Source organism: Mobula birostris, chromosome 19 (genome assembly GCF_030028105.1).
Source record: "Mobula birostris isolate sMobBir1 chromosome 19, sMobBir1.hap1, whole genome shotgun sequence".
NCBI classification, from domain to species: domain Eukaryota; kingdom Metazoa; phylum Chordata; class Chondrichthyes; order Myliobatiformes; family Myliobatidae; genus Mobula; species Mobula birostris.
The window spans coordinates 623,665-827,357 of NC_092388.1; the positions used below are offsets into that span (position 1 = coordinate 623,665).

The 203,693-nt window shown below is 43.4% G+C and overlaps 2 protein-coding genes across 3 annotated transcripts; both read left to right on the forward strand.

Moving 5' to 3' along the window:
- The first annotated feature begins 34,760 nt into the window (after positions 1-34,760).
- On the forward strand, positions 34,761-105,470 carry klhl7 (kelch-like family member 7). Of its 2 annotated transcripts, XR_011889704.1 has the most exons (12): positions 34,761-35,214; positions 40,839-40,941; positions 41,045-41,138; positions 55,313-55,437; positions 56,494-56,669; positions 60,244-60,418; positions 63,707-63,849; positions 74,996-75,236; positions 89,390-89,591; positions 95,777-95,874; positions 97,220-97,383; positions 105,019-105,104. XR_011889704.1 is itself a non-coding variant. In XM_072283093.1 (11 exons), the coding sequence occupies exons 1-11, from the start codon at positions 35,092-35,094 to the stop codon at positions 105,300-105,302; spliced, it is 1,764 nt and encodes a 587-aa protein (XP_072139194.1). In that variant the 5' UTR covers positions 34,761-35,091; the 3' UTR covers positions 105,303-105,470. The 2 variants fall into 2 exon arrangements, 1 of the variants encoding a protein (XP_072139194.1); XM_072283093.1 differs by lacking the exon at positions 97,220-97,383 and having other exon boundaries at positions 105,019-105,470.
- Positions 105,471-120,036: 14,566 nt separating this feature from the next.
- nup42 (nucleoporin 42) lies at positions 120,037-175,699 on the forward strand. The gene is made up of 7 exons (XM_072283094.1): positions 120,037-120,296; positions 143,649-143,889; positions 149,784-149,878; positions 151,473-151,549; positions 157,265-157,351; positions 172,442-172,523; positions 174,853-175,699. Exons 1-7 carry the CDS (start codon positions 120,218-120,220, stop codon positions 175,461-175,463), a joined length of 1,272 nt encoding a protein of 423 aa, XP_072139195.1. The 5' UTR covers positions 120,037-120,217; the 3' UTR covers positions 175,464-175,699.
- Positions 175,700-203,693: the final 27,994 nt, after the last annotated feature.

The window sequence follows — 203,693 nt, forward strand, 5'->3', positions numbered from 1 at the left end:
CCTGTGATTAAGGGAGATGCAGTTCCCATACTAGGCAGTGATGCAGCCAGTCAGAGAGTGAACGTGTGTGTGTGTGAGAGAGTGAGTGTGTCTGTGTATGTGTGTGAATGTGTGTCTGTGTCCGTGTATGTATGTGTGAATGTATGTGTGTGTAGGTGTGTGAGTGTGTGTATCTGTGTATCAATATGTGTGTGTGAGAGAGTGTGTGTTCATGTGTGAGAGAGAGAGAGAGAGAGAGAGAGAGAGAGGGAGAGAGAGTGTCTCTGTGCCTGTGTGAGAATGTGTGTATGTTTCTGTCTTCGTGTGTGTGAGAGTATGTGTGTGTGTGTGTGTGTGAGAGAGAGAGAGAGAGTGTCTGTGATGGTATGTGAATGTGTGTCTGTGTCCATGAGTGTGTATCTGAGAGAGTGTGTCTGTGTGTGTGTATGAATGTGTTTCGGGGTCTGTGTTTGTGTGCGTGTGTGTGGGTGTGTGCATGTGTGAATGTGTTTGTGTGTGTGCGAGTGCCTTTGTATGTGTGTGCATGAGAGCGTGTCTGCCTGTGTGCGTGAGTGTGTGACTGTGTGTGTGAGATGTGTCTATGCATGTTTGTGAATGTGTTTGTTTGTATGTGTGTGTGTGTATCTGACTGTGTGTGTATGAGTGTGTGTCTGAGTGTGCATTAGAGTGTGTATGTGTAAATATGCATTTGTGTCTCTGTGTGTGTGTGAGAGTGTCTCTATGTATGTGTGTGAATGTGTATATGAGTGTGTCTGTGTCTATGTGTGTGTGAGAGAGAGAGTGACTCTGTGTGTGTGTGTGTGTCTGTATATGTGCGTGTGTGTTTATGAGTGTGAATGTGTGTGTGAATGTGCGTCTGTGAGTGTGTCTGCGTAAATGTGTTAATGTATGTGTCCGTGTGTGTATGTGAGTCAGTGTCTGTGTTTGTGTGTGCGCGTGTATTTGTGTATCTGCGTCTGTGTGTACAAGTGAGTCTAGCTTTGTATGAATATGTGTGAACGTTTGTGTGTGTAGGTATCTGTGTATCTGTGCATGAGTGTGTCTGTGTCTGTGTGTGAATGTGTTTCTGTGTGTGTGTGTGTGCGTGAGAGAGAGAGAGAGAGAATGTGTGTGTCTGTGTATGTGTGCATGTGTCTGTGTGTGTGTGAGAGAGAGAATGTCCGTGTATGTGGGTTAATGTGTATGTGTGTCTGTATCTGAGAGTGTGGCTGTGTCTGTCTGTGAATGTGTGGGTCTGTGTGTGTGTACATGTGTCTGTGAGTGTGTCTGTGTATGTGTGTGCCTGAATATGTGTCTCTGTGTATGTACGTATGTGTGTGTTTTTGTCGCTGTGTATGTATGTGAGTGTGTGTGTATGTCTATCTGTGTGTGTGTGTGTGTGTGTGTGTGTGTGTGTGTGTGTTTTGTCACTGTGTGTGAGTGTGGGTGTCTATCTGTCTGTGTGTATGTGTGTGTGTATTTTTGTCACTGTGTATGTGTCCATCTGTGTGTGTGTGTGTGTGTGTGTATCTATCTGTGTGTATCTGTGTGTTTTCGTCACTCTGTATGTGTGTGTGTCTATCTGTGTGCGCATGTGTGTGTGTATGTATGTTTGTGTGTCTATCTGTGTGTGTGTGTGTCTGTCTGTGTGTATATGTGTGTGTCTATCTGTGTGTTTTTCTATCTGTCTGTATGTACGTGTGTGTGTATGTTTGTGTGTGTCTATCTGTGTGTATGTGTGTGTCTCGTGTGTGTCTATCTGTGTGTGTGTGTATGTGTGTGTATGTTTGTGTGTGTGTGTGTGTGTGTCTATCTGTGTGTATGTGCATGTGTGTGTGTCTATCTATGTGTGTGTGTGTGTCTATCTGTGTGTATGTGCATGTGTGTCTGTCTATCTATGTGTGTGTGTGTGTGTGTGTTTGTGTGTGTCTATCTGTCTGTGTGTATGTGTGTGTGTGTTGTGTGTGTGTGTGTGTGTGTGTCTATCTGTGTGTATGTGCATGTGTGTGTGTGTCTATCTATGTGTGTGTGTGTGTGTGTGTGTGTGTCTATCTATGTGTGTGTGTGTGTGTGTGTGTGTGTGTGTGTGCACATGCACACGTATGCAGGGGGTGGTGTAGTTGACTGAACAGCTGGCCATAGACGAGGACTGAGGCTTGGGATCAGGTAGGTGAGCGAGGCAAAAGGCTGTGGGTAGGGAGGGAATGAAGATGAGGACAACAGTTATAGGGAGAACTATGATCAGGAAGTCGCCATAAATACCTTGCACTCCTGCAAGGGTAGAGTCACAGAGTGATAGAAAAGTACAGCACAGGAACAGGTACTTCGGTCCATCTAGTCCATGTTGAAACCATTTAAACTGCCTAGCAACATAACCAATTTCTTGAGGTATTTCATTAGAGTTGATGTAAATTCTTCTGGGCGGTAGCCATTGAGGTAGTTCACCAAACTCTTACTGGTAACTGAGACAAAGATTCAGTCAAAACATGGGTGTCCTTGTTTGGCTGGTCCAAAGTGTGATTTTTACAAAAGCACAAGGGCCCAGATTTTACAATTAATAGCAAATGATGAATACTTGTCATTCATTGGCCTTGCCAGTCCATTAATTCTTTAATGTCTTTCTGCATTAAGTTCTATCTGCTATTTTTCAGCCCATTTTTCCAGCTGGTCCAGATCCTGCTCCAAGCCAGGATAGCCTTCCTTCCTATCCACTACACCCCCAATCTTGGTGTCATCCACAAATTTGTTGATCCAGTTAACCACATTATCATCCAGATCATTGATAAAGATGACAAACAACAATGGACCAAGCACCAATCACTGTGGCACTCCACTAGTCACAGACCTCAATTCAAAGAGGTAACCGTCTACTACCACTCTCTGGCTTCTACCACAAAGCCAATGTCTAACCCAATTTACTACCTCATCCTGAATGCCAAGTGGCTGGACCTACTTGACTAACCTCCCATGTTGGACCTTGTCAAATGCCTTTCTAAAGTCCATGTATACAATATCCACTGCCTTACCTTCAGCCACTTTCCTGGTAACTTCCTCAAAAACTCTTTGAGATTGGTTAAATATGACGTGCACACACGAAGCCATGTTGACTATCCTTAATCATCCCATGTCTATCCAAATACTAATATATCTGGTCCATTAGAATACCTTCCAACAACTTTCCCATTATTGATGTCAGGCTCAATAATGACCAATAATTGCCTGTTTATATTTAGAGCCTTTCTTAAACAGCAGAGCCACATTAGCTGTCCTCCAGTCCTCTGATACCTCACTTACCACTAAGGATGATTTAAATATCTCCATTAAGGCCCTGGTAATTTCTGCACTTGCTTCCTGCAAGGTCTGAGGGAATATCTTGTCAGTCCGTGGGGGTTGATCCACCCCAATTTGACTCAGGATAGCAAACACCTCATCCTCTGTAATCTGTATAGGGTCCATGAAGTGGATGCCACTTTGCCTCACTTCTGTAGATTCTGTGTCCGTCTCCTGAGTAAATACAGATGCAAAAAAAAAGTGTATTTAAGATCTCCCCCATCTGTTTTGGCTCCACACATGGATTACCATTCTGATCTTCCAGAGGACCAATTTCGTCCCTTGCAACCCTTTTGCTCTTAACATATCTGTAGTATCCCTTAGGATTCTCCTTCACCTTGTCTGTTAGGATTATAATAGACAATAGACAATAGGTGCAGGAATAGGCCATTCAGCCCTTTGAGCCAGCACCGCCATTCACTGTGATCATGGCTGATCATCCACAATCAGTATCCAGTTCCTGCCTTATCCTCATATCCTTTGACTCCGCTATCTTTAAGAGCTCTATCCATCTCTTTTTTGAAAGCATCCAGAGATTTGGCCTCCACAGCCATCTGGGGCCGAGCATTCCACATATCCACCACTCTCTGGGTGAAAAAGTTTTTCCTCAACTCCGTTCTAAATGGCCTACCCCTTATTCTTAAACTGTGGCCTCTGGTTCTGGACTCACCCATCAGCAGGAACATGCTTATTGCCTTCAGCATGTCCAATCCCTTAATAATCTTATATGTTTCAATCAGATCCCCTCTCAGCCTTCTAAATTCCAGAGTATACAAGCCCAGTCGCTCCAATCTTTCGACATATGACAGTACCGCCATCCCGAGAAATAACCTTGTGAACCTACGCTGCACTCCCTCAATAGCAAGAATGTCTTTCCTCAAATTTGGAGAGCAAAACTGCACACAATACTCCAGGTGTGGTCTCACCAGGCCCCTGTACAGCTGCAGAAGGACCTCTTTGCTCTTATACTCAATTCCCCTTGTTATGAAGGCCAGCATGCCATTAGCTTTCTTCACCGCCTGCTGTACTTGCATGCTTGCTTCCAGTGACTGATGTACAAGAACACCTAGATCTCGTTGTGCTTCCCCTTTTCCTAACTTGACTCCATTTAGATAATAATCTGCCTTCCCGTTCTTACCACCAAAGTGGATAACCTCACATTTATCCACATTAAACTGCATCTGCCATGCATCTTCCCACTCACCCAGCCTGTCCAAGTCACTCTGCATTCTCATAACATCCTCCTCACATTTCACACTGCCACCCAGCTTTGTGTCATCGGCAAATTTGCTGATGATACTTTTAATTCCCTCATCTAAATCATTAATATATATTGTAAACAGCTGTGGTCCCAGGACTGAACCCTGCGGTACACCACTGATCACCGCCTGCCATTCCGAAAGGGACCCGTTAATCGCTACTCTTTGCTTTCTGTCAGCCAGCCAATTTTCAATCCATGTCAGTACTCTGCCCCCAATACCATGTGCCCTAATTTTGCCCACTAATCTCCTATGTGGGACTTTATCAAAGGCTTTCAGAAAGTCCAGGTACACTACATCCACTGGCTCTCCCTTGTCCATTTTCATAGTTACATCCTCAAAAAATTCCAGAAGGTTAGTCAAGCACAATTTCCCCTTCATAAATCCATGCTGACTTGGACCAACCCTGTTACTACTATCCAGATGTGTCGTAATTTCATCTTTTATAATTGACTCCAGCATCTTTCCCACCACCGACGTCAGGCTAACCGGTCTATAATTCCCTGTTTTCTCTCTTCCTCCCTTCTTGAAGGGAGGGACAACATTAGCCACCCTCCATTCCACAGGAACTGATCCTGAATCTATAGAACATTGGAAAATGATTACCAATGCGCCCACGATTTCTAAAGCCACCTCCTTAAGTACCCTGGGATGCAGACCATCAGGTCCCGGGGACTTATCAGCCTTCAGACCCAACAGCCTATCCAACACCATTTCCTGTCTAATGTAAATTTCCTTCAGTTTATCCATTACCCTCGGTCCTTTGGCCACTATTACATCTGGGAGATTGTTTGTGTCTTCCCTAGTGGAGACAGATCCAAAGTACCTGTTCAACTCATCTGCCATTTCCTTGTTCCCCATAATAAATTCACCCGCTTCTGTCTTCAAGGGTCCAATTTTGGTCCTAACATTTTTTTTCCTTTTCACATACCTAAAGAAGCTTTTACTATCCTCCTTTATATTCTTGGCTAGTTTACCTTCGTACCTCATTTTTTCTCTGTGTATTGCCTTTTCAGTTACTTTCTGTCGCTCTTTAAAAGTTTCCCAATCCTCTGGGTTCCCACTCGTCTTTGCTATGTTATACTTCTTCTCTTTTATTTTTATACTGTCCATTACTTCCCTTGTCAGCCACGGCCTCCCCTTACTCCCCTTAGGATCTTATTTCCTCTTTGGAACGAACTGATCCTGCACCTTCCACATTATTCCCAGAAACACTTGCCATTGCTGTTCCACTGTCATCCCTGCTAGGATATTGTTCCATTGAACTTTGGCCAGCTCCTCCCTCATAGCACCATGGTTCCCTTTGTTCAACTGTAATACTGACACTTCCGAGTTTCCCTTCTCCCTCTCAAATTGTAGATTAAAACATATCTCATGTCTTCTTTTAATCCTCCTGATTTCTTTCTTAAGTACTATTTTGCATTTCTTATTCTCTATAAGCGCCTCATTTTGTTTCCATCTGCCTATACCTGCTATGAACCTTCTTTTTTTCTTAAACAGAGCCTCAATATCTCTTGAAAACCAATGTTCCCTGCACCTGTTATCGTTACCTTTTTTTCTGACAGACACATACAAGCTTTGTTCTCTCACAATTTCATTTTTGAAGACCTCCCACTTTCCAAGTACACCTTTGCCAGAGATCAGCCTGTCCCAATACACACTTGCCAGATCCTTTCTGATACCACCAAAATTGGCCTTTCTCCAATTTAGAATCTCCACCCATGGGCCAGACTTACTTTTTTGCATTATTTACTTTGAGACTAAGGCATTATGATGACTAGATGCAAACTTCTGTCACCTGCTCTGTCTCATTCCCTAATAGCAGATCAAGTGTTAAACATAGAAACATAGAAAACCTACAGCACAACACAGGCCCTTCGACCCACAATGCTGTGCTGAACATGTACTTACTTCAGAAATTACCTAGGGTTACCCATAGCCCTCTATTTTTCTAAGCTCCATTTACCTTTCCAGGAGTCTCTTAAAAGACCCTATCAAATCCGCATCCACCACTGTCATCGGCAGCCCATGTACTCACCACTCTCTGCATAAAAAACTTACCCCTGACATCCCTCCTGTACCTATCCATCGTCATAGAGAAGAACAGCACAGAAACAGGCCTATCCAATCCAATCCAAGAGCATTTAAGCTGCCTCCTCCCATTAATCTGCACTGCGACCACAGCCCTCCATATCCCTACTATCCATGTACCTATCCAAATTCCTCTTATACGTTGAAATCGAGCTTGTATGGACCACTTGTGCTGGCAGCGCATTCCACAATCTCACAGCCCTCTGAGTGAAGAAGTTTCCCCTCATGTTCCCCTTAAACTTCTCATCTTTCACCCTTAAGCCATGGCCTCTGGTTGTAGTCCCACCCAACCTCAGGTGAAAATCCCCGCTTGCATTTACCCTAACTATACCCGTCATAATTTTTGTAAACCTCAATCAAATCTTCTCTCAATCTTCTACCTTCTGAAAAATGCTGTCCGAACCTATTCAATCTTTCCTTATAACTCAGGTCCTCCAGACCCAGCAACATCCTGGTAAATTTTCTCTGCAACGTTTCCTGTAGGTATGTGACCGAAACTACACACAATTCTCCAAATTAGGTCTCACCATCGTCTTATACAACTTCAACATAACTGTCATCCCTCCTAGGGTATTGTTCCATTGAACTTTGGCCAGCTCCTCCCTCATAGCACCATAGTTCCCTTTGTTCAAATGTAGTACTGACACTTCCGAGTTTCCCTTCTCCCTCTCAAATTGTAGATTAAAACTTGTCATATTATGGTCACTACCTCCTAATGGCTCCTTTACCTCGAGGTCCCTGATCATTTGCTCCTCTAAATCCCTAGGATTGTTGGGTAGTCTGTAATATAGCCTATTAATGTGGCCATACCTTTCTTATTCCTCAGTTTCACCCATAACACCTCACTAGATGAGCCGTCCAGTCTGTTCTGAGAACTGCTAGGACATTTTCCTTGGGTAGGAATGGCCTCCCTCCTCCTTTAATCCCTCTCACTCTGTCACATCTAAAACAGATCCCTGGAATATTGAGCTGCCAGTTTTGCCCCTCCTGTAACCAAGTCTTACTGATGGCTGCAATATCATAATTCCAGGTGTTGATCCATGACCTGAGCTCATCTACATTTCCTACGATACATCTTGCATTGAAATATATGCAACTCAGGACATGAGTCACAACATACTCAAACTTTTGGTTTCCTGTCTGAAGTCTTACCAACATCTGTCTCCACATCCTCTCCACTAAATGTTTTGGTGCTTTGGTTCCCATCCCCCTGCAACTCTAGTTTAAACCCCACCCTGCAGCATTAACAAACCTTCCCACTAGGATATTAGTCCCCCTCCAGTTCAGGTGCAAATCATCTCTTCTGTACAGGTCCCACCTTCCCTGGAAGAGAGCCCAATGATATATTATATTCCAAATAAGAAGAAATTTTTGAATGGAAGAAGGACACTACCATGGCTGACAAGTGAAGTCAGACCCAAAGCAAAGGCAAAAGAGAGGGCATACAATGAAGCCAGAGCTAGTGGGAAGATAGAGGATTGGGGAGCTTTTAAAAACTTGCAAAAGGAAACTGGGGAGGTCATTTGGAAGGAAGAGGTGAATACTGAAAAGCAGCTGGTAACTAATAAAAAAGAAGATACTAAAAACTTTTTTAAGTGTATAAAGGATAAAAGAGAGATAAATGATGCTGGAGCTATTGTAATGAGAGATGCAGAGATGGCAGAGGAACTGAATGCGTATTTTACATCAGTCTTCACAGTAGAAGACTTCTGCAGTATACTGGACATTCAAGAATGTCAGGAAAGTGAAGTTTGTGCAGTGAAAATTACAACTCAGAAGGTGCTCAGGAAGCTTAATGGTCTGAGGGTGGATAAATCTCCTGGACCTGATAGAATACACCCTTGGGTTCTGAAGGAAGTAGCTGGAGAGACTGCGGAGGCATTAACGATGATCTTTCAAGAATCAATAGATTCTGGCATTGTACTGGATGACTGGAAAATTGCAAATGTTACTCCGCTATTTAAGAAGGGTGGGAGGCAGCAGAAAGGAAACTATAGACCTGTTGGCCTGACATCAGTGGTTGGGAAGTTGTTGGAATTGATTGTTAGGGATGAGATTATGGAGTACCTGGAGGCACATGACAAGATAGACTAAAGCCAGCATGGTTTGCTGCCTGACTAACCTCCTGCAATTCTTTGAGGAAATTACAAGCAGAGTAGACAAAGGAGATGTAGTAGATGTGGTGTACTTGGATTTTCAGAAGGCCTTTGACAAGGTGCCACACATGAGGCTGCTTAGCAAGATAAGAGCCCATGGAATTACGGGGGAGTTACTAGCATGGGTGGAGCATTGTCTGATCAGCAGAAAACAGAGTGGGAATAAAGGGATTATATTCTGGCTGGTTGCTGGTTACCAGTGGAGTTCCACAGGGGTCAGTGTTGGGACCGCTGCTTTTTACGATGTATGTCAATGATTTGGGCTATGGGATTAATGGATTTGTGGTTAAGTTTGCCAATGTTTCAAAGATAGGTGGAGGAGCTGTTATCGGGTTCGAATATGGCCCAAGTGTGGAGTGAGAGACACTGAAGCAGGTCAATGGTTCACAAACTTTAATGCAAACAGTGTTAAAGGGAAAATAAAACAATAAATGCTCGGCCAAATAGGGCCATTAACTAAAACCCTCAAGTGGAAAACAAAGCCTGAAAAGAAAATCTAAACATTAAACAAATACCGCTAGTCTTCAGAGTCAGTTGACTGTAAAGTCTGATTTCTCAGGGAAGGCTGAATGAAAACAGGCAGCGAAGCATTGCTGTTCTCTGTCCAAGTCTTGACAGCACTACGACAACAAGTATGGAGTTAAATACTGTCACAATTAAATAATAATTAGCTGACACGTGCAAATTCACAAGCGCAATTGCCATGTCTACTGCGCTGCGGAATCTGTGGTTGTGCCAGGAGCGAGTAGTGTTGAGGAAACAGAGAGCCTGCAGAGAGACTTAGATAGTTTAGGGGAATGGGCAAAGAAGTGGCAAATGAAATACAGTGTTGGAAAGTGTATGGTCATGCACTTTGGTGGAAGAAATAAACGGGCAGACTATTATTTAGATGGGGAGAGAATTCCAAATGTAGAGATGCAAAGGGATTTGGGAGTCTTTGTGCAGGATTCCCTAAAGGTTAACCTCCAGACTGAGTCGTGGTGAAGAAAGCGAATGCAATGTTAGCATTCATTTCTAGAGGTACAGAACCTAAGAGCAGGGATGTGATGTTGAGGCTCTATAAGACACTTGTGAGACCACACTTGGAATATTGTGTGCAGTTTTGGGCTCCTTATTTTAGAAAGGATATACTGACATTGGAGAAGGTTCAGAGAAGATTCACGAGAACGATTCCAGGAATGAAAGGGTTACCGTATGAGGAATGTCTGGCAGCTCTTGGGCTGTATTCCCTGGGGCCCTTGAGAATGAGGGGGGATCTCATAGAAACATTCCGAATGTTAAAAGGCCTGAACAGATTAGATATGGCAAAGTTATTTCCCATGGTAGGGGAGTCTAGGACAAGAGGACACGACTTCAGGATTGAAGGACGTCCATTTAGAACAGAGATATGGAGAAATTACTTTAGTCAGAGGGTGGTAAATCTGTGGAGTCTGTTGCCTTGGGTGGCTGTGGAGGCCAAGTCAGTGGGTGCATTTAAGTCAGAGATAGACAGGTTTTTGATTAGCCAGGGCATCAAAGGGTATGGGATGAAAGCAGGGGAGTGGGGATGACTGGAAGAATTGGATCAGCACATAATTGAATGGTGGAGCAGAGTTGATGGGCTGAATGGCCTACTTCTGCTCCTATATTTTATGGTCTTATGGTCTTATGATCAATGATCCAAAAATCTTATGCCCTTCTTCCTACCCCAACCCATTAACCACATGTTAAATTGTATAATCCTCCTATTTCTGGCCTTGCTAGCACACAGCATGGGTAGCAATCCTGAGATCACAACCCTAGCGGTCCTGTCCTTTAACCTAGCACCTAACCCCATGAACTCGCTTTGCAGAATCTCGTCATTCTTCCTACCCATGTCATTGGTACCTACATGGACTATGACTTCTTGCTGTTCACCTATTTACTTAAGAATGTTTCTGGACCTTGGCACCTGGGAGGCAACATACCATCTGGGAATCTTGATCTCATCCACAGAACCTCTTGTCAATTCCCCTAACTAAAGAAACACCCATCACCACAGCATGCCTCTTCTTCTCCCTTCCCTTCTGAATTGGAGTCAGACTCAGTGCCAGAGCACTGACCACTGTGACTTTCCTCTGCTCGGTCATTCCCTCCCCTCCCCAACAGGATCCAAAGTGATGTAGCTGTTGTTGAGGGATATGGCCACAGAGGTACTCTGCACTGGCTCCTTAACCCCTTTCCCCTTCCTGACTGTCACAGTTTCCTGTGTTCTGCAGCTTGGGTGTAACCACCTCTGTATATGTCCTGTCTATTATCCCTTTAGCCTCCTGAATGATCCAGAGTTGATCCAGTTCCAGCTCCAGCTCCTTAACACAGATTGTTAGAAGCTGCAGCTGGATGCACTTCTCGCAGTTGTAGTCGTCAGGGTCACTGGAGGTCTCCTTGCCTTCCCACATCCCACAAGAGGAGCACTGAACTATCCAGCCTGGCACCTCTACTGTCCTAACTGAGCAGATATTAAGAAAGAAGAACAATAAACAATAAATGAATAAACATTTGACATTTTGGGCCCAGATCCTTCTTCAGGGCATTCTCATGTTTATAATTATCAGGGAGTTTTCTCAATAAAGTAGAAGGACAAGGACAGGTGTGTGTAAAAGGGGCCATAGGATCACTGGGGGCCCAAGCCATCCCAACCACAATCTATTCCAGCTGCTACCATCTGGGAAGCAGTATTGCAGCATAAAAGCCAGGACCAACAGGCTCTGGGACAGCTTCTTCCTCCAGGCCATCTGACTGATTAACTCACACTGATTTGAGTGTATTCCTATGTTACATTGACTGGTCTATTATAAATTACTGTGATTGCATATTGCACATTTAGATGGAGACGTAACATAAAGATTTTTACTCCTCATGTATATGAAGGATGTAAGAAATAAAGTCGATTCAATTCCATTATAAACAATGAAAACACTTAATAGTTGCCTGACCTGCTGAGTGTTTTTCCAGCAATTTCTGTTTTAATTTGGGACTTCTAGCATTGTCATTTCATTAATTTTCAGCTGTTTCACAGGGCATCTACATCAGGGACTCTCTGAGAAATTTATGCAGTCAATAAAAGGAAATGCCACTTTCTTCAAAGTGTGCAAACTGTAACTTACTCACAAACATACAAATAACTCAAACCAAGAAGTGAAAATTGTGACAATTAATTTTAAATAATACATACCCTAATGTTGCTAAATAATGTGAGGGGAAGAAAAGTGGAACTAAGAAAGATGTGCAAACCTCTTTGCCATGTCTCCCAGTGAGGTATCAAAAAAGCTGATGGAGGAGTCGATGAAACTGCACAATAATATATGTTTATTATACTTATCCAAAGATATCAAGGTTGGGGTTTGATTTTCAGTGGTTCTGATAGCCTCTCTGTTATTCTTAAATACAAACTATTGTATTTTAAGTTTCAGACACAAATTACTGAGAAGCAAATTACAAGAGGGAAGAATGCATTTTGACAAAGAGTTCATCATCTTTTCTGTAAGTTGAGTGAATTTGGCCTTTTTCCTTGGAGCGACGGAGGATGAAGGGTGACCTGATAGAGGTACACAAGATAATGAGAGGCATTGTTTGTGTGGATAGTCAGAGGCTTTTTCCCAGGGTGAAATGGCTGGCACATTTTAAGTGCTTGGAAGTAGGTACAGAGGAGATATCAGGAGTAAGTTTTTTATGGAGAGAGTGGTGAGTGTGTGGAATGGGCTACCGGTGACGGTGGTGAAGGTGGATATGATAGGGTCTTTTAAGAGACTCCTGGACAAGTATATGGAGCTTAGAAAAATAGAGGGCTGTGGGTAACCCTAGGTAATTTCTAAGGTAAGGACATGTTCGGCACAGCTTTGTGGGCCGAAGAGCCTGTATTGTGCTATAGGTTTTCTATGCTTCTATGATACATTCTGATAGAGTCCTGGAAATCTCTGTGGATATTGCCAACTGGTGTACTAGATTTTAAGAACATAAATAAGCTAGCTGGGTTGGTTGTCTGTCTGTCTGTCTGTCTATTTATCTATTTACGTATTTAGAAAACAAAGAAAAGGCAAGACATTAAAACTCTGAAGGTGGAAATATGACTCCAGCATAGAACCATAGAACCATAGAAACTACAGCACAGAAACAGGCCCTTTGGCCCTTCTTGGCTGTGCCGAACCATTTTCTGCCTAGTCCCACTGACCTGCACATGGACCATATCCCTCCACACACCCCCCATCCATGTATCTGTCCAATTTATTCTTAAATGTTAAAAAAGAACCCGCATTTACCACCTCGTCTGGCAGCTCATTCCATACTCCCACCAATCTCTGCGTGAAGAAGCCCCCCTCCAATGTTCCCTTTAAACTTTTCCCCCCTCACCCTTAACCCATGTCCTCTGGTTTTTTTCTCCCCTTGCCTCAGTGGAAAAAGCCTGCTTGCATTCACTCTATCTATACCCATCATAATTTTATATACCTCTATCAAATCTCCCCTCATTCTTCTACGCTCCAGGGAATAAAGTCCTAACCTATTCAACCTTTCTCTGTAACTGAGTTTCTCAAGTCCCGGCAACATCCTTGTAAACCTTCTCTGCACTCTTTCAACCTTATTTATATCCTTCCTGTAATTTGGTGACCAAAACTGAACACAATGCTCCAGATTCGGCCTCACCAATGCCTCACACAACCTCATCATAACATTCCAGCTCTTATACTCAATACTTTGATTAATAAAGGCCAATGTACCAAAAGCTCTCTTTACGACCCGATCTACCTGTGACGACACTTTTAGGGAATTTTGTATCTATATTCCCAGATCCCTCTGTTCCACTGCACTCCTCAGTGCCTTACCATTAACCCTGTATGTTCTACCTTGGTTTGTCCTTCCAACGTGCAATACCTCACACTTGTCAGTATTAAACTCCATCTGCTATTTTTCAGCCCATTTTTCCAGCTGGTCCAAGTCCCTCTGCAGGCTCTGAAAACCTTCCTCACTGTCTACTACACCTCCAATCTTTGTATCATCAGCAAACTTGCTGATCCAATTTACCACATTATCATCCAGATCATTGATATAGATGACAAATAACAATGGACCCAGCACTGATCCCTGTGGCACACCACTAGTCACAGGCCTCCACTCAGAGAAGCAATTCTCCACCACCATTCTCTGGCTTCTTCCATCGAACCAATGTCTAATCCAATTTACCACCTCTCCATGTATACCTAGCGACTGAATTTTCCTAACTAACCTCCCATGCGGGACCTTGTCAAAGGCCTTACTGAAGTCCATGTAGACAATATCCACTGCCTTCCCTTCATCCACTTTCCTGGTAACCTCCTCGAAAAACTCCAACAGATTGGTCAAACATGACCTACCACGCACAAAGCCATGTTGACTCTCCCTAATAAGCCCCTGTCTATCCAAATGCTTGTAGATTCTGTCTCTTAGTACTCCCTCCAATAACTTAGCTACTACTGACGTTAAACTCACCGGCCTATAATTTCCCGGATTACTTTTCGATCCTTTTTTAAACAGGGTGACTTGTATGCGAAGTGATCATACATGTTGGTCAATTGCCAAGCCAATGATACAAGATGAAAACTGGGCAAAATAACATGATCAATTATGAAGAAGGTAAATCTCATCCTGTAGTTGTTTTGCAGACTGTGGACCATTCTGACTTCTCTCCGCAGATTTAAAGAAAATCATTACTAAGATCTAATGAAAGAAAGGCACATGGAGCAAAATAGAAAGGAAAAGCAGGAAAATGTACTAAATATCCTCCTCCCAAGATCAAGCAATACATCTTAATAAATCATAGACATCACTCAAATGAGATCAACAACACATTCTTATAATTCAGCTACTGCATTGGAGCTGGGAATCATGCAGATACTGTATAACAATGTTCTTCGAAAGAAACCCACCCAGCTCACATGTAGGAAGAGGCAAGATGCTGGAAGACCTCAGTGGGTTAGACAGCTTCTGTGGAAGGAAATTGACAGTCAACATTTTGGGTCAAGACCCTTCATCTGAACCAATATCACCATGGAATATCTTGACTGGAAGACAGAAAGCACTGCAGATGCTGAACTCAGGAACAAAAAAAAATGTTGGAGGAACTCAACAAATCAAACGACATCTGTGGAGAGAATGATGAGGTGGGTAACAGTTATCTGAAGTTGAAAAATTCAGTGTTCAAACCAAGTGGTGTGATATTGCTCTTCTAATTTGCATTTGTCCTGTCTGTAGAAATGGAAAAGGCTGATGACGGAGAAGTCATATGGGAGTGGGAAGGTGAATTACGATGACATGCATCCAGAAGCCTGAGAAAGCCCTGGTGAAGTTCAAGTGTTCGCCTGGTTCAGGACTGGAGATGAAGACACCCTATAAACACCAAATGCAGTAGACCAGGTTGGAAGAGGTATGGTGTACATTTCCATCACTTGGAACTTGGAATATTTTGATATTTCATAGTCATTTAATTATGGCTGTAATATTAATTTATAGAAGAAGCAATTCTATGGTTTAAAATCAAAGCCAACGTGTAGTAACAAAAAACCATTAAAACAAAGGGTTCAGGATATATTTACGATCTTTCTTTGGACCCACAATATTGACCTTATTTTTCTCACTCTGGATGTCGATTGATTGATCTACTAAGCTTCCTGCATTTCCTTGCAAGAAAATTCAATTTCTAAAACGTATATACAATATTATGTTTCAGGGGTGCCACCCACAGGCCTTAATTAGTTTTGCAATACAATCTGATCTACTCCCCCACAACCCATTTACGACGTGAGAAGGAAGCCAGCAGCTCGTGAGTTTCATTCATATGACACGTGTGGTCATGATTGAATCTGGATTGCTGGAGCTGTGAGATGGTAACTCTACCCACTACAGCACCGTGCCAACCGCATAACCTAACTGGGCAACAGCTAGGCCCTACGTTGCAAAAAAACTGCACACAGACAGACAAAATTGTGGGAAAATGTTTTGGTTAACTACAGTAATTTGCAAATGAAGAACCTTTGTTTCTGGATGTGTGGGTGTGGCTCATAATGTATCATTATACACTAAGAGACATGTCTCGCCTTCCATAGATTTCTGCCTCACTCACTGTTTGTAAAAAACAGACAGAAACTTCTGTTTTGAATCATTCGTTCCCATGGTGCATTCATTTGTTATTTTAAGATTCAAGAGTGTGCGTCTTAAAAATTAGTGTATTGCTGCCAAACAATCATTTGTTCATTATGCGCCGTGTTGTATTACGTGGGCGATCATGGTCTTTCCATGACCATGATTGTTCTTGGCAAATTTTTCTACCGAAGTGGTTTGCTATTGCCTTCTTCTGGGCAGTGTCTTTACAAGGTGGGTGAGCCCCAGCCATTATCCATACACTTCAGAGATTGTCTGCCTGGTGTCAGTGGTCGCATAAACTGGACTTGTGATGTGCACCAGCTGCTCATACGACCACCCACCACCAGCTCCTGTGGTTTCATGTGACCCGGATCGGGGGGCTAAGCAGGTGCTACACCTTGTCCATGGGTGATGTGCAGGCTAGCGGAGGGAAGGAGCGACTTACACCTCCTTTGGTAGAGACGTACCCCCAACCCGACACTCAATGCTAATGGTACATAGAGGGATAAGCACGTTGTGATGGGAACACAAGTGACCCTGTAAAGGAAACTGAACAGGATGGATAAGGAATAAAGTATTCAGTGGATGTAGAAATATTCCTGTATTCATATTTTGCACGGGCTGCCTGTTCTCCCTCTTGAAGTGCTCTGTGTTACAGTGCGTGCTGGCAAATGTCTGAAACCAAGTGGAGAGGAATGACAACCTCCCATGTTGAGACAGAAACAAAAGCAAAAACAAAAACAAAAACAAAAACAAACATCAGAACTCCAACTGAACATCGGTGACACTGTGTGTGTTTCATTCTCGAAACACACACAAGGAACATGCGATAAGCATTTTTGAGATTCTGCCCTATATAAGCACAGTATGCTGAAAACACAAGCCAGTCAAAATAAACTTGACAAGGTTAAACAGAAAACACAATGGCTTAACAACTCGAGATAAGACGGCTCATGATAGCTTTGGTAGGTCCCATATCTCAATGATATGAGTGACATTATGTGAGAGGTGAGAGTACATCAGGTAACTGGTTGGCAAACACTAACTCAGAAAGTGATTGACATAACCTTTAAACTATTTAACTTACTCCAGAAACTTCTGTTGGAAAGATAGCCCATTTTATTATTTCTCTTTGTATTTCCATATTTCCGGCAGCAGTTCAGTGTATTTCCGGCAGCAGTTCAGTGTATTTCCAGCAGCAGTTGGATGTATTTCCGGCAGCAGTTCAGTGGATTTCCGGCGGCAGTTCGATGTATTTCCAGCAGCAGTTGGATGTATTTCCAGCATCAGTTCGATGTGTTTCCAACAGCAGTTGGATGTATTTCCAGCAGCAGTTCAGTGTATTTCCAGCAGCAGTTGGATGTATTTCCGGCAGCAGTTCAGTGGATTTCCGGCGGCAGTTCGATGTATTTCCAGCATCAGTTCGAAGTATTTCCAGCAGCAGTTGGATGTATTTCCAGCATCAGTTCGATGTATTTCCAACAGCAGTTGGATGTATTTCCAGCAGCAGTTCAGTGTATTTCCAGCAGCAGTTGGATGTATTTCCAGCATCAGTTCGGTGTATTTCCAGCAGCAGTTGGATGTATTTCCAGCATCAGTTCGGTGTATTTCCAGCAGCAGTTGGATGTATTTCCAGCATCAGTTCGGTGTATTTCCAGCAGCAGTTGGATATATTTCCAGCAGCAGTTGGATGTATTTCCAGCATCAGTTCGGTGTATTTCCAGCAGCAGTTGGATGTATTTCCAGCAGCAGTTGGATGTATTTCCAGCATCAGTTCCGTGTATTTCCAGCAGCAGTTGGATATATTTCCAGCATCAGTTCGGTGTATTTCCGGCAGCAGTTGGATGTATTTCCAGCATCAGTTCGATGTATTTCCGGCAGCAGTTCGGTGTATTTCCAGCAGCAGTTCAGTGTATTTCCAACAGCAGTTGGATATATTTCCAGCATCAGTTGGATGTATTTCCGGCAGCAGTTCGGTGTATTTCCAGCAGCAGTTCGGTGTATTTCCAGCAGTAGTTGGAGGTATTTCCAACAGCAGTTGGATGTATTTCCAGCAGCAGTTGGATGTATTTCCGGCAGCAGTTCAATGTATTTCCAGCAGCAGTTCAGTGTATTTCCAGCAGCAGTTGGATGTATTTCCAGAAGCAGTTGGATGTATTTCCAGCAGCAGTTCAGTGTATTTCCAACAGCGGTTGGATGTATTTCCAGCATCAGTTCGAAGTATTTCCAGCAGCAGTTGGATGTATTTCCGGCAGCAGTTCAGTGGATTTCCAGCAGCAGTTCAGTGGATTTCCGGCGGCAGTTCGATGTATTTCCAGCAGCAGTTGGATGTATTTCCAGCATCAGTTCGATGTGTTTCCAACAGCAGTTGGATGTATTTCCAGCAGCAGTTCAGTGTATTTCCAGCAGCAGTTGGATGTATTTCCAGCATCAGTTCGGTGTATTTCCAGCAGCAGTTGGATGTATTTCCAGCATCAGTTCGGTGTATTTCCAGCAGCAGTTGGATATATTTCCAGCAGCAGTTGGATGTATTTCTGGCAGCAGTTCGGTGTATTTCCGGCAGCAGTTCAGTGTATTTCCAGCAGCAGTTGGATGTATTTCCAGCAGCAGCGGGATGTATTTCCGGCAGCAGTTCGATGTATTTCCAGCAGCAGTTCAGTGTATTTCCAGCAGCAGTTGGATGTATTTCCAGCAGCAGCGGGATGTATTTCCAGCAGCAGTTGGATGTATTTCCAGCAGCAGTTGGATGTATTTCCAGCAGCAGTTCAGTGTATTTCCAGCAGCAGTTGGATGTATTTCCGGCATCAGTTCGGTGTATTTCCAACAGCAGTTGGATGTATTTCCAGCAGCAGCTGGATGTATTTCCGGCAGCAGTTCGATGTATTTCCAGCAGCAGTTGGATGTATTTCCGGCAGCAGTTGGATGTATTTCCAGCAGCAGTTGGATGTATTTCCAGCATCAGTTCGATGTGTTTCCAACAGCAGTTGGATGTATTTCCAGCAGCAGTTCAGTGTATTTCCAGCAGCAGTTGGATGTATTTCCGGCAGCAGTTCAGTGGATTTCCGGCGGCAGTTCGATGTATTTCCAGCATCAGTTCGAAGTATTTCCAGCAGCAGTTGGATGTATTTCCAGCATCAGTTCGATGTATTTCCAACAGCAGTTGGATGTATTTCCAGCAGCAGTTCAGTGTATTTCCAGCAGCAGTTGGATGTATTTCCAGCATCAGTTCGGTGTATTTCCAGCAGCAGTTGGATGTATTTCCAGCATCAGTTCGGTGTATTTCCAGCAGCAGTTGGATGTATTTCCAGCATCAGTTCGGTGTATTTCCAGCAGCAGTTGGATATATTTCCAGCAGCAGTTGGATGTATTTCCAGCATCAGTTCGGTGTATTTCCAGCAGCAGTTGGATGTATTTCCAGCAGCAGTTGGATGTATTTCCAGCATCAGTTCCGTGTATTTCCAGCAGCAGTTGGATATATTTCCAGCATCAGTTCGGTGTATTTCCGGCAGCAGTTGGATGTATTTCCAGCATCAGTTCGATGTATTTCCGGCAGCAGTTCGGTGTATTTCCAGCAGCAGTTCAGTGTATTTCCAACAGCAGTTGGATATATTTCCAGCATCAGTTGGATGTATTTCCGGCAGCAGTTCGGTGTATTTCCAGCAGCAGTTCGGTGTATTTCCAGCAGTAGTTGGAGGTATTTCCAACAGCAGTTGGATGTATTTCCAGCAGCAGTTGGATGTATTTCCGGCAGCAGTTCAATGTATTTCCAGCAGCAGTTCAGTGTATTTCCAGCAGCAGTTGGATGTATTTCCAGAAGCAGTTGGATGTATTTCCAGCAGCAGTTCAGTGTATTTCCAACAGCGGTTGGATGTATTTCCAGCATCAGTTCGAAGTATTTCCAGCAGCAGTTGGATGTATTTCCGGCAGCAGTTCAGTGGATTTCCAGCAGCAGTTCAGTGGATTTCCGGCGGCAGTTCGATGTATTTCCAGCAGCAGTTGGATGTATTTCCAGCATCAGTTCGATGTGTTTCCAACAGCAGTTGGATGTATTTCCAGCAGCAGTTCAGTGTATTTCCAGCAGCAGTTGGATGTATTTCCAGCATCAGTTCGGTGTATTTCCAGCAGCAGTTGGATGTATTTCCAGCATCAGTTCGGTGTATTTCCAGCAGCAGTTGGATATATTTCCAGCAGCAGTTGGATGTATTTCTGGCAGCAGTTCGGTGTATTTCCGGCAGCAGTTCAGTGTATTTCCAGCAGCAGTTGGATGTATTTCCAGCAGCAGCGGGATGTATTTCCGGCAGCAGTTCGATGTATTTCCAGCAGCAGTTCAGTGTATTTCCAGCAGCAGTTGGATGTATTTCCAGCAGCAGCGGGATGTATTTCCAGCAGCAGTTGGATGTATTTCCAGCAGCAGTTGGATGTATTTCCAGCAGCAGTTCAGTGTATTTCCAGCAGCAGTTGGATGTATTTCCGGCATCAGTTCGGTGTATTTCCAACAGCAGTTGGATGTATTTCCAGCAGCAGCTGGATGTATTTCCGGCAGCAGTTCGATGTATTTCCAGCAGCAGTTGGATGTATTTCCGGCAGCAGTTGGATGTATTTCCGGCAGCAGTTCGGTGTATTTCCAGCAGCAGTTCAGTGTATTTCCAACAGCAGTTGGATATATTTCCAGCAGCAGTTCAGTGTATTTCCGGCAGCAGTTCAATGTATTTCCAGCAGCAGTTCAGTGTATTTCCAGCAGCAGTTGGATGTATTTCCAGCAGCAGTTGGATGTATTTCCAGCAGCAGCGGGATGTATTTCCAGCAGCAGTTGGATGTATTTCCAGCAGCAGTTCAGTGTATTTCCAGCAGCAGTTCAGTGTATTTCCAGCAGCAGTTGGATGTATTTCCAGCATCAGTTCAGTGTATTTCCAGCAGCAGTTGGATGTATTTCCAGCAGCAGTTGGATGTATTTCCAGCAGCAGTTCAGTGTATTTCCAACAGCGGTTGGATGTATTTCCAGCATCAGTTCGAAGTATTTCCAGCAGCAGTTGGATGTATTTCCGGCAGCAGTTCAGTGGATTTCCAGCAGCAGTTCAGTGGATTTCCGGCGGCAGTTCGATGTATTTCCAGCAGCAGTTGGATGTATTTCCAGCATCAGTTCGATGTGTTTCCAACAGCAGTTGGATGTATTTCCAGCAGCAGTTCAGTGTATTTCCAGCAGCAATTGGATGTATTTCCAGCATCAGTTCGGTGTATTTCCAGCAGCAGTTGGATATATTTCCAGCAGCAGTTGGATGTATTTCTGGCAGCAGTTCGGTGTATTTCCGGCAGCAGTTCAGTGTATTTCCAGCAGCAGTTGGATGTATTTCCAGCAGCAGCGGGATGTATTTCCGGCAGCAGTTGGATGTATTTCCAGCAGCAGTTCGGTGTATTTCCAGCAGCAGTTGGATGTATTTCCAGTAGCAGCGGGATGTATTTCCAGCAGCAGTTGGATGTATTTCCAGCAGCAGTTGGATGTATTTCCAGCAGCAGTTCAGTGTATTTCCAGCAGCAGTTGGATGTATTTCCGGCATCAGTTCGGTGTATTTCCAACAGCAGTTGGATGTATTTCCAGCAGCAGCTGGATGTATTTCCGGCAGCAGTTCGATGTATTTCCAGCAGCAGTTGGATGTATTTCCAGCATCAGTTCGGTGTATTTCCAACAGCAGTTGGATATATTTCCAGCAGCAGTTGGATGTATTTCCGGCAGCAGTTCGGTGTATTTCCAGCAGTAGTTCAGTGTATTTCCAACAGCAGTTGGATATATTTCCAGCAGCAGTTCAGTGTATTTCCGGCAGCAGTTCAATGTATTTCCAGCAGCAGTTCAGTGTATTTCCAGCAGCAGTTGGATGTATTTCCAGCAGCAGTTGGATGTATTTCCAGCAGCAGTTGGATGTATTTCCAGCAGCAGCGGGATGTATTTCCAGCAGCAGTTGGATGTATTTCCAGCAGCAGTTCAGTGTATTTCCAGCAGCAGTTCAGTGTATTTCCAGCAGCAGTTGGATGTATTTCCAGCATCAGTTCAGTGTATTTCCAGCAGCAGTTGGATGTATTTCCAGCATCAGTTCGATGTATTTCCAGCAGCAGTTGGATGTATTTCCAGCATCAGTTCGGTGTATTTCCAACAGCAGTTGGATATATTTCCAGCAGCAGTTGGATGTATTTCCGGCAGCAGTTCGGTGTATTTCCAGCAGCAGTTCAGTGTATTTCCAACAGCAGTTGGATATATTTCCAGCAGCAGTTCAGTGTATTTCCGGCAGCAGTTCAATGTATTTCAAGCAGCAGTTCAGTGTATTTCCAGCAGCAGTTGGATGTATTTCCAGCAGCAGTTGGATGTATTTCCAGCAGCAGTTGGATGTATTTCCAGCAGCAGCGGGATGTATTTCCAGCAGCAGTTGGATGTATTTCCAGCAGCAGTTCAGTGTATTTCCAGCAGCAGTTCAGTGTATTTCCAGCAGCAGTTGGATGTATTTCCAGCATCAGTTCAGTGTATTTCCAGCAGCAGTTGGATGTATTTCCAGCAGCAGTTGGATGTATTTCCAGCATCAGTTCGAAGTATTTCCAGCAGCAGTTGGATGTATTTCCAGCATCAGTTCGGTGTATTTCCAGCAGCAGTTCGGTGTATTTCCGGCGGCAGTTGGATGTATTTCCAGCAGCAGTTGGATGTATTTCCAGCAGCAGTTGGATGTATTTCCAGCAGCAGTTAGATGTATTTCCGGCATCAGTTCGGTGTATTTCCAGCAGCAGTTGGATGTATTTCCAGCATCAGTTCGGTGTATTTCCAGCAGCAGTTGGATGTATTTCCAGCAGCAGTTCGGTGTATTTCCAGCTGCAGTTCTGTGTATTTCCCGCAGCAGTTCAGTGTATTTCCAGCATCAGTTCGATGTGTTTCCAGCAGCAGTTCAGTGTATTTCCAGCAGCAGTTGGATCTATTTCCAGCAGCAGTTCGGTGTATTTCCAGCAGCAGTTGGATGTATTTCCAGCAGCAGTTGGATGTATTTCCAGCATCAGTTCGATGTGTTTCCAGCATCAGTTGGATGTATTTCCAGCAGCAGTTCGGGGTATTTCCGGCGGCAGTTCAATGTATTTCCAGCAGCAGTTCAGTGTATTTCCAGCAGCAGTTGGATGTATTTCCAGCATCAGTTCAGTGTATTTCCAGCAGCAGTTGGATGTATTTCCAGCATCAGTTCAGTGTATTTCCAACATCAGTTCGAATTATTTCCAGCAGCAGTTGGATGTATTTCCGGCAGCAGTTCGGTGTATTTCCGGCGGCAGTTCGATGTATTTCCAGCAGCAGTTGGATGTATTTCCAGCAGCAGTCCAGTGTATTTCCAGCAGCAGTTGGATGTATTTCCAGCAGCAGTTCAGTGTATTTCCAGCAGCAGTTCAGTGTATTTCCAGCATCAGTTCGGTGTATTTCCAGCAGCAGTTGGATGTATTTCCAGCATCAGTTTGGTGTATTTCCAGCAGCAGTTGGATGTATTTCCAGCAGCAGTTCGCTGTATTTCCAGCAGCAGTTGGATGTATTTCCATCAGCAGTTCAGTGTATTTCCAGCAGCAGTTGGATGTATTTCCGGCAGCAGTTCAGTGTATTTCCAGCAGCAGTTCGGTGTATTTCCAGCAGCAGTTGGATGTATTTCCAGCAGCAGTTCGGTGTATTTCCAGCAGCAGTTGGATGTATTTCCAGCAGCAGTTGGATGTATTTCCAGCAGCAGTTGGATGTATTTCCGGCGGCAGTTCAGTGTATTTCCAGCAGCGTTCGGTGTATTTCCAGCAGCAGTTGGATGTATTTCCAGCATCAGTTCGATGTGTTTCCAGCATCAGTTGGATGTATTTCCAGCAGCAGTTCAGTGTATTTCCAGCAGCAGTTCAGTATATTTCCAGCAGCAGTTGGATGTATTTCCGGCAGCAGTTCAGTGTATTTCCGGCGGCAGTTGGATGTATTTCCAGCAGCAGTTCAGTGTATTTCCGGTGGCAGTTGGATGTATTTCCAGCATCAGTTCGATGTGTTTCCAGCATCAGTTGGATGTATTTCCAGCAGCAGTTCAATGTATTTCCAGCAGCAGTTAGATGTATTTCCGGCATCAGTTCGGTGTATTTCCAGCAGCAGTTGGATGTATTTCCAGCATCAGTTCAGTGTATTTCCAACATCAGTTCGAATTATTTCCAGCAGCAGTTGGATGTATTTCCGGCAGCAGTTCGATGTATTTCCAGCAGCAGTTGGATGTATTTCCAGCAGCAGTCCAGTGTATTTCCAGCAGCAGTTGGATGTATTTCCAGCAGCAGTTCAGTGTATTTCCAGCAGCAGTTCAGTGTATTTCCAGCATCAGTTCGGTGTATTTCCAACAGCAGTTGGATGTATTTCCAGCATCAGTTCGGTGTATTTCCAGCAGCAGTTGGATGTATTTCCAGCAGCAGTTCGGTGTATTTCCAGCAGCAGTTGGATGTATTTCCATCAGCAGTTCAGTGTATTTCCAGCAGCAGTTGGATGTATTTCCGGCAGCAGTTCAGTGTATTTCCAGCAGCAGTTCGGTGTATTTCCAGCAGCAGTTGGATGTATTTCCAGCAGCAGTTCGGTGTATTTCCAGCAGCAGTTGGATGTATTTCCAGCAGCAGTTGGATGTATTTCCAGCAGCAGTTGGATGTATTTCCGGCGGCAGTTCAGTGTATTTCCAGCAGCTTTCGGTGTATTTCCAGCAGCAGTTGGATGTATTTCCAGCATCAGTTCGATGTGTTTCCAGCATCAGTTGGATGTATTTCCGGCAGCAGTTCAGTGTATTTCCAGCAGCAGTTCAGTATATTTCCAGCAGCAGTTGGATGTATTTCCGGCAGCAGTTCAGTGTATTTCCGGCGGCAGTTGGATGTATTTCCAGCAGCAGTTCAGTGTATTTCCGGCGGCAGTTGGATGTATTTCCAGCATCAGTTCGATGTGTTTCCAGCATCAGTTGGATGTATTTCCAGCAGCAGTTCAATGTATTTCCAGCAGCAGTTCAGTGTGTTTCCAGCAGCAGTTGGATATATTTCCAGCAGCAGTTTGATGTATTTCCGGCGGCAGTTGGATGTATTTCCAGCAGCAGTTCAGTGTATTTCCAGCAGCAGTTGGATGTATTTCCAGCATCAGTTCGATGTGTTTCCAGCATCAGTTGGATGTATTTCCAGCAGCAGTTCAATGTATTTCCAGCAGCAGTTCAGTGTATTTCCAGCAGCAGTTGGATGTATTTCCAGCAGCAGTTTGATGTATTTCCGGTGGCAGTTCGATTTATTTCCAGTAGCAGTTCGATGTATTTCCAGCAGCAGTTGGATGTATTTCCGGCAGCAGTTCGGTGTATTTCCAGTAGCAGTTGGATGTATTTCCAGCATCAGTTCGATGTGTTTCCAGCAGTAGTTGGATGTATTTCTGGCAGCAGTTCAGTGTATTTCCAGCAGCAGTTGGATGTATTTCCAGCAGCAGTGCAGTGTATTTCCAGCATCAGTTCGGTGTATTTCCGGCAGCAGTGCAGTGTATTTCCAGCAGCAGTGCAGTGTATTTCCAGCAGCAGTTCGGTGTATTTCCAGCATCAGTTCAGTGTATTTCCAGCAGCAGTTGGTTGTATTTCCGGCAGCAGTTCGGTGTATTTCCGGCGGCAGTTCGGTGTATTTCCAGCAGCAGTTCGGTGTATTTCCAGCAGCCGTTGGATGTATTTCTGGCGGCAGTTTGGTGTATTTCCGGCAGCAGATGGATGTATTTCCGGCAGCAGTTTGGTGTATTTCCGGCGGCAGTTCGGTGTATTTCCGGCGGCAGTTCGGTGTATTTCCAGCATCAGTTCGATGTATTTCCAGCATCAGTTCGATGTATTTCCGGCGGCAGTTCGATGTGTTTCTGGCGCAGTTCAATGTGCTTCCGGCAGCAGTTCGATGTATTTCCGGCAGCAGTTCAATGTATTTCCGGTGGCAGTTCGGTGTATTTCCGGCAGCAGATGGATGTATTTCCAGCGGCAGTTCAGTGTATTTCCGGCAGCAGTTCGTTGTATTTCCAGCATCAGTTCGGTGTATTTCCGGCAGCAGTTTGTTGTATTTCCAGCATCAGTTCGATGTGTTTCCGGCAGCAGTTCGGTGTGTTTCCGGCGGCAGTTCGATGTATTTCCGGCGGCAGTTCGATGTGTTTCTGGCGGCAGTTCGATGTGATTCCGGCTGCAGTTGGCTTCAGCAGTATGTCAATATTACCTCATTGGTTTATTATAGTTTCCACTGGTAAATTATTAATCTTTCGTCTGAATTTATTCACTTCCAGTTGATTAGCAGCTCACCACAATTCCAAATACAGTAGTTTTTTAAATGTCAGCTTTATGAACATTCTAATGGTTAATTGTTACTTGCTACCCTAGGAGCGTATCAAACAACACTGTGCTTTCTGATGGCCACTATTCCATTTAATAATCCGAGGCAACGTTTTCTCAATGTATCATTAGCAAGTTGCATCTTAAGATCGTAAGACCATAAGACATAGGAGCAGAAATAGCCATTCGGCCCATCGAGTCTGCTCCACCATTCAATCATAGCTGATCCAATTCTTCCAGTCATTCCCACTCCTCTGCCTTCTCTCCATACCCTTTGATGCCCTGGCTAATCAAGAACATATCTATCTCTACCTTAAATACACCCAGTGACTTGGCCTCCACAACCGGTCGTGGCAACAAATTCCACAGATTTACCACCCTCTGACTAAAGTAATTTCTCCGCATCTCAGTTCTAAAAGGACGTCCTTCAATCCTGAAGTCACGCCCTCTTGTCCTAGAATCCCCTACCATGGGAAATAACTTTGCCATATCTAATCTGTTCAGGCCTTTTAACATTCGGAATGTTTCTATGAGATCCCCCTCATTCTCCTGAACTCCAGGGAATACAGCCCAAGAGCTGCCAGACGTTCCTCATATGGTAACCCTTTCATTCCTGAAATCATTCTCGTGAATCTTCTCTGAACCCTCTCCAATGTCAGTATATCCTTTCTAAAATAAGGAGCCCAAAACTGCACACAATACTCCAAGTGTGATCTCACGAGTGCCTTTCGAGCCTCAACATCACATTCCTGTTCTTATATTCTATACCTCTAGAAATGAATGCCATTTTGTCTTCTTCACAACCGACTCAACCTGGAGGTTAACCTTGAGGGCATCCTGCACAAGGACTCTCAAGTCCCTTTGCATCTCTACATTTTGAATTCTCTCCCCATCTAAATAATAGGCTGCACATTTTCTTCCACCAAAGTGCATGACCATACAATTTCCAACATTGTCTTTCATTTGCTACCTCTTTGCCCATTCCCCTAAACTATCTAAGTCTCTCAGCAGGCTCTCTGTTTCCTCAACACTACCCGTTCCTCCACCTATCTTTATATCATCGGCAAATTTAGCCACAAATCCATTCATACCGTAGTCCAAATCATTGACACACATCATAAAACGCAGCAGTCCCAACACCGAACCTTGTGGAACTCCAATGGTAACCGGCAGCCAGCCAGAATACGATCCCTTTATTCCCACTGTATGTTTTCTGCCAACCGGCCAAAGGTCCACCCACACTAGTAACTTCCCTGTAATTCCACGGGACCTTATCTTGCTAGGCAGCCTCATGTGAAACCTTGTCCCCTCCCCTCTCCCTCCCCTTGTCAAAGGCCTACTGAAAATCCAAGTACACCACGTCTACTGCATCTCTTTTGTCTACCCTGCTTGTAATTTCCTCAAAGAATTGCAGTTGATTTATCAGGCAGAATTTTCCTTTCAGGAAACCATGCTGGCTTTGGCCTATCTTGTCATGAGGCTCCAGGCACTCCGTAATCTCATCCCTAACAATCAATTCCAACAACTTCCCGACCACTGATGTCAGGCTAACAAGTCTATAGTTTCCTTTCTGCTGCCTCCCACCCTTAAATAGCAGAGTAACGTTTGCAATTTTCCAGTCATCCGGTATGATGCCAGAATCTATTGATTCTTGAAAGATCATTGTTAATGCCTCCGCAATCTCTCCAGCTACTTCCTTCAGAACCCAAGGGTGTATTCCATCAGGTCCAGGAGATTTATCCACCCTCAGACCATTAAAATGCTTTTAAATGTGATCTTAGGTGTTTTTAATATTCACTGTTCTTACAATTTCTCCATTTATTTATCATTAAATTCTCTTATTTGATTCTGGAATTACTAAAGAAAAACTTTAACGTCATGTCTCTTCGAAATGAAAAATACTTCTCCAGCCAGTGATTCTTGTAAACTGTTGAACAGATGGCTAAAATCTCCAGGAAATAATTTCAAACACACATGACCTTTGGAGGAAAAAATGGCTGAGATTTCTTCTGAAAGCCACGATTTGCACCTTTCCTGGGGACAATGGTAATGATTGTTCGGTTATATGTGTCTGGTGAGGAGCAGGAGAGGGAAAAGACATCAAAAATTCTCTTTCACTTTACTGGTACTTAACACCATGTCAGATTTATTGCCAATTCTAGTTACTAAGGTCAATTCTCCTCCATTTCAAGATCCATTTATTATCAAAGAATGTATAAATTATATATTTGCATGCTCACAGGTAGCCACAAAGCAAGAAACCCATCATGAAGACCCTAGAGAGGCTGGTCCTTGCTCATATCTGACCCCTTGGTCAGACCAGCCCTCGATCGCCTGCTGTTTGCCTACCAGGAACACATTGGAGTTGACAATGCTGTCATCTAACTGTAACCAGAGCCTACTCTCATTTGGATAAGCAGGGCAGCACTGTGGGGACAATTTTTTTTTATTTCTCAAGTGCCTTCAAAACCATACAGCCCTCATTGCTGGGGAAAAAGCTCTTTCATTGCAGGTTGGCATTTCTATTGTATCCTGGATAATGGACTGCCCAGCTGGAAGACCACAGTTTGTGCAGTTTCAGAGCTGTGTGTCAAATATGGCTATAAGCAGCACCGGAGCCCCCCAGGGGACTGGTCTGTCTTCCTTCCTTTTACCCTGTATACCTCAGACGTTAGATACAACACTGTCAGGATGCTGAAGCAGGGATCCATTCGCAGACCCAGTACTGTGCACACAGTGATATTAATTGAGTAGCAAATCCTGAGGTGCGAGCAAAGTCGGCATTAAAGTTCAGACAGAGATGGACAGATCGAAAGACAGACAGACTCAGGAAAAATCACTGGCACAATCTGGCAACAAACAGGTGAAAACTCAGGACTGAAATACACTGAGCAATAAACAGAGAGGCAGATGATAGGTGGAGCACAATGAGACACAATACAGGCAACAATGAGAAACAGGTGAGAGACGGAGCTCTCAGTGATACAGGCGCTGGAACAGAGCAGGAGCGGGGACAGGAGCACACGGCAATACAAAACCACAGACTGACAGCTAAGGGGAAACACAGAATAAAACAGAGTTCAACTGGAAGTACTGACAAACACTGAATCATCATCTGCAGAAATTCTCTAATGACTCAGCAATTGCTGGGTGTACACAGGGAGGACAGGAGGATGAATACAGGGCTCTGGTGGAACACTTGGTTAAATGGTGCAAGCTGAATCATCTGCAGCTCAACATCAGTAAAACAAAGGAGATGGTGATGGACTTTAGGAAGACGAAGCCTGCATTGCTCCCAGTTACTATTGATGGTGAAGATGTGAATTTGGTGAGGACCTACAAGCTTGAGTGGATCACCAACACAGAGGCTGTGTACAAGAAGGGCCAGAGTCGTCTCTACTTCCTGAGGAGACTGAGGTCCTTTGGAGTTTGCAGGCCTCTCCCTCACATGTTCTACTGGTCTGTTGTTGCCAGTACAATCTTCTATGCGGTGATGTGCTGGAGCAATGGCATCAACGCAGGTGGTGCCAACAGGCTCAATAAACTGATTAGAAAAGCTGGCACTGTTATAGGAATCAAACTGGACACACTGGAGAACAAAGGCCTCTACGAAAACTTCTGGCAATTCTGGACAATGTTTCTCACCCTCTGCATGCCACTTTGACTGAACAGGGGAGCAATTTTAGTAACAGACTAAGACTACTGTGCTACTCCAAAGAGCGCTATATGAGGTCATTCTTACCCTCGGCCCTGAGGCTCTATAATGAGTCAATCTCTAGCTGGGGAAGTGATGACCCCCTCCTCTTAGACTGTTTGTGGTAACTTATTTTTTATTCTTTTTACTTCTTTTCTAATATTTATATCTGTGCACTTGTAATGTTACTGTGATACTGCAATTTCCTTTGGGATCAATAAAGTATCTATCTATCTATCTAACCCGAAAGAACCCAATTAAAGAAAAAAAAGAATAAAAATAAAAATAAAAGACCAACCCTCCATGGACACAAGGAAAAAAGCAATTAAAAATTATACAAACAATTGAAGTGAACAGCATTCCAAACCAAACTGAGTCCTCAGATCTAAACCCCAGAACAGCCCGGAGTAGGCCCAAAGGGAAAGCCTCACTTACCAATTCATCATATTAGTGGGCATGGAGTATAGCAGCTGGGGCAGTCTTCATGGCCTCAGCACCATCGCAGAGAACGAGTGAAATCAGCTCTTGCCTCCGATCCTGAAACCCTGTCTTTTCAGTCTATCTGACCGGCACTTACATTGATCCAACAACAGAACAGCAAAAGGCTCTGCGCCTTGGAAAGAAAAGTGAAGATCGCAGAGAGCAAGTGAAATTGGCTCTCGACTCCGATCTGGGCCAGTGTTTAAATCATCCAAAACAGCACATTGTACCTTGCACTAGGACTCAGGCACCATTACTATGAAAGGCCCCAGGCCTAAACCATGCCCTCTGACAACTCGCCCCAAGCCTCGATTTGCCACCCAGCGCCAACTCCTTTCAGCGCCTCGAGTGATCCAACCTCACTCCTGGGCCCATTGAACGAGCATCGGGACTTCTCTGCCTGGGATTCTGCAACACACCATCTGGGCTCATCCCTGAACCCACCTTGCCATTGTTCACCCCTTCACTGTTTGCAACAATAATTTTAACACAATTTCCTCAGAAAATGCATTTTTAGTGATGTTTTGAGTCAGATTTCTTAGCTTTTTGACTATCAGAAGCTGTCACACGTGTTCGGTAGTGCCATCTTAACCAGATTTCTTTCTGTTGAGGGGGAGGGACAATATAACACTCTGCCAATACAGCAAGTTAGATGTGTTCAATGTTCAATGTTAAAAGTAAATTTTATTATCAAAGTACATATATGTCACCATAGACAACCCTGAGATTCATTTGTCTGTGGGTATACTCAGCAAATCTATAGAATAGTGACTACAACAGGATCAATGAAAGATCAACCAGAGTGCAGAAGACAACAAACTGTGCAAATGCAAATATAAGTAAATAGTAATAAATAATGAGAACATGAGATAATAAGATTTAAAAAGTCCTTGAAAATGAGATCATTGGTTGTAGGAACATTTCATTGACGAGGCAAGTGAATGTAGTTATCCCCTTTTATTCAAGAGGGGCAGTAACTGTTCCTGATGGCAGCAGCGAGTGGAGAACATGACCTGGGTGGTGGGGGTCTCTGATGATGGATGCTGCTTTCCTACAACAGCGTTTCATGTAGATGTGCTCAATGGTTGGGTGAATTTTACCCGTGATGGACTGGGCCCAATCCACTGCTTTTTGTAGGAATTTCCATTCAAGTCTATTGGTGTTTCCATATCAGGCTGTAATGCAGCCAGTCAATATACTCGCACTACACATCTATAGAGGTTTGAAAAAGTTTTAGATGTCATGCCAAATCTCCGCAAACTCCCGAGGAAGTAAAGACACTGCTGTGCTTTCTTCCTAATTGCACTTACGTGTTGGGTCCAGGACAGATCCTCTGACACAGGAATTTAAAGTTACTGACCCTCTCCACCTCTGATCCACCAGTCAGGATTGGCTTATGGACCTTTGGTTTCCCTCTCCCGAAATCTACAATCAGCTCCTTGGTCTTGCTGGCATGAGTGACCACTCAACCAGATTTTCAGTCTCCCTCTTATATGCTGATTCATCACCATCTTTGTTTGAGCCCACAGCAGTGGAGTCATCAGCAAACTTGAACATGACATTGATGCTGTGCTTATCCACATAGTTACAGGTGTAAAGTGAGTAGAGCAGGGGGTAAGCACACAGCCCTGTGGTGCACCTGCGCTGATGGAGATCGTGGAGGAGATGTTATTGCCAATCAAAAATGACTGCGGTCTACAAGTGAGGAAATTGATGAACCAATTGCACAAGGAGATATTGAGGCCAACATCTTGAAGCTTATTGATTAGTTTTGAGAGGATGATGGTAATGAATGCTGAGCTGTAAATGATAAAGAGCATCCTGATGTATGCACCTTTGCTGTTCAGATGTTCCAAGATTGAGTGAAAAGCCAATGAAATGGTATCTGCTGTGGACCTGTTGCTCCAGTAGGCAAATTGTTATAGATCCAAGTCACCTCTCAGCAGGAACTGTTATGTTTCATCACTAACATCCCAAAACACCTCATCGCTGTGAATATAACTGCAGCTAGGTGATAGTCATTGAGGCAAGTCACCACGCTCTTCCTGGGCATTGGTATAACTGAAGCCTACTTGATACACGTGGATACCACACACAGCTGAAGTGGGAGGTGAACATGTGGGTTGGTCGGCACAGGCCCTCAGTACGTGGCCAGGTATCCGGTCAAGTCTAGATGCTTTGCATGGATTCACTCTCCTGAAGGCAACCTGCATGTCAGCTTCAGAGTCTGAGATCATAGGATTATTGTGAAATGTGGGAGTTCACGATGGTTCCTTCATGCTCTGACAGTCAAAGCAAGCTTAGAAATCATTAAACTCCTCTGGAAGTGAAGGTCTGCTGGTGATAGTATTCAAGCCCTGCCACAACTGTCAAGCATCCCTCATTGATTCAAGTTTGGCCTGGAGGTTCCACTTTGCCCGTCAGATGGTTTTCTGGAGATCATACTTGCACTTTTTGCATTCTTGGTCTCCAGACTTGAATGCCTCTGATCTGGCCCTCAGCAGATTTTAGATCTCATGGTTCATCCGGGGCTTTTGATTGAGAAAGACTTAATGATTTTGTGGAGGTACTGGCGTCTGCAGCTGTTTTAATAAAGTCCGTTACAATTATGGTGTACTTATTCATACCCGTAGATGAGTGCTTGATTACAGCCCAATCCACTGACTCAAGGCAATCCCGTAATGGCCCCTCTGCCTCCCTAATCTCTGGAGTTTTGCTTTTTAGCCTCTGCCTGTATGCAGGTAAGAGGATAACCAAGTGATGTGTGAAGTCAAAGAAACCGGATCTGTTTAAATCAATTTGATTCAAAGAGCAGTGAAGTAACACAAAATGCCAGTATTTTTCATCTCTATACTTTCCATACACATATTCTCTGCTGTACTATGCTCTCAGTATTTTAACAGAAAATGAATTATCATCCCAGTGCTGAGAAGCCAGTTCATTTTGAGACTGTGAACCTGGTTATTGCTATCACTTCTGCACTTACTCTACTCAGTCCCATGATAAATGGCATACAGTTTCAGGCTTTCTAGCTGTTCGCGGTTACAAGTTAATTGATGAACAATTGCATTACAGTGTAATTTTCTTCTTTTTGTAAGACCGATTATTTAGTGCTTTCATTCCTTGTATTGTTTGACTCCTCAATGAGAGTCTTAAGGTATATTATGTCAGACCGAAGAGTGATGATGCCGAACTGGTGTGTGTCTCCCATCATTACAACGCTGAGCCGGAGAGGGCGCTAGTGAGAGCATTTACGTCACTTCAATATGGGACCGCCGTGTCGCAGTGCTGGGGGCCGAGCCGGAGAGGGCGCTAGTGAGGGGTTTACGTCACTTCAATATGAGACCGCCATGTCGCAGTGCTGGGGGTCGAGCTGGAGAGGGCGCTAGTGAGCGGTTTACTGCACTTCAATATGGGACTGCCATGTCGCAGTACCAGGGACTGAGCCGGAGAGGGCGCTAGTGAGGGGTTTACTTCACTTCAACATGGGACAACCATTTCTCAGCGCCGGGAGCCGAGCTGGAGAGGGCGCTAGTGAGAGGTTTAAAAATCACTTCAATATGGGACTGCCATGTCGCAGTGCAAGTGGCCGAACCGGAGAGGGCGCTAGTGAGAGCATTTACTCTGCTTCAACATGGGACCGCCGTGTCGCAGTGCTGGGGGCCGAGCCGGAGAGGGTGCTAGTGAGAGGTTTACATCACTTCAATATGGGACTGCCATGTCGCAGTGCAAGGGGCCGAGCCGGAGAGGGCGCTAGTGAGAACATTTATGCCGCTTCAACATGGGACCGCCGTGTCGCAGTGCTGGGGGCCGAGCTGGAGAGGGCGCTAGTGAGAGGTTTACATCACTTCAATATGGGACTGCCATGTCGCAGTGCTGGGGGCCGAGCCGGAGAGGGCGCTAGTGAGAGCATTTTACGTCGCTTCAACATGGGACCGCCGTGTCGCAGTGCTGGGGGCCGAGCTGGAGAGGGCGCTAGTGAGAGGTTTACATCACTTCAGTATGGGACTGCCATGTCGCAGTGCAAGGGGCCGAGCCGGAGAGGGCGCTAGTGAGAGCATTTATGCCGCTTCAACATGGGACCGCCGTGTCGCAGTGCTGGAGGCCGAGCTGGAGAGGGCGCTAAGTGAGAGGTTTACATCACTTCAATATGGGACTGCCATGTCGCAGTGCAAGGGGCCGAGCCGGAGAGGGCGCTAAGTGAGAGGTTTACATCACTTCAATATGGGACTGCCATTTCGCAGTGCTGGGGACCGAGCTGGAGAGGGCGCTAGCGAGGGGGTTTATACCGAGGGGCTGCCTTGTCGCGGTGGCGGGCGGAGCTGGGAGACGTCAGTGTTATAGACTCTGTCGCTTCGGCTCTTTTCAACCTCCCCCGTTGCCGAATAGAGTCATCCCCTGTAGCGATGATTCCCTTCCTCTGTTGTGTAGAGTTGGTGGCTTCGCTACCCTGTTCGAGCAGCCCCGAGGCCTCGTGACTGTGCCCCGCTGGTGATCGGGTTCCCCCGGCCGAGCGGCTCCGAAGCCCCGTGACCGTGACCGAGCCCGGACTGTCCGTCACCCACAGCTGATCCTGGCTGTGGACTGTTGCTGGTGCGGCTGGCCTGGTCCGGCCCGACTCCCTCAATGTTGCTATGGCCGCTGTAGGCTCAGAGAAAGGCTCCATAAAGAAGAAAAGTGAGAAGAAATTCGCGGCCAGAGAGGAAGCAAAGCTGCTGGCAACTTTTATGGGTGTCATGAATAATATGCGAAAACAGGCAAGTATTCTTTATGTGGGGGGTGTTAAGTGCGACGAGCGAAAGGTTGTTTAGCGGCACAATACTCTGACACATCAATAGTTTAATTGATTATTCTTTTGTTAATTGCTTTTGTGTGGTAAAGTGTCCTTTCATTTATAACCGAGACCTGATCAGAACTTAAAATAGCATGTTTAACAGGTTAACATCTGAGGAGCGTTTGGCAGCTTTGGGCTTGTGCTCACTGGAATTTAGAAGAATGTGGAGGGGCGGTAATCTCATTGAAACCTACGGAATGTTGAAAGGACTCTAGACAGTGTGGATGTGCAGATGTTTCCTATGGTGGCTCTATACAGAACTAGAGGGCACAGCCTCAAAAGTGAGGGGCGACCCTTTGGAACAGGGGTAAGGAGGAATTTTTTTAGCCAGAGAGCAGTGAATCTGTGGAAAGCTCTGCCCTGCTGTCGAGGCCAAGTTCGTGCGTTTATTTAAGGCGGAGCTTGATAGTTTCCTGATCGATGAGGACGTCAAAGGATATGGTGAGAAGGCAGGTGTATGGGGTTTAGTGAGATCTGGGATCAGCCATGTGGAATGCTGGTACAGACTCGATGGGCTGAATGGCCTAATTCTGCTCCTATGTCTCATGGTCTTGTGTAACACGGCACCAAGTTGTGTGGTGTTACCATCAAGATACAAAGGGCTCTCCGTCAACAGTTGACTGGGAGAAGAACCCAGTTGAGGTGGTTGGAGTAATGTATCTGCAAAAGTTTAGTCTTGTTTCAGTAGCTATGATCAGAATCGCGTTTAATATCACTGGCATATGTTGTGAAATCTGTTCGTTTGCAGTAGTGATGCATTACAATGCATAATAAAGCTGTAAATTACAATTACATATAATGCAAAAAGAAAAAAGAAGCAAGGTAGAAACCATAGAAAAACTACAGCACAGAAACAGGCCTTTTGGCCCTTCTTGGCTGTGCCGAACCATTTTCTGCCTAGTCCCACTGACCTGCACACGGACCATATCCCTCCATACACCTCCTATCCATGTATCTGTCCAACTTATTCTTAAGTGTTAAAAAAGAACCCGCATTTACCACCTCGTCTGGCAGCTCATTCCATACTCCCACCACTCTCTGTGTGAAGAAGCCCCCCCTAATGTTCCCTTTAAACTTTTCCCCCTTCACCCTTAACCCATGTCCCCTGGTTTTTTTCTCCCCTTGCCTCAGTGGAAAAAGCCTGCTTGCATTCACTCTATCTCTATCCATCATAATTTTATGTACCCCTATCAAATCCCCCCTCATTCTTCTATGCTTCAGGGAATAAAGTCCTAACCTATTCAACCTTTCTCTGTAATTCAGTTTCCCAAGTCCTGGCAACATCCTTGTAAACCTTCTCTGCACTCTTTCAACCTTATTTATATCCTTCCTGTAATTTGGTGACCAAAACTGAACACAATACTCGAGATTGGGCCTCACCAATGCCTTATACAACCTCATCATAACATTCCAGCTCTTATACTCAATACTTTGATTAATAAAGGCCAAAGTACCAAATGCTCTCTTTACGACCCTATCTACCTGTGACACCACTTTTAGGGAATTTTGTATCTATATTCCCAGATCCCTCTGTTCCACTGCACTCCTCAGTGCCTTACCATTAACCCTGTATGTTCTACGTTGGTTTGTCCTTCCAACGTGCAATACCTCACACTTGTCTGCATTAAACTCCATCTGCCATTTTTCAGCCCATTTTTCCAGCTGGTCCAAGTCCCTCTGCAGGCTTTGAAAACCTTCCTCACTGTCCACTACACCTCCAATCTTTGTATCATCAGCAAATTTGCTGATCCAATTTACCACATTATTATCCAGATCATTGATAGAGATGACAAATAATTGACCCAGCACTGATCCTTGTGGCACACCACTAGTCACAGACCTCCACTCTGAGAAGCAATTCTCTACTACCATTCTTTGGCTTCTTCCATTGAGCCAATGTCTAATCCAATTTACCACCTCTCCATGTATACCTGGCGACTGAATTTTCCTAACTAACCTCCCATGCGGGACCTTGTTAAAGGCCTTACTGAAGTCCATGTAGACAATATCCACTGCCTTCCCTTCATCCACTTTCCTGGTAACCTCCTCGAAAAACTCCAATAGATTGGTCAAACATGACCTACCACGCACAAAGCCATGTTGACTCTCCCTAATAAGTCCCTGTCTATCGAAATGCTTGTAGATTCTGTCTCTTACTACTCCCTCCAATAACTTAACCACTACCGACGTCAAACTTACCGGCCTATAATTTCCTGAATTACTTTTCGATCCTTTTTTTAAACAACGAACAACATGAGCCATACTCCAATCCTCCGGCACCTCACCCGTAGACACCGACACTTTAAATGTATCTGCCAGGGCCCCTGCAATTTCAAGGTCTCCTTCAAAGTCTGAGGGAACACCCTGTCAGGTCTCGGGGATTTATCCACTTTAATTTTCCTCAAGACAGCAAGCACCTCCTCCTTTTCAATCTGTACAGTTTCCATGATCTCACTACTTGTTTCCCTTAATTCCATAGACTTCATGCCAGTTTCCTTAGTAAATACAGATGCAAAAAACCCATTTAAGATCTCCCCCATTCCTTTTGGTTCCGCACATAGCCGACCCCTCTGATCTTCAAGAGGACCAATTTTATCCCTTACAATCCTTTTACTCTTAATATACCTGTAAAAGGATAGTGTATGTGGTTTTATTGTCCATTCAGAAATGTGATGATGCTGGGGAAGTATGTGTCTTTGGGCTCCTGTACCTTGGACTCAGACTTCAAGAGGGTAAAATGCATAATCTATAATTGAGGATGGGCAGAAGGGGCTTTATATTTCCAGGTGTTATCTTTATCTGAGATATAAAATGCAATGTTTGAAGAATAGAAGGAGAATTTTTTGATGTTCAAAATTATTTTCCCAACCAGCTTTACCATCAGGGTTGCCTGGTACACGTGTGGTGAGCGTTGGGGCACTGTGGAGTGCGGTATGGCAAGGGGATCTGGGAATTGGGGTCCATAGTTTATTGAAAGCAGCATCACTGATGGATAGGGTCATAATGAAAGCTTTTGGGACATTGGCATTAGGGTTAGGGAGCACAGGAGATGGGATGTTATGTTGAAGTTGTATAAGATGTTGGTGAGGCTTAACTGGAATATTGTGCGCTATTTTGGTCACCTACCTACAGGAAAGACGTAAACAAGGTTAAAAGAGTACAGAGAAAATTCACAAGGATGTTACTGGGTCTGGAGGACTTGAGTTATAAGGAAAGATTAAATAGCTTAAGACTTTATTCCTGGGAATGTGGATGATTGACAGGAGATTTGATAGAGGCATAGAAAATTATGAGGGGTATAGATAGGGTAAATGCAAGCAGGCTTTTTCCACTGAGGTTGGGTGGAACTACAACCAGAGGCCATAGGCCAAGGGTGAAAGGTGAAAAGTTTACAGGAAACGTGAAGGGAAACTTCTTCACTCAGAGGGTCATGAGAGTGTGGAATAAGCTGCCATCACAAGTGGTGCATGTGAGTTCAATTTCAATATTTAAGAGAAGTTTGGAAAGGTACGTGGATAGTAGGGGTATGGAGGGCTGTGGTCCCCATGCAGCTTGGTGGGAGGAGGCAGTTTAAATGCTTTCGGCATGGACTAGATGGGCCAAAGAGCCTTTTCAGTGCTGTGGTTTTTCTATGGCTTTACAACTTCATAGATATGTAAGATTTTACTGTAATATTTTGGCATTATATAGAAAAGACTACATTAATTTTTGGATAACCTGTTGTGAAATGTAAATACAAATTAAAGTTTGTGACAGATAAATCCAAGATGAGAACGTGAAGCATCGAAAAAAGATCTAGCATCCATTTTTGTAAGTTTTGATGTTTAAATATACTTCAATCTGAGCCAAGGCTAACACTGAGAAGTGACAATTTATTTAGAATCAAGTATTGTACATGTGATGCAGGGATGTGTGTGGGTTTAGTAGAGTAGCCTATTTAGTTGAAGTTTCGTTGGATTCTTGGTTAATGTGACAGTTTGTAGTTGGGGAAGGAAGCCGTTGACACATGCTTTAGTTATGATGGGATTGGAACCAAAGAGCTTCAGTCCAACTTTGCTGGATAGAGTAAAAAAAAATAGTGGATCATGTCAAAGGTTGCAAAGTCTTGAAGACAGTTTGCTGTGGGTTCAACAATGTTTTTGATTTAAGGTAGGGCCATCACTCAGGATAATTTGGAAGGGTGATATAGTACATAGAACATTGACAGTACAGCACAAGAACACGCCCTTCAGCCCACAATGTTAGACTGAACCAATTAAATTAGTAATCAAAAAGCCAACTAAGTTAATACCCTCTGCCTACTACATGATGTCCATATCTTTCCATTTTCCTTGCAATCTGGAAAAGTTGCCTGGAAAATTGCAGATGGAATTTAATGCAGACAAATGCGAGGTGTTGCACTTCAAGAGGACCAACCAGGGTCTGTCTTCCACAGTGAACAGCAGGGTGCTGAAGAGTGTGGTAGAACAGGGGCATCTGGGAATACAGGTCCATAATTCATTGGAAGTGGTGTCACAGATAGATGGGGTCATAAAGAAAGCTTTTAGCACTTTGGCCTTCAGAAATCAAAGTATCGACTACAGGAGATGGGATGTTCTGTTGAAGTTGTATAGAACATTGGGGAGGCCTAATATAGAATGTTGTGTACAGTTTCGGTCACCTACCCTACAGGAAAGTTGTAAGAAAAATTGAAAGAATACAGAGAAAATTTGCAAGGATGTTGCTATGACTGGAGAACCTGAGTTATAAGGAAAGATTGAATAGATTAAGAGTTCATTTCTTGGAATATAGAAGATTGAGAGAAGATTAGCTAGATTGATGGCTATAGATAGGGTAAATACAAGTAGGATTTTTCCACTGAGATTGGGTGGGACTACAGCCAGAAATCATGGGTTAAGGGCAAAATGTTTAAGGGGAGCATGAAGGGAAATGTCTTCACTCAGAGGGTTGTGAGAGTGTGGAACGAGCTGCCAGTACAAGCGGTTGCATGCGAGCTTGATTTCAACGTTTAAGAGAAGTTTGGATACGTATGCAGATGGTGGGGTGTGGAGGGCGATGGTTCGGTGCAGGTCGATGGAAGTCGGCAGCTACACAAACGAGATGCTGTACTTTTCTATGACTCTATAACTAGGACCCACTGAGTTCCTCCTTAAGATTATTTGTTGTGCTGGAAATGTTCAAGAAGGAAGAAATAAATCCTAGCAGTTGCACAGGTCATGTTTAATTATCCAATTTTTGGATTTTTTTTCTGTTTGCCTAAACGGTGGTTGTGCTTATATCATGGCTGCTGTATTTCTTGTTTTACTCTGTTTTGCCTTTGGGTGACATTAAAAGTTGAGTTAAGAAATATGAGAACGTGAGCTCAAGGAATGAGTACTATTCCTCATGTAAATACAAGAGCCAGTGAGGACAGGATCGATCTCGCCTGAAACATTGGTACTTCATTCATTTCTGTAGATGCTGAATGACCTGCTGAGTTTCTTCAGCATTTCGTGTATGACAAAAATAACAGATTTCATTGTTTTGATCCTTTTGTTTTATATTCAGAAAATACTGTGTGATGTTCTTCTAGTAGTGTCGGATAGAAAAATCCCAGCTCACCGAGTGGTGCTTGCGGCTGCCAGCCACTTCTTCAATCTAATGTTCACCAGTAAGTTTGCTTTTGTCTGTCTGTGTCTTAAAAGATTATTTGTGGTGCTTGCACCTTACTCTAAGCTAAGCAATTATTGATTGATTGCTCATTTTCCTGGTAGCAAACATGCTTGAATCAAAGTCATATGAAGTGGAACTCAAAGATGCTGAACCTGATATTATTGAGCTACTTGTAGAGTTTGCATATACTGCCAGGTAAGTGTTTATTACTTTTTACCGCTTCATTCATTGTTTTAAGTACTCCAAATCATTGACTATTACAGTCTATGTTTTAAGTTTCCTATTTAAAGTGTTTTCTGAGGTTCCTATGACTGATGCTCAGTTCATAGTATGTTAAGTTGAAAACCTCGTTGACTTCATTAACTTTGCCTCCAACTTTCACCCTGCCCTCAAATGGACCTGCCCTGGTCCATTTCCGACACCTCCCTCCCCTTTCTTGATCTTTCTGTCTCTATCTCTGGAGACAGCTTATCTACTGATGTCTACTATAAGTCTACGGATTCTCACAGCTACCTGGACTATTCCTCTTCCCACCCTGTCTCTTGCAGAAATGCCGTCCCCTTCTCGCAATTCCTCCGTCTCCGCTGCATCTGCTCTCAGGATGAGGTTTTTCATTCCAGGACGAAGGAGATGTCTTCCTTTTTTAAAGAAAGGGGCTTCCCTTCCTCCACCATCAACTCTGGTCTCGAATGCATCTCTCCCATTTCACGCACATCTGCTCTCACTGCATCCTCCCGCCACCCCACTAGGAATGGGGTTCCCCTTGTCCCAACCTACCACCCCACCAGCCTCTGGGTCCAACATATAATGCTCCATAACTTCCGCCACCTCCAACGTGATTCCACCACCAAGCATATCTTTCCCTCCCCCCCCCCCCCCCCCCGGCTTTCCGCAGGGATCACTCCCTCCGCAACTTCCTTGTCCATTTGTTCCCCCCATCCCTTCCCACCGATCTCCCTCCTGGCACTTATCCTTGTAAGCGGAACAAGTGCTACACATGCCCTTACACTTCCTCCCTCACCACCATTCAGGGCCCCAGACAGTCCTTCCAGGTGAGGCGACACTTCACCTGTGAGTCAGCTGGGGTGATATACTGCGTCCGGTGCTCCCGATGTGGCCTTTTATATATTGGCGAGACCCGACGCAGACTGGGAGATCGTTTCGCTGAACACCCACGCTCTGTCTGCCAGAGTAAGCAAGATTTCCCAGTGGCCACACATTTTAATTCCATGCCCCATTCCCATTCTATATGTCTATCCATGGCCTCCTCTACTGTCAAGATGAAGCCACACTCAGGTTGGAGGAACAACACCTTATATTCCGTCTGGGTAGCCTCCAACCTGATGGCATGAACATTGACTTCTCAAACTTCCATTATTGCCCCTCCTCCCCTTCACACCCCATTCCTTATTTATTTATTTTATATATTTTTTATTTTTCCCCCTTTTTTCTCTCTTTTTTCCTCCCTCTGTCCCTCTCACTATAACTCCTTGCCTGCTCTCCACCCTCCGGGCTCCCCTCCCCCCTTCTCTTTCTCCCCAGGCTTCCCCTCCCATGATCGTCTCCCTTCAACTCTTAGATCCATCCCTCCCCCTCCTGCCTGCTCCTATCATTTCAGATCTCCCCCTCCCCCTCCCACTTCCAAATCTCTTACTTTCTCTTCTTTCAGTTAGTCCTGATGAAGGGTCTCGGCCGGAAACATCGACTGTTCCTCTTCTTATAGATGCTGCCTGGCCTGCTACGTTCACCAGCATTTTTTGTGTGTGTAACCTGTACCCCTTCTGCTTCATAGTGTAAGAGCCTATAAAACTATGGGCATGTTAAAGTTCTTGTTCTTTACCTGCTTTTATATTTAGAAGTGAAACCCATTTGTCCAAACTTTTCTTGATGTTTTCTCCTGTGTGTGAAACACTAGAAGCTAAGTCGGAAAATCTGAGGAGAAATACTGCCTGATGGTGACCTAGCTGTTTGCAGTGGTGTTCATATTTTCCAGAAGCTGTTCAATGTGCGAGTTTGTGCATGTTGTGGTAGATTTACCATACACTCTTGAGTTCTGTCATTTCTTTTCCAATCACTAATAGCTTAGTCTAGATTCTATGCTTCAACACCATTTGTTGAGATCTCCTGGGATAGGCATGTAATGACATACTTTATGTACTTGGTGAACAACTGATTGGTGAAATCAGCTCTTTATGCCACAGGTGACTTGAAATGCCCAGTTACTCTTTTATTCCACAATCCTTAACTCCAATTGAGGTGAATGATAGTGGGATCCCATATAACATTCAAGTCTGTTAAGATGGGCAGATCCCCAGAACCTGACCAAGTGCACCCCTGGACCTAATGGTAGGCCGGGGTGAAATCATGGAAGCCATTGTAGAGATATTTGTGTCATTGTTGGCCACTGGCGAAGTTCCAGAATGTTAAGAGTGGCTGATGTTACATTGTTCCGGAGGTGGAGGGGGATAGGATGGACAGGCCAGGGAACTAGGTCCAGTGGAAGTCAGGGTGAGCTGGTGAGATTGAATCAGAATTGGCTCGATGATAGGAAGCAGAGGGTTATGGCTAAAGGTTGATTCTCTCACTGGAAACCTGGACTAGTGGGGTCCACTGGGGTCAGTGTCAGGACCTTTATTATTCATTAGTTATTAGTTACTCAGTCATTTGTTGTAAGTGATATGGATGTCAACGTACATAGCACAATTAACAGTTTTGCTGATACTAAATTAGGGTTCTTGTTGATGGTGAAGCAAGTTACAATGAATTGCAAAAAGATCTTAGTTAGGGAGATGGGCTGAGGAATGGAAAATAGACTTCAACTTAAATAAGTGTGAGTGATGCATCTTGGACATTCAAACCAGGGTAGGATGTATAAAATGAATGGCAGGGCACTGAGGGGCCTAGTAGTACAATAAACAATAGACAGTAGGTGCAGGAGTAGGCCATTCAGCCCTTTGAGCCAGCACCACCATTCACTGTGATCATGGCTGATCATCCACAATCAGTATCCAGTACAAATACATACATTTGTGAAAGTGACCGTACAAGTGATAGGGGGGTGAACAAGGCCTTTAGCATGCTGGTTTCAATCAGGAAATCAAGTTTGGCAGTAGGATCATTATGTTGGGTTATACAAATCATTGGTGAGACCACATTTGGAGTATCGTTAGAGTTTTTGTCACCCCGTAGAGGACAGACATTGTCATGTTGGAGAGGGCACATAAAAGATTTAAGAGGATACTGCCCAGACTGGAGAGCCTGAGTTGTAGGGGAAAGATTGGCCAGGGTGAATCTTTATTCCTTAGAGTATAGAAGAATGAGAGGTGACCTCAAAAGTTTGTAAAATCATAAGGAATCTCAGAATCAAGTTTATTATCAATGAAATATAGAACCTAGAACAGTACAGACCATCTGGCCCATGGTGCTGCGCTGACCTTTTAATCTACTCTGAGATCAACCTAACGCTTCCCTCAATTTTCCATTCATCCATGTACTCTTAAATATCCCTAATGTATCTGCCACTTCCACCACCCCTGGCGGTACTCTCTTTGTTTAAAAAAGAAACAAACTACTTGTGGTATCTCCCTGATACTTTCCTCCAATCACCTTAAATTGTGTCCTCTTGTATTAGCTTTTGCCACTATGGGTGGGGCAGGCACTGGCGCTCCATTTTGTCTATGCCTCTTATCTTATGCACCTCATCCACCTTCACTCCAAAGAGGAAGACCATAGCTGCTCAACCTATCCTCTTATGTCAGTGATTTGAAAGACAGAATTGATGGCTTTGTGGCCAAGTTTGTGGATGATACGAAGATAGGTGGAGGGGCGGGTAATGATGAAGCAGGGTGGCTTTAGTAGGACTTGGACAGATTAGGAGAATGAGCTGACATTGGAGAGAGTTTAGAGGAGGTTCACAAGAATGATTCTGGGAATGAAAGGCTTATTGTATGAGGAGCAATTGATGACTTTGGGCCTTTACTGGTTGAAATTCAAAAGAATGAGGGGGGTTTCTCATTGAAACCTTTCAAATGTTGAAGGGCCTAGATCAAGTGGATGTGGAGAGAATGTTTCCAATGATGGGGGAGGGTGTCCAGGATCAGAGAGCCAGAGAGCACATCCTCAGAATAGTGATGTCTATCAAGAATGGGAATGAGGAGGAATTTCTTCAGCTAGAGTGTGATGAATCTGTGGAATTCGTTGCTACTGGCGACTGTGGTGGCCAGGCCATTCGGTATATTTAAGGTGCAGGGTGATCAGTTCTTAATTAGTCAGGCCATGAAATGTTACGGAGAGAAGGCAGAAGAATGGGGTTGAGAGGGAAATGGATCAGCCATGATGAAATGGTGGAGCAGACTCGATGGGCCAAATGACCTAATTCTGCTCCTACGTTTTATGGTCTTAAAACATGCTCTCTAATCCAGGCAGCGTCTTGGTAAATCTCCTCTATACCTTCCTAAAGCTTCTGTATCCTTCCCATAATGAGGTGATCAGATGTGAAATTTGTTGTTTTGTGGTATCAGTCGAGTGCACATATAAAATACTATGTTAGGGTACATAAAACAAAGAAATAGTGTGCATGGGTTTATGGACTGTTCAGAAAATCTGGTGGATGTGAAGCAGCTGTTCTTAAAACATTGAGTATACGTCTTCAGGCCTCTGTACCTGCTCCCGGATGATAATAAAAAGAGTGTGTGTCCTGGATTGTGATGGTCCTTAATGATAGATGCTGGCTTGGTGAGGCCCTGTGTTTTGAGGATGTCTCAGATGCTGGGGAGGATTGTGCTCGAGATGGAACTGGCTGAATCTACAACCCCTGCAGCTGCTTTCAATCCTGCACATCGGAGCCTCCATAACAGCCAATCATCATACTCTCCATTGTACATCTGTAGACACTGGCTTTGACGGCATCGGATCTCCTCAAACTCTTAATGAAGTGTAGCTGCGAGTTTGCCTTCTTCATGATTGCATCAATATGTTGAGCCCAGGTAGCTTTTCTGTGAGATGTTGGTGCCCAGGAACCTGAATCCACTCACCCTTTCTACCACAATAATGACTAGGGAGTGTTCTCCTGAATTCCCCTTCCTGAAATTCATTAAATTCCTTGGCCCTGCTGCCATCAACTACAATACAGGTTTCCCCCGCTATCCGAAAGTAGAGTGTTCCTATGAAACCTTTCGTGAGCTAAAATGGCGTAAAGCAAAGAAGCAATTACCATTAATTTATATGGAAAAGATTTTTGAGCATTCCCAGACCCAAAAAATAACCTACCAAGTCATACCAAATAACACTAACATATAGTAAAAGCAGGAATGATATCATAAATACACAGCCTTCGGGGTCTCAGCCCGAAACGTCGACTGTACCTCTTCCTAGAGATGCTGCCTGCTCTGCTGCGTTCACCAGCAACTTTGATGTGTGTTGCTTGAATTTCCAGCATCTGCAGAATTCCTTGTGTTTACCTTCTTCTATGTCTGCCTGCCTCAATGTCGAAGGTCAAGGTTCGTCGTCCGATGTGGCTGATGTGGAAGGCTTGAAGTACAACAGTATGCTTGACTGCTTAGCCTCGCGCATTTCTCTGTTATACAGTTCTTTGTATAAAGAACTATACTAAGCAGCCTATGGTCAGGCCACACTTAGATCCCCTCCAGTTCGCCTACCAGCTCCAACTAGGAGTTGAGGATGCCATTGTCTACCTGCTGAACCATGTCTATGCCCACCTGAACAAGCCAGCGAGCACTGTGAGGGTCATGTTTTTTGACTTCTCCAGTGCGTTCAACACCATCCGCCCTGCTCTGCTGGGGGAGAAGCTGACAGCGATGCAGGTGGATGCTCCCCTGGTGTCATGGATTCTTGATTACCTGACTGGCAGACCACAGTACGTGTGCTTGCAACACTGTGTGTCCGACAGAGTGATCAGCAGCACTGGGGCTCCACAGGGGACTGTCTTGTCTTCCTTTCTTTTCACCATTTACACCTCGGACTTCAACTACTGCACAGAGTCTTGTCATCTTCAGAAGTTTTCGGATGACTCTGCCATAGTTGGATGCATCAGCAAGGGAGATGAGGGTGAGTACAGGGCTACGGTAGGAAACTTTGTCACATGGTGTGAGCAGAATTATCTGCAGCTTAATGTGAAAAAGACTAAAGAGCTGGTGGTAGACCTGAGGAGAGCTAAAGTACCGGTGACCCCTGTTTCCATCCAGGGGGTCAGTGTGGACATGGTGGGGGATTACAAATACCTGGGGATAGGAATTGACAATAAACTGGACTGGTCAAAGAACACTGAGGCTGTCTACAAGAAGGGTCAGAGCCGTCTCTATTTCCTAAGGAGACTGAAGTCCTTTAACATCTGTCGGACGATGCTGAGGATGTTCTACGAGTCTGTGGTGGCCAGTGCGATCATGTTTGCTGTTGTGTGCTGGGGCAGCAGGCTGAGGGTAGCAGACACCAACAGAATCAACAAACTCATTCGTAAGGCCAGTGATGTTGTGGGGATGGAACTGGACTCTCTCACGGTGGTGTTTGAAAAGAGAATGCTCTCTAAGTTGCATGCCATCTTGGACAATGTCTCCCATCCACTGTATAATGTACTGGGTGGGCACAGGAGTACATTCAGCCAGAGACTCATTCCACCGAGATGCAGCACAGAGTGTCATAGGAAGTCATTCCTGCCTGTGGCCATCAAACTTTACAACTCCTCCCTTGGAGGGTCAGACACCCTGAGCCAATAGGCTGGTCCTGGACTTATTTCCTGGCATAATTTACATATTACTATTTAACTATTTATGGTTTTATTACTATTTAATTATTTATGGTGCAACTGTAATGAAAACCAATTTCCCCCCCGGATCAATAAAGTATGACTATGTAAGCACTCAAAAGATCCTGCAAACCTGCCCTGAACCTACGTGCCCTTTCAAAATTAAAGTCATACTTTTCTGCAATCATTGCAGCACTGTCAGTCGTAACGAAAATCTCACACAAGTGCTTCACTTTCAGTTCCTGGACAACTTCACTTTCGGGCCATTCACTATTGCGTTCGGTTTCGATTTGTATCCTTTCCTCTTGCAATTGCATCAGCTCTTCATCTGTCAGTTCTTGGTCACGGGATGCCAAAACCTCTTCAACATCATCTTCGTCAACTTCCATAAACCCAGCCTCCTTAGCCAAAGTCACTATTGCCGTAATTATTGTTGTTGGTTCGAAACCTTTAAAATTGTTCACTGATTCGGGACACAGTTTCCTCCAAATGCCATTTCTCATCGAGACTGTTAGCCTATCGAGAGCATCTCCAAGGTTGGTGATTGCCAATTTTATATTATAGTCTTTCCAGATCTCTCGCGAAGATGCTTCGGAGTTGCACTCTCTGTCAATGGCACTTACAATAAAACGCATCACATTTTGCGTATAGTAAGCTTTAATTGTGGCTATTAGGCCTTGGTCACACGGCTGCAGCAACGACATCGTATTCAGCAGTAAGAACACAACATGAATGTTACCGCCATACAAGTCAAGTCAAGTTTATTGTCATTTCGACCATAAGCTGCTGGTACTGTACACAGTAAAAACGAAACAACGTTCCTCCAGGACCATGGTACTACATGAAACAACACAAAACTACACTAGACTATGTGAGACAGCAGAAGGCTACACTAGACTACGTAAAACAACATAAAAACTATACTAGACTACAGACCTGCACAGGACTACATAAAGTGCACAAAACAGTGCAGGGCAGTACAAATAGTCATACTTTATCGATCCCGGGGGAAATTGGTTTTCATTACAGTTGCACCATAAATAATTAAATAGTAATAAAACCATAAATAGTTAAATAGTAATATGTAAATTATGCCAGGAAATAAGTCCAGGACCAGCCTATTGGCTCAGGGTGTCTGACCCTCCAAGGGACGAGTTTTGAAGTTTGATGGCCACAGGCAGGAATGTCTTCCTCTGACGGTCTGTGTTGCATCTCGGTGGAATGAGTCTCTGGTTGAATGTACTCCTGTGCCCAACCAGTACATTATGTAGTGGATGGGAGACATTGTCCAAGATGGCATGCAACTTGGACAGCAGCCTCTTTTCAGACACCACCGTGAGAGAGTCCAGTTCCATCCCCACAACATCACCGGCCTTGCGAATGAGTTTGTTGATTCTGTTGGTGTCTGCTACCCTCAGCCTGCTGCCCCAGCACACAACAGCAAACATGATCGCACTGGCCACCACAGACTCGTAGAACATCCTCAGCATCGTCCGGCAGATGTTAAAGGACTTCAGTCTCCTCAGGAAATAGAGGTGGCTCTGACCCTTCTTGTAGACAGCCTCAGAGTTCTTTGACCAGTCCAGTTTATTGTCAATTCGTAGCCCCGGGTATTTGTAATCCTCCACCATGTCCACACTGACCCCCTGGATGGAAACAGGGGTCTCTGGTACCTTAGCTCTCCTCAGGTCTACCACCAGCTCCTTAGTCTTTTTCACATTAAGCTGCAGATAATTTTGCTCACACCATGTGACAAAGTTTCCTACTGTAGCCCTGTACTCAGCGTTAATAAACAATAATTAATAAACAAGACAATAGGCACAGTAGAGGACAAATTACAATATAATAATAAATGATGTAGATGTCAGTCTAGACTCTTGAGTATTGAGGAGTCTGATGGTTTGGGGGAAGAAACTGTTGCACAGTCTGGTCATGAGAGCCCGAATGCTTCGGTACCTTTTGCCAGATGACAGGAGGGAGAAGGGTTTGTGTGAGGGCTCCTTTACAATAGTGTTAGCTTTGTGGGTGCAGCGTGTGGTGTAAATGTCTGTGATAACTGGAAGAGAGACCCCGATGATCTTCTCAGCTAACCTCATTATCAGCTGCAGGGTCTTGCGATCTGAGATGGTGCAGTTTCCGAACCAGGCAGTGATGCAGCTGCTCATGATGCTCTCGATATATCTTCTGTAGAAGGTGGTGAGTTTGGGGGGTGGGAGATGGACTTTTCTGAGCCTTTGCAGGAAGGAGAGATGCTGCTGGGCTTTCTTGGCTATGGAGCAGGTGAAATTCTCTGCCAGGTAAACACCAAGAAATTTGGTGCTCTCTCCTGAAGTCAACAACCATCTCTTCTGTTTTGTTCACATTCAGAGACAGGTTGTTGGCTCTGCACCAGTCCGTTAGCTGCTGCACCTCCTCTCAGTATACTGACTCATCGTTCTTGCTGATGAGACCCACCACGGTCGTGTCATCAGCGAACTTGATGATGTGGTTCGAGCTGTGTGTTGCAGCACAGTCCTGGGTCAGCAGAGTGAACAGCAGAGGACTGAGCACACAGCCCTGGAGGGCCCCCGTGCTCAGTGTGATGGCATTGGAGATGCTGCTCCCAATCCGGACTGACTGAGGTCTCCCAGTCAGGAAGTCTAGGATCCAGTTGCAGAGGGAGGTGTTCAGGCCCAGTAGGCTCAGCTTTCCAATCAGGTGCTGAGGAATGATTGTGTTGAATGCTGAACTGAAGTCTATGAACAATATTCGAACGTATGTGTCTTTTTTGTCCAGGTGGGTGAGGGTCAGGTGGAGGGTGATGGCAATGGCATCGTCTGTTGAGTGGTTGGGACGGTACATGAACTGCAGGGGGTCCAGTGAGGGGGACAGCAGGGTCTTGATGTGCCTCATGACAAGCCTCTCGAAACACTTCATGATGATGGATGTGAGTGCAACAGGACGGTAGTCGTTGAGGCAGGACACTGAAGACTTCGGCACGGGGACGATGGTGGTGGCCTTGAAGCACGTTGGAACGATGGCGCTGCTCAGAGAGATGTTGAAGATGTCAGTGAGAACATCTGCCAGCTGGTCTGCACATCCTCTGAGCACACTACCAGGAATATTGTCTGGTCCAGCAGCCTTCCGTGGGTTGACCCTGCATAGAGTTTTCCTCACACCGGCCACAGTAAGATGCAGAACCTGGTCATTGGGAGGAGGAGCGGTCTTCCTTGCCACCACGTCATTTTCCGCCTCTAAACGAGAGTAGAAGTTGTTCAGTGCATCTGGGAGGGAGGCATCACCAGCACAGGCAGGTGATGTTGTCTTGTAGTTGGTGATGTCCTGAATGCCCTTCCACATGCGCCGCGTGTTGCCGCTGTCCTGGAAGATTCGCTGGGCGTGTGCACGCTTTGCCTCTTTGATAGCTCGGGACAATACTCGGTAATGCCAGGTGGATGAGCAGCACAATTATCGACAATCACGAGACACCTATTATCGAGGTTATTTTCTGTACAGTATTTTTCAACAAAAGGACTAACGTATCTACTCACGTACTCAGAAAAAAATCACTTGGGCATTCCAAACGCTTGGATGTGAACGAAACACGACAGGAAGTGTATTCTTATCAATGCCTTTAAGTACCCTCGGATTTTCTGAATGGTACACTAGTAGAGGCTTAAGGACAGCATCACCAGTGGTGTTAATAATAGGCATTAGGGTAAACCTGTCCTTCGATGCCTTGTGTCCCTTAGCCTGCTTTTCTTCTATCGAAATAAATGTCTTGCTCGGCAATTTTTTCCAATAAGTTGCAGTTTCGTCACAGTTAAACACTTGCTTATACGAATAACCACCTTCTGTAATTATTTTCTTCAGTTCTGCTGGGAACTTTCTGCCAGCTTCAGTATCAGCCGAAGCGCACTCTCTTTTGTAAAAGCGAAAATCTTATTTGGATTTCTTTCATTTAGCGAAAACAGGTACAGGTGCACATTCCTTTATCTGAAATTCTGAAAACTGAAAAAGCTCTGAGCACCGATGTTTTTTTTGCCAGCAGCTGACGTCACTCAGGTGTGATGTGACAGCACTAGCAGAGGCCACCAGACATCAGGTGTGGCTCAGCGCTCGTACTGGTTACACGCGCATTTGCTGTTTGCTGATATCTTGTGTTCAGTGTTGACTTTGTGTCTGTGCAGTGCCTTACTGAAGAAAATAGTGTCGGAACTACCACTAGATATGATTTAAATAAACAGAAAGACGAGTTACTGAAGTTTTATAGTGACAGTGACAATGACGTTCTACATTTATTCCAATAAGTCATTTACCATGTGTTTGATTCAGTATGTTTGAAGCTGTATATTTTTATGTTTTATTGAATGTTTTTGTTGGAAATAAAATTTTTTCTTGTCATTATTCCCTAAACAATACAGTAAACAACTATTTACATAGCATTTGCATTGTATTAGGTATTATAAATAATCTAGGGATGATTTAAAGTGTACGGGAGGATGTGCGTAGGTTTGGTGCGCTGCTGGGTCCCAAAGTCCACCGCACTGAGACAGGTTAAATAAGAGACTTGAGCATACGTGTTTTTTGGTATCGGGGGGGGGTCTGAAATCAGAAAATTTCTGAATTCCGAAATGCAACTGGCGCCAAGGATTTCGGATAAGGGATTGTGGACCTGTACTACTGTAGGTCCTTCGTAAAAGCGAAGTGGCGTAAAGCGAACTTTCAAAAAGCGGGGGATACCTGTATTTTCTTTGCAACACTACTTAACCGGCTAATCTATCTTGCTCATATGTCTTCTCATTAACATCTGAGACTCTGCCAACCACAGTGGTGTAATGAGCAAATTTATGGATGGCATTTGACCTGTGCCTAGGCACACAGTCATGTGTAGAGGGTAGAGTACTGAGCATCTTTGAGGTGTGCCTCTATGGATTATCAGCGAGGAGGATACGGTGAACAGTCATAATCCGTTCCCCAGGGTTGGAGAGTTCAAACTAAGAGGGCCCAGATACAAGATAAGAGAGCTGAGGGGTAATTTCTTTACGCCAAAAAGTTGGTAGTACTTGGAATGAGCTGCCAGAGGAAGTGATTGAGGCAGGTACAATTAAAGCATTTAATAAGCACTTGAATAGGTCCATGAAGGCAAGGGACTTGGGTGGAATGTGGGCAACTGGGACTATCAGGAAGGATGCTGTGATTGGTGTGGACCAGTGTTGACTCTATGACTCTAATCTCATGTTTAGTAGGGAGGCACCTTTAAAGAGGCCTTTTGAAGGCAGTATAGCTGTTAGCATAACACTATTACAGTGCTAACAATCTGGGTTCAATTCTAGTTGTCTGTAATTTGACCTTTAGAGAGACATTTTGGAGTCAGTATAGTAATGAAGTGATCGGTGCTACCTATTATAGCGGCAATGACTTGGGTTCTATTCCTGCCGCTGTCTGTAAGCTGATCTTCAGAGAGACCTTTTGAAGTCAGTATAGTAGCAAAGTGATTAGCATTACATTATTACAAAGGCAGTGACCGGAGTTCAGTTCCTGCCATTTGTAAGTTGACTTAGCGGGACCTTTTGAGGGCATTACAATGGGGAAGCACTATAACGGTACCAGTGACCTGGGTTCAATTCTACTGCTGTTTGTACGTTCTGTTCATGTGGGTTTCCTCCAGGTGCTCTGGATTCCTCTCACGTCCCAAAGATATACCGGTCAGTAGGTTAATTTGTTACATGGGTGTAATTGGGCCAAATGGGCCTGTTACCAGGCTGTATCTCTAAATAAAAATTAAAGTAGATCTAAGGCCTCCCTTCACAATGTGAGCCTGAATCTGAAAGTGGAATTATACTTCGGAAGGTTCCAGGTAAGTCTTGTGCTCGTGGATTAACAAAGTAGTGGAAGGGTGGGGGGGTGGGGGGTGGGAATGCTCTTGTTGATTCCTTCCCCCAAAGTACTTGACTGCTAGTGGTCAATTGAATTGACTTTATTTCCTGCATCCTTTACATACATGAGTAAAAGTCTTTACGTTACGTCTTCGTCTAAATGTGCAATGTGCAATCATAGACATTTATAGTAATTTATAATAAATAGACCAGTCAGTGTAACATAGAAATACACTCAAATCAGCGTGAGTTAATCAGTCTGATGGCCTGGTGGAAGAAGGCTGTTGGTCCTGGCTTTTATGCTGCAATACTGTTTCCCAGATGGTAGCAGCTGGAATAGATTGAGGTTGGGGTGACTTGGGTCCCCAATGATTCTACAGGCCCTTTTTACACACCTGTCCTTGTAAATGTCCTGAATCATGGAAAATTCAGAACTGCAGATGCGCTGGGCTGTCCACACCACTCTCTGCAGAATTTTGCGATTAAGGGAGGTGCTGTTCCTATATCAGGCAGTGATGCAGCCAGTCAGGATGCTCTCAATTGTACCCCTGTAGAAAGTTCTTAGGATTTGGGGGCCCATACCAAACTTCCTCAACCATCTGAAGTAAAAGAGGTGCTATTGTGCTTTTTTCACCACTCAGCTGGTGTTTACAGACCATGTGAGGTTCTCAGTGATGTGGATGCTGTGGAACTTAAGGCTGTTTACCCTCTCAACCCCGGATCCATTGATGTCAATAGGGGTTAGCCTGTCTCCATTCCTCCTGTAATCCAAAACCAGCTCCTTTGTTTTCACGACATTGAGGGAGAGATTGTTTTCTTGACACCACTGTGTCAGAGAGATGACTTCTTCCCTGTAGGCCACCTTGTTATTGTTTGAGATTAGGCCAATCAGTGTGGTGTCGTCGGCAAATTTAATTAACAGGTTAGAACTGTGGGTGGCAACACAGGTAGTAAAGGAGGGGACTTAGTACACAACCCTGAGGGGCTGCTGTGTTGAGAGGCAGGGGTGGAGGTGAGGGATCCCACTCATACCACCTGCCAGCGATCTGACGAAGTCCAGGATCCAGCTGCACAAGGCAGGGTTAAGGCTGAGGTCTCTGAGCTTCCTGTGGAGCCTGTAGGGAATTATGGTGTTGAATGGTGAACTGTAGTCCAAGAACAGTGAACTTGGCTTTTTTCTCCTTGGAGCGATAGAGAATGAGAGGTGATCTGATCGAGGTGTATAAGACGATGCGAGGCATTGATCGTGTGTGTAGTCAGAGACTTTTTCCCAGGGCTGAAATGGCTATCACGAGAGGGCACAGTTTAAAGTGTTTGGAAGTAGGTACAGAGGAGATGTCAGGGGTAAGTTTTTTACGCAGAGAGTGGTGAGTGTGTGGGATGGTCTGCCGGCGATGGTGGTGGAGGCAGATACGATAGGATCTTTTAAGAGACTCCTGGATAGGTGCGTGGAGCTTTGAAAAATAGAGGGCTATGGTAAGCCTAGGTAATTTCTAAAGTAAGTACATGTTTGGCACAGCATTGTGGGCTGAAGGGCCTGTATTGGGCTATAGTTTTTTTCAATGTTTCTAACAGCATTCTCACATAAGCATCCTTTTTCTCCAAATGTGTAAGGACGTCAGTGATAGGATTTGATTTTATCCGTAAATTAACTTGTTATACAATAACAACAGCACAGTTGCGTGATAAGAATAAATCCTCCCTTCAAAGAAATATTTACAGGTTTTAATAAACTGTTTTAATATTTTCAGGATCTCTGTTAACAGCAATAATGTTCAATCTCTGTTGGATGCAGCAAACCAGTATCAGATTGAACCAGTGAAGAAAATGTGTGTTGAATTCCTCAAAGAACAAATTGATGCTTCAAATTGTCTGGGTATGTCATTGATTAACAGTAAGAACAGTACTGTGCAGTGGTGATGTACTTCTCATTCTGTATAAAGCTCCCATGTATTTTTATCGTACGATTTTGATTTTCATCATTGCATGTCTCCCTCCTGGTCCAGTGAGTCAGATATACTCAATAAAACACTGCATTTTCTCTCACTCTCTGATTAAGGAGTGGGTTCTTGTGTGAAGCTCTGGGCCAGCTAGAAAATTCAGGGATGATCCTTGTGCATATAAGCCAATTCTCTAACTTTCTTTAAGGTCTGCCTGACTCTCGAGCAAAAGTTGATCAATATTCTGTTCTAACCTAATTTGGATAATGATTCATTATGCCATTTGCAGATTCACATGTCTGATCCTGGGCAGGATGTACTTCAAAGGAAATGACATTTAAAGGTGTTACATTAGACTTCAAGCAGATCTTTAGCTTCTTGACTCTTATGTTGTTGCTAATTTATTTATATTGACTGATCTGTTTCTTATTTCCATTTTTCTATCATTATTCCTGGGTAGACCAATCCATTCTCAAAAAATCTCTTGCTATTATTCATTCAAATTTAAGTTGATCCAGCATCATGAGCCTTTTAGAGGATGTGCGGCCTAGTTTCATAAACATTTGTGTGAAAACCTTCTTCCAAACTTCATAGAAGAACTGGGTCCTCTAATTCTCTTTCCCTCACCAGTAGAAATAGGTTTTCTGTTATCATGTCAGTAACTCTGGTTTTAGTGCTTTTTGTAACGAGCACCGAGATCCTTCTGTTCACCTGCAGCTCTTAGTCTCTCACCATCTAAATAGATGACCAGGTGATGCCAGACTATAGTATTGGGAACTAGAAGACCTGTAGGCCCCTTGTAGGGATTATCAGTTAGTGTTTCTAATGATTGGGACAGAATTAAGGTACTGCATGCAACCTGTCGCTCTTTCATCACAGGTATTTTAGGCCACCCTGTGTTGAGAAGCTAAGAGAAGGCACCGACACTAATTGTGAATTCTCTGATGCCCTGTACCACAAAATTCTATGGTTATATCTGACTTTGTTTGCAGGAATAAGTGTTTTGGCAGAGTGCCTTGACTGCCCTGAACTCAAGATGTCAGCAGATGGATTCATTCATCAGCATTTTACTGAAGTTTACAAAACGGATGAGTTTTTACAACTTGATGTCAAAAGAGTAACTCACTTACTGAAGCAAGATGCACTAACAGTTAGAGCAGAAGACCAGGTATAAACATTGATTTTCAAATTCCTTATCCTGGCGATTTCTAACCATCTTATGAATACAAGAGATTCTGCAGGTAGTAATACTCTAAAAATCCTGGAGAAACTCAGCAGGTTAGGCAGCATCCATAGAAAGGAATAAAGGGTTGATGTTTTAGGCAGAGACCCTTCATCAGGACTGGATTCCTGCTGTTGTCTGACCTGCGGAGTTCCTCCAGCATTTTGTGTGTGTAGCTACTTAGGCAGATTTTAATGTTAGCATAGCCTGGACTTTCGTGAGTAAGTGAGTGGTTTCATGTTAAATAGCAGTTTTGTTTTATTGTTAAATCATCTTCATTTGCAGTGGTAAGTAGTTAATAAAAAGTGGTAAGCTAGTAGTTTGCCAGTAGCTGACTTAGTAACTAGATACAACTTCCTAATTGAAGTAACTGGCAACAGATTTGGAAATTATGGCTTCTGAAATATACATTAAATATATAGGTTCTGCTAAAGCATGATGTTTTGTGCAGTGCTGTTATTATGAAGACATGATGAATCAGTGTATGCAGGAATCCAGTTTTATAATCTATGGAATACATTTAAACAGGTGCGGCATGTAAGATGACGTTTAGCAGTTGCAGCACGTGGGAGCTGATGGAAAATATTTTTAGACCACATTTTCAGTGGATGTCCACAACTTAGCTGATGAGCTAGCATCTGAGATATGGTATCAAAGAGTGAGAGATTTAATAAATAATAATAAGTACTTTATTGATTTGGGATGGGAAGTTCTTTTATTACAGCAGCAACATTTAAAAACACAGTTAGTGTGCTGACTTAACTAATAATAACATAGTCATAGATATAGAATAGGACAGCGCAGTACAGGCCCTTCGGCCCACGTTGTTGTGCCGACCCTCAAACCCTGCCTCCCATGTAACCCCCCACCTTAAGTTCCTCCATATACCTGTCTAGTAGTCTCTTAAACTTCACTAGTGTATCTGCCTCCACCACTGACTCAGACAGTGCATTCCACGCACCAACCACTCTCTGAGTAAAAAACTTGCCTCTAATATCCCTGTTGAACTTCCCACCCCTTACCTTAAAGCCATGTCCCCTTGTATTGAGCAGTGGTGCCCTGGGGAAGAGGCGCTGGCTATCCACTCTATCTATTCCTCTTAATATCTTTTATACCTCTATCATGTCTCCTCTCATCCTCCTTCTCTCCAGAGAGTAAAGCCCTAGCTCCCTTAATCTCTGATCATAATCTATACTCTAAACCAGGCAGCATCCTGGTAAATCTCCTCTGTACCCTTTCCAATGCTTCCATATCCTTCCTATAGTGAGGCGACCCGAACTGGATGCAGTACTCCAAGTGTGGCCTAACCAGAGTTTCATAGAGCTGCATCGTTACCTCGGGACTCTTAAACTCTATCCCTCGACTTATGAAATCTAACACCCCATAAGCTTTCTCAACTACCCTATCTACCTGTGAGGCAACTTTCAGGGATCTGTGGACATGTATCCCCAGTTCCCTCTGCTCCTCCACACTGCCAGGTATCCTGCCATTTACTTTGTACTCTGCCTTGGAGTTTGTCCTTCCAAAGTGTACCACCTCACACTTCTCCAGTTTGAACTCCATCTGCCACTTCTCAGCCCACTTCTGCATCCTATCAATGTCTCTCTGCAATCTTCGACAAATCCTCTACACTATCTACAACACCACCAACCTTTGTGTCATCTGCAAACTTGCCAACCCACCCTTCTACCCCCACATCCAGGTCGTTAATAAAAATCACGAAAAGTAGAGGTCCCAGAACCAATCCTTGTGGGACACCACTAGTCACAATCCTCCAATCTGAATGTACTCCCTCCACCACCACCCTCTGCCTTCTGCAGGCAAGCCAATTCCGAATCCACCTGACCAAACTTCTCTGGATCCCATGCCTTCTGACTTTCTGAAAAAGCCTACCGTGTGGAACCTTATCAAATGCCTTACTAAAATCCATATAGATCACATCCACTGCACTATCCTCATCTATATGCCTGGTTACCTCCTCAAGGAACTCTATCAGGCTTGTTAGACACGATCTACCCTTCACAAAGCTATGCTGACTGTCCCTGATCAGACCATGATTCTCTAAATGCCCATAGATCCTATCTATAAGAATATTTTCCAACAGCTTTCCCACCACAGACGTAAGGCTCACTGGTATATAATTACCCGGACTATCCCTACTACCTGTTTTGAACAAGGGGACACCATTTGCCTACCTCCAATCCTCCGGTACCATTCCCATGGACAACAAGGATGTAAAGATCCTAGCCAAAGGCTCAGCAATCTCTTCCCTCACTTCGTGGAGCAGCCTGGGGAATATTCCATCAGGCCCTGGGGCCTTATCTATCCTAATGTATTTTAACAACTCCAACACCTCCTCTCCCTTAATATCAACATGCTCCAGAACATCAACCTCACTCAAATTGTCCTCACCGTCATCAAGTTCCCTCTCATTGGTGAATGCCGAAGAGAAGTATTCATTGAGGACCTCACCCACTTCCACAGCCTCCAGGCACATCTTCCCACCTTTATCTGTAATCGGTCCTCCCTTCACTCCTGTCATCCTTTTGTTCTTCACATAATTGAAGAATGCCTTGGGGTTTTCCTTTCCCCTACTTGCCAAGGCCACCTTCTTGCTCTTCTCAGCCCCTTCTTAAGCTCCTTTCTTGCTTCCCTATATTCCTCAATAGACCCATCTGATCCTTGCTTCCTAAACCTCATGTATGCTGCCTTCTTCCACCTGACTAGATTTTCCACCTCACTTGTCACCCTTGGTTCCTTCACCCTACCATTCTTTATCTTCCTCACCGGGACAAATTTATCCCTAACATCCCGCAAGAGATCCCTAAACATTGACCACATGTCCATAGTACATTTCCCTGCAAAAACATCATCCCAATTCACGTACAGAGTGATAGTATACACAATAAGATTTGAACAATTTGTTCCAGGAAATAGTCATACCTTTTAAATTCATTAATTATATCTTGATAGGGATGGGCAAGTGTGCCGACCGTTGAACCAAATACAGAGAGCGAGAATGCTGTTTAAATGTTTGGATAGGCTCGTGTGTAAGGAAGCTGGAAGGATATTGACATTGTGTAGGTAGGAGGGATTAGTAGTTGGATGTTTTTGATTTGCTTTTTAGCTGGTTCGGCACAACATTGTGGGCCAGATGGCCTGATCCTGTGTTGTGCTGCTCTGTGTTCGAAAGCATTGTAAGGAAAATGGAAGTTGAAAATGAGTAACCGAATGAGAGACATCGGTCAGGATAAACATTTGGTTGTATGATGTACTGAAATAAAAAAAAAAAAATTTCTTCACTTGGGTGTTGGGGCATGAGTGGTAAATGTTTGCAATCTTGATCTAGAAAATCAGTAATTTGTTCAAGAGCCCGTATCAGTAAATGTTTGGGTATGTAGGAATAGTGTAGAAATTGTCATAATCTCATTGATTCATGGAATAGGCAGAAAGCAATTAATAACAAATTTGTGTGATTTCTCATGTTCCTTCATTTTGTGATATTTTTGTTTCATTATAGGTTTATGATGCCGCAGTTAGATGGTTAAAATATGATGAACTCAATCGGCAGCAATATATGGTTGATATTCTGGCTAAAGTCAGATTTCCACTAATCTCTAAGAACTTCTTAAGTAAAACTGTTCAAGCAGAATCACTCATTCAGGACAATCCAGAGTGTCTTAAGATGGTTATCAGTAAGTATGTTTGTGCTTCCTTGAATCATTGCCATACTTATTTGGAGTAGAAAAGGTTTGATTACTTAAACACAGTTAGCTAAGTAGATTGTAGTGTTGAGTACATATTTCACACTAATCTTTTCAATGAAGGTTTCCTGGGCTTTGGTCTGAAGACTTGCAATCATATGCGTGATCTCAGATTTAAATATCCTAATTGACTTAGGATTCTATAAAATTCTGTAGACACGTTTGGTAATTATTGATCTCAAAATGAAACCAAAAATACGCACATGTTATAGCAACAATGGAAGATAGTTGTCTGATTGATGTCATAGTCAGGTGCCTGCTGAGTCATTTATGTTAGCCCAACACTGATCCCATTTTTATTCTTGCCATTTTCCCTTTAACTCTGCCTGGATTTTATCTGTAATATACACACTGGGGGCCATTTACAGTGGTCATTTGACGTACCAGCTCACCTGTGTTTGGGATGCAGAAAGAAACTGGAGTACCCAGATGAAACCCAGCTGTTTCATAGGGAGAACATGCAAACTCCACACACAACAGTTGAGCTCACTTTTGAACTTGCGTCACTAGATCTGTGAAGAAGTAGCTCTGCTGGTTCTGTTACAGTAGCATCCCTTTATTATGTTAGAAATCATATCAGTTAAAGATTGGAGTATTAATTGGTCTTAATGTCAAATTATAATTAATGAGTGAAAATATGCTCCAATAAATTTAGTCACAAACAAGAAAATATCTGCAGATGCTGGAAATCTGAACAACACATTTAAAATGTTGGAGGAACTCAGTAGGCCAGGCAGCATCTATGGGGGGGAAAAAAGTAGAGTCAACGTTTTAGGCTAAAGCATCGACTATACTTTTTTCCATAGATGCCACATGGCTTGCTGAGTTCCTCCAGCATTTTGTGAGTATTGCTCCAATAAATTGAAGTATTTAGTTTGAATCCTTTGTATTTCTTTAGAAATTGTGTGTCTTTAAAGCACTGACTTTTTACCTGTGAGAAATTACTTTGAATTGAATCTAAATGAAATAATGAGTATTGTTGAATGAAATAAGATGGTCTCAACCCAGTAAATAAAGCCCTCGAATCATATCTGGATATGATCTTTATGTTGAGGCACTGCAAAGTACCTATTTTTTTTTCTTTCCACATTGTCACTAAGTACATTTATTACATGCAGTGAGAATGGTGGAAAATGCAGTCCGGCATTGCTTTTGCTGGTTGATGTAAGATTTTACTCTATCTTCGAGGTTCTCAACATTTTTTTTTGCCATAAACCAATATCATTAAGCAAGGGGTTCATGGACCAGCAGTTGGGAATCTCTGCTCTATCTGATCTATGCTGGCACTGGGCTGCACAAGTAGAATGACAGTTAACACTTCCAGAAGGACAGGAAAAAAGATTGGTTAAGACAAATGTAGGTCCCCTACAGACAGAAACAGGTGAATTGATTATGGGGAGCAAGGACATGGCAGACCAATTGAATAATTACTTTGGTTCTGTCTTCACTAAGGAGGACATAAATAATCTTCCGGAAATAGTAGGGGACCGAGGGTCTAGTGAGATGGAGGAACTGAGGGAAATACATGTTAGTAGGGAAGTGGTGTTAGGTAAATTGAAGGGATTAAAGGCAGATAAATCCCCAGGGCCAGATGGTCTGCATCCCAGAGTGCTTAAGGAAGTAGTCCAAGAAATAGTGGATGCATCAGTGATAATTTTTCAAAACTCTTTAGATTCTGGACTAGTTCCTGAGGATTGGAGGGTGGCTAATGTAACCCCGCTTTTTAAAAAAGGAGGGAGAGAGAAACCGGGGAATTACAGACCGGTTAGCCTAACATCAGTTGTGGGGAAAATGCTAGAGTCAGTTATCAAAGATGTAATAACAGCACATTTGGAAAGCAGTGAAATCATCGGACAAAGTCAGCATGGATTTGTGAAAGGAAAATCATGTCTGACGAATCTCATAGAATTTTTTGAGGATGTAACTAGTAGAGTGGATAGGAGAGAACCAGTGGATGTGGTATATTTGGATATTCAAAAGGCTTTTGACAAGGTCCCACACAGGAGATTAGTGTGCAAACTTAAAGCACACGGTATTGGGGGTAAGGTATTGATGTGGACAGAGAATTGGTTGGCAGACAGGAAGCAAAGAATGGGAATAAACGGGACCTTTTCAGAATGACAAGGCTCAGTGCTGGGACCCCAGTTGTTTACAATATATATTAATGACTTAGATGAGGGAATTAAATGCAGCATCTCCAAGTTTGCGGATGACACGAAGCTGGGCGGCAGTGTTAGCTGTGAGGAGGATGCTAAGAGGATGCAGGGTGACTTGGATAGGTTAGGTGAGTGGGCAAATTCATGGCAGATGCAATTTAATGTGGATAAATGTGAGGTTATCCACTTTGGTGGCAAAAACAGGAAAACAGATTATTATCTGAATGGTGGCCGATTAGGAAAAGGGGAGGTGCAATGAGACCTGGGTGTCATTATACACCAGTCATTGAAAGTGGGCATGCAGGTACAGCAGGTGGTGAAAAAGGCGAATGGTATGCTGGCATTCATAGCGAGAGGATTCGAGTACAGGAGCAGGGAGGTACTACTGCAGTTGTACAAGGCCTTGGTGAGACCACACCTGGAGTATTGTGTGCAGTTTTGGTCCCCTAATCTGAGGAAAGACATCCTTGCCATAGAGGGAGTACAAAGAAGGTTCACCAGATTGATTCCTGGGATGGCAGGACTTTCATATGATGAAAGACTGGATCGACTAGGCTTATACTCGTTGGAATTTAGAAGATTGAAGGGGGATCTTATTGAAACGTACAAAATCCTAAAGGGATTGGACAGGCTAGATGCAGGAAGATTGTTCCCGAAGTTGGGGAAGTCCAGAACGAGGGGTCACAGTTTAAGGATAAAGGGGAAGCCTTTTAGGACCGAGATGAGGAAAAACTTTTTCACACAGAGAGTGGTGAATCTGTGGAATTCTCTGCCACAGGAAACAGTTGAGGTCAGTTCATTGGCTATATTTAAGAGGGAGTTAGATGTGGCCCTTGGCTAAAGGGATCGGGGGTATGGAGGGAAGGCTGGTACAGGGTTCTGAGTTGGATGATCAGCCATGATCATACTGAATGGCGGTGCAGGCTCGAAGGGCCAAATGGCCTACTCCTGCACCTATTTTCTATGTTTCTATCTTAACTCTGAGGATTTAAACATCCTTTTCTGTGTCTAAACTTCAAGGAAGTCTTTGCAGCTATTCATTGTTATTCATTACCTTCTTCAGGTGGCATGCGCTATCATCTTTTGTCTCCAGAGGATCGAGAGGAGCTGGGAGAAAGTACACGGCCAAGACAAAAGAAGCATGATTATCGCATTGCATTGTTTGGTGGATCTCAGCCCCAGTCATGTCGTTATTTTAACCCCAAGGTAAAGGTTTGGTGAGGAGGCTGTAATTAATCACGTGGAATATTCAACTTTCACGTAGAACTTACATAATTTTGCATTCACATTGTAGATACAGACAGGTCAATAAACCCAGCCCTCTCTTATTAATGAACGTAGAATGTTGGAAATTGCAGGTGAGACCACATCCATATAACAAAACCAAAATATTTCTGATAGATGATTCTTCATCAGAATAGTCAACACTGATGTTAAACAGACATTGTGGTGTGAGATACCTGTTCCTGTGCTATACTGTTCTGTTCAATTATGTGTTATCCCTTGTTCTGACCAATGATTAAACCTCAATCAAGATTGTAAAACCACTTCTGCTGCCATCACTACATTGTTGCTATGGATGCTAGCATTATCATGAAAGGCTGAATAATCAATTACAGATAAATAATCAATTTCAATCCCATTCTTCTGTCTTCTCCCCGTATCCTTTCATGCACTGACTTATCATGAATCTATCAACTTCTACTTTAAATACACCCAGTGACCTGAACTCCACAGCCACCTGCAGCAATGAATTTCACAGATTCACCACCCTCTGCCGAAAGAAATTCCTCCTCATCTCTGTTCTAAATGGACATCCCCCTATTCTGAGGTTGTGTCCTCTGGTCCCAGACTCCCACACTATAGGAAACATTCCTTCCACATCCACTCTTATCTAGGCATTTCAACATTCAATAGGTTTCAATGAGAATCCCCCCTCATCGTTTTGAATTCCACTGAGTACAGGTCCAGAGGTATCAAACACTCAAATGATAAGTCTTTCATTTCTGGAACCATTTTTATGAACCTCCTTAGAAGCCTCTCCAATGTCAGCATATGCTTTCTTAGGTAATGGGCCCAAAACTGTTCACAGTACTCCAAGTGAGGCCTCACGAGTGCTTATAAAGTCTCAACATGACATCCTTGCTTTTATATTTTATACTTATACTTTATTGTCGCCAAACAATTGGTACTAGAACATACAATCATCACAGCGATATTTGATACTGCGCTTCCCACTCCCTGGATTTTAAATATTAAAAATAGTTAAAATTAGTAAATATTAAAAATTTAAATTATAAATCATAAATTGAAAAATGGGACGTAAAGGTAGTGCAAAAAAAAAAAACCGAGAGGCAGGTCCGGATATTTGGAAGGTACGGTCCAGATCCGGGTCAGGATCCGTTCAGCAGTCTTATCACAGTTGGAAAGAAGCTGTTCCCAAATCTGGCCATATGAGTCTTCAAGCTCCTGAGCCTTCTTCCAGAGGGAAGAGGGACGAAAAGTGTGTTGGCTGGGTGGGTCGTGTCCTTGATTATCCTGGCAGCACTGCTCCGACAGCGTGTGGTGTAAAGTGAGTCCACGGATGGAAGATTGGTTTGTGTGATGTGCTGTGCCGTGTTCATTATCTTCTACAGCTTCTTTCGGTCTTGGACAGGACAACTCCCATACCAGGTTGTGATGCACCCTAGAAGAATGCTTTCTACGGTGCATCTATAAAAATTAGTGAGAGTTTTAGGGGACAGGCTAAATTTCTTTAGTTTTCTCAGGAAGTAAAGGCGCTAGTGGGCCTTCTTGGCAGTGAACTCCACTTGGTTGGACCAAGTCAGGTCATTTGTGATATTGACCCCGAGGAACTTAAAGCTTTTGACCTGTTCCACTTGCGCACCACCGATGTAAATTGGGTTGTGCGGTCCGCTACTCCTTCTGAAGTCAACAACCAATTCCTTCGCCTTGCTGACGTTGAGGGATAGGTTATTGTCTTCGCACCATGCCACCAGGTTCTTAATTTCCTCTCTGTACTCAAACTCATCATTGCCCGAGATACGGCCTACAATTGTTGTGTCATCAGCAAACTTATATATTGAGTTCGATGGAAACTTGGCTACACAATCATGGGTGTACAGTGAGTACAGCAGGGGGCTGAGTACACAGCCTTGTGGGGCACCGGTGCTCAGAGTGATTGTAGAGGAGAGCTTGTCCCCCTGGGTCCTGTCTGTGAGGAAGTTGAAGATCCAGCTGCAGGTCTGAGTGCTAAGGCCCAGGTTCCAGAGCTTAGGAATCAGTTTATTTGGAATGATGGTATTAGGGGCAGAGCTGTAGTCAATGAAAAGGAGCCTTACGTATGTGTCTTTATTCTCCAGGTGTTCTAAGGAGGAATGTAGGGCCAGAGAAATGGCATCTGCCATTGACCTGTTGCTCCAGTAGGCGAATTGCAAAGCGTCGAGGTTACCGGTAGTCTGTGGTTGATGTGTGCCGTAACCAATCTCTCGAAGCACTTCATAGCAATTGATGTCAGAGCCACAGGTCGATAGTCATTCAGGCTTGCCACCTTGCTCTTCTTCGACACTGGGATTATCGTTGCCCTCTTAAAACACGAGGGGATCTTAGACTGAAGCAAGGAGCAGCTGAAGATGTCAGCAAACACTCCAGCTAGCTCGCTTGCACAGGCCCGGAGAACCCGTCCTGGGACGCGATCTGGACCAGTCACCTTCCTTGGATTTATCTTCAGGAAGGCCCTTCTAATGTCCCCCTCAGTGACAATGAATCTCGATGCCACCAGGTCCAGTTCATCCGGAGGGGGTGGGATGCTCCTGTTCGAATCTTGCGCAGAATAAGTTAAGTTCGTCAGGAAGAGAAGCGCCACAGTTATTGATATTCCCAGCCTTTTCTTTGCGCCCAGTGATCTCATTTAGACCCTGCCATAGTCTACTGGCATCTCTTTGGTTAGCCTGGGCTTCCAGCTTGGCTTGATATTGCCTCTTGGCGCCCTTAATGGCTTTCCAGAGTTCACGCCTGGATTCCGTGTAGCAACTGGTATCCCCGGACCTAAAAGTCACAGCTCTAGCCTTTAAAAGGGACCTGACCTCATAATTCATCCAAGGTTTCCGGTTAGGGAATACCTGGATTGTCTTGCGAGACAAAGTCTATTATATTATTATTACATTCTAGTTCTCTCAAAGATGAATACTAACATTGCATTTGCCTTCCTTATCACTGACTCAATCACCAAGTTAACTTTGAGGGAATCTTGCACAAGAACTCTCAAGTCCCTTTGCACTATGGATTTTTTGAATTTTCTGCCCATTTAGAAAATAGTTTTTGCTTGTGTTCCTTCTACCAAAGTGCATGACCATATACTTCTGAGCAGTGTATTCTATCTGCCACTTCTTCTAATCCAAGTCCTTCTGCAGTCCCTGTGCTTCCTCAGCTCTCCCTGCCCCCCCACTTATCTTTGTGTCATCCGCAAACTTGGCCAATAACCTATCAATTCCATCATCCAATTCATTGACATACAAAGAAGTGAAATAAAAAGAAGCGATTCTAACACTGACTCTTGCAGAATACCACTAATCACTGGCAGCCAGTCAGAAAAGGTTGCCTTTATTCCCACTCTTTGCCTCCTGCCAATCAGCCAGTGCTTTATCCGTACTAGTGTCTTTCCTGTAATACCAAGGACTCGTATCTTGCTAAGCAGCCTCATGTGTAGCACCTTGTCAAAGACCTTCTGAAAATCCAAGTACACAACATCCACCAATTCTACTCCTTTTCCTCCTTTATGACTTTGTTAGTTGCTTTCTGTTGGTTTTTAAAAGCTTCCCAATCCTCAAACTTTCCACTAACTTTTGCTTTATTATATGCCCTCTCTTTGGCTTCTTTTGTCAGCTGAGGTTGTGTCACCCTGCCTTTAGAATATTTCTTCATCTCTAGGGTGCATCTGTCCTGTGCTTTGTGAATTGCTCTCAGACACTCCAGCCATTGCTCCTCTGCCGTCATCGCTGCTAGTGTTCCCTTCCAATAAGTTTTTGCCAGCTCCTCTCTTGTGCTTCTATAATTCCCTTTACTGCACTGTCATGCTGATATATTTGACTTTAGCTTCTCCCTCTCAAATTGCAGTGTGAATTCTATCATATTATGATCACTGTCTCCGAAGGGTTCCTTTACCTTAAGCTGCTGAATAAAATTCGGTTCATTGCATGACACCTAATCTAGAACTAGCTGATCCCCTGGTAGGCTCAACCATGAGCTGCTCTAAAAAGCCATTACATAGGGTTTCTAAAAATTCTCTTTCTTGGGTTCAAAGTCAGCACCAACGTGATTTTTCCCAGTCTACCTATTGTAATTTGTAGCCCACATCATGGCTACTGTTCGGAGGCCTGTATCCAACTCCTATAAAGGTCTTTTTACCCTTAACTCTAACCATAATGATTCTGCATCTTCTGGTCCTATCTCACCTCTCTCTAAAGATTTGATTTCATTTTTTACCAACAGAGCCACTCCACCTTCTCTACCTACCTGTCTCTGCTTTTGATACAATGTGTATGTTAAGCTCCCAAATATGATCTTCTAGCCACACCTCTGTGATGTTCACAATATCATACATACCAATCTCTATCTGTACTACAAGATCATCCACCTGATTTTGTATACTGCATGCATTCAAATATAACACATTCAGTCATGTATTTGTCACTCTTTTCAATTTTATCTCTGTTACACTGCAACTCATCCCACTGACTGCAATTTTGCCGTCATCTGCCTGTCCTTCCTGACAGTCTCGCTGCACACTGCCTCTGCTTGTATACCAACCAACTGCCTCATCCTCAGCCCTGTCAGTCATTTCCCTTCCCCCTGTTTAAACCCTCCCCAAAAGTTCCGGCAAACATGCCCACAAGGATATCGGTCCCCCTTGAGTTCAGGTATAGCCCATCCCTTTTGAACAGGTTATACTTTCCCCAGAAGAGATCCCAGTGATCCAGAAATCTGAAGTCTTGCCAGCTGCACCACTTCCTCAGCCATGCATTTAGAAACATCGAAACTTAGAAAACCTACAGTACAATACAGGCCCTTCGGCCCACAAAGCTGTGCCGAACCTGACCTGACCTTAGAAATTGCCTAGGGTTACCCATAGCCCTCTATTTTTCTGACCTCCATATACCTGTCCAGGGGTCTCTTAAAAGATCCTATCGTATCTTCCTCCACCGCTGTCGCCAGCAGCCCATTCCACGCACTCACCACTCTCTGCATGGGAAAAAACAACAACTTAACCCTGACATCACCTCTCTACCTACTTCCAAGCACCTTGTGCTAGCCATTTCAGCCCTGGGAAAAAGCCCATCCACACAATCAATGCCTCTCATTATCTTGTACACCTCTGTCAGCTCACCTCTCATCCTCCGTCGCTCGAAAGAAAAAAGGCCAAGTTTATCTGCCAAATCATTCTATTCTTACCCCCACTGGCATGTGGCACAGGCAGCAAGCCAGAAGTTACTACCCTGTAGATCCTGCTTTTCACCTTTCTACCCAGCTCCCTAAATTCTCTCTAAACGACCTCCTCACTTTTTCTACCTGTGTCATTGGTGCCGATATGTACCAAGACTTCTGGCTGCTCACCCTCCCCTTTTAGAATACCGTGGACCCCATCACTGACCCTGGCACCTGAGAGGCAACATTCCACCCAGGAGCCTCTATTGTGTCCACAGAATCTCGTGTTTACTTCTCTAACTGTGAAATCTCCCGTTACTACTGCAGTCCTCTTCTCCTACCTTCCCTACTGAGCCACAGCACCAGAGTCAGTACCAGAGCTGTGGTTTCCCCTGGTATGCCCCCCACCCCCCCCACCAAACAGTATCCAAAGCTATATACTTACTATTGAGGGGAATGGCCACTCTGCACTGGTTGGCCATTTCCTTTCCCTCTCCTGACATTCACCTTGGTACCTGCCTCCTGCAGCTTGGGGGTGACCACCTCCCGTAGTCCTATCTATTGCCTCTTCAGTTTCCCATATGACTTGAAGGTCATCAATCTGCAGCTCCAGTTCCTTAACACATTCTCGGAGGAGCTGCAGCTCAATGTACCTGGTAAAGGCATCTGTTAGTCTTGCGAGACCATGGATCTGCACCTGGAAAGTCTTCACTGTCCAGGGCGCAGGCCTGGGCATGGTTGTATGGAAGACCAGCAATTGCCCATGCTGCAAGTCTCCCCTCTCCACGCCACGCTGGTATAGATGTGCTTACCTGGGAGACTGGAGGTCCCCAGAATTCCCACATCTCACACAAAGATCACAATACAAACTCTGGAGCCATTCTCACTGCTCTAACTATGCACTAACAGATGAGAAATGAAGAAGAAATTTGCCAGATGCATACCTTCTTCAAGCTTGATGAGCCAAAGTCCCACACTCCTAACAGCAGTCCTCTTCAACAATGGCCTCTCTGTTTGTCCTGCCGTATTTTTTTTTGCCCTTGGTAATGAATCACTAGTTCCCAGGATTATTCCTATTACTTTTCTTGAACAGAGAAATAGCATTTGCACTCCTCTGGTACTATTCCTGTGATCCAAGAGAATGTAAATACATTTGTCAACGGCTCAGCAATCTCTTCCCTCACTTCCTGTTGTAACCTCATATATATCTTGTCAGGCTATGGTGATTTATCTATCCTAATACAGTGTATTCCAGTTAATGGGGACACATTGGGACCAGTACATTTTGGCCCTTAAGACATGGGAGCAGGATTAGGCCATTTGGCCCATTCAGTCTTCTCTGCCATTCATTCATGGCTGATCCTTTATTTCGCTTCTCAGTCCCAGTCCCCGGCCTTCTCCCTGTAATCTTTGATGCTATGTCCACTCAAGAACGTATCAAACTCTGCTTTAAATATGCCCAATGACCTGGCCTCCATAGCTGCCTGTAGTAATAAATTCCACAAATTCACCACCCTCTGGCTAAAGAAATTTCTTCATATCTGTTTCAAATGGACACCCCACTATCCTGAAGCTGTGTCCTCGTCCTACACTCCCCCACTATAGAAAACATACTTTCCACATCTATTCTGTCTAGGCCTTTCAATATTCAAAAGGTTTCAATGAAATCCCCACTCATCCTTCTAAATTCCAGCGAATATAGACCCAGAGCTATCAATGTTCCTCGTATTGTAACCTTTTCATTCCTGGAATCATCCCTATGAAGCTCCTCTGAACCATCTCCAATGCCAACACACTTTTTCTAAGATGAGGAACCCAAAACTCTTCCCAATACCTGAGGCGAGGCATCACCAATGTCTTATAAAGCCTCAGCATCACGTCCCTGCTCTTGTATTCTAGACCTCTTGAAATGAATGCTAACATTGCATTTGTCTTCCTCACCACTGACTCTACCTGGAAGTTAAACTTGAGGGTGTTCTGCACAAGGACACCCAATTCTCTTTGCATCTCAGATGTTTTGATTTTCTCCCCATTTAGAAAATAGTCTGCACAGTTTTTGTACTACCAAAGTGCATGACCATGCATTTTCCAACGTTGTATTTCATTTGCCACTTTCTTGCCCATTCTCCTAATCTGTCTTAAGTCCTTCTGCAGCCTTCCTGTTTCCTCGATACTACCTGCCCCTCCACCAAAATTTGTATCATCTACAAACTTGGCAATAAGCCATCTATTCCGTCATCTCTAAATCATTGATATACAGCATAAAAAGAAGTGGTCCCAACACCGACCCCTGTGGTACACCATTAGTCACTGGCAGCCAACCAGAAAAGGATCCTTTTATTCCCACTCGCTGCCTCCTACCAATCAGCCAATGCTCTAAGCATGCCAGTAACTTACCAGTAATACCATGGGCTCTAAACTTGGTAAGCAGCTTGTCAAAGACCTTCTCAAAATCCAAATATACAACATCCACCGCATCCCCTTAATCTATCCTACATGTAATCTCCTCGAAGAATTCCAACAGGTTCATCAGACAAGATTTTCCTATACAGAAACCATGCTGGCTTTGTCCTATCTTGTCCTGTGTCACCAAGTACTCCATCACCTCATCCTTAGCAACTTACTGCAACATCTTCCCAACCACTGAGGTCAGTCTAACTGGTTTATAATTTCCTTTCTGCTGCTTTCCTCCTTTCTTAGAGGGAGTGATAGTTACAATTTTCCAGTCCTCGGGATCCATGCCAGAGTCCAATGATTTTTGAAAGATCATTACTAATGTCTGAACAATCTCTACTGCTATTTCTTTCAGAACCCTGGGATGCAGTTCATCTGGTCTGGGTGACTTATGCACCTTTAGGTCTTTCAGCTTTTTGAGCACTTTCTCCCTTGTAATAGTAACTGCAGTCACTTCTCTTCCCTCACACCTTCAACATCTGGTGCACTGCTGGTGTCTTTTACAGTGAAGACTGATGCAAAATATTCATTTAGTTCATCTGCCTTCTCCTTGTCCACTGTCTTTATTTCTCTGGCCCCTTTTTCTAGCAGTGTTGGGTCTCCTAGGACTCCAACATCTGGCAGAAGAACACGCAACAGCCATTTACTACATTTGTTACTTTGAGAGAGGGGGAAAAAATGGAAACTTAACAGAAACTTACACAGAGCCATCACCACTTTCAAGCTGAAGCCTCCTTTGAGCCAAAAGCTGACACTTCGACTCTCACCTCTGGCCTACTCCTAATAATGGCCACCCTGCTCAACCTGCTGTACTTCTAAAGAAGCATCGCCAATGTGCGAGAAACCTGATCACTGTGGCCTGCTCCTGCTGCTGATTGAGCTGTTGGAATGAGCCTGAATACCCGCAAAACTCTCCTTTTGAATGAACGTCGCTGACCTGCAAGAAACCTCGTAGCTGTGGCCTGCTCCTGCTGCTTATTGACCCACTTAAGTGGCTGCCCAGTTCACCAAAATTTCATGGAAGTGGTTAAAAGGGTATAAAAAAAAAGGCAAACTCATTTAACTGAGTAACAAATTACATATTTAAATAAAATACAGAGCAAATTAGAGCACTACCAATACGACTACGGTACTATAAAACCATATTACTTCCTAATAGTTGTCGATGGTATGCTGCTGTGTTCTTCTGATTGACTGTAAATGAACAAAATCAGCGCAGCCACCTAGTGCAGGTAGTGGACTGTCTACATACAATGTTGTTGATGATTCCATCTTCCAAATCATCATTTTCATTGTAATGTTCAAGATGATTGTGCTACATTCTTCGTAGTTCCTAACTTGAAGTAGTGAAATTGTTTTATTTTCATTCCCAGCTGTTTCTGGCATCTCCAAGCCTCAGTGCTTTAAACCACAGTGAGCAAAACAGTTCTGAATGGTCTTATTGTTTATTTCCTGCCAACTATCAGTGACAAAAGTCACTGGTTTTTGAACAAACACACGCAGCTGACACTTGTGTGGCCTCCTATATATCAGTGAGACCCAAGGCAGATTGGGGGACCGTTTCACCAAGCACCTATGCTCCATCTGCCAGGATCTCCCTGTGGCCAGTCATTTTAACTCCACTTCACATTCCCATTCCCATTCCCATTCCCATTCCAGCATGTTAGTCCATGGCCTCTTCTACTGTCGTGATGAGGCCACACTCAGGTTGGAGGAGCAGCACCTAAAATTCTTGTCTGGGTAGCTTCCAATCTGAGGGCATGATCATCGATTTCTCGAACTTCCGGTAATGCACAACTGCCCCCTTCCCCATCACTATTCCCATGCCATTTCCCTCTCTCACCTTATCTCCTTATCTGCCTATCTCTTCCCTTTGGTGCTCCTCCTCCTTGTCTTTCTTCCATGGTTTTCTCTCCTCTCCTGTCAAATTCCCCCTTCTTCAGCCCTCTATCTCTTTCACCAGTCAACTCCCCAGCTCTTTACTTCACCCCCCACCCCACCACTTTTCCAGGTTTCACTTATCATCTTGTGGTTCTTCCTCCCCTCCCTCCACTTTCTTACTCTGACTTGCTTGGATTTCCACTGCAGATTTTCTCTTGTTTGCTTTTTAAAAACTGTTTGCTCTTTAAAAACTGTTTGCTCTAAGTTCGGTGTAGTGTCTAACGGCCACTCAAGTTAGTTAGAAACTATTCGGCAACAGATTTCTGCCCCAATTAAGCGGCACTGTAACTCAAATACATGAACCTCCCCTCCCATCAACCTGTACGCCCTCCACGCCCTTCCCATCCATGTACCTATCCAAATTTCTCTTAAATGTTGAAATACAACCTGCACCCACCACTTCCACTGGCAGCTTGTTCCACACTCTTGCCACCCTCTGAGTGAAGACGTTCTCTCTCATGTTCCTGTTAATCATTCTACCTTTCATTGTTAACCTATGACCTCTAGTTCTAGTCTCACCTGATCTCAGTGGAACAAGCCTATTTGCATTTATTCTATCTACACTCCTTGTAATTTTGTATATCTCTATCAAATCTCCCCTTATTTTTCTACATTCTAGAGAATGAAGTCCTATCCTGTTTAACCTTTCCCTATAATTCGGGTCCACAAGTTCAACATCCTTGTTAGATTTCTCTGCACTCTTTCAATCTTATTAACATCTTTCCTGTAGGTAGGTAGAGATCAAAACTGCACACAGTACTACAAATTAGGTCTCACCAATGTTTTATACAACTTCAATACAACATCCCATCTTCTGTACTCAGTACTTTGATTTATGAAGGCCATTGCTTCAAAAGCTTTCTTTACGACCCTACTACCTGTGCCACTTTCAAGGAATTATGGATCTGTATTCCCAGATCCCTCTGTTCTACCACAATCCTCAGTGCCTTACTCCTCACCTTTATGTCCTACCCTGGTTTGTCCTCTCAAAATCTAACACCTTACATTTGTTTGTTTTAAATTCCATCTCATGTTTTTCTGCCCATTGTTTTTCAGCTGTTCAGATCCCACTACAAGCTTTGATGGCCTTCCTTGCTGTCCTGTGTACTGCCCACCCCACCCCGAAAATCTTGGTGACATGCAAATTTGCTGATCCAGTTTGTCAATTATCATCCAAATCATTGATATAGATGATAAACAACAACAGACCCAACACCAATCCCTGTAGCACACCATTAGTCACAGGCCTCCAGTCAGAGAGGCAGCTATAAAACAATGTCTCATCCAATTTACTACCTCATCTTGAATGCCAAGCAACTGAATCTTCTTGACCAATCTCACATGCAGGACCTTAATAAAGGCCTTGCTAAAGTTCTTGTGTTCTTCCTGTTCTTCCTGGCTACCTTATAGTCATCAAGAGCCATATCTGATTTTTGCTTCCTAAACCTTAAATATACTTTCTTCATCCTCTTGATGAAATGTTATACTTCTCTAATCAACCATAGTTACTTCACCCTACCATCCTTTCTTGCAGGATTATACTTGGATGGATATTCGTTGTCCATTTGAGAAACGGCGAGATGCAGCCTGTGTCTTCTGGGACAACGTTGTTTATATCCTGGGTGGTTCACAGCTTTTTCCCATCAAACGGATGGACTGCTACAACGTAGTTAAGGACAGTTGGTATTCTAAGCTGGGTCCTCCAACACCTCGCGATAGTCTTGCTGCATGTGCTGCAGAAGGCAAGATTTATACATCTGGAGGCTCTGAAGTAGGTGAGTTAGCTGTCTCTTTATTCAATGCCACTTTTTATTTACACATTGTGCAACAATCTTTTCTATCCACTTCAACAGGAACCACTGGTTAGAGGTCAAGGAAAGGTTCTCTCCAAATCATGCATCATACTGAGTTGAGCATGCATCATTGCTTCACTATCACTTCCTGAAAATCTCTGCCTGACGTTGTCGGAATGTATTCTTACAGGCTATCATGCAGTTGTTTACTAGGTGACAATCTGTTTGAGTGGTAAATGTGGACTGGATCAGATACAAACATGATTTTTTTTAAACTTCCCTAAAATTACTGTGGTTTATGATCTCATATCTGTAAATGTTTTTTTAAGGCTCTCACAGATCCATTGGTTAAAAAATCCAGGCTTGCTAAAAAAAATTTTGTATGTCTTCTATGTCTTGTTCAGTAACATCATTATGGGGTACAATTCCAAAAGACTATAAGGCGTTGGAGCAGAATTAGGCCAGTCAGCCCATCGGGTCTGCTCTACCATTTCCTCATGGTTGATCTATTATCCCTATCAAATCCATTCTCCTATTTTCTCCCTGTGACCTTTGAAGCCCTGATTTATCAATAACCTATTAACCGCTGCCTTAAATGTACCCAGTGACTTGGCATGCACAGCTGTCTGTGGCAATGAATTCCACAGATTCACCACCCTTTGGCTATAGAAAATTTTCCACGTCTCAGTTCTAAATGAACGTCCATCAATTCTGAGTTTGTGCCCTCTGGTCCGAGACTTCCCCCACCATAGGAAACAACTCACTTCCACTTTATCCAGACCTTTCAATATTCGATAGGTTGCAATGAGGTTTCCACTTCTTCCCGCGCCCATTCACCAGTGAGTACAGGCCCAGAGCTGTCAAACGCTCCTTACATCATGTTAACTCTTTTATTCTGGGATCATTTTCATGAGCCTCCTCTGGACCCCCTCCATTACCAGCGCATAATTTCTTGGATAAGGGACCAAAACTGCTTGTAATACTTCAAGTGCAGTCTGACCAGTGCCTTATATAGCCTCAGCATTCTATCCTTGTCTTTGTATTCCAGGTCTCTTGAAATGAATGCCAACATTGCATTTGCCGCCATTACCACTGACTCCAACCTGCAAGTTAAACTTTAGGGAATTCTGCACAGGAAGTCCCAAGTCCCTTTGCACCTCTGATTTTTGAATTTTCTCCCTAATTGGGAAATAGTCCACACCTTTAATCCTTCTAGCAAATTGCATGACCATACACTTCCGCACATTATTACTTCCAGGGATGTAATCGATGATCTCAGAGCTAGGGTGCTGAATCAGAGGGACGTGTGCCCTTTGTTTCACAGAATCCTGGTTAACCCTTTCCGTACCGGATGCAGCAATTCAGATCAATGGGTTTACTATACACCATCAGGATGGATCTGTAGTCTCTCAAAAGCAAAGGTGGAGGAGTATGCCTCATGATCAACTTCTCTTAGTGCACAAATATATCAGTGCTGTCCCAATTCTGCCCACCAGACCTGAAATATCTCTCAATTATGTGCTGGCCATTTTACCTACCATGTGAGATTTCCATGATCATTTTGGTAGCAGTATACATTCCAACTCAGGCCAATGTCAATCAGGCTTTAGATGATGTGAGCATCAGAATCAACATGCATGAAACGGCGCATTCTAATGCCTTCACCATCATTTTGAGGGATTTTAACCAGGCCAGTCTGAAAAAAAAATCCCTAAACAATTACCATCAACAGATCACTTGCAATACTAGAAGAAACAACGCACTGAACCATTGTTACACCACCATGAAGAATGCCTACCATGCTACTCCACGCTCTCACTTCGGGAAGTCTGATCACTTGGCTGTACTTCTATTCCTGAGACTGAAGACTCCAGCACCAGTAGTGAGGACCAAGAAGGTGTGGATAAGGGAAGCACAGGAGTGCTTGCAGGACTGCTTTGAATCAATGGTCTGGACCGTATTCAGGGATCCATCTTCGAATCTGGATGAGTATGCCACAGTTGTTACCGACTTCATTAAAACCTATGTAGATGAGTGTGTGCCTACAAAGACTTGCTATATGTTGCCAAAACAAAAGCTGTGGAAGAATCAGAAGGTGCGTCGTCTACTGAAGGCTAGATCGCAGGTCTGGTGACCCAGTTCTGCACCAGAAAACCAGGTATGGCTTGCAGAGAGCTGTTTCAAGGGCAAAAAGACAATTTTGAATGAGGTTGGAGATGACATTGGATGCACGACAACTCTGGCAGGGATTGCAAGACATTACTTCCTACAAAGCGAAACCCAATAGCATGAATGACAACGATGCTTCACTACTAGATGAACTCAACGCCTTCTATGCGCACTTTGAAAGAGAAAATATAACTGCAGCTGTGAAGATCCCTACTGTGATCCTGTGATCTCTGTTTCAGAGGCTGATGTTAGGCTGCCTTTAAAGAGGGTGAACCCTCGCAAGGCAGAAGGCCCTGATGGAGTACCTGGTAAGGCTCTGAAAACTTGTGCCAACCAACTGACAGGAGTATTCAAGAACACTCTCAACCTCTCACTGCTACGGGTGGAAGTTCCTACATCTGCAGTGATGAAATGCTTTGAGAGGTTGATCATAATTAGACTGAACTCCCATCTCAGCGGAGACCTGGGTCCATTGCAGTTTGCCTCTCGCCACAATAGGTCAACGGCAGATGCAATCTCAGTGGCTTTTCACACGACCTTGGACCACCTGGAGAATACAAACACCTATGTCAGGATGCTGTTCATTGACTATAGCTCAGCATTTAATACCATCATTCCCACAATCCTGATTGAGAAGTTACAGAACCTGGGTCTCTGTACCTCCCTCTGCAGTTAGATCCTCCACTTCCTAACCGGAAGACCACAGTCTGTGCAGATTGGTGATAATATCTCTCCCTCGCTGTCAATCAACATTGGCGCACCTCAGGGGTGTATGCTTAGCCCACTGCTATACCCATGACTATGTGGCTAGGCATAGCTCAAATACCATCTATAAATTTGCTGATGATACAACCATTATTGGTAGAATCTCAGATGGAGATGAGAGAGCGTACAGGAGCAAGATACACCAACTAGTTGAGTGTTGTGGCAGCAACAGCCTTGCACTCAATGTCAGTAAGACGAAAGAGCTGATTGTAGACTGGGAAGGGCAAGATGAAGGAACACATACCAATCCTCATAGGGGGATCAGAAATGGAGAGAGTGAGCAGTTTCAGGTTCCTGGGTGTCAAGATCTCTGAGGACCTAACCTGCTCCCAACATATCAATGCAGTTATAAAGAAGGCAAGACAGCAACTATACTTCATTGGGAGTTTGAAGAGATTTGGTATGTCAACAAAAACACTCAGAAACTTCTATAGATGTACCGTGGAGAGCATTCTGATGGGCTGCAACACTGTCTGGTATGGGGGGTGGGGGGCACTGCACAGGACCAAAAGAAGCTGCTGAGGGTCGTAAATTTAGTCGGCTCCATCTTGTGTACTAGCCTACAAAGTACCCAGAACATCAAGGAGCGGTGTCTCAAAGGCAGCGTCCATTACTAAGGACCCCCAGCACCCAGGGCATGCCCTTTTCTCACTGTTACCGTCAGGGAGAAGATACAGAAGCCTGAAGGCACACACTCAGCGATTCAGGAACAGCTTCTTCCCCTCTGCCACCAAATTCCGAAATGGACATTCAACCCATGAACACTACTTCACTTTTTTTTACTTCACCTTATTTCTGATTTTGCAAGATTTTTAATCTATTCAATATACATATAGTGTAATTGATTTCCTTATTTATTTACATTTATTTATTTTTCTTCTCTATTGTGTATTGCATTGAACTGCTGCTGCTAAGTCAACAAATTTTACGACGTATGCCGGTAATGGTAAACATGATTCTGATTATATTCCATCTGCAAATTCTATGCCCATTCCTAATTTGACTAAGTCCTTTTGCAGACACCCGATTTCTTCTACACTAACTGCCCCTCCATGTATGTTTGTATCGGCCACATATTTGGCCACAAAGCCACCAATTCCTTCATCCGAATCATTGACAAACAATGTGAAAAGAAGCAGTCCCAACGCAGGTCCCTGTAGCACACCACCAATCACCGGCAGCCGATCAGAAAAGGCCACTTTTATTCTGACTTTGCCTCCTGCCAGTAAGCCAATTTTCTATTAATGCCATGGGTTATATTATGGGTTTTTATCTTGTTATGCAATCTTGTGGGGCATCTTGTCAAATGCCTTCTGAAAATCCAAATAAACAATATCCTTTGACTCTCAATTGACTCTTCTTTGTCTGTTGTGCCTGTGATTTCCTCAAAGAATTCCAACAGGTTCAGGCAGGATTTCCCCTTTAGAAAACCATGCTGACTTTGGCCTATTTTATTATGTGCCTCCAAGTACCCTGAAACTGCATTCTTAATAATCGACTCCAACATCTTTCCAACCACTGAAGTCATGCTAACTGGTCTATAATGTCCTTACTTTTGTCTTTCTCCCTTCTTAAAGAGTGGATTGACATTTGTAATTTTTCAGTGCTCCAGAATCTAGTGATTCTTGAAAGATCATTACTATGTCTCCACAATATCTTCAGCCACCTCTTTCAGAACCTTCGGGTTTAGTGGTAGTCCATCTTGTCCAGTTGACTAATCTACCTTGAGGCTTTTCAGCTTCCCGAGCACCTTCTCTTTATTAATAGCAATGACACTCGCTTCTGGCCCCTGACACTCTCACATTTCTGACATTCTACTAGTGTCCTCCACAGTGAAGGGTGAAACAAAATACTTAAGTTCCTCCACCATTTCTTTGTTCCCCATTGCTACCTCTTCAGCATCACTTTCACACAGTCTGATATCCACTGTTGTATCCCTTTTGCTCCTTGTATATCTGAAAAATCTTTTTGTATCCTTTTTTATATTGTTGGCTGCCTTACTTTGATATTTCATCTCTATTCTCATTATGGCTCTTTTAGTTGTCTTCTTTTGGTTTTTAAGAGCTTCACAATCCTCTACCTTCCCTCTAATTATTGCACATTCTGTTTTGTTTTTAGGCTGACAGCATTGTGTCATCCTCCCTTCAGCATAGCAGTGTGATTGCTGAAGTGAAAGATGAGTTTTAGTGTACTTTTCACTGTCAAGCTTGTATCACATAGAATCCACAAGACTTGAGTTAGTTTATTTTTATAAAGTAAATTGAGGAAAATTATTTTGATATAACCTTTATAAGTGTAATTGATTTATCTGTGCAGATCAATTAACTTAGGGCATACCTGTGACCTTTTAGTTCATAGATTTAGGCATTACCTATTGGGAATTGGGCAACCTTCTCTGTAATTTTGATCAAAAAAATGTTAACGCCTTTTGTATATCACTTTTGATAAAGTGGCACAGTAAAGGTGATGCTCTATAAATTGTACGTTGCTGGGAAGACTGTAAAGCCAACTGAGTTGTAGGTACTCTCAAAACTAGAATTGTATTCAAGGTAAGTTGTAAAGTTTCTTTAATCTGAAAAGTTAGATTTTCTCTGTATGTGTTCTCCCCAGTTGTTAATTGGAGATCTGTGCTAATTTAATCTGGCATTGATGTTGAAACTATTTGAATTTCATACAACTTTATAAAGTGCTTGAAGAATATTGCAGTAGTGTGGTTTTCACGATGGTCAGACATAACAATATTCCACTTAGGGAGCAAAACTTTTGCTACTACTCTGCTGTGCTATCGAAATAGGAGCAGGAGTCGGCCATCTGGCCTGTCGAGCCTGCCCTGCCACTCAATAAGGTCATGGCTGATCTGCCCGTGGACTCACTTCCACCAACCTGCCTTTTCCCTGTAACCCTTAATTCCCTACTATGCAAAAATCTATCCAACCTTGTCTTAAGTAGATTTACTGAGGTAGCCTCCACTGTTTCATTGGGCAGAAAATTCCACAGATTCACCACTCTCTGAGCAAAGAAGTTCCTCCTCATCTCCCTCCTAAATCTACTTCCCCAAATCTTCAGGGTATGCCCCTTAGTTCTAGTCTCACCTACCAGTGGAAACAACTTGCCTGCCTCTATCTTATCTATCCCTTTCATAAGTCTTCTGAATTCCAGCGAGTACAGTCCCAGGTGACTCAATCTCTCCTCATAGTCTAACCCCCTCATCCCTGAAATCAACCTGGTGAACCTCCTCTGCACTGTCTCCAAAGCCAGTATATCCTTGTTGAAAGCTGAAAAGTTACAGCAGGTTTCCGAAAGCTCCCAATTGTATGTTACAGATGAGTTACTGAAGCAGTATGGCTCAGTTGCAGAGAAAACATTCAATTGCATTGTGCTGGGACCAATGGGACCAATAGAACCATGGAACACTACAGCACAGAAAACAGGCCATTCGTCCCTTCTATTCTGTACCGAAATATTATTCAGCTAGTCCCATTGACCTGCATCCAGTCCATAACCCTGCAGACCTCTCCCATCCATGTACCTATCCAATTTATTCTTAAAACTTAAGAGTGAGCCTGCATTTCCCACATCAGATGGCAGCTCATTCCACACACCCACCACTCTCTGAGTGAAGAAGTTCCCCCTAAACCTTTCCCCTTTCACTCCAAAGCCATTTCCTCTCGTATTTATCTCTCCTAATCTAAGTGGAAAGAGCCTATTCACATTTACTCTGTGTCTACCCCTCATAATTTTGTAAACCTCTATCAAATCTCCCCTCATTCTTCTACACTCCAAGGAATAAAGTCCTAACCTGTTCAATCTTTCAATGTAACTCAACTCCTGAAGACCCGGCAACATCCTAGTAAATCTTCTCTGCACTCTTTCAATCATAATATAAGTTTAAACATAATATGATAAGTTTTAAACTACAATTTGAGAGAGAGAAGGGGAAATCAGAAGTGTCAGTATTGCATTTGAACAAAGGGGACTATGGTCCCATGAGGGAGGAGCTGGCCAAAGTTGACTGGAAAGATACCCCAGCAGGGATGACAGTGGAACAACAATGGCAGGTATTTCTGAGAATAATACAGAAGGTGTAGGATCAGTTCATTCCAAAGAGGAAGAAAGATTCTAAGGGGAGTAAGGGGCGACCGTGGCTGACAAGGGAAGTCAAGGACAGTATAAAAATAAAAGAGAAGAAGTGTAACATAGCAAAGATGAGCGGGAAGCCAGAGGATTGGGAAACTTTTACAGAGCAACAGAAGATAACTGAAAAGGCAATATGGGGAGAAAAGATGAGATACGAAGGCAAGCTAGCCAAGAATATAAAGGAGGGTAGTAAAATCTTCTTTAGGTATGTGAAAAGGAAAAAAATTAGTAAAGACCAAAGTTGGGCCCTTGAAGACAGAAACAGGTGAATTTGTTATGGGGAACAAGGAAATGGCAGAGGAGTTGAACAGGTACTTTGGAACTGTCTTCCCTAGGGAAGACACAAACAATCTCCCAGATGAAATAGTGGCCAGAGGACCTAGGGTAATGGAGAAACTGAAGGAAATTCGCATCAGGCACAAAATGGTGTTGGATAGACTGATGGGTCTGAAGGCTGATAATTCCCTAGGGCCTGATGGTCTGCACCCCAGGGTACTTAAGGAGGTGGCTCTAGAAATCGTGGACGCATTGGTAATTATTTTCCAATGTTCTATAGATTCAGGATCAGTTCCTGAGGACTGGAGGATAGCTAATGTTATCCCACTTTTTAAGAAAGGAGGGAGAGAGAAAACAGGGAATTATAGACCAATTAGCCTGACATCAGTGGTGGGGAAGATGCTGGAGTCAATTAGAAAAGATGAAATAGCAGTAACAGAATTGGTCCAAGTCAGCATGGATTTACGAAGGGGAAATCATGCTTGACTAATTTTCTGGAATTTTTTGAGGATGTAACTATGAAAATGGACAAGGGAGAGCCAGTGGATGTAGTGTACCTGGACTTTCAGAAAGCCTTTGATAAGGTCCCACATAGGAGTTTAGTGGGCAAAATTAGAGCATGGTATTGGGGGTAGGGTACTGACATAGATCATATATTGGTTGGCAGACAGGAAGCGGAGTAGGGATTAATGGGTCCCTTTCAGAATGGCAGGTGGTGACTAGTGGGGTACCGCAAGGCTTGGTGCTGGGACCGCAGCTATTTACAATATACATTAATGATTTAGATGAAGGGATTAAAAGTAACATTAGCAAATTTGCAGATGACACCAAGCTGGGTGGCAGTGTGAAATGTGCAGAGAATGTTATGATAATGCAGGATGACTTGGACAGGTTGGGTGAGTGGGCAGATGCATGGCAGATGCAGTTTAATATGGATAAATGTGAGGTTATCCACTTTGGTGGCAAAAACAGGAAGACAGATTACTATTTGAATAGTGTCAAGTTAGGAAAAGGGGAAGTACAAGGAGATCAAGGTGCCCTTGTTCATTAGTCACTGAAAGTAAGCATGCATGTACAGCAGGCAGTGAAGGAAGCTAATGGCATGTTGGCCTTCATAGCAAGGGGAGTTGAGTACAGGAACAAAGAGGTCCTTCTGCAGTTGTACAGGGCCCTGGTGAAACCACACCAAGAATATTGTGTACAGTTTTGGTCTGCAAATTTGAGGAAGGACATTCTTGCTATTGAGGGAGTGCAGCGTAGGTTCACAAGGTTAATTCCCGGGATGGCGGGACTGTCATATGTTGAAAGAACCATAGAAAAACTACAGCACAGAAACAGGCCTTTTGGCCCTTCTTGGCTGTGCCGAACCATTTTCTGCCTAGTCCCACTGACCTGCACACGGACCATATCCCTCCATACACCTCCCCTCCATGTATCTCTCCAATTTATTCTTACGTTTGTAAATGTTAAAAAGAACCCGCATTTACCACCTCGTCTGGCAGCTCATTCCATACTCCCACCACTCTCTGTGTGAAGAAGACCCCCTAGTGTTCCCTTTAAACTTTTCCCACCTCACCCTTAACCCATGTCCTCTGGTTTTTTTCACCCCTGGCCTCAGTGGAAAAAGCCTGTTTGCATTCACTCTATCTATACCCATCATAATTTTATATACCTCTATCAAATCTCCCCTCATTCTTCTACGCTCCAGGGAATAAAGTCCTAACCTATTCAACCTTTCTCTGTAACTGAGTTTCTCAAGTCCCGGCAACATCCTTGTAAACCTTCTCTGCACCCTTTCAACCTTATTTATATCCTTCCTGTAATTTGGTGACCAAAACTGAACACAATACTCCAGATTCGGCCTCACCAATGCCTTATACAACCTCATCATAACATTCCAGCTCTTATACTCAATACTTTGATTAATAAAGGCCAACATACCAAAAGCTCTCTTTACGACCTTATCTACCTGTGATGCCACATTTAGGGAATTTTGTATCTGTATTCCAAGATCCCTCTGTTCTACTGCACTCCTCAGTGCCTTACCATTAACCCTGTATGTTCTCCATTTTCATCCTATTTTTCCAGCTGGTCCAAGTCCCTCTGTAGGCTCTGAAAACCTTCCTCCCTGTCTCCTACACCTCCAATCTTTGTATCATCAGCAAATTTGCTGATCCAATTTACCACATTATCATCCAGATCACTGATATAGATGACAAATAACAATGGACCCAGCACTGATCCTTGTGGCACACCACTAGTCACAGGCCTCCACTCAGAGAAGCAATTCTCTACTACCACTCTTTGGCTTCTTCCATTGAGCCAATGTCTAATCCAATTTACCACCTCTCCATGTATACCTCGCGACTGAATTTTCCTACCTAACCTCCCATGTGGGACCTTGTACAAAGGCCTTACTGAAGTCCATGTAGACAATATCCACTGCCTTCCCTTCATTCACTTTCCTGGTAACCTCCTCGAAAAACTCCAATAGATTGGTCAAACATGACCTACCACGCACAAAGCCATGTTGACTCTCCCTAATAAGTCCCTGTCTATCGAAATGCTTGTAGATTCTGTCTCTTAGTACTCCCTTCAATAACTTACCTACTACCGACGTTAAATTTACCAGCCTATAATTTCCTGGATTACTTTTCGATCCTTTTTTAAACAACGGAACAACATGAGCCACTCTCCAATCCTCCAGCACTTCACCTGTAGACAGCGACATTTTAAATATTTCTGCCAGGGCCCCTGCAATTTCAACACTAGTCTCCTTCAAGGTCTGAGGGAACACCCTGTCAGGTCCCGGGGATTTATCCACTTCAATTTTCCTCAAGCCAGCAAGCACCTCCTCCTTTTCAACCTGTATAGTTTCCATGATCTCACTACTTGTTTCCCTTAACTCCATAGACATCATGCCAGTTTCCTTAGTAAATACAGACGCAAAAAACCTATATAAAAGATCTCCCCCATTTCCTTTGGTTCCGCACATAGCCGACCACTCTGATCTTCAAGAGGACCAATTTTATCCCTTACAATCCTTTTGCTCTTAATATACCTATAAAAACTCTTTGGATTATCCTTCACTTTGACTGCCAAGGCAACCTCATGTCTTCTTTTAGCCCTCCTGATTTCTTTCTTAAGTATTTTCTTGCACTTCTTATACTCTTCAAGCACCTTATTTACTGCCTGTTTCCTATACATGTCATACAACTCCCTCTTCTTCTTTATCATAGTTGCAATATCCCTTGAGAACCAAGGTTCCTTATTCCTATTCACTTTGCCTTTAATCCTGACAGGAACATACAAACTCTGCACTCTCAAAATTTCTCCTTTGAAGGCTTCCCACCTACCGATCCCATCTTTTGCCAGAGAACAACCTGTCCCAATCCACACTTTTTAGATCCTTTCTCATTTCTTCAAATTTGGCCTTCTTCCAGTTCAGAACCTCAACCCTAGGACCAGATCTATCCTTGTCCGTGATCAAGTTGAAACTAATGGTGTTATGATCACTGGAACCAAAGTGCTCTCCTACACAGACTTCCGTCACTTGTCCTAAGTCGTTTCCTCACAGGAGATCCAATATTGCATCCCCTCTTGTTGGTCCCTCTATATATTGATTTAGAAAACTTTCCTGAACACATTTTACAAACTCTAACCCATCTAGACCCCTAACAATATGGGAGTCCCAATCAATATATGGAAAATTAAAATCCCCTACCACCAGAACTTTGTTTCCTGCAGTTGCCTGCCTGCCTGCTATCTCTCTGCAGATTTGCTCTTCCATTTCTCGTTGACTATTGGGTGGTCTGTAGTACAATCCCACTAACGTGGCCATACCTTTCCTGTTTCTCAGCTCCCTAGCGTTGAAATATATACACCTCAGAAGATTTTTACCACCACTCACAACCTTTCTATTAGCGGATTTGCTTGAACTTTTAACGTCATTTATTTTCACCCCAGCCACACTGTCAGCTCTGGCACTCTGGTTCCCATCCCCCTGCACATCTAGTTTAAAGCCTCCCCAATAGCACTAACAAACCTCCCTGAAAGGATATTGGTCCCCCTGTAGTTCAAGTGTAACCCGTCTCTCTTGTACAGGTCCCACCTGTCCCAGAAGAGGTCCCAATGATCCTGAAATCTGAAACCCTGCCCCCTACACCAGATCCTCAGCCACTTGTTCATAGAAAACATAGAAAGTAGGTGCAGGAGTAGGCCATTCGGCCCTTCGAGCCTGCACTGCCATTTATTATGATCATGGCTGATCATCCAACTCAGAACCCTGCACCAGCCTTCCCTTCATACCCTCTGATCCCCCTAGCCACAAGGGCCATATCTAACTCCCTCTTAAATATAGCCAATGAACTGGCCTCAACTGTTTCCTGTGGCAGAGAATTCCACAGATTCACCACTCTCTGTGTGAAGAAGTTTTTCCTAATCTCAGTCCTAAAAGGCTTCACCTTTATCCTCAAACCGCGACCCCTCATTCTGGACTTCCCTAATAGCGGGAACAATCTTCCTGCATCTAGCCTGTCCAATCCCTTTAGGATTTTATACGTTTCAATCAGATCCCCCCGTCAATCTTCTAAATTCCAACGAGTACAAGCCTAGTTCATCCATTCTTTCTTCATATGAAAGTCCTGCCATCCCAGGAATCAATCTGGTGAACCTCCAGAGCATCCTATTCTTACCCTCACTGGCACGTAGCACGGGTAGCAATCCTGAGATTACCACCCTTGAGGTCCTGCTTTTCAACTTCCTACCAAGCTGTCTATACTCACTGTCCAGGATCTCCTCACTCTTCCTTGCTATGTCATGGGTACCGATGTGCACCACGACATCTGGCTGATCACCCTCCCACTTCAGAATGTCATGCAAGCGATCAGAGACATCCTTGACCCTGGCACCCGGGAGGCAACAAACCATCCTGGATTCTCTGTCACGACCACAGAACCCCCTATCTGCACCTCTAACGATTGAGTCCCCTATCACTACTGCTCTCCTCTTTTTCCACCCTCCCTTCTGCACTGCAGAGCCAGACTCAGTGCCAGAGATCCGGCTACTGCAGCTTGTCCCAGGTAAGTCGTCATCCTCAACAGAATCCAATGCGATATATTTGTTGTTGAGGGGAATGGGCACAGGGGAACCCTGCTCTGCCTGCCCTTTCCTCTTCCCTCGCCTGACAGTGACCCAATTTCCTGTCCTCTGCTCCTTTGGCGTAACTACCTCCCTGTAGCTACTATCTATAATCTCCTCATTCTCCCGAATGATCCGCAGGTCATCCAGCTCCTGCTCCAGTTCCCTAGCGCGGTTTGTTAGGAGCTGCAGCTGGATGTACTTCTTGCATGTGTCATTGTCAGGGACACTGGAGGGCTCCCTGACTTCCCACATCCTGCAAGAGGAGCACTCCAACATCCTGCCTGGCATTCTCTCTACTCTAAACAATCTGAACAAAAAACTTACCGGAATCTACCCTGGCCTCCGCCTGTTCTTGCCGAAGCCTGTTGAGCCAAAGCCGTCCCACTCTGACGTAGTCTACTCCGACGATGGCCGCTGTATATGGTGGTCTGCTTTTAAACCTTGGCGCGCTACGTCACGTGCCTGCACAGTGCAGACCCTTCTCCACGAGCAGTGTTTTAAAAAAAAAAAAAAAAACGACTTTTTCTACCAGATTTCTTCACTCCCTTCTCAGCTGCTTGATTGGAGCGACTGGGCTTGTACACACTGGAATTTAGAAGGATGAGAGGGGATCTGATTGAAATATGTAAGATTATTAAGGGATTGGCCACGCTAGAGGCAGGAAACATGTTCCCGATGTGGGAGGAGTCCAGAACCAGAGGCCACAATTTGAGAATAAGGGGTAGGCCATTTAGAACGGAGTTGAGGAAAAATTTTTTCACCCAGAGAGTCGTGGATCTGTGGAATGCTCTGCTTCAGAAGGCAGTGGAGGCCAATTCTCTGGATGCTTTCAAGAAAGAAGCTAGATAGAGCTCTTAATGATAGCGGAGTCAAGGGATATGGGGAGAAGGCAAAAATGGGGTACTGATTGTGGATGATCAGCCATGATCACAGTGAATGGTGGTGCTGGCTCGAAGGGCCGAAAGGCCTACTCCTGCACCTATTGTCTATTGTCTATTACTGATATCCTTCCTATAGTTAGGTGACCAGGACTGTACACAATGCTCCAAATTTGGCCTGTCCAATGTCTTATACACCTCCCTATAACATTCCCAACTCCTATACTCAATACTTTGATTTATGAATGCCAGGATGCCAAAAGCTTTCTTTACAACCCTGTCTACCTGTGACGCCACTTTCAGGAACTTATGTATCTGAACTCCCAGATTTCTTTGTTCCTCCGCACTCCTCAGTGCCCTACCATTTACTGTGTATGTCCTACCTTGATTTGTCCTTCCAAAATGCAACACCTCACACTTGTCTGCATTAAATTCCATCTCCCATTTTCTGGCCCATTTTTCCAGTTGGTCCAGATCCCTCTGCAAGCTTTGAAAACCTTCCTCGCTATCCACAACTCCTCCACTCTGTGTCATCAGCAAACTTGCTGATCCAATTTACCACATTATTATCTAGATCATTGATATAGACAATGTGTCACATTCTGATAAACTAGTTGAAATGTTATTCTCATAAAGGGTAACTTGATCTGGAACCTCTTGGTAAACATGCCACAGTAGAATAGGTTGCTAGGTCACAATAGTTACTAGATCACTACCCTTGGATCTAGTAGCGATGCAAATCTTTCTAATTATTGTTTTTTGGTGCAGGAAACTCTGCTTTGTATCTGTTTGAATGTTATGATACCCGAACAGAGAACTGGCATACCAAACCCAGTATGCTGACACCTCGATGCAGTCATGGTATGGTGGAAGCCAAAGGACTAATCTATGTGTGTGGTGGAAGTTTAGGCAACAATGTATCTGGAAGAGTTTTAAGCTCCTGCGAAGTATACAATCCTGCAACAGAGTCGTAAGTGTTAATGACAGTAGTTTGGCTGTCCTATGTTATGGTTTGTAAATATTTTTCATTATGTTTACCTACTAATTTAGTTTAAATCACAAACTTAAGTTTTGAAAGTGTAATATTTTTATTTATCACGGTATTTAATAGCAATTAACATGGATTGAAATTCCTCCTGCCTCAGAATAGTAAGGCTAATTACATAGAACATAGAAATCTACAGCACATTACAGGCCCTTTGGCCCACAATGCTGTGCCAACCATGTAACCTACTTTAAAAACTGCCTAGAATTACCCTACTGCATAGCCCTCTATTTTTCTAAACTCCAAGTACCGATCTAAGAGACTCTTAAAAGACCCTATTGTATCCGCTTCCACCACTGTCACCGGCAGTGCACTCCACGCACCTACCACTCACTAATTGCTGAACTCAAGCTCTCATACAAAATACATTCTGTACCAGCATCGAATTTAGATGACATTCCAAAAGAAAGTTGGCATATATAAAATTAAGCAACAAAGAATCTGGTGGAGGAACTCAGCAGACTCATTGCACCAGTATGAGAAAATAAATCGTTGATATTTTGGGTCAAAACTCTGCATCAGGACTGAGAGTGAAGAGCCAAGATGGCCAGGATAGAGGGGAAATTCCTCCAGCGGATTATTACTACAGACACCAGCATTTGCAACTTCTGTACCTTCAGTGTATAAGATTGTATTAGTGCCTTTTGAAGTATCTTTAGCAGAGAGTTTACAAGTAGAGTTAACTGAGAACTATATTATCATTAAGTTTTCCAGTTGTAGCTTCTAATAAACTTCTGAAAATAGAAAAGCAAACCTGGAAGTGAAAGCAGAAAACTAATGGAAGTTTGAAGGAAACAACGGTTGAAAAATAGGATTCTGCAGTATTGGTTTAGAAAAAGCTACAGCAATGGGAATGGATGATATCTTAGAAGGTTCAGCAAAGGTTTTTTGAGCATTGGCCAGACAGTGGTTGAGATTGTTTGGTGAGAACAAATAGAATAAGGCAGGGGAAGGTGGTTAGAGTGGTTATTTGAGGCTTTAACTCTTCAAGGTTTCAGAGAGAGGAGGCTTGAGTGAGAGAAGGCAAAAACTCTGCTGGTAGATTTAACCCCCACTTTATTTATAAGAACATAAAGTTATTAGCAAAAAGGGTAGCAAATATGGCACTCAGTGTTATATCTCAATGCATGAAGTATAAGAAATAAGGTGGATCATGTGGATCGTTTTGACAGATTATCAGGTATGATGTTGTGGCCATCACTAACTGGCTGAAGGTTCATTATGGTTGGAAGCTGAATGTATCGGAGAGATACGTAGGTATGCAAAGGGGTGGCGTGGCTCCTCCAGTAAAGAATGGCATCAAATTAGTAGAAAGTTGTGACATAGGATTGGAAGACGGTGAATCCTTGTGGGTTGAGTTAAGAAACTGCAAAGGTAAAAGGATCATGATGACAGTTATATACAGGCCTCCCAACAGTAGCTGGGATGTGGGCTACAGGTTACAACAGGAAATAGAACAGGCAAGTCAAAAGGTCAATGTTATTTCAGTCATGGGAGATTTTAGCATGCAGGTCAAATGGGAAAATCAGGTTGGTAATGGATCCCAAAAGAGTGAGTTTGTTGAATGCCTAAGAGATAGGTTTTGAGAGCAGTTTGTTGTTGAGCCTACTAGGAGATCAGCTATACTGGATTGGGTGTTATGAAATGAACTGGAGGTGATTAGGGAGCTTAAGGTAAAAGAACCCTTAGGAAGCAGTGATCACAGTATGATTGTGTTCAACTTGAGATTTGATAGGGAGAAAGTAAAGTCTGATGTAGCAATATTTCAGTGGAGTAAGAGAAATTACAGTGGTGTGAGAGATGAGTTGGCCAAAGTAAATTGGAAGGAGATGCTGACAGGGGTGACAGCAGAGCAGCATTGGCATGTGTTTCTGAGAAAAATGAGGAAGGTGCAGGATAGATGTATTCCAAAAATGAAGAAATACTCAAATGGCAAAATAGTACAACAGTGGCTGACAAGGGTAGTCAAAGCTAATGTAAAAGCAAAAGAGAGAGCATGCAACAAAGCAAAAGTAAGTGGGAAGACAGAGGATTGGGAACCTTTTAAAACCCTACAGAGAACAACTAAAAGACTCATGAGGAGGGAAAAGATGAAAATAAAAGCAAGCTAGCAAACAATATCAAAGTGGATAGCAAGGAGATGAGAGTGGATATAGAATTGTTAGAAAGTGAAGCAGGAGAAATAATAACAGGTGACAAAGAGAAGGCAGTTGAACTAAATGAGTATTTTGCATCAGTCTTCACTGTGGAAGACACTAGCAGTGTGCTAGATGTTGAAGGGTGTGAGGGAAGAGAAGTGACTGCAGTTACTATTACAAGGGAGAAGGTGCTCAAAAAGCTGAAAGACCTAAAGGTGCATAAATCACCCAGACCAGATAAACTGCACCCTAGGGTTTGAAAAAGGTAGCGTTAGTGATTGTGGTAGCATGAGAAATGATCTTTCAAAAATCATTGGACTCTGGCATGGTGCCAGAGGACTGAAAAATTACACTCCACTCTTTAAGGAAGGAGAAGGCAGCAGAAAGGAAATTATAGGCCAGTTACCTGACCTCAGTGGTCGGGAAGACGTTGGAGTAAGTTGCTAAGGATGAGGTTACGGAGTGCTTGATGACACAGGACAAGATAGGACAAAGACAGCATGATTTCCTTAAAGGAAAATCTTGCCAGCCAAACCTGTTGGAATTCTTTGTAGAGATTATAAGTAGGATAGAGTGCAGTAGGATGCAGTGGATGTTGTATATTTGGACTTTCAGAAGGCCTTTGACAAGGTGCCACACATGAGGCTATTACCAAGTTAAGAGCCCATGGTATTACAGGAAAGTTACTGGCATAGTTAGGGCATTGGCTGATTGGCAGGAGGCAGCAAGTTAATGTTGTGGTGTCATACTAAGTCAATGGTACAAAGATCAAATTGCTTTGATTAAAGAAAAGTGACCAAGTATGGAGTGGACAATGGACAGCAAGAGACATTTCCCCAGGGTGGAAATGGCCAATATGAAGGGCATACTTTAAAAGTGATGGGAGGAAAGTACAGGAGGAAACACAGAGAGAGGTAGGTCCATGGAACATGCTGCCAGGGGCAGTGGTAAAGGCAGATACATCTGGGATATTTAAGAAATTCTTATGTAGGCACATGGATGATAGAAAAATAGAGGGTTAAGTGGGAGGGAAGGGTTCAGTTGATCTCAGAGAAGGCACAACCTCATGGTCTGAAGGACCTGTACTGTGCTTTAACGTTCTAAGTGTGGTTAAATGTTAGAAAACACATAAAAGTTGCTGGTGAACGCAGCAGGCCAGGCAGCATCTCTAGGAAGAGGTGCAGTCGACGTTTCAGGCCGAGACCCTTCGTCAGGACTAACTGAAGGAAGAGTGAGTGAGGGATTTGAAAGTTGGAGGGGGAGGGGGAGATCCAAAATGATAGGAGAAGACAGGAGGTGGAGGGATGGAGCCAAGAGCTGGACAGGTGATAGGCAAAAGGGATACGAGAGGATCATGGGACAGGAGGTCCGGGAAGAAAGACGGGGGGGGGGGACCCAGAGGATGGGCAAGGGGTATATTCAGAGGGACAGAGGGAGAAAAAGGAGAGTGAAAGAATGTGTGTATAAAAATAAGTAGCAGATGAGGTACGAGGGGGAGGTGGGGCATTAGCGGAAGTTAGAGAAGTGGATGTTCATGCCATCGGGTTGGAGGCTACCCAGACGGAATATAAGGTGTTGTTCTTCCAACCTGAGTGTGGCTTCATCTTTACAGTAGAGGAGGCCGTGGATAGACATGTCAGAATGGGAATGGGATGTGGAATTAAAATGTGTGGCCACTGGGAGATCCTGCTTTCTCTGGCGGACAGAGCGTAGGTGTTCAGCAAAGCGGTCTCCCAGTCTGCGTCGGGTCTCGCCAATATATAAAAGGCCACATCGGGAGCACCGGACGCAGTATATCACCCCAGCCGACTCACAGGTGAAGTGTTGCCTCACCTGGAAGGACTGTTTGGGGCCCTGAATGGTGGTAAGGGAGGAAGTGTAAGGGCATGTGTAGCACTTGTTCCACTTACACGGATAAGTGCCAGGAGGGAGATCAGTGGGGAGGGATGGGGGGGGACGAATGGACAAGGGAGTTGCGTAGGGAGCGATCCCTGCGGAATGCAGAGAGAGGTGGAGAGGGAAAGATGTGCTTAGTGGTGGGATCCCGTTGGAGGTGGCAGAAGTTACGGAGAATAATATGTTGGACCCGGAGGCTGGTGGGGTGGTAGGTGAGGACCAGGGGAACCCTATTCCTAGTGGGATGGCGGGAGGATGAAGTGAGAGCAGATGTACGTGAAATGGGGGAGATACATTTAAGAGCAGAGTTGATAGTGGAGGAAGGGAAGCCCCTTTCTTTAAAAAAGGAAGACACCTCCCTCGTCCTAGAATGAAAAGCCTCATCCTGAGAGCAGATGCGGCGGAGACGGAGGAATTGCGAGAAGGGGATGGCATTTTTGCAAGAGACAGGGTGAGAAGAGGAATAGTCCAGATAGCTGTGAGAGTCAGTAGGCTTATAGTAGACATCCATGGATAAGCTGTCTCCAGAGACAGAGACAGAAAGATCTAGAAAGGGGAGGGAGGTGTCGGAAATGGACCAGGTAAACTTGAGGGCAGGGTGAAAGTTGGAGGCAAAGTTAATAAAGTCAATGAGTTCTGCATGCATGCAGGAAGCAGCGCCAATGCAGTCGTCGATGTAGCGAAGGAAAAGTGGGGGACAGATACCAGAATAGGCACGGAACATAGATTGTTCCACAAAGCCAACAAAAAGGCAGGCATAGCTAGGACCCATACGGGTGCCCATAGCTACACCTTTAGTTTGGAGGAAGTGGGAGGAGCCAAAGGAGAAATTATTAAGAGTAAGGACTAATTCCGCTAGACGGAGCAGAGTGGTGGTAGAGGGGAACTGATTAGGTCTGGAATCCAAAAAGAAGCGGAGAGCTTTGAGACCTTCCTGATGGGGGATGGAAGTATATACGGACTGGACATCCATGGTGAAAATAAAGCAGTGGGGGCCAGGGAACTTAAAATCATCGAAAAGTTTAAGAGCGTGAGAAGTGTCACGAACATAGGTAGGAAGGGATTGAACAAGGGGGGATAAAACTGTGTCGAGGTATGCAGAAACGAGTTCGGTGGGGCAGGAGCAAGCTGAGACAATAGGTCGGCCAGGACAGGCAGGTTTGTGGATCTTGGGTAGGAAGTAGAAACGGGAAGTGCGAGGTGTGGGAACTATAAAGTTGGTAGCAGTGGATGGGAGATCCCCTGAGCGGATAAAGTCGATGATGGTGTGGGAGACAATGGCCTGGTGCTCCTTAGTGGGGTCACAATTGAGGGGTAAGTAAGAGGAGGTATCCGCAAGTTGTCGCTGTGCCTCGGCAAGGTAGAGGTCAGTACGCCAGCCTACAACAGCACCCCCCTTATCGGCGGGTTTAATAATAAGGTTAGGATTAGTGTGGAGGGAGTGGAGAGCAGAGCGTTCTGAAGGAGTGAAGTTGGAAAGGGGACAAGGTGCGGTGAAGTCGAGACGGTTGATGTCCCGTTGGCAGTTAGCGATAAAGAGATCCAGAGCAGGCAGAAGACCAGAGCGGGGTGTCCATGAAGAAGAGGAGGGTTGAAGATGGGAGAAGGGGTCATCGGTGGGGGTGGAAGAGTCCTTGCCGAAGAAGTAGGCTCGGAGACGGCGGAAGAAAAGTTCCACATCATGGCGAACACGGAACTCGCTGAGGTGTGGGCGAAGGGGGACAAAGGTGAGGCCCTTACTGAGGACAGCGCTCTGCCTCCGACAGTTGAAGGTCGGAGGGGATGGTAAAGACCCGGCACGGATGAGAGCTGGGATCAGAGGGGGGAGGGGGGAGGCTGGGGGTGTCAATGGAGAGGGGAGGGTTGGGGTGAGAGGAAGATGGAGCCTCTGAGGACCCAGGAGCTGACGATGGGATTAAATGTTAATTTAAATGGTTAAATGTTAATTGGCATTCATTTTGTATAAATGTATGTTGCACATGTGTTAGATTTATTGGAATCATTAGCTATAATCATATTTGATTCCTATGTAGAATTTTGTTATACCACTGTTTGAATTATGCATCTCTTTGACAGGTGGACAGAACTTGCTGCAATGCTGGAGGCTAGGAAGAACCATGGATTAGTTTTTGTAAATGACAGAATCTATGCTGTTGGTGGACAAAATGGACTTGGTATGGATACTCAATTTATACCACTGTCTCTATTAACAGACCAAATATACACTCAGTGGCTACTTTGTTAGGTACACCTGCTTAAGGTGAATATCTAATCAGCCAATCACGTGGCAATAGCTCAGTGCAAAAAAGCATGCAGACATGGTCAAGAGGTTCAGATGTTGTTCAGACCAGATATCAGAATGGGGAAGAAATGTGATCTAAGTGACTTTGACCATGGAATGAATGTTAGTGCAAGACAGGGTGGTCTGAGTCTCTCAGAAACTGCTGATCTCCTGGGATTTTAACACACCACGATCTTTGGAGTTTACAGAGGATGGAGTGGACAAAAAAAAACAATCCAGTGAGCAGCAATTCTGTGGGTGAAAATGCCTTGTTAATGAGAGATCAGAGTAGAATGGCCAAACTGGTTCAAGCTGACAGGAAGGCAACAGTATCTCTTTTCTTTTACTTTTTAAATCTTTTTATTAATTTTTCAAAATTACAAACTCAATAACAAAGTTGGTACACAGAGATTGGAAAAATGTTCATCAACATATATAAAATGAATTTTAAGTAACATAGATATAAAAGACTTCCAAACTCATAATGAGATTAAACATTAAAAAAGAAATAAAAAGAAAAAATATATATATAAACAAAAAAAACCCCAAAAGGAAAAAACAGAAAAAAAACCCAAGAAAAAAAAACAAAACAGGGCTAGACCAACAGCTTATATCGGACATGTTTAATAATGTTGTTAACTCCGCTCCTCTCCTCATATAATTTAAGTTTAGAAAAAAGATTCGGAAAGGTCAGATTACATCATATGAAAATGTTGCATAAAAGGTTTCCAAGTTTCTTCAAATTTAACCGAAGGGTCAAAGATATCACTTCTAATTTTTTCCAAATTTAAACTTAATATGGTTTGAGAAAACCATTGGAATGTAGTTGGAGGATTAGTTTCCTTCCAGTTCAACAAAATAGATCTTCTCGCCATTAAAGTAACAAAAGCTATCATTCGACAGGCTGAAGAAGACAAAGATCTATGTTCTACCATTGGCAATCCAAAGATTGCCGTAGTAGGATGGGGTTTTAAATCGAAGCATAGAACTGTTGAAATAATATCAAAAATGTCTTTCCAATATTTTTCCAAAAGTGGACAGAACCAAAACATATGAGTTAAAGAAGCCACTTCAGAGTGACATCTATCACAAGTAGGGTTTATATGGGAATAAAAACGAACTAGTTTATCTTTGGACATATGAGCTCTGTGTACTACTTATAAATTGTATTAAAGTATGTTTAGCACATATAGAAGAAGTACTAACTAATTGAAAAATTTTATCCCATTTCTCTGTAGGTAGGGAAAGTTGAAGTTTCCTTTCCCATTCATTTTTAATTTTGTCAGATCTATCTGGCTGTAATTTCATAATTATATCATAAATTATTGCTATTAATCCCTTCTGCAAAGGATTAAAGCCTAAAATTTTATCAAGAGTGCCAGAAGGATTGGAAGTCGGAAAGGTAGGCAACGTAATATTTTAAAAATTTCTTATTTGTAAGTATCTAAAAAAGTGGGATCTAGGCAAATCAAATTTCTCAGATAACTGCTCAAAAGACATAAAGCAGTTATCCAAAAATAAATCGTGAAAACATATTATGCCTTTCGTTTTCCCTATCAAAAGGGCTTGGTCCATTACCGAAGGTTGGAAAAAAAAATTAGATATAATAGGACTTGATAACATAAATTCATTCAGACCAAAAAATTTACGAAATTGAAACCATATTCGCAATGTATGTTTTAACTATAGGGTTGAAAATTTGTTTATTCAATTTAGATAGTGCAAAAGGCAATGAAGTTCCTAAAATGGAGGCTAAAGAGAACTCTTGTACAGAATGGCCTTCAAGGTTTACCCAATGTGGGCTTGGAGTTATATTCCAATCTTGTGTCCAAAATATTAAGTATCGGATATTAATTACCCAGTAATAAAATCTTAAGACAGGCAATGCCAAACCACCTTCTTTCTTAGATTTCTGTAAGTATTTTTTACTTAATCTGGGATTTCTATTTTGCCATATATAAGAAGAAATTTTAGAGTCAATAATATCAAAAAAAGATTTAGGAATAAAAATCGGTATTGCTTGAAATAAATATTAAAATTTGGGTAAAATAATCATTTTAAAAGCATTAATACGGCCAATCAATGATAGAGACAAAGGGGACCATTTGGTAATCAGTTGTTTAACCTGATTAATTAATGGTAAACGGTTAAAATTGAATAGATCCTTATGTCTCTTAGTAATTTTAACTCCCAAATAAGTAAAATAATCAGTAATCAATCTAAATGGAGAGTTTCTATAAATAGGAACCTGCATATTTAATGGAAAGAGTTCACTCTTACTTAGGTTCAGTTTATAACCAGAAAAGCTACTAAACTGAGCAAGCAAAGTTAATACTGCCGGAATAGATTTTCCTGGGTTAGAAATATATAATAGTAGATCATCTGCATATAGTGATAATCTATGAGTCTCATTTCCATGGGTAATACCAAATATATTAGGGGAGTCACGAATGGCAATAGCTAGCGGTTCCAAAGCAATATCAAATAATAATGGGCTAAGAGGGCAACCCTGCCTAGTACCACGGAATAAATGAAAGAAAGGGGACCTTTGGTTGTTAGTAAATACCGAGGCCAAAGGGGTAAAATATATCAGTTTAATCCAGGAAATAAATATCAGACTAAAACTGAATTTCTCAAGGGTATTAAATAAATATACCCATTCAACTCTATCAAAAGCTTTTTCAGCATGCAATGAAACGACACATTCTGGAATTTTGGGTGAAGGCGTATAAACAATATTCATTAATCTCCTAATATTAAAAAAAGAGTAACAATTTTCAGAGTCCTGACGAAGGGTCTCAGCCTGAAACGTCGACTGTATCTCTTCCTAGAGATGCTGCCTGGCCTGCTGCGTTCACCAGCAACTTTGATGTGTGTAACGATTTTTAATAAATCCAGTTTGATCAGCAGAAATAATTTGTGGTAATACATTCTCCAATCTCGTTGCCAATATTTTAGAAAAAATCTTAGAATCAACATTCAGCAGAGATATAGGTCTATAAGATGCACATTCAGTAGGATCCTTATCTTTTTTAAGAATTAGGGAAATAGAAGCTCGATAGAAAGATTATGGTAATTTACCTATTGAAACTGCATCCCTAAAAACGCTACATAGCCAAGGAGTTAGTGTAGTTGAGAAAAATTTTTAAAATTCTACTGTAAATCCATCTGGACCAGGTGCTTTACCTGAATTCATTAAAAAAAAATAGCATTCTTTATTTCCTCTACAGTAATAGGTACATCTAGTTTTGAACATTCATTAGATGATAATTTTGGAATATTCAATTTCTTAGAAAATTCATACATTATAGTGGAGGCATCAGGAAATTCTGATTGATAAAGAGAGGTATAAAATTCTTAAAAGGATTTATTAATCTTGTCATGGTCAACTGTCAAAGTCCCATCTTGTTTATGAATTTTAAGAATCTGTCGTTTATCCGAGGCCGATTTCAATTGATTAGCTAAAAGTTTCCCAGTTTTATCACCATGTATATAAAATTGACTCTTAGTTTTAATTAATTGACTTTCAATTGAAGATGATAATAAAAGGTTATGTTCCATTTGAAGTTCAACTCTCTGTTTATAAAGTTCTTGATTAGGAGCTATAGAATATTTCTTATCAACTTCTTTAATCTTGTTAACCAGTTTAAGTATTTCCTTGTTAGTTTGCATTTTTAGTCCAGCAGTGTATGAAATAATTTGTCTACGAATGTATGCTTTAAAAGTATCCCAGAGGATCCCACTGGAAATATCATCCGTGGAATTCGTTGTAAAGAAAAACTTAATCTGTTCATCAATAAACCTAACAAAACCTGAATCTTGAAGCAAAGAGATATTAAATCCCCATTGTCCAGAATTAGTAGATATATCCCTTAAGTTGATAAATAATTTCAACGGTGCATGGTCAGAAACAACAATAGAATCATATTCACAACTCGTAACAAAAGGAATTAATCGAGAGTCAATAAGAAAGTAGTCAATTCTTGAATAATGCTGATGTACATGTGGAAAAAAAAGAGAACTCTTTGTCATTCGGATGCAAGAATCTCCAAATTTCTGAGATTCCAGAGTCAATCATAAAAGAGTTAATAAGGGTAGCTGATTTATTGGGAAGTGCTTGATTAAACTTGGATCTATCTAACAAAGGGTTTAAACAACAATTAAAATCACCACCCATAATCAGCATATAGTCATTTAAATTGGGAAGAGATGTGAGGAGATTCTTGAAAAAATCAGGACAGTCAACATTTGGAGCATAAACATTGAGCATGGCAACTTTTTTGTTAAATAGCAAGCCAGTAATCAATAAAAACCTGCCATTAGAATCTGAAATCGTCTCATAGTGTGTAAATGAAATTGACGAATCTATAAATATAGAAACGCCTTTTACTTTAGCTTGTGAATTCGCATGATACTGTTGGTCCTTCCAGAATCTAAAGAAACGTTGATTATCCTCTTTCCGGACATGAGTTTCTTGTACAAAAATAATATGAGCATTCATCCTGTGGATTACTTTAAAAATTTTCTTCCATTTAACCGGGTGGTTTAAACCATTTGTATTCCAAGAAACTAAATTAATGGTCTTATCCATCATAATGAGCGCGAGTATAAAGAATGTAAAGGGTTAACCAGAGTAGAGACTCATGACCCCGGAAGAGGAAAAAAGGTCCAAAGAGGAACTGGAAGTTACGACATTTCAGACGTTTTAGTAGTTTCTGGTCAGCCCGTTTAAAAAGAAAAAATGAAAAAGGAATAAAAGGAAAAATACCACCCACCTCCCACAAAACCCCAGAAAAAAGCCAGACAGTGGCCAATGCTAAATCTAAGACTAAACCTACCCCCATCTTTCCGGAGGGCGACCCAACAGAAATATGTTTATCAAGAAAAACACCACCATTATGGAAAAAAAGTAAAAACTATAACAAGAAATCTAAAGCGATTAAAAGCATTAAAAAGTTCCTTACTACTCATATTTCAAAGAACATCAAACATTAAATCATATTACTATATTAATTTTTCAAATATAAATGATCGGAGATGACGTAAGAAACAGCAAGGATTCTGGGGAGAAGAAAAAAAACAATCCCTCATTTTAAAATATAATACTTTAGTAACATTTCAAAAAGAAAACAATCATTAAACTTATAACTAAATAACTACCCAAAGGTATTAAGAGTAAGATATACAGGATCACTAACAGAAAAGCCTAATATCGTTTAACTATATAAAACGAACCTACACTGCCAGATCGAAAAAGCAAAGCCTTGAACTAAACAATCAGAGACAAGAGAAAAAAACCAAATGATACATTGACTAATCCTCCGTAGAGGGAGGCAGATCATCAAGAAAGCTTTGGGCTTCCATCGGACTTTTAAACAGACTGCGCGAGTTATCCGGCATAACCACTCTCAGACGGGCTGGAAACAGTAGCGCTATTTTATAGCCCCGACGATAAAGTTCTGCCATCTGAGGTTTAAAAGCCATCTGTTTTTTCAATACGTCTTGGCTGTAGTCTTCAACAATTCTGAACTTGAAATCTTGAAATTAGATCATACCTTTCTTCCGAGCCGCTCGGATAACTTGTTCCTTCTCGTGGACATAATGAAACCGAATAATGATCGGTCTCGGTTTAACCGATCTCTCCGGAATAAAACAGAATGAGCACGATCTAATATCAGTGGTTCTTCCAATATATTAGAGCCAAACACATCCATTAACAATTTAGAAAAATATTTAGTAGGATCTCTCTTCTCCACATCCTCAGGGAAACCAATTAAGCGCAAATTCTGTCGTCGGGAACGATTTTCAAGATCGATAGTCTTAGCTTGATAGTGTTCCAATTGCTGAGTTACCGAAGTTAAACTTTTTTCGAGCGCTTCAATTCTTTTATCTCTTTTACGGCCATCTTCGTCTAACTCCGAAATCCTGACTTGATGTTGGTCGATTTACTGTCTGAATATTCTTGATTCTTCTTTCCTCAAATTCAACGCTTCTTCAATTGTGGTGAGTCTTCGATTAACTGTATCTTCTAAAAGTTTCTTCATTTGTTCCATAGTTACCGGAGCATCCTTCGAAGTTCCAGGATCACCATTTTTTTTTCCGTTCCCGGCGGAACCTTTCCCTTCTTTGGCTTCTCGTGCTCTGGTATTCATTTTCAATAAGTAAAAGTCGTAGTTCAATAATATAGATCGTTTAGTGTAGGTATAGGTAAGGTAAATAAGAGTGGTTACACGTAAAATTGTAAAGGGTATGGAGCAACGCCCAAAAGCAGCTCACTTCATGAGTCCCCTGCCGGAAAGCCACCAACAGTATCTCAAATAACCATGTGTTACAACAGTGGTGTGCAGAAGATCTCCTCTGAATGCACAACATGTCAAACCTTGAAGTGGAAGCACTACCCAACTACATACACTCAATGGCCATTTTATTAGGTACAGGAGGTGTATAATAAAGTGGCTACTGAATGTACTTGTGTTTAGTCCACCCTTACACTGAATCTCGTTGATAGTGTCTGCTCCATGTGGCTGGCTGTTCTGAAGGTATCCTGATTGTTGCCACTTACTTCTTCAATGCAAGTTTCACATTATCTTGCAAGGTTTTGGTCCTCCTCTGCCATCCAACTCTTGTGTTGATTGTGTGTCAGTAAGTGCCAGTCAATTTCCTTTCTCTCACCCTTCATTTAAAATCAACCTTAGATGAAGTTAAGCAATATGTGATATTACTGTCTAATTCTTATGAAGGTTTGTTGGGTCTATTTGAAATGAAGTAACGAGGCCTCTTGGTCATCACAGCAGCAGGCCCTACACCCTTTTTACTTAAATCTGATGATTTCAAGTCGTATTGCAAGGTATAGGAGCAGAATAGGCCATTTGTGCCTATCGAGTATGCACCACCATTCAATCAAGGCTGATCCTTTTCTTCCTCTTCTTAGCCCCGCTCCCCAGCCTTCACTCGCACATTTTGATGCCATGTTCAATCAAGAATCTATCACTCTCTGCCTTAAATACAGCCAGTAACCTGGCCTCCACAACAGCCTGTGGTAACAAATTCACCACCCTAAGGCTAAAGAAATTTCTCTGCATCTGTTTTAAATAGACACCCCTCTATCCTGAAGCTGTGCTCTCTTGCCCTAGACTCCCCCACCATGGGAAACATTCTTTCCACATCTACTCTAGGCCTTTCAATATTTGAAAGGTTTCAATGACATCCCCCCCTCGTTCTTCTAAGTTCCAGCGAGTAAAGACCCAGAGCCATCAAATGTTCTTCGTATGATAACCCTTTCATTCCTGGAATCATCCTTGTGAACCTCCTCTGAACCCTCTCCGTTGCCAACACATCTTTTCTTAGATGAGGAGCCCAAAGCTGTTCACAATACTTGAGGTGAGGCCTCACCAGTGTGTTATAAAACCTCAGCATTGCATCCCTACTCTTGTATTCTAGACCTCTTGAAACTAACGCAAACATTGCATTTGTCTTCCTCACCACTGACTCTACCTGCAAGTTAACCTTTTGGATGTTCTGCACAAGGACTCCCAAGTCCCTTTGTATCTCAGGTTTTGGGATTTTCTCCCCATTTAGAAAATAGTCTGCACATTTATTTCTACTACATAAGTGCATGACCATGCATTTTCGTACATTATATTTCATTCATGGCCATTCTCCTAATCTGTCTAAGTCCTATAGCCTAGCTGTTTCATCAACACTACCTGCCCCTCCAACAATCTTCGTATCATCTGCAAACTTGGCATCGAAGCCATCTATTCCATTATCTAAATCAGTGGTCCCCAACCACCAGGCTGCAAAGATGTGCTACCGGGCTGCGAGGAAACGATATGATTTAGTGATTTGAAACTATATGGGTCAGCTGCACCTTTCCTCATTCCCTGTCACGCACTGTAGAACTTGAACACTCCCCCCACCCCACCCCAGTTGGCCAGTCTGCAAAAATATCGTCAATATTAAACCGGTCTGCGATGCAAAAAAGGTTGGGGACCCCTGATTTATATCATAGATACACAGTATAAAAGAAGCGGCCCCAACACTGAATCCTGCAGAACACCGAACCCTGCAGAACACCACTAGTCACTGGCAGCCAACCAGAAAAGGATCCTTTTATTCCCACTCGCTGCCTCCTACCAATCAGCCAATGATCTAACCATGTTAGTAACTTCCCTGTAATACCATGGGCTCTTAACTTGGTAAGCAGCCTCACCTTGACAAAGGCCTTCTAGAAGTCCAAATACATAACATCCACTGCATCCTATATATAACTTCCTCAAAGAATTTCAACAGGTTTGTCAGGCAAGAATTTCCTTTAAGGAAATTGTGCTGATTTTTGTCCTATTTTGTCCTGTATTGTAGATGCCAATTATACTTTATACTTTATTGTCGCCAAACGATTGATACTAGAACATATAATCATCACAGCGATATTTGATTCTGCGCTTCCCGCTCCCTGGTTTACAAATATTAAGTATTAAAAATATTTAAAATAGTAAAAATTAGTAAATATAAAAATTTAAATTATAAATCATAAATAGAAAATGGAAAGTAAGGTAGTGCAAAAAAGCCAAGAGGCAGGTCCGCATATTTGGAGGGTACGGCCCAGATCCGGGTCAGGATCCGTTCAGCAGTCTTATCACAGTTGGAAAGAAGCTGTTCCCAAATCTGGCCGTATGAGTCTTCAAGCTCTTGAACCTTCTCCCGGAGGGAAGAGGGACGAAAAGTGTGTTGGCTGGGTGGGCCGTGTCCTTGATTATCCTGGCAGCACTGCTATTAACCTGTGAAATAAAATGATACACGCCTCAATCCCTGAAACTCAGGACAGCTTATGTTGTTTTCAAATGTTGGATTTCTGCAGCAGGAAAAAAATGCAAAACTATATTAAGACTAAAGTCAGAAAATGTATTCAAAGTATAGAACTGTGCAAAAGTCTTGGGCACAGTGACCTTTGCACAGTACTGTATGTATAGTTCCAAATATATGATAAAAGATTTGTTCAGCAAGGAATGTTAAGTTCTTTTTTTTTCCTCTTCAGGTGGTCTGGATTCCATAGAATATTATGATATTAAAACGAATGACTGGAAAATGGTATCAACGATGCCTTGGAAAGGGGTAACAGTTAAATGTGCAGCAGTAGGCTCCATTATCTATGTCTTGGCTGGTTTCCAAGGTGTAGGCCGATTGGGTCACATTTTGGAATATAACACAGAGACTGACAAATGGACAACAAACTCCAAGGTCCGGGCTTTCCCAGTAACCAGTTGTCTTATATGTGTTGTGGACACATGTGGTGCAAATGAAGAAAAACTTGAAAGTTGAAGAAAATATATCGTTGGAGCGACCAGGATGATATCTGTACTGTCAGATCACACTGACATGAACTAATATATGATTTTATTTTCTAACTTAATGTCTTTTGAGATGTATTAAAATTAATGCCAGTATTCAGGATTATTTCTTAAGAATTATTAAAAGCTGTTTGCCTAAGCTTTTTGAATTTGGTTTTAATTGCTTATAATGTGAAAATATTTCTGAGAAGTACTGTGGGGGGGGCGGAAGGATTATTTTATACAGTGTTGATTTCTGATTAAAATGTGGAAATCTAGAAATTATTGTTGGCGGTAGTAGCCAAAGACAATTAGGGGTTCCTTTGCCATAAAGTTTTGAATGTTTTAACTCGGGAGCAATCCTGTGTGCCCTTCAAGTCAACAGCAATGAGTTTCAACTTTCTTCACTTGTCTAATATTTTTCTTAATTAAGTTACAGCATTCTCTTGGAAAAATAAAAAAAAAGTTATCTGTGGACTTTTAGTTTAAAATTTTTTAAAGTTTGAAATCTGTATTTTGAATGTTGAAAATTAATTTATGCAATGAAGCAGGCATGATAATGTTCAATCATCACTTTTTGAAAAATGTAATTTCCAATTAGAAAAGTAAGGTGACACATTATGAAGCTGATAGACTTGCCATCCATTAATGGCAAAGTACGGAAGTAGAGGATCTAAGATTTGCCATTCCTTGATGCTTGTGTTCTTTTTGTACAATTTCGTATTCAGTTTCTTCTGAACAGTCAGTTTGAAAGTGTTGAATTATAGCCACAGTTTGATTAAACATGCTATGTATGTCCCTGAATTGAGATGAAGGGATGACAAAAATTAGTTTCCTTGTATCCATTTTACTTTCTGAAAACTACCTGCTCCTCTACCTACCTTCATATCATCTGCAAATTTTGCAACAAAGCCATCAATTCTGTCATCCAAATCATTGGCATATAATGTAAAAAGAATCAGTCCTGCACAGACCCCTGTGGAACACTACTAGTGACCATCAGCCAACCAAAAAAGGCTCCCTTTATTCCCTCTCTTTGTTTCCTGCCATTCAGTCACTCCTTTATCCATGCTAGAATCTTTCTTGTAATACCATGAGCTTGTAGCTTGGTATGCAGCTTCATATGTGGCACCTTGTAAAAGGCCTTCTGAAAATTCAAATGCACAACATCAATCGATGGATGATTATATGGAGAATTGAAGCATTGATGGTGTTTAGAACTGAGGTTCACAGTTTGAGAATAAGGGGCCAGCAATTCAAAACTGGAATCCTTTTTAAAAACATGTTCACACAGGAGGTAGTAAATGTTTGCACGTGGGTATGATAATTTAAATTATTCTAAAACAATCTGCAAGTGAGAGCACAGTAAATTTACACATTATATTTAGAATTGATATTTATCCAACTTGTGCCTTTTACTTAGCTAGTTAAAACAATGTAGTGTGTTAATTGTCCATTCGTCCCTCCTCACTGATCTCCTTCCTGCTGCTTATCCTTGCAAGCAGAATAAGTGCTATACCTGCCCCTACACCACCTCCTGCCTTATCATTCAGGGCCCAAACAGTCCTTCCAGGTGAGGTATCCAGTGCTCACAGTGTGTCCTCCTGTGTATCAGTGACACCCAGCATAGATTAGGAGAAAACTTCGCCTCCATCAGAAAAAGCAGGATGTCCCAGTGGCCACTCATTTTAATTCCACTTCCCAGTCCCATTCTGACATGACTTTCATGATGAGGCCACACTCGGGTTGGAGGGGCAACACTTTCTGGCTAGCCTCCAATCTGATGGCATGAACAATAGTTTCTGAAAATTCCAGTAATGCCCCCCCTTACCATTCCCCATTCCCATTTTCCCCTCTCGCCTTATCTCCTTACCTATCCATCACCTTCCTCTGTGCTGCTCCTCCTCCCCTTCTTCCATGGCTTTTGGCCCTCTCCTATCAGATTCCCCCTTTTCCTGCCCTTTATCTATTTCATCCATCGATTTTTCAGCTCTTTACTTCATCCTTTACACCTATCATCCACTACTTAGTATTTCTTTCCCACCCCCCAACTTTCTTACCCTGACTTCTCATAACCTTTCTCCAGTTGTGATGAAGGACCTCGACCTGAAAAGTTGACTGTTTACTCTTTTCCATAGACGCTGCCTGGCCCACTGAGTTCCTCCAGCATTTTGTGTGTGTGTTGCTTGGATTTCCAGCATCTGCAGATTTTCTCTTGTTCGTGCATTAATTGCCGTATTTAATCTGAACTTGGCAGATACCAGATGATTTTCTGGTGACTAGCATTTAACTTGTAAACCATACAGTACCTTCTCAGTATTCACTTTTATATTCTCTAAAATATTAGTGTATCCAGTAGGAACTTCATATTATAAGCTAATTATTCAAACTCCCTGTGGAGCATTAAGAATGTCTGCTAAGAGGTAATTACCTTACTGAACGGAAGCAAAACCATTAATGTTTAGTTACAAGCTATGGAGTTTAAGGTCAAATGGTTTTTTGTATTATAATTAAGAATTTCATTGTTTTCAGACCCTATGGATCTATATATCTTCCTGAATAATTACTGTAAAGTTTCCTGTTTTAAAAAATAATTGTAGATATTAGAAGTCTGAAATAACACAAGGATGCACAGTCAGTCAGTCTGGTAAAACTTGGGGAGGGATTTACATTTTATGTCAAAGGTCTTTCATCAGAGAAGTTTCTTCTGAACCTTCAGCTTAATATTTTCAGTTATTTCCATTTTCTGTTTTTCTTCAGTTTCATTCACTTGATCATGCTTAAGTAAACTGAGTAACTCTAAACTTCTTTCAATCTTCTGTGGATAAGTATGTAAATTTTATTTTAGAATTTTGGATGAAAATGTGCAGAATATCAAAAATGTATAATCAAGCAAATATGAAGCAGATTAAAAGACATCTATGATTAAACATTATCCTGTAGTTGTATTTTAATTTGTTTAAAAATAAGAATTCTTGTTCCATTCAGCAATCTTAATGTAATAGAAAATTCTATTGCAGTATTAACAGTGTGGATGATTTATCATAATGCCAGTTGCAGCAACTCCATCCAAATCAATGATTAATTTGGAAATGTTTTGCACAGAATGCCATCCCCAAGAAATTTACTACTTAAAAGTGCCTTTGCGTAAATCTGACCGTTCTGACACCAACAATTTTTAAAAAACGAGAAAATTTGCAGATGCTGGAAATCCAAGCAACACAAAATGCTGGAGGAACTCAGCAGGCCAGACAGCATCTATGGAAAAGAGTACAGTCGCCAACAATTTCTGATAGTTTGGTTTTGAATAATTCTAAACACGTTTTAATAGTCGCATTTCCTTCAATCTGTGGCATAAAGGAAATTATTTGAAACCTTGGATATCAGGTAGCAACTGCAGTGGGTAGGTGGGGAGCAGAGTTAAACATTTACACCAATGAAAAATGGAGGGTTATGTGGGAAGAAAGGGTTAGATTGATCTTAGAGTATGTTAAAACGTTGGCACAACATTGTGGGCCAAGGACCTGTACTATACTGTTCTACATTTTGTTGATATTTCATGAAAACTGAGAAAAGTTAGAGCAAGTTGCCAGTCAGAGATGAAGGGGAGGAGCATAGATCGTCTGTGCTTGAGTGTGCTAATATAAAGATTCAAAAAACTTTATTGTCATTCTAACCATACATCAGCTCTGCAGGGCAGAATGAGGCAACGTTTCTCAGGGGCAATGCAATCATAACATAACAAATGCAACACTAAATAATAAACATAACAATAAATATTAAAACACAACAGCCACATGTCAGTTAAAATCAGTTATAAGTGTCCAGTGCAAGTTAAAAGAGTCCAAAGCAGAGTCAGGTGGAGCAGCTATTTAGCAGTCTGACTGCCTGTGGGAGGAAGCTGTTCAGTCGCCTATCGGTTCTAGCTTTGATGCTCCTGCAAAGTTTGCCTGATGGCAGAAGAACAAACAGTACATGGAGAGGGTGTGAGGGGTCTTTAATGATGTACCATGTCTTCTGGAGGCATCGACTCTGAAATGGGTCTTGGACATAAGGTAGGGAGACCTCAATAACCTTCTCTGCTCCCCTAACCACCCTCTGCAAGGCTTTTTTGTCGACAGCACTGCAGCTGGAGTACCAGGTTGTGATGCAAAAGGTCAGCACACTCTCAACCACGCCTCTGTAGAATGTAGTTAAGATGTTAGTGGGGAGTGATGCTTGTTTAAGCTTCCTCAGAAAGTGCAATCTCTGCTGGGCCCGTTTCACAATCCCGGTGGTGTTCCTGGACCAGGTGAGATTGTCCGAGATCTGCACACCAAGGATCTTGATGTTTTCCACTCTCTCCACTGTGGAGCCGCTGATGCTGAGGGGTGTGTGCTCAGGCTGAGATCGTACAGTATAATAACGGTTCTTTGGCTCTGCATGCCTTAAGGAGGTAGGAATCATGATTAACACCATGAAGGTGCAAACCAGAGGAATATGAGGCAGCGTTCATCGATCTGTGGACTGTACAGAAATCTGATGGCAGAGGGGGAAAATCTGTTCCTAAAATGTTGAGTGAGTCTTCAGGCTCCTATACATGTTTCCCTGATGGTAGTAACAAAAAGGGGACATGTTCAGGGTTCTTAATAATGGATGCTGCCTTATTGAGATATCGCTTTTTGAAGATGTGCCCATGATGGAGATGTCTGAATCTACAACCCTCTGCAGCCTCCTTTGATGTTGCATATTGAAGTCTCCATACTAGGCGATGTTGGAAGCAGTCAGAATGCTCCTCATATTCAAATAGTACAAAGTTCAAAGTAAAGTTTGTTATCAGGCTACATACATGACACCACATAGAAACCAGAGGTACTTCCTCCTGCGCTGCATACTTAGCAAATCTATAGAACAGTACCAACAAACTGTGCAAATGCAAATATAAATAAATAGTAGAAAATAACCAGTATGAAAGAACAAGATAAAGAGACCGTCGGTTAAGGGAACATCAGAAATAGAATAAGAGTGGTTATCCTCTTTTGTTCAAGAGCCTGGTGGTTGAGGGGAAGTAACTGATCTTGAACCTGGTGGTGAGAGTCCTGAGACTCTTGTACCCTCTACCTGATGGCAGCAGCGAGATAAGAGCATGGCCTGGGTGGAGAGGATCTTTGATGGATGCTGATTTTGGCAATGTTAAATGTGGTTACACTCAATGATTGAGAGAGTTTTACCCGTGATGTACTGGGCCGAATCCACTACCTTTCGAAGGATTTCCCGTCCAAGGGCATTGCTGTATACATCTGTAGAAATTCAGAGAAGTCTTTGGTGATATACGAAATCTAAAACTCCTAATGAAGTATAGCCGCTGGTGTGCCTTCGTGATTGCAACAATATGTTGGGTCCAGAATAGATTCTCTGGGATGTTATGTTCCATACTGTAACCTTTAGAAATAAACCAGCAGCAAGGGATTTCACACTGAGTCGGGTTTTAATGTTAAAACCACTATCTTTATTAGTATCTACTCATAATATCGAAACTTATCCAAGATAAACAAATGTTAACAGTGTTATGTGTGTATATGTGTGTAATATAGCTCCCAAACTAAGTTAAGCTTGGGGAAACAAAGAGTCTTGAGTCTTGACATGGTAAAATAGGAAGTTCAGTTCATCCACGGAATGTATGATAAGAAAAAGATATTTGTAATCCAGGGTGAAACGTAGAGAAAAGGTGGTTACGTCGAATTCCACAGGTAAACGAAAGTAGTCCATAGATTCCACCATGATAAAACGAGATAACAGTCGCTGTAGATCTTCTCCATCGGACCGTTCCAAATCCACATATGAATTATCACCGAAAGTGATCTGTTACAGGGATATCGTCTTCAAGGGGTTGCCACACAACATACCCAGGCAAGGGTCAACACATAAGTGGTCTCCACTGGATATCTCAAACAAAGGCCACTCCTTTGGATTATACGAAGTGACAGACACCCATATTCATTGTGCACTTTGTGCCAATGTTTAACCCACAAGTGGGCATAAGAGAGTTTCAAACCATTGCAGTGACCAGCTGAAGTTTCAGCAGCCGGTCTTTCTCTGTCTCTGTCTCTCCCTCCCTCCCTCCCTCCCTCTCCTTGTTTTAAAGTTAAACAAGCTGCAAGTCAGTCAGTGTACAACATCATAGTCCAGCCTCATTTAGGTGCTCTTATAATGACAGTCCACAATAAACGAAACCTGTGGATTCGTAACACTTCCCCCCAAAAAGGAAAATTTTGATCTGCAAGAGCAAAATTTTAACTGCAAACTACACAATGTGAAACAATACATGTATGGTAATCATAAAACATTTTGCAGAAACGTTTAGAAATACCAGATTCTACTTCACTATTAAAAATACATTGCAAGCTTAACATCTGGAAAGACAATCAGCAATTACATTATCTTTGCCTTTAATGTGAGTTATCATAAGATCATATTCCTGCAAAGTGAGACTCCAATTTAGCAATCGTCTGTTTTTATCCTTCACCTTACTCAAAAAAGCCAATGGATTATGATCAGTATAAACCACAAGTGGTTTCTGAGCTGGGCAAATATAAACATTAAAATACTGTAAAGCTAAGATAAGAGACAATAACTTTTTCTCTATGGTGGAATAATTTCTTTGATGCTTATTGAATTTTCTTGAAAAGTAAGCTACAGGATGTTCAACCCCATCACAATCATTCTTTTGTAGTAACACTGCCCCTGCAGCTTCATCACTGGAATCCACAGCTATAGAGAATGGCTTTGTAAAATCAGGTGCTCTGAGCACAGGTTGATGATATAAAATGGCTTTTAACTGATCAAATGCCTCCTGAAAAGGCTCTGTCCAAATAAACTTTTCACCCTTCTTCAGGAGATTAGTTAAAGGAAGAGCAATATCAGCAAAATTTTTACAAAACTTATGATAATATCCAACCATTCCCAGAAACCTTCTAAAAGCCTTTTTACCAGTTGGAATGGGAACTTCAGAAATTGCCTGAACTTTTGCTTGAACAGGAACTAACTCACCTTGACCTACCACATAACCAAGATAGTTCACAGTGGCGTGGCCAAATTCACTCTTAACTAAGTTATCTGTAAGGTTGGTCTTCAAAAGCCTTTCAAACAACTCTTCCCTTGCAGAGATATGTGCTTCCCATGTATCATTTCCTGTGACTAAATCATCAGTATAGGCATCTGTATGTTTTAACTCTTGAATTACAGAATTAATCATTCTTTGGAATGTTCCTGGAGCATTTTTCATTCCAAACAGTAGGATATAGTCATAGTCATAGTCATAGTCATACTTTATTGATCCCGAGGGACTTACAACCCAGAAGGGGTCACAAATGCAGAAATTTCTCTACCTCTATCTGTCAATGGAACATACCAATATTCTTTTAACAGATCAATCTTTGTAAGAAACTTAGCTTTTCCAACTTTGTCTATGCAATCATCCACCCAAGGGATGGGATAAGCATCTGTTTTTGTTACAGTATTCACCTTTCTATAGTCAGTGCAAAACCTAATACTACCATCTGGTTAAGGCACAATAACGCAAGGTGAACTCCAATCTGATTTAGAAGGCTGAATAATACCATTTTCAGCATATGTTCAATTTCTTGTTCAGCCAATTTACATTTTTCCACATTCATGCGATAGTGGTGTTGTTTAATTGGCTTGGCATTCCCCACATCTGCATCATGTGATGCAACCGTGATTTTCCTGGGAACATCAGGAAATAAATCTTTAAATTTCAGAATTAATTCTTTCATTTGCTGTTTTTACTGTGGCTGCAAATGGGCTAACTTGTTATCAATATTTTCTAGAATAGCCGAATTTGTTAGTCTTACTGAGACAATGTTTGGTTTAAAATGCATCTCAGCAGAATCAACAATTACCTTCCCAGGGTCTTCAGTCTCACCGCGGCTGTCAACAGCCACCACAGCTGTGTCTCACCAAAGGTCATTTTCTCATAATAAGGTTTTATCATATTGATATGACAAAGCTGTGTTTTTCGTTTACGATCAGGGGTTTTGATTATGGAATTCACATCACTAACTTGAGATTCAATCTCATAAGGATCTAAAAATCTTGCCTGAAAAGGGTTTGAACTTGTAGGTAACAGTATTAAAACCTTATCTCTCAGCTTAAAAATTCACTTTCTAGCCTGTCGATCATACCAAACCTTCATTTTACTCTGGGCTGTTTTTAAAATTTTCCTGCGCCAGTTTGCAAACTTTCTGCAATCAATCTTTGATTTTAAAATATAGTCTAGCAACTTTAACTGTACATTCTCATTAGTCCATTGTTTCTTTAACAAGGTCCTCTAATTCTATGACCGAATACAAGTTCAAACAGGCTAAATCCCAGTGATTCTTGTACTGTTTCTCTTACTACGAGTAAAAGTAAAGGAACTCCCTTATCCCAATCCTTCTAATTTTCAGCACAGTATGTCTTAATCATGGTTTTGAGGGTAGAATGGAATCTTTCTAAAGCCCTTTGTGATTCTGGGTGGTACGTAGATGATGTAACTTGCTTAGCTTACAATTCATAAACTACCTGCTGGAATAATCCAGGTGTAAAATTACTTCCTTGATCAGACTGGATTTCTTTAGGCAAACCAAATAAAGTAAAAAACTCTAGAAGAGCTTTCGCAACAATTTTAGCTTTAATATTTCTGAGAGGTATTGCCTCAAGAAATCTGGATACAGTACACATGATAGTTAGCAAATTCTGATGGTCAGGTTTAGTCTTTGACAATGGGCCAACACAATCCACAATAACTTTGGAAAAGGGTTCACCGAATGCAGGTATAGGCTGCAGTGGGGCTACTGGTGGGACCTGATTAGGTTTACCCACAACTTGACAAGTGTGACAAGTCCTGCAAAAGGTTACAACATCTTTCCTCAAATTAGGCCAGAAAAATTCTTTCATAATCTTGTTTACAGTTTTATTCACACCAAGATGGCCACCTAAGGGCATACTGTGGGCCAAAGTTAAAATCTCATTCCTATAGACTTTAGGAACCACAACTTGGCGAACAATTGCCCATTCCTCACTCGCAGGTATAGCAGGTGGTCTCCACTTCCTCATTAACACTCCATCTTTAATATAATATCCAACTGGCACTTTCTTAATCTCATCATCTGAGAGAGTTTGTTCTTTTAAAACTTCAATCGCAAGGTCTCTGTTCTGTTCTGCTATAAACTCCTTCCTAGACAGAGATAAATCTTTATCACCAGATTTAATATCTCGATCCTGGTGAAACAATGAAGGCAGAAAACTCCCTGAAAAGTCATCACAACCCGAATCCCGATTTTGACTATCATGGGTAGCAGAATCACACTGCACAGAACTATCTACATTGGCTAACTTCTTAGCCATACTCCGAGTTACTGCGCAGGAGGGATAAATGTCTGAATCCATCTTTGAATCATTAGTGATTGGCTTAGTTGTCAGCTGTACTGCAGGAACAACTTTACCATCTGCTAGGTCATTCCCTAACAATAAAGGAACACCTTCCACTGGTAAACTGGGTCATAGTCCTATTTTAACAGGTCCTGAAACTAATCCTGACTTCAGAATTACCTTGTGTAGAGGTACCGAAACAACGTGGCCTTCAATACCTTTGGTTTTACCTCAGCAGTGTCAGTCTCATCACTAAACTTTAGAACAATGTCTAACAAGAGGGACTGAGAAGCCCCAGTACCCTGAAGAATTTTCAAACTGGTACCAGAGTTGACTCTTCATTCACAGACATAAACCCATCTGACATAAAGTGATCCAATCGCTTCCTAACTCGGTTAGACCCCTCAGTCCTTAACTGAGCCTCACCAAAATGTGTAGAAACCCCATGGGTTTATAGGTGTTTCAACATGCTGAATACAAGCATCTGGGACTGCCTCCCTTTCCTTCTTCTTCTTTAGGATGGAACAATTAGCCATAATGTGGCCAGTTTTCCACAATAGTGACAAGAAAACCAGAATATTTCTCCTTCACGTACTTCCCTTCATCCTTACTTTTGACACTACTTCCAGGTTTAATTTCTGGTTTACACGGGTTATCCATGCTGCTCTTTTGGAAGCTCTTACTCGGGGTAAACTTAACCATGTGGGTTAAGGCAAGCTCATCTGCTAATCTAGCAGACTCCTGCAAAGTGGCAGCATCCTTTTCATCGAAATATGTCTTTATGTCATCAGGTACGCACCTTTTAAATTCTTCAATTAAAATCAACTCTTTCAAGCTGTTAAAATCATCATTCATATTTTTAGATGTGCACCAGCAGTCAAAACACACAAACTTCTCATAAGCAAATTCCACATATACCTGATTCACAGATTTCCTCAAATTTCTAAACCTTTGCCTATAGGCTTCTGGAACCAATTCGTAGGCTTTAAGCACAGCCTGTTTCACACTGTCATAATCAGCTGCCTCTTCAACTGTCAGAGCTGAATAAGCCTGTTGGACCTTACCCTTAACTACACTCTGTAACAAGAGAGACCAGCTTTCTTCCGGCCACTTTTGACTCTGAGCCACCTTCTCAAAATGCTGAAAGTATTTATCAACCTCAGCTTCATTAAATGGAGGGACCAATTTAACTTCCCGACTGGCCACAAACTTCTCACCAGAGTCAGGCACTAGACCCCTTTGCCGTAGCCTGTCTAACTTTTCTAGCTCAAACCTCCTTTGTTTTTCTGCTTCCTCCCTCTGTTTGTCTGCTTCTCTAGTATCAAATTGCCTTTGTCTTTCTTTATCCTCAGCCTCCAATTTAAGTATATCATACTTCATTTGTTCCAGTTGTAACTGAAATATCCTCTTTACTTACAGGAAACCTCTTTAGTACATCCTCGTCAAACACCTTCGTAGATATATAGTGCTCAAATATTTTCCTCTGGATTTCTGGCTTTCTCATGCCTCGTTTACCTCCTTAAGGTTCAGCCTATTAGCAATAGTCACCAATTCATCCTTTTTGGCTTTTTCTAATGCCACAGGGGTTGGCGCTTCCAAAAATGCATTAACATCCATTGCTGTTGATTTCCACTCACAAGTAAATCAAAAGTAGCCAATTAGATCGATAATCAATCGATCAATAAGCTCCAAATTTGTTCATATCACAAACGAGCCCCCAATTCTGTTACATACTGTAACCTTTAGAAATACACCAGCAGCAGGAGATTTCACACTGAGTCGGGTTTTAATGTTAAAACTACTATCTTTATTAGTATCTACTTATAATATCGTAACTTAACCAAGATAAACAAATGTTAACAGTGTTATGTGTGTATATGTGTGTAATATAGCTCCCAAACTAAGTTAAGCTTGGGGAAACAAAGAGTCTTGAGTCTTGACATGGTAAAATAGAAAGTTCAGTTCATCCACGGAATGTATGATAGGAGAAAGATATTTGTAATCCAGGGTGAAACGTAGAGAAAAGGTGGTTACGTCGAATTCCACAGGTAAACAAAAGTATTCCACAGATTCCACCATGGTAAAACGAGATAACAGTCGCTGTAGATCTTGTCCATCGGATCATTCCAAATCCACATATGAATTATCACCGAAAGTGATCTGTTACAGGGATATCATCTTCAAGAGGTTGCCACACAACATACCCAGGCAAGGGTCAACACATAAGTGGTCTCCACAGGATATCCCAAACAAAATCCATATGAAGTGAAAGACACCCATATTCGTTGTGCACCATGTGCCGATGTTTAACCCAGACGTGGGCATAAGAGAGTTTCGAACCATTGCGGTGACCAGCTGGTCTTTCTCTCTCTGTCTCTCTCTCTCTCTTCTCTCTGTCTCTCTCTCTCTCTCTCTTCTCTGTCTCTCTCTCTCTGTCTCTCTCGCTCTGTCTCTCTGTCTCTCTCTCTCTCTTCTCTCTCTGTCTCTCTCTCCCTCGCTCTCTTCTCTCTGTCTATCACTCTCTCTCTCTCTCTGTCTCTCTCTCACCGAGGTGTAGGGGCAGGTGTGGCACTTGTTCTGCTTGTCAGGGGTGTTATCAGTGGGGAGGGACGAGTGGTAGCGATCCCTGTGGAAAGCGGAAGGTAGGGGTGGCTGGGTAAGATGTGCTTGGTGGTGGGATCCCGTTGGAGATGGCGGTTGTTACGGAGATTTATGTGCTGGACCCGGAGGCTGGTGGGGTGATAGTGAGGACAAGAGGAACCTGGTAGTGTGGCGGGGGGAGGATGGGGTGAGGGCAGACCTGCGCGAAACAGACGAGACGCGGCGGGGGGTGGGGGTGAGGAAAGGGAAACCCTTTCTTTGAAGAAGGAAGACGGTTCATTAATTCTGGAATGAAAAGCCTCATCCTGAAAGCAGATGTGGCGGAGACGGAGGAACTGAGAGAAGGGGATGGCATTTTTACAAGTGACAGGGTGGGAAGATGTAGGGTCCAGGTAGTTGTGAAAGTCAGATGTTTTATAAAACGTATCAGTAGATAGACTCTCTCCAGAGATAGAGACAGAGATCGAGAAAGGGGAGGGATGTGTCGGAAATGGACCAGGAAATTTGAGGGCAGAGTGGAAGTTGGAAGCAAAGTTGATAAAGTCGACGAGCTCAGCATGGGGGCAGGAAGCATCACCAACGAGTATGCAGTGGCAAGGCCACGGGACTGGACGGCATCCTAGGGCAAGTACTTACGATGTGCATAGCATAACTGGCAGGTGTGTTTACAAACATTTTTAATCTTTCCCTCTACCAGTGTAGAGTGCCCTCCTGCTTCAAATTATCCACCATTGTCCCTGCACCAACATAGACCAAGGTAACATGCCAGAATGACTGGCGTCCTGTCGCACTCACCTCAATCATAAGCAATTGCTTTGAGAGGCTGGTCAAGGACTACATCTGCAGCATGCTACCACCCACACTGAACACAACCGAACAACAGATGACACAATAGTCACTGCTCTACATACAGTCCTTACACATCTGGAGAAGAAGGATGCTTATGTGAGAATGCTGTTCTTGGACTACAGTTCAGCATTCAACACCGTAATTCCAGCCAGGTTCGACAGGAAGCTCAGAGACCTCCGCCTTCACCCTGCCTTGTGCAGCTGAATCCTGGACGTCCTGTCAGATTGCCGGCAGGTGGTAAGAGTGGGCTCCCTCACCTCCACCCCTCTGACTCTCAATACAGGAGCCCCTCAGGGCTGTGTACTAAGTCTCCTCCTTTACTCCCTGTATACCCATGACTGTGTCACCACCCACAGTTCTAATTTGCTAATTAAATTTGCCGAAGACACTACACTGATTGGCCTAATCTCAAACAATAACGAGGCGGCCTACAGGGAAGAAGTCATTTCTCTGACACAGTGGTGTCAAGAAAACACTCTCTCCCTCAATGTTGCAAAAACAAAGGAGCTGGATGTGGATTATAGGAGGTTAACCCCTATTGACATCAATGGATCTGGGGTTGAGAGGGTGAGCAGCTTTAAGTTCCTCGGCATCCACATCACCGAGGACCTCACGTGGTCTGTACACACCAGCTGTGTGATGAAAAAGGCACAACAGTACCTCTTTCACCTCAGACGGTTGAGGAAATTTGGTATGGGCCCCCAAATGCTAAGAACTTTCTACAGGGGCACGGTTAAGAGCATCCTGACTGGCTGCATCACTGCCTGGTATGGGAACTGTACTTCCCTCAATCACAGGACTCTGCAGAGAGTGGTGTGGACAGCCCAGGTGTCTGTAGTTGTGAACTTCCCATGATTCAGGATATTTACAAGGACAGGTGTGTAAAAAGGGTCCGTAGGATCATTGGGGACCCGAGTCACCCCAACCTCAATCTATTCCAGCTGCTACCATCGGGAAACGGTACCACCAGGCCATCAGACTGATGAACTCGCGCTGATTTGAGTGTACATTGACTGTTATTACACTGACTGTTCTATTTATTATAAATTACTATGATTGCACCTTGCACATTTAGATGGAGACGTAACGTAATGATTTTTACTCCTCATGTATGTGAAGGATGTAAGAAATAAAGTCAATTCAATTCAATAGAGTCATCGATGTAGCGTAGAAAAGTTGGGGAGTGGTACCAATGTAGGCTTGGAACATACAGACTGTTTCCATGTAGCCGACAAAAAGGGCAGATATACATTGCTACAACTTTTGTTTGAAGGAAGTGGGTGGAGATGAAGAAGAAATTACTGACAGTGAGGACCAGTTTCGTGAGGCGGAGGAGAGCTGGGGTGTAGGTGAACTGGTTGGGTCTGTTATCCAGGAAGAAGCGGAGAGCTTTGAAGCCCCCCTATTGGGGGATGGAGGTGTATAGGCACTGGTCTTCCATAGCGAAAATGGGGCGAGGGAACTCGAAATCACGGAAAAGATCAAGAGCGTATGGGGTGTCACAGATGTAGGTGGGGGAATAAAACAAAGTCGCGGTATACAAGTTCGGTGGGGCAGGAACAAGCAGAAACAATGCGTCTACCTGGTCAAGCCCGTGTCTGGATCTTGGGTAAGAGTAGAGAGGGAGGTGCGGGCTAGGAGAACTACTGTTTAAGGTTGGTGGCAGTGAATGGGAGATCATGAGTGTGGTTCGATGGCGATGTGCCCGAACCGGAATGTAGCTCAGGTAACGCCGAAACTGTTATTCACTGATTACACAGGCGGTGACGCTGGGCAGAGCGGGAGCATCCGGCCGCATTCAAACTCGGCGCCCAACTTCATTCACAAAGGCGCCGCCTCCGGGCCGCACGTCGGCTGCGTCTGACGTCATCGGCAGGGGCTCAACCCCGGTAATGTCTGAAGCTGCACGATCGGGTTCTTGCTTCGTTGCGTAATAATTTAAATCTAAAACGTGTGTACGGTGGGACTGATGATCTCCATTCAGAGGTGTCCGGTTCGAGACGCTAAGAAGCCCTGCGGCGCCGGTTTGTGATCGGGGGCGCCAGCATGCCGGTATGCAAGTATTTCCTGGAGGGCCGCTGTCGTTTCGGGAATAACTGTTGGAACGAGCACCCCCGAGGCGGAGGTAAGAGAGGCGGCGGAACTGAGAGAACGGAGATAGTCAACAGGCCGGCACACGAGGGAGGAGTCGGGGATGAGGCCGAAAGGACGGCTGGAGATGCTGAGAATGTGGCCGGAAGGGTAACAAAAGAGGCCCAGGTTAAAAAGAAAGTTCAGTTAATTGTGAATTAAGTCTGCTGATTGTTGCCTTTGTAGCTCTTCATGAATGTACTTAGAACAGGGACAAACTAGACTGCCTGTATGAAAAGAAGTTATGCAAGGACGCTGCCGTATCTGGTTAACTGAATTACCAGCTATTTCTGGCATCTTAAGGAGAGATAAAAGATACTGTTTCAGAGGGTAGAGCTCTGCTTTCTTGTTCACCTTTGACTGCTGTGAGTTGCACCTGTTGCAAGTATGAATTTTGAATTTGAATTTATTTAGATCCTACTCCCTCACGTTGTGGGTCGGATGTCAAACTCTTTGTGTTATGAGTCCGTCGCAATGTACAGACACCTGAATTTAGAAGTGTAATGGCTTTTAGAAAGAAACTGGCCTGTTGGTCCTGGCTTGCCAGGCGGAAGCAGCTGAAACAGTTTATGGTTGGGATGACTGGTGTCCCCGATGATCTTCCAGGCTTTCGTTACGCACCTGAGTAAAGTAAATGTCCTCTATGGAGGGAAGTTCACATCCACAGATGCGCTGGGCTGTCTGTACCACTCTCTGCAGTGCCCAGTGATCAAGGTTGGTGCAGTTCCCGTACCAGGCGGTGATACAGCCAGTCACGATGCTGTCAGTGGTGCTCCTCCAGAAGGTCTGGAGGATTTGGGGGCCCATGCCGAACAACTTCGGTTGCCTGAGGTGGAAGAGACTCTGTTGTGCTTTTTTTTGCCACAAAGCCGGTGTGTACAGTCCAGGTGAGATTATCGGTGATGTGTATACCGAGGAATTTGAAACTACTCACCCTCACAACTGCAGACCCACTGATGTTGATCGGGCCGAGCCTGTCTCCGTTCCTCGTGTAATCCACTATCACCTCTTTTGTTTTTGGACATTGAGGGAGAGGTTATCTTGGCACCACTGTGTCAGAGTGTCAACCTCTCCTCTGTAGGTTGTCTCATCACTGGGCCAGAGGGGCAGAGGTGAGGGAGCCCATCCTTACCTCCTGTCAGCAATGCAATAGGAAGTCCAGGATCCAGCTGCACAAGGTGGGAGCAGGCCGAGGTCTCTGAGCTTCCTGTCAAGTCTGGAGGGAATTATGGTGTTGAAGGCTGAACTGTAGTCCAGGAACAGTATTCTAACATAAGCCTCCCTCTTCTCCAGGTGAGTGAGGATGCGGTGCAGGGCTGTGGCTATGGCTTCATTGGTAGACAGGTTCTGTCGGTAGGCGAATTGTAGGGGTCCTGTGTGGCGGGTAGTGTACTGCAGATGTAGTCTTTAACCAGCCTCTAATTGAGGTGAGTGCGACAGGGCACCAATCGTTCAGGCATGCTACTTGGGGTTTCTTAGATATAAAGACAATGTTGGATGATTTGAAACAGGAGGGCACTACACAGTGGGACAGGGAATGATTAAAACTGTCCATAACACACCAGCCAGCTGTTCCGCACTCTCTTTGACTACGTGCCCTGGGACGCCGTTCGGCCCCGCTGCATTGCGCTGTTGACACGTTCGGATGTTCAACGTACCTCAGCCTCGGAGATGACCAAGGAGCAGGTCTCGTCACTGGCTTTCCTTGGGGATTGAGTCCTATCAACCTCGAAGAGCGTAAACAACATTTAGCTTGTTCGGGAGCGAGGCAGCAATGTTGGCTGTATTGCGCCATTTCCTCTAGAAGTCCATGATGGTGTGCAGTCCTTGTCATACTCTGCGTGTGTCATTGTCGCAGAACTGTGACTGGATTTTGTCCCTGTGTTGCCATTTTGCCACCTTAATGGCTCTACGTAAATCGTAGTGGCATCTCTTGAGCTCCCATAGAAGTAATGAAGGCAGGGAGGCTCAGAAACTGACCATAAAATATAGGAATAGAAATAAGCCATTTGACCATCAAGTCTGTTCCGCTATTTCATTATGGCTAGTTCAATTTTCCTCTCAGCCCCAATCTCCTGTCTTCTCCCCATATCCCTTCATTCCCTGACCAATCAAGAATCGATCAACCTCTGCCTTAAATATACATAAAAAAAAACTTGGCTTCCATACCTGCCTATGGTGAAGAATTCCACAGATTCACCACCCTCTGACTAAAGAAATTCCTCTTCATGAGAGACAATAGATTATAAAGAAATAAATGTAGGAATATGACTGATGGGAATGCCCTGAGAGGTGGTAAATGATTTTCTCTTTCCTTGGAAGTATGGAAGTTCTGGTTAATAAAGTTATGATCTTTAGACTCCATGCCTCAATATGAACATCTGTTAGTGATCCTAACTTGGAAAACACATGACTATGCAGAGAAGATTAACAACCATGAGCTTGTTAAAAAGGCACTACAGTCTTGTTCATTAGAAGTGGGATTATTTGTGAGTGTCCATCTTAAGAAAATGGCTGTCACGCGAGAGTTAATACTAGAAAAATGTTTAGAGACTTAAACAATCTTGAAAAATTGCCTATCTATCTAAAGCCAGGCTGGAAATATTAGTTGTCCAACAGAAGGAAGTACAACTCATGACATTACATTTGGACTTGAGAATTATGACCAACATCTTCCTGAAACAAGTCATGAGTCATGTATAATTGATTTACAACAAGGTAATTCTGCAGTAGGCTAGGTGATCGTCTCTGTGGGTGCTGAGCCTAAAGAAAGGTGTCTCTGTCTCCTAGCTACCTTCAGCATTATATAATAGGTGGAAAGCACAGGATTTGTTGGTTAGTATTGTGGAAGACCAGAGAGATGCCATGTCCATAGTACAACACAACAGATGGGGAGTGATAGGGTCTAACTTAACTGGATCATGAAAACCGTTCAGATGCAGCCAATCAGTTGTTTGGCGGGCCTGCAGGTAGGGGAGAAGTATTTGGTGGGCAGAGGTTGCAGAAATTATTTAGCAGGCAAGAGGGGTAAGTATTTGGTGGGCAGAGGTTGCAGAAATTATTTAGCGGACAAGAGGGGTGAGTATTTTGTTGGCAGGGGTGAAAAGGAAGAGCGGTGGCAATGTTTGAAAAAACATGGTCTCAGGAAGGCAGCAAATTAAAGGAAACACTTCAGTCTCATTGTCTTGGCAGAAGTCCAGTCTGATTTTACAGCATTCAGATGGGACAATGTGGCAGATAGACTTGTGTCCATCCATTGGCAGCCAATTCACAAGCCAAAGGCCGGTTGGCCAGATTTGACATCACTGAGTTGATGATCATTAAATAATCAGCCATGCTTCATAGGAACACACAAAATGCTGGAGGAACTTAGTGAATCAGGCAGCATCTGTGGAGGGAAATGTACAGTCAACATCATGAGTTGAGACCCTTCAGGACTGGCAGCAAAAGAGATCTCGTCCTGGAGGCTGTCAGGGCGGGAAGAGGATTTGGAGTTGGTGGGGACCACAGCTGAGCTTCTGATCCTTCCTGGACGTAAGGAAGGAGAAGAACTGGTGTTTGAAGGTGTGGATGTAGCAGAGGATGAAGTGTTGGGGGTGTCTGTGGTAGGTGCTGGAGAGTGAGGCCTGGAGCGGTGGAAGAGGGAGAGGGCCTGGAGGTATTGGATGATGAAGGGGAGGAAAGTGTGTAGAATATGGAGGGAGAAGCAATGCTTGGGCCAAACGTGGTGGTCTGGAAATGGAGCTGGAAGACACATGACACACCATGACAGCAAAGACAAGTTCACAGGAAGGGCATGTGGCTATTGTAGCGAGTGTGGGTGGACACATGGTCAGAGAGCCAGAGAACAGCAGAAATCACGGAAGGTCAGAGGTGAAAGAGGATGTCTCAGTACACTCATTGAAGACAGGAAGAAAATTTCAAGGTAAGTACACCCCGAAAGCACTTCTCAGTGGAGACACAAAGATACTGCAGATGCTGGAATTCTCCAGCAGCATACCAAGGAGACGGGTGAACCCAGCGGCTCAGGCAGCATCTATGAAGGAAATTGAGTTGACTTTATTTCTTGCATCCTTCACAAATGTGAGGAGTAAAAATCTTTACGTCACGTCTCTGTCTGAATGTGCAATCATAGTAATTTATAATAATTTATAATAAATAGAATAGTCAGTGTAACAAAGAGTACACTCAAGTCAGCGTGAGTTAATCAGTCTGATGGCCTGGTGGAAGAAGGCTGTTGGTCCTGGCTTTTATGCTGCAATACTGTTTCCTTGATGGTAGCAGCTGGAATAGATTGAGGTTGGGGTGACTTGGGTCCCCAATGATTCTACAGGCCCTTTTTACACACCTGTCCTTGTAAATGTCCTGAATCATGGAAAATTCAGAACTGCAGATGCGCTGGGCTGTCCACACCACTCTCTGCAGAGTCCTGTGATTGAGAGAGGTACAGTTCCCATACCAGGCAGTCATACAACCAGTCAGGATGCTCTCAATTGTGCCCCTGTAGAAAGTTCTTAGGATCTGGGGGCCTATACCAGACTTCCTCAACCGTCTGAGGTGAAAGAGGTACTGTTGTACCTTTTTCACCACACAGCTGGTGTGTACAGACCACATGAGGTCCTCGGTGATGTGGATGTCAAGGAACTTAAAGCTGTTTACCCTCTCAACCCCAGACCCATTGATGTTAATAGGGGTTAACCTCCTATAATCCACAACCAGCTCCTTTGTTTTTGCGACATTCAGGGAGAGGTTGTTTTCTTGACACCACTGTGTCAGAGAAATGACTTCTTCCCTGTAGGCCACCTCGCTATTGTTTGAGATTAGGCCAATCAATGCAGTGTTGTTGGCAAATTTAACTAGCAGATTAGAGCTGTGAGTGGCAACACAGTCATGGGTATACAGGAAGTAAAGGAGGGGACTCAGTACACAGCCCTGAGATGCTCCTGTGTTGAGAGTCAGACGGGTGGGTGTGAGGGAGCCCACTCTTACCACCAGTTGGTGATCTGTCAGGAAGTCCAGGATCCAGCTGCATGAGGCAGGGTCAAGGCCGAGGTCTCTGAGCTTTTTGTTGAGCCTGGATAGAACTATGGTGTTGAATGCTGAACTGTAGTCCAAGAACAGCATTCTCACAAGCATTCATCTTCTTCAGATGTGTAAGGACGGTATGTAGAGCAATGACTATTATGTCATCTGTTGATTGGTTGTGTCGGTAGGCAAATTGTAGGGGGTCCCTTTTGGGTCAGTCGACCTATTGGGTCAGGACCCTTCATCAGGACTGCACTTCCTAGCAGATGATTTTGTACATTTCTCCAGGTTTGATCACCAAATGTCACCTCTCATTCAGCGTGAAATAGTGGCAAGCAGAGAATGCTGTGAAGGGAGCCAAGGATCTATGAAAAAGGCGAGGTCATCACTAGTTGAGCATCCTAGCCTTGTGCAAAACACAACATCAAAGATGAGGGAGTCTCTGCAGAGACTTGTATAGATGCAAAGATACTGTGAGCAAATGAAAGTCTGCTAGAGCCATAGGTGTAAAGCAAAGTGTGGGAGGATGACATAGATAGACACAGTAGGCAAACACTCTATTGCCTAAGGTCTGTGGCCACCAGGAAGAAACAGTGAAGTTGCATTAGGTACGGTGTGGTGGTGACTGGATGCATACCTCTGATCGTAAGAGGTCATGAAAGAGAAGGGTGGCTCATCTCAGAATGAATGTATTTGATGGAAGAGGCTGAACGTCAGAGTGCAACAAAAACCAATCAGGGAACCTGAAACACCATGTCTGGGACTTGAAGCACAGAATGAATGGGGTGTCTGGGAGAAATTACCTAAGGTTACCCATAGCCCTCTATTTTTCTAAGCTCCATGTACCTATCCAGGAGTCTGTTAAAAGACCCTGTCATATCTGCCTCCACCACTGTCTCTGGCTGCCCATTCCACGCACCCAATACTCTGCATTTAAAAAAAACCAACTTGCCGTTAACATCTCCTCTGTACCTTCTTCCAAGCACCTTAAAACTGTGCTCTCTCGTGTTAGCCATTTCAGTCCTGGGGGAAAAAGCCTCTGACTATCCACAAGATCGATGCCTCTCATCAACTTATACACCTCTATCGGGTCACCTCTCATCCTCCGTCACTCCAAGGAGAAAAGGCCAAGTTCACTCAACCTATTCTCATGAGTCATGCTCCCCAATCCAGGCAACATCATTTTAAATCTCCTCTGCACCCTTTCTATGGCTTCCACATCCGTCCTGTGCTGAGGTGACCAGAACTGAGTGCAGTACTCCAAGTGGGGCCTGACGAGGGTCCTATATAGCTGCAACATTACCTCTTGACTCTTAAACTCAAACCCACAGTTGATGATGACCAGTGCACCATACGCCTTCTTAACCACAGAGTCAACTTGCACAGCAGCTTTGAGTATCCTATCAACTCAGATCCCAAGATCCCTCTGATCCTCCTCACTGCCAAGACTCTTGCCATTAATACTATATACTGCCATCATGTTTGACCTACGAAAATGAACCAGCTCACACTTATCTGGGTTGAACATCATCTGCCACTTCTCAGCCCAGTCTTGCATCCTATCGGTGTCCCGCTGTAACCTCGGCCAGGCCTCCACACTATCCACAACACCCCCAACCTTTGTGTCATCAGCAAATTTACTAACCCATCCCTCCACTTCGTCATCCAGGTCATTTATAAAAATCACAAAGAGAAGGGGTCCCAGAACAGATCCCTGAGGCACACCACTGGTGACCGACCTCCATGCAGAATATGACCCTCTACAACCACTCTTTGCCTTCTGTGGGCAAGCCAATTCTGGATCCACAATGCAAGGTCTCCTTGGATCCCATGCCTCCTTACTTTCTCAATAAGCCTTGCATGGGGTACCTTATCAAATGCCTTGCTGAAATCCATATACACTACATCTACTGCTCTTCCTTGTGTTTAGTCACGTCCTCAAAAAATTCAATCAGGCTCGTAAGGCATGACCTGCCTTTGACAAAGCCATGCTGACTATTCCTAATCATATCATGCCTCTCCAAATGTTCATAAATCCTGCCTCTCAGGATCTTCTCCATCAACTTACCAACTACTGAAGTAAGACTCACTGGTCTATAATTTCCTGGGCTATCCCTACTCCCTTTCTTGAATAAGGGAACAACATCTGCAACCCTCCAATCCTCCGGAACCTCTCTCGTCCCCATTGATGATGCAAAGATCATTGCTAGAGGCTCAGCAATCTCCTCCCTTACCTCCCACAGTAGCCTGGGTACACCTCATCCGGTCCCGGTGACCTATCCAACTTGATGCTTTCCAAAAACTCCAGCACATCTTCTTTCTTAATATCTACATGCTCAAGCTTTTCAGTCTGCTGCAAGTCATCACTATGATCACCAAGATCCTCTTCCATAGTGAATACTGAAGCAAAGTATTCATTAAGTATCTCTGCTATCTCCTCCGGTTCCATGCACACTTTTCCACTGTCACACTGTTGTTAGATCAGCCTTGACTATATTAAATGGTGGAGGAATCCAAAGTCCTCAGAGATCCACTATTCCTAATTCACATCGAGTAGCTTCCAGTCAGGATGTTGCCCTTCATTGCAAGCTGATCTTCTATTTATTGAAAGCAAAAATAAACAAATTCAAATCATCAATGGATTGAACTGAGATTGGGCTGCAGTGGTCAATGAGAAATACTATGAAAGCTTGTAGCAGGATCTGGACCAGCTGGAAAAATGGTAGATGGCATATAATGCAGACCTGTGTGAGGTGTTGAACTTTGGGAGTACAAAGCAGGGTAGGATTTACAGCTAATGGTAGGACCTGCACAGTGAACAACAGGGCATTTAGGAATGCAGTAGAATAGAGGAACCTGGGGATACAAATCTATAATGCTTTGAAAGTAGTTCCACAGGGAGACAGTGTTGTAAAGAGAGCTTTTAGCACACTGGCCTTTATAAATCAATGTTTTGAATACAGGAACAAAAACAACAGGAATTCTGCAGATGCTGGAAATTCAAGCAACACACATCAAAGTTGCTGGTGAACGCAGCAGGCCAGGCAGCATCTGTAGGAAGAGGTGCAGTCGACGTTTCAGGCCGAGACTAACCTGACGAAGGGTCTCGGCCTGAAACGTCGACTGCACCTCTTCCTACAGATGCTGCCTGGCCTGCTGCGTTCACCAGCAACTTTGATGTGTGTTGTTTTGAATACAGGAGTTGGGATGTTCTGTTGAAATCATATAAGACGTTGGTGAGGCCTAATTGGGAGTTTCGGGTGCAGTTCTGGTTATCTACCTACAGGGAAGACCATAAGATATAGGAACAGAATTAGGCCATTTGGCCCATCGAGCCTGCTGTGCCATTTCATCATGGCTGATCCATTTTCCCTCTCAGCACCTTTTTCCTGTCTCTGCCATATTCCTTCATGCCCGGACAAATCAAAAATCTTACCAACCTGTTAAGTATACACACAAACTCTGCCTCCAAAGTTGCCTGTGGGATGAATTCCACAGATTCACAACTCTGGCTAAAGAAGTTCCTCATCTCCATTCTAAAAGGAGGCCCCTCTATTTTGAGGCTGTGTTCTCTAGTCTTAGATTCTCCCACCATAGGAAGCATCCTCTCCTATCAGTGCCTTTCACCATTCGATGGGTTTAAATGAGGTCACCCCTTTATTCTTCTGAATTTTAGTCAATACAGCCCAGAGCAATAAAACGCTCTTCATTTGACAAGCTGTTCGATCCTCAAATCATTTTCATAAACCTCCTTTGAGCCCCCTCCAGCACATCCTTTCTAAAATAAGGGGCCCAAAACTGCTCACAATACTCCAAGTGAAGCCTCACCAGTGCTTTATGAAGTCTCAACATTACATTCTTGCCTTTATATTCTAGTCCTCCTTGAAATGAATGCTAACATCGTGTTTGCCTTCCTCACCACAAACTCGACCTGCAAATTAACCTTTAGGGAATCCTGCAGAAAGACTCCCAAGTCCGTTTGCGCCTCAGATTTTTGTATTTCCTCTCCATTTAGAAAATTGTGAACCCTTTCATATCTCCTACCCAAGTGCATGACCATACACTTCCTGACACTGTATTCCACTGCCACTCCTTTGCCCATTCTCCTAATCTATCTAAGTCTTCTGTAGCCTCTCTACTTCCTCAAAACTACCTGCCCCTCCACCTATCTTCGTATCGTCTGCAAACTTTGCAACAAAGCCGTCAATTCCATCATCATTGACAGATAACGTAAAAAGAATCTGTTCCACCACAGACCCCTGAGGAACACAACTGATCACCTTTAGCCAACCAGAAAATACTCCCTTTATTCCCATTCTCTGCCTCCTGCCAATCAGCCACAGCTTTATCTATGTTAGAATGCCACGGGCTTGTAGCTTAATGAGCAGCTTGTCAAAGGCCTTGTGGAAATCCAAGTAGACAACATCAACTCATTCTGATTTGTCTATCCTGCTTGTTATTTCTGCAAAGAATTGCAACAGATTTGTCAGGCATGATTTTCCTTGAGGAAACCATTCTGACTGCAGCCTATTTTATCACGTTTCTCCCAAGTGCCCCAAAACCACATCCTTAACAATTGACTCCGAACAACTTACCAACCACTGAGGTCAGGCTAACAGGCCATAATTTTCTTTCTTCTGCCTCTCTCCCTTGAAGAGTGGAGTGACATTTACAATTTACCAGACTTCTATCCAGGTGGCTAATCTACCTTCAGACCTTTCAGTTTTCCAAGAACCTTCTCCCTCATAATGGTAACATCACACACTTCATGACCCCTGACGCCTGGAACTTCCAATATACTGCTCGTGCCTTTCACAGTGAGGACTGGTGCAAAATGCATACTAAGTTTGTCCGCCATTTCCTTGTTCCCATTACTACTGCTCCCGCTTTGTTTTCCAGCGGTGACTCTCAAATCTCTTTTATACTTAATGTATCTGAAGAAACTTTTGGTATTCTCTTTAATATTATTGGCTAGCTTACTTTCATATTCTATTGTTTCCTTCCTAATGACTTTTTTAGTTGTCTTCTGTTGGTTTTTAAAAGCTTCCCAATCCTCAAACTTCCCACTAATTTTTGCTCTATTATATACCCTCTCTGTAGCTTTTATGTTGGCTTTGACTTCTCTTATTTGTCATAATTGTGTCCTCTTCCTTTCAGAATTCTCCTTCCTGTGCCTTCCAAATTGGTTCCAGAAATTTCAGCCATTGTTGCTCTGTTATCATCCCTGACAGTGTTGTTTTCCAATCAATTCTGGCTAACTCCTCTCTTAAGCCTCTGTAATACTGATACATCTGACTTTAGCTTCTCCTTCTCAAATTTCAGGGTGAATTCGATCATGTTTTGATCACTTGCCCCAAAGGCTTCTTTTACCTTAAGCTCTCTAATCAATTGTGGTTTATTGCATAACATCCAATCCAGAATAGCTGATCTCCTAGTGGGCTCCACCAAAAGCTGCTCTTAGAAAGCTATCTTGTAGGCATTCTAGAAATTCCCCTTCTTGGAATCCAGCAGCAACCTCATTTTTCCCAGACTACCTGCATATTGAAATTCTTCATGACTATTGTATCATTGCTGTTTTGACAAGCATTTTCTATCTCCAGTTGTAATTTGTAGACTACCTCTTTGCTACTCTTTGGGGGTCTGTATACAACTCCCACCAAGGTCTTTTTACCCTTGCAGTTCCTTGGCTCTATCACAACGATTCAAAGCCTTCTGACCCTTTGCCACCTCTTTCTAACGATTTGATTTCACTTTTTACCAACAGAACTATGCCAACACTCTGCCTTCCTGCTTGTCCTTTTGATACAATATGTATCCTTAGACATTATAGCTGGGAGCTTAATCTTCTTTCAGCTGTGACTCAGTGATGCCTGCAACATCATACATGCCAATCTGTAACTATGCTACACTTAATCATTCTTATTCTATATACTGCTTATATTCAAATATAGCACCTTCAGTTCTCTAATCGCCCTTTTTGATTTTGTCCACCTTTTACGTTGCAACTCATCCTGTTGACTGCAATTTTGCCCTACTGTTGATAAAGTTTAAGGGAATTGGGGGATTCTCAGACTCCTGTAAATAATGGATTAAGTACAGACTATGTCTGTGTATTTTGTGAGTAACTGCAGTGTGTTTGAATAATGTCTCACAGCTGCTTCTTTGGAGCAAGTTAAGGGTTAAGCCCTGCCTCCCTTATAACCCCCCACCTTAAATTCCTCCATATATCTGTCTAGTAGTCTCTTAAATTTCACTAGTGTATCTGCCTCCACCACTGACTCAGGCAGTGTGTTCCACGCACCAACCACTCTCTGAGTAAAAAACCTTCCTCTAATATCCCCCTTGAACTTCCCACCCCTTACCTTAAAGCCATGTCCTCTTGTATTGAGCAGTGGTGCCCAGGGAAAGAGGTGCTGGCTGTCCACTCTATCTATTCCTCTTATTGTACACCTCTATCATGTCTCCTCTCATCCTCCTTCTCTCCAAAGAGTAAAGCCCTAGCTCCCTTAATCTCTGATCGTAATGCATACTCTCTAAACCAGGCAGCATCCTGGTAAATCTCCTCTGTACCCTTTCCAATGTTTCCACATCCTTCCTATAGTGAGGTGACCAGAACTGGACACAGTACTCCAAGTGTGGCCGAACCAGCGTTTTATAGAGCTGCATCATTACAATAGACAATAGGTGCAGGAGTAGGCCATTCGGCCCTTCGAGCCAGCACCGCCATTCACTGTGATCATGGTTGATCATCCACAATCAGTATCCAGTTCCTGCCTTCTCCCCATATCCCTTGACTCCACTATCTTTAAAAACTCTATCTAACTTTTTCTTGAAAGCATCCAGAGAATTGGCCTCCACTGCCTTCTGGGGCAGAGCATTCCACAGATCCACAACTCTCTGGGTGAGAAAGTTTTTCCTGAACTCCGTTCTAAATGGCCCACCCCTTATTCTTAAACTGTGGCCTCCGGTTCTGGACTCCCCCAACATGGCGAACATGTTTCCTGCTTCTAGCGTGTCCAATCCCTTAATAATATTATATGTTTCAATCAGATCCCCTCTCAGCCTTCTAAATTCCAGTCAATACAAGCCCAGTCGCTCCAATCTTTCAACATATGATAGTCTTGCCATCCCGGGAATTAACCTTGTGAACCTACACTGCACTCCCTCAATAGCAAGAATGTCCTTCCTCAAATTTGGAGACCAAAACTCACACAATACTCTAGGTGTGGTCTCACCAGGGCCCTGTACAGCTGCAGAAGGACCTCTTTGCTCCTATACTCAACTCCTCTTGTTATAAAGGCCAGCATGCCATTAGCTTTCTTCACTGCCTGCTGTACCTGCATGCTTACTCTCAGTGACTGATGAACAAGGACACCTAGATCTCGTTGTACTTCCCCTTTTCCTAACTTGACACCATTCAGATTGTAACCTGCCTTCATGTTCTTGCCACCAAAGTGGATAACCTCAAATTTATCCACATTAAACTGCATCTGCCCACTCACCCAACCTGTCCAAGTCACCCTGCATTCTCATAACATCCTCCTCATATTTCACACTGTCACCCAGCTTTGTGTCATCTGCAAATTCGCTAATGTTACTTTTAATCCTTTCATCTAAATCATTAATGTATATTGTAAATAAGCTGCGGTCCCAGCATCGAGCCTTGCAGTAACCTATTAGTTACTGCCTGCCATTCTGAAAAGGACCCGTTAATCCCTACTCTTTGTTTCCTGTCTGCCAACCAATTTTCTATCTATGTCAGCACCCTACCCCGAATACCCTGTGCTCCAATTTTGCCCACTAATCTCCTACGTGGGACCTTATCAAAGACTTTCTGAAGTCCAGGGTCACTACATCCACTGGCTCTCCCCTGTCCATTTTCATAGTTACATCCTCAAAAAATTCTAGAAGATTAGTCAAGCATGATTTCCCCTTCGTAAATCCATGCTGACTCGGACCGATCCTGTTACTGCTATCCAAATATGCCACTATTACATCTTTTATAATTGATTCCAGCATCTTTCCCACCACTGATGTCAGGCTAACTGGTCTATAATTCCCTGTTTTTTCTCTCTCCCTCCTTTCTTAAAAAGTGGGATAACATTAGCTACCCTCCAATCCACAGGAACTGATCCTGAATCTATAGAACATTGGAAAATGATTACCAATGCGTCCACGGTTTCTAGAGCCACCTCCTTAAGTACCCTGGGATGCAGACCATCAGGTCCCGGGGACTTATCAGCCTTCAGTCCCATCAGTCTATCCAGCACCATTTTCTGCTAATGCAAATTTCCTTCAGTTCCTCCGTTACCCTAGGTCCTTTGGCCACTATTACATCTGGGAGATTGTTTGTGTCTTCCCTAGTGAAGACAGATCCAAAGTACCTGTTCAACTCCTTTGCCATTTCTTTGTTCCCCATAATAAATTCACCCGTTTCTGTCTTCAAGGGCCCAACTTTGGTCTTAACTAATTTTTTCCTCTTCACATACTTAAAGAAGCTTTTACTATCCTCCTTTATAGTCTTGGCTAGCTTACCTTCGTACCTCACCTTTTCTCGCCGTATTGCCTCTTTAGTTATCTTCTGTTGCTCTTTAAAAGTTTCCCAATCCTCTGGCTTCCCGCTCATTTTTGCTATGTTATACTTCTGTTTTATTTTTTATACTGTTCTTGACTTCCCTTGTCAGCCACGGTCGCTCCTTACTCTTGTTAGAATCTTTCTTCCTCTTTGGAATGAACTGATCCTACACCTTCTGTATTATTCCCAGAAATACCTGCCATTGTTGTTCCACTGTCATCCCTGCTGGGGTATCTTTCCAGTCAACTTTGGCCAGCTCCTCCCTCATGGCTCCATAGTCCCTTTTGTTGTACTGTAATACCGACACTTCCGATTTTTCCCTTCTCCCTCTCAAATTGTAGATTAAAACTTATCATATTATGGTCACTACCTCCTAATGGTTCCTTCACCTCGTTCCCTTAATAAATCCGGTTCATTACACAACAGTAGATCCAGAATTACCTTCTGCCTGGTAGGTTCCAGTACAAGCTGCTCTAAGAATCCATCTCGGAGGCACTCCACAAACTCCCTTTCTTGGGGTCCAGCACCAACTTGATTCCTCCAGTCTGCCTGCGTGTTGAAATCCCCCATAACAACCGTAGTGTTACCTTTGCGACATGCCAATTTTAACTCTTGATTCAACTTGCACCCGACATCCAGACTACTGTTTGGGGGCCTGTAGATAACTCCCATTAGGGTCTTTTTGCCCTTACAATTTCTCAGTTCCATGCATACTGACTCTACATCTCCTGATTCTTTGTCACCTCTTGCAAGGGACTGAATTTCATTCCTCACCAACAGAGCCACTCCACCCCCTCTGCCCACCTGTCTCGCAACTCTTAAACTCTATCCCTCGACTTATGAAAGCGAACACTCAGTAAACTTTCTTAACTACCCTATCTACTTGTGAGGCAACTTTCAGGGATCTGTGGACATATACCCCCAGATCCCTCTACTCCTCCACACTACCAAGTATCCTGCCATTTACTTTGTCCTCTGCCTTGGAGTTTGTCCTTCCAAAGTGTACCACCTCACACTTCTCCAGGTTGAACTCCATCTGCCACTTCTCAGCCCACTTCTGCATCCTATCAATGTCTCTCTGCAATCTTCGACAATCCTCTACACTATCCACAACACCACCAACCTTTGTGTCGTCTGCAAACTTGCCAACTCACCCTTCTACCCCCTCATCCAGGTCGTTAATAAAAATCATGAAAAGTAGAGGTCCCAGAACAGATCCTTGTGGGACACCACTAGTCACAACCCTCCAATCTGAATGTACTCCCTCCACCACGACCCTCTGCTTTCTAGAGGCAAGCCAATTCTGAATCCACCTGGCCAAACTTCCCTAGATCCCATGCCTTCTGACTTTCTGAATAAGTCTACTGTGTGGAACCTCGTCAAGTCCATGCAGATCACATTCACTGCACTACCCTCATCCATATGCCTGGTCACCTCCTCAAAGAACTCTATCAGGCTTGTTAGACATGATCTGCCCTTCACAAAGCCATGCTGACTGTCCCTGATCAAAATGCCCATAGATCCTATCTCTAAGAATCTTTTCCAATATCTTTCCCACCACAGACGTAAGGCTCACTGGTCTATAATTACCCGGACTATCCCCACTACTTTTTTTGTACAAGGGGACAACATTTGCCTCCTTCCAATCCTCCGGTACCATTCCCATGGACAACGAGGACATAAAGATCCTAGCCAGAGGCTCAGCAATCTCTTCCCTTGCCTCGTGGAGCAGCCTGGGGAATATTCTGTCAGGCCCCGGGGACTTAACCGTCCTAATGTATTTTAACAACTCCAACACCTCCTCTCCCTTAATATCAACGTGCTCCAGAACATCAACCTCACTCATATTGTCCTCACCGTAGAAACATACAAACATAGGAAATAGGTGCAGGAGTAGGCCATCTGGCCCTTCGAGCCTGCAACGCCATTCAGTATGATCATGGCTGGTCATCCAACCCAGAACCCTGTACCAGCCTTCCCTCCATACCCCCTGATCCCTTTAGCCACAAGGGCCATATCTAACTCCCTCTTAAATATAGCCAATGAACTGGCCTCAACTGTTTCCTGTGGGAGAGAATTCCACAGATTGACCACTCTGAAGAAGTTTTTCCTAATCTTGGTCCTAAAAGGCTCCCCCTTTATCCTCAAACTGTGACCCCTCGTTCTGGACTTCCCCAACATCGGGAACAGTCTTCCTGCATCTAGTCTGTCCAATCCCTTTAGGATTTTATACGTTTCAATCAGATCCCCCCTCAATCTTCTAAATTCCAACGAGTATAAGCCTAGTCGATCCAGTCTTTCATCATATGAAAGTCCTGCCATCCCAGGAATCAATCTGGTGAACCTTCTTTGTACTCCCTCTATGGCAAGGATGTCTTTCCTCAGATTAGGGGACCAAAACTGCACACAATACTCCAGGTGTGGTCTCACCAAGGCCTTGTACAACTGCAGTAGTACCTCCCTGCTCCTGTACTCGAATCCTCTCGCTATGAATGCCAGCATACCATTCGCCTTTTTCACCACCTGCTGTACCTGCATGCCCACTTTCAATGACTGGTGTATAATGACACCCAGGCCTTGTTTCACCTCCCCTTTCCCTAATCGGCCACCATTCAGATAATAATCTGTTTTCCTGTTTTTGCCACCAAAGTGGATAACCTCACATTTATCCACATTAAATTGCATCTACCATGAATTTGCCCACTCACCTAACCTATCCAAGTCACCCTGCATCCTCTTAGCATCCTCCTCACAGCTAACATTGCCGCCCAGCTTCGTGTCATCCGCAAACTTGGAGATGCTGCATTTAATTCCCTCATCTAATTCATTAATATATATTGTAAACAACTGGGGTCCCAGCACTGAGCCTTGCCAATCTGAAAAGGTCCCGTTTATTCCCACTCTTTGCTTCCTGTCTGCCAACCAATTCTCTGTCCACATCAATACCTTACCCCCAATACTGTGTGCTTTAAGTTTGCACACTAATGTCCTGTGTGGGACCTTGTCAAAAGCCTTTTGAATATCCAAATATACCACATCCACTGGTTCTCCCCTATCCACTCTACTAGTTACATCCTCAAAAAATTCTATGAGATTCGTCAGACATGATTTTCCTTTCACAAATCCATGCTGACTTTGTCCGATAATTTCACCGCTTTCCAAATGTGCTGTTATCACATCTTTGATAACTGACTCTAGCATTTTCCCCACCACCGATGTTAGGCTAACCGGTCTACAATTCCCTGGTTTCTCTCTCCCTCCTTTTTTAAAAAGTGGGGTTACATTAGCCACCCTCCAATCCTCAGGAACTAGTCCAGAATCTAAAGAGTTTTGAAACATTATCCCTAATGCATCCACTATTTCTTGGGCTACTTCCTTAAGCACTCTGGGATGCAGACCATCTGGCCCTGGGGATTTATCTGCCTTCAATCCCTTCAATTTACCTAACACCACTTCCTTACTAACATGCATTTCCCTCAGTTCCTCCATCTCACTGGACCCTCTGTCCCCTACTATTTCCTGAAGATTATTTATGTCCTCCTTAGTGAAGACAGAACCAAAGTAGTTATTCAATTGGTCTGCCATGTCCCTGCTCCCCATAATCAATTCACCTGTTCTGTCTGTAGGGGACCTACATTTGTCTTAACCAATCTTTTTCTTTTCACATATCTATAAAGGCTTTTACAGTCAGTTTTTATGTTCCCTGCCAGTTTTTTTTCATAATCTTTTTGCCCCCTTCCTAATTAAGCCCTTTGTCCTCCTCTGCTGGACTCTGAATTTCTCCCAGTCCTCAGGTGAGCCACTTTTTCTGGCTAATTTGTATGCTTCTTCTTTGGAATTGATATTATCCCGAATTTTCCTTGTTAGCCACGGGTGCACTACCTTCCTTGATTTATTCTTTTGCCAAACTGGGATGAACAATTGTTGTAAACAACAGGAATTCTGCAGATGCTGGAAATTCAAGCAACACACATCAAAGTTGCTGGTGAACGCTGCAGGCCAGGCAGCATCTGTAGGAAGAGGTGCAGTCGACGTTTCAGGCCGAGACCCTTCGTCAGGACTAACTGAAGGAAGAGTGAGTAAGGGATTTGAAAGTTGGAGGGGGAGGGGGAGATCCAAAATGATAGGAGAAGACAGGAGGGGGAGGGATAGAGCCAGGAGCTGGACAGGTGATAGGCAAAAGGGGATACGAGAGGATCATGGGACAGGAGGTCCGGGAAGAAAGACGGGGGGGGGGGACCCAGAGGATGGGCAAGAGGTATATTCAGAGGGACAGAGGGAGAAAAAGGAGAGTGAGAGAAAGAATGTGTGTATAAAAATAAGTAACAGATGGGGTACGAGGAGGAGGTGGGGCGTTAGCGGAAGTTAGAGAAGTTGATGTTCATGCCATCAGGTTGGAGGCTACCCAGACGGAATATAAGGTGTTGTTCCTCCAACCTGAGTGTGGCTTCACCTTTACAGTAGAGGAGGCCGTGGATAGACATGTCAGAATGGGAATGGGATGTGGAATTAAAATGTGTGGCCGCTGGGAGATCCTGCTTTCTCTGGCGGACAGAGCGTAGATGTTCAGCAAAGCGGTCTCCCAGTCTGCGTCGGGTCTCGCCAATATATAAAAGGCCACATCGGGAGCACCGGACACAGTATATCACCCCAGTCGACTCACAGGTGAAGTGTTGCCTCACCTGGAAGGACTGTTTGGGGCCCTGAATGGTGGTAAGGGAGGAAGTGTAAGGGCATGTGTAGCACTTGTTCTGCTTACACGGATAAGTGCCAGGAGGGAGATCAGTGGGGAGGGATGGGGGGGACGAATGGACAAGGGAGTTGCGTAGGGAGCGATCCCTGCAGAATGCAGGGGGGGGGGGAGGGAAAGATGTGCTTAGTGGTGGGATCCCGTTGGAGGTGGCGGAAGTTACGGAGAATAATATGTTGGACCCGGAGGCTGGTGGGGTGGTAGGTGAGGACCAGGGGAACCCTATTCCTAATGGGGTGGCGGGAGGATGGAGTGAGAGCAGATGTACGTGAAATGGGGGAGATGCGTTTAAGAGCAGAGTTGATAGTGGAGGAAGGGAAGCCCCTTTCTTTAAAAAAGGAGGACATCTCCCTCGTCCTGGAATGAAAAGCCTCATCCTGAGAGCAGATGCGGCGGAGACGGAGGAATTGCGAGAAGGGGATGGCGTTTTTGCAAGAGACAGGGTGAGAAGAGGAATAGTCCAGATAGCTGTGAGAGTCAGTAGGCTTATAGTAGACATCCGTGGATAAGCTGTCTCCAGAGACAGAGACAGAAAGATCTAGAAAGGGGAGGGAGGTGTCGGAAATGGACCAGGTAAACTTGAGGGCAGGGTGAAAGTTGGAGGCAAAGTTAATAAAGTCAACGAGTTCTGCATGCATGCAGGAAGCAGCGCCAATGCAGTCGTCGATGTAGCGAAGGAAAAGTGGGGGACAGATAGCAGAATAGGCATGGAACATAGATTGTTCCACAAAGCCAACAAAAAGGCAGGCATAGCTTGGACCCATACGGGTGCCCATAGCTACACCTTTAGTTTGGAGGAAGTGGGAGGAGCCAAAGGAGAAATTATTAAGAGTAAGGACTAATTCCGCTAGACAGAGCAGAGTGGTGGTAGAGGGAAACTGATTAGGTCTGGAATCCAAAAAGAAGCGTAAAGTTGTTGTAGTTCATCCATGCGATCTTTAAATGCTTGCCATTGCATATCCACCGTCAACCCTTTAAGTGTCATTTGCCAGTCTATCTTAGCTAATTCACGTCTCATACCTGCAAAGTTACCCTTCTTTAAGTTCAGAACCTTTGTTTCTGAATTAACAATGTCACTCTCCATCTTAATGAAGAATTCCACCATATTATGGTCACTCTTACCCAAGGGGCCTCTCACGACAAGATTGCTAATTAACCCTTCCTCATTGCTCAATACCCAGTCTAGAATAGCCTGCTCTCTAGCTGGTTCCTCAACATGTTGGTTCAAAAAACCATCCCGCATACATTCCAAGAAATCCTCTTCCTCAGCACCCTTACCAATTTGGTTCACCCAATCTACATGTAGATTGAAGTCACCCATTATAACTGCTGTTCCTTTATTGCACACATTTCTAATTTCCTGTTTAATACCATCCCCAACCTCACTACTACTGTTAGGTGGCCTGTACACAACTCCCACCAGCGTTTTCTGCCCCTTAGTGTTATGCAGCTCTACCCATATCGATTCCACATCCTCCCGGCTAATGTCCTTCCTTTCTATTGCGTTAATCTCCTTTCTAACCAGCAATGCTACCCCACCTCCTTTTCTTTCATGTCTATCCCTCCTGAATATTGAATATCCCTGAATGTTGAGCTCCCATCCTTGGTAACCCTGGAGCCATGTCTCTGTGATCCCAACTATATCATAATCATTAATAACAATCTGCACTTTCAATTCATCCACCTTGTTACGAATGATCCTTGCATTGACACACAAAGCCTTCAGGCTCGCTTTTACAACACTCTTAGCCCTTGTACAATTATGTTGAAAAGTGGCCCTTTTTGATGCTTGCCCTGGATTTGTCGGCCTGCCACTTTTACTTTTCACCTTACTACTTTTTGCTTCTACCCTCATTTTACACCTCTCTGTCTCTCTGCACTGGTTCCCATCCCCTTGTTGTGAACTAACCTCCTCTCTCCTAGTCTGTTTAACTTGATTCCCACCCCCCCAACCATTCTAGTTTAAAGTCATCTTAGTAGCCCTCACAAATCTCCCCGCCAGGATATTGGTCCCCCTAGGATTTAAGTGTAACCTGTCCTTTTTGTACAGGTCACACCTGCGCCAAAAGAGGTCCCAATGATCCAAAAACTCGAATCCCTGCCCCCTGCTCCAATCCTTCAGCCACGCATTTATCCTCCACTCTCACTGTCGCGTGGCACAGGCAGTAATCCCGAGATTACTACCTTTGCGGTCCTTTTTCTCAACTCCCTTCCTAACTCCCTATATTCTCCTTTCAGGACCTCTTCCCTTTTCCGACCTATGTCATTGGTACCTATATGTACCACGACCTCTGGCTCCTCACCCTCCCACTTCAGGATATCTTGGACACGATCAGAAATATCCCGGACCCTGGCACCAGGGAGGCAAACTACCATCCGGGTCTCTGGACTGCGTCCACAGAATCGCCTATCTGACCCCCTTACTATCGAGTCCCCTATCACAACTGCCCTCCTCTTCCTTTCCCTACCCTTCTGAGCTACAGGTCCGGACTCTGTGCCGGAGGCACGGCCACTGTCGCTTCCCCCAGGTAAGCTGTCCCCCCCCAACAGTACTCAAACAGGAGTATCTATTGTCAAGGGGCACAGCCACCGGGGTACTCTCTATTACCTGACTGTTCCCCTTCCCCCTCCTAACCGTGACCCACTTGTCTGCGTCCCGTGGCCCCGGTGTGACCACCTGCTTGTAACTCCTCTCTATCAACTTCTCACTCTCCCTGACCAGACGAAGGTCATCGAGCTGCAGCTCCAGTTCCCTAGCTCGGTCCCTTAGGAGCTGCATCTTGGCGCACCTGGCACAGATGTGGACGTCCGGGAGGCTGGGAGACTCCACGACCTCCCACATCCAGCACTGAGAACAGCAAACTGCCCTCACACTCATACTGCCCCTCTCCTCAAATAACAACGAAAAATGAATACCAAACCTTCCTCGCCTCGCCCGTTTCTGCCTAAGCCCGTTGAGCCGAAGCCCTTAAGCCTTCACTCTGCTGCTCACTCCACCGCCCGCAAACTACACTGCCCGCTATATAAGGCTCTCTTCCTTTTAAATCTTCCGCGCTTCACTGCCCAACGTCACACGCCTGTGCAGTCCCGCCTCTCTGAACGCCGATGGAAAAAAACCGAAAAATTCAAAAATGGCTTCCTCCGCACTCCTGCTCCAATTCTCAGACTTCCTTTTTCGAATCATCATCAAGTTCCCTCTCAATGGTGAATATCGAAGAGGAGTATTCATTGAGGACCTCGCTCACTTCCACAGCCTCCAGGCACATCTTCCCACCTTTATCTCTAATCAGTCCTCCCTTCACTCCTGTCATCCTTTTTTTCTTCACACAATTGAAGAATGCCTTGGGGTTTTCCTTTACCCTACTTGCCAAGGCCTTCTCATGCCCCCTTCTTGCTCTGCTCAGCCCCTTCTTAAGCTCCTTTCTTGCTACCCTATATTCCTCAATAGACCCATCTGATCCTTGCTTCCTAAACCTCATGTACGCTGCCTTCTTCCACCTGACTAGATTCTCCACCTCACTTGTCACCCATGGTTCCTTCACCCTACCATTCTTTATCTTCCTCACAGGGACAAATTTATCCCTAACATCCCGCAAGAGATCCCTAAACATCAACCACATGTCCATAGTACATTTCCCTGCAAAAACATCATCCGAATTCACACCTGCAAGTTCTAGCCTTATAGCCTCATAATTTGCCCTTACCCAGTTAAAAGTTTTCCTGTCCTCTCTGATTCTATCCTTTTCCATGATAATGCTAAAGCCCAGGGAGCCAAATCATCCTATTCTTGTCCTCAATGGCACACGGCATAGACATCAATCTAGAGCTTACTACCCTGGAGGTCCTGTTTCTCAGCTTTCTGCCTGGCTCCCTAAAATCTCTGTTCAGGACCTCCTCACCTTGTCTACCTATGTCATTGGTGCCAATATGTACCAAGACGTCTGGCTGCTCATTCTTGCCCTTAAGAATGCCATAGACACTATTCAAGACAACCCTGATCCTGGCACCAGCGAGGCAACATACCATCTGGGTGTCTGTATCGCAGCTACAGAACCTCAAAAGATGTCAATACGACTGAAAGAGTGCAGAGAAAATTTATAGGATGTTGCTTGGACTTGACCTGAGTAATAGAGAAAGGTTGAATAAGCTAGTACTTTTCTCAGTGGAGCACAGAAGAATTTTGCATCGCACTGGGGCAAGATGCTATTGGGATATTCATGTTTTTGTTGCAATAATGGAGCACACACAAAGTATTGGATGAACAGAGTAAGTTGGGCAGCATCTGTGGATAAAAATGGACAGCTGTTGTTTTAATTTGAGATGCTCATGAGGACTGGATAGAAAGAGGAGAGGTAGCCATTTTAAAGAGGTAGGGGATGGGGTGGAGCAATTGCTGGCAAGTGATGGGTGGATCCAGGTGACTGGCAGATGAGGGAGTGGGGAGACTAGGAACGATGTCTCAAACTGGGAAAGGATGGGTGGAAGGGTTGAGGATGATGGCATCTGATAGTAGAAAAAGGTTGGAGCATAGAATGAAGGGGGAAGGGTGTGGAGGGACTCTGATGGGAGGAGTGTGGAAAGAGTGGGCGAGAGTGAAGACAGTTGGATCAGGTGGAGAGAGAAAAGAAAGGGATAGTTCCCAGGAGTTTGAGAATTGAATGTTGATGCTGCCAGGTTGAAGACTGCTAAAGTGGAATATAAAGATGCAGTTAATAACTGTAGGATTCATGTGGAAAAGTAACTCACCTGCAAGGGATGTTTAGGGCCCTGGCTGGCAGCAAGGGAGGAAATGTTGGGGCAGCTTTGCACCAGTAACCAGTCTAACTCTTTAGTATGTAGGTTAGAAACATTTTGTTTGTTGAGATTCTGTACTCAGTAGTTAAAAATGTGTTTAAGTAAGCTACATGTTCTGCATTTTATGAAAATACCATTAGTATATTTTAAAATTCTAACAGCTATCTACACTGTGTTTGATACTTAGCCACTGTCTGTTTAAGCCCACAGTAACAACAGGGGAAACTGGGGAAATCAGTTCCAGAAACATCAGCCACGATACATTCAACCGTCAACTTTCTCCAAACCACCGGCATGGGGAAGCAGCGGCAGGGATGTCGAGAGGAGAGGATTTGGTTCCTCAGACACTGGGAAGAAAGCAGTTTCAAGTTCTAGCAGCTTTATACAGAACCGGTTTACAGCTCTGTCTAATGATAATGAAGACCGTGATGCGGACAGCTTACTGTGAGTGTCATCATTGCTTTTGGACAGGATTTTTTTTCCATTAAGGACGGTCTCATATTTTTAAAAGTTCTTTAAGTAAAGTATCTTCTAACATTCCAAAGCATGTTGGACAGGTGAAGATGCAGCCAATATGAGAAGGGTAGCTTTTCAAAATTTGGTTAACAAGTCACAAAGTGAAGTTTAGAAAACAGTTGGAATCTGGGGTCTCAGACGTCACCTGTAAGGAGTCTGTACGTTCTTCCCATGGAACGCGTGGGGTTTTCTCTGGATCCTTCAGTTCTCTCCCGCAGTCCAAAGACGTACTGGTTAGTAGGTTAATTGGTCACTGTAAACTGTCCTTAGATTAGGCTTGGGTTAAATGAAGGGTTGCTGTATGGTGCGGCTCAAAGGACTAGAAGGGCCTATTCTGAGCTGTATCGCTAAGGTTTAAAGGAACATTTAATGTCAGAGAAATGTATACAATATACATCCTGAAATGCTTTTTCTTTGCAACTATCTGCGAAAAACAGAGGAGAGGCCCAACGAATGAATGACAGTTAAATGTTAGAACCCCAAAGTCCCCCCGCTAAGCTCCCCTCCCTCCTGTGCACAGCAGCAGCCAGCAACGATCCCCCCTCCCCCCACCGGCAAAAAAAAAAGCATTCGCACTTGCCACTGAGCATTCAAGCGTGAGCAAAGCAACAGCAAAGACACAGACTTGCAGTACTCCAAAGACTACTTGTTCACCCAGTATTCGACATACCACAGGCTCTCTCTCTCCCTGTTAAGGGAGAAAGAGATGTCTCCATTTCACAGTGAGCGGGGAGACATAATAAACAACTCGCTGGTTTACGATGTTAAAAGTCTGTTGCGTCGCTTTTTCTGAGCTCTGTGCCCAAAGATCTTGGGTTTCCAGGCACACAGCCTTAGATCTTCTATCTTCCACAACACACCAACCTCTTGCCCGGACACAGACCTTTGATCCGCCATCTCCAGAGCCACGAGATGTCGGCCCTCCAAGGCGAGCGAAGCTCAGGCTGTGCCTTTGGCGTACCGAATAATGGCCAGTCGTGATACCCCAAGAGCGGGTCCCATTCCCGCAAAGAACCATAGTCAGCGTGTAACTCCAGGTTAGAACAACCCTGAAAGGGAGAAATAGAGATACTAAAGATGGAAATTGAGCTGTTTCCAAAGATGCAAACAAAGGAGTCGCCATTAGGCGCCATTAATCCTCCTTAGCTCCTCCTCTATCTCTCGGTAGTAAATTAAAATAAAATAAATAAATCCCACTGATTTGCCACTTTTGGCTAGGAAGTTCCTCCTCATCTTGACACATTATTTATTTAGTTAATTTAGAGAGACAGTGCGGAACAAACCCTTCCCACTTAATGAGCCACACCGCCCAGAAACCCACCTAGTTAACCCTAGCCTAATCACAGGATGACTTACAATGACTAATTAACTTTCAAATTCCTACACCTTTAGAATGTGTGAAGAAACTGGAGCATGCAGAGGAAATTGAGGAGGAATGTACAAGCTCCTTACCGATGACATAGGAACTGTCCTTCTATTCTGAGGCTCTACCTTCTAGTCCTTGATTCTCCCACCCATTATTTGAAACATCCTCTCCACATCCACTCTATCTGGGCCTTTCACCCATCACTCAAACTTCCCTCAATCAGTAAGACTGAATAATACCACCACCTACTAACCCACTCTTCCATACTTCTAACTGATGATTTCCTGTCAGAGTAACTTTATGTACAGGCACTCCTATGTTAGTGTTGCTTTATGTACACCCTATCCTCGTTATATGCAGGGGATGCGTTCCTTGAAGTCGACGCATAATGTGAGAACGCATAATGTGACTAATATTTAAATAGAGAAAATAGGGATGTGTTCTGGAGGCTTCCTAAATATGTTTTATCTGTAATTTATTCACATTTTCTATACCAATACGACACAAAAGCAGTACCACAAGACAGCATTCGTATTATATTTCATCAATTTAAGGTAATATTCAACGTAATAAATCATAGAAAGTTAACATACTAGGGTGTATGGTACTCACCAGCAGTGGCAGGTGTGTTGGCTCTGGGAGATGAGTGGTTGTGTTGTGTCGGGCAGCTTTACATGGATGAGGTGGATGGTTGTGGTCATCAGGATCATCAAGGACAGCAAGAGGTGAAGGAAGATTCACAGAACTCTCGGTACTGCTGGCAGCAGGAGATGACACCGGTTTGAAGAAAGTGGTGAGGGTTGTTTGCTTGGCAGCATTTTGTTTTTCAGCATAAATTTGCTTGTAGGGAAGAAGGGTTGACTGCAGGGAACGACTGAAATGCTGACTCCGTTCTACACTTGGGTCCACGTCCATCGACGTTTGTGCCAAGTGTTCTGCAACTTTAAAAAATTCTGCCAGTTGCTTCACCATAAAATCCTTCACCTGCAACTCGACACTTTCTTCTTCATCGTTATTACCTTCAGTCTGAGTTAAACGCAGAAGTCATCCACACTTAATTCTTCATCATGAGAATCCCGGAGTTCTACCACGTCAGCAGTCTCGAGATCTGAGAATCCTTCCCCACCAATTTTATGGCTCAGGGCCACACAATCCTGGACAGCTGCAGTGAAGGCAGGAAACCCCTTGAGGGTGTGCACACGCTCCGCCCAAATTGATTTCCACGCTCCATTGAGAGTGGAAGACCTGACCTCTTCCCGGGATTCATCGATGTTGTTGATGACATGTCTGATGTTGAAGGGCTTCCACCATTCCCTCACCATTGGTAAACTCCCGGGATTTTCAAAATCGTCTGTTGCTTGCAGCATCTGAGAGATAGTTCGCCGTAAAAAGTAAGCCTCGAATGTGGATATCACACCTTGGTCGAGTGGTTGAATCAGCGATGTTGTGTTAGGCAGCAGGAAACGCACTGTTATGTCAGGATGAATGCTGTCCAGATGTTTAGGATGGGCTGACGCATTGCCAAGCAACAAAAGAGCTTTAAAGGCAAGATTCTGTTCCTGGCAGTAGCATTCAGCCTCAACAGCAAAATGATTAGCAAACCAATCTTCAAAGATTTGACCAGTGACCCATGCTTTCTTGTTAGCTGCCCAGTGGACAGGAAGCATATTCTTACTCAAACCCTTCAGAGCATGGGAGTTTAGTGAATGGTAAACTAAGAGAGGCTTCATCTTACAGTCTCCTTTGGCATTGAAACACATAAGCAAAGTCAATCTATCCTTTGCTGCCTTGAAACTTGATGCTGTTTTTTCATCCTTACTTATGTAAGTGCGTTTCGGCATACGCTTCCAAAAAAGCCCGGTCTCGTCAGCATTAAACACCTGCTTTAGTGTGATGCCTAACTCAGCTATCATAGCCTGCAACTGCAAAGGGTAGAGTTCAGCTGCTTCGTGGTCAGCACTAGCTTGCCCACCAAGCACAGCTAAGTTGTGAAGCCTGTGATGATTAACAAACTTAGAAAACCATCCCCTACGCGCATTAAGGCTACCAATATCACTTGACACTTCCTCACTAGTCTCTGAACAAAGGTGACCATAAATTTCCAAAGCTTTTACATGAAGATGATCAGAACTAAGTGTTGTTTTTTACTTTGTTTCCTGCTCAATGTACAAACTCAACATTTTCTCCAGTTTTGTCATAATCGGGTAACACAATTTGGTAACAATCTTTGAAGACACTTGTGATGAATCAATCTCTGCACTTTTTATTTTCTCAGCATTTTTCTTTATGTTTCTGATCGTGGGCTCACCCAGGCCGAAGTAGCATCCCAGAGCTGTGTTACCTTCACCCGACGCGGCCCTGTTTATAATTTCCAACTTTTTCTCAAGTGTTAAAGCGGTTCTCTGTCGCTTGGCTGATGGCCCAGACTTGACATCGGACGCTTAGGAGGCATAGTTAAGTATTTCAAGCACAAAATCAGTGCACCGTAGTGTCTTAAACAACAGTTGGTAAGAGCGCAAGATCGCACATCCACACGTTGCCAAAACCAATGCGAGACTGGCGGAAGTGAGACTGTGAGGCGTGCGCACGTGACTTGTATTGGCGGGAAAGCAGTGCTCCCCGCATAACTGAGTTTTGGACGCATATAACGGGAAGTTGGTAGAGATAGGTTCCTTGCATAGCTGTGAATCCGCATTGTCTGGAGATGCATATAACGAGGATAGGGTGTATATATATAAAAAATCCATCTATGTATACAAGCTACCTTGTGTATTTATATTTCTTGTTTTGTGGTGTTTTAATTGTGTTCTTTACCTTGCATTAACCTGAAGTTAACCTTTAGGGAATCTAATGAGGACTTCCTAAGTCCCTTTCCACTGCCGATTTCTGAATTCATTCCTGTTTAGAAAATAATCTGTGTTTATTCCTTCTATCAGAGTGCATGACCATATATTTACCTACACTGTATCTGAAGGGATCCTGTTGGTATTGCACATCATGGTGCTAAACAGCCTTTAGAGAAGTAGATGGTTTGCGTATGTCAGTGTAACCATGCTAAGTAATCACTAGCAATCCCAATCTGCCCATGTTAGACAAACGCATTCCCATGCTCTCTTAATACAGTCAGCGGCATTGCAATCTTGTTGAGTAGTGGCTGAAGTTTCTTGGGGCAGTTCAGATGGTGCAGGATAGATGCATTCCAAAGATGAAATAGTATCCTAAAGAGAGAATGAGGCAACCGTGGCTGACAAAGGAAGCCAAAGGCAACATAGAAACAAAATAGTAGTAGGCATCTGTTAGTCTCATGAGACCATGGATTTGCGCCTTGGAAGGTTTCCAGGGCGCAGGCCTGGACAAGGTTGTATGGAAGACCGGCAGTTGCCCATGCTGCAAGTCTCCCCTCTCCACGCCACTGATGTTGTCCAAGGGAAGGGCACTAGGGCCAATACAGCTTGGCACCGGTGTCGTCGCAGAGCAATGTGTGGTTAAGTGCCTTGCTCAAGGACACAACACTGTGCCTCAACTGAGGCTCGAACTAGTGACCTTCAGATCACTAGACCAACGTCTTAACCACTTGGCCACGTGCCAACACATAGAAGCAAAAGAAGGGCATATGATACAGCAACAATTAGTGGGAAGTAGAGGATTGGGAAACTTTTAAAAACCAACAGAAGCTAACTGAAAAAGCAAGGAGAAAACAAGATGAAATATAAAAGTAAGCTAGCCAATAATATAAAAGGGGTACCAAAAGTTTTTTTTTCAGATATAGAAAGAGTAAAAGAGAGTGAATATTGGACTGCTGGAAAATGACGCTGGAGAGGTAGTAATGGGGAACAAAAAAAAGCGTACAAACTGAATAATTATTTTGGGTCAGTCTTCATTATGGAGGACGCCAACAATTGCCAGAAATTTGAGAGTGTCAGGGGGCAGAAGTGTGTGTAGCTGTTATTACTTAGTAGAAGGTGAAAAGCCTGAAGATAAATAAGTCACCTGGACAAGATGGACCCAGGGTTCTGAAAAAGGTAGCTAAGGAGATTGTGGAGGCATTAATAATGATCTTTCACGAATCACTGGATTCTGGAATGGTTCCTGTGGATTGGAAAACTGCAAGTGTCATTGCCCTGTTTAAGAAGCGAGGGAGACAGAAGAAAGGAAACTATAGACCAGTTAGCCTGACTTCAGTGGTTGGGAAGATGTTGGAGTCTATTACTAAGGATGATGTTTTAGCATACTTGGAGGGACATGATGAAAGTGGCCAAAGTCAGCATGGTTTCCTTCAGGGGAAATCTTGCCTGAAAAAATCTTTTGGAATTCTGTGAGGAATAACAGGCAGGATAGACAAAGGAGAGTCAGTGAATTTCCAAAGGCCTTTGACAAGCACATTCAGCATTACGGTACTAATCATTTATGAAGAAATGCTATATGCATTATGGTGACTGCTGTTAATTTTTTTCAGGGAACTTGTAAGAAAAGACATTGAATCATGGGAATCTTCTGGACAGTGGCTGTTCTCCTGTTATTCTGTTACCAGAGAATATGCTTGTGTTTCAGGTGTGATTTGTTTCTGTTTTTGTGCAGCTTGTTTATCCAAAAGTAAATTCATTTTTTACTTCTGTTGCACTTTCATTTTACTCTTTGTAATTCCAAGCCAGAGGATTTTGGATCAGATTGAGGCTTGGAAGTAAGGAAACTATTGATGTGTTAAGAGATTCCAAAAACAATTCAGTGATTAAGAAATTAAAGTAGTAGCATCATAGAGCACTACAGCACAGAAACAGGCCCTTAGAGCCACCTAGTCCATGCTGGACTAGTTTTCTGCTTAGTCCTATCTACTTGCATCTGAACCATGGCCTTCCACACCTTTCTCATCCATTTATCAATCCAAACTTCTCTTAAATGTTACAATTGAACCCACATCCACCACTTCCATCACTTTGTGTTGGGCACGTGGCCAATGGTTAAGGCGTTCTTCTCGTGATCTGAAGGTTGCTTCTTCAGGCCTCAGCTGTGGCAGCATGTTTGTGTCCTTGAGCAAGGCACTTAACCACACATTGCTCTAGTGTCTGTACTAGGAGTGGCGCTCCACACAGACTTCCAATCTGCGCCTTGTAAGGCATGAAAATGCCCGACGCAGGCCTCTCATGGTCTGAGCCAACGTAACGTGCCCTCCCCTCCCCTCCCCTCCACCCCCAACCACTTCCACTGGTAGTTTGTTCCACACTTGCATCACCCTCTGAGTCAGAGTTTCCCCTCAAGTTCCCCTTAAACATTTCACCTGTCACCCTAAACCTGTGACCTTTAGTTGTAGTATCAACCAGCCCGGGGGGGGAGCCTGCATGCATTCACCCTATCTATATATCCCTCATAATTTTGTATACCTCCATAAGACCTCCCCCTCATTCTCCTGTGTTCCAGTAAACAAAGTCCTAACCTATTCAACCTCTCTCTATAACTCGCATCCTCAAGTCCTAGCAACATCCTTGTAAATTTTCTTTGTACTCTTTCAACCTTATTGATATCTCTGCTACAGGTAGGTGACCAAAACTTATATAACTTCAACATAAACATTCCAACTCCTGTACTTAATACATTGACTTATGAAGGCCAATGTGCTAAAAGCTGTTTTTTTACATCCCTGTCTACCTGTGACGCCACTTTCAAGGAATTATGGAATATGTATTCCCAGACCCTTCTGTTCTGCCGCATTCCGCAGTGCTCTACCACTCACTGTGTGAGCCCTACCCTGGCTGGTCCTCCCAAAATTCAACACCTCACACTTGTCTGCATTAAGTTCCATCTGCCATTTTTTTTTCAGCCATTTTTTGAGCTGGTCCAGATCACTTTGCAAGTTTTAATTGCTGACCCTGCTGCCCACTATGCAAACTGAGGAATGTTGGCTTATATTATGTGCCCTCTCCTTATTACTACCATCAGGAAGGAGGTATGAAATAGCCCGAAGACCCCTACATAGTGATTTATTCCCTTCCGTCATCAGGTTTCTGAATGGTCCAGTGACACTATCTCATTATTTTTTTTCTGTGCACTATTTGTTTATAGATTTTTGTATTTGTATTGTATTGCTGCTGCAAACCAACGCATTTCATGTCATATATGAGCGTAATAAACCTGATTGATTCTCCTGCAGGTCTTGTGGACATCTCCCCTGAAGAACTTCGACTGGAATATTATAACAGTAGGGCAGGAGGCAGCTTACAACATTATGTAAGAGTGCATTTGTAAAGTGGAAGCATAATTACATGATCAGTTAACCTCGTTCACTATCTAACTTGTTCTTCTGTCTCTATACTTTGGTAAAGTAGTAACTAAGACTGAGGTTTCAGCTAACATTCAGTTCACTTTGCAGGTTGGATGTCACAGGCTTTGAATTTAAATTTAATTCTAAATTATAAATACAGTTCAGCAATTTCCTGCCTTATAAATTTGTTCACCTTTGGAAAGATTTTTGTCAGTAATTTCTCATTTAATAAACCATTCTGAATTTGATAGATTTATAACTAGTTGCATTTTTGTAATTTATCTCCATAGTTAAAATAATTTCTCTCCAGGTACTATAATTGAAACAGTTTTTAACAATGGGAGTAATATCGGCTGAGATCTCCCTGTGATAATACAGTGTCATGCAAAAGTTTGGGCACTCCTGGTCAAAATTTCTGTTACTGTGAATAGCTAAGTGAGTAAAAGATGAACTGATTTCCAAAAGACATAAAGTTAAAGATGACACATTCTTTAATATTTTAAGCAAGAAAACTTTTTTATTTCCATCTTTTACAGTTTCAAAATAACAAAAAAAGAAAAGGTCCTGAAGCAAAAGTTTGGGCACCCTGCATGGCAGTACTTAGTAATACTCCCCCCGTTGGCAAGTATCACAGCTTGTAAATGCTTTTTGTAGCCAGTTAAGAGTCTTTCAATTCTTGTTTGGGGGATTTCTGCCCATTCTTCCTTGCAAAAGGCTTCTAGTTCTGTGAGATTCTTGGGCTGTCTTGCATGCACTGCTCTTTTGAGGTCTATCCACAGATTCTCGATGATGTTTAGGTCAGGGGACTGTGAGGGCCATGGCAAAACCTTCAGCTTGCACCTCTTGAGGTAGTCCATTGTGGATTTTGAGGTGTGTTTAGATTCATTATCCTGCTATAGAAGCCATCCTCTTTTCATCTTCGGCTTTTTTACAGACGGTGTGATGTTTGTTTCCAGAATTTGCTGGTATTTCATTGAATTCATTCTTCCCTCTACCAGTAAATGTTCCCTGTGCCACTGGCTGCAACACAAGCCCAAAGCATGATCGATCCACCCCCGTGCTTAACAGTTGGAGAGGGGTTCTTTTCATGAAATTCTGCACCCTTTTTTCTACAAACATATCTTTGCTCATTTGGGCCAAGAAGTTCTATTTTAACTTCATCAGTCCACAGGTCTTGTTTCCAAAGTGCATCAGGCTTGTTTAGATGTTCCTTTGAACCTTTTGAATAGAACTTTTTGGCTGCAATGAGCAAAGGTGTTTGTAGAAAAAAGGGTGCAGAATTTCATGAAAAGAACCCCTCTCTAACTGTTAAGCACGGGGGTGGATCGATCATGCTTTGGGCTTGTGTTGCAGCCAGTGGCACGGGGAACATTTACTGGTAGAGGGAAGAATGAATTCAATTAAATACCAGCAAATTCTGGAAGCAAACATCACACCGTCTGTAAAAAAAAAAAAGAAAGCTAAAGATGGAAAGAGGATGGCTTCTATAGCAGGATAATGAATCTAAACACACCTCAAAATCCACAATGGACTACCTCAAGAGGTGCAAGCTGAAGGTTTTGCCATGGTCCTCACAGTCCCCCGACCTAAACATCATCGAGAATCTGTGGATAGACCTCAAACGAGCAGTGCATGCAAGACAGCCCAAGAATCTCACAGAACTAGAAGCCTTTTGCGAGGAAGAATGGGCAGAAATCCCCCAAACAAGAATTGAAAGACTCTTAGCTGGATACAGAAAGCGTTTACAAGCTGTGATACTTACCAAAGGGGGTGTTACTAAGTACTGACAATGCAGGGTGTCCAAACTTTTGCTTTGGGCCCTTTTCCTTTTTTGTTATTTTGCAACTGTAAAAGATGGAAATAAAAGTTTTCTTAAAATATTAAGGAAATGTGTTATCTTTAACTTTATGCCTTCTAGAAATCAATTTATCTTCTACTCGCTTAGCTATTCACAGTAACAGAAATCTTGACCGGGGTGCCCAAACTTTTGCACGCCACTGTAAGTCTGGTGATGTGCAACCTAATTTGAGTTTCTGTCATAATAAATGTCCGTTTAGAATCTGCAGCAGTGAGGAATTATGCACAATGGTGACAATGGCTGCAGTGGTAACACTTCACTATCTTGTGAGCTGATACTTTGAGTGTGAGTGTAACCTATTACCCACAAAAGAGAAGCTGGCCAAAGTTGATTGGAAGAGGACACTAGTAGGGATGATGGGCAAAACAGCAGTGGCTGGTGCTTTGGTAGCAATTTGGAAGGCATAGGAAAGATGCATCTCAAAGATGAAGTAGTATTCTAAAGGGAGGATGAGGCAACTGTGGCTGATGAGAAGTCAAAGAGACCATAAAGGGAAAAGAGGGGGCCTATAATAGAGCAAAAATTAGTGGGAAGTTAGAGGATTGGGAAGATTTTAAAAATGAAGAGAAAGCAATTAAGAAAACTATAAGGAGAGAAAAGATGAAATATGAAAGTAAACTAGCTAATAATATAAAAGAGGATACCAGAAGTTTTTCTCGGGTATATAAAGAGTATATGAGAGGCAAGTGTGAATATTGGACTGCTGGAAAATAACGCTGGAGAGGTAGTAATGGGGGACAAAGAAATAATGGATGAATTTAATAAGTATTTTGTGTCAGTTTTCACTATGGAAGACACTAGCAGTATGCCAGAAATTTGAGTGGCGGGGGCAGAAGTGAGTGCAGTTTCTCTGAAAGAGTTAGCAGAAGAGATTGTGGATACATTAGTAATGATCTTTCGAGAATCACTAGATTTTGAAATGGTTTCAGAGGACTGGAAAATTGCAAATGTCACTCCAGGAAGGGAGAGAGACAAAAGAAAGGAGATTATAGTCCTGACGAAGGGTCTCGGCCTGAAGCGCCGACTGTGCCTCTTCCTGTAGATGCTGCCTGGCCTGCTGCGTTCACCAGCAACCTTCTTGGGTGTGTGTGTGTGTGTGTGTGTGGATTATAGGCTAGTTAGCCTGACTACAGTGCTTGGGAAGATGTTGGAGTCGATTGTTAAGGATGAGTTGTTGGGATACTTTGGAGCTGTATGATAAAGTAGAGCAAAGTCAGCATGGTTTCCTTAAGGGGAAATCCTGCCTGATAAATCTGTTTGAGTTCTTTGAGCAGGATAGACAAAGGAGAGTCACTGGATGTTGTTTACATGGATTTTCAGAAGTCCTTTGACAAGGTGCTACACTGAGGTTGCTTAACAAGATAAGAGCCCATGGTATTACAGAAAAATACCAGCATAAATAGAAGACTGGTTGACTGGCAGGAAGCAAAGACTGGGAATAAAGGGGGCCATTCTGGTTAGCTGCTGGTGACTAGTGCTGTTCTACAGGGGTCGGTATTGGGACCACTTCTATTCATGATATATGTCACAAGTTGGATGATGGAATTGATGGCTTTATGGCCAAGTTTGTGAATGATATGGAGTTAGGTGGAGGGGTGGTTAGTGTTGAGGAAGCAGGGAGTTTACAGAAGGACTTGGACAGATTGGGAGAATGGCAAAGAAGTGGCAGATGGAATATAGTGTAAAGAAGTGATGGTCATTCACTTCGGTAGAAGGAATAAAGGTGTGGGCTATTTCCTAAATGGAGAGAAACCAAGATTGGATAGATTTTTGCATAGTAGGGGAATTAAAGGTTATGGGGAAAGGGCAGGTAGGTGGAGATGAATCCATAGTCAGATCTGCTATGATCTTATTGAATGGCGGAGCAGGCTTAATGGTTCATATGGCCTACTCCTCCTATTTCTTGTGATCTTATGTTCTAAGGAAGGCAAATGCAATGTTAGCATTCACTTCAAGAGGACTAGAATATAAGAGCAAGGATGTGATACTGAAGCTTTATAAGACATTGGTCAGACTGCACTTGGAGTATTATGAGTAGTTTTGGGCCCTGTATCTAAGTAATGATGTATGGGCAATGGAGAGGGCCCGGAAGAGTTTCATGAGAATGATTTCGGGAATGAAAGGGTTAATGTTTGCAGAGAGTTTGATGGCTCTGGGCCTGTACTCACAGGAGTTTAGAAGAATGAGGGGGCATCTCATTGAAGCCTTTCGAATATTGAAAAGCCTGGATAGAGTAGATGTGGAGAGCATGTTCCCTATGATGAGGGAGTCTAGGACCATAGGGTACAGCCTCAGAATAGATGGACATCCATTTAGAACAGAGATGAGGAGGAATTTCTTTAGCCAGAGGGTGGTGAATCTGTGGAATTCATTGCCGTAGACAATGTGGAGGCCAAGTAATTGGGTATATTTAAAGCAGAAATTGAAAGGTTCTTGATTAGTAAGGGTGTCAAAGGTTACAGGGAGAAGGCAGGAGAATGGGGTTAATAGGGATAATAAATTGGCCATGATGGAATGCTGGAGCAGACTCCATGGGTGGAATAGCCTAACTCTGCTTTTATTTCTTTTGGTTTATTGCGGATTTAAATAATTGTACAGTACATAAAATTTGTTGCTCTCAAAGATATCAGATTAGTTGCATCTGAATTCCAGACACCCCCAAGTCATTGCAGTAGGAAAGACTAATTATACTAAAGTATTTTTACTTCTTTGCATGGATAATCCAAATGTGATGTGAACTAAGCAAGCTGAATCTTTAACTTGTAGAATGTTCTGAGAATTAATTGTCTTGCAAAACCTTGCAATGCTGTAGTGGCATGTTGAATATTTCCCGTGCTGATGAGCTTGAAATGTTTTTGAGTTATTCGCACATTTACTCAGGTATGCATTCATACCTGATTTACTCAGGTACTTAAATGATTTTACTATGTTGCTGACTTTAAGAGCAAGATTAATTTCTGAAAATAATCTGGTGAAAGAGTATGTAAAATGCAGGAAGTGGATAGTTATAGCCTCAAACATTGTTTTAAAGCTATGGGTCTGAATGGCACCAGCATGAAACTTGGTTTTATTCTTTGTTATCAGCTTTAATTATTTGTCACATGTATTTCAAAACATACAGTGAATTGTGTCATTTTGCATCAAATCAAATCAAATCAGCTAAGATTTTACTGGGCTGTCCGCAAGTGTTGTCACACTTCAGGTGCCAACCTAGCATCCTCGCAACTGTCTAACCCTAACCCGAATGTGTTTGAAATATGGGAGGAAACTGTAGCACCAGAGAAAATCCATATGGTCACAGGGAGAATGAACAAACTCCTTATAGACAGTGGCAGGGAATTGAACCCCGATTATATTGCTGGTTTGGTGAAGTGTTGTAATTATATTGATCTGGGTGAGGGCAATGCTATGATTCTGGTTTTGGTGAAATGACTGGTTATCTTGTCTCTATTCTTCTTTTAACTGTTGTTTGTTTGGATTTTCCTAAACACTAATAGCTGTGCAAAGGGAATGAAAACTGCAGATGATGGGATCTGAACTGGAAGGGGAATGCTGAAACACTCCAGTCAGCATCTGTACAAAGAAACAGGTCCCAGATGTCAAACTGGTGAAGGTTCCAGCATTTTCACTTTTTAGTATGTAGCTATATGCGGGAAAATAATAAGTCTTTAACATACCACTGCTAAACAAGAAAGCTTTCTGGTTACCACCAGAATTCGTGCTGTCACTGAATCAAAGAATTGTAAAATCAATTTCAACAGACAGTTATAAAAAATCTTATTTGTCACTGATTGGTTCTTTAATTTGCTATGTTTTCATTTAGGTTGAATCTGTTAGACAATTATCAAATCAACATAGAAACAAGATGCTGGAACTGAAGAAGCCAAATTCATCTGCAAGAGCATCAATGGTAAAACAATCTACTGTTGGAAAATAGTTATCTGGGAAAGAATAGATTATCGTTGAAGTAGCTTGTACTGTAAGAGTAATGCTGAGGTTGTTACCCTACACCATATTGAGTGAATTAACATACAATCTGCTCTAAACACAAATATCAGGATGCTGTTCTACACAGGCTTTGTTCTCGGTGTCTCTCTGACAGACTAATTATTCACTTAAATGTAAAGGTATACAGTGGGATGTAGATCGTTTGCAGATATCAGTGGCAAAATGGCAGTTGGAGTTTAATCTGGCCAGATGTGAGATGTTGTACTTTGGGACATGATAGAACGGCCCTTGGCATTTAATTCTCGTCGCCTCATTATAGGAAGCGGCTTTGGAGAGGTTGTAGAAGAGGTTTAGCAGGATGCTACCTGGGTTGGAAAACATATGGTCCGATCTGATAAAAGTTTCTAAGGTGATGAGAGGCATAGATTGAGTAGACAGCTAGTATCTTTTCCCTATGGTTGAAATATCTAATACCAGAGGGCACGCATTTAAGGTGGGTGGGGGCAAGTTCAAAGGAAATGTGCAGGGCAAGTTTTTAACATAGTGGTGGGTACACTGAATAGGGTGGTGATGGAGGCAAATTCGATAAAGGAGTTTAAGAGTCTTAGATTGGCACGTGAATGTGCAGCGAATAAAAGGTTATGGACATTGTGTGGAGAAGAGATTAGGTTATTTTTGTATTTAATTACTAGTTTAATTAGTTTGGCACAACATTATGGGCTGAATGGCCTGTTGCTGTCCTGTGCTGTACTGTTATTTTGATGTATACGCTTGTCCACAAACTATTTCTAGGCATTGTTTCAAGTGTAAGTGAATTCTTAATGGAATGAGGCAAGTCTGAATTATACCAAACACTTCTATTATACTGAAATTTAATACATACAACTGTGAGGTGAGTTTTGGTTTGCCTTTCCTTGATTCGTATTTGTGGCCAGTGGTGTTCCACAGGGACCTTTGATGATTTGGGTGAAAATGTAGATGGTAGATTTGCAAATGACACTGAGATTAATGGAGTTGTGGACATTGTAAAGGACTCCGACAGGGCAGAGATCAATTAGTTATGGACAGAGAAGTGCTGGATGGAGTTTTATCTGAGCAAGTGTGAAATGTTGCACTTAAGAAGGTCAAATGAAAGTAGAAAGTATAGAGTAATGGTAGACCTCTTAAAAGCATTGAGGTACAGCGAGACCTTGGGGTCCAGGTCCAGAGTTCACTGAAAGTGGTAAGGAAGGCATACAGTGTGCTTGCTTTCATTGATAGGGAGTACTAGAGTAAGGAAGTCACACTGCAGCTATATCAAACTGTAGTCAGACCATACTTGGAGTTTTGTGTGCCGTTCTGGTTGCCTCATTATGTGAAGGACATGGAGAGGGTGCAGAAGTGCTTGACCAGAATGCTGCCTGGATTCAACAGATTAAGCTGGAAGGAGCGGTTGGACAAATGTGGGTTATCCTTCCTAGAGCACTGGAGACTGAGGGGAGACTTGATTGAGGTTTTTTAAATGATGAGAGCCTTATTCAGGTAAACAGAATATTTTCTGCAGAGCAGAAATGTCAAACAGCAGAGGATATGTCCTTAAGGTTGGTGGGTGGGAAGTTTATAGGTGACACAAGGGCAAGTTCTTTATGGTAAGGGTGTTGGGTGCCTGGAGTAGGTTACCAGGGGTAGTCGTGGAATTGGGCAGTTTGGTCGAGCTTAAGAGGATCTTAGCTCGACATATGAATATGGAGGGACATGGACGATACACAGGAAGAGGGTATTTAGATTGCCACAACATGGCAGACGGAATTGCTTGTGCAGTGCTGTACTATTCTGTGTTCTACCTTTCACTGAATGACCATCTTTCCCTCCGTTCTGGTTTCTGATTGGACTCAATATGAATAACTCATCTGTCTACAATCCTTAAACCTTCTCGGCAGCTGCACAACAGATCTTCCCTCATGCCAACAAATTGGCACCAATGCAAAAATGAGCCAACAAGGTAAATATTACAAATTAAGTTAATTAAAACACCAGATGACTGTAGACACAAACTACAGTCCAACACTTAATTCTCCTTTGGCTCCTCCCACTTCCTTCAAACAAAAGGTGTAGCCATGGGTACTCGCATGCCTCCCAGCTACGCCTGCCTGTTTGTCGGCTATGTGGAGCAGTCTATGTTCCAAGCCTACATTGGTGTCACTTCCAGCTTTTCCTATGCTGCATCGATGACTGCCTTGGTGCTTTTTCCTGCACCCATGCAAAGCTCGTCGACTTCATCAACTTTGCCTGCAACTTCCACCCTCCCACCAAATTTACTCGGTCCATTTCCCACGCCGCCTACCCCTTTCTCTATCTCTCTGTCTCTGGAGACAGCTTATCTTGATGTCTATTATAAACCTACTGACTCTCACAGCTACCTGGACTATACCTCTTCCCAAAAATGCCATCCCTTTCTCTCAGTTCCTCCATTTCTGCTGCATCTGCTCTCAGAATGAGATTTTTCATTCCAGAGCCAAGGAAATCTTCCCTTTCTTCAAAAAAAAGGCTTCCTTTCCTCCACCAGCAACACTGCCCTCAACCACATTTTTTCCATTTTGCACATGTCTGCCCTCACCCCATCAGGGATAGAGTTCCCCTTGTCCTCACCTACCATCCCTCCGCATCCAGCACATAATTCTCTATAATTTCCACAGTCTTTAATGGGATCCCACCACCAAGCACATCTCTCCCTCTCCCTCTCCCATCCCCACTTTCTGCATTCTGCAGGGAAGTCTCCCTACACAATTTCTTTGTCCATTTGTCCCTCCCCACCGATCTCCCCTCCTGGCACTTATCCTTGCAAGCAAAATAAATGCTACACCTGCCCCTACACCACCTTCTTCTCTATCCCATAATGTGACCTGCTCTTCTACCTCCAACCCTGTCATAATCATCTGCCCTGTGCCCCCTTCAATTTCCTGCATCTCCAGGGAATCGTACTTAACTGCTAGACTGCTGTTGTATTTGGCAACACACATCAAAGTTGCTGATGAACGCAGCAGACCAGGCAGCATCTCTAGGAAGAGGTGCAGTCGACGTTTCAGGACGAGACCCTTCGACAGGACTAACTGAAGGAAGAGTGAGTAAGAGATTTGAAAGTTGGAAGGGGAGGGGGAGATCCAAAATGATAGGAGAAGACAGGAGGTGGAGGGATGGAGCCAAGAGCTGGATCAGGTGATAGGCAAAAGGGATACGAGAGGATCATGGGACAGGAGGTCTGGGAAGAAAGACAAGGAGGGGGGGGAGGGACCCAGAGGATGGGCAAGGGGTATATTCAGAGGGACAGAGGGAGAAAAAGGAGAGTGAGAGAAAGAATGTGTGTATAAAAATAAGTAACAGATGGGGTACGAGGGGGAGGTGGGTCATTAGCGGAAGTTAGAGAAGTCGATGTTCATGCCATCAGGTTGGAGGCTACCCAGACGGGACATAAGGTGTCGTTCCTCCAACCTGAGTGTGGCTTCATCTTTACAGTAGAGGAGGCCGTGGATAGACATGTCAGAATGGGAATGGGATGTGGAATTAAAATGTGTGGCCACTGGGAGATCCTGCTTTCTCTGGCGGACAGAGCGTAGATGTTCAGCAAAGCGGTCTCCCAGTCTGCGTTGGGTCTCGCCAATATATAAAAGGCCACATCGGGAGCACCGGACGCAGTATATCACCCCAGCCGACTCACAGGTGAAGTGTCGCCTCACCTGGAAGGACTGTTTGGGGCCCTGAATGGTGGTAAGGGAGGAAGTGTAAGGGCATGTGTAGCACTTGTTCCGCTTACACGGATGAGTACCAGGGGGGAGATCAGTGGGGAGACGAATGGACAAGGGAGTCACGTAGGGAGCAATCCCTGCGGAAAGCAGAGAGAGAGGGGGAGGGAAAGATGTGCTTAGTGGTGGGATCCCGTTGGAGGTGGCGGAAGTTACGGAGAATAATATGTTGGACCCGGAGGCTGGTGGGGTGGTAGGTGAGGACCAGGGGAACCCTATTCCTAGTGGGGTGCCGGGAGGATGGAGGGAGAGCAGATGTACGTGAAATGGGGGAGATGCGTTTAAGAGCACAATTGATAGTGGAGGAAGGGACCCCCTTTCTTTAAAAAAGGAGGACATCTCCCTTGTCCTAGAATGAAAAGCCTCATCCTAAGAGCAGGTGCGGCGGAGACGGAGGAATTGCGAGAAGGGGATGGCGTTTTTGCAAGAGACAGGGTGAGAAGAGGAATAGTCCAGATAGCTGTGAGAGTCAGCAGGCTTATAGCAGACATCAGTAGATAAGCTGTCTCCAGAAACAGAGACAGAAAGATCTAGAAAGGGGAGGGAGGTGTTGGAAATGGACCAGGTAAACTTGAGGGCAGGGTGAAAGTTGGAGGCAAAGTTAATAAAGTCAACGAGTTCTGCATGCGTGCAGGAAGCAGCGCCAATGCAGTCGTCGATGTAGCGAAGGAAAAGTGGGGGACAGATACCAGAATAGGCACGGAACATAGATTGTTCCACAAAGCCAACAAAAAGGCGGGCATAGCTAGGACCCATACGGGTGCCCATGGCTACACCTTTAGTTTGGAGGAAGTGGGAGGAGCCAAAGGAGAAATTATTAAGAGTAAGGACTAATTCCGCCAGACGGAGCAGAGTGGTGGTAGAGGGGAACTGATTAGGTCTGGAATCCAAAAAGAAGCGTAGAGCTTTGAGACCTTCAAAGCTTGTTGTTTGTGGTATTTGGCAGTGCCTTTTGATTATGTTCAGAAAAGTAATTGAGATAACTTCTGGTCAGCTCTTGTGTGTCAACAGGCTGAGCTTGTGTTACAGAGATCTGTGGTTCGTCACTCCATCCATTGCAGTAGAAGGTGAAATGTCAGTCGTCTGTTATGTGAGAGCTGCTGTTCTATGTCACTGGGTAGCGGGTAATACCGAGCAGGTGGAACATTGATCAGTGCTCGATCCTCCTCTCTTCTCCGCATCACATTTCAGTATCTTTCTCATTCATAGTTTAGCGTAATCAGGATTTTTCAGGCCTGTTGACAATTCAAACAAAAGACAAACTGCCAGAGGAACTCAGTGGGTCAGTTAGCATCTGGGGAGAGGAAGGAATGAGGGAAGGTAGCCAGTATAAAGGGATGAAGAGGGAGCAGGTGGGTGATAGGTGGACCCAAGTGGAGTGTAAGGGATGATGGGCAGCACAAACATAGAAACATAGAAAATAGGTGCAGGAGTAGGCCATTCGGCCCTTCGAGCCTGCACAGCCATTCAGTATGATCATGGCTGATCATCCAACTCAGAACCCTGCACCAGCCTTCCCTCCATACCCCCTGATCCCCATAGCCACAAGGGCCACATTTAACTCCCTCTTAAATATAGCCAATGAACTGGCCTCAACCGTTTCCTGTGGCAGAGAATTCCACAGATTCACCACTCTCTGTGTGAAGAAGTTTTTCCTAATCTCAGTCCTAAAAGGCTTCCCTCTTATCCTCAAACTGTGACCGCTCCTTCTGGACTTCCCCAACATCGGGAACAATCCTCCTGCATCTAGCCTGTCCAATCCCTTTAGGATTTTATACGTTTCAATCAGATCCCCCCTCAATCTTCTAAATTCCAACGAGTACAAGCCCAGTTCATCCAGTCTTTCTTCATATGAAAGTCTTGCCATCCCAGGAATCAATCTGGTGAACCTTCTTTGTACTCCCTCTATGGCAAGGATGTCTTTCCTCAGATTAGGGGACCAAAACTGCACACAATACTCCAGGTGTGGTCTCACCAAGGCCTTGTACAACTGCAGTAGTACCTCCCAGCTCCTGTACTCGAATCCTCTCGCTATAAATGCCAGCATACCATTCGCCTTTTTCACCGCCTGCTGTACCTGCATGCCCACTTTCAATGACTGGTGTACAATGACACCCAGATCTCGTTGTACCTCCCCTTTTCCTAATCGGCCACCATTCAGATAATAATGTTTTCCTATTTTTGCTACCAAAGTGGATAACTTCACATTTATCCACATTAAATTACATCTGCCATGAACTTGCCCACTCACCCAACCTATCCAAGTCACCCTGCATCCTCTTAGCATCCTCCTCACAGCTAACACTGCCGCCCAGCTTCGTGTCATCCGCAAACTTGGAGATGCTGCATTTAATTCCCTCATCCAAGTCATTAATATATATTGTAAACAACTGGGGTCCCAGCACTGAGCCTTGCCAATCTGAAAAGGTCCCGTTTATTCCCACTCTTTGCTTCCTGTCTGCTAACTAATTCAATATCCACACCAATACCTTACCCCCAATACCGTGCGCTTTAAGTTTGCACACTAATCTCCTGTGTGGGACCTTGTCAAAAGCCTTTTGAATATCCAAATATACCACATCCACTGGTTCTCCCCTATCCACTCTACTAGTTACATCCTCAAAAAATTCTATGAGATTCGTCAGACATGATTTTCCTTTCACAAATCCATGCTGACTTTGTCCGATGATTTCACCGCTTTCCAAATGTGCTGTTATCACATCTTTGATAACTGACTCCAGCAGTTTCCCCACCACCGACGTTAGGCTAACCGGTCTATAATTCCCCGGTTTCTCTCTCCCTCGTTTTTTAAAAAGTGGGGTTACATTAGCCACCCTCCAATCCTCAGGAACTAGTCCAGAATCTAACGAGTTTTGAAAAATTATCACTAATGCATCCACTATTTCTTGGGCTACTTCCTTAAGCACTCTGGGATGCAGACCATCTGGCCCTGGGGACTTATCTGCCTTTAATCCCTTCAATTTACCCAACACCACTTCCCTACTAACATGTATTTCGCTCAGTTCCTCCATCTCACTGGACCCTCTGTCCCCTACTATTTCTGGAAGATTATTTATGTCCTCCTTAGTGAAGACAGAACCAAAGTAGTTATTCAATTGGTCTGCCATGTCCTTGCTCCCCATAATCAATCTATAAAAGCTTTAACAGTCAGTTTTTATGTTCCCTGCCAGTTTTCTCTCATAATCTTTTTTCCCCTTCCTAATTAAGCCCTTTGTCCTCCTCTGCTGAACTCTGAATTTCTCCCAGTTCTCAGGTGAGCCACTTTCTCTGGCTAATTTGTATGCTTCTTCTTTGGAATTGATATTATCCCTAATTTCTCTTGTCAGCCACAGGTGCACTACCTTCCTTGATTTATTCTTTTGCCAAACTGGGATGAACAATTGTTGTAGTTCATCCATGCAACCTTTAAATGCTTGCCATTGCATATCCACCGTCAATCCTTTAAGTGTCATTTGCCAGTCTATCTTAGCTAATTCACGTCTCATACCTTCAAAGTTACCCCTCTTTAAGTTCAGAACCTTTGTTTCTGAATTAACTATGTCACTCTCCATCTTAATGAAGAATTCCACCATATTATGGTCACTCTTACCCAAGGGGCCTCTCACGACAAGATTGCTAATTAACCCTTCCTCATTGCTCAAACCCAGTCTAGAATAGCCTGCTCTCACAAGAGATGTGAATGCTGGACATGAGAAGATGAGTGGTGATAAATGGAATCAGGTGGAAGAAGGGGTTGGGGAAAAGTGTGTGAGTTATGAGTGGTTACCTTGACCTGCACCTTCTAATCCACTTAGTTCCCTGAACTACCTTCTCCCCCCTGCCACCTAATACCATGCACATTTTGCACTGGTCTCCATCCCCTCTCACATCTGGTTCCCCTACCCTCTAGTACTTGGATTCATTCATCACCTTTCTTACTGAGTCTACCATTTGCACATTTTGTACTTTCACTTATCAATCTCCGTCTGTACCTGCACTCACCCATCACCCCTCACCCCCACCTGACTGTTTCTGCCGAAACACCCCCCCCCTCCAAACTTCCTGGTGTACTTCCATCCCAATCTTGTCCCTCCACGAAGTTGGCAGACCTGCTGAGTTCCTCCAGCAGTGTTTCCAGCGTCTGGGATCTCTTGCGTCTTCTAGCAACTCAAAGATGTTAGGTATCCTGGTCTTTGAGTTCCAGAATCCCTGAGATTTACTTTTGTAGTAACTACAAAATGCAGTGTAAAAGCCCTTGTTTAAGTGTGAAGATTGGATAACCTGGAGTATTGTGTGCAGTTTTGGTCCCCTGATCTGAGGAAAGACATTCTTGCCTTAGAGGGAGTACAAAGAAGGTTCACCAGATGGATTCCTGGGATGACAGGACTTTCGTATGATGAAAGACTGGATTGACTAGGCTTATATTCACTGGAATTTAGAAGATTGAAGGGGGATCTGATTGAAACGTATAAAATTCTAAAGGGATTGGACAGGCTAGATGCAGGGAGATTGTTCCCAATGTTGGGGAAGTCCAGAACGAGGGGTCACAGTTTGAGGATAAAGGGGAAGCCTTTTGGGACTGAGATGAGGAAGAACCTCTTCACACAGAGAGTGGTGAATCTGTGGGATTCTCTGCCACAGGAAGCAGTTGAGGCCAGTTCATTGGCTATATTTAAGAGGGAGTTAGATATGGCCCTTGTGGCTAAAGAAATCAGGGGGTATGGAGAGAAGGCAAGGTACAGGGTTCTGAGTTGAATGATCAGCCATGATGGTACTGAATGGTGGTGCAGACTCAAAGGGCCGAATGGCCTACTCTTGCACCTATTTTCTATGTTTCTATAAGTAGGAGCAGACTAAATGGACAGGAAGTAAGCTGGTCACCAGCATTAAGGCATTCATTGTACCCCTTAAGGTATTTTAAATTAGTTGTGTTAAACTCTTATCAAAAATGTGCTCTGTTTATCTTTCAATTTTCGTAGGAAATAAAAGTTACAAAGTAATTTGAATGCAGTTTGTTTTTGTGTGCAGCCTTTATTATTTTGACTATTTTCTAAATGGAGAGAAAATACAAAAAAAACTGAGGTGCAAAGGGACTTGGGAGCCCCTGTGCAGGATTTCCTAAATGTTGATCTTGAGGGGACCTACCTGGGGGAAGCAACAGAGGCCGTGCCTCTGGCACTGCGTCTGGCCAAGACTCAGAAGGGTAGGGAACTGAAGAGTATGGTAGCAGTGATAGGGGACTTTATAGTCAGGGGGACAGGTAAGCGATTTTGTGAACACGAAAAGGAAACATGGATGGTAGTTTACCTCCCAGGTGCCAGGTTCCTCGATGTTTCTGCACGCTTCTATGATATCCTGGAAAGGGAGGGTGAGCAGCCAGAAGTCGAGGTACACATTGATACCAGTAACATGGTTAGAAAAAGGGAAGAGGTCCTACAAAGAGAATACAGGGAGTTAGGAAGGAAACTGAGAAGCAGGAATTCAAGGGTAGTAATTTTGGAATTGCTGCCTGTGCCACGTGACAGTGAGGATAGGAATAGAATGAGGTGGCAGATAAATACTGGCTGAAGAATTGGAGCGGGGCAAGAGATTCAGATTTCTGGATGATTGGGACCTCTCCTGGAGCAGAGCAGGTGGGACCTGTACAAAAGGGACAGGTTGCACTTGATTCCAAGGGGGACCAATATTCTTGTAGGCAGGTTTACTAGAGTCGTTGGGAGTGGTTTAAACTAATATGGCAGGGGGATGGGAACCAGTATGATAGAGCTGAGGATGAGCCAGCAGGTTTACAGGTAGATGATGGGTGTAACATGAATGTAAGGAAGGACAAGCCAATGACTGGGTACAAATGCAGACAGAGCAAAGAGTTAAATTGTACCACAGATGCAACACTCAAAAGGGCAAGGAATTCAAGACTGAAGATGATGTATTTAATTATATGCAGTATTTGGAATAAGGAGGACGAACTCTTGGCTCAATTACAGACTGGTTGGTATGACGTTGTGGGCACCACGGAGTCATGGCTGAACAGAGGCCATAGTTGGGAGTTTAACGTCTAAGGATATACTTTGTATCGAAAGGACAGGCAGGAAGGCATAGGTGGTGATGTGGCTCTGTGGTAAGAGATGGAATTACATCTTTAGAAAGAGGTGACATAGTCAGAGAATGTTGAATCTTTGAGTGGAATTAAGAAACTGCGAGGGTAAAAATAAAAACCATTATGGGAATTATATGTAGGCCTCCAAATAGTAATCAAGATGTGGGTTTGAGATTGCATAGGGAGCTGGAAAAGGCATGTAATGAGAGTAAGGTCACATTTGTAATGGGAGACTTCAATAAGCAAGGGGATTGGGAAAATTCAGGTTGGTGTTGGATATGAGATGGCTTTTTAGAGCAGCTTGTGTTTGAGCCTACTCGGGGAAAGGCTATCTTAGATAGGGTGTTGTGTAATAACCCAGATCTTATTAGGGAGCATAATGTAAAGGAACCTTAGGGGACAGTGATCATAATATGATTGAATTCATAATGCAATTTGAGTGGCAGAAGCATAAGTCACATGTATCAGTATTGCAATAGAATGAAGGAATTAGAGGCACGAGAGAGGGGCTTGCCCAGGTGGATTGGACGAGGGTTACTGGTGGGGGTGATGGCAGGGCAGAGATGGATACAGTTCTCAAATGGCAGGGCTAGGCAACTGTGCCTGACGAGGGAAGTTAAGGACTGCATAAAAGCCAAAGGAAGGGCATACAAGGTAGTAAAAGTGAGTAGGAAGTTGGATGATTGGGAAGCTTTTAAAATCCAACAGAAGGCAACTAAAAAATGCTATAAATGAAAAGGTGAAATCTGAGGGCAGCCTAGCCAATAAGATAAAGCAGGACATAAAAACATAAGAAATGGAGCAGGAGTGGCCCATCAAGCCTCCCTGCTGTTCAATAAGATCATGGCTGATCTGTCCGTAAACTCAGCTCCATCCACCTGCCTTTTCCTCATAACTCTTAATTCCCTTACTGTGTAAAAATCTATCTAACTGTATCTTAAATATATTTAGCGAAGAAGCCTCAACTGCTTCCCTGGGCAGAGAATTCCATAGATTCACCACTCTCTGGGGAAAACAATTTCTCCTCATCTCCGTCCTAAATCTTCTCCCCTGAATTTTGAGGCAATGTCCCCTAGTTCTAGTCTCACCTACCAGTGGAAACAACTTTCCTACTTCTATCTTATCTATTCCTTTCAAACTTTTGCATGTTTCTATAAGATCCCCTCTCATTCTTCTGAATTCCAGAGAGTATAGTCCCAGAAGACTCAATCTCTCCTCATAGGTTAACCCCTTCATCTCTGGAATCAACCTGGTGAACCTTCTCTGCACTGCCTCCAAAGCCAGTATATCCTTTCTCGAGTATGGAGACCAGAACTGCACACAGTACTCCAGGTGCGGCCTCATCAGTACCCTGTATAGTTGCAGCATGATCTCCCTGCTCTTGAATTTAATCCCTCTAGCAATGAAGGCCAACATTCCGTTTGCTGCCTTGATAGCCTGTTGTACCTGCAAGCCAACTTTTTGCGATTCATGAACAAGCACTTCCAAGTCCCTCTGCACAGCAGCATGCTGCAATTTTTACCATTTAGATAATAACCTGCTCTTTCATTTTCCTTTCAGAGTGGATGACCTTGCATTTATCAACATTGTACTCCATCTGCCAGACCCTTGCCCATTCACTTAACCTATCTATATCTCTCTGCAGACTCTCTGTATCCTCTGCACAATTTGCTTTTCCACTTAATTTAGTCTCATCAGCAAACTTAGATACATTCTACTTGGTCCCCTCTTCCAGATTGTTAATGTATATCATGAACAGTCGCGGGCCCAGCACCGACTCCTGCAGCACACCGCTCACTACTGATTGTCAACCAGAGAAACACCCATGTATCCCAACTTACTGCTGTCTGTTGGTTAACCAATTCTCTCTCCGTGCTAATACATCACCCCAACTCTGAATCCTTATCTTATGGATATCTTTTATGTGGCACCTTATCAAAGGCCTTCTGGAAATCCAAGTAAATGATGTCCATCTGTTTCCTTCTATCCACTGTGCTCATTATATCCTCAAAGAACTTTAGTAACTTTGTCAAACAGGATCTGCCTTTGCTGAATCCAAGCTGCGTCTGCCTGATGGATCCATTTCTTTCCAGATGCCTCGCTATTTCTTTTTTAATGAAGCTTCAAGCATTTTCCCAACTGCAAATGTTAAACTAACTGGCCTATAGTTAGCTGCCTTTTGACTACATCCTTTTTTTTGAACAGTGGTGTGACATTCGTCATCTTCCAATCTGCCAGAACCTGCCCAGAATCCAGAGAATTTTGGTACCTTATCACCAAAGCATCAACTATAACCTCTGCCATTTCTTTAAGTACCCTGGCAAGGATGGAGGAATGGCTGACAGGCAAGAGGCAGTGGGTAGGAATAAAAGGGGCCTTTTCTGGTTGGCTGACCACCTGGATAATGCTAGTGAAATTGTGAGAATCGCAGTTTTTGATTTCTCTAGTGCCTTCAATACAAACCAGCTACTTCTTCTGAACGAGAAGCTGCAAATGTTGGATATAGACAAATCGACTATTTCCTGGATTACTGACTAGCTGACAGATAGACCCCAGTTTGTACGGCTGGGTAGTTCTCTGTCTGAGATGGTGGTGAGAGGCACTGGAGCCCCACAAGGGACTGTCCTGTCTCCGTTTCTGTTCACTTTGTACACCCAGACTTTCAGTACAAGTCTGAGTCTTGTCACTTGCAGAAGTTCTCTGATGACTCTGCGATGGTTGGGTGTATCAGAGACGGGCAGGAGTCGGAGTACAGAGGACTAGTGGACAAGTTTGTGGAGTGGTGTGGGAGGAATCACCTGCTCCTGAATGTGGCCAGGGAGATGGTGACTGATTTTCGGAGGAAGAGGACTGTGACGAGTCCTGTATACATTCCGGGAGAAGTAGTTGCGGTGGTGGAGGAGTACAAATACCTGGGTGTTCACCTCGACAACAGACTTCACTGGAAAAACTACACCAAGGCTGTTTACAAGAAGGAGATGAGCAGACTCTGTTTACTAAGGAAGCTGAGATCCTTCAACGTTTGCAGGAGGATGTTGGAGATCTTTTACCAGTCTATTGTAGCGTGTGCAGTCTTCTGTGCGGCTTTATGTTGGGGGAGCATCACCGGTGCTGGGATGCAAAAAGACTAAATAAACCCATCCAAAAGGCCGTCCTTGGCTACAGTCGGGATTCTTTTGAGTTAGTGGTGGAGAGGAAGTCCCGAAACAAACTGTTATCCCATTATGGACAATCTGGCACATTCTCTCCACGACCTCCTGAATAAGCAGCGGAGCACCCTTTCAAACAGGCTCATTCAGCTCCACTGTGACAAGGATTGTTACAGAAAATCTTTCCTACCAAATGCAATAAGCACATACAACATTTCATCTCTGTGCAAATTAGTGCACATCTTAGTACAATAGTCTGTTTTATTATTCCGTACATTATAAATTATTATTGTGTACATTATCATTCTGTTCTTTATTATTAAGTCTGCAGACTAAGTGTGTTTTTAAATGTTGCTGCTGTAACGAAAGAATTTCCCACGTGATCAATAGAGTATTATTTATTATTATTATTATTATGATGACTAGTGGTGTTGGTCAGGGGTCAGTATTGGGATCGCAACTTTTCACATTTTGTCTATGATTTGGATAATGGAATTGATAACTTTGTCGTGAAGTTTGCAGATAATACAAAAATAGCTGGAGAGGTAGGTAGTGCTGAGGAATGAATATGATTGCAGCAGGACTTAAACGAATTGGAAGAATGGGCAAAAAAGTGGCAGATGGAAGAGTGTTGGGAAATGTGCGATATTGCATTTTGGTAAAGGGAACAATAGCATGGACTATTACCTGAATGGGGAGAAGGTTCAAACATCAGAGGTGCAAATTGACTTGGGAGTCCTCATGCAAGACTCCCAGAAGGTTAATTTACAGGTTGAGTCTGCGGTAAAGAAGGCAAATGCAATGTTTATTTCAAGGAGAATAGAATATAAAAGCAAGGAGATAATGCTGAGGTTTTATAAGACACTTGTCAGGCTGCACTTGGGGTATTGTCAACAGATTTGGGTCCCATATCTCAAAGGATGTGTTGTCATTGGAGAGAGTCCTGAGGAGGTTCACGAGGATGATTCCGAGAATGAAGGGGTTAACATCTGAGGAGCCTTTGGCAGCTTTGGGCCTGTACTCACTGGAATTTAGAAGAATGCATAGGGATCTCATTGAAACCTGCTGAATGTTGAAAGGACTAGATAGGGTGGATGTGGAGAGGATGTTTCCTGTGGTGGGGATATCCAGAACTAGAGGGCCAGCCTCAGAATTGAGGGGTGACCTTTTAGAACAGGGGTGAGAAGGTATTTTTTTAGCCAGAGTGAAGTGAATCTGTGGAATGCTCTACCACAGACTGTGGTGGAGGCCAAGTCCGTGGGTATGTTTAAGGTGGAAGTTGATAGTTTCCTGATCAGTCAGGGCATCAAAGGATATGGCAAGAAGGCAGGTGTATGGGGTTGCATGGGATCCAGGATCAGCGAATTGCGGGGCAGATTTGCTGGGTTGAATGACCTAACTCTGCTCCTGTCTGGTTATGGTCTTAATCTGCAGGTCGAGTCTGTGGTGAGGAAAGCAAAGGTGATGTGAGTATTCATTTCAAGAGGACTGGAATATAAAAGCAATGTTAAGGCATTATAAAGCACTGGTGAGGACTCAGTTGGAGTATTGTGAGCAGTTTTGGGCCCCTTATCTGAGAAAGGATGTGCTGAAACTGGAGAGGGTTCAAAGGAGGTTCATGAAAATGATTCCAGGATTGAATGGCTTGTCATATGAAAAGAGTTTGATGGCTCTGGCTCTGTATTCACTGGAATTCAGAAGAATGAGGGGTGACCTCATTGAAAGAGCTTGCCAGAGTGGCTACGGAGAGGATGTTTCCTATGACAGGGGAGTCTAAGAACTGAAGACACAGCCGCAGAATAGAGGGGCGTACTTTTAGAATGGGGATGAGGAGGAATTTCTTTAGCCAGAGAATGGTGAGCCTGTGGAATTCTTTGCCACAGGCAGCTGTGGACTTCCTCACATGTAGTAATTTAGAGGGAGCAGGAATTTTATTTGTGGTAGGGTGGTGAAAAATGCTACCATCAGTTCCCAGTTTTAGGAATTTGTAAATTTGAGATATTTTCTCTCTTTCTCCTTTTTTCCAGATTATGGAATTGAAAAAGCCTAACCAGCAGAAGGCAGCAGTCGGCTTTGGTGGTGTACAGCCTTCGGGCTTTAACTCATCAGGTGACTATATCTGGGAAAGACTGAATGGAAAATGTTTACTTCTGTCCACAGGCTTATTTAGTGCATGTTTCATCACTAAGTTCATATTTGTGTCATTTTCTTTAGCTGAGGTAATTTTTATGAAGTCAGTTTTTTTTTAAAAAAACAAAAGTTAATTGAATGAAATTTATGCAGCAAAATTTAAAACAAAAATACCTTTTCGTGACTCACAGATCTGTGGGCATCAGTTTGGGTTCCAGTTTACAAGTATTTTATATGGAGGGATACTAATGGGTAAAACTATTTAATTTCAAGTTGTGAGACAAAATAGGAAGAACATATCTCAAAAGAGGCAGGGCAGATTAATTAAAGATGTTCAGAATTAAAGTGGACATACAGTTGAAGTCAGAAGTTTACATGCACCTTAGCCAAACACATTTAAACTCAGTTTTTCACAATTCCTGACATTTAATCCTAGAAAACATTCCCTGTCTTAGGTCAGTTAGGATCACTACTTTATTTTAAGAATGTGAAATGTCAGAATAATAGTAGAGAGAATGATTTATTTCAGCTTTTATTTCTTTCATCACTTTCCCAGTGGGTCAGAAGTTTATATATACTTTGTTAGTATTTGGTAGCATTGCCTTTCAATTGTTTAACTTGGGTCAAATGCTTTGGGTAGCCTTCCACAAGCTTCTCACAGTAAGTTGCTGGAATTTTGTTCCATTCCTCCAGACAGAACTGGTGTAACTGAGTCAGGTTTGTAGGCCTCCTTGCTCATACACGCTTTTTCAGTTCCGCCCACAAATTTTCTGTTGGATTAAGGTCAGAAAATGATGTCAAGTCTGGTTCATCCTTGAGAGCAATTTTCAAACGCCTGAAGGTACCACGTTCATCTGTACAAATAATATTACGCAAGTATAAACACCACGCAGCCATCATACCGCTCAGGAAGGAGACGCATTCTGTCTCCGAGAGATGAAGGCACTTTGGCGTGAAAAGTGCAAATCAATCCCAGAACAACAGCAAAGGACCTTGTGAAGATGCTGGAGGAAACAGGTAGACAAGTATCTATATCCACAGTAAAACGAGTCCTATATCGACATAACCTGAAAGGCTGCTCAGCAAGGAAGAAGCCACTGCTCCAAAATGGCCATAAAAAAGCCAGACTACAGTTTGCAAGCGCACATGGGGACAAAGATCTTACTTTTTGGAGAAATGTCCTCTGGTCTGATGAAACAAAAATTGAACTCTTTGGCCATAATGACCATGGTTATGTTTGGAGGGAAAAGGGTGAGGCTTGCAAGCCAAAGAACACCATCCCAACCGTGAAGCATGGGGGAGGCAGCATCATGTTCTGGGGGGTGTTTTGCTGCAGGAGGGACTGGTGCACTTCACAAAATAGATGGCATCATGAGGAAGGAAAATTATGTGGATATATTGAAGCAACATCTCAAGACATCAGCCAGGAAGTTAAAGCTCGGTCGCAAATGGGTCTTCCAAATGCACAATGACCCCAAGCATACCTCCAATGTTGTGGCAAAATTGCTTAAGGACAACAAAGTCAAGGTATTGGAGTGGCCATCATAAAGCCTTGACCTCAATCCGATAGAAAATTTGTGGGCAGAACTGAAAAAGCGTGTGTGAGCAAGGAGGCCTACAAACCTGACTCAGTTACACCAGTTCTGTCTGGAAGAATGGAACAAAATTCCAGCAACTTACTGTGAGACACTTGTGGAAGGCTATCTAAAACGTTTGACCCAAGTTAAACAATTTAAAGGCAATGTTACCAAATACTAACAAAGTATATGTAAACTTCTGACCCACTGGGAAAGTGATGAAAAAAATAAAAGCCGAAATAAATCATTCTCTCTACTATTATTCTGACATTTCACATTCTTAAAATTAAGTAGTGATCCTAACTGACCTAAGACAGGGAATGTTTTCTCGGATTAAATGTCAAGAATTGTGAAAAACTGAGTTTAAATGTATTTGGCTAAGGTGTGTGTAAACTTCTGACTTCAACTGTAAATGGTTGGAAGGTTGTTTTCTAATGAAGGTCTTCATCAGTTTATTCATTGGTAGCACAAGGGCTAATAGTACTTGCACATACTGATTCAATCCCAGCCGGATTGATCTGCACTGAACATTGCTGATGTTAAATTTTGTAATGTTTGTGAGAATAGATCTTTATCTTGCTTGTAGTCCTACATCCATTTTATAATTGAATCCTACCACACAAATGAAAGGGTCTCAAGTTGTGTTACTGTGAGCTTTTGTGATTTGGAAGCTCTGTTTCTTATGGGATTTAACAAAACAATGAAATGTTTTTTTTTCTTTCTTTCCACAGCTTTCACCTCTGCTACTGCAAGCAGCAACACATTTAGTTTTAAACCAGATGCTGGATTAGGGACTGCTACAGCAGCCCCTTCGTTTGGAAACTCAATGGCATCTACAGCCCCTCCACAGTCAGGATTTGGAACCAAAGCAGCTGATTCTTCCTCAGTCTTTGGAAACAAACCTACCTTTGGGGCTCCTTCAGGGACAGTGGCTTCATTCTCAGTCTTTAGTAGTTCTGTATCTAGTTCTGCGCCAGGTATCTCCGTGTTTGGAAACTCTTCCCAATTTGGAAGCAACACAACAGCTTCCAGCAGTTTTGGGAGTTCTGCATCGACCGGAGCACCTATCTCCTCAGCCTTTGGGAGCTGTGTGACATCAACAACTGATGCCTTTGGGGGTTTAGCAGCTACAGCAGCAACAACAACAACAACAAATACTGATTTTGGGACAACTCCTATACCTGTCTCTCAGCCACAGAACACTCCTGTCAATGGGTGTGATGCACTGTACACACCCCAGGCACAACTTTCAGCAGATGACCTGCAAGAATTTCAAGCAAAGACCTTTACCCTAGGGAAGATCCCGTTGAGACCACCACCCATTGAACTTTTGACTGGTTAAGTAAATTTGTGAATTGATTATTTTCCTGGGCGTGAATTTGACTAATACAATCGCAGTTCAAATTGAGCTCTCTCAATTTAAGTTTAATTTTTGATAAAGGTATTACTTTATTTACTATTTAAGTAGTTTACCATTGTAATAACTTACTGGGGACTTAACTGTTGTGTTCTCTTTATATCCCAACCAAAATTCAAAAAAATTGTGCTAGCTCTCATTGGAATAAATGCATCAACATATCAGTGTTTGTTTCCCTGCACAGGGTCTGCCTGAGCTGCTGAGTTCCTCTAGGAGTTTGATTTCACTCTGGAAGAGTGACTATGTTGGTGAGAGCATTGAATGTTCCAGCAACTTGAAAGTTGACGAGTTGTTACTTTAAGTGGAAATATCCCTTATTTAGTCCTTATTAAGTATTTGTCAAAATATTTCTAGGGCTGCCTTTGTGCTAAATTTGACAGGAAAGTATTTGTATTAAGTATAAAGTTTATATATTTTTTTTAAAGTTAAGTGTACAAATAATAAATATCAATGGAATCTGCAGACAGAAACTTCATGATACTTCCAGGCTGAGCTGAAATTAAACTTTTTAAATGCCTGAAATTATTCCGAGAAAAAAATTATATTTTCCATAAACAATTTTTATAATGTTTTGTTTTATAAGCATAATTCCACATTCATCCATGGAATATTTGATTTAAGTTTACTTAATCTACTTTAAATATTTAAAGTGATTCCCTCAGTGGGTGGAATATGCTGCACATGTTTTCATCATACAAGATAAATTTGCATTTAGAGTTCTTCCAAGACCGGATAACCCTTCATTACCACAAAACTCATTGTATTTTGTTCGGTCTTTGAGTCAGAACACTACAGCACAGAAACAGGGCCTTCATCCCATCTAATCCATGCCAAACTCCTCATCTGTCAACTGCCATTGACCTACATCACTGTCCACCATTTCTGCTGGTAGCTTATGCCACACTGTCATTACCCTGTGAACGAAGCAGATTCTTCTCGTTCCCCTTAGACGTTTCGCCCTTAACCCATGACTTCTAGTTGTAGCTTCACCCAACCTCAGTGGAAAAGGTCTACTTGCATTTACCCTGTTTATACCCCTCAATATTTTATACCCCTATCAACTCTCCTCTCAATCTTCTTTGTACTAGGGAATAAAGTTCTAACTGATTCAATCTTTACTTGTGACTCAGGTTCTCAAGTCCAGCAACATCCTTGTGAATTTTCTCTGCACTCTTTCAATCTTACTTACATCTTTCCTGTAGCTAGGTGACCAAAACTGCACGCACTACTCCAAATTAGGTCTCACCAATGTCTTATACAACTTCAACCTAACATCCCAACTCCTGTACTCAATGCTTTGATTTATTGAGGGCCAATTTGTCATAAACTTTCTTTACAACCCTATCCGCCTGTGATGCCACTTTCAAAGAATTATGAATCTGTCTTTCGAGATCCCACTGTTCTACTTTACTCCTCAGTGCCCTACTATTTACTGTGAAGACCTACCCTGGTTGGGTTGGTCCTACTGAAGTATAACCCCTCACATTTGTCTGCATATTTCAGCCATTTTCCCAGCTAGTTCAGATCCCCCTGCAAGCTTTGATAGCCTTCCTTGCCTCCTCTCCGACCCCCCCCCACCCCACCCCACCCCACCCCACCCCACCCCCCAAAATCTTGGTGTCATCTGTAAACTTGCTGAGCCAGTTAACCACATTATCATCCAGATCATTGATAAATGACAAACAACAATGGACCAAACACCATTCCCTGCAGCACTCCACTAGTCACAGGCCTCCAGCCAGAGAGGCAGCCCTCTATTACCACTCTCCGGCTTCTCCCAAAAAAGCCAATGTCTAATCCAATTTACTACCTCATCTTGAATGTCGTGACTAAATCCTCTTGACCAACATCCCATGCAGTACCTTGTCAAAGGCTGTGCTAAAGCTTTACATGGCAAATTTGAAAAAATATATTGTTTTAAATATTGTTATGGCAAATTATAGCTCAGATGATGATTCTAAATGAGTACACTCATGGATGTAGGTATTTTGATAGCTTGTCTCCGATTAGATAATTTATTGAATGCCTTCTAAAAATTAATTTACATTGCATTCACTATCTTTTGCAATCCAGGTAACCACAATTCATATTTTAGAACAGTACAAAGTATTTACAGTTACATGCTTTTGGACTTTCTGGGATTGTAGAGAAGCTCTGTAGAGGTGGCTGTCTCTGTGGTACAGGACACTCACCACCTTTTGTGATTCTGACAGTCACTTCTCCCAAAACAATAACCATTAAAACAGCTGAAGAACACAAATGGCCTTCGACAAGTCCTTTGTGAAAGTCCTGGCTTAACATTTGCAGCTTTAAGTAACGAAAATTAACGAAAACCAATTTCCCCCAGGATCAATAAAGTATGACTACTACTACTAATAATAATAATAATAATAATAATAATAATAATGTGAGCATCTGAAATGTTTGTTGTTGCAGTTAGCCATTGCACAGATCTTCAGCATGAGTAGCTCAGTTTTCCAGGTGAGGGATTTCCAGAATAATGAAGGCAAAGCGATCGGCTTGAATGAATAAGAACGTGATGGTTGATATTCCAGTGATTCTCAGCAATCTCTATAGTTAGACAAGTTGCACTCTAGTTTTAGACTGAATTTAGCGAAGGTGGTGGTTACGTGTTTGCGTAAGTATTACGTGCTTGCCATAAATAGCTGAAGAAGGTCCAGTGACGCACCAGGACTCATCTCCTGTCACGTGCATGAAGAGGAATAACTGTAGGAGCTTCTGCTACAAGTTTGGTTGTGCTTTGTCTTAATCATAAATTTATATTGTGTGGCATGTCTCAAACTTGTGTTTGCACATACTGCCCACTATTCAAGCATGCAGGAATATTATCCAAACATATTGTACATTTAACCCTCAATCAGGATAAAATGTCATATAACCAGAGTGAGCAATTAACTAGGAATGAGGCTTGATCTAAGCCCAGCCCAGGAGGAAAGGGTGCTTACCATTTTCCAGACACCATGACTGTGGGGCAGCAATGTGGCAGAGACGATGAAAGGTGACACCCAATCCTCATTCTCACACCCTACTTGCCCTAACCTGTGTTCTCTTTGATTTATCGAACACTATCACACACAAGATGCTGGAGAAACTCAGCAGATCAGGTAGTATCCATGGAAATGAATATTTCAGTCCAAGAAGATGCCAGTGTAAAAAGGTTGGGGGAAGGGGGAAGGGGAAATAGGCTTGCTGGAAGCTGATAGGTGAATCACAAATACAAGAAAATCTGCAGGTGCTGGGGATCCACACACAGGCCACACAATGCTGGAGGAAGCCAGGTGGGTGGGAAAGGTCAACAGCTGGAGTAGAAAGAATCTGATAGGAGAGTGGACCATAGGAGAAAGGGAAGGAGGGGACCCAGAGGAAAGTAAAAGGTCAGAGTGGGGGGTGGGGTAAGTGTGTATTAGAAGGAGAAATTTATGTTCAGGCCTTCAGATCGGAGGGCACCAAACAGTATGGTTGTGTCCCCACTCTCCTATTTCACCCCACCTCCACCAGATGTGTCTATCAGAAAGCTAAGGCATAGTTATGGATGAACAAGTAAATGAGGTGCTTTAAAGCCTCTCAGCCACAGATGTGTGTAATGCAGAAGCCTAGATGTGCTGACCAACAGTGACCAAATGGCCTCGAAAGAGGACCAGAGGAATGAGAGATGCAGACTGAGTGTAAGATGGGGTGGTAAACTGGATTGGACTTTGGCTTTGTGGAAGAAGCCAGAGAGTGGTGGTAGATGATCAACTCTGCCTGGAGGCCTGTGACTAGTGGACTACTGCAGGAACTGGTCCTGGGTCTGGTGTTGGTCATCTATAAAAATGATCTGGGTGATAATGTGGTTAACTGGATCAGCAAATTCGCTGATGACACTAAGATTGGAGGTATAATGGACAACAAAAAAGGCTATCATGGCTTGCAAAGGAATTTGCATCGGCTGGAAAAATGGCAGATGGAATTTAATGCAGACAAGTGCGAGGTTTTGCATTTTGGTAGGACCAACCAGGGTGGGGCATTGAGGAGTGTGGTGGAAAAAAGGGATCTGGAAAGCATCCGTGGAAAAGATCGGTTGACGTTTTGGGCCGGAACCCTTCGTCAGGACTGTAGAGGATCTCTACATTCCTGACGAAGGGTTCCGGCCCGAAACGTCAACCGATCTTTTCCATGGATACTGCCCGACCTGCTGAGTTCCTCCAGCGTGTTGTGAGTGTTGCTTTGACCCCAGCATCTGCAGAGTATTTTGTGTTAAGGATCTGGGAATATAGGTCCATAATTAGTTGAAAGTGGTGTCACAGGTAGATAGTGTTGTAGAGAAAGCCTCTGGCACATTGGCCTTCACAAATCAATGTATTAAGTACAGGAGATGGGATGTTATGTTGAAGTTGTACAAGATGTTAGTGAAGCCTCATTTGGAGTATTGTGTGTGTATTTTTGGTGACATACCTGCAGGGAAGATGTAAATAAGGTTGAAAGTCAGTCTCTCTCCTCCTCCCCCATCTCCCCCTGAAGATTGAGGGAGGCATACAAAATTGAGGGGTATACATAGGGTAAATGCAAGCAGACTTTTTCCACTGAGGTAGGGTGGGACTGCAACCAGAGGCCATGGGCCAGGGGTGAAAGGTGAGAAGTTTAAGTTTAAGGAACTGATTCACAGAGATTCACAGATAACGGCCTTTGACTTCCCCAGTGGGCTCTTCCCTTTCTCCCGTGGTCCTCCTCCACTAACATCGGTTGCTGGTCATGGCAGGTGAGCTCAGACCCATGCCATGCTCCTCCTGTGACATGTGCAAACTCGGTGTCCCTGATGACTACGTGTGCAGCTGCAGCTCCTGATAACCGCATGGTGACATTGGAGCTGCGCACGGACTCACTTGGGAGCATCCGAGATGCTGAGAATGTTGTGGATAGCACATTTGGTGAGTTGGTCACACTGCAGTTTAAGGATCTAAGGAAAGATAGGGAATGGGTGACCAATGGGAAGAGTAGTCACAGGAAGGTAGTACAGGAGTCTCCTGCGGTCATCTCCCTCCAAAACAGATATACGGCTTTGGGGTCTGTTGGAGGAGATGGCTCATCAGGTGAAGGCAGCAGTAGCCAGGATCATGGTACTGTGGGTGGCTCTGCTGCGCATGAGGGCAAGAAAAAGAGTGGTGGAGCTGTTGTGGTAGGAGATTCCATGGTAAGGGGAATAGAGAGGAGCTTCTGTGGCCACAAACGGGACTCCCGTATGGTGTGTTGCCTCCCGGGTGCAAGGGTCAGAGATGTCTTAGAGAGGCTGCAGGGCATTCTGAAAGGGGAGGGTGAGCAGCCAGCTGTCGTGGTGCATGTAGGTACTTACGATATAGGAAGAAAGCGGGATGAGGTCCTACAAACTGAATTTAGGGAGCTAGGATCTCAAAGGATTTCAGGATTATTAGTGTTGCCACGTGCTAGCCAGAGTTGGAATAGCAGGATATCAGCATGAATATGTGGCTTGAGCGGTGGTGCAGGAGGGGGGGGGTTTCAGATTCTTGGGGCATTGGAACTGCTTCTGGGGGAGGTGGGACCAGTCCATCCGGGTGGTCTTCATCTGGGCAGGGCCAGGATCAATGTCCTAGGGAGATTGTTTACTAGTGCTGGTGGGGAGGTTTTAAACTAATATGGCAGGGGGATGGGAACCAACACTGAAAAGAAGAGGGAAGTGATGCAGAGACCGAAGATAGAGTTGGTGAAGAAAAAAGAGTAGAGTGCATAAAAGGAAAAAGCAAAAATCGCATAGGTCACTAGATTCTAAAAGGACCATGAGTATAAGGGCGCTTTATGTAAATGCCCGTAGTATTAGAAACAAGGTTAGTGAACTTGTGGCACAGATCAGTACCAAGGCATATGATTTAGTGGCCATTACAGAAACTTGGTTGCAAGGTGGAGATGACTGGGAATTAAATATCCAAGGGAATACAGAAAGGTAGGCAGGAAGGCAAAGGAGGTGGGGTAGTGCTGTTAATTACGGATGAGATCAGGGCGATTGTGAGAGAGGATATAAGATCAACGAAGCAGAATGTTGAGTCCATCTGGGTAGAGATTAAGAATAGTATCAGATAAAGATTTTTTTAAGTTTATGGAGAGACAAAATACTTTTGAAGAGAATACATTAGAGGAGACTTCTGGTCTTATCAGATGGGATGCCTTTAAGGCATATATTAGAGGACAAATTATTTCTTATACCGCAAGTATTAAGAAAAAAGCTAATAAAGAGAGAAGTGATTTAGCTAATCAGCTGAAACAACGAGACCAAGAGTATGCCTTGGCTCCAGAACCTGCCTTATATAAAAGATGTTGAAACTAAAACTAAATATGATTTTTTAACTTATCCAACTGAAACCCAACTCCTAAAAGATAAAAAGTCAATTTTATATTCATGGAGATAAAACAGGTAAATTATTGGCTGATCAGATTAAAACCTTTATAGCTAAACAGCAGATTAAAGAAATATGCAAAGCTAATGGTGATAGGACAACTGATTATTTAGAAATAAATGATACTTTTAGAGAATTTTACTCTAAACTCTATAGTTCTGAATCTTCTAAGGATAACACTGTAATGAACATTTTTTTTAGATCGACTAAACATTCCTACAATTTCTGCCGACAACAGAAAGTTGTTGGAACAACCTATTTCTTTTGAGGAAATTGTTGAGGCTGTGCGCTCATTACGTTTGAAGAAAACTCCGGGTCCAGATGGAATTTCTGGAGGATTTTACAAGACCTTTTCCTCACTGCTTATATCTCATTTATGTTCAGTTTTTCCGGATTCATTTAAATCGGGAAGACTTCCTCAATCTTTTTATGAGGCTTCCATTTTGCTTATTCTTTAAAAAAAAAGGATCCAACTGAATGCTCTTCTTATAGACCAATTTCTTTAGTTAATGTTGATACTCAGATCCTATCTAAAGTTTTGGCCCATAGGATTGAAAATATTTTGCCATCTGTCATTTCTGATAACCAAACTGGATTTATTAAGAATCTATATTCTCACTTTAATATTCGTTGGTTATTAAATGTTATTTATTCTCCTTCTAACATGATATCGGAATGTGTAGTATCCCTAGATGCTGAGAAAGCTTTTGACAGAGTTGAATGGAATTATTTATTTAAAACTTTAGAAAAATCCAATTTTGGACCCGTTTTCATTCAATGGATTAAATTACTTTATTTAGTTCCTTCTGCTGGGGTTATCACTAATTCTCATAATTCCAAACCATTTAAACTTCAACATGGCACTAGACAAGGCTGTCTGTTGAGCCCTTTGCTTTTCGATTAGAACCCTTAGCCATTGCCTTTCGAGAATCTAATGATATCGCCAGTATTTTAAGGAGTGACACTATTCATAAAGTCTCGCTGTATTGCTGCTATTTATTTCTAATGTTGAGACTTCATTACCCCATATGTTTTCTTTACTCTCCTCTTTTAGCCAGTTCTCAGGTTATAAATTAAACCTACATAAAAGTGAACTTTTCCCTTAGAACAATTTGATACCAACAAATTCTAACCTTCCTTTTAAAATTGTAAGAAACCAATTTACCTACTTAGGTGTAACAATCACTAAAAACTATAAGTGTCTATTTAAAGAAAATTTTCTTACCCTATTGAATCACATAAAAAGGATACTATTAAATTGGTCGCCTCTTTCATTATTGCTGATTGGTCGAATTAACTCTACCAAAATGAATATATTACCTAAATTTATATATCTTTTTCAGGCATTACAGGTTTTTATTCCTAAATCTTTTTTTTTGATTCTCTTGACTCTATTATTGTATATGGAAGAATAAGCGTTCTAGATTAAATAAAATTCATCTTCAGAAAGATAAGAAGAATGGAGGATTAGCTTTACCAAACTTTAGATTTTATTATTGGACAGTTAATATAAAAAATCTTACATTCTGGTTATATTACATAAATTGTGAGGATTACCCAAAGTGGGTTTCTTCAGAAGCTAACTCTGTTAATAAATTTTCTATTATTTCTCCTCTTGGATCCTCACTCCCTTTGTCTCTGAGTGAGTTAACTGATAATCTGGTAGTTAAACACACTATGAGAATTTGGATACAATTCCAAAAATACTTTGGTTTATTGAGATTTTCTCTTTCGAGTCCCATTTTTTCTAATGTTTTTTTAAACCCTCTATGATTGATGTGGCTTTTAAAGAATGGAATCGATTAGGTATTAAATGCTTTCAGGACGTGTATGTAGAGGAAAGTCTTTTTTCATTTGAACAACTGTCAACTAAATATAGTTTACCCAAAACTCATTTTTTTTTTGATACCTACAAATAAGAGATTTTTTACGGTCTCAAATAAGTACGTTTCCTAAAAGTCCTGATAATAATCTACTAGATGTAATTTTTAATTTGAAACCTTTTTATAATGGATCTATATCTAATATTTATAATACGTTGCTGGGAATGAGAAGTGTTCCTTCAGATAAAATTAAAAATCTTTGGCAACAAGATTTACAGACTTCAATTTCTGAGGAAACTTGGAATCAAATTTTTAAATTGGTTAACACTTCATCATTATGTGCCCACCACTCTCTCCTACAATTTAAAGTGGTCCATAGGGCCCATATGACTAAGGATAAGTTGTCTCATTTTTATTTGGATATATCTCCGTATTGTGATAAATGTAATAATGGAGAAGCTTCACTCATTCATATGTTTTGGACATGTCCGAGTCTTGGAGAATATTGGAAAGAAGTATTTCAAACTTTCTCGATACTTTTCAAAGTAAACTTTAAGCCTAATCCTTTGATTGCTTTATTCGGTATTGTTGGAGGAAAGGATATTATTTTGGAGTCACCTGACTTGCACATTTTGGCTTTTATGTCTCTTATGGCCAGAAGGACACTGTTGCTTAGATGGAAAGATGTGGGCCCTCCTATTCACACCCAGTGGTTACGTGATGTGATGTCATGTTTAAATTCAGAGAAGATTCAATGCTCAATCTCTGAATCTAGTCAAGACTTTCAAACATTGTGGGGACCTTTTCTGAATTATTTTCAAGACCTTTGATTTGTTGTTAAAGCACTGATGATGACTAATAGTTTTTTTTTCTTTTTTCTTTACCAATCAGTTTCAGTCTTGGTAGTGGGTTAGATTTTTTTTAATATAAAATAACTATATTTCAATGCTACGAATTAATTAACCTATATGAATATAGGGTAAGGAGTCTTTATATGCGATTTAGTATAATGTATTGATATATATTTTTTTCCTGTGTTCTGTATTCTTATATGTAAATTAATAAAAATATTGGAAAAAGAAAAGAAAAGAATAGTAAAGAGAAAAAATCACTGGTGGGAGTTGTCTATAGGCCACCTAATAGAAATATTGCAGTGGCAGAAGCGATTAACCAAGAAATAACTGAGGCTTATAAGAGTGGAACGGCAGTTGTCATGGGGGATTTTAACTTCTACTGTATTGGAGGGGCTGGTCGGAGGCTCGAAGTTTTCGGACGGTTGGACTCAGTGTCGGCTGTGGTCGGCTGCTTCCAAGGCATCAGCAAGTTGACGGTGCCTGGAGGTTTATGGCAGGGAGTTTCTCCCTTTTGCTGCCTGCTATCAGGGACTCGGGAGTCGATCGACTCGGGGACTTTTGAGACTTTTATTTACCGTGCCCATGGTTTGTTCTTCATCAAATTATGGTATTGTTTTGCACTGCTGTAACTATATGTTATAATTATGTGGTTCTGTCAGTATTAGTCTTTGGTTTGTCCTGTTTTCTGTGATATCACTCCGGAGAAACATTGTATCATTTTTTAATGCATGTATGCATTTCTAAATGACAATAAAAGAGGACTGAGTGTTCTCATAATCTAATCTAATCCATTGGTAGGTGAGACTAGAACTAGGGGACATTGCCTCAGGATTCAGCGGAGAAGATTTAGGACGGAGATGAGGAGAAACGCTTTCTCCCCAGAGAGTGGTGAATCTGTGGAATTCTCTGCCCAGGGAAGCAGTTGAGGCTTCTTCACTAAATATATTTAAGGTACAGTTAAGATAGATTTTTAGATAGTAAGGGAATTAAGGGTTATGGGGAAAAGGCAGGTAGCTGGAGCTGAGTTTATGGACAGATCAGCCATGATCTTATTGAATGGCAGGGCAGGTTCGATGGGCCAGATGACCTACTCCTGCTCCTATTTCTTATGTTCTTATGTTAACATGAGGGGAAACTTCTTCACTCAGAGGACTGTGAGAGTGTGGAATGAGCTGCTTGTGCAGGTGGTCCATGCAAGCTTGATTTCAATGTTTAGAGAAGTTTAGATAGGTACGTAGGGGTATGGATCGTAGGGGTATGGAGGGCTATGGTCCGGATGTATATTGATGGGAGTCAGCAGTTTAAATGGTTTTGGCATGGAGTAGATGGGCTGAATGGCCTGTTTCTGTGCTATACTTCACGACTCCAAGGCTGGGTGGGGGGGGGTTTGTTAATGCTTTTGTTTATGGTTTGGATGCACATTGTTGTGTTGACGTCTATTTTATCATTGGTGTAATGGTCTACAACATAGGGAGAAGGGAAAGTTTGTAAAGAATAGTTGAATTACTGGCAGTTCAGTGAGGTAGGGGCTGTCTAGATTGCTTCCACCTCTTAACCACAGTTCTGCGTTTGTTCTCTGAAATGGTGGTGGCAAATGCTGAACTTTCAATTTCAGTTTAATTATCATTCAACCATACATGAATACAGCCAAACTAAACAGCATTCCTCTGAGGCCAAGGTACAATCCACAGTACGAACAGCAAGCTGCATATAGCACATATGGTTATGATTTCAGAAAAACATGCAATCACAAAGAGAAAAAATATTGCCCAGCTCCTGAGTTATCCTGGTCCAGCTTGTTCTATCACAGAGTGAACATGGGAGAGTAGCACCAATTGAAGGGGCCAGCTCCCATCCCAGTACCAAGTCCAGCGGCACACATCCAGCTCTGGCATCTCCTTTGCCGGAAACCACAACAGGTGACTCACGGCATGAGGGTTTCATCTGTACAACAACTGAGGCAAAGCAGCTCCCAGCCACTGGTCTCACCAATGAACTGGACTCAATAGAAAACATAGAAACATAGAAAACCTACAGCACAATACAGGCCCTTCGGCCCACAGAGTTGTGCCGAACATGTCCCTAACTTAGAAATTACTCTGCTTACCTATAGCCCTCTATTTTACTAAGCTCCATGTACCTATCCAAAAGTCTCTTAAAAGAACCTATTGTATTCGCCTCCACCACCATTGCCGGCAGCCCATTCCACGCACTCAACACTCTCTGAGTAAAGAACTTACCCCTGACATCTCCTCTGTACCTACTCCCCAGCACCTTAAACCTGTGTCCTCTTGTGGCAATCATTTCAGCCCTGGGAAAAAGCCTCTGACTAACAACACGATCAATGCCTCTCATCATCCTGTACACGTCTATCAGGTCACCTCTCATCCATCGTTGCTCCAAGGAGAAAAGGCCGAGTTCACTCAACCTATTCTCATAAGGCATGATCCCCAATCCAGGCAACATCCCTGTAAATCTCCTCTGCACCCTTTCTATGGCTTCCACATTCTTCCTGTAGTGAGGCGACCAGAACTGAACACAGTACTCCAAGCGAGGTCTGACCAGGGTCCTATATAGCTGCAACACTACCATGCAGTGTTCTATGTTACCAGTTCCAACAGGATCCAACAATCACAAAAAGAGCATCCAAGGCAATCACATGCACCTTTTTTTTTTGACAGCACACTGCCTTGGCACACTGTGGCAGGAACCTGTACCAAAGGGATGGGTTGCACTTGAATACGAGGGGGGGCAAAATCCTTGTGGGAATGTTTGCTAGAGCTGTTGGGAGTGGTTTAAACTAATATGGCAGTGGGGTAGGAGCCAGTGTGATAGAGCTGAGGATGAGCCAGCAGGTTTACAAGCACAGCAGATGCTGAGTGTAACATGAATATAAGGAAGGACAAGCCAACGATTGGGTACAAATTAGACTGAGCAAAGAGTTAAATTGTAACACAAAGGCAAAATTCAAAAGGTCAAAGAATGCAGGACTGAAGGCGCTGTATTTAAACACGCTTAGCTTTCGGAAAAAGGTGGGCAAACTTGTGGTGCAATTAGAGATTGGTCAGTATGATGTTGTGGGCATTGTTGAGTCATTGCTGAAAGAGGGTTGGAAGTTTAACATCTAAGGATGAAAGGACAGGCAGGAAGGCATAGGCAGTGGCGTGGCTGTATTGGTAAGCAATGGAATTACGTCTTTACAAAGAGGTGACATAGGGTCAGAGAATGTTGAATCTTTGTAGGTGGAATTACGAAACTGCAAGGGTAAAAAAAAAACACATTATGGGAATCATATATAGGCCTCCAAATAGTAGTCAAGATGTTGGGTTGAGATTGCAAAGGGAGCTGGAAAAGGCATGTATTAAGGGTAATTTCACAAATGTAATAGGGAACTTCAATATGTAAGGGAATTGGGAAAATCAGGTTGTTGTCGGATTGCAAGAGAGGGAATTTGTTGAATGCCAATGAGATGGCTTTTTAGAACAGCATGTGCTTGAGCCTTCTCGGAGAAAGGCTCTTAGATTAGGTGTTGCGTAATAACCCAATAAGTCACATGTATCAGTATCACAATGGAATAAAGGGAATTACAGAGGCATGAGGGAGGAGCTTGCCCAGGTGGATTGGAGGAGGATACTGGCTGGGATAACAGCAGAGCAGAGTTGGCTGAAGTTTCTGGGAATAGCTCACAAGGCGCAGGATAGTTATGTCCCACAGAGGAAGAAGTTCTCAAATTGCAAGTGTAGGCATCCATGGATGAAAAGGAAGGTAAGGACCACATAAGAGCCAAGGAGAGGGCATATAAGGTAGCAAAAGTGAGTGGGAAGTTGGATGATTGGAAAGCTTTTAAAATCCAACAAAAGGCAACTAAAAAGCTATAAGAAGGGAAAAGATGCAATATGAGGGCAGACTAGCCAATAATATAAAGAAGGATACCAAAAGTTTTTCTCAGTTATATAAAGAGTAAAAGGGAGGTGAGAGTTTATATTGGACCACTGGAAAATGATGCTGGTGAGGTAGTAATGGGGGAACTTAATGGGTTCTTTGCAGCTGTCTTCACTGTGGAAGACACTAGCAGTGCGCCAGAGGTCCGTGAGTGTCAGGGAGTAGGAGTGAATGCCATTGCTATTACAAAGGAAAAAGTGTATGCAAACTGTCAGGTCTTAAGGCAGATAAGTCACCTGGAGAGTTTGCTGAAGAGATGACGGATGCATCGGTCATGATCTTCCAAAAATCACTTCATTCTGGCATGGTCCTGGAGGACTGTAAGATTGCAAATGTCACTCCACTCTTTAAGAAGGGAGGAAGGCAAAAGAAAGGAAATTATAGGCCAGTTAGCCTAACTTAAGTGGTTGGAAAAGAATTGGAATCTATTATTAAGGATGAGGTTTCGGGGTACTTGGAGACTAATGGTAAAATAAGTCAAAGTCAGCATGGTTTCTGTACAGGTAAATCTTGCCTGACAGATCTGTTAGATTTCTTTGAGGAAGTAGCAAACAGGTTAACAAAGGAGAGGCAGTGGATGGGCTCGAAGGGCCGGATGGCCTACTCCTGCACCTATTTTCTATGTTTCTATATTTACTTGGATTTTCAGAAGGCATTTGATAAGGTGCTTCTCATGAGGCTGCTTAACAAATGGATAGAGGAATGGCTCACAGGCAGGAGGCAGTGAGTGAGAATAAAAGGGACCTTTTCTGGTTGGCTGCCAGAGACTAGTCTTGTTCCTCAGGGGTCAGTATTGGAACACTGCTTTTCACGTTGTTTGTCAACGAATTGGATAATGGAATCGATGGCTTTGTGGCAAAGTTTGCGGAAGATACAAAGGTAGATGGGGGTTTAATTAGTGCCAAGAAAGCAATGTGATTGCAGCAAGGCTTAGACAAGTTGGAAGAATGGCAAAAGAAGTGGCAGGTGGAATACAGTGTTGGGAAATGTATGATCATGAATTTTGGTAAAAGGAGCAATAGTGTGGAGTATTATCTAGATGGAGAGGAAATACAAACATCAGAGGTGCAGAGGGACTTTGGAATCCCCGTGCAAGGCTCCCAGAAGGTTAATTTACAGGTTGAGTCTGTGGTAAAGAAAGCAAATGCAATGTTGACATTCATTTCAAGGGGAATAAAATATGAAAGCAAGGAGATAATGCTGAGGCTTTATAAGACACTAGTCAGGCCACACTTGGAGTATTGTCAACAATTTTGGGCCCCATATCTCAGAAAGGATGTGTTGTCATTGGAAAGAGTCCAGAGGAGGTTCACAAGGATGATTCTGGGAAAGAAGGGGTTAAGATATGAGGTGAGTTTAGCAGTTTTGGGGTTGTACTCACTGGAATTTAGAAGAATGTGTGGAGATCTCATTGAAACCTACTGAATGTTGAAAAGACTAGATAAGGTGGATGTGGAGAGGAACTAGAGGCCACAGCCTCAAAGTTAAGTGGCGGCCTTTTAGAACAGAGGTAAGGAAGGAAGGTTAGCCAGAGAGCAGTGAACCTGTGGATTGTTCTGCTACAGGCTGAGGTGGAGCCAGGTCCGTGGGTATATCTAAGATGGAAGTTGATTGATTCCTGATCGGTCAGGGCAAAATAGGATATGGCGAGAAGGCAGGTGTATGAGATTGACTGGGATCTGGGTTCAGCCATATGGAATGGCAGAGCACACTTGATAGACTGAATGGCCAAATTTTGCTCCTATGTCTTAAGGTCTTATGGTCTAATTTAAAGTTACTGACCGTTGATCCTGGCTCGTGGACCTCTGGTATTGTTGTGTGAGAAGTTGTTGTTATGACACCACACAGCCAGGTTTTCTTCCTGTTTGCTGATTCACCCACCCACCTTGATACAGCCCACAACAGTGGTGTCATCAACAAGCTTGTATGTGATGTTGGAGCTGCACTTAGCCACACAGTCATAGGGGTAAAGCAAGTCGAGCAGGGGGCTAAGCACACATCCCTGTGGTGCTCTTATGCTGATGGAGATTGTGGAAGAGATGTTTTTGCCAATCTGAACTTACTGGGGTCTTCGAGTGAGGAAATCCAGGACTGAGTGCATAAAGGGATATTGAGGCCCTGAGCTTGGAGTTTACTGATTAGTTTTGAGGGGATGATGGTGTTCAATGCCAAGCTGTAATCAATAAAGAGCATCCTGATGTATGCACCTTTGTTGTCCAGGTGTTCCAGGGTTGTGTAAAATACCAATAAGATGGTATCTGCTGTAGAGCTGTTACTTCGGCAGGTGAACTGGAGCAGATCCAAGTCACCATGCAGACAGGAGCTGATCTGCTTCAATACCAGGCTCTAAAAAAACACTTCATCACTGGAACTGTATAAACTCCAGATCATTCAGGATGCTGAGGAGGTGATAGATAGGACGTGTAGAAAGGTAGGAGCAGGACACAGGAAACAGAGTGACAGGAAATGGAAAGTAGTTAAGGAGCCTGTGCGGAGTACCCTGTAGCCATCACCCTCCACAGCAGAAATATTACTTTGGATATTGTTGGGTGGGGGTGACCTAACAGAGGAGAGTCACAGTGGCTGTGTCTCTGGCACTGTGTCTGCCTCTGAGACTCAGAAGGGAAGGAGGGAGAAGAGGTGGTGGTGATAGGGGATTCGTTAGGGGGAAGGACAGAAGGTTCTGTGGGTGAGAATGAGATTCCCAGATGGTATGTTGCCTCCTGGGTTCCAGGAGCTGGGATATCTCGGATCGAGTCCTCAGCATTCTTAAGTGGGAGAGTGAACAGCCTCCATGTGGGTACCAATGACATGGGCAGGAGAAGTGATGACACTCTGCGTAGGAAGTTCAGGGAGTTAGGTGCCAACTTAAAGGGCAGGACCTCCAGGGTTGCGATCTCAGGATTGCTAGCTGTGCCATTGCTAGTGAGGCCAGAACTAGGAAGATTAATATGTGGCTAAGGAGTTGGTGTAGGAGAAAGGGCATAAGATTTTTGGATCACTGGGCTTTCCTCCAAGGAAGGTGGGACCTGTACAAAAGGAAAGGTTTGCACCTGAACTGGGAGGGGACTAGTATCCTAGTGGGAAGGTTTGTAAATGCTGCACGGTGGGGTTTAAACTAGAGTTGCAGGGGAATGGGAATCAGGGTCACAGAACAGTTAGTGGAGAGGTTGTAGAGGCAGATGTCAGACAAAGTTAGGAATCAAAAGATTGAGCATGGTGTGACAAAATCGAAAAGGGTGAATACAGGACTGAAGTTGTTGTATTTGACTACGTGCCGTATACGTATTAAGGTAGATGAACTTGCAGCACATTGCAGATTGGCAGGTATGATGTTGTAAGCATCACTGAATCATGGCTGAAAGATTATAGCTGGGAGACTTTGGTGAGTATTTTGGAGTATTGTGCACAGTTTTGGTCACCTACCTACAGGAATGATGTAAATGAAACTGAATGGGTACAGAGAAAATTTACAAGGATGTTGCTGGGTCTGCAAGACCTGAGTTAAAACGAAAGATTGAACAGGTTGGGACTGTATTTTTTAGAATGTAGTAGACTGAGGGAATAATTGATAGAGGTATACAAAATTAACCCTCTCTCTGGCTATCCATCCCATAGGATGATGATGGTTCCTTTCAGTCAGTGGGGTGGGACCCTACTCAGAAAGGAACAGCGTGTGCGTGAGTGGATTTTAGGTGAGTAGGGGGTTGCACAGGTCCAGACCCACCCTCTCGACATCCCCTCCTGCATCCAGTGACATGGTGGGGTCCAAGACGGCTGGGGGAAGTTCTGTTGCAGTGAATGGCCAGACCAAGCTTCGATGCAAGGGATGCCCTTTCTGCACTTCATGGCACGTGTTTGCTAGATGGCCGTTGACCCTACGAGAGGGTTCATCCGCCCTTTGACAGGTCTTGTTTTCTGTCCTGCAGGCTGCCTAGCCACCCTCCTCACCAGGCAAGCCTGGTGGAGGAGCCAGTTTAGTTGCCAACCACCTGACCATGCGACAGGTAGTACTGGGTTATATGGTACCAGCAGCACTCAGCCCAGTGACCTGACCAGACCCCTTATATACAAAATTATAAGGGGTATAGATAGTGTAAATGGAAGCAGACTTTTTCCACTGAGGTTGAGTGGGACTACAATTAGAGGTCGTGGGTTAAGAACGAAAGGTGAAAAGTGAGACAGTGGAACAAGCTCTCAGCACAAGTGGTGCATGTGAGCCCAATTTCAACATTTAAGAAAAGCTTGGATAGGTGGATGGATGAAAGGGGTATGGAAGGCTATGGTCCTGGTGTGGGTCGATGGCAGTTAGTAGCATAAATGGTTTCTGCATGGACTAGATGGACTGAATTGAATCGACTTTATTTCTTACATCCTTCACATACAAGAGGAGTAAGATTCTTTACGTTACATCTGCGTCTGACTGTGCAATGTGCAATTAATAGTAATTTGTAATAAATAGTATGTACAAACAGGACAGTCAATATAACATAGAAGCTACAGGGAGGTAGTTGCCAAAGGAGCAGAGCACAGGAAATTGGGTCACTGTCAGGCGAGGGAAGAGGAAAGGGCAGGCAGAGCAGGGTTCCCCTGTGGCCATTCTCCTCAACAACAAGTATACCGCATTGGATACTGTTGGGGGGGATGACTTACCTGGGACTAGCTGCAGTAGCCGGATCTCTGGCACTGAGTCTGGCTCTGCAGTGCAGAAGGGAGGGGGGAAAAAGAGGAGAGCGGTAGTGATAGGGGACTCGATAGTTAGAGGTGCAGATAGGAGGTTCTGTGTTCGTCACAGAGAATCTAGGATGGTTTGTTGCCTCCCGGGTGCCAGGGTCAAGGATGTCTCTGATCGATTGCATGACATTCTGAAGTGGGAGGGTGACCAGCCAGATGTTGTGGTGCACATCGGTACCAATGACATAGCAAGGAAGAGTGAAGAGGTCCTGGACAGTGAGTATAGAGAGCTTGGTAGGAAGTTGAAAAGCAGGACCTCAAGGGTGGTAATCTCAGGATTGCTACCTGTGCTAGGTGCCAGTGAGGGTAGGAATAGGATGCTCTGGAGGATGAACAAGTGGCTGAGGAACTGGTGTAGGGGGCAGGGTTTCAGATTTCAGGATCATTGGGACCTCTTCTGGGGCAGGTGGGACCTGTACAAGAGAGACGGGTTACACTTGAACCACAGGGGGACCAATATCCTTTCAGGGAGGTTTGTTAGTGCTGTTGGGGAGGCTTTAAACTAGATTTGCATGGGGATGGGAACCAGAGTGCCAGAGCTGACAGTGTGGCTGGGGTGAAAATAAATGATATTGAAAGTTTAAGCAAATCCGCTGATAGAAAGGTTGTGAGTGCTGGTAAAAATCTTCTGAGGTGTATATATTTCAATGCTAGGAGTATTGCGGGGAAGGCGGATGAGTTGAGGGCGTGGATTGACACGTGGAATTATGATGTTGTAGCAATTAGTGAAACTTGGCTACAGGAGGGGCGGGACTGGCAGCTTAATATTCCAGGGTTCCGATGTTTCAGATGTGATCGAGGCAGAGGAATGAAAGGTGGGGGAGTAGCATTGCTTGTTAGGGAAAATATTACAGCAGTGCTCAGGCAGGACAGATTGGAGGGCTTGTCTACTGAGTCCTTATGGGTGGAGCTGAGAAACAGGAAAGGTATGGCCACATTAGTGGGATTGTATTACAGACCACCCAATAGGCAACGAGACTTGGAAGAGCAAATCTGCAGAGAGATAGCAGACAACTGCACGAAACATAAAGTTGTGGTGGTAGGGGATTTTAATTTTCCATACATTGATTGGGACTCCCATACTGTTAGGGGTCTAGATGGTTTAGAGTTTGTAAAATGTGTTCAGGAAAGTTTTCTAAATCAGTATATAGAGGGACCAACTAGAAGAGATGCAATATTGGATCTACTGTTAGGAAACGAATTAGGGCAAGTGACGGAAGTCTGTGTAGGGGAGCACTTTGGTTCCAGTGATCATAACACCATTAGTTTCAATTTGATCATGGACAAGGATAGATCTGGTCCTAGGGTTGAGGTTCTGAACTGGAAGAAGGCCAAATTTGAAGAAATGAGAAAGGATCTAAAAAGCGTGGATTGGGACAGGTTGTTCTCTGGCAAAGATGTGATTGGTAGGTGGGAAGCCTTCAAAGGGGAAATTTTGAGAGTGCAGAGTTTGTCTGTTCCTGTCAGGATTAAAGGCAAATTGAATAGGAATAAGGAACCTTGGTTCTCAAGGGATATTGCAACTCTGATAAAGAAGAAGAGGGAGTTGTATGAAATGTATAGGAAACAGGGGGTAAATCAGGTGCTTGAGGAGTATAAGAAGTGCAAGAAAATACTTAAGAAAGAAATCAGGAGGGCAAAAAGAAGACATGATGTTGCCTTGGCAGTCAAAGTGAAGGATAATCCAAAGAGCTTTTACAAGTATATTAAGAGCAAAATGATTGTAAGGGATAAAATTGGTCCTCTTGAAGATCAGAGTGGTCGGCTTTGTGCGGAACCAAAGGAAATGGGGGAGATCTTAAATAGGTTTTTTGTGTCTGTATTTACTAAGGAAGCTGGCATGAAATCTATGGAATTGAGGGAATCAAGTAGTGAGATCATGGAAACTGTACAGATCGAAAAGGAGGAGGTGCTTGCTGTCTTGAGGAAAATTAAAGTGGATAAATCCCCGGGACCTGACAGGGTGTTCCCTCGGACCTTGAAGGAAACTAGTGTTGAAATTGCAGGGGCCCTGGCAGAAATATTTAAAATGTCGCTGTCTACGGGTGAAGTGCCGGAGGATTGGAGAGTGGCTCATGTTGTTCCGTTGTTTAAAAAAGGATTGAAAAGTAATCTGGGAAATTATAGGCTGGTGAGTTTAACGTCAGTAGTAGGTAAGTTATTGGAGGGAGTACTAAGAGACAGAATCTACAAGCATTTGGATAGACAGGGGTTTATTAGGGAGAGTCAACGTGGCTTTGTGCGTGGTAGGTCAAGTTTGACCTATCTGTTGGAGTTTTTCGAGGAGGTTACCAGGAAAGTGGATGAAGGGAAGGCAGTGGATATTGTCTACATGGACTTCAGTAAGGCCTTTGACAAGGTCCCGCATGGGAGGTTAGTTAGGAAAATTCAGTCGCTAGGTATACATGGAGAGGTGGTAAATTGGATTGGACATTGGCTCAATGGAAGAAGCCAGAGAGTGGTGGTAGAAAATTGCTTCTCTGAGTGGAGGCCTGTGACTAGTGGTGTGCCACAGGGGTCAGTGCTGGGTCCATTGTTATTTGTCATCTATATCAATGATCTGGATGATAATGTGGTAAATTGGATCAGCAAGTTTGCCGATGATACAAAGATTGGAGGTGTAGTAGACAGTGAGGAAGGTTTTCAGAGCCTGCAGAGGGACTTGGACCAGCTGGAAAAATGGGCTGAAAAATGGCAGATGGAGTTTAATACTGACAAGTGTGAGGTATTGCACGTTGGAAGGACAAACCAAGGTAGAACATACAGGGTTAATGGTAAGGCACTGAGGAGTGCAGTGGAACAGAGGGATCTGGGAATACAGATATAAAATTCCCTAAAAGTGGCGTCACAGGTAGATAGGGTCGTAAAGAGAGATTTTGGTACATTGGCCTTTATTAATCGAAGTATTGAGTATAAGAGCTGGAATGTTATGATGAGGTTGTATAAGGCATTGGTGAGGCCGAATCTGGAGTATTGTGTTCAGTTTTGGTCACCAAATTACAGGAAGGATATAAATAAGGTTGAAAGAGTGCAGAGAAGGTTTACAAGGACGTTGCCGGGACTTGAGAAACTCAGTTACAGAGAAAGGTTGAATAGGTTAGGACTTTATTCCCTGGAGCGTAGAAGAATGAGGGGAGATTTGATAGAGGTATATAAAATTATGATGGGTAAAGATAGAGTGAATGCAAGCAGGCTTTTTCCACTGAGGCAAGGGGAGAAAAAAACCAGAGGACATGGGTTAAGGGTGAGGGGGGAAAAGTTTAAAGGGAACATTAGAGGGGGCTTCTTCACACAGAGAGTGGTGGGAGTATGGAATGAGCTGCCAGACGAGGTGGTAAATGCGGGTTCTTTTTTAACATTTAAGAATAAATTGGACAGATACATGGATGGGAGGTGTATGGAGGGATATGGTCCGTGTGCAGGTCAGTGGGACTAGGCAGAAAATGGTTCGGCACAGCCAAGAAGGGCCAAAGGGCCTGTTTCTGTGCTGTAGTTTCTATGGTAAGTACAATTTTATCAGCATGAATTAATCAGTCTGATGACCTGGTGGAAGAAGCTGTCCCGGAGCCTGTTGGTCCTGGCTTTTATGCTGTGGTACCATTTCCCAGATAGTAGCAGCTGGAACAGTTTGTGGTTGGGGTGACTTGGGTCCCCAGTGATCCTTCGGGCCCTTTTTACAAACCTCTCTCTGTAAATGTCATGAATCACGGAAAGTTCACACCTCCAGACGTGCTGGGCTGTCTGCACCACTCTCTGCAGAGTCCTGCGATTGATGGAGGTACAGTTCCCATACCAGGCAGTGATGCAGCCAGTCAGGATGCTCTCAGTTGTGCCCCTGTAGAAAGTTCTTAGTCCTTATGCCAAACTTCTTCAACCATCTGTGGTGAAAGAGGCACTGTTGTGCTTTTTTCACCACACAGCCGATACGTACAGACCACACGAGATCCTCAGTGATGTGGATGCCAAGGAACTTAAATCTGTTCACCCTCTCAACCCCAGATTCATTGATGTCAATAGGGGTTAACCCGTCTCCATTCCTCCTGTAGTCCACAACCGGCTCCTTTGTTTCTGTGACATTGAGGGAGAGGTTGTTTTCTTAACACCATTGTTTAAGAGAGGTGACTTCTCTGTAGGTTGCCTTGTTATTATTTGAGATAAGACCAATCAATGTAGTATCGTCAGCAAATTTAATTAGCAGATTGGAGCTGTTGGTGGCGACAGTCATGGGTATACAGAGAGTAAAGGAGGGGGCTCAGGACACAGACCTCAGGGGCTCCGGTGTTGAGGGTCAGAGGGGCAGAGGTGGGGGCAGCGATCTGCCAGGATCTAGCAGCACAAGGCAGGCTGAATGGCCTGTTTCTGTGCTGTACTCTTCTATGACTCTATGCTCCTTCTCATGTAGTCACAGGGAGAAATGTGCATTCTCCATACAGCGCTGGAGGTCAGCTTTGAACCTTGTCAGTAGAGGTGGGAAACTGTGCCATGGTCTCAAGCATCATTTCTTCAGTATTTGTTTTCAAATGGTTAAATTGCTCTGCAGTATCAAAGAAATTAATTAGGTTCAGCAGTAACACAAACAACATTATTGGAAAATTGGTCATCTGAGAGTGATTACTTCTTCACAAGGATTTTATCAACGACCCACTTCTGCATTTTTACAGCAAACCATCAAATGGGTCTTTATTCAGAAAAACTGAACACAATGAGATATGCCTGCTGGTATTCCAAAATAGTTTTGCAAGTTCCAAGGCTTCTGTTTGTTTCTCAGAACAGAACAAAAAAACTGAAATCTCTGAACTTGAGTGAGACCATAAGGCATTGGAGCAGAATTAGGGCATCTGGACCATCGAGTCTACTCTGCCATTCAATCATGGCTGATCCTTTTTTTCCCCTCCTCCTCAACCCCAGTTCCCAGCCTTCTCCCCGTAACCTTTGATGCCATGTCCAATCAAGAACCTACCAATCTCTGCCTTAAATACACCCAACGACCTGACCTCCACAGCTGCATGTGGCAACAAATTCCACAAATTCACCACCCTTGGGCAAAAGAAATTTCTCCGCATCTCTATTTTGAAAGGGAACCCCTCTATCCTGAGGCTGTGCCCTCTTGTCCTAGACTCTCCCACCATGGGAAACATCCTTTCCACATCTACTCTGTCTAGGCCTTTCAACATTCTAAAGGATTCAATGAGATCCCCCCTTGTCCTTCTGAATTCCAGCGAGTACAGACCCAGAGCCATCTTAAGTTCCTCATATGATTACCCTTTCATTTCTGGAATCATCCTTGTGAACCTCCTCTGGACCCTCTCCAATGCCAGCACATCTTTTCTAAGATGAGGGGCCCAAAACTGTTCACAATACTCAAGGTGAAGCCTCACCAGTGCCTTGTAAAGCCTCAGCATCACATTCCTCTTCTTGTATTCTAGACCTCTTGAAATGAATGCTAACATGGCATTTGCCTTCCTCACCACCAACTCAGTCTGCAAGTTAACCTTCAGCATGTTCTGCACAAGGGCTCCCAAATCCCTCTGCAGCTCGGGTTCCTGGATTTTCTCCCCATTCAGAAAATAGTTTGCTTGTTTATTTCTACTATCAAAGTGCATGATCATGCATTTCCAACATTGCATTTCATTTGTCACTTTCTTGCCCATTCTCCTAATCTGTCGAAGTCTTTCTGCAGCCTTTCTGTTTCCTCAACACTACCTGCCCCTCCACAATCTTCATGTCATCTGCAAATTTGGCACAAAGCCATCTATTCTATCATCTAAATCATTTATATACAGCATAGAAAGAAGTGGTCCCAACACTGACCCCTGCAGAACACCACTAGTCACTGGCAGCCAACCTGAAAAGCATCCTTTTATTCCCACTCGCTGCCTCCTGCCAATCAGCCAATGCTCAACCATGTTAATAACTTTCCTGTAATACCACGTGCTCTTAACTTAGTAAGCAGCCTCATGTGTGGCACCTTGTCAAGGGCCTGAAAGTCCAAATATGCAGCATCCACTGCATCTCCTTTATCTATCCTACTTGTAATCTCCAACAGGTTCATCAGGCAGGATTTTCCCTGATGGAAACCACACTGACTTTATACTAGTTTGTCCTGTGTCACCAAGTACTCTATCACCTCATCCTTAACAATTGACTCTAACATATTCCCAACCAATGAAGTCAAGCTAACTGTTATATAATTTCCTTTCTGCAGCCTTCCTCCTTTCTTAAAAGAGTGGAGTAACATTTGCAATTTTCCAGTCCTCTGGCACCATGACAGAGTCCAATGATCTTTGAAAGATCATTTCTAATGCCACCATGATCTCTAACATTACCTCTTTCAGAACCCTAGGATGCAGTTCATCTGGTCCAGGAGACTTATATACCTTTAGGTCTTTCAGCTTTTTGAGCACCTTCTCCCTTGTAATAGTAACTGCACCCACTTCTCTTCCTTCGCATGCTAAAACACCGGGCACACTGCTAGTGTCTTTGACAGTGAAGACTGATGCAAAATACTCATTTAGTTCATCAGCCATCTCCTTGTCCCCCATTATTATTTCTCCTGCCTCATTTTCTAGCGGTCCTATATCCACTCTCATTTCTCTTTTATTTTTAACAGATTTGGAAAAAAAACTTTCACTATCCACTTTGATATTATTTGTTAGCTTGCTTTCATATTTCATCTTTTCCCTTCTAATGATTTTTTTAGTTGCTCCCTGTAGATTTTTAAAAACTTCCCAATCCTCTATCTTCCCATTAATTTTTGCTTTGTTGTATGCTCTTTCTTTTGCTTTTACAGTAGCTTCAACTTCCCTCATCAGACACGGTTGTACTATTTTACCATTTGAATACTTCTTCATTTTTGGAATGTCCTGCACCTTCCTCATTTTCCCCATAAAAGCACACCGTTGCTGCTCTGCTGACATCCCTGCCAGCGGCTCCTTCCAATTTACTTTGGCCAGCTCCTCTCTCATACGACTGTAATTTCCCTTACTCCACTGAAATATTGCTACATCAGACTTTACTGTCTCCCTATCAAATTTCAAGTTGAACTCTATCATATTGTGATCACTGGTTCCTAAGGGTTCTTTTACCTTAAGCTCCCTAATCGCCTCTGGTTCATTACATAACACCCAATCCAGTATAGCTGATCCCCTAGTAGGCTCAACGACAAACTGCTCTAAAAAGCCATCTCTTAGGCATTCAACAAACTCACTCTCTTGAGATCCATTACCAACCTGATTTTCCCAACCGACCTGCATGTTAAAATCTCCCATGACTACCATAACATTGCCCTTTTGACTCACCTTTTCTATTTCCTGTTGTAATCTGTGGTCCACCTCCCAGCCTCTGTTGGGAGGCTGTATATAACTGCCTCCAACGTCCTTTTACCTTTGCAGTTTCTTAACTCAACCCACACGGATACAACATCTTCCGAGCCTATGTCACATCTTTCTATTAATTTGATGCCATTCATTACCAGTAGAGCCACACCAATCCCTCTACCTACCTTCCTATCCCTCCAATACAATGTATAACCTTGGACATTCAGCTCCCAACTACAACCATCCTTCAGCCAGGACTCAGTAATGGCCACAACATCATACCTGGCAATCTGTAATAGAGCAACGAGATCATCCGCCTTATTTCTTATACTACGCACATTTAGATCCAACACCTTGAGTACCGTATTTGCTATCCTTTCTGATTCTGCATCCCTAATGATTTGATACTCAGCCTGTTGGCTGCAACTAAGTCCCATCACCTGCCTGCCCTTCCTGACAGTCTGACTGCACGCTATCTTTAATTTCACCATCTGTCCTATCCTAAGTCCCCTTCACTCCGGTTCCCACTCCCCTGCCAAATGAGTTTAAACCCTCCCCAACAGCTCTAACAAGCCTGCCTGTGAGAATATTGTTCCCCTTGGGTTCAGATGCAACCCATCACTTTTGAACAGGTCTTACCTCCCCCAGAAGAGATCCTAATGATCCAAGAACCTGAAGCCCAACTCTCTGCACCAGCTTCTCAGCCATGCATTTATCTGCCAAATCATCCTGTTTCTACTCTCACTGGCACATGGCACAGTAGCAATCCAGAAATTATCAAGGAGGTCCCACTTCTCAGCTTTCTACCTAGCTCTCTAAATTCTCTTTTCAGGACCTCTTTGCTTTTCCTTCCTATACCATTGGTACCAATATGTACCAAAACACCTGGCTGTTCCCCCTCCCTCTCCAAAATGTTGTGGACGTGATCTGAGGCATCCCTGACCCTGGCACCTGAGAGTTAACAGACCATCCAGGAGTCCCGTTCATGTCCATAGAATCTCCTGTCTGTTCCCCTCACTATCGAGTCCCCTATATCTAACACTCCCTTCTTCTCTCTCTTTCCCTTCTGCACCATGGACCCATGCTCAGTTTCTGTAACCCTGTTGCTGTGGCATTCTCCCGGGAGGCCATCCCGAACAGAAGTATCCAAAGCGGTATACTTGTTTTTGAGGTGAATAGCCACAGGGCTGCTCTGCTCCAACTGCCTATTTCCATTTCTCCTGACAGTCACCCAGCTACTCGCCTCCTGCAACTTCGGGGTGACTACTTCCCTGTAGCTCTGATCGATTATATCATCGCTCTCCCGTACAAGCTGAGGGTTATCCAGTTGCTGCTCCAGATCCCTAACATGGTCTTCGAGGAGCTGTAGCTGGATGCTCTTCACGCAGATAAAGTTCCCTGGGAGACTCTGGGTCTCCCAGTTCTCCAACATCTGGCACGAAGAGCACACCACAGCCATTTAAATGGTACAGTAAGAGGAAAATAAAACAAAACGGAAACCTTAACAGGTGCTTTACACAGAGCCAACGTCTCTTCCGAGCCAAAGCCTTCTTTGAGCCAAATCCTGTCGCATCTACTCTCACCACTGGCCTACTCCTGTACGATGGCCACTCTGCTTATCCCTTCTGTACTTTCATTTAGTTTACAGAGCTCTGTTGTTGCCGCTGATAGGCCCTGTAAAATGGACAAACACCCTTGAAGATCCCTTTTTAAATAACTGCCGCCGACTTGCTAAAAATCCCTCCTGGTAGAACTCTGTTGATGCTGCTGATAGGCCCTGTACAATGGACAAACGCTCTCGAGGCTCCCTTTTTAAACAACCGCCATCAACCTGCGAAAAGTTCCTCTTTGTAGAGCTCTGTTGACGCCGCTGATAGGCCATGTACAATGTTCACACATATTGACTCATATGCTAGCGTAAATTGTAAAATTCTTCACCTGAATTTACAATGAACACCATTTTCATTTTCTCCGAGTGCATTGCTTGATTCAGAAATGTGAATTTTCCAATAAGCTGGATCAAATACAACTGGGACACTATGTTGTAAAGGTATATGTGCAAGAATATAGAATTTATAGCATTGTAGAAAATGTAGAATTTAACAGATGAGAGTAAATATAGGATGGAATGGTTGCAATGCAGGGGATATAGCAGAGATTTTCAAACATATTTCCAGTTCTGGAAAATTGTACCTATGAGGAAGGACGGGTGAAGATGGAAATACATTTTTGGATCAAAGTACACCAGGATTTGGTGTGGAGATGAAACATTGAGGAGCATAGATGGGAAGGACCCATCCCCTCAAGCACTGATGACATGAACGGAACTCACAGGTCAATGTAATTAGTATGGGGATTAGAGAAGAGAAGAGAAGAGTAAAGACAGTAAAACCAATGAGTTCAGTAAAATAGCCTTGAACTCTACAAATATAGTAAAATGCAATGACTTAAGACAAAGGAGCAGAATTTCATAATGGCTAATTTACTTTCCTCTCTCAGCTTCATCCTCCTGCCTTCTCTCTCTAACCTTTGACACCCTTGTTAATCAAGAACCCGACAAATGGTAGATCAAGTTCAATCTGGACGAGCGTGAAGTGATACAGTCTGTAAAGTCGAACTTGAAGCCAGAATATAAGGTTAATGGCAGAATTCTTCCAGTGTGAAAGAAGAGGCGAATCTTGAGATCCAAGTCCATACACAGACGTTGCCACACAAGTTGATAGGGTTGTTAAAAAGGCAACTACATCAGTTAGAGGTTTGAGTTCAAGAGCCATGAGGTAATACAGCAACTATAAAACTCTGGTTAGAGTTCAAATATTGAACTCTTGAAATATTGGGTTCAATTTTGGTCACCTCATTATAGAAGGATATGAAAGCTTTAGAGAGCATGCAGATATTTACTAGGATGTTGGCTGGATGTGTTTATTGATAAGTTGAACGAGCTAGGGCTTTTTTCTATGGAGTGAAGGAGGATAAGAAGCGACTTGATAGAAGTGCATAAGATGATGAAAGGCATAGACAGAATGGACAGCCAGCGCATTTTTCCTGGGGTGGAAATGTCTTATATTAGAGAGTATAA

Coding starts and splice junctions, on each gene's coding strand:
- nup42 (XM_072283094.1), top strand. CDS start 120,218: ATGCCGGTATGCAAGTATTTCCTGGAGGGCCGCTGTCGTTTCGGGAAT. Junction 149,879..151,472: donor AGAATATGCTTGTGTTTCAG/GTGTGATTTGTT, acceptor ATTCTCCTGCAG/GTCTTGTGGACATCTCCCCT. Junction 157,352..172,441: donor CATCTGCAAGAGCATCAATG/GTAAAACAATCT, acceptor CCTTTTTTCCAG/ATTATGGAATTGAAAAAGCC.
- klhl7 (XM_072283093.1), top strand. CDS start 35,092: ATGGCCGCTGTAGGCTCAGAGAAAGGCTCCATAAAGAAGAAAAGTGAG. Junction 55,438..56,493: donor TGATGCTTCAAATTGTCTGG/GTATGTCATTGA, acceptor CTTTGTTTGCAG/GAATAAGTGTTTTGGCAGAG. Junction 75,237..89,389: donor ATCTGGAGGCTCTGAAGTAG/GTGAGTTAGCTG, acceptor TTTTTGGTGCAG/GAAACTCTGCTTTGTATCTG.